The following is a 288,358-nucleotide window of genomic DNA, read 5'->3' on the forward strand; positions in this document are numbered from 1 at the left end:
GCTCATAATGTTTGGAGTAATCATGTTGGTTTTAGAGCCATTTTGGTGGCTGTTGGTAATGTGTTCATGATTTCGTGGATAGACTTTGGAAATTATTTTTGTGAGTTTCGATCTGTGGGAGTTGGCTTATGTGCTCTTAGATTTGGATAGTTGGATGACACATGGACCTATGCCTAAGGGCATGTACTTCCATGTTCTCATTTAAGTTAGCTATTCTTTTTAAACTTGGGGCTTGTCCTAAGTGTTATTTAATTTAGTCTGTTAGGTTGACTTGTGGCTTGAGAGTTTATTTAATGTAACTTGCTAGGCTGACTTGTGGCTTGGTTTAGTATAAGTAGGGGGGGGGTCTTGTGATGTCTAGAGTACTCATATTGAGCTCAACATGAAGTAGCTGAGAGGAGAAAAGTTTGCAAGAGCTAGTAGCTAAGTGTGGGCTTGGGAAATGGTAAGGTTTCTTGGTGGCTTGTGAGCATATGTTTAGATCTTTCTTGGAGTTTCTATCATATTGTGGTCTAGGCTAGCTAGTGGTTGGATCTTGCGAGGTCTTGCAAAACTATTATTGTAATTTCTTTTTATTCGCCCATAATCCAGAGGGCCACACAACCGAACATCTTGGATGAAAATCTTATGATTATATTATAAGAATTGGTGTTGTTTTGGATATAAATCTTTGTGTTATTGTTTATCTTCCATTATGTGGTTATTTTCTAGGGGCTAGGACATCCCCTTTGGGGATTCTCCTGCCTTGTATTGCATCAATAATACTGTCAATCCCATTGACATATAGTTTCTCACCACTTCCATCATACTTGACAACCTCAATAAGCATAGGACTATCCTTTCACTCAATTATTTCAACATCTTTACCTTCAATTCTAGTTTCTTTATCTCATATGGACTCTTAGGTTGCACATGTTTTTCCTCATCAATTCCTAACTCAACAAGAATTCTATGGAGCTCAACCAATTCCATCTTTAGCTATTTGTTTCTTCTCTTTTTTGAAAAATCCTACTTTTCACAACTTTCCCCTTTTCTTTTCCTTAGAGGAAATTCACTCTTTTAGCATCAAAACCTCCTCTTTTAGAGTAATGATTTCCTTTTTAAGGCAATCCTCTCAATTCTTGGTCTCTTTGTTCTCTTATATCTCTTTTCCAACTGCACCGACAACTATGTTAAGAGTTGAGAAGGTAACAAACCCAACTTGCTCCTCCAAATCCTTCTCTTTTGTCCATCTATCCCATCAATGGACATGATTTCTTGACACCATCTCTCCTCAATACTCCACCATGGCTTTGATACCAATTGTAAACTTAAGCCACGAAGATAAAAATAGAAAATGTTCAAAACAAGAGACATAATGTATGGTGGTTTGAAAATTGCCTACGTCAATTCTACATGAAAGGAATGAATTTATTGATTTTTAACCAATATAATGAAATACATGATTGTATATATCCATTTACACACTCTCATACATGCTTCAAGCCAAGAGCTATGAAAAGTCAAACAATCATGTGATTGTTGGGCTTCACATTCCCAAAATTTTCAACTAGATTTATCTAATATGTCTCTGATCATGTTTGTTAGCTTCCTGTAAACAAATTCCCCACTAGAAAAGCACCATAGAGATCATCTTTATAGGTGGTGTCCAAAGAAGTGAGTTTGAGTTTTTTTTATCCAGTTTTGTTTCGTCATAATGCATCTACATAGATAGGGTCTTAAGACATAATATGATATATCATTGAAATAAAGATGAACCAAATTTGGAGGAACATCCATTGAATTGAGCTTCTCTTGAAGATTTTATATAGTTGTAAGATGTGATGCCATACAGGGTGTGAAAAACTCAAAACCAAAATGGTTTCTGATAAATCGTTTACTACTATCTGATAATTTTGGGTCTTACCACCAGCTACCATCAATGTCAACACCTGTCTAAAAATTAGAAAAATACTATATTATGCAGTTGTCTAGTTTCAAAGCATAGGACAAGTTGCATTGAAATACCTATGTATAATAATCTATTGGCTAAAACATTGCATTAAAGAACACTAAAACTAGCACATGCACCTTAAAGAGGTGCAATGGTTATTATGATAGAATATATATACCTTGTTCTTTGAGTTCTAGTTTATCTTTATTTTTTTCCTCTTCTGCTTCTACTTTTTCATCTTTCCCTTCTCCTTCTCTTCCTTTTGGTCTTGGTTTTCTCTTTCATCTACTCCTCCTCCTCTTCCAATTCTCCTTTTCTTTTCCTTTTTCTCCTTCTCCTTCTTCCTCCTCTCTTCTTGATCTTTGTCTTCTTTGTTTCTTCTCCTCCCCCTTCTCCTCAATTCCCTTCTTCTCCCCCCACCTTTTAATTTATTTGTAATAAAAGTTACATTGTGTTTTTGCAATGATTGATTCTTAGCCATCACCATCTCTTCCAAAATGATGCTCAAGGCAATCTACGAAACAATTCAAGTTCATTACTAAAAACCAAGCTTTGTGGAATTTATCCAATTGTTTTGTCATTCATGTAATGCCTTGCCTATAAATCCAAGAGAACAAAACATCTAACTACTAAAAGTGCAAGTAATTTTTTTTACCGATGTGATATGCATCATTCCTAAAACATAAAAAAAACACTTGTTTAAAAAACTTAAAATGTGAGATTACTAACCAACCTTAAGTCTTCTCAAGTTCCCTAACACTATTATTAAAGAAAAATCATCGAACATATTTACATCTATAAAGTTATACATTGAATGTTGATAAATCTATGATCATTTTAAAGTTCATATCTTAGTTAAATGTAAGTTAATCAACTATCATTATTTGAATTATCAACTCAAGCCATTACTTCAAAACTATTTACCAAATTTGTAACCTTTGCTAGTCTATGTTTTATTAATTTTATTTAGACATTAAGGTAGATAAGATAAGATAAGATAATATTATTAATGTTCAACGAAAGATCATAATGAGGGTCTATGGGACTAGAAGCTTACACCAAGAAAATAGTAGACAAACAGAGCACCAAATAGTGTCCACAAAAGAACAAGTACAACAAAAGAAGAAGAAAGGAGACATCATGGAAAAGATTAGGTATCCATCCTTGCAAAGAAAAAGTACAACTATGACTAATCAGTGTGGCTAGCAAAGGCCCTGTGATGAAGTTGAGTGCTATGAGAGGAGTATCACTAGCAAAGAGGTCCACTGTTGGGTCTCACAGATCTGGAATGGCCCATACTAGGGAAACAATATAGACATTTCACACCCCAAACTAGAGTCAAGGGTAAGAAGAAGGTTGTAATAAGCTGTGTTTGGGCCTAACTCCTAGGAAATGAAAGCTATAAAGTATGATCATGAAGTTGTAAGGACTCACAGAGATAGAGAACAATGCAACGCTGATTGGTGTACCTGAAAAAACCTGAGAGGGATCTGAAATCTCTAAATATATAGTAAAATCTCCCTCTAATCTTGTAGTATATGAGACATTTGAAAATAAAATGAGTCTCATATTCTACCTCAGCTAAGGTACAAAGTGTGCACACTCGATCCTCTCTAGCAATATGGTGATCGACCTGGATCTAGAGTCTGTGTGAGCGTAGCTTGAAGGAGCCAAGGGAGATACATAGGGCGTGTGTCCAACATATGTGTAAGTGCTTAGGGAAAACAATAATCCCATTCCAAATATCTAAGAAGTTCTCGATGTAGAAGGCCATCCTCAAATGTAGTCCTACTAGAGGATCCACCAAGGTCCATATGATATATTGCCTATAAATGTCAAGTTTGACATGCCCGTTCAACTCCTGTCGAGAGGGGAGTAGATGAGCAGGAGCATCTAATGAGAACTGGTATGGAGGGAGATGGTCGATGTTGATCCCAACTAAACTCAGCAAGATAGTACCCTGAGCATACCAACAGTGGGCTCTAGTAGCTATATCAGAGTCTACAATAGTAACTAAGGAGTAGTAGGCTAAGTAAGGTTATTTGTGTTGGCCTTCAACTGAGTCTACAAAACCACGAAGATGGTAGAGAAACTAGATGAGTTCAAAAATGGCTACAAGCCTCAATGGGTGAGCTCCAAACTCACTTGAAATAATACTATGACATCTGATAATTTGATGGAGGAGTAGATTTTGGTACTCTCGATCATGGCCCAATTCAAGTCTAAAAGGAAGAACCCCAAACAACTACACCATAGAGCACTGTGGGTCTTGCTAAGGAATCCAGGAGGGATAGCTTACATGATGTGTCTTGAAAGTGGTGGCTAAAGCATTGTCTCTTGAGCATGACAAGGGAACCCAACCCTTTACTAATCCGAGGCCAAATGGTTGATCTCAAGATGAAACAAGATTCAAAAAACTTAACCCCAAGGTATGTGTAAGATGATGTTATCTCAACTTTTTGACCCTAGAAGTTAAAATGGAGATGTGAGGTCTTCAAACCATTGAAGACCATAACACAAGTCTTCTCAAGGTTCACGACTAGCTATCTCATGTCACAAAAAGATGCAAGTCTATCCAAAATCCTTTGAAGACCCTCGGGAGAAGAAGAAAGGAGAACAACATCATTAGTAAAAAGAAGGATGGAGATCAATACCTAGTGTAGATGATAACCATCACCTGGAAGTGAGGAGTCACTAAGAAAAGCCTCGAGCTCATCAATGTAGATCCTGAACAAGGTGGGTGAGAGAGGGTAGCCCTGATTCACCCTAATGGTGCTCTAGATAGGACTTATGGATCAAGTGAATAATGTGTCTCGATAAGAGTCTAGAAAACCAAAACAAACCACTCTATTAAAGAGTGTAGAGAGATAAGGGCCCAGGATCGTGGTGTCGAGCTTGAAGACCTCAGCCTAAAAACCCTCCTCATTAGCCACCCTACTACATCTCATAAGTCTAATGGCCTTGTAAATGTTGGAGGTGGAGAATAAGTGACAATGAGGGAGTGGGTTGGGAAGGGGAGTGAGCTGACCTGGGATATCATAAAATGTGGAGACATGAAAGGCAAGGAGGCAGAGGTCGGGGGTGGACTGGGGTTGACTATGCCGAGGGAACATGATGTGCGAAAATAACTTGGGATATTGAATAAGCATGTCATGGAGGAATTTTCCCTATAAATCAATAGATGATCGCTTCTTATGGAAAAGAAAGTGTTTATAGGAGAGTTGTAAATTGGTGAAAGTGAGGGAATGAGTATCAAAAGCCAGGCGTAAGGAGTGGTGGAAGGTTTTAGAGGCATCATCAAACCACTAGTTCATGGGACAAGTATTTTGTCGAATAGATCTGGGAGTGTTGGGAATGGAGCGGTGAGGGATAGAGAGGAGAGTTGACTCCCAAATTGTGGCAGCTAGTGAGTGAAACATGATGGACACTTGACTGTGATCCATGAAGCTAGCAGGGCAGAGGAATCTTCTCAAATGGAAAATTAAGAGGTCTTGATCAATATCCTCAAAATAGAAATGGGTAAGGGGGTGGTTTTGGGAAGGATGACTAGAGATGGGTGGTAGAGGGTGGGAAGAAATACAAACCAAAAGGCTAAGGAGGGCATGATCTACTAGGGGAAGATGAGAGATAGTAAATTTTTGGATGGAGGGGAGGAAAGAAGCAACAATGAGGATATAATCAACCATGCTTGTACCCCCACTATGAGGCCAACACGTAAAAAGATTAGAACCCAGGAAGCAAGTGAGGCCATTCAGAATCACTAGATCGAAGGACTCATAGAGCTAGAGAAGGTGATGACCATAGCAAGTTAGAGGTGCATTGTGATCCTTGGATAAACATTGAAGCCCCATACTAGTAGGATCCCTCTCAGTAGTACAAATCAAGTTGGACCCACACTCATACTAGGGGGTCTAGAGATCTTTAGTCTGTGCATTAAAGTCTCCTAAGATGATGATGTCATCCATAGCCTTAAACTTGGAGATGCTCTCAAATAGGTTTGTAAAAGGGTTCTTGTCCTGAAAATTATGAATGTCATAAGGTGAGGAAGTCAATGGAAAGTAGTACATGACAATGAAGATATCTCTCTAATGGAAACTGGTGCTACCAACCCAGATCCACATAAATCTAGCCTGAGAGTCAGAAAGAACCAATGTGGTAGTATTGAACAGATCATCTTTAATCAAATAAGCAACCCCACGAGAACCATGCACACCACTTGAAGTGTGAACCTCCTCTCTACAAATTGAAAGCCACTAATATCCTATGTAACTTGGAAGAGGCCAAGCAAGACTCTCCTAAGTCTCGATAACAACTAAAAAATCAACATTCCCAACTACATCATGAATTAAGCCTAGCAAGGACCATAGGGAGCCATTGCCATTCCAACAGTTGACAAGTAGAGAGCCAATGGAGGCCTTAGACCTAGCCAACTGTTGGTGCTCAAACCATCATTTGGCTTAGGTATGTCTCTCATCCTAGCCCTTGGGAGGTGAATCATGAATAAATGCTTTTAAATTATTTATTACTGCCCATTTCCTGTTACTACTTGCTTCTACCAAGAGGCTCCTAGAGTGCTTTAGTTTAACTACCTATGATTTTGTGAGGTCCTCATCAAGAAATATCTTTGTGGGAAAAAGGAAAAGCTTCTTCTTTACCCTAGGAGCTTTTAGTCCATCGGCTAATGAGAGAAACCCAATAAAAAGGGTGTCATCGTGTGCAAACCATGCTCTATCTAATGTAATATCGGGAATACCTAGTTACTCACTGAGAAATGAGTAGCCTATGGGAGATGATCAATAGAGGATGAAGGAAGACCTCTAACCTAAAGGTTGAGTTCCTTGAAGTGCCTAACCAAATCCTCTGCCAACTTCTCTTGGACAATTTTTTCGACCTCAGGCAAAGGCGTAGTGCTAGAGTTTTTACAAGTGGAGGCCCAAGTTTTTATTTACTACTCTGTTTCAATCAAAAGAGATGTTTTTTTATTAACAAGCTCTATCTATTTTCCTTTAGGTTTCCCATATCCCCAAAGTATTCAATAATGGAGTTGATATCTTTTGTAATGCCTATTTTTTGTGTGGTAAAAGTTTCAGAGAGGTCTTGGATGCATGAAGAATTAGCCACAACCTACTAGTTCAAATCATTCAATGATTGAGATAGGGAGTGTATAGAGTCTTGGAGAGTTTGTTTCACTAATTCATACTTCTACAACTGCACTAACAGACCTTGGGAAACTGTCGAGAGAGAAAGAGTTGTGACTTTCAAAGCTGCATTATCCTTCTTCAATAATGTCAAGCAGTCAACTATCTGTTGTAGTGTTGTGGGATTGGGTGGAGGTTCCATGATTCAAAATAGTACTACACAATATATGAATAAAAAAATCTAATCCTTATATTAATAAACCAAAGTAGATACTATACCCGACATTCTATCAAACAGTTCACATACAATCTTGCCTTGTGTTGGATAATCTACTTGCAGAGGTATTTTGTTTAAACACTTGGGCCTCAATCAGAGAAAGCACCAACAACTTGCATACCGACCCCTCTAGAATATAAAAACTCTATTATATCCCATTTAACATCGCTTAACCATGAATTTAACCTATAGAGGGAATGAGGCACAAACTAGAACCTGCAACATCACAACGTTAGATCATGACATCTCCATACCCAAGCTCCTTGTCTATTCATTGTAGATCCCCATAGTTAGGTCTTGAGCAAAAGAAAAAAACTAATAAACACTACTATTAGATGGACAGTATGCCATGGCTACCAGATCTTTGATCAAATAGAAAAATTCACCAAATTTCACACCAGTGGTAAACTTAGAGAGGTGTTTCTGGCACTAAATAAGTTCCACCAAAACAAGAAAACAAAAATTTTCTAATTGTTTTGCAGAGGGTTGGGAAACTAGAACTAGAAGTAGAGATAAACATTCATTAAGGTATGTATTAGCTGATTACTCCACATTAATTTTTAATTCATTAAGTAAACATAAACTATTGATTGATTAATACAATCATGTTAGTGTCTCTATCCATCATATCATAACTAATCATCAATTACAAGTTTAATTCCTGAAGTTATCATTAATAATACTTCCTTTGAACATTATGTTAAAACATGATATTTGTTTCCTTTCTGTCATTCACTTAGATACATCATAGCATAACTATTCTTAAGCTCATTTTTCTTTTATCCATCAATATAAAGAGATACTTAAACAAATACCATTATTGAAACATCTTTTAAATGCTCTAAAATAATACAATGTGTTCACTTTTCCGTTTCCTTGCTCTAAGAGCTACCTTTTGCTATTTATATTGCTTTGAAATTGAATTAAATCAATATACATAATTAAGCCACATACTTATCACTCCTTTTAGGATATTATATTTTTATGAATAGATATACATTAGTACACCTCAACATAAAATAATATACTTGAAGATAAATTCCTCAAAGATCAGTTTGGAAGAGAAAATGAACAAGGAGCATTCATGACACCACAAATAATTACTCAATAAAATTAATCACTCAACCACACATAACCAAAAAGGTCCACTCCTCTGAGCTAGGATATACAACAAAAGGCCCACACAAGAGGTGACAACTAGGATGTTATGTGAGGCATCACCCCGATCCACCATATCACATCTGATACATTATATTTTGACACATTATGACTCGATATGTTGAGACATTATTTGATGGATTGTACATTATCTATACTATTTATGTCATGTGACATTTTACTTTAAAAATGCTTAATTATGTTATTTGAAGTAAAATGTGTTGGCATGCATTATGATGACATATTTCAGTAAATGATTCAAAATTATGAATATGTTAAATACTTTAAGTATGAAAATAGCAATGATTAAATATGTGTTGAGAAATAAGAAAGGTAATTTAAATGAAAGTTTTAATGTTTTGATCAATGTGATTATGCAAATTTAGTTTAAATACGAATGTGATGTTATCGAACTACTAATATTCAAATTAAGTGTGCAAGATAATTAACCATGGAATTAATCAAAGAATCAATAATTGACCCTATGTGCAAATTGTAAGACTAAGGTTGAATCTAATAAAGTGATTCAAACCTTGTTGTCCAAGTGTTCAATTTGTATCGTAATATGAATGTGTGTGTATCATTGTGTATTTTGTGACATATTGAATGTTATGTAAAAGTAAATCTTATGGTGTCACTTGATACTCAGTTGATACATTATATTTTGCCACATTATGACTCAATATGTTGAGACATTATTTGATGGATTGTACATATCTATACTATTTATGTCATGTGACATTTTACTTTAAAAATGCTTAATTATGTTATTTGAAGTAAAATGTGTTGGCATGCATTATGATGACATATTTAAGTACATGATTCAAAATTATGAATATGTTAAATACTTTAAGTATGCAAATAGAAATGATTAAATATGTGTTGAGAAATAAGAAAGGTAATTTAAATGAAATTTTTAATGTTTTGATCAATGTGATTATACAAATTTAGTTTAAATATGAATGTGATGTTATCAAAATACTAATATTCAAATTAAGTGTGCAAGATAATTAACCATGGAATTAATCAAAGAATCAATAATTGACCCTATGTGCAAACTGTAAGACTAAGGTTGAATCTAATAAAGTGATTCAAACCTCGTTGTCAAGTGTTTAATTTGTATTGTAATATGAATGTGTGTGTATCATTGTGTATTTTGTGACATATTGAATGTTATGTAAAATGAAATCTTATGGTGTCACTTGACACTCATTATATGCATGTGTGTTGACATGTCAATTTGGGTTTAGTAGAGGAACCCATTAATCTATGACTGATTAGTTAGTAACCTAAATTAATCGTCCTTAATTAGGGTTTAGTGGAAATGTTACATCTTTGGAGTTTTTGAAGATCAAATATCTCAAGCCACTTGTATAGGTCCTAAAATGATCCTAGAGGCCAAATTTAAGGTAATTCAAGTGCCTAAGTGGTATGTGTATGGGTTAAGAACCTTTTCCACCCTTCGAGAACTTCCTACCAACATTTATAACCCTTAAAATATCACAATTTCTCTTTGTTACGAAATTGGATCATATCCATGAGGTTACCCAAATTTTCACTCTTTCAAAATGTTGCCTTTATGATAGGGGCAAGTGGAAAGACCATAAGAGGCTTAGAGTCAATTTTTGGAGTTATTGCTATTTTGAGTAGATAAGTTTAGAGGCTATTTAGAGTCCCTTGGAAGAGTTGAAGGTTATTCACCCATTCTCTACATTTAGAGAAGTCAAGTGTAGAGTTGGAAGAAGGAGATGATTTAGCTCATCTCAAATTTCATTGCCATAACCTTTGTGAAGATAGGTTCTCCATTACCATGGCTATGTTCTTTTTCATTGCTTGTATGTGTTAAATTCTTGCATATCGTAGTATGCAGGTGTTTGTATCATGCGAGGGATGGATATTGTGGATTTCATTTGCTTTATTTTCATGTTTCTTTTCCTTGTTTTGTTGGGGAAACTGTGAAGGGAGTGTTGTCATTACTCACCCTTAGATAGGGTATAAATGGCCAAGTATTGGAGAAGGGCTTTAGTTGGACTCTAGGTCAGTGTAGTGTCTTTTTTCATGTTGAGAAGAGGAAGGAAGCAAGGTGTTATGGGTCCTTGCTTTTCAATGCAAAATTGATTTTTTTTTGGGGAAATAAGGAGAGATAAGATAATATAAGATAAGATAAGATAATTTATTAATGTCCAATAGGAGACCACAAATGGGTCTAAAGGACTGAGAATATAAATAGGGGCTAGAAGGTAGGAAGACCACAAAACAGTGTCTAAGTACAACAAAACAAAATAGAAACAATCATAACAAGAAGAAAAAAAAGAGGAAAAACAAAAAAAGGGGGATTAAAAAACCACAAAACTAGTGGTTCGTAACCATGGAAAAGTAACTCAAAACAAAAGGATAGCTAGCTGTGTGCAGAGAAATCTGAGCCCAATGCTAGGTGGAGAAAGAAATAGAAGTTTATGAGATTTGGTAGCCTTGGAAGAGGCATGTGATCTTGTGTTCTTATTGACATCTCCTACCTATAAAAATCCACCTTCTCCCAAGTCATAGATTCATTATGAAACCTTTTGTGCATACCTTTGATGGGAATTATATGTTTAGTTGGTCATTGTGATTGTTTTCTGAATGTCACTTAGTCGGTTACTAATTCTCCCAGCTTGGGGTGTGGCCTCCTTGAGGCCTAGGTTGAGAGGTGAGCTCTCCATGGTTGTTCTTTGTGTTTTTTAGATTATCTAGATAGGTTATCATGATGGAGCAATCCCAATTTTCTTGGAGCACTAATGGTGTTCTTGATGTCATGTTATTGGAGGTTCCTCCATTGTTATACCACCTATTGAATTACATATCCATGTTAAGAATGATCATGAAAGAGATGGTCTAAATGTTGTAATTTCAATATTTATAAATCAAACATTTAGTTATTGTATGAAATAAGCAAGTTATGTGATCAAGTGTTATTAAACTGTAAATCACATCTCACTTTCAATTAGATTGCTTTGTAAAAGTTTGAGTTGATAACTCTCTAAATTTCTCCATGGAATCTTCGTTTTGATTCATTGTATTCGAAAGCTCTTATTATAGAATATGGATAAATGAGTTATTTAATTGATAGATGCTATAATTAATCCTTAAAATCTTGTGAAAAAAATCAATATTCAATTTAGATACATTTATCTTACTTGCATATTGAAACCTCACTTCGTACAAATTTTTTTAATTCAACAATTGTTACCTTATATTGCATTGTTTATAAACTACCTAAAACTACTCCTAATTTGAATACCAAATTTAACATCAAAGTTATACCTACAATCCACTCAAGAGTATGAACCAAACATTAATACCCTATGATACTAAACATTTCTATGGGGAAACCTAGCACTTTGGAGGAGAAAAGAGAGCTTACAATTTTTATCTAATTGAGAGAGCCAAAGTTACTCTCCGGAAAATGTATGGAAAAGTATTAATTCTCATTGCAATAGAGAATTTTCCTTAGAATCTATTATTTTCTAATAAAACTTAATCAAAAATTCCCCACCTAATAAACTTTATGGTATAACTCTCCTACTTAACTCTTACTAAGGATAACCATTCAAACTTATATATAAAATAAAACAAAATAAAATTACACTTGATGTAAGGGAGGAAGGGACACCCATGCAATCTCACCCCCACCTAATACCTTCAAATTTGCACGTAGGTATTGATAGGGAATGCAAAGTTCTAAATAAACAAAAAAAAAAAACTTGCAATGTATTGTGTTCCTAACTACCCCTCCCCTTCCCAATCTTCCTCTCCATTTCCATGAATTGGGAATCCTTTATTCCTACCATACGTACATCTTACCATCCCATCACCTTGCTGATGTGGGTTATGGAAAATGGGACATTAGAGAGCATTTATTCAAATCTTGACCTTCCCCTCCCAGTCTCCAACGCATGCCATCCTGCACATTCCTCCCCAACATACTCCCTTGGCCAATTTTGGGCAGCGTACTAGCTACATGGGAAAATGTGATTCCACTTGGGAAGCACATATTTAGGGTTTGAGGAGAAGTGGTGGCAAGTGGACCACTTGGGTGACATGTCAAGTAGGTGGTTAGATGCTTAGATAAGTTAGTTTATAATTAGTGTTAGTTTATAGTTTTTGTTTTATAAGTTTTGTATTATGAGATTAATGTTAGTAAATAGGTGTTAATGAAAATGTTTGTTTTCATTTTTAATATTTAATTATATTAAAATGAAAGTGTTAGGTGTAAGTAGGGTTATGTTAGGAAATTACTTTGGGTTAGTAAAGTTTAGATTAGTTAGTAATCTTTACTTAGTACTATTTTATACTTAGTTGATTAGTTTTAAATTTAGTTAGATTCAACTTATTAGTAATTTTGGTTAGTATTTGCAAATAAGGATTAGTATAAAGGTGACTTTTGGAATTAGGTGTTTTAAAATTTGTAGGGACAATGTTAGTTGCTTAGGTATGTAATGGTGGATTAATAATGTATTAAAAGGTAGTAGTTCATAAGAGATAATGGTATATGATTTCATGGTAAGGTAATAGGTATGTCAAAGTCAACTTAATAACATATATTTAAATAAATTGTTTTAGTTCTAAATGGTTAGATTATATTCAGGACAAAGTGCTAAGATATTGCTAGGCCAACCTATAAATGCAGTTCAATATGTATCTATAATTTTAACTTGTAAAATGAATTAAGTAAAATTGTATTAAATCAATCTAACCTAACTCTTCATCGCAATAAAAGTGATCCAACCATTATGTTACATTTAAACATGAAACTATAGTCAATCAACTGAATCATTCAACCTGACCTAGGTTTTCCTTTAGCACTGGAACCTAGGGTTTTGAAAACCATGCAATAGGATGGAATACCTATTTTTGTATCCTCATGGGACATAATCTGATCTCAACTATATACCTAGACCCGGTAACTCAAAAACTTATTGCACCTTGTTATCACTCTTCTGCATTTTACTAAATGATAGTCTACATGTTTATATGTTAACTTAGTTGAATTTACTCCCTTTAAAAAAAAATTGTGTGTTTTTCCCTAAAATTTTGGGCATGACATTTTGGTATTAGATCATCAATTTCAACGCTAGGAACCTAAACCCATTACATTTTAACTTTTTCAAAACTTTAACTTTTGTGAAGGATGCCTCCCGCCACACAAAATGCCCAATGAGGTAGAGGTCGTAGAGCTGTAGGTGGTTGGGTAGAATAGGGGGTTGGAACACCACCTCCACCACCACCTCCACCACCTCAATCTCTACCTCCACCAACACCATCAACACATGACCCTAACTAGGATATTTTAGATGCCCTCCAAACCCTGATTGGAGTAGTTCAGTAAAGGCTACCACCCATAGTACAACTTGAGCAGAAGATTCTTGAAGGGAAAGCATAGGTACCTAGAGGAGGCATGGAAGATGATAGAGAGAAGAGTATGAGTCCCCCACCAAGGCAGTTTGAGGGACAGAGCAATCACGAGGGTGAGTCAGTGCATTAGTTAGAACCACCACTTGATAGACCTCCTAGATATGTAGGAAATGAGATCAAGGAGTTGACATGACTCCATCCATAATTATTTTTGGGCTTCACAGATGGGGTAGTAGCAAAGGCTTGGTTATAGAGTCTGCAGTGGTGATTTGGATTACATCCTTATGGGAGTAATCTAAAGGCATGACTAGCAGTCCATTTACTATAGGAGAATGCCTCCAATTGGTGGCAATAGGAGGAATCTATAGGAGGAGTGAGGATTGACACCCTTACATGAGAGAAATTTTTGGCCAGATTTTGTGAGAAGTATCTTTTTGAACACTTTAAAACAAAGCAGATAGAGGAGTTCCATTCTCTACAACAAATGGGCCTCATAGTAGTCCATTACGGGAGTCAGTTCCTCAAGATCAAACCTTATGTTGAATACATGAAGGATGAGAAACTATGGATCCATCATTTCATCATGGGATTTGATTTCTCTATCTAGGGTATAGTCCACTTAGCTTTCCCTACTACTTTTAGATGAGTAGTTGAGATAGCACTAGTTACCCAGGATTCTCAGGGTAGACAAGAGTCTCAGGATCGGTCTCAGAACTAAAACTCTACTCAGTAAGTAGTTAGGACAACAGAGACCCCCCTTGGAAAGGGAATTAGAACAACTTAGCAATGTCCTTTAAGGGTGTACTCTAGGTAGAAACCATCATAAGGATATTAGGGCTCTAAGCCCAAGTAGTGGTAGTCATATGGTCCTAAATAGGATCAAAAGGCATAGGCCTCAGAGTTACAGCTAGCTTACACTAGATCTAGTAGGACTGGAGGTCTACAACAATCTGAATTACAGGGTGTATAGGTTTATACCTTGGGACTGTGCTACACTTGTGGTGGCATGGGTCACCTAGCTAGAGAGTATTCGTAGTGGGGTAGAAGCAAGGAGTTGGGTCTCAATTTCACAGAAGTTCACAGATTGAGATCATGCTTCTTTAGAAACAAGTACCCATTTTAAAAAAATGGGTACTCATTTTAGGCTCAAGCCCCTAATCCTAAATTTAAAAAATGGGCAGTCGTTTTAAAAAAATTTGGGTACCCATTTTTGAAAACATTAAAAAAATGTATTTTTTATAAATGGGTACCCATACTTATTTTTAAAAATTAAAAATTTTGTTTTTTGGGGGGATTTCATATGCTAATTTGACATTTTCAAAATGGGTACTCATTTTTTGAATTTCAAATAATGGGTGCTTGTTTCTTACAACATTGGGTGGGATTTTTTCTCCCACCATGAATTTTGGTTCGAGATAGGCTTGGTGAGACCAAGCCTATGCCTTGACCTCAAGATTTGGCTAAGGCATTGAACAAACAAATTCACACCTTGCCATTATTTTTAGAGGATCTTCTCAATCAAATTTTTTTATGAAACAAAAACCCGTTAGAGCTCGCACTGTCCTAATTTTAGAAATATACATTTTGTAGTGCTATGATTTTATTTAATATTTTTGCATTTTTTTTAATGAAGGTGGTACCTAAATGTAAAATAGTGAAGTTCACTAAAACTTTAATAACTTTTTTATTTTATAACTTTTCTTAAATCAATTTATATGTCATCAATCTACATACAATTCTTTTGAGGTTAAAAAAAGATTTTTTGAAAAAAGTGAAATTTTGATCAAATTATAGTGTTCATACACAAGAGGTTTTAAAATTTTTCTTTGTAGCCAATTAATAACTAATAATAAAAGAAATATTAATAAAAAATTAAGGAAAAATAATGTCATCAATCTTAGGTGTATTAGGTAACTCTCTTTAAAAGAATTTACAAAAATTCATTTATTTGTGTCAAATTATGGTGTCCGTACACGAGTGTGGTATGGTTCTAAAACAAACATTTTTAAAAAGTGGTTTCTAAACATCCATAGTAAAAACAAAATCTATCATATGGGTACACAAATAAATTACATATTCAAAAACTAGATTTTGAACACTAAAAAATTTATTTTTAAAGTTTTTTATATTCAATCTCTAAATGCCTCAAATTTTGACATCAATTGATAAAAAATTTCAAAAATAGGAAAAACACTTCCACTTTTTGCCCAAAAGTGAGATCCAACTTCTTGCACTTACCCAGGGACAATCAACCAATGGTCAAAGAGGGGCCACCTCAGAGCCTACAGTTTGTGATATGGGTAGATCCCACTTGTGGCCGATAACTGCCAGGTTGAGCATCAGGCCATAGTTATAGAGGCCATAAGTATGATACGAGGTAGTATGGTTGCTATTTTATCTGATTCTATAGTGACTAACTCCTTTATATCTCCATTTATAATGGAGCGTTGTGGGCTAGTGGCAGTTAGACAGGATGCTAGGTGGGAGGTAGAGTTAGCCTTAGGAGTCAGAGTGTTAGTTCCATGGTTCAAAATTATCAAATTCAGATTGGAGACATGTCCATGATGTTTGATCTACACATTAACCCTCTAGGTTTATATGATATTGTCTTTGGTATGGATTCGCTTTATGCCCACAATGCCAAGATGGACTGTCGATAGAAGAGGGTAGAATGTCTGGATAAGCATGGGATTTCTAGAGTGATCTCCTAAGTGTAGAGACTCGTATCTCTTCATATGATTTCTGCTATGCAGCTTAGATTGTGCATGCAAAAGGGATGTCAGTTGTTTGCTATCACCATTAGCAGTAGAGAGGAGGATTTAGAGGGAGAGCCATCCCTTGATGATTTTCCTATTCTATAGGAGTTTGCAGATGTATTTCCTTTGGAGCTCCTTGGTATGCCTCAACCCAAAGCAGTGGATTTTCACATAGATCTTGTGCCAGGAGTCAAGCTAGTATCGAGAGCACCATATAGGATGACTACTCATGAGCTCGGTGAGCTAAATACTTAGTTGGACGAAATCTTAGAGAAAATTCATATTCAACCTAGTGTGTCACCTTAGGGTGCACCAGTGATCTACGTGAAGAAGAAGGATGGATCACTTAGGTTGTGCATTGATTATAGACAATTGAGTTACAAAGTAATCATTAAGAACCGATACCCACTTCTCAGGATTGATGAGGATGGATCACTTAGGTTGTGCATTGATTATATACAATTGAATAAAGTAACCATTAAGAACTAATACCCACTTCCCAGGATTGATGATCTCTTCGATCAGTTACAGGGTGCTCGAGTATTCTCAAAGTTAGATTTGAAGTCAGGTTATCATCATTTGAGGATTGTGGAGAGTGATATCTACAAGACTATATTCCATATGAGGTATGGTCACTGTGAGTTCACTATGGTACCATTTGACCTTAATAATGCTCTGGTTGTATTCACGAGCCTCATGAATGGAGTATTTTGCACCTTTTTGGATAATTTTGTAGTTGTATTCCTAGTTATATTTTGATATATTTTAATGATGAGAAAGAGCATGAGGAACACCTAAGACAAGTGTTGCAGAAGTTGAGAGAAAACTAGTTGTATGGCAGCTTGTCGAAGTGTGCATTCTTCACACCTGAGATACATTATTGTGTCATGTTATATTAGGTGATGGAGTCTTAGTAGATTCATCGAAGATTAGGGCCATCATGGATTGGTCAGCACCCACCAATGTCACTGAGGTGAGGATTTTTATGGGATTAGCAAGATAATACCAACGCTTTAGTGCAAGATTCTCTACATTGGCACACTCGATCACATCTCTTCAAAGAAAAAGGAAGAAGTATGAGTGGATAGAGAAGTGTTAGAGAGATTTCAAAGAGCTCAAGAGAACCCTCACAAGTGCATTGATCCCTGCAGTGCTAGATCCTTCTATGAATCTTGTGGTGTAAACAAATGCATCTTTGAATGGTATACAGGAAGTCCTTATGCAAGATGGATAACCTATTTCCTATGTTTCTAGGAAGTTGAAGACTCATGAACTTTATTACCCTACTTACAACCTAGAGTTTTCAACAGTGGTACATGTTTTAGTGAGATGACACCACTTCCTTTTAGGTCATAGATTTGAGCTTCATTCCAACCATCAGAGCTTGTAGTACATATTTACATAGCCAAACCTTAATTCTAGGCAAATAAGGTGGATGGAGTTCCTTTGTGAGTACAATTTTGATGCTCATTATATCAAGGGATAGGATAATGTGGTTGCAAATGCCTTGAGTAGAAGGCACCATGAGCTTTCATCTATGACCACTTGCACTAATTTAAGAGAGCGTATCTTACATCATTTGCTAGAAGATGAGCTATATGCAGAGGTTAGTCAATTGGTGCATTCTTAGAGACCCTTAGAAGGGAAGTACTCCTAGTATTCATTGGAGTCTGATGGACTTTTGTGTCATAGAGAATATATCTATGTAGCTTCCATTAGGGGTTTGCACAAGCTCATTGTACTTGAGTCTCAAAGAGAACCTTATGCAACACACTCAATGTTAAGAAGCTACATGCAGATTTGAGGCAGTTATATCATTGGCCAAGCATGAGAGTGTAGATTGCTAGCATTGTTGTGAGATGCCTTGAGTGTCAGAGGGTGAAGGCAAAGCACCATCATCTCGATGGGCTTCTTCAGCCTATTGGTCTTCCCATGTCTTTTTACTGCCATGATGTAATTTTTGTGATGGTTGACATGTTAACCAAGGTTTCCAACTTCTGACCCATGCGTGCTACTTTCACATCAAAGGACATAGCTTTTGTGTTTTTGCGGGGCATTGTCAGACTTCATGACACTCCCCATAATATCATCTTAGATAGAGACTCACTATTCACATCATCCTTTTGGAGAGAGATACAATCAACATTGGGCACTACGCTCAATTTTAGTACATCATACAACCCTCAATTTGATGGTGAGACCGAGAGAGTGAACTAGGTGTTGAAGGATATGTTGCACATGTACGTAATGGATCATCAAGTCAAATGTGATGAATACTTGCATCTTGTCAAGTTTTCTTATAATTATGGGCACCATTCCTCTATAGTTATGCCACCTTATCAAGCCTTATATGGAAGACCTTGCAGAACACTCTTGAGTTGGGATAGGATCGAGGATAGAGTATCTATTGGTCCTCAAATAGTCAAAGAGATGGAGCAACAGGTGACATTGATTTGACAATGCCTTAGAGAGGCATATGATAGGTAGAAGAAGTATGCTGATGTGAAGAGGAATGATCCAGAGTATAGAGTTGGAGACAAATTCCTCTTGAGTGAGCGACCACACAAGAGTCCAATCCAATTCAAAAAGGGTTCTAAGTTAGCACATTGATTTGTTAGACCTTTTGAGGTCTTGGTGAGGATAAGACCAGTTGTTTACTGTCTAGCCTTGCCACATAGCTTGTCATGCATCCACGATGTGTTCCATGTTTCTATACTTAGAGGATATATATATGACGAGTCTTACATTATAGATTGGGATGCCTTGCAAGCGGAGTCAGACAGACAGTTAGCATTGGATTATTATTGCTCGGTGGATCCTAGATCTTTGAGGCCAAGAACTGGACCAGGTTGGGGCCAGTAGAATTGTTATGATGACGTTACAACTTCATGTGAGGATGGAACACAGATGAGATCTCAATACCCATACCTTTCTGATGAACTCTAAGAGCAAGTTCATGCCTAGTGGGGGAGAATGTAAGGCCTCACCCTAATCCATCATATCACATCTGATATATTATATTTTGAGACATTATGACTTGATATGTTGATACATTATTTGATTGATTGGACATTATCTATATTATTTATGTTGTGTGATGTTTTACTTAAAAATGCTTAATCATGTTATTTAAAGTTTAATGTGTAGGCATGCATTATGATGATGTATTTCAGTAAATGATTTACAATTATGAATATGTTAAATACTTTAATTATGCAATTAGTGATGATTAAATATGTGTGCAGAAATGAGAAAGGTTATTTAAATGAAATTTTTAATGTTTGGTCAATTTGATTATGCAAATTTGGTTTAAATATATGAATGTGATGTTATCAAACTACTAATATTCAAATTGAGTGTGTAGGATAATTAACCATTAAATTAATTGAAGAATTAGTAATTGACTCTATGTGCAAACTTTAAGACTAACGTTGAATCTAATAAAGTGATTCGAACCTAGTTGGCAAGTGTTTAATTTGTATCGTACTTTGAATGTCTATGTATCATTTTTTATTTTGTGATATGTTGAATGTTATGTAAAAGTAAATCTTATGGTGTCACTTAACACTCGTTATATGCAATGTGTGCTAAAATGTCAGTTTATTGTTAGTAGAGTAACCCATAAATCTAAGATTGATTAGTTAGTAATATAAACTAATCTTCCTTAGTTAGGGCTTAGTGGAAACGTTACATCCTTAGGGTTTTTGAAGATAAAATATTTCAAGCCACTTGTATAGGTTCTAAAATGATCGTAGAGGCCAAATTTAGTGCAATTCAAGTGCCCAAGTGGTATGTGTATGGGTTAGGAACCTTTTCCACCCTTCTAGAGCTACCTAGGAATATTTATGACCCCTACAATATCCCAATTTCCTTTTGTTGCGAAAATGGATCATATCCATGAGGTTACCCAAGTTTTCACTCTTTCAAAAGGTTTCCTTTTTGATAGGGGCAAGTGGGGAGACCATAGGAGGCCCAGAGTCAAGTTTTAGAGTTATTTCTATTTTGGGTAGATAAGTTTAGAGGCTATTTAGAGTCCCTTGGAAGAGTTGAAGGTTGTTCACCCATTCTCTATATTTAGAGAAGTCAAGTGTGGAGTTGCAAGAAGGAGAGGATTTAGCTCATCTCAAATTTCATTGTCATAATGTTTGTGAAGGTAGTTCTCCATTACCATGGTGATGTTCTTGTTCATTGCTTGAATGTGTTAAATTCTTGTATATTGTAGTATGTGTGTTTTTGTATGATGTGAGGGATGGATATTGTGGGTTTAATTTTCTGTCTTTTCATATTTATTTTTCCTTTTTTTGTTGATGAAACTATGAAGGGAGTGTTGGCATTACTCACCCTCGAATAGGGTAGATGTAGCTATGTACAAGAGAAGGGCCTTAGTTGGACTCCAAGTTAGTGCAAAGTATTTTCTCATTTTGAGGAGAGGGAGGAAGAAAGGTGGTATGGGTTCTTTCTTGTCAATGCAAATTTGATTTTTTTTTAGGGAAATAAGGAGAGAAAGAAATGGAAGTTTAAGAGATTTGGTAGCCTTGGAAGAGGCATGTGATTTTGTGTTCTTTTTCACATCTCCTATTTGGAAAAATCCACCTCCTTCCACGTCATAGGTTCATTATGGAACCTATTATGCATACCTTGGATGAGAATAATATGTTCATTTGGTCATTGTGATTGTTTTATGAATGTCACTCGGTCGGTTACTAGTTCTCCTAGCTAAGGGTGTGGCCTTCTTGAGGCCTAAGTTGAGAGGTGAGCTCCCCATGGTTGTTATTTTTGTTTTGCAGATTGTCTGGATAGGTTATCATGATGGAGTAATCCTAGTTTTCTTGGAGCACTAATGGTGTTCTTGATGTCATGATGTTGGAGGTTTCTCCATTGTTATACCACCTGTTGAATTGCATATCCACGTTGAGAATGTTCATTAAAGAGTTGGTCTAAATGTTGTAATTTCAATATTGATAAATCAAACATTTAGTTATTATATGAAATAAGCAAGTTATGTGATCAAGTGTTATTAAATTGTAAATCACTTCTTACTTTCAATTAGATTGCTTTGCAAAAGTTTGAGCTGATAACTCTCTACCTTTCTCCATGAAATATTTGTTTTGATTCATTATGTTCAAAACCTCTTATTATAAAAAATGGATAAATGAGTTATTTAATTGATAGATGTTATAATTCATCTTTAAAATCTTGTGAAAAATAATCAATTTTTGATTTAGATACATTTATCTTACTTTCATATTGAAACTTCAATTCGCATAAATTTTGTTAATTAAATGATTGTTACCTTATATTGCATTGTTTATAAACTACCCAAAATTACTCCTAATCTAAATACAAATTTAATATCAAAATTATACCTCTATCCACAAAAGAGATTGAACCAAACATTATTACCCCATGACACTATAAATTCCTATAGGGCAACCTAGCACTTTGAAGTAGAAAAGAGAGCTTACAATTTTCATCCAACTAAGAGAGCCAAAATGCTCTTTGGAAAATGTATGAAAAAGTTTTAATTCTCATTGCAATAGAGAATATTCCTTATAATCTATTCTTTTTTTAATAGAACTTACTAAAAAATTCCCCACCTAATAAATTTTATGGTATAACTCTCCTACTTAACTCTTTCTAAGGATAACCATTCAAACTTATTTATATATACATATATATATATATATATATATATATATATATATATATATATATATATATATATATATATATATATATATATATATATATATATATATATATATATATACATATATATAACACTTGATGTAAGGGATGATAGGACACCTATGAGGGCCCACCCCCATCTCATAACTTCAAATTTGGGCCTAGGTATTGCTAAGGAATGCAGAGTTTTATATAAACAAAACAAAACAAATATATAAAAAAACTTGCAATGTATTGTGTTCCTAACTACCCCTCCCCTTTCCAATGTTTCTCTCCATTTCCATGCATTGGGAATCCTTTATTCCTACCATAAGTACATCTTACCATCCCATCACCTTGCTGACATGTCTTGTCGAAAATGGGAGATTAGAGAACATTTATTCAAACCTTTACCTTCCCCTCCCAATCTTCAACACATCCCATCCCACACATTCCTCCCCAATGTTCTCCCTTGGCCCATTTTGAGAAACACACTAGCTCCATGGGACAACGTGATCCCACTTGGGAAGCACACATTTGGGGTTTGGGGAGAAGTGATGGAAAGTGGACCACTTGGGTGATGTGTCAAGTATGTGGTTATGTGCTAGGATAAGTTAGTTTGTAACTAGTGTTAGTTCATAGTTTTTGTTTTATAAGTTTTGTATTATGATGTTAGTGTTAGTAAATAGGTGTTAATGAAAATGTTTGTTTTCTTTTTTAATATTTAATTATATTAAAATAAAAGTGTCATGTGTACATAGGGTTATGTTAGGAAATTACCTTGAGTTAATAAAGTGTAGATTACTTAGTAATCTTTACTTAGTACTATTTTATAGTTAGTTGGTTAGTTTTAAATTTAGTTAGAATTAAATAATTAGTAATTTTGGTTAGTATCTACAAATAAGGTTTAGTATAAAGGTCACTTTTGAAATTAGGCATTTTAAAATGTGTAGTGACAATGTTAGTTGCTTAGGTATGTAATGGTAGATTAATAATGTATTAAAAGGTAGTAGTTGATAAGAGATAGTGGTATATGATCTCATGGTAAGGTAATAAGTATGTCGAAATCAACTTAATAATGAATATTTAAATGTTTTTTTTTTAGTTCTAAATGGTTAGGTTATATTCATGACAAAGTGCTAAGGTATTGCTTGGATAACCTATAAATGTAGTTCAATACACCTATAATTTTAACTTGTAAAATGAATTAAGTACAATTGCATTAAATTGATCTAGCCTAACTCATGATCAAAATAGAAGTGTTCCAACCATTATATTACATTTAAACATGAAACTATAGTCAATCAACCGATTCATTGAACCCGACCTAGGTGTTCCTATAGCAATGGAACCTGGGGTTTTGAAAACCATGCAATAGGATGGAATACCTATTTCTACATCCTTGTGGCTCAACTATGTACCTAAACCTAGTAGCCTAAAAACTTATTGCTCCTTGTTATCAATCTTCTGCATTTACTAAATGATGGTCTACATGTTTATATGCTAATTTAGTTGAAACTACCCCCAAAAAAAAATTATTCGTGTGTTTTACCTTGATATTTTTGGCATGACATGCTCCTAAGGTGGTAGTACCCTTCCCAAAATAAAGAACAATGAGGTTATAAAAAATAATAATGGAAAAAGGATTGCCAGAGGCAACAATATCAAGAGTGAGGGATTCTAAGGTATTGACTAGGTGAGCATCATCACACACCCCTCAAATGTTGCGATCAATCCCCTGACCAATTTTTTCCCTGTTACAACTAAGCCTTCTACATAATGACACATGATCCTAGTACACCAATAGAGCATATGCAACCTCTTAACCATCTTTATCTTTATTAATGGGATCACCCAAACTCCCAAATAAAAAGTTAATTTTATTAATGTTTTTAATTAATTACCAAACTCACATGTAGAATCCAACCTACATAGGGCCTAGTCACCTACTTCATAGGATCCTCTAGCAACTAATTTTGGGTTCTAGCACCTATGGTGAGCTACTCACCTAGAGAACCTAATTTACCCTACCCTTAAGAAAGCATAATAAAAAGTTGATTGGGTTTAGCAAACCTCTAATTGTCCCTAGCTCAATGGACAACCCTAAATCCTAATATGGCCTTCAAAACTCATGAGAAGGAATCAAAATGATCTATACATGGTATTGACATAGTGCAAGGCAGGAGAATCCCCAAAGGAGATGTCCAAACCCCTAACAAACAACCACAAAGAGAAAATGCAACAACCAAGCAACAATAATGCAAGATCTAATACCCAATCACAACTCTTCATTCATATAATAATTGATCACATGCAATATGCCCGACTGTAAGGCCTTTCAGGTTAGGGCCAACTACAAACAATAATTACAAAATTAGTTATGCAAGATCCAACTTTTAAACCCAATCCCAGCTAGTCTAGATACACAACTGGATAAGAACATGAAGAAGAATCCACACTTGTACCCTTAGGTCCACCAAGTAATCCTCTGGTTCCTAAGATGCAACCCTAATTCTTCAAAATTTGCAACTACTCCTCATCCCCTTCTCCAAGTTGGAATGAATAATACTCTTCCTCCTACCAAAAGACTATACACGACCCCTTACTTATATCCAACTAAGTCACAAGTTGGCCCAACTCATTACAAACTAAATTAAATCCCTTACATTCAATATAGGTCGAGCCACAAGTTGGCTATAACACTAACTTAAATACCCATACACAAATTAAATGCCAAAAGCTAGCTCACAAACAACTCGACACCAACAAAAACCAAGACTAAACTGTACACCAGTAAATTTCAAAGCATTGTCGAGCTCCAGAGACCATGCCAAGTTCCCAAACATATATTGTACCGAATAGCGACCAAGCACCACTCCTTCGACCAATTACTAGTCGAAGCATCCTCCAAAGTAACTACTGAGCCTCCTCCCATGAACTCCAAAAGAGTCACCAAGCAAACCCAAAATGCTCCTACATCAGACTCCCTAGGTAAATAGTAAATTGTGTCCCACACTTCAATGCCTAAAGAATGATCAATAACCATCTTCATCTTCACCAAAGACTTCCACTCAAACATGGATAGGAAAACGAATCTGCACATCATCCACATCTGCATCATTTTGTCAAACACCAGAATCTCAACCATCGAATCAACATGCTCACTCCCACAAACAAACTAAACATAATACTTCATCAGTAAAACCTCATCCACATCAAAAACTTGTGAATCCACAGTAGTAGCAACAAACTCCATGTCAGTAGCAATATGTAGATCTCTATCAACACATGCTAAACTCACAACACCAATAATCTCATTTCTCATAATAAGATGATCTGTAACATACATCTCACCACCAACAACAACTGAATCATCTATGAACAAATGCTTTACAATCTCCATGTTAGTCCCAACCAACTGATCATGAAAACCAATCTCCATGCTAGCATCAACAAGGTTAGGAATATCCAAAACAATAGCCTCTAGCTGCTCTACAAGTTTTGTATCAGACTCCACAAACTAATCGACAAAACTAACCCCTTCCACCTTGACCTTGTTATGCCATCTCTCTCGAACAAGTCTCTTAACTGGTGAGACAACTCTCTTCTGAATCGATAGACTCCAACTCCACAAACATCTACGCAATTTCTTCCTTATCCCATCCTTAACTCAATCAACCAAGCTAGCTTCAAACTTAATATACATCTCAAAAAGCCTCCTCTTCACGACATCATGAAGATTTGCAATCATCCTAGGGTCCAATCCCCTCAAAGCCATCTCCTAAGATCTTCACAAACCCTCTGCAAAAAATCCTTTCCATGCTCCTTGTAATAAATTTGAAATGTTTGCAAGTTAGATCGTAACCTACTAACTCACACAAACAATTAGGAACCACATCACAAGTCCAAAACCATAGATCTACAATCCAAAAACTCTCTACAATCATGCCTCAACAAGATTAGTCTTCCATCTTTGCATCCATCAATCCATCTACAAGCCCTCTATAATTTCAAGTCAAAATCATGATCTTCCACCTCACAACTAAGATATCTAGGACTCTAAAAGGAACATTACACCACTAGATCAAGATATTTTTAGATCAACTTCTCCCAACCCAAACCTTGGTGCAAACTGCCTCAACTTTGGCGATCTGTCTACACACTCAAGAACAACCTTTTCTCTAATACCATCTAACATAGTGCAAAGTAGGAGAATCCCCAAAGGAGATGTCCAAACCCCCAACAAACAACCACAGAGCAGAAATACAACAACAAAGCAACAATAATGCAAGATCTAATACCCAATCACAACTCTTTATTCATATAATAATTGATCACATATAATATGTCTGGTTGTAAGGCCTTCTTGGTTAGGGCCAATGACAAATAGCAATTACAAAATTAGTTCTGCAAGATCCAACAAGATCCAACTTACAAACCTAATCCTAGCAAGTCCAGATACACAACTAGATAAGAACACCAAGAAGAATCCACACTTGTACCCTTAGGTCTACTAAGCAATCCTCTGGTTCCTAAGTTCTAGCCCTTCTTCAAAATTTACAACTACTCCTCATCCCCTTCTCCAAGCTGGAATGAACATTGCTCTTCCTCCTACCAAAAGACTCTACAAGACCCCTTACTTATACCAAGCTAAGCCACAAGTTGACCCAACTCATTACAAAATAAATAAAATCCCTTTAATTAAATATAGGTTGAGCCACAAGCTGGCTACAACACCATATTAAATACACATACACAAATTAAATGCCAAAAGTTAGCTCACAGATAACTCGGCAACGATAGAAACCAAGGCCAAATTGAGCACCAGTAAATTCCCAAGCATTGCCAAGCTCTAGAGGCCATGTCAAGTTCCCAGACATAAATTGTACCCAATAGCGACTAAGTACCACTCCTTCTAAGAATCCTCCAAAGTAACTACTGAGCCTCCTCCCATGAACTCCAAAGTAGTAAAAGAAAACCCAAAACACTCCTATATCAAATATCAAAACAATATTGAATATATTTAAGGTCCAAATGAATTAAAATTAAGACCCTAAAAGACTCTATTAACCTATAACCCTCTAACACTTGATAACTTTCAAAAATTGATTTATTTTAAATAATGGTTAAATGTCAAGCAAAACCATCAACGAGAAATGACCCATATCATTTACAAAACATATAAGTAATCTAGTCACTTTAGTGAAAAAAAAAACATCTCTATATACTTTTTCTAAAATTTATGTGAAGATCCTTGGTGGGGATGAAAGTTATGGCTTAAATTCTTTAAAAAAAAACCCTAGTCAATGTTTCGACATGCATTTACTAAAATGGTTGTAACTTTCACAAAACATAATAAATATCTATCAAACTAGTGGAAAATGAAGTATAAAATATAGGAGCTATTGGCATCTGAAATAACAACTTTTGAATAACCTAGTGATAAGAACACATGCACCTAGGGGCAGCCAACTCCCATCTTCAATGCACCTATTCAAACACTAGGGCCAACTATAAAACCATTTAACTCTCCTTCTTCTCTTCAGGCTTTGTGAAACCTAGGCGAGTGGACCTTAGATTCTTTATATGGTACCAATGCAAGGCATATAACTGAATCTAGACAAAGCATATAATACCCTTATTTCTCCTATACTTATGCAATAAGATAGATGTGCAGTAGAAAATTTCAAATCCTATGAAATCCACAAGATGAGTGAGGGTATCCTTTCATCTCTTAAATAGAAAGGGAAATGGATGATCATAAATTTGATTTCTGAAGATCCCAAATATGCAACAATAAGAAACATGTTTATCCTATAGCTGATTAGTGCCTTATCTATTGGGCAATTCCATAAATCATACACATACACCTATGATACCAGTGAAATATTCCATACATCAAGATATCAGATCTATCCTACCACTTTGTGAATGAGACATCAGTGTTCATCAAGACCTCATACTCATGCAATATCCTTTTAATATAACCAACAACCATATTGGATATATCAAGCACTTACTTGAATCTTTGTTCCAACAACAAAACACATAAGACATACAACCTTAAGGGGATGCACAAGGGTTTAATTTCTTTGTCCCTAAACCACAAAACAATGCAAATTATAGAGATAAGAGATGAGATTCATAATGAAACTAAGAAATTTCTCGCTCATTGTATTCATTTCTTTGCAACTATACATTCAAGGTGCATGTAAGTGACCCATAAAACTACTAAACAGAACAAAACTATCTATATTAGCTTTATTACTGTTGATCATATACAGAGAAAAATTGAAAAGATGGTATCATAGCTTGGTTAAAAAAAATTCCAACTCTGGAACCCCTTTCTCCTCATCCTGAAAATCCTTATAAAGGATTGCAACAAGCTACAGATGAGAGGACCTGTCAAATTTTATTAAAAATCCAAAAACCCATATAAAGAATGCATAAGATATTTCATTTAACACTCTTTGTATTGAAACTAGGACAATAACCATAAAATCAGTATGGTGATATCCACTATAGGGGTCTTTCATTCAATTCTGCTCATTTCTATTACTTTGGCTATCAAGATCTTCAACTATCTCCATCATTAGGGTTATCAATTCTCCAATCAAGATTTGAATTTTTCTTGATAAGCTACCCAACGTACTAGATTTGATCTACATTTCTTAACATTGCACTTCATCTAAAGATCAGATCTAATTAGATCATGAACTCTGAGCATTGGTGCTTCTTTTTCCTATTTGTTAAGTGCTGAGTTGTCCCTACAAATTTTCCATCAACCTTGGTCAAAACCCTACTGACTGTCAAATGGGATCCACTTATACAATAGTTGAAAATTCAACTTAAAACATCTAACCCCTGATCTCTCAACAAGACGACCACATGACAAACTGGAGAGGGAAGCCCTTCATATCATCTCAACATGGAAACCTTGGCCTTATGATCTTATGATCATTAGAAATTTACCCCTTTTATCACAACATCACGAGCCCATGAAATGGCTCCTATGATCATACGATAACTAGTACATGGCAACATCTGAACATACCCTTTAGCTGTTGACAATCCTACAATCGTCTCTTATACTCCACTGGTGTAACATCTTATCCTTTCTTCATTTTCTCTACAATCTTATGATCGTGGCTAGCATGACCATTTCATTGTAGCTATTCATCATGCATCTTTCATAGGTGACATAATGACATCCATTAATCCTCATTTGATCAATGACCCAAGTAAAAATGCAACATGTGACCTTCGTCTACACCTATAGGTAATTAGGAGCTGACCGTACAACAACACATTCTCACAATGTACTATCTTACGATCTTATAATCGTTCTAGTGATCACTTGACCTTTCATTGCATTGTAAGCCATCATTTCCACCATCGATATCTTATGATCTTGTCTTTTATCATGCCATGAGATAGCTCCCTTTGCATAGTATTGTGACATTGATTTCAAACCCTACCGACATAGACATAAGATGATACGATACAAAAGGGAGTCATAGGGTTGGAGACCTCACCATGAACTTCTATGATGATACGACCATAATACATCTTAAAATTGGGATAAGGATAATTTCAATCCTACGAGAAGACACCTAACACTTATATCGAAAGATCACAACATTTGAAAATGGTTTCATTTCCCACTCAAAATAAAAACTTAGGATAGGGAAAGGATAGTTGAGAATTTCATGAATTTTAAAGACAAGGGTTAAACCCTTTGGGTTTGGACATGAATAACAATTTTTTAAAACCCTAGATGTAGAAAGGCAAATTCAACCCTGATTTTTATTGGTATTTGCAATTTTTTTGAGGAGTAGAAAATTAGGCCAGAAAAGGCTCTATCTGGGGATGCATACCTCTTGTGGGCATGGAAAAGATTTAGAATCACTAGAGGAAGTAGACCACACACTTGATTTTTTTTTAAAATATGAACAACTTACTGAAAAAAGGGAAACCTAAATCTAACTGTACAAGGTGATGGTCCCAAAACTTCTCAAAATTTCTTACCTCTATCAAACACTTGATTTTAATTTACACATTTCTAAGGCAAGCTTTAAGTATCATTCTCAATTGTTTCACCAAACATATCATAATTCTCAATTAGCTCAGTTGGCAAAACAAAATAACTTTCTTAACTTTCATAGTGCATATTAGGAACATACTTAATATAATGCCCACTATGAAAATAGGGGTTAGCATCAAATCTATCAGAATCAAATCGATACCTCTCTACATGAGATGAATTATGCACGCTATCAACTTTGAATATAAAAGATTCATATTGAACTTGGGGAAAAGGATCATATATACCTTGAAATTGTGTATTTCCATGTATAGCCAGTTGGTGCTCAAATGAGTACTCATAGTTATACTCACAAATGTCATCATTAGAGTATTCAACATAAAAATCCTTGCAAGGTGCAGGTTGATCTTCAATAAAAAAATCCATCTAACACCTTGCCATCATCATTGTAAGATGCAGAATCATCATTACAATCATTATCACACCTAGAAGAAGAACAATATGACTTCTTACAATAGTAAGATAAGGTATCACCATCAAGCTTAATATGAACCAAATCTGGACATTCTATGTACTCTTCAAAAAGTGGGTTGATAATTCCATGCAGAGCTCCCTTGTAAACATTATAACAAGTGATGTGTTGATCAACATCAAACTCCTCACCATGCAATGAATTAGTGAAAACTTTGAAAACATTTCTAACATCGCTTTCATAAACATTTTTAGCATGTGAACAGGAAAAATCAGGATCATCATCATGATTACATGAAGACACAACATCCACTTCATCAACTAAGCATGTGGAATATAAATCAATATTATTTGCATTGTCTTCATTAAGATGATTCATATGACTTTCCCACCAATTATCTCTTATTTTATCAATAGGTGTTGATGTAGTAACCCTAGAATTACTAGCATACTGATGATTATAACTGCTTGCAGCCTCAAGGCATTTATCTACACAACTAGCCAATTTACCTCTATAAATAATTTCTTTATCCTCATATTGTGTAAACAATTCCTCTTCGAAAATTTCAACTACATGTTGATCCCTACAATTCAAAGATGAAATACCATAAAAATTAGAAGAAAGATCCATACCTTTATTTGAATAAGAGCACTCACTATCTTCATTGCTCTCTTCTTCCCAATTCGCATCAAATTCATATGAAGAAGAACATGCATTATCATTTTCTTCACTTTGACTCGAGTACCCACTCTCATCATTTTCTTCATATGATTCTTCTCCATAACATACCAGATCAACAACATTGTTCTCATCACTTGAAACATAAGTTCTAGCCTCTTCACCCATATAAAATTGAGATGAATGCCTTTCAACTTCATGATTAGTACCATTTTCAACACAAGACAAATCATGAATGGGAGAAGTAACAAATAAAATTAAATCTTGAATATACAACTGATCAAATGAATCAACTTTATTATCTACTATTAAAAAACTACAAACATGTGCACTCTATTCAACAAGAACAAGATCAACTCTCCTTGGTAGCAAAGAGACTTCAACTTCAACTTCACATGTTTTTTATTCTGATTTTTGTACAAGATTATTTATAACAGTAGGGGAACCTACATACTGATATGAACTTGAATACTAAACATGACACTAGTTTTTCTATTTGACTTCATCCTATAGGCAAACACTCCTAGAGAATTGACTCCTAGTTAGTCCATACCTTGCACTGTTTTCAATCTCTATTACCGTCATGAATGCCTAATACAAAGTCCTAGGTTATTTATCTCTCAACCTACAACTCATTTTTGCATCAAATGCATCAAGATAAACCACTAGACACACTTGATCGTCCTATCTACATCTCTCAGGAATCTCATTTAAGGCCCTTGCAAATCTGATATTGAATTCAAGAACAAGTTCACCATTCCTAATTTGGATTTTTTTTTAAATGTCAAAAGAATCAGAGATGCTCACACTTTCCCTAAATTGTTCCATGAAGGCTGAATGTAACTCACTCTAAGATGAAATAGAACATGTTGGTAGAAAGGAGAACCAATCTCTAGAATCACCTTCTAAAGTTTGAACAAACAACTTCATATGCACATATTCATGAGCGATCTCAAAATCACCAATCAAATCACTGAACATCTGAATATGCTAATTGGCAGAATCCAAATGGATCCCACTGAACTTAGGAAAATGCTTTCTAAGATCATACAACATGGTGTTTTAGAAACCATGAATTCCATAAATAAGTAATGGTATATACCTCTTGGTAGAGAAAAATCTATGATTTTTGTTAATGGATTGCATAGTAGGTGAAAAGAAATTTTCCATATCTTTCAAAATTACAACTCACCAGAATAACTTTCAGAATTTATAACTTGCAGTAGGTTTGAAAACTTATCTACCAATTTAATCTCTTAACATACTCCAAAATGTGAATACATTTGTTGAATCTGTCTTTCATATTGTATGTTGAGATGTCTTAAAACACTTGTCCTACTTAGTGCTGAGAAATAACTTGACGAAAAAACTTTTGCAGAACTTTCTTTCATGAAAAAGAAAACTCATAAAAGTGAAAAATACCTTAAGTGTGATGCTTGCAAACCTCTTCAATGATGTGAACAACAACAGATTCAAATCCTATCTTGATTTAGTAACTCTTGCATAACATCTCACATTTTCTTTCAACTGTTGCCAAGGGCATGAGATCACTTCTTCAAATTTGCATTCCAACTGTTGTATCCTTCACAATACCTTCAACTTCACTGTGCACTGGTACAAATATATAGCTTCAAGTCACCACTCACTTAGTCAGAAAAGATTTTCCAAACTTGCAAAACATAACAAGATGGTTCATATTTTACAATAGATATTTGAAAACCTCACACAAAAACCTTGCAATTTACACTCTTGACAAGGTTAAAGAAACATAAGACTATGATATTCAATTTAAATCAAAGATTCTTGTTCTTCTAATAAGGTTATACTACAACCTTGTCCCTAACAGAGTCGTTGTCTTGTTGGCTTCTGAATTAACAACTTTTGAATAACCTAGTGATAAGAACACATGCACCTAGGGGCAACTAACTCCCATATTCAATGCACTTATTTAGACACTAGGGAAAACTAGAAGGCTATTTAAACCTCCTTCTTCTCTTCATGCTCTGCAAAACCTAGGCAGGTGTACCTCAAATTCTTTATATAGTACCAGTGCAATTTATATAACTAAATCTAGACAAAGAAAATAAGACCACTTATACAATAACATAGATGTACAGTAGGAAATTGCAAATCTTGTGAAATCCACAAGCTGAATGAGGGTATCCTTTCATCTTTTAAATAGAAAGGGAAATGGATGATCATAAATTTGATTTCAGAAGATCCCAAATATCTAATAGTAAGAAACATGTTGATCCTATAGCTTATTAGTGTCGTATCTATTGGGAAATTCCATAAATCATACACATACACCTATGATACCAGTGACATATTCCATACACCAAGATATCAGATCTATCATACCGCTTTGTGAAGCAGACATTAGTATTCATAAAGACCTCATACTCATGCAGTATCCTTCTCATATAACCAACAACCTTGTTAGATGTATCAAACATTTACTTGGCTCTTCATTCCAACAACAAAACACATAAGACATACAACCTTAAGGGAATGCAAAAGGGTTTAAGTTCTTTATCCTTAAACCATAAAACATTACAAATTATAGATATAAGAGATGAGAATCAAAATGAAACTAAGAAATTTCTTGCTCATTGTATTCATTTATTTAAAACTAGTGGTTTTGGCTTACCACAAACCTTTCAAAAAAAATTTAGGTTTTGCACCCAAAGATTTCAAGATGCATGTAAATGATCCATAAGACTACTAACTAGACCATAACTATCTATATTAGCTTCATTATTGCTGATCATATACAGAGAAAAATTTAAAAGATGGTATCACAGTAGTTAGAAAATTTTCCAACTTAAATTTGACACCTATCTTGTTGTTAATGTCACAATCTTCGAGCCCCAAGTGCCACATGTCACTTATTGATTCACTAGCTTTGCACATCACCTGTCAACTGGTCACCTCCTCACAACATCTTGCCTCCTCAGAACATCTACTTCAACATCTATAGGGCCCAACACACTACATGTTAGCTACTCACATTAACATGATATTGGGCCACATGTCACCTTGTATGCATGTCCATCCTGCGGGACCTTTCTGCCACGTGGCGCTTAGTCACATTTTCACGTTCTTCTAACAACCTCACCTAAAAACATGACCACTTGACACCTATCAATCTCAGCCAAGTCGCCTGCCTTGATCTGTCTATCATGTGTCATCCTCCAATTAGTTGGTCAACTCATGTCATCCATCCATTTCATTAGAATAACTAATCAAAATTACTTTAGCACCCCAACCGGCCTAGGTCCCATAAGAGAGAAACTTTTCATTTGTGTCACAAAGATAGTGCTTTAGACAAATCCATTCTGTGCGACTATATATAATTATTTTTTATCCCTAAGCACTATGCACCAAAAGAAAAACCCCTTTGACATACAAAAAAAAATGGCAACCATGTTCTTTTTAATACAAATCCCCAACACATACCAGATTTTGTAGCCACTAAGTGGGAGAATAATTAAAATAATGCATTGGCTTTATACTATTTTGAGCATAAGTAGGGGAGAGACTTCAAATGACGGAGGCTCTGACATTAGTTATAGAATTGGACGATATCCCAGTTAATCAAGCTTGCTTGAATACACTAGGCACGTGCATAAGAAGTCAACACAAAGTTATCCACAGCATATGTATTAGATTTGACAAAAGACTAAGTTGTATTTGGCAAGTTGGGTGCAAGCTGTCTTAGCCTCTATAGTGGATAACAATTGAAATAATTTTTCCTCTTGTGTTAACTTGAATAGATTAGGAAGAGAACACAATAATAATAGAGGCTCCAACTTTTGTTACAGTCATGATGCAGGTAATTGCAAAAGTCAAAAACATTTGAAATGGTCCATTGTTTTATCATATTGATCACCCCTGTTCTTCTATCTTGCAACATCCACACATAATTATCATTCTCTCTATCAAAAGAAAAAAGGTATGCAACTTCCTATAAGCACTTTATTTTCCTCACTCAACCGCAAGTGGTGATCCTTCTTGGTTACTATTGAAGAAAATACTTTAAACACCCTCTTCTTCTCCTTGGTGAGAGGGGTTATAAGAAAGTCACTGTTGGATAAAAAGGATAAATGAGAAACTTACATGGCGTTCAAATGATCATGGACAATTTCCACTAAGAAAGAAACTGAAGCTGCCATGGTGTTTTGCTTACTTCTTTAATTTGAGAAACAAGACATGACAATGGTCTATGCACAAACTGCCACTATCATTCTATATGAATGTACTCACTAAGTTGACTATTTGAAATAGAAATGGGGTCCTCTTCTAATTATTTATCATTTCTCTTCTTTGTTGGCATTCTGTACGGGCTCTCTACATATGGGCATGATCCTCATACTAAAGAGGAAATGGTTAATTGGTCAATCACTATCCCATCATGTTCATAGTATACCATTCAGCCACTTAGGATTTCAATTTCCATATTCCTAATACAATATAACAACTATGATTAGATTACCACGAGACTAGAGACTACCTAAGACATATAACAAATTCACAATATTTTGGTAGTGGCATCTTTGGTGTATAAGAAGTCACTCTATAAAAATGCAAGTTGCAATGTATACTTGGGTCACAAATTTATTAATTTTGTGAAATAATCCCATTTCAAATTATTTCCCTAGGACATCTTAAATTCCAATAAGAATGCATAACTTCTTTCAAGGTTTTCGAAAATTGTTTCAAGTGAAGGGCCATCTGAAGTGAACCTCAATAAGTGCGAACCTTGAAACCTCACTGGTATGCTCAATTCCCTCCTCGATTTTTCACTATGTATAATTCCACACACCGATTTGATCCCCATTGATGACACATTAAAATTGCATTGAACATTGCAAATCTTATTCAAGTAACCGCAATATCCCATCAATTTAAAATGCAATATCTTAATAAGGAGAGTCAGATCACAAAGTGGCCCGACTATTTTTTAAAAATATTTCAAAGACTTGAACATCTGAAGATTGTTGTGAATAAGGTCACTACATTGATTGAAATCAAACATGAACAATAGTTCATTAATTAAAAATTTCTTACAATCATGGTCTGGCACTTGGCACATCTGTTCTTAGGCCAGCACACTCACCTTGCCAAACTTCATTTCATGGCGATATTTAGGTCAAAATATTTAACTTTTGATGTTTCTCATTTAAAATTGGTCTGCATCCAAACATGTCAGAAACATAAAATTGCATTTGGATTTGACTTCAAAAATCAGTCAAACAACCACTTGGGGAGATGAAACTTGGAGCACTTGTTCATTTTTATATGGAGATTATGCAAAAAAATTTAGGGCTTATGAATAATTTGAGTGAATTTGGAAAGCCTCTAAAATTGGCCTCCTAAAATTGCAATATTGGACATTTAGGAGAAACAAAAATTTTTGCAAACAAAATGAACCTGGAAAAGTGCTCAAACGGAATTTCATTAAGATCTAAAAACCAACATACTTGAAGTAGTTTCAATGTAGAATCTAGGGGTACAATTAATTTGACCTCATCAATCACAAGTTGAAAGATATGACCTCACAAACAGGCCTACCAATCATTCTGGGGATCTGATTTGCAGTCAAAAGTTAAAAATTTCATTTGGAATTGCATTTGAAAACTAGTTAAATGAATTTTTCATAAGCTCAAATTTAAAAAATAGGATATATTTGATCTCTAGAATGAATTGGTGAAGGAATTTTCACATTTGTGTCAATTGGGTCATAGTTATTCAAGGTCAAATAGGGCTTCCCAATTTTTTTAACAAAGTGCATTAGCAAGACAATAATTAACAACCCACTTTGGAAAACTCAAAACCCTATCAAAACATGTCAAAATGACTTGAATATGAAACATGGTTCTCTAATATGCATGCTAAACATTGCCAAAGTGGCGAGACACTTAATTAGGTGCAAGATATTCAAATGCAAAGTAGGCTTCCAAACACTATTTGACACTTTGACAAATTTGCAGATTTGACGAGTGCACAAAAACACATCTCACCAAATGAATCAAGTTTGAAACTAATGACCTGAGATGTTTGGACATGATAAATTCAAGGCATGGAATACCTGAAACACATCATAGGCCTAAAAATGAGAGTCGTGGAGATATGCATGAAAAACATTTATAAGGGGTACTTTTGCATAGTTTTCAAATATGGCACTCAAAATCCTTGTGGCTTTTTGAGTCCCAACACTACGATGAGAAGGGAGATCATTTTTTTAAAGGTAGGAGAGACCCTATCTCACACGTTGTAGTTGGTCACCCTATTTTGGGACTAAATATGCATAAATTGTTAGTAGCAAAACATCCACCCAAGATACGGAAAGATAATGAAAATGATTCAAAATTGGAATAGTTTCAAGATTATATCTTTTGTTTAGGGTGACAAATGGGATCTAGTAATTGAGATCAATACCTTAAAAAAAGAAATGACCAATTGAGCTAGAATTAGACAAGAATTTTCCACTTGTTTATATTTGGAACACTAATTAGGAACATTAATTTAAGTGGGAATAAAATGCATGAGAGCAATAATTACATTGAGAACAAGACACATGACAAAATATGTGAGAGCATGACATGAATATGTAAAAATAATTAAAGTGGGCACTAAATATTATTAAAATGTTAATTTAATTTAATTTATTAAATTACCCTTACTCCCTTCTTAAGATTTCCCTTTATGCACTTTTATTTCTATTTAATAATTAATTAGTAATTATTAAATGTCATTTACCTCTTAAGGTTTCCCTTTTAGGTTTTTCGATATCCTTCTATAAGGATTGATCTTTTGTAAATATCTTGCATTCTTTTAGTTCGATAATACAATTTGCATATTCTTAGAACAAAACCTCTGCCTCTTCTTTGTATTTTCTTCTCTGTGATAGGTTATTGCATGTAGGTGTTCTTCAAGTTTTGTCGATTTGTATTGCTCAAATCCTTCACAGTATCAGGGCTTGACTTGATGTAGCTTGTTCTTATTTGGAGAAAAAGAAGAACGAGGGTTTGACAGAACATATCTAGATTTTTTTTTCTTTTTTCTTTTTTTTTTTGTGAAAATAGGGGCTATCTAATATTTGGAGCAATTTGAGGCCAAACAGACCTCATGATTGGATTTAGAAGATGTCAAAACCTTATTTTCATATACAATTTGTCAATTTTGGACAATATTGATTGGGAAGACAAATATTTTTTGCATACCAAGATCATAGGGCCTCTAGCACACATATCGAGGCACACATACAATTTTGAAATAAAAACTAAAAAAAGTGTGAAAACATCATTATGGTCATCCTAACCATAGCGACCATTATAGCAACACCGCTAGCGGTTGATTTTCTCACTATAGCGGCATCGCTAATGGTCGACGGTCTCACTGCAACTGCCTTTGCCAGTTTGTGTCGCCGCAACCTCGCTAGCCATTAGCTTTGCACCACTTTGACACCAACTGCACTGCCCACCCTCCACCACTACTCCACTTAGCCTCTAGCTCATTTTCATGTGGGGGGGCGAGAGGCCAACTCCCTTTTAAACTTTTTTTATAGCCTTCTAGAGGCCCTACAAGTCTTTTCGCTCTAACTTGAGCATACAGAGGTGTTTTTTGGATTCGAAAGAAGGGCTAGAAAGCTGATTCAGAGAGGAAGATGATAGTGGAAGTATTTTTTGGATTATTTTTCTAGTTTAACCTATTTTTTGGCTCAAATTCAGATGATTCCTTTTATCTTCGAGGGGGCATAACATGATTTTTTTAGCTCCATTTTTTCATTTGAAAGAAGTGTTGGAAAGCTCTTCTCAAGAAATTTCCAGATTATCTATCATTTCACCACTATTTTTTACTTGGTATTTGCAATACTCAACTGAAGTCTTTTTCCTCTATTCTCGTATACACATTCCTTCTACAAGTTGGGCTTCGATTTTTTGCATTGTGGGGGCATTTTTTCATTATTTTCTGTTACAATATTAGTATATCAAAAAACTTCAAAAAAAAAATCTTAAAACAATGGTCAAGACCTCTTCTTATCTAGTACTTTTAAACCCACATAACTCTCACACATGGAAATATGCTATGTAACAACTTCTCTATTCAAAGGGTTTGTGGTCTTGTTTAGATACAATGCAATCAGTATTTTGAAGTCAATATCAAACTTTGCAGCACAAGAATAAGATGGATGAAGCAATAGGTCTATTTTTTTTTGAGTTTTTTAGACAACTTACAATTTCATCGTGATGAGTGTTCCACTCCTTAAGAAATGTGGGACAAGTTCAAGGACTTGTTTGGTACCATCAACGAGTTCAAAGCACTTCAAATTGAGGCAGAGCTTACTTCTCTTGTACTAGATACTTTTCCCTGTATAGAGGACTTTCTCATGAGGCTCAAACAATAGAGAAATTTTTTATAGGGATGCGAGAAAGAGAAGCCAGACAAGGAGTGCATCTATCTGATTCTATCAAATTTTTGAGGAAACTTTTAGATTTTCTCTTCTACCTTCTATTCCACTATGGATGCCTTGGGTCCTAGATTTATCATGCCCACTTTTGAAGTCTTTTATAATTGATTTTCTAGAGAGTAGATCAAGCTTACATAGTTGGATACTATCACAGTTTCAAATACACATGCATTGGTTGCTCAAACATCTATAGGGAACCTGAAGTAGAAATTGAAGCCCAAGAGAGATTCAACATGTGATGAGAGTTCCTCCAAGATTACTCCTAAATTAGATGCTTGGAAACCCACTCCAATGTGTAAATCTTCTAAGTTTGGTGAGTCTTGCTCCAAGACTAAGAAGTATACAAGCAATCCTTGCAATTTTTTGTGGCAAGGAAGGACATCCAATTTCCAGGTTTTGAAAACATCTTGAGGTGGAGGAGGCCATGAAACAACATTGTATTGCTTCTCTAAAGCCAACACTTCCTTTAGGGAAAGGACGTGCTCTTTCTGCATGAGCATTTTCTTCTACAACTACTTGAATTCTTGATTCAGGTGCTTCTCACCATATGAAACATTCACCTGATTTGGTTACCTTTCTTTCTTAGAGTGTTACTACAAAAATCATAGTTGGTGACTCTACACAACTTTTACTTTCAGGTTCATGAACCATCTCTTTAGAGGGTGCTTCACTACAGGATGCTCTCTTGGTTCTGGCCATTTTGACAAACCTCTGGTCTGTCTTTCAGATTTTTTGTTTCAGCTCTAGTAAGACAATTGAGTTCTCAACACATGAAGTGATAATTCAAGACATGCATGATCCTCACTTGGTTATTCCTATTGGGAGTGTTGATCTTCAGTCTCACTTATATCAGTTTAATGGCTTTGAGAGCTCTGACTCTATAGTTATTTCTCTTATTGCTCAAGCAAACATAATGAGCAAGCTTTGGCATGAGTTTTTTGGCCATGTCAACTACATATATCTACAAAAGATGAGTACACAGGAGCTAGTGATTGGGCTACCTTAGATCTCTTGTACTGACGGATTTGTCAAGATTGTGCACTTGGAAAACATCACAGAGATCCATTTCCATTAGGTAGATCCACACGTACTAAGATACCATTGGAGTTGATACATAGTGATCTTATGCCATTCCCTACTCCATCCTTTTCTGGTGCTCGATATGTGCTTACCTTCATAGATGACTTCTCTAGATGCACATGGATGTAATTTTTGAAGTACAAGTCTCATGTCTTTGATTCATTTGAAATCTTTAAAACATTTTTGGAGAAGAAGTCTAGTCTTTTTGATGGGCATATACACACTAACAATGGAAGGGAATATGTGAATCAATCTTTTAGAGATTTTTGTATTGATAATGGTTTACAACATCAATTCATAGTTCCCCATATCTCTTAGTAGAATGGGGTTGCAGAGAGAAAGAATAGGACATTACGGGAGATGGCCAATTGTATGATACAATCTTGAGCTATGAGTTCTTTATTTTGGGATGAGGATATCAATTGTGTCAACTATATGCATAATTGGGTGTCTCACAAGGCATTACGACACTTGAATCCTAAGGAGGCTTGGACTCATGTCAAGCCTGATGTTTCTACATTCCACATTTTTGGTAGTGAGGCTTGGGCATTTATCTCAAATGCTCAATGAAAAGACATGGAGTGAAAGAGTTGATCACTCATCTTTTTTGGCTACTGTGAGGATGTGAAGGCATACATGTTGTTTGAACATGATTCTAGAGATGTCTTGTTTCGATGAGATGTTCAATTTGATAAGCGTATCCTCAGATGGAGCCTCCATCACTAGATTCTCCCTCGCTACCTAGTACTTCCTTTACTCCTCCACATGATTATGCAACCTCTGAGGAAGATCTTGATATTGAACCCCCTTCACCACCTCCATCAATTGTTTAGTGAGTGCCTAAGTAAGCTCATGGTACTGTTGATGCAACAAGACCTATGGCAGGCGATCCTTCAAATTCTTGTCACACTCATACTTAGACTTTTGGTATTGGACTATTAAGTCGTGTCATTTTAGATCATCCATAGAGTTTTTCATAAATGAAAGAGCACTTAGAGTGGGATAGGGCTATGGATGAGGATTACTCTTGTTTGATTAAGAACCACACATGGGATCTTTGTCCTCTTTCAAAAGGAAGAAAGTTAGTTTGGTGTCAGTGACCATACCAAGTATGTTGTAGATGGTTCTATTGACACGTACAAGGCATGTCTTGTTGCAAAGGGATTTTCACACGTTGAGGGTATTGATTAATCTGAGACATTTGCTCCTATTGCCAAGATGAATTCTAATAACCTAGTACTCTCTTTTGCAACTTCATAGGGATGGACAAATTTTCAGATGGATGTGAAGAGTGCCTTTTTGCATGGAAACTTACATGAGGAGACCTATATGGAGTAGCCTCCTGGTTTTTTGTAGAACTCTTATTTGGTATGTAGGCTTCAAAGGTCTTTATATGGTCTCAAACAATCCCCTTGGGCTTGGTATGAGAATATGAATTCCTTCTTACTTGCTTCAAAGTTCAGTCATTGTCATTCTGATCTTACAATTTACATTCAACGTCATGGGGATGACTTATCGATACTTGTGTTTTATGTAGATGATATCATCATTACAGGTAGTTCATCCTCCATGATCTAGAGCATTCACCGAGCTTTGTGAGAGCAGTTTGAGATTAAAAAAACTTTGGACTTCTGCACTTTTTTTTTGGCCTACAGGTTGTTCAGTCTTCAGATGCAATAGCCATACTCCAATAGAAGTATGCTCTTAATATGCTTCAAAGACTCAACATGCTTGATTGCAAACCTTTTCCCACACCTTTTTAGTCAGGTGTGGTTTTATCTACCACTTGCACTACTCCTACAATGGATTCCACTTTATATAGACAACTTGTGGGTAATTTGTTGTACCTGAAGCACACACATCGTGATATTTCCTTTTCGATTGGACTTATGTCTCGATTCTCCCATGATCCACATGAGAGTCATTGGAAAGATTCCAAATGTATCTTGAGGTGCATTAGGGGTACTACATGTTATGACATTCACTACACATTAGGGGATCCTCACATTGTTGGTTACATAGACTCAGATTGGGTTAGTGATATTGATGATTGCAAGTCTACTTTTGGATTTGTTTTCTATCCTTTTTTTGGTCCTATCACATGGTCTTGCAAGAAGCAACATGCTCACACATTATCATATAAAAATTCAGAGTACAAGGCAATTATGTTAGTTAGTTAGGAGGTTTTATGGCTTCAATAGTTGATGACAGAGTTTGAATTTTCTCCTGATAGTCCCACCTTTCTTTGATATGACAATCAAAGTGCTATACACATTTCCTACAACCCAATTGAGCATTAGTAGACCAAGCACATTGATCTTCACATGCACTTCATTAGGCATCTGATTTAGGATGGCTCTTTGAGCTTGGAGTACATTCCCACTACTAAGAAGGTTGCAGACATCTTCACTAAACTTTTTGCAACCCCGCGATATCTTCAACTACTTTCTATGCTTGGGGGAATGATGATGTCCTTAGGGGGTCTTAGTGATTTTTCCTTCCTTCTTTTCTTGCTATCTCTTTTTGGAGTAGGGATTTTCCACAAGATTTTTCATGTTTCTCCATTTCATTGAGATTTGGTTGTGATTGTGTACCTCATCGGGCCTTGTTGTCAGGACCTAAGTTTTCTTTCAGCATTGTAGTTTCCTTTTTTTTTTCACATTGTCTATAGTTGAATTATTGCTCATCTTAAGGGGGGGGTGTTAGAGTAAAACATTAATTTAATTTAATTTATTAAATTAACTTTACTCAGTTCTTAAGGTCTCTCTTTATGCACTTACATTTTCATTTAATAATTAATTAGTAATTATTAAATGTAATTTAGCTCTTCGGGTTTCCCTTTTAGATTTTTTGATCTCCTTCTATAAGGATTGATCTTTTGTAAATATCTCTCATTCTTTTAGTATGATAATATAATTTGCATATTCTCAAAGAAAAACCCTTGCCTCTTCTTTGTCTTTTCTTCTATGTGATAGGTTCTTACATGCAGGTCTTCTTCGAGTTTTGTGGATTTGTATTGCTCAAATTCTTCAAATACAAGAGAACATGGCATGGGCATATAACTCTTTTTTTTTTTAAATGTGGAGCTGAGCTAAATTTACACGATTGCCCCTTATTTTCTTTTAGAACCCTTAAAAAGGGGGTTCAAGGTATATGATAACATGCCATGGATGTCTAACTCTTATTGTCAAGTGGAGTTGAACTAATTGATTTTCCAAAACTAAATTTAATGGGTTATTCATATGAATGACTTTAGGATTTAGTAAGGGACTAAAATAATTCACTTCAATTTGTAACATATGCATTGTTGTCAAGGATTGGTGGGTGTTTAGGCACAACTTTGTGGAATAAACTAAATTGTAAAGGTTAAATAAATGTTAATTCTATTTGCATTAGCAAATCAAGATTTTATGTGCATCTCAGTAGTTGTTACATTATCATTGATGATTTACAAATAAATAGACGTCTTCTGTTAATATAACATATAAAAAAAGTAACACAATGTGCACTAGGATGGCCTACAATACAAAATTTGTAAAAATTATTTGGAATTGAAATACTTTTAAGGTTGTAGGTTTGATTTAGGGTGACGAATGGAGATCTAGGAATTGAGATCAACACTTGAAAATAAGAAATGGTGAATTGAGGTAAGATTACACAAGAATTTGTCACTTGTTTGTATTTGTAACACTAATTAAAGTGGGTACAATATGTATGAGAACGATTAAAGTGGATGCAACACACGTAACAAAATACATGGTAACATTAATTAAAGTGGGCACAAAATACACGAGAACATGGCATGGGTGTATAACTCTTTTTGTTATGTAGAGTTGAACTAAGTTTATGCAAGAATTTTCCCCTTATTTTCTTTCAGAACTCAACTATAAGGGGGTTCAAGATATATGGGAACATGATATGAGGGTCCAACTCCTTTTGTTAAGTGAAGTTGAGATTAATTTATGCAAGAATTTGCCCCTTTTAATCTTCATAAAAGAGAGTTCAAGATATAATCTAGATTATGGAATGTTATTCTTTTATAAATTTTATATTCTTTTATTTAAATGTACATATGAATTTTTGGAGAATGTATGTGCATATTAAAAAATATTTTGTTTTAGATGAACAGATACAAAATTGTATGATTTAACACACTTCAAATCAATTTTGATAAATCAAAATTGGACACAAGGATGCTAAGTTGTATGATATAACAAAACTTGCAATTCATTTTTGAGATTTTTAATTATATCCATAACAAATAAAGAACACTAAAAAAATGTGTAAAATAGTAAAGAACATGAAATGACTAGACATGTGTCACACATTTTACCCTCTACTTGTTTTGAATAGTGTATCTTTAACTCTTATTTAATGTGTAGGTGCACTTTCAGTACACCATTTTAAAACTTTTAAAGTTGCCTCTCGTAAAGAATTTCCCAAACTTGTTTCTGGTTTGCTTAGCAATGTTTCTATGAAGGAAAAAGATCAAAGTTCTAATGCAGATGTGAAAGTTCCTATGCCACAATTCAGAGTTTATTGCCTTGGTTCATAATTATAGATTTAGTTTGATATGATTTATTATGCTTCTTCAGCTTCATGTTCATAATCTGACTTAGAAAAAAAGAAACAATTGAGTTAGTCTTCAAAATTTTTTGATTGAATATACAAAAAGAAGCAGAATTGGAATTGGAATTGGAATTAGAATTGGGATGGAGAATCACTTTTCATGTTTTTCGTAATGGGCTATCTCATTATACAGTAAAGCTAAATTCATCATGCAGACTCGAGTTCGAGATAAAGATAAAGATTCCCAATATTATCTTGAAGTTGAAATCGAAGCCGAGCAACATCCAACATGTGAAAAATATGATTGTGTTTGAAAGGTTCCTATTGGGGGTGCATAATGTTTAATTGATGTGCCAATGAGTAATTGTATCGATAGTGGAATAAAAAAAGTTTACATTCTTACTCAATTTAATTCAGCTTCTCTCAATCGACACCTTGCAAAGGCACACAACTTTGGTAATGGAGTAAACTTTGCGGATGGCTTTGTTGAGGAATTTCTATAGAATATTTCGTTTCATAAGCAATAAGTATAATATGAAAGGCCTTGGCTGCTACTCAAAGACCTGGAAAAAAGAAAAGAAATTGGTTTCAAGGTACGACAGATGTGCGTTAGTTTCATTGGCTTTTTGAGGATGCAAGAAATAAGGAAATTGAAGATGTCCTGATCCTATCTAGAGATCACTTATACCGTATAGATTATATGGACTTTGTTTAGAATCACAAAAGTAGCGGTGCAGATATTACCATTTCATGCATCTCTATGGATGATAGTCGTGCTAGTCGTGCATCTGATTTTGGGTTGATAAAAATTGATGATAATGGTCGAGTCCTCTACTTTAATGAGAAGCCAAAAGGAAAGGACCTGCAAGCTATGGGTGTGGACACAACTATTTTGGGCTTATCACCAAAAGGTGCAAATAAAAAGCCTTATATTGCAGCAATGGGTGTCTATGTATTTAAAGAGGATATCCTCTTGAATCTTCTAAGATAGCGGTTTCCTACTACAAATGACTTTGGCTCCGAAATTATTCCTGCCTCAGCAAAAGAGAAAATCTTAATCTCACTGCACAACCATCTAAGTTCAGCTTCTATGATGTAGAAAAGCCTATTTATACAGCACCTTGGAGTATACCACCAAATAAAGTTGAGCAGTCTAAGATCGTGGATTCAATTGTTTCTCATGGTTGTTTCTTGAGAAGCTGTTCTATCGAACGCTCAAACATTGGTCTCCAATCTCGCATGAATTTGGTGTTTCTTTAAGGGATATGGTAATGCTTGGTGTAGATTACTATGAAACAGATAATGAAAGAAGATCACTTCTTGCAGAAGGTGGAGTTGCTATACGAATTGGAGAAAGCACCAGTATCAAGAATAAAATTATAGACAAAAATGCACGAATTGGGAAGAATTTCACCATCAATAATGAAGAGAATATACAAGAGGCTGATAAGACTACTAAGGGATTTTACATTTATCGCGGAACCACCGTAGTCCCATGAACTCGACAACACAATCAAGGATGGGTTAGTTATTTGAAAAGCCAGTGATGCAGCAAGTCATTGCTAGGTAACTCCAAAATGCAAAAAAAGAACTTTGGATCAGAATTGTTTAATGTACAAGTACAATGTGGAATGACAAATCCAAAGGATTTGTATTGCAATGATACAAGTGCATACGTGTTCTAAGATATTGCGCATCCAACTGAAAAAGTGTATGGACTGTTTTCACAACAGATGTGGAGGGGAAATTCTTCTGTTATATACCCATTTAATAGCTCTAGACTAGTCTCATGTTAAAGGCTTCAGGTTACAAATGATGTCTGATCTCTAGATCCTTAAAAGTTTGAACAGAGCATTAGATAAGAGAAGCATAAAGCATCAAATTGGCTCTCAATCACATGATTCAGCTATCATTATCAACTTAAAAGATTAGAGCCATTATGACATATCACAAGTGTCCGATCAATATTTCTTTGGCGAAAAATACCCTCCCATGCTTATTTTCCATGAGGAGAAGCTATTTTCTTATTTTCCACAAGGAGAAGCTATTTTCTTATTTTTCGCAAGGAGAAGTTATTCGCTAATTCTCTGCCAAAGAGAAGGTCATATGGGTATGATTCACAATATGCTAGTTTATATACACAACCATTGGAAATATGCAGAGACTGCGAGAATAAAATGCGAGGTGTGCCAACAATTCATATGGATAATGTTTGTCTTCACTTCGAGGGTGATGAGCCACAGGTAAAAGTGGACAAGCTAACCTTAACTAAGACACAACTTCCTTATGATTACTGTTATTTGGAGCCAAAGTGTTAGAATTCTTTAGAATAACTGAGAGGGGGGGGGGGGGGGGGGGGGTGTGAATCAGTTATTCAAGGTCCAAATGCCCTATTAATACTTTTTATCCATCCAAACTTGAATCAACGATATTAGCTGGTTACAGTAAATCAACATGCAAAGATAAAACATGCAAGATCAACACATGACACAATGATTTACGTGGAAACCCAATTTGGGAAAAACCACCAGTAACATGCTACTTGATTCTCACTCTTCTGAAGTGATGCCCTGTTAAAAGCATGCCCTGTTAAAGGCTTACAACACACTGTTAAATGTGACCTTGTTAGAGGATTTCACCAAACTGTTAGGAATGGGCCTGGTTAAAGGACTTTTGAACATTCACTTGGAATGTCACCCTGTTAAAATATTTATCTCATGGCTATCAAACCAACCTAAGTCCATAGGATTTAAACTAACTGTTACAATTGCTAGAAAGTAACGATAATGGCCTTTTGATCTAATATAACTTACAACATACTTTGCAGATTTCATATCATACTTTCAGTTCAATCCCTATGCTTGGCTTCAATCACTTCAGCTCTGACTACTTGTCTTCTTCTCAAGCTTCGTCTCCTTGAGTCTTCTAACTCATTGTACCAATCCATCCAAATCAGGGGTCTTCTTACTAAAACAAAGTAACTATGCTTTCTTTCCTCCTTAGCACCTCCTTCAACATTTCATGCTTTCATGCCTGACCACCTCTCACTATTTCTTTATTAACTTATGACTCCTTAAATAGAAATTTGATTTCCCTTTGCCGTTCAATTCTCCCTCTCCAATTTTAGGGTTTCGAATGGATTAGGTAGTATACAATGTATCTACCTCATATCTTGTTCTTACCTACAAACTTCGTCAGTTGTATCCTTAAAAATGTTCTACATGGTGTTCTGTGCCACCAACTCATCATTCTTATCTTCCATTTAATTCAAAAACTTCTAAGTAACAACCTTGTCAGCTTAGATCTGGTGAATCTTTGATTTTCAAAATAATGCAGCAACTCGGCATTATTGATTTACTAGTGCTCGGCATCTCTGTGTTACTCGGCACTATTGGTTTTACTGGTGCTCGGCATCTCTATGTTACTCGGCACTATTGGTTTTATTCGTGCTCGACATCTCTATGTTACTTGGCACTATTGGTTTTACTGGTGCTCGGCTTCAACTAGAAATTTTTTCAACACTTATTAGCTTGCTCGGCTCCTTCTCTCTAGTGAACTTTAGTTAGGCTTTATAGATGTCTTAGCTAAAGCCTTACATCTTTGATATGTTTCAATGTGCCCATTCTCTGTATCTTATAGTATGTCATCAAATACACTTTTTCATCAATGGCTTAGCTAATCCTTGTACTTCATTACAACATCATAACTTCAACCTTTCTCTAGGTGTTCTAGTTACATTTTATTGATTGCCTCCTCCTTGACAATCAACTAATTGATAGTATTTGGATCACTAAAGCAATTGTCATTCTTGCAAGTAGCAAGTTTGACATCAATGACAAAACAATGATTGAGAACATTCTTTACCAGTTCCATATGATCATTCCAACAACTTTCCTTATCATCATTTCAATCATTTCCAACACAAAGGAGATCGTCAACGGTGCTGAAAATTTGGGAGTTCTTCACGGGGATCACATTGAGAACTTTTCGCACTTGTTTGGGATGAAAAAGAACAAGTTGCGCAATTATGTCTATGAAAAAGTTGGATTCTGCGAAGAATTTCAAGGAAAAAATAGATGATGAGTATCGCGTGTGAATGATTCTTGATAATGTTCCTGCGGTAGTACCCAAGCAAAGGAGGGATGGAACCCCAACATATTCCTATGAACATGGCTTCCGTGTTGACTTCAAAGCAAGCTATGTAGCGAGTACAGAAGAAAACTATTTTATCCACAACCATTTGAACTTTGAATCGAAGTACCACAAAGATGTAGAGACTAATACTCCACTTATTGTTAGTTTTGAAGTCACACCTTTCAGTGTAAAACATGAATATGAGTAGCTTTGGGAGCCTAAGAATCCACATTTGATAACCTACAAGGCAAGCAGTAAGCGCTATGTTTTAAGTTCTGACACTCCCTAGGAGGTAGAGGAAGGTAAAGATTTCATCTTCAGTTATGATGTTACTTTCAAGGATAACCCTGTGAAATGGGTATCTGGATGAAATACATATGTGCTAATGTCAGATGATCAAATCCATTGGTTCTCCATAATTAATTCATTGATGATTGTGTTGTTCCCTCTTGGCACAGTGGCAATGATCATGATGGGAACTTGGTATAGGGACATTTCAAAATATGACCAACTAAAGATATAGGATGAAGCCCAAGAAGAAACAGGATGGAAATTAGTCCACAAAGATGTGTTCAGGCCTCATAGTCACTATAGCCTGCCTTGTGTATTTTCACGAGTTTATTTATTGGCTACTCTTTAGCTCATTTGTATAAGATGTTCAAAGGAAGATATCTATCAGCTGGGCTTCATTAATTCTCATCTTAGTGGGGGGAAAAAACAACGTATATCTATTGCTAGAGCAATTTTAAGAAGCCCATCAGTTTTAGTACTCGACAAAGCAACCAGTGCTTTAGATGTTGAAAGTGAGAATTATATAAAGAAAACAATTGAAAGAATTATGCATAACGATGGTAAGAGGAAATAGATTCAAATATGAAAGAGAAACCCGAAAGCTATGAAGACATAAATATGAGAAGTCATAAGCAAGAAATTGAAAGGTCAGTTTTAGTAACTGAAAAGTCACCAACGAAGAAACTGAATAATTTCTACAAGGACAGTATTTATGGTCAATTTTGAGAGGGATTGGACATTCTTCTTCTTTTTGGCAGAAAATAGGATAGTTGGAGTAGAGGGAGGAAGGCATTTTAATTTTTGTATTTTGGTTATGCACTGGAGATTAATGATGAATTTTTGTAACAGATTTGGCAGAGATTGTGAGCAAATGTTATCCAAGTATTATGTTTGTTGTGTTTAAGATAAGAAAGGTTTTGTTATGAACCAAAGTATTTAAGCATCACTTTTTCTGATTACTTTCAATCGGAGTATTGTTATAATTAGTCTTGAGCACTTTCTTACATTCTCAACTAAATGGTGAATGGGTGATAGATCAGAGCACTATTATTTGTTCTTGTTGTAGGGATTAATATGTTAATCTCCATTTTCATTTTATGTCATTGCATCTGCATAATTAACAACATCATTGCATTACCAATGTCAAGGAGTCATAAGAATTGTGGGTTCTTGGTATTGGCTAGGTTTAGGAGCTAAAATTTGCCTGAGTTAGTTCTATCTAGGGCTAGCTCGGTTTTCTCTTTCGTTCTTCAATTAAGAATGTACCCAATTAGTTTAGGAACAAATAAATTCATTGAGTATCATTTGATAAGGGACCTGTACCTTTCAATTTAGAGGAAATCTATCAACTTGAAGATAGATTATCCAACTGTTGGTATCTAATTGTTCTTTTGAGTCTGGGCATTTGAGAGTTGAATTTAAAAGAACCAATCTGTTTACCAACATAATGTAAAGGTCTATTCATGAAAAAATATATGTTAGAATAAATAATTAGTACCTAAGATATCTTTTACACAAGAATAATCTATATTGAACATTGAAAACATCAAAACTTGTAAAATAATTAATATTGACACATTTTAAAATATCAATTTTAAAAAGAGCTCTCATTTAAAATAGAAAAGATAAATGAAAATATAGCTCAATATTGCCTTTCATAAAAAGTTATAAACTCCCCCATTACACTTGAATAGGGGAACAATAACAAGCACAAGTTGTAAATTTATTATATCCCTCCAATTTGTTTGCAAATAATTGAAGGAGACTAAAAACATAATCACAATATTTTTATGCATGAAAATAAGTTTGTAGGAGTACAAATAAGATTTACTTGCATAATAAAGGAAACCAAATCATGATGCTTTATCTAATAAACATGTATGAGCATACATCATAACTATGCAATAAAGAGGGGAAACATGATTTTGTGTAATAAAGAGGAGAAAAATGATGTCTCCACTATAGATAAATGATAAGGTAATGGTATTATTAAAAACTAGATAAAGATCATCTAAGAACATATAGAATGTGTAGGATATACTCAATATAATGATATGCACCAAGTTATATATATATATATATATATATATGACATGAGCATGATAAGAGTAATAATATAAAATTCTATCATTTAAATATGATTAGGATAATATGTAAGATAATTAACATGGAAAAAAAATCTCACCATAGACAACTGGCTAGGTAATAATATCTGACTTAAAAGATAGATAAAGATCTTGAAAGAAAACACTAAATGTAAAACAGAATGAGTCTAATAAGAATATTAACAATATATACACATCATTAGGATTATAAACATGCAATCTGTAGATGTTTCATCATAAATATTGTAAACATGAAATTGTGAGACAAACATGACAATGATTATATACATGTAGATGTGAAACTAATGAACAACACAAGTTTTGCAACTAGGAGTGCAATAAAGAACAAGTGAACAAATCATTGGTAAACACAAAACATATAGTACACAAATATGCATCCCTAGGCATGTGTAGGATCATGATATGAAAAACAAGGCTTTTAAGTGGCAATAAAATTAAAAATTTAAACAATTTATCAATCTTCTATAAAAAGATATGTAAGATAAGATAAGATAAGATAAATTTATTAATATATGTCCAACGAGAGACCACAAAGGTCTAAGGGATTAAAAAGTGAACAAGATAAGAGACCCCTGGTAGCTAGGGCACCAAATGTTTCCAAGAAAAGAAAGAAAATAGGAAAAGCAAGAGAAACGTGAAGAAGCACAAGAACGAGGCAAGGACTAAGGGTCCTTCCTCAAAAGAAAAAATCCAAGCATCAAAGGGTATGGACTAGGGAAAGAAAGAGCCCTAAATCACTGCCAAGAAAAGTTGGAATGGTGTCATTGACGAGTATAACTACTACAAGATCTTGTAGATTTAGAGTGATTAGTGATGGTGGCACTAGAAGACCACTTTGTCTCACATGTTGGAGACAAGAGAGAGAAGAAATCAATGATGAGCTGAACCAGGGTCACTCTCTAGGGAAATAAAAGTTGTAAGGTGTGGTTACAGAGGTTCATAGTTTATCCAAGGTATAGTGTGAGGCATCTCTGGTCCATGTAGATGAAGAAGATCATGAGGGAGCTAAAATCCCTAAATAAGCAATAGAATCTCTCACTAATCTTGTAGTAGGTAGGTTAGTGAAAGATGAATTGGATCTCTGTCTCAGCCATGCCCAAAGTACACAAGTCACAGGTCTAGTCCTCTTTGCCCATGTGGTTACTAGTTTGAATTTGAAGCCGATGGGATCCAACCCTAAAGGAGCGCAAAGAGATGCATAAGGCATGACACCAATGCCGAGACAAGTAACTAGGAGGCACAACGATACCGTCAATGATAATCAGAAAGTGTTTTGCATAAAAAGCCATCTTCGGGCATAACCCACTAGCCAAGTTACATCATATCATAGAGATATGCTATCTATAAATATTAAGTCTAACATGTTGGTTCAACTCTTGCTGAGAGGGGAGGAGGTGTGTGGGAACATCGAGAGAGAACTGGAATGGAGGGACGTGGTTAATATCTATCCCAATTGAACCCAACAAAGATGAAGCCTTTGTGAACTAGCAACAGGCTCAGGAGGTCGGATTAGACTCTGCCACAAAGACAAAAGAGTAGTAAGCCAAGTAAGAGTATCTACATCAGTCACCAACAGAGTCAACAAAACCATGAAGATGATGAAGAAACCAAATCATGTTGAAAATGGCAGCCAACCTAGAGGGATGGGCCCCAAACTTGGCCAGAATAATGCTGTGAAAATTAAATGTAGTTTATAAGCTACTAGCTATATTTTGAAAAAAAAGGATTATTTTACTTGGTAAAAATTTAAAATTTCAATGTTGTAGTACATAATTGTTAAGAATAAAGATAAATAGGTGTATGTTTGACCACCTTAAACATAATCCAATCATAATATGTTTTTTACAAGATTCATCATATAAGTAGTAGACTTGTGTTGATTTTTCCCAATAACTAAAGTAGTCTTTTAATTATCTCACATTTCTAGTGAGTGGTAGAAATCACTTATCAAATTATGAGAAAGTAAATATAGTTCCTTTTGAATTAAAATTTTGGTTGAAATTTCTTCCACTTGTTCCCACATGATAAACTTGTTCATTGATGCAAGAAAATGAGCTATCAACTATTCAATGTGGTACTAAAGTTAGATGAATTGTCCTTTGATGAAATAGCAATTATAGGTTTAATCTGTGGGGCCAGTATAATTGAAGGAAGATTTGTGTGGAACATGCAACTAGGTGGAAGTATTTCATTGACTTAGAATATAAGTTTGAATAATAGAAAGAAGGTGGCCTATAATAATGAAATGACCTTGATTCTAACCCCTTAAAAATGCCCTAATCAATCAAATGAAGTGTTCAAAGAAATATATTATTGTTTCTATTGAAGATGTGTCTATTTTAAAGAGAAACATGGTTGTCTCAAAATGTGAGAGATCATCGATGTCAAAAAGTAGTTAGACTACAATAATGGATTGACAACATTACTACAAAGGATACATCAACGTGCAATTAAAATTCAATTACAGACAACAATGTATGGAGTACAAAATAGTAGAATTAGTCAAGATGAAAGACAATGCTCAAGAATGTATAGATAATTGACAATGAACAAACAAAGGAGGAGATGCATAATGAGTTTTAACTACCCATAATTTGATTATAAGATGTTAGCAAATTGATAGTTTTTTCTTGGAGTAGCTTTGTTTTATTTATAATCAAAATATTGGTTTTTTCAAAACCAAAAAAATCTTTAAAAGTAAATAAAGAACCAAGCACATGTTAGTTGCTAGGTCTTTAAATTTTCTTTGAGTCTGAATATGATGTTTAGGGTAAGTTTGTTCATTACCCAAATCCAAATGATCTTTTGTTGTTGTTGTTGTTGCTAAATTCAAACATTGCTTTCTTGTTCTTTTAGTTGGATTAGTACTAAGATGAGTGACCTCACAGGAAGTCCCAATGCTTCACCTCTGTGAGCATCACCTAGATTCAATGAGTGCTAAGTGTCTCATTTATTGTCATGAGAGACAGATTCATGCAAATCACTACTCATGAAACACGAGTCAATAAGTCTGACTCAAAAGCTACATAGTTAAATCTTGATAGCAATATCATAATTTTAGACATCTTTTATTATATTTTAAAAATCTTGTAATAAAGAGAAGAAAAATGGTGTCTCCACTGTAGACAAATGACAAGTTATGGTATTATTAAAAGCTAGATAAAGATCATCTAAGCACATATAGAATGTAAAAGATATCAGAAACATAATAATAGCCTTGGGTATATGCACTGAGTTGTGGTGTTTTTTTTTTCCCATTTTTGAATAGCACGTACATGCTTTAAAAAAGGTAAAATTTTATAAATGGGCTGCATACCCGCAGTGCATTTATTTTATCTTAGTTTTTTAGCTTCTTTCAATAGCAGTGTGTACGCAAGTTGCATAAAACAACACTTTTCATCACCCGCCTTGCTGATATGCCTCCTCGTCGGCAAAATTTGAGATCACAAGCACACCCACGCCCATGCTGTATGTGATCTAAACTTCATTTTTCATTGTTTGATACATTTTTCATATTGTTTTGTAGGTTTTTTACAATTTTTATTTATATTTGTTTATTTATTTCGATTTCAATTGATTTTTTATCAAGAAATGTCAATAATCAACCTGCAAATCCACAAAAACCTCAAAACCCTCAAGAACCTCAAAACCAAAACCCTCCCCAAGAAGAACAACAAATTTTGCAACTTGAACCAATTGCAAGACCTCCGCCTGGCACACAAGAAAATATAATAAATGAAATAGAAAGAGGCAAAACTAAATTAGAAGGACTCATTGGTCATTTGAAAGAATCTGGACAAACCAATCCAATGAGGGTTCAATTGGCATCATCCCTCAAATCCATTAACACCCAGATAGCCTCAATTAGTGGTCAGTTAGATATTTGGCGGGTTAAGAGGGATGAACAAAAAAGATTTTATGCAAATAAATTGTCATATGAAGATGCTAAAAAAAAAGTTATACCAAAAGGTAGAAAATGTACATTATTTAGAAAATTTGGTGAGCAAAATACTGTTAGATAGGGTACTAAACAGTTCCCTATCCATTGGTGCATACATGATGCTATTAGAAATAACTTTTGGGATAGATGGTGGATGGTTTTTGATGCCCCTACTTGCAACAATCACGAGGTCCCCATATTTATTTCGAAGAAATTGTATTGTGAGTTTGTCCTTGGGGAGATCCCCAATTATTTTGATATATTAGACTCCCAGGGTAGAGGTGGGGGATCATCATTTGAGAGGTCGAGAGCATGTCGTGACCCTAATGTAGTTAGGGCACCTGTGGTCAAGCCACAATGCGAGCATATGATTATTCCTTCAGTTGTGAAGGAACATGTAGAGGCCAGTGCTCTAGAGACCATTAATACTTTGACACAGACCCTCATCCATTCCATGAGCCCATTAGTTGAGGGGGAGCCTTCTGCGCGTCATGGTCACATGTGCGCTTCATGCGGATCCTTATGCACATTCGGTACTCATGCTGGAGATGGTGAGGATGATGGGCTCATCACTAATTAGTTCCTAAATGAAACATTTGGGATTGACACACAAGTAAATTAAAATTATAATTTACTAATTTGATCACATTTTATATGTATAGTGAATGATTAATTAATTAGCCTCTATTGACATTGTTCAAAATTCAGGGTCAGAGTGTTGGCGGGTCTAGCAGCGATCCTCCGGCCTCAATTTTTGTCACATCCACAAGTTCAGAGGTATGTATTGATTTAATCATTGAAATTAATACATTTATTCATTAAGTAATCATATTAAGAATTGATGAAAAAAATTATGCATGTGCATCAGTTCTCTACAGGACCGTCAACATTTACTACGGACTCAGAGCATAGACATCATATGAGCTACATACAGGTACATTTGTTTCATGTTAATTTAATTCATTTGATTATATTTGTTTCATATTTCATGTTACATGTAACATGTATTGTATGAAATGCAGCTCATGACGTCAGACACTCCTCCTCATCTTCGATAGTCCGTCGATAGTGGGGTGGCCGCAGCTATGGATAGCTCACAGCCATTGACTGAGGTATGAAAGAATTTTCTTGATTTTAGTTGTTGTTTATAATAGTTAGTATCAAAATTTCTAATGTTATTTATAAGTATTGATTAAATTGTTGTAGTGTCTCGTCACACTTGATCATCCATGAGCCTTCAAGGTGGACATACAGAGTGACTATTTGATGGCTATAAGAAAATAATTAATTTTGTGTGTACATATATTTGATTTTAACGTATAATAAATATTGATTCAAATCTACTTTGTTTGTATCAGCTTGAGTTAGAGAAGAGCCTCAACAAGAGGACGAGCGAGCATGTCAGGAGGACCCCATCATCTCCACCGTCTCCCTCCACATGACGACATAAGACCTCGAGAGATTTGTTTCCTTCCCCTCATGGGAAGGAAAAGATATAATTAATAGACATGTATATATATAGGCATCAGTGGACATATTCGATACACATTTGATGTATATATGACATTTTATATTTGATGTATGACATTATTCAACTTATGACATTATTGGTTAATATATGATATGTTTGTTCATATACGACATTATTGGTTATCATAATATATTATTTGTTTGTTAATGTATATGTGACATTATTGGTTATCATTTTATATTATATGTTTGTTCATGTATGACATTAAATTAGATATGTTCGTGTATGACATTAAGTTAGATATGTGCATGTATGACATTAAATTAGATATGTTCATGTATGACATTAAATTCAATACCTAACTATTTGAAACTTTGATAGAATATTGATTAACAATAAACTTTATCACTATTTAAGCATAAGTTAATCATTTCTAATATGTCATCGTCATATGATTTATGATCTTGTTCATGTTTAAAGTTTTCCTTCTCTGTCATTTTTTTATCAAGTTTAATTCAATACTTAATTAGTTTGAATTTTTGATACAATATTGATTGGCAATAAACTTTATCAGTCAAGATTGATCTCACAAAGTTTAAGAGGCGTTGCTTGATAGCTTGACTTGTTTCCAAGGTAGTCACAAAAGGATCAAATGCCCTAGAAAGAAATCCATTACTATAATATACCTAACACTTCCCTTAACAAAAATAATATCTGCTACCAGTTTATTCCAAATCGAAGCAATCAAATTGAAAATACACTGAGCATTAGATAAAATAGCTGATAATATAATACAAGCCCCAATAAGCGTAGTAACAATGCAAGATCTATGATGGTATTACCTACAAATCAACATTGCACCAATCTTACCCTTTATAGTATTAACCTAATGCACAAAGTGATATTATAACTATGCTCCTACCCTCTATTTCACCCATATATTTTATGTCTTAAGTTTTCTATCAGGATTAGTGGTATAGAAAATACCTTGGGAGGGATCACTAGATCGCAAGAGTTGTGTTATCTTGTGTTACCCAAGGTCAAATTCTTCAACTACACCAACTTTGTATTCATACAAACAATAATCAACCATGCAGGTGTCCTAGATTAATGTGTAGATTAGATTCATTTTAGTACAATGCAATGGTTATAAATGATTCTTTCTATGTAAAAAATTTGTAAATTTAATTATTCAGGTTAATCTTAAATATTATCAAATTAATATATTGCATTACCAACATATAAAAAATTATTGCACAAACATGCATTGAGTCAACTCTGAAATTGCTATGAGAGAAGAGTGTTTATCAACAATTTAAATATTTAAAAAAGTTAGAATTAGACTATGTAAGATTTCCCTTACATGTCATAGAAAGGACTCAAGATGGGGGATGATGTAGAGTATGCAAAAGGAAGCACCAAACAAATCAACCTACTACCCAAATTCTCCTAACTCCACAAGGACTAAACAAGAGTTATGACTCACTTCCAAATGAATACAACATAGACAATACAACTTCCCAATAGGTTAAAAACTCCACTCACCCAAGGGAGACAAGAATTTGACTTCCCCTTATTGGATCAGCAATGACCTTCTTCCCACAAGGTAACAAAGTGGGTTTTGATGTTCCAAGACCTCCCAACACCAAAAGTGGAAAATCAGCGGGTCTATTCATGGACCTCCTGGCAGTTGGTCACCTAAATGAGAACCTTGAGATTTATTCAGAACTCCATGAAAGAAATTAGAAGCTTGAAAAGCTCTCCATTTGTTAGCTGAATTAAAACCTTGGATTGTAGATGGCTAGCCTTCATTGTACAGACCAATTTTATAGATATATAATCAAATAAATAGTGTATTCATTTAAGCATGGAAATATTGTTACATAAGAAGAAGATGAAGTTTTACAATTACTAATAATCATTAATGTATGCACATACACTTAAACCTAAAAAAGATGACCTAAAGAAGACAAATTAAGTATGAAGTGGATATAAAATCAATAAGAGAGTTCTAGCATGATATCTTCAATATTTTTTGAATTAGAGAAAACTAAGTATTAATATGATGATCTCTATGAATCTATATCACCATCTAGATGTCTCTCTATGTCTCCCTAACTCTCTCTATTTTATCTCACATTCACCCTCTTCTTATATCTCTATTCATTTATCACTGTATTTTTATTTCCTTTAATCTTCATGTCTACCTACACCTTCTTTTGTTTCCCTCTATCTCTATGAATCTTTCCTTCTCTCCCTCTCTCCTTTCCCTTTATTATTATATTTCCCTACTTCTCTATCTCTATCTCTCTATATAATTTTTTTTCATATCTCTATATCCTTGTATCTCACTGTCTCTTATTCCCCCCCTCTTTATATTCCTATTTTTTCCATATCTATGTAGCCATCTATTGTCTTTATCTCCCCCTCACTAATGTCGAGATGTTGAGCAAGAAGTGAGGTTTAAGCACTTTCTTCTTCCTAATCTACCAAACTAAACTTGTGGCCTTCCTAATATCTTACTCCTTTAGGATATCATTTTTGTGGCCTATCCAAAGTGATAGGGTCATTTGTGAACTCCTCCAAGGTGAGTACTTCTCCAATCAAGATCTTGTACCTTTTTGTTTTAGGGACACTAACCTTATTCCAAGCCAATAACTATAACTCTTCATCAATGGCTTCACCAACCCCAAGTTTCTATTGCGACACCTTCCCCATGTTGAACTGATCGAGAATCAACTCTTGGTTTAACCCTCCAATTGTTGTACAATACAAAATGTTGACTATCATAGAATTCCTTGTAGGTCTCCTACTCTAATTTTTTGGACTTAAATTCCTCTTAGGTTGAAATATAACTATTCTACGGGTAGATTCAGACACCCTTTTGAATTTATTTAAGACTCCAAAGCCTAGATTCCTAATTCCATTCCTATGGCACCTAACCCATGTAAAGTATATAGACCTAATAAGGTCACACTAGGTTTGGTTTTCAAAGTAATTACTAGATAATTGGTGCACGGCCTCAGACTTCCTCTACTAACCAAAAATAACTCAAATACACCACTAAACTACACCCATCAATTCAATTCAACATTTTTCAATCTTTTTGGTCTCAATCCTACCTAAATACATTAAGCTATTCAACTTAGGGACTAATGCAAACATGGTTTTTCCATTGAGAGACTTCCTTAGCTCTAGGAATCTATAATTATACCCTTCTTACTTGAATTTTCTAGAATCTTAGAGAATTCCACTGGTTCAAATACAAAAAAGGGCTTCATTTGTGGAATGACCTCTTAACAAGCATTTTCCTAGATTGTTTCTAGAAAACTTGCCTTAAACACTTTAAATCAAAACTAAACTATCTCAAACCAATTTAAAATATCACAATAACACAAAGGATATTCAAAAAATCAACTTATTTTATAAGAATCACCATAGATACGATCACACAACTAAAACCATACTCCCTAAGACCAAACAACTTAAGTCCCTTTAGTTAGGAGTTCTTCTAAATTGAAAGTAGTCTTCTTAATGTTTTAAAGTGTTAGCCAAGTAGCATCCTCCAATAAATGATGTTTCCATTTTACTAGGTATTCATAGTAAGTAGACCTCTTGGTTTTTTTGGTCATCCTCTTGTCTACAATGCATTCAATTTCTTGTACTGGTGGTTGAGGGAGGTCTTCTAGCTCCTTGTCTTATGGAAGATCTTCATTACCTACAATGGCGATACCAGTAATAGGACCTTTATATTCATATAGGTTAGCTATATCATATAATAAGTTGAAATTAGATAACCATTAAACACTTTGTAAAGTACTGCCTACATATCATTACAACCACGTCAACTGAGTTCAAATTAATATTTAGAATCTAGGAACACATCAAGAAAGACATACGAAAGGTGAGAGAGATTTGGCACGTTTACCTAGCCAAATTGATTTAGCCATGTTTACCTGGCCACCTGGAGCTAATGGAGCAAATAGTTCGATCCCACAATGAAAGGTGAGAGAGATTTGGCAGTTGGCAACTTTCTACTGGCCAACACTACAAGTTTTAGCATCACCCGAGATGGCATCGTAAAATAAAAATGGAGTGTGATCTCCAAAAAGAGAGAGAGGTTATTGTAGGTCTCCACAACACAGTCCTGTAGGAACTAGAATCGCATCCATACTTTGCATGAGCTACGAGATATGCCCCATCAAAGATAGCAACCCTATGGCATTTAGTGACCCTTAGGGACGTTCTAGTTTGGCATGCCTGAGAATGTTCGAGCGCTGAAGGGGATAGGATGAGGTTGGAGATAGGGTTTACCCGATCACCTGGAGCTAACGAAGTAGATAGTTTGATCCCATGACGAAAGGTGAGAGAGATTTGGCAATTGGCAACTTTGTACTGGCCAATACTACAAGTTTCAGCATCACCCAAGATGGCATCGTAAAATGAAAATGGAGTGTGATCTCCAAAAAATGAGAGAGGTTATTGTAGGTCTCCACAACATGGTCTTATAGGAACTAGAATCACATCTATACCTTGCACGAGCTTTAAGATATGCCTGATCAAAGATTGCAACCCTATGGCATTTAATGACCCTTAGGGACGTTCTGGTTCAGCGTGTCTGAGAATGTTTGAGTGTTGAAGGGGATAGGGTGAGGATGGGGAAAGGGTTTACCTGGCCACCTAGAGTTAACGAAGCAGACAATTTTATCCCACGACGAAAGGTGAGAGAGATTTGGCAGTTGGCAGCTTTGTACTGGCCAACATTGCAACTTTCAACATCACCCGAGCTGGTGTCATAAAATGAAAATGGAGTGTGATCTCCAAAAAGTGAGAGAATTTATTGTAGGTCTCCGCAACATGATCATGTGGGAATTCGAATTACATCCATACCTCATACAAGCTACAAGATATGCCCCATCAAAGATCGTAGCCCTATGGCATTTAGTGACCCTTAGGGACGTTCCAATTCGGCATGCCCGAGAACGTTTAAGTGTTGAAGGGGATAGGATGAGGTTGGGGATAGAGTTTACCTAACCACCTAGAGCTAACAGAGTAGATAGTTCGATCCCACAATGAAAGGTGAGAGAGATTTGGCAGTTGGCAACTTTATACTAGCCAACACTACAAGTTTCACCATCACTTGAGATGGCGTCGCAAAACGAAAGCAGAGTGTAATCTCCAAAAAGTGAGAGAGGTTATTGTAGGTCTCTACAACATGATTCTGTAGGAATGAGAATCACATTCATACCTCACACGAGCTCCAAGATATGCCCCATCAAAGATTGCAGCCCTATGGCATTTAGTGACCCTTACGAACATTCTGATTCGGTGTGTCCGAGAACATTCGAGCGCTGAAGGGGATAGGATGAGGTTGGGGATAGGGTTTACCCAGCCAGTCGGAGCTAATAAAGAAGATAGTTTGATCCCATGATGAAAGGTGAGAGAGATTTGGCAGTTGACAACTTTGTACTAGCCAACACTACAAGTTTCAGCATCACCCGAGATGCCATCATAAAATGAAAATGGAATGTGATTTCCAAAAAGCGAGAGAGATCATTTTAAGTCTCCACAACACGGTCTTGTAGGAACTAGAATCACATCCATACCTCACACGAGCTCCGAGATATGCCCCGTCAAAGATCGCAGCCCTATGGCATTTAGTGACCCTTAGGGATGTTCTGGTTCGGCGTGCCCGAGAATGTTCAATCATTGAAGGGGACATGACGAGTTTGGGGATAGGGTTTACCTGACCACCTAGAGCTAATGGAGTAAACAATTCGATCCCACGACCCTTTTTCCACTAAGTTGCAAATTTGAGCAACTTTTACAACTTTCAACAATGCAACTTTGCACAAAAAGTGCATTTTTTACATTTTTCACTTGATTCCAATTCTATGACTTAGAAAAGGTTCAAAAATAGTAAAATAACTTATTTTCAAATGCTCATCCCTTTACCAATTTCCAAACTCCTGCAAAGTTGTCAGCATTTTTGCAATTTTTGACATCTTAACTCCTAGATGTCTAAAACTTAACCTAATGACCCTAAGGACATTTATAACCTTCTAAGAAACATAAAATTCTTTTTTTCCTTGAAAAATCACCTATATTGCTCATTTTTATGCCTAAAAAGTGGCCCATAGGCATATTTGACACAAAACCCCACAACTAAAAAATAATAACCAGGGGTGACTTCCAAGCATGGAAAGGGTATATTTAGGTCCAAACTAACATGAATCCAACATTAGATTCATACTATGCAACTTTCATTAGCTAGTTGCTTCACAAACTCAAGATTAGGCTTATAGCCTTGAACATGAAAAATCACAAACATCTCCTCACAACCCAAAGAAAAGAATCATAAGTTTGGATACCCTTTTAGGTTTTATACAACATACTAAAGCCTTGGGATCTCAAGAGAAGTATGCAGCAACTAAGTTTTTTAAGGCTTACTTACGAATGTAGGTAATTAGGCATCCATTAACAAAGGAAGTACCCTACCCCTTGAACAAAAATTCAAACCGGAAATTGGAACATGAGGGGGATCCTATAAGATGATCACATACTAATTTTCAAGCCTTGAAACCTTCCCTGTAGCGAGTTATGGAATATGTTGCTACAATCTAGCATGCACATGGATCTTGCATGCCTAGGGCATCAAGTTTTTCTCTCCAACCTCATTCTTTTGACCTAAAACCAAAAGGAACATAAAAAAAAATTTCCTAATTCAGATTCCACCAAGGGTCATTAATTTTCCATGGTGGAATCTCAAGATATGAGGGAAAATAGATGAAACACTAGGTAATGGCACAAAATGGGGACAACAGTTAGTAAAATGGGAATATCTTGAGTTGTAGAGTGAATTAGAACCTCATTCCAAGTGCAACAGAAAGAATATTCACAAAGCTATCCAACTATACTAGATATTCATACTTATATGTGATCAACTTGACCAATGAGCATAAAACATTGAATAAAACTTAGAATTTCTACCCTTTTCTCTGTTGTTTCAATTTTGTATGGCTTGTACGGATTGTTAGTAGTGAAATTTTGGTATGGTTGGTATGTATGGATTGGTAGTACTCATACTTCTTTTGTAACCCAGCCTAATATGGCCAATTAGATTTGTGACTCAAAGTGGGTGTTAGTTGGTGCTAGAATAGAGTCAGAGTTTGATCTTTTGGAATCTCTAAGAAGTGGTTAAAGGGTGTCTAAAGAGGTGAAAAGATGGTGTGGCCCTTTGCTAAGTTTTTAGTTGTATGAACTAATTCTGATCCATTAGTATTGTCTTAGAGATATATGGAATAGGAGGATGGGCCTTATTCATCATGGATAACTTAAATTTCTTCAAGAGATATTGACATGTATTCTAGAGATAAGCACAGATCATTACGATGCATGTAAAGGATATTTTTTGGGAAAGTTTACAAAACCATCTTTTCTAATGAGTGACACTAGATTTGAGGTTGTTCTTGATCTAGTACAAAGGGAATACCAGGGAAGGAATCAAAAGAGATTGAAATATTCCTTATAATATATAGTAGAATGGAGTTGCTGGGAGAAAGAATCATTCTATATATAAGGTAGAAAGTGTTATATGCTACATGACCAGGACATGCCTTGTTACCTATGGGAAGAGACATGTAGTACAATAGAATACACATAGAAAAAATCTCCACACAATATGCTAGGGAAGATGACACCAGAGGAAGCTTTCATAGGGAAGAAGCTAGATATTAGTCGCTTCAATATATTTGGAAGTTTGATATATTTTCATATTCCAAGTGATACACATGTACTAAGTAAGATCTGACTATAGATATGGGGTACTTTGTTTGGTATAGTAAAACCTCAAAGGAATATAGGAATTTTCTTCCAAACACTAGAAGAGTTATACTCAGATGTGATGTTAAGCTCATGGAGGAAAAGGCATTTAGAAGGTATAAATATTTTCTACTAGATGATCAAAGTGAGTAGCTGATAAAAGCTACAAGGATAAATCGACCAAGTCAAAGGCATCAAATCTCAAGTATAGTTACTAGTACAAAGTAGGATCATGTGGTGAAGATTCACAAAATATGGAAAAGCCGGTGCAACATGAAATGCATCAAGAAGATATAGAGGCTGATATTCCATCCTCTGTAGTTGTAAATAGGAACCATGAGGTTTAAAAAAGGCGTAGGGATACTCAAGAAATTATGGGAGATCTTAGAAAGAGTATGAGATAGTAGAGACAACTAGCCAATTTTATATGCATGATAGAAAGTTAATATTTGATTAGTGTCTTGTCTGATATAGAGTATTCTCACATATATGGATAAATGATAGCTCATGAGGCATGGAAAAAGCTAGAAGCTATTAGTAAAGGTGACAGGTATGTTAAGCAATCTGAGTTGTAGGGTCTTTAAGGGAAGTATGAAGATATAAGGGTGAGTGAAAGTGAACTATTTCACCATTTATGTAGAGAGTGAATGATATAGTTTGTTCAATTATAATTAGAGATGGCACCTTAAGTGATTTAGAGGTCAGTGGTCGACCAATGATTTGATGTGGAAACAACTAACTATCCCTTTTCTTTGAAACAATGCCCTTATATCTTCCTTAAGTGTAACTAAAACAATGACCCAACCCACTCAACCTTTTATCAGATAATAATAATTCAAAAGGCTTAACCCACTAAACTCCACACCTTTGGATTGGCAAGACTAATTTTCTAATTGAGAATGACAAGATCTAGTAGCTCAGTTGATAACACAAATTTTTCAATTGTTGGTCAACACTGGTGCAGGAGCACCAAGGTCACAAGTAGGAGGCGAGATGAGTAGTTGGGACATTGATGGATCCTTAGGTGGATTGGAAGACAAATGGCCTTCTAAGGTCATTAAAACTTTTAATGAGTTTAATCATGGACATGTGATCTTGTTTTGATCATAGATTGATCATATTGTAATGAAAGCTTTAACGTAAGCCTTAATGGCATTATTGAGCCTACAAGGTACCTAGGGGTCACTAAGAATGGATTTGGATTGATCCTAGGTTAGGGGTGGATAGAAAAGACCTATAAAGGTCTTGAATAATTTAATAATGCTATCAAAGCCTCTAAAAGATGTAAAAGACACTAAAAGTGCAATATTTTGTAAAAGCCAAAATGGGCTTAATGGAGTCATGTAAGGGGTTCAAAGGGTGGATATTAGTTTTGTTTTATCTTTTGTGTTTAATAAGGTCTCAAATGACTATATTAATGTAATGGGATAGTCATGTAGCAGGGAAGATCAAAAACTTGTCAATTGACAACTAAAAGTGTCAATTTGACAACAAAATAAGGTGATTAATGCACAAAGGTGGTTAGAGGGGTAGTTAGAGAGGTTTCATTTGGTTTTGAGAGTCTAAATGAGTTTAAAACCTCATTCACACATGTGGGAGACAATTTTGGATAGTCTAAATTGATTGGTAATGTATGAGTTTCGAAGTTTGAGCAATGAATGCATAGTTTTCCCTGAAATTTTGATCAAAAATCTAAACTTGTAACTGTTGTAATTTCGTTTTCATAGTACCTTTTGATCTGATTCTTTTTGGAGGTGATAGAAAAAAATGTTAACTTTCATTTAGAATTGGTATGAAGGTTTAATCAATCGTTTTGTATTTTTCATATTGACTATCCTAAAATCTGCTGTAGGTGACAGTTTAAGAGGGGTTTGAGAGTCATTTTGTGAATCTGACCCATTCTACTTTATGTGATTACTAGGGCTTTTGGAATGGGTCAGGAATATTTTAAAATATGTTCTTTAATAATTCATGTGTAGGGAAGAACTTGGAGTTGAGTTTTTGATGCCCAAGGGTATGGGGTTGAGTGAGAAAGAGTGCATAAAAAGGAGTATGTGATTGCTCCAAAGGTGAATTTAGTGTTTTCTCCAAACAAGAGTTGAATTTTATGTTGGAAGTCATCTAATATAACCAAAGTTAAGGTTTTTGAACCATTTTTGGGTTCTAGAGACATTGCAAAGTAAGATTTCTAGAAAGCCCTAGGGTAAAGGGGCTAGAAAGGAGGGTTTTGTAAAAAACATTGTAAAGTTGATCATGACACCAAAAAAATAGAAGAATCCTTGCATTTGAGTCATGTATTAAGACTTTTTTGGGTCATGGGAGTTCCAGGAGTCAAGGGATTGTGATTTTCTTTGTAAATGACCTCAAACTAGGCCTAGTTGGCAGATTGAAATAGCCAGTTTTGAGTGATATTTTACAAAACAAGTGTAGTTAGTTTTGGAGTATATTTTAGAGTGAGAAAAAGGGTATTTTAATCACCCAATAGTTTAGGAATTTAGTTGGGAAATTTTGGAGAAAACAACAAATTAGTTACTGGCAAGGGCTAGTTGGAACAAGCCTAGAAGAGGTGAAATTGACAAAGTGTAAGAGATGAGTTGCTGAGAGTGTGCAAGGAGTTGGAACATGTTAGATGGGATGTGTTGAGATGATCCAAGGTGTTGGGGTCATGGTATGAAGCCAAGGACGAGTTTTGGTATGTTGGAGGCACCAGGGTACACTAGGTGCATGGTGAACAATGTTAGTGTTTAGAAGAAAAAATGAAGATTTGGGTTATAACCTCTTAGACATGGTTGTAAGAAGATGTTACCAAGTTAGAGACCTCCTTTTGAACCCTAGTAGAGTCTGATTCCTTGGGTAGATTCCAAGAATACAAGAGAATCCCAGAGTTGAGTTGTGGTTTCTAGGGGAATATAGGAGGGCTCTACATCAAACACACACACTTGTTGTATAGTCACAGATATTGTGATCATTCATGAACTTGAACAACTAACACCATGTTAGAAATAGTGTTGTGAAAAAGGACTACAAGATAGAGGGAAATGGCCATCAAATATGCATGATTTAAATAGCTACATTAAATAACCCTTTACTTCATAAATCACTTTAACTCAATCATTACGTTGTATAGACAACCTCATCATATGTCACTTGAACAAACCTATCATGTACAACATGAGGGAAAAATCCACAAAATTAAATCTTAAAATGTTACAAACCTATCATCAGATCGAGACCTATTTTCCTTCTTACTTTTTGATGATTGTGATCCTCTGCAATTCCAGGCATAAGATGATTAACACACAATGGTAATTGAAAAAAAAGCACTAATAAATATTGAGGATGTGAATTGATAATACCCTTTCACAGATGATTTTGGCATCTCACCCTTTATCACTGGTGCTTTGACTTTATTAGCCCTCTTCTTTGGTGACCTGCAAATGAAGAATTAGCACAGTAAAAAATCTAAGATAAGATTAATCCACTAAAGTTAGAGAATGACAAAAATTTAATTTGGCTTGTGATTAAGAATTATCCATTTTTACAAATCCTTGCTTTCCAAGTTGTATGATAACCCTTGCTTGGTGAGTATTGAAAACTTCTCCCATTATATCCTTGCTTTTGCTAGTTTGGAGTTTCTGGTTACATGCACACAATCATGATTTTACATCACAAAGCATTCACATTCTAACAATTTTCATGTTCTTTCATTACATTTTGATCTAAACAAAAAAATCTAAACTTTCACTTATTCAAACGACTAATCTAAAAATGGGTCCTATTAAAGAATCTAATATAAATTCAAATAATGTATCTAGATTCTAAATAAATCAAAACATAAAATTTATGATTTAAACTAAATCTCATCACTTACACATCATAACAATACGGTCCACCTTAGTCATGTGGATAGCCTTGGGGAAGAGGTTGCAACATTTTATTTGGATCCAATTGATCACTCTTTCTCTCTCTCCCTCTCTCCCTATTCAATCTAATGAGCCAACTTGATCTGCTCGACATTTTAATGTCTCAAGTATTGCTTTGTGGTCTGACTTGCGAACTTTCCAAAGAATCTTATTATGTGGTTTTCCACCATATTTTATCAAGTGGACATTTGATGTGACAACAAGGTTTGAATAATGAAGAACCTTCCTCTCTATTTTCCAATCCTCTAATAACCACAAGTTAGGGTTCTTCATAGAATATCGTCTAAGCCATGTGCCGATTACAACCACCGCACTGACATGGTACTCTAAACCTTCACCATCTATAACCGAGTGATCCAATTTTTGATTGGCTTGGACACAATGACACAAATAATAATCTATCCCTTCTTCATTGTCTTTAGGTGCAATAACAACAAAAACATGGCCTACAGTGACAAATGTACAAAATGTGGTCATTAATTCAGAAAATACTTGGGTAAAAGTTATAAAGTTACATAATGAAATTATAAAGATATATAAATATATATTGCCAAGTTGCACTAGATCTGATAAACGGTCAAAGTCAATAGACGAATCCATCTCTACCATTTCCAATGCTTGTGGGGGATGATAGGTGTCAATTGGGTCCAAAACTCATATATCCCATTTGTCCACCCATTTAGTTGACTTACAGTCATCCCAATTTTCCTCTACAGATGATGGACAATAGCATGCCATTTTTTGTGTGTGGATACTCCATGAACCTGCATTAGAGCTTCTAAAATAGTGTAACTCACTAGATCCTATTAGTGTGCAACAATCCTGATATGGTACAATGTTAGTATTAATTTACGAACCGTAGACTCACCTTCCTTACCTAGACCCATTGTAGCATTACACTATTGGACAATAGATTTTACATCTATCAATATTGCTCCATCTTTGTACTTTAGTTCTTCATGAGCCAAGGCTCTTTTGATGCATGTGCCTACACCATTGTGCTCTCCCTTACCATGACTAGCCTCTATGAAATTTCACATATATTGAATTCTACACAACTTGTGCATCCTGCTCAACCAATAGAACATCTGTGCATTCTTGAATTGAAATGTGCAATTGTCTAACCAAATAATGTGCTGATGATATGATATGCCCTTGTTAGCCAAATCTCCATTAAATAGTTGAAAATAACCATGTACAAACTTCGTAGAATGTGATTGATCATCGTTGATGTAAAAATGGTACTCCCTTAAAATCTTCCTATCATCCTCTGTACTTGTAAGTGAATGCATGAATGTTATGTGAACAAATATGGAATCCTGTTGAGAAGTATAATACTTTTCTTGCACCTCATTTTGTGGTTGTAGTGTGTAGTTCTCCGCAAAATCTATAACCGAAACAATGGTATCTAGTGGAAACGTATCCTTGCACAACTTGAATTGAAAATCTAGCCATCAAGCTCTATGGGTATGCCTTGCATACTCATAAATAATCTTTTCATAAAGAATCTTCATGAACTCATATACTAGAATCTTTTCAATGACTAAATCACATTTTTTACCATGTTTTCCAACCTTTAGAGCATATGTCACTGTCTTAAATTTTTCGTAATCTACTATTTCATTTCCGATTGCGTATGTACTATCCATATTTTGACAAGTTGATAAAAGTTGCAAAGAACCACAAAATAAGCACATACCATCCAAGCATGATGTCTTCTAAAATTGTTTTTTTTTTTAGGCAAAAGTGGCAAGCCACTATATTATATTGATAAATCTGGTTCAAAAAAGGTCAACTAGGAAAGAACTAGTAAGAAAACCTAGCATCATCCCTTATATTTACATCGATCATAATTATTGGATTTACAAATAAGAAAATATGCTTCCTCCATTGAGGCATTGACTCATAAACTAGTAGTAAGCATATTTCTTTTACAACATCATTTCAATATTTCAAAATAACAAAATTGACACAAAATTCAAAACATGATCTTTCACTAATCATTCTTCCATGTCATTGCTACCTTTGAAGTCCCTGCACACAGCATCTTTAGAATCATTACCGACCATTGAATATTAATCCTTTCTAATAGTAATCGAAGCATCGCATCTCCAACATGTCTTGTGATAAAAGGTCAGGAAGAGCCTAGTCCATGCTTTGATATTCCAAACTGTCAAGTTCATATGGATTATGATATAAGCTCCAGGGCCATCCTTACGTGCAAGGGGCTGACTATAATCATATGAAATCCCTGGCTACTATTGAGTAAAATAAGGTTGAATCTACCCGCCTCCTCCATTGGAGCAGTCTGCAATTTGACACTTTTTCCAGACTTAATGCTGCTCCAATAGGCAACTTATGACTTACTTTGAATCAACTTAGATCTGCTATGACTGGTTGTGAACTTCTACAGCACTCTTCTCAGCATCTTTAACCTATTCAACCCCTATAATCTTCCTCTAAATTCAAATGGCTCAATTCTGTGCTAAACTAGTCTTGTATGACATGAAACACTCTTGCCAAATGCTACAGAAATCTCAGAAATAATATGCCTAATACTCTGTTGTTACACAAGTGGAAATAGTTTACTATTTTTGCACAAGTGTTGCCATAGACATAAAAATTTGGTACTCTATTTTTGCACAAGTGTTGCCATAGTCCTTCCTTAATGAGATCATATCTCATAACATGTCATGCTATTTATTGTTTTTCTTATCCATATCAACAAGCTTTCTTAATCCCTCATGATCTTCGATGATTGATTGTGGGTTAAAAGATTTGAAAGAAATCCCATTGCATCCTATATTAGAAAGGTGATCTGCCACTCGATTGCCTTCCTGAAAGATATGTGAAATACATACATCTTGGAGTTCATCTAATTGCTTCCATACCTGATTGAAAATGTATTTTATTTTCCAGGAATGTATTTTTATATGGATGCAAGAATTAATTATGACTACAGAATCTCCTTCAATGTGTAATCTTTGGTATTTCCCTTGCTTTGCAAGGATCAAACTAGCTAAAAGGGCTTGCAATTTTTCCATGTTATTAGTTCCTTCTGGCAGAGGACATGTAATTATAGCCACTACTAGACCTTGTGAATCCCGAATACATGCACCCAATCCGAAAGGGCATGGATTTCCTCTAGAAGCCCCATCAAAGTTCAATTTCCAAAATCCTAGCGACGGAGTTGTCCAGTGAGTTGTAGATCGAGAAGCTAAAGAGTGGCTTGACTGATTGATTTTCCAACCACTGGGAATGAATAATTTCTTCCATTGTTGAATGATAATGGAGTCCCATGCTGTGACAGTAGGATTGAATTTTGACTGATGTAAACTCAAATTTGTTACCTCTGAAATTGATCCCTCCAACCCCTCTAGGATTTTGTCAACTGTAGAAGCCTCTTTCCTGAAAATACGTTTATTCTTTTCCCACCAAATAGCCCACATAACTGATGTCGGGATACATTTCCAAATGTTTGCAAATAGTGAATCTTTATATAAGACAGGCCAAGATTGAATAAAGTCCCAAATATTATTTTGAATAGGAGTATTGTAGTTCAGCTTTTGTAGTATGAAGGTCCAGCATGTGTTAGCAAATGGACATGTAAGGAGAAGATGATCCACAGTCTCTTCACATTCGTTGCAAAATATACAATTAAAACGTGGTGTAATGTGCAGCCTACTAAGCCTATCACTGGTCAAGATCCTATGCTTTAGTGCTAACCATGCAAAGCTTCCTGCTTTTGGAAGCACAACATTATTCCAACAAAATCAAAAAGCTCTACAAGAAGGTTTATTCAAAATATTTTGAAGTAAAACTCTATAACCATCCTTAATTGTATAATTGCCCTCCTTATTTAGAGCCCAAATTATCTTATCAGCTGATCCTGAGAAAAAAAAAATCTTACACTCAAGCAAAGCCCTAAATTGTTTGATTTCGTGAAGAGATAATGGCAGTTCCCCCAGATTTTTCCATTTAACTTTGCCTGATGTTGAACACACATTATCTACAAATTGATTGAGTTGGGTCCCCCAAAAACATTCTGAAACATTAATAGTTGTGTGAGAAGCTGAATTAATTAATAGAGGTTGTCCACTCCATGAGTCCCTCCAAAAGTTAACCTTACTTCCATTTTTCATGTCCCAAGTAACATACTTTAATACTATGTTTCCTGAAGACATCATGAAATCCCAGATGACAGACCCTTTTGATGAGATTTTGATTTTGAGTCTTGTAAAATTGTTGTTCATCCCCTATTTCACATAAAATATTGGATATGATTTCTCTTGAAGATCTTAGTGGCTCATTCATGTCAGAATCCTGCAAAATAAATTGAGAATGCAAAAATACGCATATATGCCTAAAAATATCAAAATGGTTAAAAAATTCAATATGTATCCTACAACAAAAAGTTGTGCATGTGTGATTTATCTTCACATAAAAAGGTTTACCCATCTCAAAAAAAATTTGACTTATTCGAATTTGAGGATACATATCAATAAATTTTGCAAAAAATTGTGTCTGAGTTGAGTCCAAAAAATGTTTCGCATGTTGGTCACGATTTTGGCTACCAATCCTCCTTCTTACAACATCTCTTTGATTAGGGGAAACACGTGTGTTATTTTTCTAAAAATCTTCGATCAATGATTTCAAAGCTTCACTAATTTCTTTATCCTTTCAAGGTAGTCTACCGCTAAATGTCCATAACTCATTTTTGTTGGATCTTCCAATCTCTCACATCTTAGCATGGCCCTCCTTAGAGTACCTCTACCAATTTTTAATGTTTTGCTTGTCTTTCTCATGAGTCGAGATTTCTTCATTTGGCTACTTACTATTGTTGATGAAAGTACTCGTCTTGTGATATTACTATATTTGGTGTGTGATTTAGAATCCACTTTGTCATAAGCACTCATTAGATTCTTTATAATACTTTTTTCATTTGAATCGTCCATCGTTCTTAGCCCAAGAATCTTCATGATAGGCCTAAATTTCAAATTCCTCATCATTTCAACAAATAATTGGCATTGACCTGTAATATTTAATTTTTCAAAAAATAATCTCCACATACAATTTACTTTTCTTTGACAAGTACGCTTGCTAATCTTGTCAGGCATTGATTTCAAAATGTTAGTACCAATATCAATCAAATATTTTGGTCTTCTAAAATGAATTCTAGAAGGTGTTATAATCTCTTCAATTCCCTCAACATTTTGAACATCAACATAAGGTTGAGTGTGTTGTGTACCTTGAACCGAAGATGATGTGCCTTGGCAATAAGATGCAAAAGATGGAATATCACCTACTTGATGTGTTGATGGTGCGCCTTCAACATGACATGATGGAGTGTGAGAGGATGATATGACTTCAACATTGGAAGATGGTGTAGCAGACGATATGACTTCAACATTGGAAGATGGTGTAGCAGACGATATGACTCCAACATTGGAAGATGGTGTAGCTTCAAAATTCAATTGTCTTCTTGAGCGTAACAATCTCATTCGTTCTCTTTGTCTTTCCAATTCTTCCTCTTTATTTCTTTGTACTGATGGTTCTTGATCCTCTTCGAAAGTCAATTCTTCATTATTGCTTTGAATTTTCTTTGTTCACGTAGTAATTTCATTTTATCTCTTTTAATTGCCAAATCTCTCTCCCTATCTTCATTTGTTTGAGTTTTTGGTTTCTTCTTTGGCATGATGATGATTTCTTCATGTCAAATTATTTAAACATCAGAATTACTTAAATTGTGTAAATTACAAATTATTCAAATACATATAAAAATTATAATTATTTGAATGAATACACAATCTATATATCAAACAACTTGTCAAATTTCTAACCATTTCGAAATAACATTTCATTCAAACATACAATTTTCAATGAATTCACTATATATTAAACAACATGTCAAATTATAATCAAATTTGTATCTATATATCAACAAACAATATTTAAAATGGATTGGCGCACTAACCTTTTCTATACAAGGAATATTCAAAAAGTCTTCAAATCATGTCTCCAATGATTGAATTTGGTGTTTGCTAGCTTCAAAAAGTGTTGAAATAGTGTTTTCTATGTTGAAACTCGTGATTTCTATCAGAATAACAGAGTGCACAATAGACCAAAAGTAGAGAATGGATGAAATAGGCCTTAAAGTTGCTTTTTGACCATTTTTAGGTGATTTCACATAGTGCATATGCCCTATAGTGCATACGCACTATAAAGCACATACGCACTATGTGAAAACACATAACTCTCCATCCTCCCTACTCTCTCTCTCTCTCTCTCCCTACTTTCTCTCCCCTCTCCCATCCCCTACTCTCTCTCTCTCTCCCTCTCCCATCGCCTACTTTCTCTTGCTCTCTCACCCTCTCTCCTCTCCCATCCCCTACTCTTTAGTTCTCTCACACACACTCCCATCCTCCTTCTCCCACTACCTACTATCTCTCTCTCTCCCCCATCCCCTACTCTCTCTCATACTCTCTGCCATCCCCTACTCTCACTCTCTCTCTCTCTCTCCCATCTTGTTCTCTCTCTCTGCCACCTCCTACTCTCTCTCACACTCTCTCCCATCCCCTACTATCTCTTACATACACTCCCATCCCCCCCTCTCTCTCCCTCTCCCACCACCTAGTCTCTCTCTCCCCCCTCTCCCATCCCCTAAACTCTCTCTTTTACAGACACACACTCCCATCCCCCCTCTCTCTCTCTCCTCTCCCATCCCCTACTCTCTAGATCTCTCACACACACTCCCATCCCCTCTCTCTCTCCCACTACCTACTATCTCTCTCAAGTTCTCTCTCTCCCTCTCTACTCTCTCTCTCCCATCCTTTCACTATGTCTCTCTCATCTTGTACTCTCTCTCTGCCACCTCCTACTCTCTCTCACACTCTCTCCCATCCCCTACTATCTCTTACATACACTCCCATCCCCCCCTCTCTCTCCCTCTCCCACCACCTAGTCTCTATCTCACACTCTCTCCCATCCCCTACTATCTCTTACATACACTCCCATCCCCCCCTCTCTCTCCCTCTCCCACCACCTAGTCTCTCTCTCCCCCCTCTCCCATCCCCTAAACTCTCTCTTTTATAGACACACACTCCCATCCCCCCTCTCTCTCTCTCCTCTCCCATCCCCTACTCTCTAGATCTCTCACACACACTCCCATCCCCTCTCTCTCTCCCACTGCCTACTATCTCTCTCAAGTTCTCTCTCTCCCTCTCTACTCTCTCTCTCCCATCCCCCATTCTTACTCTCTCTCTCCAATCCCCAACTCTCTCTCTCACTCGCTCCCATCCCCTACTCTCTGTCACACTCTCTCCCATCCTTTCACTATGTCTCTCTCATCTTGTACTCTCTCTCTGCCACCTCCTACTCTCTCTCACTCTTTCCCATCCTTTTACTCTGTCTCTCCCATCATGTACTCTCTCTACCACTCCCTACTCTCTTTCACACTCTTACACTCTCTCCCATCCCCTACTCTCTCTTTCATAGACACAAACACAAACACACTCCCATCCCTCTCTCTCTTCTCTCCCATCCCCTACTCTCTAGATTTGTCACACACACTCCCATCCTGCTCTCTCTATCTCCCTCTCCCTTCTCTCCCATCCCCTACTCTCTCTGTCTCTCACTCTCTCCCATCCCCTACTCTCTCTTACGCACACTCACATCCCCCCTCTCTCCCTCTCCCACTCCCTCTCCCACCACCTAGTCTCTCTCTCCCATCCACTACTCTCTCTCTATCTCTCGGGCTACTCTCTCTCTCTCCCCCTTCTCCCATCCCCTAAACTCTCTCTTTTATAGATACACACTCCCATCCCCCTCTCTCTCTCCCCTCTCCCATTCCTTACTCTCTAGATCTCTCACATGCACTCCCATCCCTCTCTCTCCTCCTCTCCCACTCCTCCCACTGCCTACTATCTCTCTCTCAATTTCGCTCTTTCCCTCTCTACTCTCTCTCTCTCTCCCATCCCCTACTCTTACTCTCTCTCTCCTATTCCCAACTCTCTCACACTCTCTCACATCCCCTACTCTCTCACACACTCTCTCCCATCCTTTCACTCTGTCTCTCCCATCCCATACTCTCTCTCTGCTAACCCTACTCTCTCTCTCACTCTCTCCCATCCTTTCACTCTGTCTCTCCCATCTCGTACTCTCTCTCTCTCTACCACTCCTACTCTCTCTCACTCTCTCCCATCCCCTACTCTCTCTTTTATAGACACACACACACTCCCATCCCCCCTCTCTCTCTTCTCTCTCATCCCCTACTCTCTAGATCTATCACACACACTCCCATCCCCCTCTCTCTATCTCCCTCTCCCTACTCTCTCTCACACTCTCTCCTATCCCTTACTCTCTCTCATAGTCTTTCACATCCTTTACTCTCACTCTCTCCCTCTCCCACCACCTACTCTCTATCCTCCATCCCCTACTCTCTCTCTCCCCTCTCCCATCCCCTACTCTCTCTCTCTTTCATAGACACACACACTCTTATCCCCCCACTCTCTTCTCTCCCATCCCCTACTCTCTAGATTTGTCACACACACTCCCATCCCCCCTATCTCTCTCCCTCTCCCTCTCCCACTCCCTTTCCTATCACATACTATCTCTCTCTCAAGTTTGCCCTCTCCCTCTCTACTCCCTCTCTCTCCCATCCCTCTCTCTCTCTCTCTCTCTCTCTCTCTCTCTCTCTCTCTCTCTCTCTCTCTCCCCCCCCCCCCATCCCTTACTCTCTCACTCTCTCTCTCTTCCATCCCCTACTCTCTCACACTCTCCCATCCCCTAATCTCACTCTCTCTCTCTCCCATCCCGTACGAGCTCTCTTTTCCACCACCTACTCTCTCTCACACTCTCACACTCTCTCCCATCCCCTACTCTATCTCTCTTACACACATTCCCATTCCCTCTCTCTCTCTCCTTCTCCCACTCCCTCTCCCACCGCCTACTCTCTCTCCCCCATCCCATACTCTCTCTCTCCCCTCTCCCATCCCCTACTCTCTCTCTTTCATAGACACACACACTCCCATCCCCCTCTCTCTCTCTCTCTCTCGTCTCCCATCCCCTACTCTCTAGATTTGTCACACACACTCCTATCCCCCTCTCTCTCCCTCTCCCACTCTCTCATGCACTGCCTACTATCTCTCTCTCAAGTACTCTCTCTCCCTCTCTACTTTCTCTCTACCATCCCCTACTCTCACTCTCTCTCTCTTCCATCCCCTACTCTCTCTCTCTCTCTCTCTGATTTTGTACAAGCTCTCTCTGCCACCCTGTACTCTCTCTCAAACTCTCACACTCTCTCCCATCCCCTACTCTATCTCTCTTATACACATTCCAATTCCCCCCTCTCTCTCTCTCATGCGCACTCCCTCTCCCACTACCTACTCTCTCCCATCCCCTACTCTACCTCTCTTACACACTTCCATTCCCCCTCTCTCTCCCTCCCACTCCCTCTCCCACCGCATACTATCTCTCTCTCACTCTCTCCCTCTCTCTCCCACCCCCTACTCTCACTCTCTCTTTGTCACCCCTACTCTCTCTCTCTCACTCTCACACTCTCTCCCATCCCCTACTTTCTCTCTTACACACATCCCATCCCCCCTCTCTCCCTCTCCCAACTCCCTCTGCTATTGCATGCTCTCTTTCTCTCCCATCCCCTACTCTCTCTCTATCTCTCTCTCCCCTCTCTCATTCCCTACTCTCTCTCTTTCACACACACACCCATCCCCCCTCTCTCCTCTCCCATCCCCTACTTTATCTCTGACTCGCTCTCCCTCTCTCACTCCCTCTCCCACCCCCCTTCTCTCTCTCTCTCTCTCTCTCCTCTCTCTCTCTCTCTCTCTCTCTCTCTCTCTCTCTCTCTCTCTCTCTCTCACACACACACACACACACACACTCACTCTCTCCCTCTCTACTCTCTCTTTGCTACCCCCTACTACTCTCACATTTTCACACTCTCTCCTATCCCTTACTCTTTCTCTCTTTCTCTCTTACACACATTTCCATCCCCCCTCTCTCCCCCTCTCCAACTCCCTCTCCCATCGCCTACTCTCTCTCGAGCTACTCTGTCTCCCCCCTCTGCCATTCCCTTTTCTCTCTCTCTTTCACACACATGCACTCCCATCCTCCTCTCTCTTGCTCTCACTCTCCCACTCCATCTCCCACCGCTTACTCTCTCTCCCCCATCCCTTACTCTCAATCTCTCTCTCTCACTTCCTCTCTCTCCCATCCCCTACTTTCATTCTCTCTCCCCCATCCTGTACTCTCTCTTTTCTACCCCTACTCTTTCTCACACTTCCTCTCTCTCCCATCTTTTACTCTCTCTGGCACAGCTACTCTCTCACACTTCCTCTCTCTCCCATCCCGTACTCTCTCTACCACCCCTACTCTTTCTCACTTCCTCTCTCCCATCCCACAGTCTCTCCCCTCTCCCATCCCCTACTTTCTCTCTATCTCTTTCTCTCATGCACACAGACACACATAACCATTCCCCCCCAGCTCTCTCTTGGTCTTTCTTTGCAATTAAGGCCTCAATAGTGTGTGTGCCCTATAGTGTGCACGCGCTACTGAGAATTCAAATGGTTCTAATAGCATGTGCGCGCTATAGGGAGCAAGTGCTATTGAAAGATTTGCATTAAAACCAAGCCTAAGGTTTGGTTTTGCCTTGGAGATCCAACCCAAAGGTTTGGAGCTTATAAACAAGTCTAAGATGTGTTTTCTAGAAAACATACAAAAAATGATTAATTTTTCTTGTGTGCTCTCCTTCAAGATTCCTCGTGGTTGGGTATTGATAAGATCAGGTTACATGGTATTATAGGTCTCTGTGTTAGCTATCTAACCATATAATTTATTTGTAATTTGAACTATTTCAAGCCTTTAATCTATAATTTCTTTTGAATGTATGTTCATTTTTTGTCAAAAAGCACCATGTACTAATTGGGCTATAGATTTTAGCTCGTTCATCGAATTTTGCAACAACTTACTTTTTTAGAAACTAGACTCCATTCTACACACTTTGAAAAAAAAAAGAGTTTTGATTTTAGATTAGCTTTCAATTATTTCTAGGGGGAGCACACAGATATTTCACATTTTTGGGATGTGTTTAGTTTTAAAAAATCATTAAAAAAAAATACACATTATAAAATTACTCAAAAAATCTGGGATAAACTACATAGTATTAAGTAACTTTTGACCAGAGCGACTAAAGAATTTCAAAAAAAAAGTTAAAATTTTATGGGGGCCACACTTTGTACTGTGTTATGTTTTTTTGGAATAAATAGTACAACTTTTTGTGGCCCCCTTTTTTTAGGACCTAAAAATAAACCATTTTGAAAAAATAAATAGTAGTTTAGAAACTAGATTCAAAGGACTACATCTTTTGTTTTTATCATATCTTAAAATTTTGAGCATAACTATCCTCAAATTCTTGTTGAAGTTCAAAAATTGTTGATTTCAGGAAAAAGGTGTCCACCTATACCCCCCTTTTGGCACCACAACTTGGTGCACTTACCCCCTAGAGGCTAGATAAAAATCATGTAATCATATATAGAATGTAAATGATGCGAGCATAGTAAGGATAATAATATGGAATCAACTATAGAATAAAAAGGATGCAAACAAGTTAAATGATCATGTAAGCACGTATAGAATATGTAGGATACAATCATTATAATAATATGCACCATGTCATTATGATGTGTGTGTGTGTGTGTGTGTGTGTGTGTGTGTGTGTGTGAGAGAGAGAGAGAGATCCTAATAGTTAAACATGATTAGAATATTTAAGATAATAAGCATGGAAAAATACAAGATACTTCTCACCATAGACAAAAGGACATATAAAGACATTGTATGTAGACACTAAATGTAAAATATACTAGTCTAATAAGAATAATAACAACATATCAACATTATTAGGCTTAGGGCATATGCACTGAGTTGTGGTGCCAAAAAGGTGACAAGTAATTTTTTTTTCCTATTTTAAATAGCGCGCACGTGCTATGGCTTGGGCAACACAAGCCATAGTGCGTGCACGTTATTTAAAAAATTAGAAGTATATATGATGGGCTATAGACCCACAACTCATCATTTTCATCAGTATTTTCTTCTACTCCTACAGCGAGCAGCGCATACGCGAGTTGAAGACTTAACATTTTCACCACCATTTGCCAAAATTCCTCCTCATCAATGAAATCTAAGACCACAAGCACACTCACGACAATGTCGTAAGTGATATAAACCTAACTTTGCATTGTTTGATATATTTTTCATATTGTTTTGTAAGTTTTTTATATTCTTTTGTAGGGTTTTTACAAATTTCATTTAGATTTGTTTATTTATTTGGATTTCAATTGATTTTTTATCAGAAAATGTTCATAATCAACCAAAAAATCCACAAGAACATAAAAACCCTCAAGAACCCCAAAACCAAAACCCTCCTCAAGAAGAACAACAAATTCCACAACCTGAACCAATTGCAAGACCTCCACCAGGCACACAAGAAAATATAATAAATGAAATAGTGAGAGGCAAAATTGAATTAGAAAGACTCATTGCTCAATTGAAAGAATTCGAACAAATCAATCCAATGAGGGCTCAATTGGCATCATCCCTCAAATCCATTAACACCTAGATAGCCTCAGTTATTGGTCAGTTAGATATTTGGCGGGTTAAGAGGGATGAACAAAAAAGATTTTATGCAAATAAATTGTCATATGAAGATGTTAAAAAAAAAGAAATACCAAAAGGTAGTATATGTGCATTATTTAGAAAACATAGTGAGAAAAATACTATTATAGAGGGTACTAAATGATTCCCCATCCATTGGTGCATACACGACGCTATTAGAAATAATTTTTGGGATAGATGGTGGATGGTTTTTGATGCCCCTCCTTGCAACAATCACGAGGTCCCCATGTATTTTTTGAAGAAATTATATTGTGATTTTATCCTTAGGGAGATCCCCAATTATTTTGATATATTAGACTCCCAAGGTAGAGGTGGGGGGTCATCATTTGAGAGGTCGGGAGCACGTCGTGACCCTAATGTAGTTAGGGCACCTGTGGTCAAGCCACAGCGCGAGCATGTGACTATTCCTTCAGTTGTGAAGGAAAATTTAGAGGCCAACACTCTAGGGACCATTAATGCTTTGACATAGACCCTCATCCATTCCATGAGCCCATTAGTTGAGGGGGAGCCTTCTATGCATCGTGGTCACATGTGTACTTCATGCGGATCCCTATGCACATTTGGCACTCATGCTGGAGATGGTGCAGATGATGGACTTGTCACCGATCAGTTCCTGAACGAGACATTTGGCATTGACACACGGGTAAATTACAATTTATAATTTACTAATTTGATCACATTTATATGTATAGTTAATGATTAATTAATTAGCATCTATTGACATTGTTCAAAATTCAGGGTCAAAGTGTTGTTGGGCCTAGCAGCGATCCTCCAGGCCCATTTTTTGTCCCTTCCACGAGTCCTGAGGTATGTATCGATTTAATCATTTTTATTAATACATCTATTTATTATGTAATCATATTAAGGATTGGCAAAAAAAAATTATGCATGTGCATCAGTTATCCACAAGACCCTCAACCTTTACCACAGACTCGGAGCATAGACATCATACGAGCTTCACACAGGTACAGTTGTTTCATGTTAATTTAATTCATTTGATTATATTTATTTTGTGTTTCATGTTAGATGTAACGTGTATTGTATGGCATGCATCTCATGATGTCGGACACACCTCCTCATCTACGACAGTCTGTTGATAGTGGAGTGGCCGCAGCTGTGGCTAGCTCACAGCCACTGATGGAGGTATGAAAGAATTTTCTTCATTTTAGTTGTTGTTTATAATAGTTACTCTCAAAATTTCTAATGTTAACCTTTTTTTATATATTACTATAGCTTTTGTAGTTTTTACACAAGCAGTATGTATGTTAGGCCTACTGATACTCTTTTAATTATGGATAGAAACCTTGTTTTTGTTTTACTAAGTGGTAAGGGGTAGTTTTGTTTAATGGTTATCTGCTAATAGTAGGTTAGTTTGTTGTTAAAGGGTCAGCCCCCTAGTTTTGGCTACTTTTAATTCAAAAACTAAGAGTGAAGGTAGAAGTGGCAGTGAAAGAATTAGATAAAGAAGAACTAGGAGCACATATTGAAGTTAGAAGTAGAGAAGAAGTAGGAAAATCAAATAAAGGTATGAGGACTAAGAGTAGGAGATAATGAAATTAAAAGTAAAGATAGGAATAGAAGATTAGTTGTATTCCAAGTTGATTGCAACTAGGAGTAGGACCTACAAGATGGAAGTTATATGTTTTCTATAAATAATAGTCAAGTTTAAAGATATAATTGGTGATTAGATATACTCACCTTGGTCTAGTAGAGTCATAAGTGCAGGAGAATTTGTGTTTTAAATTAATATTATTCATAGGCCAAAGTCAAATGTTGAACTTGATAATAGAACTAGGCATATCCTTATGATTCAAAGAAACTATAGTTTTTGGAATCAACACCATCAACTCTCCTTCACTATTTCTTTAGGATGAATGAAACTAGCATAACAAAATTATACATTCTTTCATTCTCGTCCTCCTCCTCCTCTCATACAAAATAAACTTGGATAAGATAACTTACTAGAGTTTTGGATTCATAGCCCTTCTCTCTTCTTTTCATACTCTTATAGCTATGCTAGTGGGATAAATCATTGAGTATTTTCTTATCTTTTATTTTTGCTCTTTCTTTTCTCAAGTGATGACTTGACCTTTTGCTATAGCTTTTACAACACAATGCTTGAGATTGAGACATTTTCTTGAGTGAGGTCTCTTCAACTAGTTGACTTGGAATCTTAGTAAGCTTTAGGATTTTATTTTTCTTTTATTTATCCTTGAAAATGAATGTAATAGTTAATATTCTTAGTTTGGGAGCTTTTTTCCTTCAGCTTGGTGATATTTAATCTCCTTGTAATTTTCCCAAAATATTTACCTGTTTCTCTTTTTTTCTTCTACTTTATTGTGTGCATGAGGTGGACACATGCTTCCAATAAAGTGGGGACTACATGTATCATTTGAAAAAGTAAGAATACTTATTTGGTATTATTTTTAGCCCCATTTTAATATATATTATGGGTTCCTACATTGATTTCACACTCTCCTTTAAACACTTATTGGACCTTCAATTTATTATTTAAGTCCTATATTGATTCATTTTCTTTAAAAACTCAAGGTTACCCTTATCTATAAGTGTGCTTCTCTATTTCAACTTCAATCAAATAATTCCTTTCATTTATTGGACCTTATCTTACCATTTATGACACGTATTTTCTCTCTAAACCCAAAAATAAGTTGTTAGATCAAATTTCACACGCTCTAAATATCTTGGACCCACAATCAAAACCTAGGTTGGAATTGGTGGGTATAAGATGACTTTGGTGATATTTACTTGGGTACGATATTTTTGTTGGTGATATGTGTATTTATAAGTGATTATATTTATTGAATTGTTGTAGGGTCTCGTCACGCCTAACCGTCCATGAGAATTTGAGGTGAACTTACAGAGTGACTATTTGTTGGTGGTAAGAAAATAATTAATTTTGTGTGTACATATATTTGATTTCAACATATAATAAATATATTGATTCTTATCTACTTTCTTTGTATCAGTTGGAGCTGAAGAAGAGCCTCAACAAGAGGTCGAGTGAGTGTGTCAGGAGGGCTCCGTCATCTCCACTATCTCCCTCCACGTGATGGCAAAGGACGTCGAGAGACTTGTTTCCTTCCCCTCGTGGGAAGGAAAATATTTAGTTGATCTAGACATGTATATATAGGCATTAGTGGACATATTCGATACACATTTGATGTATATGACATTCTATATTTGATGTATGACATTTATTTGATGTATGACATTATTCGACTTATGACATTACTGGTTAATATATGATATGTTTGTTCATATATGACATATGATATGATATGTTTGTTCATATTTGTTCATGTATGACATTAAATTAGATATGTTCGTGTATGACATTAAATTAGATATGTGCATACATATGAAATTAAATTCAATACCTAATCTATTCAAAATTTTGATAGAATATTGATTAACAATAAACTTTATCATTGTTTAAACATAAGTTAAGAATTTTCAATATGTCATCGTCATATGATTTATGATCTTTTTCATGTTTAAAGTTTTCCTTCTCTATCATTTGTTTATCAAGTTTAATTCAATACCTAATTAGTTTGAATTTTTGATACAATATTGATTGGCAATAGACTTTATTAGGCAATATTTGTGGACCTCCTGACAATTGGTCACCTAAATGAGAACCTTGAGATTTATTAGGAACTCCATTAAAGAAATCAGTAGTTTGAAATTACTCTATCCAACAAAATAGTGGTCTACAAATATTAGAGAGATAGACTTAATATTTACCAAGTGGCCATCCAATGCCAAGTGTTGTGGATGTATCTCCATTCAAAGTTCAATCACATGTTAAATAATAGACATTTTAGGAGTAAGAATAAGTTATCTAACCTTATTAACATTCTTTTGTATGAGTTCCAAGTAAGGTATCAAGAGTGCTCAAAATTCAAGACTTTTTCTTCTCATCTTGTCCATGTCTTTACTTAAATCAACCTGGATTAACTAAGGTACCTCAATTAACTTAAAAATACTATTCTTTAAATCCTCATCAATATTTTTCAACTTTCTTTAAAATATATTGTGTCAAATGTAGTACATCACATAACTATTGGAGTAGGTGGATTATCTCCTTACGAATATTTTCTAGCTCGGTTGTAATACCACCAAGTTCAACTTGTTGAGCAGTAATGGATTCATTTAGTTTCTCCATAATCTTCTTCTCTATTCTTTTCTCTTCTAATTGTATCAAATTTTCATTAACATCAACATGAGGTGCATTTACCTATTTTACAAGTAAACTTAATTGATCAATCATTGGAGGTTTGTCATTGGCTGGTGCATCTAGAACATTTGTAATAAGATGTCCTTCACATCTTATAATACTTGTTTGTACTTCACTTCCTATCTTTCTCTTTTTCATCTTTCCCCTTCACAATTCTCCATAATTTATCATAGCATCAGAATCCAATTTTGTATGATCATAGATTGAAACTATGATAGCTTCATCTAATATTACCTTATCTCTTCTACTCTTTTTCATCTTTTTATTGTCTTGTAATGTGATTGATCTTGTATTCGGTGATATAATTGGTTGCACTAAAGCCATCTCCTCCTTAGATTTCTTATTTTTCTCATCAATTAAAGGTTTGTCTTACTTTACCAACTTTTTGTTGTGCAAATATTAGGCTATTTAGCTAGTGTTCCTATAACAACATTTGAAACAACAATTTTGTTTAGTTTTGATTATGTGTATACAACAGTTTTCATTATTATTTAAGGGAATAGTGATAGTTACTAATCCATGTAACCCCAATAATGTTTCCTTTTATTCATTACAATCCTATAATAGTTGATAATTTCTATAAGGATTTAACTAATTCTTACTTGGTTTTGCATAAGGTACCTATTAGTAAGTCATATTTTGCGAATAAGGACTCTAAGAAGAATTTTGATCCTTTGCAAAGCTATTCTCCACATCAAACTCCCATGCCTAATTCAATTCAAGTGTCTACTTGTAAGAGACAACAAAGAAAACCTAATGCTTAAAAGATTAAGGAGAAAATTGACCTTGGTATTCAAGCTACTCTGGAAAAAAATTTGATAGATAGCAAAAGGAAAAGGAGTGCAAAAGGCACTCCTTAGAAGAATGAGGGACCTTTCATCAAGTGTCAAACAAAAGATCTGCTCTATAATCTAACTTGATGCGGGTGGTGCTGATGTAATTTTGCTTCAAAAAAAAAAATTTCTCAATAATCATATTCTTCTATAATTGCAAAGTTGACTAAGTGGAACTCATTTCATGTTCATGTTGCAGGTGCTTCGGGTGGTTCATGTATTCTTTGGAACCATAAATCTTGCACTGCTATATATTCAGTCTTTTCCTAACTAGTGGCAAGTAGTTGTTACTAATTTTGGTATGTCATTCACAGTGCTCAATATATATGGCCCTACTTCTACATGTGATGATAAGACAAAACTTTTGGATTCCTATTCTTAGGCTATTTCCAACATTCAAGATGATAAATTTATTGTGCCTGGAGATTTCAATGGCATTCTATCTCGGGATGAGAAAATTGAAGGTATATTCCCCCTCTTCATAAAATGATAAATTTTTTGATTTTGTGAATAATAACACCCTCATTGATATCCCTCCTTCTAAAGGGGCATTTACATGGACCAATAAGGGACAAGAATTTCACCAAATTACTAGAGACTTGATAGGTTTCTTATTTCTCATGATTGATTCCTTTCAAATATTAATAATAATTCAGAAATCCACACTTTGGTTGCTTCAGATCATTTTGCCATTTCTCTATGTATTGAATCTAAGGTGAGTCCTAGTGGTAGTAAACCATTTTTTAAGTTTAAGCATTTGTGGTTTAGGCACTTGGATTTCTTGTCACTACTCAACCAATGTTGTCTGCTCCTTTTGTTAAGGAATCTAGAATGTATTAGCTTCACATGAAGCTTAGATAGGGTTTACCTAGCTACTTGGAGCTAACGGAGCAGACAGTTCGATCCCACGATGAAAGGTGAGAGAGATTTGGTAATTGGCAACTTTGTACTAGCCAACAATGCAAGTTTCAGCATCACCCGAGATGGCATTGTAAAATGAAAACGGAATGTGATCTCCAAAAAGTGAGAGAGGTTATTGTAGGTCTCTGCAACATGATCCTGTAGGAACTAGAATCGTATCCATACCTTGCACGAGCTCCGAGATATGCCCTGTCAAAGATCACAGCCCTATGGGATTTAGTGACCCTTGGGGACATTTTGGTTCAGCGTGCCCGAGAATTTTTGAGCCCTGAAGGGGGCAGGATGAGGTTGAGGATAGGGTTTACCTGGCCACCTAGAGCTAACAAAGCAGACAGTTTGATCCCACGACGAAAGGTGAGAGAGCTTTGTTAGTTGGCAACTTTGTACTAGCCAACACTGCAAGTTTCAGCATCACCCGAGATGGCATTGTAAAATGAAAATGGAATGTGATCTCCAAAAAATGAGAGAGGTTATTGTAGGTCTCTACAACACGGTCTAGTAGAAACTAGAATTGCATCCATACCTCGCACAAGCTTCGAGATATGCCCCATCAAAGATCGCAGCCCTATGGGATTTAGTGACCCTTGGGGACATTTTGGTTTGGCGTGCCCGAGAATGTTTGAGCGCTGAAGGGGGCAGGATGAGGTTGATGATAGGGTTTACCTAGCCATCTGGAGCTAACAGAGTAGACAGTTCGATCCCACGACGAAAGGTGAGAGAGATTTGGCAGTTGGCAACTTTGTACTAGTCAATAATGCAAGTTTCAACATCACCCGAGATGGCGTTGTAAAATGAAAATTGAATGTGATCTCCAAAAAGTGAGAGAGGTTATTGTAGGTTTCTGCAACATGGTCTTGTAGGAATTGGAATCGCATCCATAGCTTGCACGAGCTCTGAGATATGCCCCATCAAAGATCGCAGCCCTATGGGATTTAGTGACCCTTGGGGACATTTTGGTTTGGCGTGCCCGAGAATGTTCAAGCGCTGAAGGGGGCAGGACAAGGTTGAGGATAGGGTTTACCTAGCCACTCAGAGCTAATAGAGCAGACAGTTTGATCCCACGACGAAAGGTCAGAGAGATTTGGCAGTTGGCAACTTTGTACTAGCCAACACTGCAAGTTTCAGCATCACCCGAGATGGCATTGTAAAATGAAAATGAAATGTGATCTCCAAAAAGTGAGAGAGGTTATTGTAGGTCTCTGCAACACAGTCCTTTAAGAACTAGAATTACATCCATACCTCACACGAGCTTCAAAATATGCCCTGTCAAATATTGCAACCCTATGGGATTTAGTGACCCTTAGGGATATTTTGGTTCGGCGTGCCCGAGAATTTTTGAGCATTGAAGGGGGTAGGATGAGGTTGAGGATAGGGTTTACTCGGCCACTCAGAGCTAACAGAGAAGACAGTTTGATCCCACGACGAAAGGTGAGAGAGATTTGGCAGTTGGCAACTTTCTACTAGCCAATAATGCAAATTTCAACATCACTTGAGATGGCGTTGTAAAATGAAAACAAAATGTGATCTCCAAAAAGTGAGAGAGGTTATTGTAGGCCTCTACAACACGGTCCTGTAGGAACTATAATTGCATCCATACCTTGCACGAGCTCCAAAATATGCTTTGTCAAAGATCGCAGCCCTATGGGATTTAGTGACCCTTGGGGACATTTTGGTTCGGCGTGCCCGAGAATGTTCGAGCACTAAAGGGGGTAGGAAGAGGTTGAGGATAGGGTTTACCCAGCCACCCGGAGCTAACGGAGCAGACAGTTTGATCCCACGATGAAAGGTGAGAGAGATTTGGCAGTTGGAAACTTTGTACTAGCCAACACTACAAGTTTCAGCATCACCCGAGATGGCGTTGTAAAATGAAAATAGAATGTGATCTCCAAAAAGTGAGAGAGGTTATTGTAGGTCTCTATAACACAATCCTGTAGGAACTAGAATCACATCTATACCTCATACGAGCTCCAAGATATGCCCCGTCAAAGATTGCAGCCCTCTAGCATTTAGTGACCCTTGGGGACATTCTGGTTCGGCATGCCCGAGAACGTTTGAGCGCTGAAGTGGATAGGACGAGGTTGAGGATAGGGTTTACCTAGCCACCCAAAGCTAACGGAGTAGACAGTTCCATCCCACGACCTTTTTTCCACTAAGTTGCAAATTTGAGCAACTTTTACAACTTTCAACAATGCAACTTTGCACAAAAAGTGCAATTTTTACATTTTTCACTTGATTCCAATTCTATGACTTAGAAAAGGTTTGGCAACACTAAAACCTCAAAGGAATATAGGAATATAGATAGTTTTATGGTTATTTCCTAAAAGTTGCTAAATTGTTGCAAAAGTTGCTAATGCAACTTTGCAATTTTTGCATTGACAACATTTGGGTGAATTATGCATTTTGACTTGGAGGGTATGGAAACTAAAAGGTGTTGATGGGAACATGCTATATAGGGTAGAAAAAACCTATTAAATCCTAAAAATATCTTAGAGTTGACTGTTTGTAGGATTTGCCATCAGGAACTAGAAGGGTCACTTGGCACATTGTTACAAATTTGCTCATTTTGGGTTGTTACTTGGGTCCATCACCCTATCCTCTACATTAGGATTGATCCTAGGTTAGGGGTGGATAGAAAAGACCTATAAAGGTATTAAATAATGTAATAAGGCTATCGAAGCCTCTAAAAGATGTAAAAGGCACTAAAAGTGCAATATTTTGTAAAATTGCCAACATTGGCAATATAAGCCAAAATGGGCTTAATCAAGTCATGTAAAGGATCCAAAGGGAGGTTTCATTTGGTCTTGAGAGTATAAATGAGTTTAAAACCTCATTCCCACGTGTGGGAGACAAGTTTGGGTAGTCGAAATTGATTGCTCCAAAGGTGGATTTAGTATTTTCTCTAAACAAGAGTTTCATTTTACATTGGAAGTCATCTAATATAACCAAAGTAAAGGTGTTTGAACCATTTTGGGATTCTAGAGATGTTACAAAGTAAGATTTCTAGAAAGCCCTAGGGTAAAGGGGCTAGAAAGGAGGGTATGCAAACTCGCCTAGGGCCTCTTGGGAAAAAAAAGAAAACATCTGCAAAACAAGACCAAAATACATATTTACATTTTTTATACAATCTATTACTTGATTCCAAAAGGCCATCATTGTTCCACCATTGGAATTCAAGTTATAGAGGTTTCTTTGTTGATTGTTGTGTACAAACCAGCGAACTGGCAACTTTTAAAAGATTTTTCAAACTAGTAAAGAAACTGATCAAAAAAAATCCTAATCTTTACCAAAGCATCTACATTCCATACACTATCAAACCACATGAAAACAACAACCCTATCAATCCATTAAAGGTGTGGATGAAGGGTGAAATCATAAAATTGTCATCAAAATACTTAGTTTGCTCTTCATTCCAATGCCAGAATTCATACAAAAGCATGTGCCAACCCTCAAACTGACTTGGATTGGTCTTAAATACCTCTTACCCACATGAATCAACAGATCTCATAGGTTTCCAACTGATTCTTGAAGCCCTTATAAAGTTTTAACACTTTTTGTTAATGTTGTCAAGCAACTTTGCAAACTTGCAAAGTTGCCAAGTGCAACTTTTGCACTATTGTGCATTTAATGGATCTATGACCTCAAACATGGTTAAATGAACCTATTTCCATGTAATTATAACTTTTAACATTTTTTCCATCTTTCCCATCCTCCTGGGGTCTTGGTCAATGTTTGACCATTCTAGGCTCTAACAAGCAATTTAAGCAATTTTGCCAACATAGAAGCAACTTGGAAACTCAAACACAACAAAAACCTATTTACAAACACAACTCACACACTTTGGGCTTTATCACATAGCCCTTATTCATTTGGTCTGGCCAAGACCACTACAAGCCAAAAATGATTTAGGAAACTTGACATATTTCCTAGGTGCTCCTGCACCAAAAAAGCTCAAAGCCAATGGGTAGAAGTCAATAGTAGGAAGAAGAAGTTGTCGACTACTAGCGCCTTTTTTAACATGGTTTCTAAGATAAAGTACAAACCTAATGTGGAAGGTAAGAATTATTGTTTGGGTAGGAAGAATAATAAAGAAATAAGAGAATTGGCAAGTAAATTTGATATAGTAAATGGGAGACAATTCACCATCTAGGAGAGTTGTAACAAAAGTTATAAAGGAATATCATATCATAGAATATTAGAGGATCGAATGCACCTCATAAGAAGGATATTTTGTGGAATGTGGTTTGGTAACCCAATTTGAACATTTGGAGGGACCCTCGTGGAGAAGGGTAGGTATTTAGTTTAATGGTTTGAATCTATTCTTAAAACAAGTCATTTGCTGAATGTTTATTACTTCTTGGGGATCTAGTTTGACTCCTCAAATCATTGGTATCAAATCTAGTAGATCTATTGAGGGGTGCAAAATTAGTTACTTGTGTTGTAGATTGTTATATTGAGAAGATGCCTCCAAAAAATATATATAGAAGGAGATACAAGAGCTGATATAAGCTACTAAAATAATGGATAGAGAGTTGAGGAAAAAAAGAGACTAAGATGAAATAAGGTAAAGAGAAGTGAGACAAGTAAGCAAGTAAAATGCAACCATCTTGGAAATCTTGGAAGCTTTGGCAAGGATTCCTACGAGGGATATGCATGAAGAGCAAGAAATTGATGCTTAAGCACTTGAGAATCCTCATGGAGAGGATGGAGGGGACTTAGATCTTGAAGAAAGAAGGATGATAAAGTTGTTGAAGATATTTCAATGTGGTAGAAGAAAGACAATAACTGATTTCCATATCTATCATGGCAAGATAGATAGTGAAGAGGTTTTGCGGTTGATAGATTCCCAAGAGAACTATTATAATTATGGAGATATAAGTGAAGTAAAATAAGGTAAAGCTATACAAAACATAGCTAAGAGGGAAAACATTGACATGGTGGAGTAGTGTAATGGAAAAGAGGTTTTGTAAGGGTGGAACAAACATGACCAAATGGTGAAGGATGTGCCTCTTCCATCAAATAATACAATCCAAAAATAGAGGATAAGGAATAACTTGAAAGAAAAGGAGATGGGTTTGATGACCTACATAGAGGAATTTCACAAGTTGAGCATAAGAGGTGGATTAGAGCATAAAGATGAAAATGTTGCAAGGTATCTTAATGGGCTCATATAAAACTTGCAAAATGGGATTACCTTGATTTTTCCTAAGACGCTTAGAGATAGTTTCCAATTGCCTATAAGTGCATAAGATATGGTCAATAGGAAGAAAGAGAGACAAGAAGGTGGTAGAGGAAATGCAAACAAAGGAAGGGGAAGAAAAACCAATAATATGGGAAGAAATGATAGTTTAGTTTCATATGAAATGGTGAACAATTTATATTTGGAATGGTCACCACACAATAGGCCATATACAGCATCACATGTAAGTAGTGATGATTTTCTTAAAAGATAGATGACTATGAGCATCACATGTATAGAGCATCTCCATTAAAATATGTTTGTTGGTGTAAACCTGTGAGGAATAGTTGGTCCCAATTCAGTTGTGTGTCAATATTAGGAATGTGACCAATTAATGTGACAACCTCATCATATGTCACCATAGTCAAAGTATTGACAGCCCATAGGAACTCAACCTTTGAACATCCCATCTATAAATGACCTCATAAAGAAAGTTCAATAAACCTGCATGAAATAGTGAAACAAAAGTTGCATACTTGTGAAGATGATCAGATTGCAGGTGATCAATATGTCTCAAATCTATATTCAGTTCTTTTACTATGCATATAAATGGTTTGTTATATAAAAGACTTATATCCACCAGATAAATAATCATTTTCTTACTATGCTATCCTTATCCTTGGCTGATCTCTGGTAGACCATTTCTTAACCATCCTCCTTCGATCTATAGGTCACTGTATTAATCTGGTTCATCTTGTCTCTACTCGAATTAATAAGAATTGGCAATCTCAGGGATTGCCAAAAGAGGAATGGGTCCAAGTGGAAGATAGGATTTAGAAGTGAGTTTAATTAAAACATAATAAATAGTGTATTACAAAAAGGAGAATGGTATGTTCTTCGCAATCTACTCCCTTATACATTCTATCAATGTTCCAAATTGAACCTGATAGAGAACATCACAACACATAACTAGCAACATAAAACATACCTCCTAGCCACCTCAAGAACATAAAATTTCAAAAACCAAAGTGCAAAAGTTTAAATTCAAAGCCTCAAAGGTCAAGAGCACAACAAATAAAAATAAATAAATAAATACGAACAAAACCCACATTTGATGGAATCACAGAAAATCTGGTGGCTAGATAGTTGCAAGCTAATTCAAGCTAATCCTTCATCACCATTAAGGTTGAAAATAACATACCCAATTGAAAACCAATTTACATATACAAAGTGACTAACATTACTCACAAAGAGGGAGTAGAAGCTAGACACTGCCTTGCATCCAAGGTGCGCTAAAGAGCATAACCAAACTCTTGGAGATCATATAATCCTAAGTTTACATAATTTGGTAGTAACACATTTCATTAACTTATGAAACATTTACCAAGTTTCATGATTTTTCTTTCCAAAAATGACATGCTAGATACACTTTCCAACAATATAATTAAGATCCTTCCATCACACACTGCAAGTTTCAGCATCACTCGAGATGGCATTGTAGAATGAAAACAGAATGTGATCTCCAAAAAGTGAGAGAGGTTATTGTAGGTCTCTGCAACACGGTCCTATAGGAATTGGAATCTCATCCATATTTCGCATGAGCTCCGAGATATGCCCCATCAAATATTGTAGCCCTGTGGCATTTAGTGACCCTTAGGGACATTCTGGTTCAGCGTGCCTGAGAACGTTCGAGCACTGAAGGGGACAAGACGAGGTTGGGGATAGGGTTTACCCAGCCACTCGAAGCTAATGGAGAAGATATTTTGATCCCACGAAGAAAGATGAGAGAGATTTGGCAGTTGGCAACTTTGTACTAGCCAACAATGCAAGTTTCAGCATCACCCGAGATGGTGTCGTAAAATGAAAATAGTGTGTGATCTCCAAAAAGTGAGAGAGGTTATTGTAGGTCTCTGCAACACGGTTCTGTAGGAGCTAGAATCACATCCATACTTTGCACGAGCTCCAAGATGCACCCCATCAAAGATTGCAGCCCTATGGCATTTAGTGACCCTTAGGGACATTCCAGTTTAGCGTTCCTAAGAACGTTCAAGCACTGAAGGGGACAAGACGAGGTTGGGGATAGGGTTTACCCGGCCACTCGGAGCTAATGGAGCAGACAGTTTTATCCCATGACAAAAGATGAGAGAGATTTGGCAGTTGGCAACTTTGTACTGGCCAACACTGCAAGTTTCAACATCACCCGAGATGGCGTTGTAGAATGAAAATGGAATGCAATCTCCAAAAAGCGAGCGAGGTTATTGTAGGTCTCTGCAACATGGTCCTGTAGAAACTAGAACCTCATCCATATCTCGCACGAGCTCTGAGATATGCCCCATCAAAGATATTTGAATTCATAGTGTTTAATGAGAATATAGTTGAGGCTTGCTTTACTTTTCTATGTTAAGTTTGGCTTTCAAATTTGGAGGAATGAATCAACCTTGATGATAGAGGTAAATGTTGAATAATATTTATTTAATCACATTGTTTGAAAAAACTTTAATGACCTTTAAATACAATTGAAAGAAATGGAATTGATCTCCCTTACTCATGTAGATGAATAAAATTAGAATTTAAAAAAGAGAGGGACATCCACCATAAAACTATGAAATCATGCACTTCTTGATGGGAGTATCATAAGTTCATTGTTAGATGGATATGCCAAATGTGAAAGAATTAAAAGGAAAATATGTTGATTGATTGAATATAAAATCAAACACGTGGAATATTTAAAAATATATCATGGGGCTATTAATAAAATCAAACTAATAGAATCAAACTCTACAAACATGGCTATTCAAACTATGAACAAAAAAAACATCATTATTGAGGTTTTAGCATGTTGGGCAAGATAGGGTCTTATTGAAGCTAACAAGAAGCATCATTGTATATAGTGTTTTATAAGCATAAAATTAAAGTGGCATAAAACCATTCACATGCAAAAACATCTAGAACATGTGATAAAATCATACGTTCAAACCATTCATGTAGCCATAGTCACAAATTTCAACAAAGAATTCAACCAACATAAAGGTGCTAAACTTTGTAAGCTATGGATAAAATATTTTCTTTTGTCTCCATATCAAATAAAATATTTTGGTACCTCTGTGAATGTAGTATGGCATCCTTCATTTTATAGTGTTGATCCCAAAGCTACAACACTTATTATTTATTACAAATGTATGTAAATCTGTTAAGCATCAAATTCAACACCTTTGTGTGCAAAATAATGTACTATATGTTAGAGTAATAAATTCATTTTCTTATTAATTAAATTATATTGATATAATTACTAAGTTACTTATTATATTGATATAGTTTACTTGTAATTCCTTTCGATTTACAATTAATTGAAATGATTTCCCCAATTTTCCATCTAGTCACTAGGAAATTGGATTTGTTGTCTCTTTCTCTTAAAGAACCGGATCTACTAGTTCCTTTGGTCTAGAAGCCTTCCATTGAGATTGGGGTTTTGAAAGGTTCAAGGGTTGAGGAACTTTTTATAGAATATCTTGAAGAAGAAGAGGTCATGTATAATGGTTTTGAGGAAGGCTAGAGTTCCATCCAGATGGTGTTGCAAAATGGCCAAGCGGAGGAGGAGGTAGAAGAATAAATAGAATAAATGCATAAGAAGGAGGGTCATGAGGGCAATGGAAAATTTGGGGAGGGAAGCAATTAGGAGAATGGGTCAAATATGCTTCTCAACTAGAAGGAGAGTATTGCATTGGACATTGATACTAGTCTGCCTCGTAGCAAGATCACCAATGTTGGTGATGACCTTGTTAAGGAGATCACTACCAATCAAAATTTTACCTATAAGCCTATAAGACTTTATCCCTCGGTAATGGTAATGGTAGTAATTATGGTTGAATGTGTTTGAAATAGAAAAAGAAATGAAGGGTGTTTTGCATGACACTATTCACTCATCATAGGTTGTATGGATTCAAACCCACAACCAAGCTTTTATACCATTATACAAATTACAAATTATAAGACTATGCCTTTCATGATAGTCACATTTTCATATTGGCAAATGAAGAATGACTTTTGGAACAAACATAATAAATACTTCCAAATACAAATGAAGCCAATGTATTGTATTATAAGCTCGAATGGTAAAGACCAAGCCCAAACATTTATTAAGGTGTACCATTTATAATTGTCAGGTTCATGTGAAGAAGTCATTGTTCATATTCTCATTGTTGTGTAATTTGATGATAAGAAGAATACAATGATATAGAGGTTGATAGTGACTTAAAACTTTACAAAATGCAATCAATGAGAATTTTACATTGAGGGGGCAGTAATAAACAATGTTTCATTCTCATTGTTTGACAAAATCTTATATAACGAGTGAGTAGACAGATGATATGGTTTAGTCTTCTTCTGAGAATCTTAGTCATATTGGTTCAGAAGGATTCATGATACAACTACTATACTTAGCGTGACCAATTGATGCTAAAAACCTTAGTATTGATGCTACAAACCTTAGTATTGACATAATTTAACCTCTACAATTCTAGGCATAAGATGATTATCATACAATGGTACTTGAACAAAGAACACTAATAACTATTGAGGATGTGAATTGATAATACCATTTCACAGATGATTTTGGCATCTCACCCTTTATCACTTGTGCGTCAACTTTATTAGCCCTCTTCTTTGGTGACCTACAAATGAAGAATTAGCACAATAAAAAATCTAAGATAAGATTTTTAAAATGGGTCCTATTAAAGAATCTAATATAAATTCAAATAATGTATCTAGATTCTAAACAAATCAAAACTAAATCTCATCACTTACACATCATAACAATACGGTCCACCTTAGTCATGTGATAGTCTTGGGGAAGAGGTTGTAACATTGTATTTGGATCCAATTGATCACTTTTTCTCTCTCTTCCAATTCAATCTAATGAGCCAACTAGATCTGCTCGACATTTTAATGTCTCAAGTATTGCCTCATGGTCTGACTCGCGGATTTTCCAAAGAATCTTATTATGCGGTTTTTCACCATATTTTATCAAGTGGACATTTGATGCGACAACATAGTTTGAATAATGAAAAATCTTCCTCTCTGTTTGCCAATCCTCAAATAACCAAAAGTTAGGATTCTTCATAGGATATCTTCTAAACCATGTGCCTGTTACAACCACCGCACCGACATGGTACTCTAAACCTTCACCATCTAGATAACCGAGTGATCCAATTTTTGTTTGGCTTCAACACAACGACACAAATAATAATTTGTCCCTTCTTCATTGTCTTTAGGTGCAATAACAGAAAAAACATGGCCTGCAGTGACAAATGTACAAAATGCGGTCATTAATTTAGAAAATACTTGGGTAAAAGTTATAAAGTTACATATTGAAATTACAAAGATATATATATATATATAACCAGGTTGCACTAGATCTGACAAGCGATCAAAGTCAATAGATGAATCCATCTCTACCATTTCCAGTGCTTATGGGGGACGATAGGTGTCAATTGGGTCATGGACAATAGCATGCCATTTTTCGTGTGTGGATACTCCATGAACCTGCATCAGAGCTTCTAAAATAGTGTAACTCACTAGATCATATTAGTGTGCAACAATCTTGATATGGTGAAATGTTAGTATTATCTATCAACCAAAAAAATCTATGAACTGTAGACTCACCTTCCTTACTTGGACCCATTGTAGCGTTACACCATTGGATGATGGATTTTGCATCTATCAATATTGCTCCATCTTTGTACTTTAGTTCTTCACAAGCCAAGGATCTTTTAATGCATGCGCCTGCACCATCATGCTCTCCCTTACCATGACTAGCCTCTGTGAAATTTCACATATATTGAATTCTACACAACCTGTGCATCCTGCTCAACCAATAGAACATCCATGCATTCTTGAATTGAGATGCACAATTGTCTGACCAACTAATGTGTTGACAATATGATATGCCCTTGTTATCCAAATCTCCATAAAATAGTTGAAAACAACCATGTACAAACTCCATAGAATGTGATCGATCATCGCTGATGTAAAAATGGTACTCCTTCAAAATCTTCCTGTCATCCTCTGTACTTGTAGGTGAATGCATGAATGTTATGTGAACAAATATGGAATCCTGTGAGATGTATAATACTTTTCTTGCACCTTATTTTGTGGTTGTAGTGTGTAGTTCTCTGCAAAATCTACAACCGAAACAATGGTATCCAATGGAAACGTATCCTTGCACAACTTGAATTGCAAATCCAACCATCGAGCTCTATGGGTATGCCTTGCAAACTCGTAAATAATCTTTTCACGAAAAATCTTCATGAACTCATACACTAGAATCTTTTCAATAACTAGATCACATCTTTTACCATGTTTCCCATCTTTTAGAGCATATGTCACTGTCTTGAATTTTTCATAATCTATTATTTCATTTCCAATTGCATGTATACTATCCATATGTTGACAAGTTGATAAAAGTTGCAAAGAATCACAAAATAAGCACGTACCATCCAAGCATGATGTCTTGTAAAATTGTTGGCGATCCCCTATTTCACATAAAATGTTGGATATGAATTCCATTGAAGATCTTGGTGGCTCTTTTATGTCACAATCCTACAAAACAAACTGAGAATGCAAAACTACACATATGTGCCTAAGAACATCAAAATGGTTAGAAAATTCAATATGTATCCTACAACAACAAGTTGTGTGTGTGTGATTTATCTTCACATAAAAAGGTTTACCCATCTCAAAAAAAAATTGACTTATTCGAACTTGAGGATACATACCAATAAATTTTGCAAAAAATGTGTTTGAGTTGAGTCCAAAAAATGTTTCGCATGTGCCTCGCGATTTCGGCTACCAATCCTCCTTCTTACAATATCTCTTTGATTAGGAGAAACACGTGTGTTATTTTTCCAAAAATTTTCTATTAATGATTTCAAGGCTTCACTAATTTTTTTATCCTTTCGTGGTAGTCTACTGCTAAATGTTCATAACTCATTTTTTGTTGGATCTTCTAATCTCTCACGCCTTAGCATGGCTCTCCTTAAGGTACCTGTACCAATTTTTAATGTTTTTCTTGTCTTTCTCATGAGTCGAGCTTTCTTCATTTGGCTACTTACTATTGTCTATGTGAGTACTCGTCTTGTGATATTACTATCTTTGGTGCACGATTTAGAACCCACTTTGTCATAAGCACTCACTAGATTCTTTACAATATTTCTTTCATTTGAATCATCCATCGTTCTTAGCCCAAGAATCTTCATGATAGGCCTAAATTTCAAATTCCTCATCATTTCAACAAATAATTGGCATTGACCTGTTATATTTAATTCTTCAAAAAATAATCTCCACATATGATTAAATTTTCTTTGACAAGTAAGCTTGCTAATCTTGTCAGGCATTGATTTCAAAATGTTAGTATCAATATCAATCAAATATTTTGGTTTTCTAAAACGAATTCTAGAAGGTGTTCTAATCTCTTCAATTTTCTCAACATTTTGAACATCAATATAAGGTTGAGTGTATTGCGTACCTTGAACCGAAGATGATGTGCCTTGGAAATAAGATGTAAAAGATGGAATATCACCTACTTGATGTGTTGATGTTGTGCTTTCAACATGACATAATGGAGTGTGTATATCGTCAAATCTATAAATCAGTGTCTCTTTAACATGAGAGGATGATATGACTTCAACATTGGAAGATGGTGTAGTGGATGATATGACTCCAACATTCGAAGATGGTGTAGCAGACGATATGACTCCAACATTGGAGGATGGTGTAGCTTCACAATTCAATTGTCTTCTTGAACGTAACAATCTCATTCGTTCTCTTTGTCTTTCTAATTCTTCCTCCTTGTTTCTTTGTACTGGTAGTTCTTGATCCTCTTCGAAAGTCGATTCTTCATCATTGCTTTGAAATTTTCTTTGTTTACATAGTAATTTCATTTTATCTCTTTTAATTGTCAAATCTCTCTCCCTATCTGCATTTGTTTGAATCTTTGGTTTCTTCCTTGGCATGATGATGATTTCTACATGTCAAATTATTCAAACATCTGAATTAGTTAAAATGTGTAAATTACAAATTATTCAATTACATATAAAAATTATAATTATTTGAATGAATACACAATATATATCAAATGGCTTGTCAAATTTCTAACCATTTCGAAATAACATTTCATTCAAACATACAATTTTCAATGAATTCACTATATATTACATAACATATCAAATTATAATTAAATTTGTATCTATATATCGACAAACAATATTTAAAATGGATTGCACTAACCTTTTCTATTAAAGGAATATTCAAAAATTCTTCAAATCATGTATCCAATGATTGAATTTGGTGTTTGCTAGCTTCCAAAAGTGTTGAAATAGTGTTTGCTATGTTGAAACCCATGTTTTCTGTCGAAATAACAAAGAGCATAACAGACCAAAAGTTAAAAATGGATGAAATGGGCCCCAAGGTTGGGTTTTGACCATTTTTGGTGATTTGAGATAGTGTGTACGCACTATAGCACATACGCCCTATAAAGCACGTATGCACTATAGTGCGTACGCACTATCTCAAAACACATCACTCCCCATCCTCCCTACTCTCTATCCTCCCTACTCTCTCTCCCATCCCCTCCCTCTCTCTCTTCCTACTCTCTCCCATCCTTTACTCTCTCTCACTCTCCCTCTCCCACCACCTACTATCTCTACCTCTCTCACCCCCTCTCCTCTCCCATCCCCGGCTCTTTAGATCTCTCACACACACTCTTATCCCCCCTATCTCTCTCCCTCTCCCTCTCCTACCACCTAATTTCTCTCCCCCATCCCCTACTCTCTCTCTTCTCTCCCATCCCCTACTTTGTCTCTCTTACACACATTCCCATTCCCCCTCTCTCTCCCTCTCCCACCGCCTACTTTCTCTCCCCCATCGTCATACTCTCTCTACCACCCCCTACTCTCTCTCTCACACTCACACTACTACTACCTACTCTCTCTCTCTCTCAAGTTCTCTCTCTCCCTCTCTACTCTCTCTCTCTCTATCCCATCTTGTAAAAGATCTCTCTGCCTCTCCCACTCTCTCTCCCACCGCCTACTTTATCTCCCCCATCCCCTGTTCTCTCTCTTGTCTCCCATCCCCTACTCTCTCACAGTCTCACACTCTCCCCCATCCTCTACTCTTTCTCTCCTCTCCCATCCCCTATTCTCTCTCACTCTCACTCTCTCCCATCCCCTACTCTATCTCTCTTACACATACACCCCCATCCCCCCTCTCTCTTTCCCTCTCCCATCGCCTACTTTCTCTCCCCCATCGTCGTACTCTCTCTCTCTGCCACCCCCTACTCTCACATTCTCACACTCTCTCCCATCCCCTGTTGTGTCTCTCTTACACACACACTCCCATCCACCCTCTCTCTTTTCCTTTCCCACCGCCTACTTTCTCTCCCCCATCGTTGTACTCTCTCTTTGTCACCCCCTACTTTCACACTTTCACACTCTCTCCCATCCCCTACTCTCTCACTTTCATAGATACACACACTCTGATCCCCCCACTCTTCTTATTCTCTCCCATCCCCTACTCTCTACATCTGTCACACACACTCCCATCCCCCATATTTCTCTCCCTCTCCCTCTCCCTCTCCCACTCCCTCTCCTACTGCCTACTATCTATCTCTCTCAAGTTCTCTTTCTTCCTCTCTCTCTCTCTCTCTCTCTCTCTCTCTCTCTCTCTCTCTCTCTCTCTCTCTCTCTCTCTCTCTCTCTCTAAAACTCTCACACTCTCTCCCATCCTTTACTCTATCTCTCTTATAAATAAATACACATTCCCATTCCCCCCCCCCTCTCTCTCTCTCGCAGTCCTTGTCCCACTGCCTACTCTCTCCCATCCCCTACTTTATCTCTCTTAAATGCTTCCATTCCACCTCTCTCTCCCTCCCACTCCCTCTCCCATCGCCTACTCTCTCTCTCTCTCTCTCTCTCTCTCTCTCTCTCTCTCTCTCTCTCTCTCTCATCCCTCTACCATTGCCTACTCTCTCTATCTCTCTCTCCCCTCTCTTATTTTTGACTCTCTTTCACACACACACACCCATCCCCCCTCTCTCCTCTTCCATCCCTACTTTTTCTCTCGCTCTCCCTCTCCCACTGCCTACTCTCTCTCTCACTCTCACGCTCTCCCTCTCCACTCTCTCTCTCTCTCTGCTACCCTCTAGTCTCTCTTAAATTTTCACACTCTCCTATCCCCTACTCTCTCTCTCTCTCTCTCTCTCTCTCTCTCTCTCACACACACACACACACACACACACATTTCTATTCCCCCCTCTCTCCCCCTCTCCCACTCCCTCTCCCATCGCCTACTCTCTCTTCCATCCCCTACTCTCTCTTGAGCTACTTTGTCTTCCCCCTCTCCCATTCCATACTCTCTCTCTTTCACACACATGCACTCCCATCCTCCTCTCTCTCAAGTTCTTCCTCTCCCACTCCATCTCCCATCGCCTACTCTCTCTCCCCCATCCCCTACTCTTAATCTCTCTCTCCCAACCTGTACTCTCTCACACACTTCCTCTCTCTCCCATCCCCTACTTTAAATCTATTTCCCCCATCCCGCACTCTCTCTTGTCCACCCCTACTCTCTCACACTTCCTCTCTTTGCCACCCCTACTCTCTCTCTCTCTCTCATCCTATACTCTCTTTGCCACCCCTACTCTTTCTCACTTTCTCTCTCCCATCCTGTACTCTCTCCCCTCTCCTATCCCCTACTTTCTCTCTATCTCTTTCATGCACACACATAGCCATTCCCCTATCCCCCCCCCCCCCCACGTAGTTCTCTTTTGCAACTTAGATCTTAATAGTGCATGCGCACTATAGCGCGCACCTGCTATTTAGAACTAAAGTTTAAATAGCGCATGCGTGCTATAGGGCGCACGTGCTATTTAAACCTTAATTAAACCCAAGACTAAGGCTTGGTTTTGCCTTGGAGATCCAACTCAAAGGTTTGGATTTGATGAATAGGCCTGAGACGTGTTTTCCAGCAAACATAAAAAAAATGATTATTTTTTCTTCTGTGCTCCCCTTCAAGATTTCTCATGGTTGGGTATCGATAAGATCAAGTTACATAACATTATAGGTCTCTGTGTTAGCTATCTAACCATATAATTTATTTTTAATTTGAACTATTTCAAGCCTTTCATCTATAATTTCTTTTGAATATATGTTCATTTTTTATCAAAAACCACCACGTACTAATTGGGCTATAGATTTTAGCTCATTCATCAAATTTTGTAATAACTTAATTTTTTAGAAACTAGACTCCATTCTATACACTTTGAAAAAAAGAAGTTTTGATTTTAGATTAGTTTTCAATTATTTCTAGGGGGAGCACACAGATATTTCACATTTTTGGGATGTGTCTAGTTTAAAAATTCATAAAAAAAAATACACATTATAAAATTACCCGAAAAATCTGGGATAAACTACATAGTGTTAAGTAACTTTTGACCAAAGTGATTAAAGAATTTCAAAAAAAAACTTAAAATTTTAGGGGGGCCACACTTTGTACTGTGTTATGTTTTTTTGGAATAAATAGTACCACTTTTTGTGGCTCCCTTTTTTCAAGACCTAAAACTAAACCATTTTGAAAAAAATTAGTAGTTTAGAAACTAGATTCAAAGGACTACGACTTTTTTTTTTTGTCATATCTGAAAATTTTGAGCGTAACTATCTTCAAATTCTTATTGAAGTTCAAAATTTGCAAATTTCTGAAAAAAGGTGTCCACTTATACCCCCCTTTTGGCACCACAACTTCGCGCACTTACCCCTTATAAACACGCAATAGATAGATGTTTCATGATAAATACCGTAAACATGAAATTGTGAGATAAACATGACAATGAATATGTACATGTCAATAAGAAACTTTTGAACAACACAAGTTGTGTAACATAGAAGTAAAATAAAGAACAAGTGAAAAAATTATTGGTAAACATGCAACATATAGCACACAAATATGCCATCTCTAGGCATGTGTAGGATCATGGTATGTCAAACTAGGCCCTTAAATGACAATAAAATTTCAGAAAAATGGAGTTAGCCAACTTATTGTAAAAATTCAAACAATTTATAATCCTATATTTTTAAAAAAAATGTAAGAAGAATCTATAGAAAATTGAATGTAGTTTCTAAGCTACTAGCTATTTTTTGAAAAAAATAAAAATTTATATGGTGAAAATTTGAAATTTCAATGCAATAGTACATAAATTTCAAGAATAAAGATAAGAAGTAGGTGTATGTTTGACCACCTTAAACACAATCAAATAATAATACATTTTTACAAGATTCACCATATAAGCAAGAATCAAGTCAAGATGTGACCATTCTTTTTTGTATTTTCCCCCAAAAAATTGTAGTCTTTTTATTATCTTCTCAACCTACATGTTTAGTGAGCGGTAGAAATCACTTATTACATTATGAGAAAGTGAATATAGTTTCCTTTGAATTGTAAGTTTACTTGAAAGTTCTGCCACTTGTTTCCACAAGATGGACTTGTTCATCGATGTAAGAAAATGAACAGTTAACTATTCAACATTTTACTTAAGCCACACGAACTATTCTTTGATGAAATGATAATTCTAGGTTTAATCTACAAGGGCAATTGCATTGAAGGAATATTTTTCTTGAAAATGCAAGTGGATGGAAGTATTTCATTGACTTTGAATATAAGTTCAAATTCTAGAAAGAAAGTGACGTATAATAATGAAATTACCTTGATTCTAACCCCTTAAAATGCCCTAATCAATCAAATGAAGTGTTCACAGAGAGATATTACTATTTCTATTCAATATGTGACTTTTTTAAAGAGAAAATCCAATGTCTCAAAATGTGAGAAATGATGGATGTCAAAAAGAAATTGGAGTTCAATGATGGATTGACAATATTACTACAAAGGATATATTAACATGCCATGAAAAGACAATTGAAGACAACAATGTATGAAGTACAAAATAGTAGAATTAGTCATGATGAAAGATAGTGCTCAAGAATGTATAGAGCATTGACAACAAACAAACAAAGCAAGAGATGCACAATGAGTTTTAACTAACCATAATTTGATTATAACATGTTAGCGAATTTATAGTTCCTTCATGGAGTAGATTTGTTTTATTTATAACCAGACCATTAGGGTTTTTCAAAACCAAAGAATTCTTTAAAATTATTAAAAGATCCAAGCACATGTTAGTTATCAGGTCTTTAAAATTTGTTTTAGCCTAAATATGAGGTTTAGGCTAAGTTTGTTCATAACCCACATCCAAAAGATCATTTTGTTGTTGTTGTTGCTACATTCAAACATTGCGTTCTCATTGACTTTATTTAACTTTTAGACCACTTATTGTATTTTGTAAACCTTGTAATAAATAAGAGAACAATGATGTCTCAATTATAGATAAATGACAAAGTAATTATATTATTTAAAACTAAACAAAAATCATCTAAGCACATATAGAATGTAAAGGATATGAGAAAGATAATAATAATCTTAGAGGCTAGACAAAAATCATTTAAGAATATATAGAATGTGAAGGAAGTGAGCACGATAAGGTTAATAATATAGAATCACCGACAAAATAAAAAGGATGTATTGGGATCATGTATGTGCGTGTGCGCACGCGTATGTGAGAGAGAGAGAGAGAGAAGGATTATAAGATAGTAAATTTGGAAAAACAAGATACTTCTAACCATAGTCAAATGGGAAGGTAATGATAGAGCTTAAAGGACAGATACAAATCTTGCAACAAACCACTAAATGTTAAAAATATGATTCTAATAAGAATAATAACAATATATAAAACATTAATAGGATTGTAAACATGCAGGAATCTACCTCTGCACCAGCGGGCTAGCAAGCGATATCTAGATTCAATCTACTAGAGATAGGGGAGTATACTCTATAGTCCGACTGATTGATCAGTTCAGCCGTATCCCCTCTCCATAGTTCAGGGGGAGGGGGAGGTCCCCTATCTTATCTATATATGGAGCGCTCTCCTTGCAGACGAAGGACTCTATTCTGTCTGGGTCCCCAACTACCACAGACATATAGGGCTCTACCCCATATCGAGAGAGACCTCTACCCCATATAGAGAGAGGGGGGTTGGTTCAATATTCTTCTTGAACAAAGTATCGTTCCGTATGGGGGTCTCTATCATTCGTATCATTCATTTCATTCAGTTCCCCTCTATCTCTATATGGAGTTCTCTTCCTCTCTCTCTCTCTATATGGAGTTTGGATCTCAACTCAACGTGACGGTTGATGTATAGGCCATCTCATGGTGCATAAACATGATGTTTTGATGCAAGGAGTTGCTAGGTATAGATTTGAAAGTTGCCCCAGATCATGATTGAAGGATTGCCCAAAGGAGGTGTATGGTTGCTCGGGGAGTACGGTATCTAATAACAGTATGACCATCGTCTTCCATTGCCTCCGTCACTCCTCACTGCTTGTTCCTGGTCCTGTTTAGGTGGGACTGGCGGTTAATTGGTTTTTGTTCTTATGGTGGCTAGCAACCGACGATCTGCTTAAGCATGGGGTACAAACTTGCCTGCAGAGCTGGTTTATCTTTCGGTGTTCATCACTATAGCTACTTACTGGATGAAGCTGCTCCTATAGAATGGTAGGGGTACTGGTGAATCTTTTCTAAGTGATAAACAAGATAGATGTATCATGATAAATATTGTAAACATGAAACTGAGAGACAAACGTGACAATGATTATATATAAGTAGATCTGAAACTTATGAACAACACAAGTTATGTAACACAACAATACAAGAAAGAACGAGTGAAGGAATTATTGATAAACCTGCAACATATAGTACACAAATATGTCATCCATATGCATGTGTAGTATCATGGTATGTCAAATTAGGCCCTTAAGTGACATTAAAAATTCAAAAAATAGGGTTGGCCAAATTGATCTTGTAAAAAATTAAATAATCTGTCAATCTTATATATAAAAAAATGTAAAAAGAATCTATAGAAAACTGAATTTAGTTTCTAAGCTACTAACTATTTTTTGAAAGAAAAAAAAGAATAATTTATTTGGTAAAATTTTGAAATTTCAATGCAGTAATACACAAATTTCAATAATAAAGATAAGAAGTATGTGTATGTTTGACCTCCTTAAACACAATCAAATAATGGTTTTTAAATTTTTTACAAGATTCATCATATAAGTAGTAGACTCATTCTGATATTACTATCAGGATAACTGTGTGATTTTGAGTCAAACTCATTAACCCATGTTTCATGAGTAGTGATTCAACATTAATCCATATCTCATGAGAATAAATAGAACACTTAGCACTCATTGGATCTAGGTGATGCTCACAAGGGTGAAGCACCAAGACTTCCTGGGAGGTCACCCATCCTAGTACTACTCCAGCCTGAGTGAGCTTAACTATGGAGTTTCTTCCATGGTTAAACCCAAAGCTTGCAACCCCATTTGCAAAACCTTCACTAAGTGTTGTGCCTTATGAACCATTCATTAGAAAGCCCCTTAAGCTCATTAATTGATAAGTGGGAGATAATTTTCCCATTATGAACCATTCTCCTACTTAGTAGACTCATGTCAAGGTGTGACAATTTTTTTAATTTTCTTTTTCCAAAAAACTAAAGTAGTCTTTTTATTATCATCTCAACCTACATTATTAGTGAGTGGTGGAAATCACTTATCAAATTGTGAGAGAGTGAATTTAATTTCCTTTGAATTGTAAGTTTAGTTGACATTTCTTCCACTTGTTTCCACATGATGGAGTTGTTCATCAATGTAAGCAAGTGAGCTATCAACTATTCAATGTTGTACTAAAGTCAGACGAGCTGCTCTTTGATGAAATGATAATTATAGGCTCAATCTATGGGGGCAATTGTGTTGAAGGCAAATTTGTGTGGAACATACAAGTGAATGGAATTATTTCATTGACTTTGAATATAAGCTTGAATTACAGAAAGAAAGTGATCTATGATAATGAAATGACCTTGATTCTAACCCCCAAAATTTCCCTAATTAATCAAATTAAGTGTTCAAAGAAAGATATTTCTATTTCTATTTAAGATGTGACTATTTGAAAGAGAAATGTGACTGCCTCAAAATGTGAGAGATCATGGATGTTAAAAAAGAAGTACAATGATCTATTGGCAACATCACTACATGGGATACATCAAGGTGAAATGAAAAGACAATTTTAGGCAACAATGTATGAAGTGCAAAACAATAGAATTTGTCAAGATGACATACAGTGCTCAAGAATGTATAGAGCATTGACAAAAACAAACAAAGGAGATACAAAATGAGTTCTAACTACCCATAATTTGAATATAACAAAAGTTGATTATAACATGTTAGAAAATTGATAGTTCTTTCTTGTAGTATCTTTGTTTTATTTATAACCAGATTATTGGGTTTGTTTAAAACCGAAAGTTTCTTTAAAATTATAAAAAAGGACCAAGCACATGTTAGTTATTAGGTCTTTAAAATTTGTTAATAACCCACATCCAAATGATCATTTTGTTGTTGCTACATTCAAAATTTTATTTAACTTTTAGATATCTTTTATTATGTTTTGTAAACCTAGTACAAATAAGAAAAACATTGAATATTAATTTGTTAATTTGCATTGGACATTCATAAACAAGCTTAAGAATTTTCATGTATCATATAGTTAAACAATCATATGCATCAATTCATTTTAATAAAACTAGTTGTTCACATTTATATTCAATACTACTATAAATACTTGAAAATAGAAAGTGAAAATTAAAAGATATATTGCATTTTTACACAAAAATACTAACAATGTCATCATGAATACTTAAAATCAACCCCTTTCTCTAATATCACCTTTGCTAGTTACACAAAAGGTCAATTTTCCTACATGAAAAATATCACAAAAATTCTTGCATTCACCATTATCATGAAAAAGGTCCTAGTTTACAAACAACAATTAACAAAATACTAACATTTTCTCATTAATTATCTATAATTTTATATTGTCAAACTTGAATGACTCACGAATTAACTAGTATTATAACTTGACAAAAAATGGGAGGCGATAGACTTCAAACTAGTTACAATTGGTGGAAAGCTCAAAATTGTAATTTATATACTTTTATCAAAACACAGTAAGTACCCAAAATTTGCATCAGATCTAAAAATGTCAAACTTGAATGCACAAAATATCTCCACTACTATTATGAATGATAATTTATTGATAACATTTTGCTATTTTTATGTTTGGGTATTAAGTGAGATATTTTAACTTACTAGATCATATTAGCTATGGTAGATATCTCCAAACAAATATCACCCATATTAATGTTTAGTGAATTTAACACATTAATAGGCTATATAGAAATTTTGAAAATGATATCAAGGATGTCCATTAAATAATTAATTTTTAAACAAAGTATTTGTTTTTTTCTAAGCTCCATTGTTGGAGCAAGGGAGGAGCCTTTAAATTCAAATTAGAATCCAAACACAATTTTGATAATATAAGCTAGTTAGTGAATGTTGGCATTGCAAGAAAAATAAATAAATCTTTAATCTGTTCAAACACAAATAATCATTATGTGCTTGTTATCATGAGAAAAATCTTGCAGCGATATGGTTTCCACTAACAAAAAGCCACATGAACAATCTCCGAAACCTTCACCCATAATTGTTGTTGTAGAGTAAACAAAGCCTTTTTTTCTTTCAATCTCTTCACCCCCTTCAAAAATCCTCTTAGAAAATGTGAGTTGATGGTTTATTATTTTCACTATACTCTTTTATCACAATCTTTTCGCAGCATGTGACTATATGCTAACAAGCACATGTAGATCTACACTATTGAAAAGTTCTTTTGAATCTGAAAACCAGAAAACAAACGAAATCATGTGCTTGAATGTCTTGTTGAAGATCATGATCTGCCCAGACCAATGCCAGAGGAATATAGGTGGAAGTTGAGGAGGTCGAGACCAATAGGAATAAAATGTTCTATTGTTCCTTGCTATGTAGATGTAAGTTTTACAAAAATTAAAATGCCATCTTGCGTGCAATTTTGTCTTCCATCTTGTCACCATGTTTGATTACTACTTTCCTATTTCCCACTTCCATAGCAAAAAACCAAGTATGAGATAGGTTTAAGTAGGAGACAAGTTTCTCCCTCATTTGTATGCAAATGAGTTCACAAGGGAAGCTTATTGGCTAATTGCCAAGCATCGACAATCAAATCTCACACTCACACTCACACACACACACACACACACACACAAAATTAACATGTTTAAAGGATGGTGATATTGTTTGTGTGAGAATTTGCCTAAGGGCAAAATTAACTCAGGAACTAAGAACTCAAACACAAGCACACAGTAGACCAAAGATAGAGAGAGTATGATCAAAATGGCAATGTCATAATTAATGCAATGTGAAAGTACACTAGGAGTGCCTGTATATAAAAGCCTTTGAGATACATCTAGAATGTCTCGTAATCAGCACCATGATGTGTCATACAACCAAGCACATGTCCACCAAATATGGGTTATCCTCCATTAAGCACGGAAGTAAGTGTGGTGATAAGAGGATAAGCCTACAAAGGTGTGACACGCAAAACAGTGTTGTAGACACCATGTGCTAAAATAGAGTTGCATACTCCTGTGTTGTCTACATGACAACTCATAAAGGTGTGCAAACTCCTAAGTGTACTAGGCCATGTTAGGTACCCATGTACATAATGAAAATGCAATCTCCCATAAAGCGGGGAAAGAGGGAAAACCTCATGGGAAAAACCCTCCCCCAAAAAGAGAGATAAATATGGATGCATCGATAAATAGAGTAATCAAGAACCCCCCCCCCCCCATTACGACATACATCCAGTATATACATAAGATAATGAGAGAAGGAAGAGAGACAGAATAGGCTCCCCCACCAAAAGAAGAATGCCAACAAGTGAAAGTTGCTTCGATGAAGAAGCTGGTCCAAGAATGCAAAATGGTGTTCCTCCCCTTAGGAAGAAACAAAGGCAAAGGTATAGTCCTAAAGATGTATGGTGGCCCTGAAACCTGCTCAAGTATCCCTGTACTAATGCTGAAGTTCACCCCTTCCAACTGTGCTGAAAAAAATGAATGCAGATTTGGCAAGGATGTCTGTTGAACCTGTTCCACTGAACCATCTGTCTCCTCAACTAACAAAGAGACCTCCACTAATTGTTGTTCATAAGGATCCACAATCATGCCAACCTATGAAGATTGATCATGTAGAGAATGGACATGAGGATCGGAGTGAGCCCTCGCAACAATTGTAGAGGAATCATCATCAATGAGAAGATGTAAGTCCTCAAGTCTGTCTCCCAAGTCAAGTGAAGCTGGAGCTGGAAGACGAGATGTACCATGCCGAGATGGACCTTTAACTATGGCAATATAAGCACGTGGACTGGACTGATGTGACCTCTCACTGCAATTGTCGATAGAACCCCACTTGTCTGAACCTGTTGAAGCACTATCGTTGGTGTCACTATCAGTTTCCACTATGTATGATGTGCAGAGAGGAGTAAAGGACAAGCTGGGAGAACTTTCCTCAAAGTAAACATCCTTCTCCACAAAAATCTCATGTGTCTCTAGATCCATAAGTCTATAAGCCTTCACATTGTCTTCATAACCGATAAAGGTACAAGGCCTAGATGTCAGTGCCTTGCAACTCCTCGAAGATAGGTTTGCCCATGCTGGACAGCCGAAGACTCTAAGGTGACTCACAACTGATTTTTTGCCGCACCATGCCTCAAAAGGAGTCTTGCCATCTAAGGTTGGATGGGGAGATCTGTTAAGTATGTGAGTAGCACTGCTAATGGCTTCAACTTCAAGTGTAGGATTGAGAGACTTGGCCTTAATCATGCAACTTGCCATGGTCTTGAGAGTCCTAATCCTCATAGCTGCAACATCTGACTTGTGCGGACTAAATGTTGGTGAGTTTTGAAAATCAATCCCCTCAATTTTGCAAAAATTCTTAAGTCTTCTATCTATATATCTGTTCTCATTGTCCACCCTTAGTACTTTGATGGATTTCCTTGACTTGTGTTCAACATGAGTCTTGAAGTCTTGAAGCTTATGAACCACTTCATTTTTATGATGAAGGAAGAAGACCCAAGTGAATCTCGAAAAGTCATCAACAAATGTGAGTATGTAGCGGCCTTGGCTGACAGAAGTCACTGCAAAGGGTCCTGCTAATACCATGTGAACTAGCTAAAGAACAAGTGGAGCTCAAGAAGACTTTCCTTTATCATACTTCTCCTTGAGATTCATATCCACTAAACAAGATGAACATTCTCCCTTAGAAAAGTTGATATTAGGTAGACCTTTGACCATGTGTTTTGTGCAAAGTTGCTGAAGAGAGCGAAAGTCAAGGTGACCAAACCGCTCATGCCATAAGTCGATTTGAGAAGTAGAGTGAGTTAACAAGGCTTGGGAAGGACTCTTAGGCACAAAGTGGGAGAAGGAATATAACCTCTTGTCATCATTGACTTTCCCAATTGCTACCAATGAATCATCTTTTAGACTTCGCACCATCACTAAATCGAGAAGGAACTCAACCTTATGACCATCTCCAAGGTGAGTGATTTGGTAAACTGATAGGAGATTGGAGCTTAGATTTGGAACGTAGAGAACATCTTTGAATTCCCCATTTTCCATTTCAACATGTCCTTTCCGTTCAACTTCCATTTTAGTATCATCTCCTACAAAGATGTGTAGTACCTTTGACTGCTTCAATGAAGAAAAGTCTCCCTTTGAAGAACCCATGTGGTAAGAGGCACTTGAGTCAAGTATCCATTCCGAAGAACTTGTGTTTTCCATAAGTGCTTGACCTTTACCCTTTGAAGAGGTTGGAGTAGAATCCTTGGAAGTACCTGGCACATGAATCTTATTCTTCTTGAGTAGATTTTCTAACTCATCGATTCTTTTTGTCTTGCAATGATGCTCGTCATGATTTGGCTTTTTGCAATATGCACAAAAGAGTTTTTCCTTCTTTTCATTACTTCCCTTCTTGTTTGAAGAAGAACTACCTTGTTGAGAGGAGGATTGTTGTGTCTCAAATTGTGTTTTCTGCTTCCACTGCTTCTTCTTCTTGTTATTCTTCCCCCTCTGACTTGATTTGTGATCATCACTAGCCACCAAGGCTTTGGTCTTAGATGACTTAAGAAGTCCAAAATCCATCAAGTGAGATTGTTCAACAATCAACATGTCTGCAAATCCATCAAAGGAAGGCTTCTGGTAAGCAGATCCCATGGTCAACCAGTGAGTATTAAAATTCGAAACAAAGTTGGCGTACTCAGAAGGTAGTTTCTTCAGGATATGATGAATCAACCTATCATCCTTCATGGGATTTCCACAATCTTCTAGAAGTGCCCTATACTCATTGACTTTGATGATATAATCCTGAATTGTGTCATAATTCTTAGGATCCAAGAGAAGTAGATCATCTTCAATCTGAAATCCCTTTTCTTCATCCACCTTACCATACAATTGTTCAAGTTTATCCCAAGCTTCTTTAGATTTTCAACAATTTTTAATGTGGAAGAGAAGATCCCCATGTACACAACTCCTAATAACACCTAAAGCCTGTTGGTCTTGATTTTGCCAATCAATGAGTTCTTTAGCATCAGTAGGTTTGGTAATTGTACCATCAACATATAGACTAATCCTTTTTCCATTAATCTACTCCATGCAATATCTTTCCATGTAGAATAGTTGCGTGAAGTTAAAGGAGGACATTTAAAACCCATGATGCAGAAATGAAAAGAGCACAAAATAGAGACACAAAAAACATACTACACATACCACCTTTTCACTCAATCAAAAGACCCCCCCAAAAAGATGTTGTTGGCACTTTATAAGTAGTGCGTTTACAATGGGCCACTTGTCAAAATGAACAAAGTGGACTTTCTGATTTTTCTTTTACAACTATCTTATGAGGCTTAAATCTGTCACTTAAGCACTGTAGCTCAGTTTTACAATAATTTTGAAAATGAACCAAAGCTTTACAATGTCGAAAAAGGCCTAATTCTGAAAGTGAGAAATTGGTCCACACAACCCTAGAATCTGACTTCAAATCTAGAAAGTAGATGTAAAAATACACACTTTCAAAAAAAACGAAACCTAAAAAAGTGGCCAGATGTGCCCGTACGGAGCTTCTGAAGTTGCAAAACGCAAGATTATGCAGGTACAGTCACCTAAACACACAAATTCTGCAAAATTTGTGCACCAAAACCAGAAAACAACACCACCACCAAAAAATTCAAGAAACTTTACCCAATTTCAAAAAAAATTGCACCTGAATCGGAGTCCGAATGTCTGAGATATGGGCTCGCAAAGTCAGGCTGCCAAACTGAAAAGCAATCTGAAGAGGGGTTTGAAAGGAAAATTGCGAGTCTAAATTTCATCGTCAAATGGTCGTCACTGCAGTTCTAAAACACTTGAAAATGACGGTCAAATGGCGGTCAAATTTAATCCACTGAAAATGTGACGTCAGCAAAAAACAGTGCCTCGGGGTGACGTGGCAAGTTGATCTGTCGGTCCGTACTATACGGAGTGACGCGTGTCTGGTACAGAATCTGACATGGCATGCTACACAGACCAATTTCCACGTGGCAAACGTGGCAGTACTGGTGTCTGTGTGACTTGTCATAGGTTGTACATGGCTTGTGGAGCTATTGAGGCTGACAAATTAAGTTAGGCCGCGTGGCATATGGAGTGACTGCCATGTGGCAGTGTTTTGTCATCGAGTGCAGGAAATACCTCGCAGGCGGGAAAGTGAAATGCGTGGGCAGTGTTCAACAGTCGCCAGAAAACCTACAGTGAGGGCTAGAAAAAAAATTGTTGCTGGCGGGAAAAAACTTGAGTCGTGTCATGAAAGAAGCCTCCAAAAATCCTTCGCGCATGGACCGGAGGGAGGATGTGACTGCCAGAAAACCAAAACGATGGTCGGGACAAGGCTTTTGAAGTTTGTTGAACAGGGGACGGAAATCTTAATGCGTCGCCGAATTTTGAATGCGCAATGGCCAAAGTATCGCTAAAACCCTCGCTGGATTCTTTGAGCAAAACCTTGTCATGCGTGTCGAAAAGTGCAGGTTGACTACGGGCCGAAAAAGAAGTCTGCATTCATCGATTTTTGAGTCGCTCCCAGAATATCGGGATTTAATCCCACATGGAAGGTGTTAACAATGTGTAGACTGTATAAAAGAAAATGTCGCGACATGCAAAGATAAAGAGGACGTCGGGTAATGTGTACGCCAAAACTTAGCAGTATCCGCTAGCTTGTGGAATATTCTAGGTTTGTGGTGAATTAATTCGACCCGAATTTATTCACTGGGAAATGTCTTGTCCTCGATGCAATTAAATGATACGGCCTTTGCGCGGTATAAAAAAAAACTCCTGCGACAAATAAAAATACCTTCCAAATTGGCAGATCCGGGGTGTCACTATCTGAGTCTGCTAAAAAAAAATTCTCTGCTATTGCCCGAAAGGGAAAAAATAATTTTCAAAAATTTGTATAGAAAAATAACAGAAATACAGAGAAAATACAGATCCGAATTAAAATTAAATCACATATCTAAAAAAAAATCATACCCATATTGCAAATCGAGGCCTCCGGGTTCCGATTTGTAAAAAAAAATTGCCTCACAGTCAACTTTGGGCCAAGGTAGCCGAGTTTATAATCGATTTTCATGAGTTCAGCATTCCGGACGCAATGGCGAGGTCAGATCTGGCTCTAGACACTCTCAATTTTTGCAGCAGCAAACAAGGTCTCGAACAGCTATGTGATGAGAAAATCTCCAAGTTGCTCTGATACCATGTAAGAATTTGCCTAAGGGCAAAATTCACCCAAGAACTCAAACACAAGCACACAGTAGACCAAAGATAAAGAGTATGATCAGAGTGACAATGTCATAATTAATGCAATGTGAAAGTACACTAGGAGTGCCTGTATATAAAAGCCTCTAAGATACATTTAGAATGTCTCATAATTAGCACCATGATGTGTCATACAACCAAGCACATATCCACCAGATATGGGTTATCCTCCATTAAGCACGGAAGTAAGTGCAGTGATGAGAGGATAAGCCTACAAGGGTGTGACACGCAAAACAATATTGTAGACACCATGTGCTAAAATAGAATTGCATACTCCTGTGTTGTCTACATGACAACTCATAAAAGTGCGCAAACTCCTAAGTGTCTCACAAATAAAAATAATAAAATAATGCAAAATAATTAAATAATGCATTAACCTAAGTAAACTTAAGTAAGTGCAATAAGTAAATACTTATTTACACCAACAGTTTGAAAAAGTAGCAACCATCAATGTTATCATAAAGACTATTGATTGAGCTGCAACAGTCAAAGAAAACTATACTAAAACCTTAAAATTAATCATTCAAAAGGTATATTGAGGTCAATCATTATTGTTAGTTGAGGTTTAGCATGATACAACAACTAAATCAATTATTTACAAACCATTTTGAGATCAATCAAATTTGTTATTTTGTGAAAGTTTAGCATGACATGACAACTAAATTAATTATTAGTTCTTGCCTTTGACAAGAAAGTATTGGAATCATTCAATTCAATTGACCAATCAATCAACTCATAGGATTTAAAAGATTAAAAGAAACTTCAATGTTTATATATATATATCATTATTCTATAAATCACATTTTTCATTCATTCTATTGGACCATACTATTTCTAGTAGTGAAAAAATTCAATTTTCTCTAACAAAAATACAAATATTTTCTAACAAGTCTATCATGCATTAATTACAACTTTATCTTTTCCACATTTGTGACAAGTGGATTAACTTTTCAAGTTTTACATTGATGTTTATTTTTGTCATTTGTAAGAAAATACAAATATTTTCTAACAAGCCTATCATGCATTGATGAATGCATTAATTACAACTTTACATTTTCCACATTTGTGACAACTAGATTAACTTTTCCAAAAAAAAATCATTTTTATCTTCCACCTCACAAATGAATGTCTGATCAATATTAATTATTTCTCTATTTTTCTAAATATAGAGATAAATGTTTTATATTTCTTATTTTAAATACATTGATTAGTTTTACATTGATGTTTATTTTTGTCATTTGTAAAATGTTATTTATTTAAGTTTACACTATATTTTACAATCTTTTTCTTTTTTTCTTTTTTTTATCATTTTACAAATTGTAAAATTAATACTAACCCTCAAACTAATTAGATATTTTGTTAGTTTGAATTAAGTAAACAATTTATTTTTTTAAATCAAATATTTCAACTTATAGCTAAATTAGTAGAAATGACTAGTTCATTCATATAATATAATTTTTATTGTTATCTATATATTTCTTAAAATAATATAATTATTAATATTTTTAAAATTTTCTTCAACTCTATCATTCTACCTTTAATTGTCCGTATAATAACACATCATTCTTTTATTAGCTCTTTCTTCATATCCTTCTTTTCTACCTATAAATCTCCATTTTTCTTCTTTTCCAATTATTGGCAGGAATTTTGACGCATTGTGTCTCTTGTTTACAAAGCATTTTGGTGTCAATTATTATTGTTATTTAGTTTAGGATTAGCTTGACGTATAAACTTTATAGAAATATTAATCGAGGCTAAGATTGCCAAGTTTTGGCCCAATATTCTTGTTCAGTAAACTAGGCTCGTTGCTCTCTCCTTTGTAGCCCTAAATCAATTATTTACAAAGCATTTTGAGGTCAATGTTATTTAGTGGAGGTTTAGCATGACATGGCAACTGAATTAATCATTGACAAGAGTATATTGAGGTCAATTATTATTGTTCTTTGTTTGAGTTTAGCATGATGTAAAATATTTCTGAAGACACTAATCGAGGCTAAGATTGCCAAGTTTTGGCCCAATATTCTTGTTCAGTAAACTGGGCTCTTTCTTCATTGCTCTCTCCTTTGCATCCCTAGCTAGTTCATCCTCAACCTCCTGAGAAAAGACACATGGAATAATAATATATGTGATTGCTATTTTATTTATTTATAATAAAAATTCAGTATAATATCATACTTAAAAATAGTTGAATGAACTGTCTTACCTTATCCCATACTCCACACCTTTTGCATTTTTGGCAGGGCTTCGCTGGATCTCGAGAATGCTAATCAACAAAACAAAAACAAGCTTACCAACATGATTTCAAACATTTTATAACATATGCACATATTGGGCTACCCAAAAAATACTTCTGTTTCTATTCAAGCTTGATTTAGTCATCTTAATTTACGAGGCATTGCAGAGGATTCCAATTCACTAGAATGACATCTTCCAAACTGCAGTTGCTATTACTTATTTGAAAGAGTCAATTCCTAAACGTGTAACAAAGTATGGTTAATCGTTAGCAGAGAACTCCAACATATGAACAAAATCGCCTTGTTATCTTTATTCATTATTCACAGTATTGTAATTTAATTCCATCAAATTCTGTATTTTATGGCTTCATTTATTCCTTACATAATAAATTTTATCTTTTAAAATTAGTCTCCATACCTAAATTTCATAAGAACTTTTTTATCATTGATCTCAAGTTAAGGCATGGGTTCTTCACATAGGACCAGGTCCTGCATGTAAACAATTATATGTTAACTTCAACTATTTGTACAAAGTGGTCTTTTTAAGGTGCCCGTACACCCCCTTCTTTGTGGCGAATAACTATGGAATCAGTTCATGGTGTTCATGGTGCACTTAATATATGTTTGTACCTGTAAAAAATTTCTTGTAACTAAATGTAGGATAGTCTCCATAATAAGTTAGAGTGGCTTTTAGGTTCCCATAACCCACTTCTCTGGGTAACCAGTGTTACTTTACTATCCCTCCACATAATTGTGGTAATCTATCACATAATGTGCCTAATTTATGTTTGTACCCATTAAAAAAAAATTTAAATGTTTTTTTAGTAGATACAGCAGAGTCTCCATACTTACAGTTAATTTCAATGTTTCAAACTTTTCAAAAGTAATAATTTTGTTTTGTTTTGCTTTGCTTAAAGGTGAATCTGGTTTTCAAAAGGGCTCAAGCCCTTTTACGAGATCGCATTCTGATACAACAATGAAGTCTAACAGATAACCATGAAACTAATGCAAACTCAACTACAGAGATGTAGGAAAAAGAAACATTTCAAAGACGCACACAAAAAACAAAATTTACTAAAGAACTCAAAATTTTATCCATTATAAAAAGGCATTGGAATATGAAAATTATAGCTTGGCAAATTGTCTTGGCTACCTCACAAAAATGTGAATAATTATTTGGGATGGTTTGTCGGCATTTATAACACATTGTAGTTCCACATTTGCAGGTCACCTGCAAAATTTGTGATACAGAAATATTAGACAGAATTCTGGCAATCAAATCTTTAGATCACATGAACATGTATCATGATTCTTATTTTATGTGAGGTTCTTGATACTCACTTTATTGCAACCACCTTCCTTGACTAGCTCTGCATTGCAAGAATTGCATGCCCTTATCACAGCTTTTGCCATTGCCTGTTTCATATGGATAATTTACTTTTTAAGTACTCAAATCTTCTATACTTCTTTTGTAAAAAGATGATGCCTAACAAAACTCAAAATGTTTGCTCCATCTGTTATCATAATTATTACCTCTTCAATTTTTCTTCGCAGAGAAGTCTCAGATTCCTGCATGGCATGCATTAAATCCAAATGAATTAGATTTTAATACAAAAACAAAAGAATAAATTCTTATACAGAAATCTCAGTATTGTGCAATAGTGTAAATTTAAAATAGCTTTGGATATCAATTTTAAATGAAATGTGAAGATAACTAACAAAATTTTAAGCTAGTTATAATTAATACACTGTAATGTCTTACCAAACTTTAAAACACCCAACTGATAATATTTTTATAAGTATTTCTTCTATAAATCTAGTCAATTTTATTTTAAAAGACGAACATGCAAGTACCATACCTTCTCAACTTCATCACAACGCAACGGCCTATGATCCGGCTTTTTGCATAGGATACAAGAAGCCTTAAATCATACAGAAACATATACAAAAAGCCTTAAATCAAAACCAATATACAATGCATCTGTTTTTTCAATAACAAAGCAGCACGAAATTAAGGGAAAACTTTATTTAATAATGGGAAATTATAAATTAAGATAAGGAAGAAAACTTATCCAAATTTGAAGGCCCCACAAGGTAACTTGAAAAAGAGAATGAATAAAAACAAGGAACATCATTTTGTATTAAAACTTATGCTCAAGAAATTGGCATGATTTGACTGTCAAAATTGCACGGTATGTGATTCCTACAACACTCTATACCTTTGAACAATTGCTGTTTGGACATTGTAGAACAAGTATACCCTTGTCCACCTGGTAAGGTATGCTGCAAGAAGGGCAATAGACCTGAAAAGTAATAAAATACAAATTGTTTAAATACAAGTTGTGTCCATACAAATCACAGATCTTCTCTTCTAACTCTATGGCCAACTATTATATAATTTTCCATCTTTTCACATTTTTTATAAGACTCGTTTCTCATTTTAAGGAAGAATACTCAAGGACAAACTGCTAGAAATCTATGCAAATATTTATTTCCCAGGAAAACCACAGATGATATTGTTGAAATTATAAATATGGAAGTAACTAAAGAAGAAATACTAAATGCAATTCAAAATCTTAACAATGATAAGACCCTTGGAGCAGATGGCCGCCCAATTGAGTTCTATTATAAGCAATTAGATTGGATTGCAAGTGACCAACTGCAAGTCTCTACTGAAGCCATACACAAAAGTTCCTTAGATTGTAACATCGATAAAGGGATTAACTAGCTTCTCCTAAGGATGGGAACAAGACATTAATTACGAAATAGAGACACCTTACTCTTCTCAATGACTCCTATAAGATTCTGGCCTGTTTGTGATAGGCTCAGATGCTATTTTTTACATTCTAGGAGACACCAGCTTGTCACCTAAGCATGTCTCCCCAACAGAGATCTTTAAAAACATTCAATTTGCAGATGATACTGCAAATTTTATTAATATTGAAGGAAGAAATGCTGACCATCTCATGCACAAACTTAATTTGTTTCGTGAAGCCTCTGGAGCTAGAATTTCTGAGACAAAACTATAATGCTTAGGTGGGACAATAACCCCCCAGTCTGGTTCAGTGAGTTTGAATTTCAATGGGGAAGGCTTAACAACAAGTTAGGTACCTTGGCATTCCTTTTCTTGCTAACCTCTGTCTTATAGATAAGTGGGATTGGATTAAGAGAAGTAGATAAAAGACATTGTCAATGGAATAAACAATATCTCTCTTTGGCTGGAACATTTCAGGTTTGTCAAAAATAAAAATCATCTTACAACCTTGATTATTCCTCAATTTGGCTTATTTGGAAGCTACAAGATAAATTAATTTCCAAAAAATATTAGACAGTTCCTATGGTCATACAGGAGAGGTAAAAAGACAATACATGTTAAATAGGAATGCTACTGCTTAAAGAAGTAGGAAGGGGGTCTGAGAATAAGAGATTTAGAAAAACATGACATCTTCCTAGCTGGCAAGTGTATCTTTAAAGCCATAAATGAAGTTGAACCTTGGAGGGTTTCATAATGAATAACATCCAATTAGTTGTTCCTAAACAAGCATAAAATTGGAAACAACTCCTCATAGATGACATTCTTTTTCATAAGTCCTATAATGCCTATACATTCTAATGTGTTAACAAGCATACAGAAAGCTTGGAAGATCATTAGAAATCAAATTTAAAAGTGAGTTTATGGATCATTATAGGGGTCTATTAAGCCCTAATAGGTCTATTTGGTGGAACCTTACTAAAAACAACAGATCCCTTGCCTTATTGCAAGGATGGTCAACTAAAATTCAGCATTTAAAAGGTATTAGATGCTTCAAAGATATCTTGTGTAATAAACAACTAAATTCATGGAGTAATTTAAGTAAAGAATTTAAGCTCCTCCATCTCATGGGAGGATTTATCATGTTCTTAAGAAGGCCTACAGGATCATTCAATTCCCTATTTTCAATGTAAGTGACAATGTGTTTTTTGAGAAACTCTCTTGGAATAAGAGGCCAAAGCTACCAAACTTAAAATCTAAATTAGTTTGTAGAACATAAGCTTACTCCTAACCCTTGCCAATCATCTAAACAAATGTTGGAATCTTGAACTCTCTAGAAAACTATGGTCAAAAACTTAGATCGCAAACTGGGATAGTGTTGATGTGTGTTTTATGACCCAACAAACAATAGAACAAAATATCGAAATATCTTATCCTCTCTTGAACAAAGTCTCATGTATGCTAAGATTACTAGAAGATAATATGATGACTCCAAGGTTACTTCAATGTCAAGTCTTGACTGTAAATAAGCTCGGTGGTTGATGTGATTTGCTAGTGATCACAAAGGGCCTTACGTGTGTTTACTCAAATTCATTTCTAATGTAGGAGCATCCCTCATTGGCCTATAGTCCTACAGGATGGTGTGGTTTGGCTTTGGAGTTTGGGAACTTGGTTGAAGAAGTGTGGCTCGATTGATACTGAGTTGGTTTGGTATTGTGTTAAGTATTAACTGAGTGACTCGATTAATGAAGGCGCTTGACGATGCTTGTGGGAACTCAGCACACACTGGGAGCTCAGTGAAGCTTGGTTTTAGTGTTGCCTAAGTTGCTCGGTTTCTTTTGGGAGCTCGGCATGCTCTGGGAGCTCAGCATACTCTTTGGAGCTCGGCATCCTCTGGGAGCTCGGCATGCTTATGGTTTGGTTGATGCTCAGCTTGGTTTTCTCTAGCACTCAGCTTGGTCTTGGTTCTTGTTGGTGCTGAGTTGTCTATGAGCCGACTTTTGGCATTTAATTTATGTATGGGTATGTAATTTGTGTTGTAGCCAATTCATGGCTCAACATATATTTAATTTAATTTGTAATGAACTGGGCCGATTTGTGGCTTAGTTGGGTATAAGTAGGGGGTTTTGTGGAGTCTTTAATCATGATTAAGGGATCCGTCTTGGAGAAGAGGATGTGAACTTTCAAGAGCTAGTAGCTGCGGCTTGAGAGCCAAAGGATTGCTTGGTGCACCTGAGGGTACAAGTGCGGATTCTTCTTAGTGTTCTTATCCAATTGTGGATCTAGACTAGTTGGGACTGGGTTTGTAAGTTGAATCTTGTTGGATCTTGCAGAACTATTATTGCAATTGTTGTTTGTATTTGGCCTTAACCTAGAAGGCCTTACAACCGGGCATATTGCATTTAATCAGTTATTTTAAGAATAAAGAGTTGTGACTTGGTATCAAATCTTGCATTATTGTTGCTTGTTGTTGTGTTTCCTTTGTGTAGTTATTTGTTGGGGGTTTGGACATCTCCTTTGGGGATTCTCCTGCCTTGCATTGCATCAATTTCAAGACATATTGGATGTGGGAACCATCTAAAAGTTTTGCGATGAAGTACTTTTTTGGGTTTTCGCAAAATATGCGGAAATGAAATGGGATAGGGTTTTAGAGGTTCCAATCTATTCCTAAGGGAAGTGATGGCAACAAATAGTATTCTGGTGGACAAATTCCTTAATTTATAGAGCTCTGCTTCGCTAAGTTATACTACAACTACGCATGAATTGGTGCAATCTTCAAGGGTTATGCAAAATATTTTCATACCACCACATACACCGTCACAAAGAACAATGAATATGAATGATAGAAGTAAAACATATGCACGAAAGCGGTTCAAGCTAACTTTGCACAACGATTTAGAATCACTAACACGTCAAAAATATGAACCAAACGAATTCATCAATACACCATCACATTCTTCATTGCAATCACAACAATTTAACTAAACTAAACTTAATCTAAATGAGAGAATTTAAGAGAACAAGCAAGCACCAAGACACATCAAGTATTCACCAAGCTTCAATGAAAACTCTATTATCTTACTAGCTCATAGAAACAATATTAGAAAATCCTCTCTTTACAAATGAGAAGTGAAGCATTTATATAGGTCCTCGATTATGTTACATCTCAATTTTTGACCTAATTTAAAATATAGCCATTGAGGTTCACATGAAGTCAATTGGCAGTTTAATTTGTTAAAATCTTGTGAAATAGTAAGTTGGCTAGTCGTTATACTTTTAAGTGAAGATAACAAGTTACTGATCATTTATCACGAATTCATGGAATTGAGAAGATGGTCAACTATTATGATTATTTATGATTAAATAATTTATTATGATAATATAATTTAATTACAGAGAATTTCCTTGTAGAAAGCACGTCGAAGGGTTGGAAGCATTGTCAGAAAAGAATTAGGCAGGAGCATCACCATCATTGGGCAAATGGACTGAGAACCTAGCGACTTGAAAACCGGATACATCTGTGGGACCCGCATGAGATATTTAATCAAATAATTTGAGAAACATAAAATAATTTAATTTAAAAATATATAACATACCTCGAAAGATTTTTAAATAATCTTCATCATAGTATTATAATAAATACTTATATACGTACATATAAAAATAAAAATGAAATGGCGCCAATAAATTATAATAGCATAATTTAATGATGTCACCCCATTTATATATTTGTATGAATGTATACAAATATATATTATTATAACATTTGAAAATTATAATCTTCCAATTCTATTCTTTTTAATATTCTTAATTTTAACCAATTAACATTTGGCATGTTAAATCGAATTAATAATTGGAATTCAAATGAACTTCTTGGAACCGATAGAAGCTGAGGAGCCATGGCTAGCCTTTAAGAGAAGCCAAGACAGCATCTCCTTTCCATTGTCTGCTACATTCCCATTTCAAGCCGAGCATAATCATTCTCAGCCAAAAACATTCTTTCCAGCTACTCAACCAAAATTGCCTTGTTCTCCTTTACTCTGTCGGCGTTTGAAATCTGCAATCAAGTCTTTAACTAGTGGGTGAACAAATAGCCAAACAGGAGTTCCGGCCAAGGACGGGAGGAGCCACATCCAGACAAAACTTCAAGCCCAATCTCAAGTCATGAATATATACAATCATATTTCATAAATTCCTTCTTTTTCTAAGCATATGTCCGACTGCAGTCGGCTACACATTGCTAGGGCTAAAAGAAATACAATATAAGCATTCGTAATTCATAGTTTCTTCCTTCACTAAGTAGAATGTCTGACTGCAGTTGGCTACATATTGCTAGGACTACAATATATGTTTTCATATTCATAACTTCTTCCTTATTTGATTAGAATATCTGACTGTAGCCAGCTATGCATTGTTAGACTGAGATTAATTTACAATACCTTGCTGCTAGTCCTTGTATTACATAGAGTTTCATGGAAGAACTTCATAGTAATATCTTTGTGATTGAACATCACTTATGAAATCGAATGGTAGCTGTAGAAACTTAAATGATTATATGAACCGACATCAATAACCATGCTATCATAATTTCCGAAACAAATACTCATAGATTCTCTAACACGTAGGATTCACTAACAATGATGTCATGAAATGGTGAAGACATGTAATTAAAACAAAATGATTATAATCTTTCAGGCACCTAGGATTCACCGGCAAAGAAACCATGAAATGCTGAAGAGGTGGAGTGAATCTGCAAGAATGCAGAAGAGAAATCAGATATGATTAAACTAATTAATTAAACAATTAATTCTGCAGTCTTTAAAAATATCTTTTCCAAATCACAAATCGCGATAAGCTAGAACATATATGTTATTCATGAATTTAATGGGAATCAATAGAAAGAACAGGTTGTTCTGAGAATTCCAAACACTTGGGACTCACCCGGTTGTGTAGCCAAGGAAATGGGTCATGAGGTGAGAGAAAAGAATCTGAAATAACATGAAAGAATATTAGTTAGCATTTAAAAGCTCATGCATGAACATGTTTACCCTCCTGCTATCAAGTCGAATGGTGTATTTAGATACTAGGATGCTTAGTGGATGACAAGATGATCACCGTCTATTCCAGGTAGGGAGGGCCTTTCTCGTTAGAGATTGTGTGGAGATAAGTTATGATCCGAGGTTGGGTGGTTAAGCCCTTGTCAATGTTTCACCTCTTCCAAGTTGTCAGACGTACAATAGACAAAAATAAGTTGTATATTCAATTGTTTGTCGGTAATAAGTATTTTTACTTTTATGATGTATATGCAAGAAGGTAAGATTAATTGAGTTATTTCATCGTCAGAGTTATTTTACACCTAGATGTGAGAGATAGATTTATGGATTGTTTTTCATTTATATGAATATCGAATATGAGCACAGCTTCTAATCTTGAGTTATTGCCACAGTTAAGCAATTGGAAGGAAAGAAATGATATAGTGGTATCTGAAGCCCTAATTGATATAGTGGTATCTAACGCCCTAAATGATCCAGTGGTAATTGAAGCCCTAAGTGATACAAGGGTATTTGAAGCCCTAAATGATCCAATGGTAATCAATGCCCTAATTGATATAGTGGTTTGTGACACCCTAATTTTATATAGTGGTATTTAATAGTAATTGTCATTTGATTTTGATATAGCGGTATTGAATGGTAGTCGTTATATGATTTTGTTATAGTGGTATTTGTGGACTAATCTAGGTGATTACAAAAGCCTTCTTATAATGATTTATCGGTTCAAACTCCATGGTATGTGGATTTCAATTTCTATAGTAATTCATTGATGGTGTTTTAAGTTCTTAGTTAAGAAATTTTGATTAACTAATTTTAACCATCAATCTCATTCACATGAACATGACCAATATAATTGTCTTCCTATAAAAATGAAGTAATAACTATATTTTTTGAGTATGTTAGTTGTTAATTAAGACCCAAGAAAATTGGTTGCTACATATGGTATCAGAGCGCTGGGTTCAACATTGAAACCTTGGGCCCAACACTTTGTTTTTTTGAGAAATTGAAAATGTAAAAGTTAAAAAAGATTTATTTTGCATAATTGGATATTGCAATCAAAACTGGAAAAATCACACTAGGAAATCATTCAGAATAGCCGGGAAAGGCCGAGATGATATAAAATGGACAAATGTATAAACTACAAAATTCTAAAGATGAAACTGAATTAAGAAGATGAAATGATTGGCAAGTCGAGCGGTGGTGATCGAGTTGTTGAACCCAAACGGAAATCCTTGGCCACGGTAGTTTATAGGCATATGTGCCATCTAATGATCACTTGATGTCCATAGACGTCAGTTATATAGGTATAACTGATTGGGCACTCAAACCACATGGAAGCTCGGTTGGCTAGACTGAAGAACATTCCAAGCCTAAATCCCAAAGTAGGGAGGGCCATTCTAATATGTTAGAATGCGAGGGGATAAGTATGGTCTGAGGCTGAAACTTGCGCAATCCAAAACAACTTCTGTAATCTTGATACAATGTTATCAAAATCCATGATGATGGTTAAATAATTCTTTCCAATTGAATGTTCCCAGCATTTACTTTATGCAATTATATTCCTGTTCTTATGAAATGGTAGAAATAAATTGTTATCTATTCTTGAACTTGAACTGAAAGAAAACAAAATCGTGAACCATGATACTTTCTGATGTTGATTAAACGACGAGATCATTTTGTGCTTCAGTATGGAGTAAATAGACTTGCATAATTGAAAGTATTAATGCTTGTTTACATATAATAAACTTATGATGAGATGGGCATGAAAGCCTAGGTCATACATATGGTAAACTTATGACGAGATGGGCATGAAAGCCTAGGTCATACAAATGGAAAAGATAAACTTCCAGATATTATAGATGAATGATGAGCTACTCGATAAGAATCTTATGAATTGTTTCAGATGCTTATGATCTTGATTAGATGTATGATGATCTTGCATAGTATATCATGTTTTTACCCTTTGACACACTACTATACATGTATAATGCACATGCGATGTTGATTTTACATACTGAGCTGTTCTATATTGTTTTGGAGATATTCTATCACGAGATGATTATTCTAATGAAATGATGGGCATGAAGGCCAAGGTTACATAAATGGAAAAACATGGATTCACTAACCTTTTTCAGGTGCTTTGTAAGTTTGCAAGGATGATCTACCCATTAATAAGTGGCATATGCCAAATGGTATGTATAAGTGATTTAAATTATGATCAAGTTATGATCTAGAACTTGTTAGTTGAAGAAGCCCAAATTTTGAATATTTATCTCACTCTCAATTATTGAACCCTAAAAATTCTCTTAAATGAAGATATCAATATGGAATCGAACTAATGATATGGTGAGTGTCTAAATGAGTATGACACGAATATGAAATAGAATCAACTCAATTGATGCTGAGATGACCACAAGTACAGTAAAGTGAACTCAGGTGAGTATGTGTTTAATTTTTTGATATCATGCAAGTATCTTTCGAGAAACATTGAAGTAAAAATGGACCTTGAGTTTTGATCATGATTTAGATTTTGATTCAATTCTGAAAAGAAATGATATCATGATGCCATATATACATCTTGTATTTGGAATATTCTTTGTGTCTAATTTGTAGAGATCATCGAGGATGATGAAACACAAAGGGGAATGGTGCATTATATTCCAATTTTAAAAATGCTCCTTTAAATGTTCTTTACAATTTCAAGTTCATCGAGGACGATGAACCACAAGGGGAATGGTATGTTACATTCCAATTTTTTACCTAATATAAAATATAGTCGTTGAGGTTCACATGAAGTTAGTCGGTAGTTTAATTTGTTATAATCTTGTGAAATAGTAAGTTGGTTAGTTGTTATAATTTCAAGTGAAGATAACAAGTTAGTTGATCATTTATCACAAATTCATGGAATTGAGAAGATGGTTAACCGTTATAATTATTTATGATCAAATAATTTATTATGATAATATAATTTAATTACAGAGAATTTCCTTGTAGGAAGCACATCGAAAGGGTGAAAGCATTGTCAGGAAAGAATTAGGTAGGAGCATCGCCATCACTGGCCAAATGGATTGAGGACCTAGCGTCTTGAAAACATGATATATCTGTGGGACCCGCATGAGCTATTTAATTAAATAATTTGAGAAACATAAAATAATCTAATTTAAAATATAAAACATACCTCAAAAGATTTTTTAATAATTTTCATCATATTATTATAATAAATACTTACATATGTAGATATAAAAATAAAAATGAAATGGCACCAATAAATTATAATAGCATAATTTAATAATGTCACCCCATTTATATATTTGTATGAACATATACAAATATATACTATTATAACATTTGAAAATTAAAATCTTCCAATTCTATTCTTTTCTTTTTAATATTTTTGCTTTTAACCAAATAACATTTGGCATGTTAAATCAAATTAATAATTGGAATTTGAATGGACTTCTTGGAAACGATAGAAGCTGATAGGCTACAGCTAGCCTTTAAGAGAAGCCAAGACGGCATCTCCTTTCCATTGTCTACTACATTCCCATTTCAAGCGGAGCATAATCATTCTCAGCCAAAAACATTATTTCCAGCTACTCAACCAAAAATACCTTGTTCTCCTTTACTCTGTCGGCGTCTGAAATCTGCAATAAAGTCTTAACTAGTGGGTGAACAAATAGTCAAATAGGAGTTCTGGCCAAGGTCGGGAGGAGCCACATCCAGATAAAACTTCAAGCCCAATCTCAGGTCATGAATATATATAATCGTATTTCATAAATTCCTTCCTTTTTCTAAGCATATGCCTAGCTGCAGTCGGCTACACATTGCTAGGGCTGAAAGAAATTCAATATAAGCATTCGTAATTCATAGTTTCTTCCTTCACTGAGTAGACTGTCCAACTGCAATCGGCTACAAATTGCTAGGACTGCAATATATGTTTTCATATTCATAACTTCTTCCTTATCTGATTAGAATATCCGACTGTAGCCAGCCATGCATTGTTAGACTGAGATTAATTTACAATACCTTGCTGCTGGTCCGTGTATTACATAGAGTTTCATGGAAGAACTTCATAGTAATATCTTTGTGATTGAACATCATTTATGAAATCGAATGGTAGCTGTAGAAACTTAAATGATTATATGAACCAACATCAACAACCATGCTATCATAATTTCTGAAACAAATACTCATACATTCTCTAACACCTAAGATTCACAGGCAATGATGTCATGAAATGGTGAAGAGTTGTAATTAAAACAAAATGATCATAATCTTTCAGGCACCTAGGATTCACCGGCAAAGAAGCTATAAAATGGTGAAGAGGTGGCGTGAATCTACAAGAACACAGAAGAGAAATCAGATATGATTAAATTAATTAGTTAAACAATTAATTCTGCAATCTTTAAAAATATCTTTTTCAAATCACAAATTGTGATAACCTAGAACATATATGTTATTCATGAATTTGTTGGGAATCAACAGAGAGAACCAGTTGTTTTGAGATTTCTGAACACCTGGGACTCACCTGGTTGTGTAGCCAAGGAAATGAGTGATGAGGTGAGAGAAAGGAATCTGAAATAACATGAAACAGTATCAATTATGACATAACAATGTTTATCATTTTTAAAAAGGAATCATTTAAAAGCTCATGCATGAACATGTTTACCCTTCTGCTGTCAAGTCGAATGGTGTGTTTAGATACCGAGATGCTCAATAGATGACAAGATGATCCCTATTTATTCCAGGTAGGGAGGGCCTTTCTCGTTAGAGATTGTGTGGGGATAAGTTATGGTTCGAGGTTGGGTGGTTAAGCCCCTGACAATGCTTCACCTCTTCCAAGTTATCGAACGTACAACAAACAAAGATAAGCTGTTTATTCAATTGTTTGTCAGTAACAGGTATTTTTACTTCTATAATGTATATGCAAGAAGGTAAGATTAATTGAGCTATTTCATTGTGACAATTATTTTACACCTAAATGCGAGAGATAGATTTATGGATAGTTTTTCATTTATATCAATATCAAATATGAGCATAGCTTCTAATCTTGTATTATTGCCACAGTTAAGCAATCGGAAGGAAAGGAATGATACAATGGTATCTGAAGCCCTAATTGATACAGTGGTATTTGATGCCCTAGATGATCCAGTGGTAATTGAAGCCCTAAGTGATACAAGGGTATTTGAAGCCCTAAATGATCCAATGGTAATCAATGCCCTAATTGATACAGTGGTTTGTGATGCCCTAATTTTATATAGTGGTATTTAATAATAATTGTCATTTGATTTTGATATAGCGGTATTGAATGGTAGTCGTTATATGATTTTGTTATAGTGGTATTTGCAGACTAATCTAGGTGATTACAAAAGCCTTCTTGCAATGATTTATCGGTTCAAACTCCATGGTATGTGGATTTCAATTTCTATAGTAATTCATTGATGGTGTTTTAAGTTCTTAGTTAAGAAATTTTGATTAACTGATTTTAACCATCAATCTCATTTACATGAACATGGCCGATATAACTATCTTCCTATGAAAATGAAGTAATAACTATATTTTTCAAGTATGCTAGTTGTTAATTAAGACCCACGAAAACTGGTTGTTACAAATTACGAGTGGCCCAGATGATCACAATAACTGATGGCCAAGATTGTGCCACATCATCCTTAATTAGGGTTAGGGCAAAGAAAAGGAATCTACTCTAATGCAATAAGGAATCCACTACTAGAGTGGGTAATAAATTGCCACTATGCATGCTCGTTTAGGAAGGGAGTGGGGTGCAATAAATGACCACTAAGAACACCCACTAAGAATTAAATGCATCTATCCTTGATTCCCCACTTGAAGGCATAGAATTGATCCAACATTGTCTCCAACTCTTCTGTACTGATGCTTGGTACCGATTCTTGCTTGAATTCTAGAACTGCAATTGCTCTTTCTCTTTTTTCCAAGCTTTCCTCCCAATCTAGTAGTAAGTCCTGAGTGGTGTGCATTGTATTTGAGAAGATGGAGAAGTTCTCAAAACCATCTATTTTATAGACATTCGGTCGAAAGAATTCCTCTAAATTGACTTCGGTATTATCAATGTCATTTCATCTCCCACCAATGTTTGTGACAACAAGGATGCAATTGTATTGGATACCCCTTCTTTGATGTTGTCAACCACCCTTTTCCATCAAGAGGACTCGTTGGTGAAGCTCTCACACATTTCCTTAGTTGCGATCACTGCACTGTACCATCGAAGAAAATCATAGATATCCCCCTCACTGATAGCTCGACTATTGATCAATGCTTGCTTTGGGGTCTCCATCAGATTCTGAATATCGCAAATTATTTCATCTTGGTAAATATGGTCATCCTCCCGTGATTCCTCCATGCACTGGATCCTGGAGAGTGCAGCTAATGCCCTACTATGTACTTGCACTAATTCTTCTACATGTTTGAAGGCTTTCTCCTGAATTCCTTCGACCCAAACCTTTGCACCCTGAGCAATCCGCTTGATCCTATCAATGCCATCTATCACTTCAGCGGAAACAACTGTCGGAGGGACAAATGATGAACCTTCCTCCCTTACTAGACAAAGCAGGCCATTGATGTACGGACATAAGGCTCTAATTTATCTTTTTTGTTTCTCGTACCCTTCTTCCACCTTCTTCAGTCTATCTTTCAAAGCTTGAGTAGAGTCATCAAATTCTTCTAATATTTGCTCCTGGGAGGCACGACCAAGATTTATTTCCGTAACATGGTATTTATCTCGAGCAATCTGATTTTTACTCTTGTCGACTGTAGGAGTTGCAATCTGCAAAAATTTTGGACCCCAATTCTCCTCTGACAACCTTAGTGAATCTTTTTGCTTTCCCTTGCTCTTCTGATCGGTTTCCTCGGTCCAAAATTTCCAATATTTCAATTGCCGGATCAACCTCCTTTTGTTGGGTCTTCTGAATCCGTTGCTTCAACCATTTTGGAATGGGTATACTTTGGTCCCCTGGGATCACCAATTGTTCTTTCCTTTGGACTGCTTGAATGTCGATATCCTCTCCACCTCCTAGACTATCCACTGTTACCTCAACAACCACGGCTTCAACATTTGAAATATGTATTGCTACTGCAAGAGCCTCTTCCTCTAGTGGACCAACTTTGACCTCCATCATTTCTCGTTTTAACATTGTAGCAAGACTTTCCTTTGTATTTATATCTTGATCTCTCCCTCTCCCTTGCAAGCATGTATACTTAGTCTATCATGCACTAGCCTATCCAAATTTTCTTCTTCCACCAAGTTTCAACTAAGAGTTTTTCTAAATACATAGAGTTTGATGGCTTTAAAGGAAAGATTTTTATCAGCATTTTTGTGTTTCAAATAGGTATTTCTTCCAGTTTTAGCTCTGCATTTTTTACATACTAGGGTCATTTTTGCAAAAAAAATGTATTTTTACTATTTGTTCTTTTGTTAAAAATGTGACTTATGATGGTCATTTTAGCTTGTCTCCCACTTTCATGCACCCGCACATTGAATTTTGGAGCCTTCAATATCCATTGCATATTTCACTACATGTCATTTTGCATGCAATGTTATGTAATCACCTCAAAAATCCCCGATTACATTTTTGCCTTAATCCTTCTGTCCACAAATCGAGATTTTTAACACCCATTGCATGTTTTATTGCATGTAATCAAATATGTAAAATCCACAAAAATCTCCTTGCTAATAAGTTCATACAAATGGAGATTTTTACACCAACTACATGATCATTTACATGTAGTCACACATGCAATCACGTCCACAAGTTCCACTCATATCACTCCTAAAGTGGAGATTTTTACAACTACATGATTTGCTACATGCAGCAGAACACACAATCGCATCCAAAATATCCTAAAATATCTAAGTTTTATCTTTGTTGTAAAAGCAAGTTCAAGTACAGTTAGGGATTTTTGACTCAATTGCGAACTGAACTACATATGCAACAACACATGTAATCCAAAGTGTTGTTGGGTCCAAAACTCCTATTTTACTTTAAGTCTCATATTCTTCTCATGTAATAGGAACTTTTTGGTCCAACTGCATAAACAATTACAAGTTGAACTAAACTTAGATCTTCATTTGCAATCTACCCCAAAATGCATGCATGGCTCATAATAAGAAACTTTTGCAGTTTTGTCTTGTTTGAAGCTAAGTTACCGATGCATCTGGAAATAGGGCAAATGCGAGTGCAAATGCATTCTGATGCTCAGAGGCGTTAGGATGTGTCGTGGATGCTGCCAGGAATCTTGCTTCCCTCCTACGAATGCATGTGGGATGCTTGGGAGAGCATCTAGAGAGAATCCATGGAGCAATTAGGCACATCCCGTGAGCATCCAACCATTTTGAGTGCCCAGTCACTTAAGTGACTTATAAAAACATGTGTTTAATAGGTTTTTTTTATTATATTTATTCTCCTATTTGCCTCACAAACTGAAAAACAGCCCTAAAAGAGGCCATTCATTCTCCTATTACTATTATTTCAATTTGATTATGCTAATTGCTACATAATGGTTTATTTTTGTATATTTCTTTGCATACATAAATTATAGTACACACACACACACACATATATTTTAAATATATTTATGTATGGACGCACACAAATGCATCCAAAATCCCCAAAAAAAAATCCGCGCATTAGTAATCCACACCCGCATCAACATCAAAACCAGCATCCATAACTTAGCTTTGAAGCCTTTTTTACACACACGATCTATCAAGATTCAAAATCAAAACATGAACTTAATGGAGAATTATATGGAACTAACGTCAACAAGGGCCAACCATCATGCATAAGAAAAAGATGAAACTCAATTTTCATAAATACTAGAATGCATTCAAGGTTGATTCCAAGTAGGTGGTAGCAGGACCAAAGAGGGATCGTGAACAGTTTTTCACTCATGGGTGATAACAAAATTAGTGATTTGTTAATGCTACCAAATATAAGGGTGAAAGTGATAACTTTTTGCTGATGTTCCCACCCATGTATAAATTTGAAGATTTCTAGCACTTGGCGATCTAGTGACAGGAAGACCTCTTTGATAGTGGTTAATGTAATATGAGTCATATCTTGTCCGACAATATATTTTTTAGTGTACATTTAGCTTTGACAAGTTACATGTCAAGCATAAAATTGCAATTATATATGTAATGTCGCTACACGTAATCACATTACATAGGACTGTACTGTTGAATAAGTCTACCCTCGGCTGTGTTTTTCTCATGGCCTCTCTCCTGTAAATACATGAGGGCTCTTTGTAGATTTTTATCTTTATGCATTGCAAGACAACTCTAGTGAAATTGTGCAAGTTCAAACTTTGCTTTAACTTGTACAAGTTAAAACTTTGCTTTTACCTTTGTGCTTATCATATTACTGCTTCATACTTTAAACCATTTTCAGGACAGTGTATAAGTATGTGAGCTTATATATATTCCTTAGTCTAAGACAAGTAGTACACTTAACAATTAATCTTTCGGTTAATAAATTTATTAGTATGATTGCTCCAACTAGTACTTATAGGTGAAATTGTAAAAGGCGATCAAAATATGTTTTTATGAAAGTGAAAACCTTCTTGGAGAAAGAGGAAGCAATTTGTATACCACCCAATTTTATATTAAATTAGACGTTTCTTGTTAAGTTCCAGTTGAGTTAGTAGCAATAAGAAGTGAGACTCCCCTAAGCTGAGAGAAGAGTTTATTTCTCATACACTGTGTCTAAATATCCTATTTTGTAAGTAGTGTGTCTACGGCTGCTCACAAAATATTTAGGCAACAGTTTTTGGTGAATCTATTATGGATATTGAACAGATTCAGAAGCCTTACGCTTCTGTTTGAAGTTTTTAATGTTTCCTTTTATTTGCATGTTTGTAATGTCCCTTGTAGGACCAACTTAATTTGTTCTAAACTTTCACTTAAATTTGTACTCGTAATATTTACTGCATTATTATTTTTAGTTTTCCTTGTTTCTTCTAATTAATATTGCAATGAATTGCTAATATATGTTTGATTCTCTCAAATGGAACTACCCTGTTGGTTATTGTATTTTCTTCTTGGGTGACATAAATACAATTGATCTGAATGCTCTACTTAGTGTGGATGAGATTCTCCTTTCTATCTTTTCCCTCTATCATTTAAATGTAGGCTATCCCTTAACCATGGATTCCTTAATGCTCTTCTGGACCTCCTATTTACACATGATAGACTCGTATCAACAACTTTATGATTGATTGCAACCTCTAGCCTCTCCAAGTATCGTGAATATCTCAGATATATCCAATAAGTGGTTATGTGATAAGTGGTTATGTGGTTGCAGATCTTAGTCTCAGTTTAAACTATATCTTCACATAGTTTTGTCAGCTAATACTTCTATATTGATGGTGTCTCAAGCTCCTAAACCACTCGTGGAAAAGAGATACATCTGCTATTGTGCAACTTTAACTCTTGACTTGTTTGTTTGAAAGTATATGTTTGTATGTTTTATTGACATATTTGATATACATATATTATTTATCCAGAAATAAACGTTTCTTACTCGTGCTATAATATTCGTAGACAGACCATTAAAATTGGATACCTTACTTCGGCTATTGAATGAGTCATTGGTTTAATAGTCTCAAATTTACCGATTGCATGCCTGAGGCAGCTACTTGTGACTAAGACGATATTTGTGCCTGGATCGTTGGCTGTAATAAAATCATGAGATGGTATTGTTTCCTTGGTATCGAATATATTAATAACCATGTGTTCGATAGTGGGTGTAATTTTCATTCACTCCCCCTTCAGCTTACAAGGTCAATTTTTCCACTTTAACATCAAAACCTATGCTATCATGTTGGAAGTTTTTCTTTATGTTTTACTTATAGAAACTTTCCTTATATTGATGTGACCCACATGTGTATACTTTTGATTAATAATTCCTTTTGCGGACATGTCTGATAAAGCAACTAGCGCTTGGAATTTCCTTTATCATGTTCTCTAGAGACAGTGTCTTCAATCCTTATCGTTTATATGACTCACACTATCTCTACATGTTTTTGCCCCATCTATTTTCGTAAATATTGTGTATGCTTCATATCCAGAGCAATAGCCTTATAAAATGATTCTCCAGCCTTTTTGCATCCAGTCCATGTTGACTATAATGTTTCCTCCAATCATTTATTTCCGGTAGACAGTTTACTAATTTCACCACTGAGTATTATTAAAGTCCTCTTTTAATTTTTAGATCGATTATTAAATCTCTAATGATTCTTGGACAAAGCGTATGAGCCTAATTAAATATCTTATGGGATGGATGGGTTGTAACAGATGCATCGTTAATCACACCTTTTCATAGTTATTTGTTTATTTAAATATTTTAATGTGATTTTATTACTTATCAAATATTATATTGTTATTATTATTAATAATAACAATTCATTTAATACTAAATTATAGCATGATTTTATATCAATCATTATAAATTTTGTTATATATAATATAACAATAATAATAAATGATACTATAATATTGTATTATGCAGTGTTACTTTGCTTCCTTATTATATTTATATAAGAATTATTTTATAATTTATTATTCTTTTTATCACTTTTTTTTTTTGCTTCTTTTTATTATAATCATATTTATTATTAAATCTTATTCCAGAATAGGGGACATTACAAGTCTGCCCTGATGCAGAGCCACACCTTGGAAAACTCAGGAGGAATCAGTCACTCAACTGAGTTGCCTCAAGGGGCATCTACAACCTTCAGGGTCACACACAAAAATCAGATTCAATAAACAAAACTTTGAAAATAAAATCCCCCAAAATATCTTCTTGCTGCCTTCGGATAGACCTGCACTCAGACATTAATAACTTTCGAACCAGAAAAGATTTACTCAATCCAACCGTTGATATTTGGCATAACTAGGATTCAAACAACATATAAAACTTTGAGAGAAATCCAACGGTTCAAACCCAAGATATTGACCCCGCATCGGAGTACATTTTTCTGCAATTGTTATTCCCTAAACTGATTGCCATGAGAAATATATGAAGCATAACAGTAGAACCATAATCTTGAAAAAAAAAACACAGGAGACCAAAGGAGACATAAAACTTCCCATTCCTCCCCAAGTTCGAATCCTTTTTTTACATAAAAGATTGGCTTTTTAATAACCAAAGTCTGACTGGCCTTGCTGTCCAGTAGTAATAAAAAATGTTTTCTTTTCCATCTAAGAATAGGAATCTGAAAGATACTTTACCATCAATACCATGCAGCAATCATGGATATTCTTGTAACTGCTAAGAATAAGAATCTAAAAGATGCTTTACCATCAATACCATGCAGCAATCATGGATATTCTTGTAACTGCTAAGAATAGGAATCTAAAAGATGCTTTACCATCAATACCATGCAGCAATCATGGATATTCTTGTAACTGCTAAGAATAGGATTGGCTTTTTTAAAGAAAACCGACTTCCTCCAAATAGAAGGAATATGAAACGGTTTCTTTTATTCCATAGCCATTTTTTCGTCATTATGAACACTCTTAAAATTGCCACCAACTTTCTGATGAGATTCTTTTACTTATTGACCACATGGCATTTCTATTACTAATTTTATCCTTTCTAAAACCGACACTAACATCATTAACCCTTTTCTCTAACTCTCTAACATATCCGACTAAAAACTATAACATTTATTTAATAAAACACCTAATTCTATCCACTAAGACATAATCTTAAATTATTAAAATTGACCATTTAAAATATATGGAGAATCTTGGACCTTTGAAATGATTTAGTAATGAGATGCGCCTGCATCATACTCCCGGGGATAGAAAAATTCAAGTCCCATTGAATTGCTGGAATCTTTTTCCGGAGTTTCCAATTGTATGTAAGCAATAATGTCACCATAAGAATGATGGAATTGATGTCGCTTGCCAGAACATTCTGATTCCAAACTGTAGAATGAATACCTTCCGTGGTACCTATGTCGAATCTTGGAACAAATATATTTAACAGCCTCGTATCACCTGCATAAAAATACCAAATTATCATACCAACATCTGCTTCTCGTTTGTATATCTCTAGAGCATCATAATGATCAACAAATACTTCATTCTTGTCATCAATAGTCTTCTCTTCAGCATCTGATCTTTGCACTACATCTTTTCCTTTCTGATCATTTGTGTCAACATCTCCATCATCTGGGAAAATATTGTCTGCAACCACACCTGTCACCAACTCTTCTTCATCTGCAAGAACCTTTTCCTCACAAGGTTCAACAACAACCTCCTGTTGTTCACTCTTAGTCTCTACACCAGCATTCACCTGCTGTCTATGCCCTTCTAATGGATTGTTTTCCTCTTCTTGATCTAACTCTTCATCCTCTACCTGTGTGCTTTGAATCACTTCTTCCTTCTTATCCTCAGCCTCCAAAATCTTTTTCATAGGAGTACCTTCCAGCATTGTACTCTTCTCTATTTTCAAAGGACATGTTAGTGTTCCAACCACAGATTGTTTGCATTCAAATCCAATAGGGCTTGTCTTGTTACTGCTCTCGTCAAGAGATACTTGCTGCACTTCTTGTTGCTGCACTTTTTGTTCTTGCTGCACTTCTTTCAACTTAGCTTTATTCTCTTTCAACTTAGCGTCATTCTCCTCAAGTCTCCTTCTCAAATTGTTTATCTCCTCTTCTATCTTGCTTAGCTCTTCTCTTTGTTTTCTCCTTTCTTCTTTCTCTCTTTTCTTCTTTTCCTCTATCTCCTTTTGTTTAGAATCCTTTCTCTGCCGATACCTTCTAAAAAGATACAATAAAGCTGCTTCTTCTTGTCCCATCATTCCTCAGCTAGGTTATTTTCTTCTTATCTAGTCTCCTGGACTTCTTCTCAGACTATTTCTCTCAATCTTTCACAATCACACAAACATATACACAACTACTTTTTCCCAAACCTTTTGCTGAGCTCTGATACCAAAAATGATGCAGAGCCATACCTTGGAAAACTCAGGAGGAATCAGTCACTCAACTGAGTTGCCTCAAGGGGCATCTACAACCTTCAGGGTCACACACAAAAATCAGATTCAATAAACAAAACTTTGAAAATAAAATCCCCCAAAATATCTTCTTGCTACCTTCAGATAGACCTGCACTCAGACATTAATAACTTTCGAACCAGAAAAGATTTACTCAATCCAACCGTTGATATTTGGCATAACTAGGTTTCAAACAACATATAAAAATTTGAGAGAAATCCAACGGTTCAAACCCAAGATATTGACCCCGCATCAAAGTACATTTTTCTGCAATTGTTATTCCCTAAACTGATTGCCATGAGAAATATATGAAGCATAACAGTAGAACCATAATCTTGAAAAAAAAAACACAGAAGACCAAAGGAGACATAAAACTTCTCATTCCTCCCCAAGTTCGAATCCTTTTTTTACATAAAAGATTGGCTTTTTAATAACCAAAGTCTGACTGGCCTTGCTGTCCAGTAGTAATAAAAAATGTTTTCTTTTCCATCTAAGAATAGGAATCTGAAAGATGCTTTACCATCAATACCATGCAGCAATCATGGATATTCTTATAACTGCTAAGAATAGGAATTTGAAAGATGCTTTACCATCAATACCATGCAGCAATCATGGATATTCTTGTAACTGCTAAGAATAGGAATCTAAAAGATGCTTTACCATCAATACCATGCAGCAATCATGGATATTCTTGTAACTGCTAAGAATAGGATTGGCTTTTTTAAAGAAAACCGACTTCCTCCAAATAGAAGGAATATGAAACGGTTTCTTTTATTCCATAGCCATTTTTTCGTCATTATGAACACTCTTAAAATTGCCACCAACTTTCTGATGAGATTCTTTTAATTATTGACCACATGGCATTTCTATTACTAATTTTATCCTTTCTAAAACTGACACTAACATCATTAACCCTTTCCTCTAACTCTCTAACATATCCGACTAAAAACTATAACATTTATTTAATAAAACACCTAATTCTATCCACTAAGACATAATCTTAAATTATTAAAATTGACCATTTAAAATATATGGAGAATCTTGGACCTTTGAAATGATTTAGTAATGAGATGCGCCTGCATCATGCCCTTCCCAAAGTTCCTTGCCCTCAAGCAATCCAAACTTTCAATGTAACCTGGATATTCAATCCAACGATACTCAAACAAAAGTTTAATCTTGAAGTTAGTACTACAATATATAAATTAATCAATTTTAAAAATTATTATCTTTCATTTAAAATATTGAGAATAGTTCAAAAAGAAGAATTTATCTTGATATATTGTAGTACTCCCATGCTCCTTACTATGCATTGCCTTGTCCCACAATGAGTCCTAACGAGTAAGCACAGAGACATTATCTCATCCAAGTCCCCTTACGGATACCCTTTTTAGGATGCATTTATCTCTTTAATCCATAGGAAAGATTTTATCTCTTCCTTGGTCTCAATAAACACCCCTTTAAGGTGCATCTGTCTTTATAACTCCTAGGATAGACTTTATCTCTTCCCAGACCTCTATGGATATCCCTTTAGGACTATCCCTCTTTATAATCCTTAGGAGAGACTTTATCTCATCCCAAGTCTCTATGGATATCCCTTTAGGAGTATCTGTCTCTATTTAATCCTTAGAAGAGATTTTACCTCATCCTAAGGCCTCGAAAAATACAATCTCTACTCTGTAGTAGGGTGCCTTAGCAGTTCTCCCATAATCACAGCATAGTAGGGTGCCTTACTAGCAGTTCTCCCTTGACTATTAGTGTGACGAGGTGCCCTCAACTACTTCTGCAATAGGGTGCCCTTACTAGAGTTCTCCCTTAACTGTTTGCTATAATGGGGTGCCCTTCACGATTCTCCGTTTACTGTAGCCTAGGTCTCTTCTGCAATAGGGTGCCCTAGCGGTTCTCCCTCACAACACAGTAGGGTGCCCTTGTAGTAGTTCTCCCTAACGTGCTACTATGATAGGGTGCTCTTGCAATTCTCCCTTAACTACAGTCTTGGGAAGGTGCTAACAATAGGGTGCCCTCGGCAGTTCACCCTTAATTGCCACTCTTTCCCTTATTTATTTTATAGCTTAAATTCTATACAATAATCAAAATAAATTTTAAAAGCATATACATCTATACGTTACTGAATTTGTTGGCATGGCTAAGTTGAATCTCTTCAACTCCATTCCTTTTTCAACTTTATGAAAAGTATTGCTACCTTGTGCTTATCCATCGTTGTTGTGTCTTTCGTCTCAAAGGAAGCATTCATAACTCCTCGTCTTGTTGTATACCCTACAGGATGGCAAGATCATGCTCTAATACCACTGTAATGTCCCTTGTAGGATCAACTTAGTTTGTTCTAAACTTGAACTTCAAATTTGTACTCATAGTATTTACTGCACTATTATTTTTAGTTTTCCTTGTTTCTTCTAATTAATATAGCAATGAACCACTCATATATGTTTGATTCTCTCAAATGGAACTACCCTTTTAGTTATTGTATTTTCTTCTTGGGTGACACAAATACTATTGATCTCAATGCTCTACTTATTACTGATGAGATTCTCCTTTTTATCTTTTCCCTCTATCATTTAAATGTAGGCTATCCCTTAACTATGGATTTCTTAAATGCTCTTCCAGACCTCCTCCTATTTACACATAGAAAACTCTTATCAACAACTTTATGATTGACTGCAATCTCTAGTCTCTCCAAGTATCGTGAATATCTCAGATATATCCATTAAGTGGTTATGTGGTTGCAGATCTTAGTCTCAATTCAAACTATATCTTTAGATAGTTCTGTCAAGTAGTAGTTCTATATTGATGTTGTCTCATACTCTTAAACCACTGCTGGAAAAGAGATACATCTCTATTGCACAACTTTAATTCCTGACTTGCTGTCTGAAAGTATATGTTTGTATTTTCTATTGACGTATTTGATATACATATATTATTTATATGGGAATAGGCGTCTCTTACTCACGCTATAATATTCGCAGACAGACCATTCAAATTGGATGCCTTACTCTGGCTATTGAATGAGTCATTGCTTTAACAACCTCAAATTTACTGATTGGATGCTTGCAGCAGCTACCTGTCACTTGGACGATATCGATGCATGGATCGCCAGCTGTAATAAAATCCTACGCTGGTATTATTTCCTAGGCATTGAATATATTAATAACCATGTGTTTGATAGTGGGTGTGATTTTCATTCACTCCTTCACCCTACAAGGTCAATGTTTTCGCTTTGTCAATGGTCTTTAACGACAAAACTTGTGCTATCAGTTTGAGAGTTTTTCTTTATGTTTTACTCATAAAAACTTTCCTTATATTGTCTTGAGCCTCACGCATATACTTCTGATTAATAATTCATTTTGTTGGTGTCCCTGTTAAAGTGACTAGCGATTGGAATTTCCTCTATCATGCTCTCTTGAGACAATGTCTTTAATTCTTATCGCTTATATTGATAGTTTACGCTATCACTATGTTTTTGCCTCATCTATTTCTGTAAATACTTTGTATGCTTGATATCCAGAGCGATAACATTATAAAAATGATTCTCTAGTCTTTTTGCATCCGGTCCGTGCTGATTGTAATGTTTCCTCCAATCATTTATTTGTGGTAGATAATTTATTGCTTCCACCACTGAGTGTCATTAAAGTCTTCTTTTAATTTTTAGATTGATTATTAAATCTTTCATGATTCTTGAACAAAGCATACGAACCTCATTAAATATCTTATGGGATGGATGGGTTGTAACAAACACATCCGTAATCACACCTTTTCATAGTTATTTGTTTATTTTAAATATTTTAATGTTATTATTTATCAAATAATACATTGTTAGTATTATTAATAATAACAATTTATTTAATACTAAATTATATTATGATTTTATATCAATCATCATACATTTTGTTATTGTTATACAAAACATATAATTATCAATAATTTGTATTATACATTGTTAATTTTCTTCCTTAGTATATCTATATAACAATTATTTTATAATTTATTATTGTTTTTATTGCTTATTGATTTTTTTTATAATTATATTTATTATTAAATCTTATTCCAAAATAGGGGACATTACAAGGTTGTTCACATTGGAGAGTTTTTGCTACTTCTCAGGGCACCATGAAGAAGGTTCTAAAGTTCCACGACTAAGTTGGACTGCACGAGCAAGTCATGATCTCCTTGCCATCAAAGCACCTCTTAAGTAAACTACCAATTTTCCACCATTTAAGAAGTCTTGTCCTAAGTGAAAATTCAGTCTTCTTGTCACCTTTGAAGCCCTCGAGTTCAAATTCAACATCCTCAAAGATCGCTGCTCCAGCTCCTATCAGTCCGTGGGGTGCGGCTTTTGGTCTTTTCAATCTTGCTCCTTTGCAGACATTGCCTCAAGGTTCCCAAAAGAGCTATCCCAAGTTATAAGGAGATGGGAAACAACACCCTGATGAGCATGTCAAAGTAGTTTACATTGCATGTGGCATGTTGGGCATTGAACATCAAGATGTTTCTGTAAGGCTCTTCATAGAGGCCTTACAACGAATTGGGACATATTGGCTCTACAATTTGGCTCCTAGAGAAATCATTGACTGGGATTCGTTGCAGACTCATAATGACGCACATTCCAAGCCCACGGGAGATGAGTATGCTTTGCTTGCTCAACTTACTCAAATGAAGGAAACTCGTGAAGACATGAGGGAATTCATTGCCAAATTCAACAAATTGGAAAACCAGATTCCAACCTCTTCTCAACCCACTCTTCAAAATCTCAAATACTTCATTAATACTCACCTTCCAGAAGTTAGCCTCTTGTTGAGAAGAGTTGTTCCTACAAGTCTAGCTAATGCTAAAACTTTGGCAACAGAAAAAGAGAATGATCTTATTATGGCCGGCAAAATTCGCAAGGACTGATCAAAAGGAAACTCCTTCAATGATGCTTCATCTTAAAGCAACATAGACCCTATCGTCCAAAAGCTGGCAAATGAGTTAATTGCTCTCAAAAACAAAATATGTCAAGGATCTTTTTTCTGCCCCATACAAGGACATCCCAAGGAGGACGTATCCTAATATTGTTCATAACTACGCAACAAGAAATCAAGCGAAGCTTCCCCCTCCTCCAAAGAGGCTTGCACTTGAAGCCCTGCTAGGTAACCAAGCCACGGGTTACTTTGTGTAATGTCCCCCATCTTTTAGACCCTCAATGGAGTTCTTAGTTTCTTGTTCTCCGAAGGCTAAGTGGAGAAATAAGGAGAAATAAATTAAATTAAAGTCAATAAATAAATAAATCTAAAGGTGACTTTATATTTAATTAATTTAATTTTCTAGAAGCACAACTAATTATTATATTGGAAAAGGGGAAGCTTCTAGAGAGTGCATTTTCTAGAAGCACAACTAATTATTGTATTAGAAAGGGAGAAGCTTCTAGAGAGTGCAATTAAATAATATTTTATTTCCTTCTACAAGGGTGAAGGAAAAGAATGAATAGAGGCAAGAGCTTCATTGTTAGGCATCCGATTATTGCCAATTGCATTTGATATAAACTTGAGAGAAGAAACTAAGGGTTTCTGATTTTACTTAGCCATTGGAAAGCGTCAATTCTTCAGTGTTGCAACCTTGAGGTGGTGAAATATCCACTGAATTTAACATTTAGAAGAGCTTCATTCTAGAGTTCTATTTGTGCTTAAATTGGAGAATACATTTATTGCTAGCTTTTACAGTGCCATAAACAGTACCCGCGCTAAAATACTTGGCTTGATTATGATTGCAATTTCATATCCTTCATTGGGTGATTTGTATATTAGGTTCTACAATCAATTTGCATCATTTAAATTTGGTCGTTTGACATTGTAAAGGTGGCTGTCATAAGTAGCTGTAGATGCACGTTTTATATCAAATTTATAATGTCATTTCTACTCAGTTTTTTTGGGGTTGCAAAGCCAAGAGCATTGGAATATTATGTTAAGCATTGAATTAGAAAATATCTCACTAAAGGAGTGATAAGTTGCAGGTCTATATATTTGATGTAATGTGCATATTTATATCTTCCATGATTGACATAATATTATGCATGCCAAGTGTTTGGAAAAATACCAATTGGCTGTAAGTGCACGTTTTTAATTTAGAATTCATCTATATGCATTTGAAAAGCCAAAAGAGAATTGCATATGCATTTAGTTCTTTTCTTAGATATAGTAGTAATCAATTATAGGCTTTTAGATTCCCTTTGATATCATTTCAAGCAAGCATAATCAATCTGAAACTCAGAAACAGCAAGCATAGAGATCATATTGGAAGTGTTTGACAATTTTCCTTGACCTACAAATCAACAATTTGAGATCCGAATGACAAGGGATATTACACTTTGAAAACAATCAAGCAGATACCTAACCAAAAGATTATCAGACAAAGGGCATTGCTGCCCTATACAATGAAAGTGATGGAGCAGCTGGCTACTCTAGCATTGGGTATGTACGCTACAATGACATGGATCCTGAGGAGGATTTTGGTCAAGCATATGCAGTTATGAGGTATTCCCAAATACAATTATCTCCTCAAAGAGATGAGCTGGCAAAAGTAAAAGATGGTGTGCAACAGCCTATCACCATTGCAAAAAGGGGAACACCATTGCCTATCCTTCCCAAACCTAGTATGTTAAATCCAAAACCCCAAGCTGAAAGTTTCTCATCTTCTTTGGCAAGTTCTTTCCAAGATTTTGACATTGTAGATCATGCCAAAAAGACTAATATCTAGATATCTGAGATGGAATACCTTCAAGCGTATCCTAATCAGCTAGAAAGGCTTACTAAGTTCGTTAAGGAATCCCAACCCACACAAACTCTTATTGCTGTTCTAGAACCTAAAAATCTACCCAATAACCTAGTTACTATTCCATCATCCATTCCAGGAAAATAGAGCCTTTCTATATTTTCTTGTTGATAAATGGTTTCAATCTTAGCAATTGTATCATTGATTTTGGTGCCTTTGATAACATCATGTCAGCCAAAGTGGCAAATCAATTGTATCATTGATTCTGGTGCCTTTGATAACATCATGTCAGCCAAAGTGGCAAATGTGTTGGGCCTTACTCTAACAAAAACTTTTGGAAACTGTTATTCTATGGAGAATAACAAGGGCCTCTCAGGGGCAAATAAAGGATGTGTAGTTTGCATTTGCATCCTTCCCAGACAAGAAAATTAAGATGACCATCTTGGTCACAGACGTCCCTACTTCCTAGGGAATGTTACTTTGGCATATCTTTTGTAAGGATGTAGGGGGCGGACTCAATATGGACCTGTCAAAAGAAAGAATACTTGTTAAAAGTGTTATGCAGAAGTTGCTTCCTGAGAAGGAGACCAAGTATTCAGTAGCTAAGCTCGATGACCCTTATGCTCAATTTTTTTTGAGTCAGTAGGAATGGGAAATTACTACCTTCATAATAACGAAATTTCAAAATTTGCACAAGACTAGATAGATGGATTAGAAGGTTCTTCATGTCCCTCTGATACTGATAGATTTGTTGATATAAGTAAGGATGAAGAGACAAAACTCAGTTCTAATGAATCTTTCATCATAGTTGAAGCTAAATCTTCCACCATGGTTGAAAAAGCTACAAGTCATACCCAAAACTCTATAGAAGAAAGTACTAGTACTTCTAATGATGTTTGGATGTTGGATTTTGATGGTAACTATGCATCTTTGGGATCTGGTGTGGGGATAGTTTTAATATCTTTGAAAGGTGGGTCTTTCCCTTTTCCTTCAAATTTTAATTCAACTATACCAATAACACAACCAAATATGAATACTTGTTGTTAGGTATTGAAATGGCGCACAAGAAGGGAATCATAAATTTACATGCCCGAGGTGACTTGACTTAGTGGTGTGTCAAGTGCGTAATCAGTACCAAGCAAGAAATGAAAGGCTAAGACATTACTGCAACTTGGTATGGGATTGCATCAAACGATTTGAGGCTTTCAACATCTCTATAGTCCCAAGGGAGTACAATGACAAAGCTGATTTTCTTGCTATGTCAACTACCTTGTCGATTCCTCACAAGGATTTCATTGATCATCTATATCAGATTGAGATGGTTTTTCGATCAAATGTTCCAAACAATTCAGACCCCTAACAAGTGTTTAAAGACAACAAGAAAATCATCAATTTCCTTGAATCAAAGGATAATTTTGATGAGCGCTACTTTGAGGGCAATGAGTCATCATCTAGTGAATCAGTCCTAGATATTGATCCTGAAATTGGAGAAGCTTTCATTCAGTTCAAGGGAAATAAAGTTCCTAAAGGTTTAGTTTCTCTAGAGAAATTGTTTTCCAAGCATGACAGATATGTTAAGGAACAACAAAAATCAAGGACCACCTCTACTATGGAATATGAGAAATACAATCTCAGATCAAAAGTTGATCCGAAAATGGTAAACATTGGAAAATGTTGCACTCCAGAGGAAAGGGAGAAGTTCATCTTGTTGTTATGTCAATACATGGATGTCTTGGCATACTCGTATGATGACCTCAGATCGTTTCGCTCAAAGGTGGTACAACATAAAATTCCCCTTAAGCTTGATGTCATTCCATTCCGACAACAGAAGAGGCAATATAATCCAAAGATTTCAAGGACAATACTCTCTAAAATTCAGAAGATGTTAGATGCATGTATTATCTTTCCTATTCATCATTCAACATGGATAGCAAACATAGTCCCAGAGCATTAAAAGAATGGAGAAATTCGCATATGTGTGGATTTCAGAAATCTCAATTAGTTGTCATTAAAAGAGAATTAGCCATTGCTGGTAATGGACCAAGTTTTGCAAATGATGATAGGAACTGAAATGTTGTCCATGCTTGATAGATTCTCTGGCTACAATCAAATTCAAGTTTGTGAAGAGGATCAACAAAAGACCTCACTCACAATGCCATGGGGTGCTTTTGCATATCGTAAAAGACCTCTTAGACTCATCAATGCAAGATCGACTTTTCAATAGGCAATGAACCTTGCCTTCTGAGAAATCATAGATGATTACATTGTTGTGTATTTAGATGGCTTGGCTGTATTTTCCAAAAAAACAGCAAGATGATTTCTATCATCTTTAGCAAGTTCTAGAAAGATGTAGGTAACATGGTGTTTCTCTTAACACCAAGAAGTCAGTTTTTGGCGTGATTGAAGTGAAGCTTTTGGGACATATCATGTCTGAAAGTATAAAGATCAATCTTGAAAGAGTAAAATTAATCCAAAGTCTTTTGCTGCCCTCAAGTAAAACAGTTGTTCACTCTTTCTTCGAAAAGGTAAATCTCTTGTGAAGGTTTGTTCCTGGCTTTGCTGAGAAGACTCATCATATCGTGGATATGAAGAAAGGTAAAAATGTCTTCCAATGGAGCTCAAAAGAAAAAACAACATTTGCGGAGATCAAAGAAGCAATTTCACAAGCTCCAGTGTTAGTCTCCCAGATTACACACATAATTTCATCATGTATAGTTATGCTTCTAAGCATATGATGTCTACAATCCTAATGCAAAGGAATGACAAGGGAGTTGAATCTCCTATCTCATTTATGAGCTGCCTATTGAAATCTCCTGAGTTGGAGTACAATCAAATGGAAAAGCATGCATTTGTTGTTGTCAAGGCAGTAAAGCATTTCAGGTTCTACGTTTTGAATTTACATATCATTGCTTTGGTTTCGGATACAACAATCAAGACAATCTTGACACAATAGGGTTTTGGTACCAAAAGAGGAAATCAGATCACTACGATCCAAGAATATGATATGGAGATTAAGCCCACAAAGCTTGTTCCTGGCAAGGTTTATGTCAGCTTATGGACTCTTCTCCTCCAGGCACATCTTTGCCTAACAGTACTTCTCCATTCAGAGCTGGATGCATTTCCCATGCACTGCAAATTCTCCTCCAATTTTATTTTTGTTATTCATATGGTTTTTGTTTGTATTTATTTGCTTGGGCAGCACGAGCACCTTTTTATCAGATGTGTATATATATTGTGTTACATGGAATTATTATTAAAACCATGAGATGTAATATTTTTTTATTTTTTTATTTTCTTCCTGTTGGCTATATGGCTAGTCAAGTTTTAATAGTTGAATTCTCATGCCCAAAATATTTGGTGAACATTCTAGTAAAGTTTTAATAATTAAATTCTCATGTTTAAAATATCTAGTGAACAATTAATCTTATAAATTAATGCTATTGCAAGAATAATTAAGTTCGTTTATATTTATTAAATAACTAATAGGGGAATTAATAAATATAAATAATGTTTAAGAACTTTTAACAATCAACTATAATTAAATAATTGTATGATAATTAAATAGATATCATTTAAGAGGCTAACTAAATTATCACAAAATATTTAGATAAAAGCATATCCAAAAGATCACAATAGTAATTGCACATTTTCAAAAAAAAATACCAATGCTCAAGGAACCAAAACACAAGTTAAAGAATCACAAGATAATTAAATAGATAACTTTTAAGAAGTTAAAATCAACTCAGATAAAAAAAATTTGCTAGATAATTAAGAGATCAAATTAAATAATCACAGAATATTTAAATAATCTTGAAAAAAAATATAAATTACATATTCATGAAATATTAAAATAGATTTCCTTTAAGCAATTAACATTATGTAAGACCAAATGATATGAATGTAACATGTCACACTTGTTAAATCATCCTTGAGTATTTTAGGAGTTAAACAAAAACTATAAAGGGGTCGTGACAATGCCAAGCAAGGGGTAGCAAGACCAAAGAGGGATTGTGAGCAGTTTTTTACTCATGGGTGATAACACTCAATGATTTGTTGATGTCAGCAAATGTAGAGGTCAAAGTGATGTTTTTTGCAGTTGTGCCCACCCATGTATAAATTTGAAGATTTCCGACACTTGGCAATCTGGTGACAGGAAGACCTCTTTGATAAAGGTTAATGTAATAGGAGTCATGTCTTGTCAAACATTTAGTTTATTTTCCACATGTAAAGCATAAAATTGCAACTACATATGCAATATCACATGTAAAGTAAAAGTTTTCAAATACATATCTTGCTACATGTAATCACATTACACAGGACTATAATGTTGAATAAGTCAACCCTAGGTAGTTAGTTTTCCATGTTTATCTCACGGACTCTCTCCTATAAATACAAGAGGGCTCTTTGTAGATTTTTATTGTTATGCATTGCATGAAAACTCTGGTGAAATTGTAAAAGTTCAAACTTTTCTTTCATTTGTGCAAGTTGATTTTTGAGTGAACAAAAAGAGAGCACTTTCAATCTTTGAGTTGAGGCAACTTGTGGAATTCTTTGTGCTGTTGTAAAGAGTCTTGAATCAGATTTTGTAGACTTTGTGCTATAATTGTCAATCCGAGCTAGTTAAAAATGAATGCATAGACTTTGAGATGTGGTTCATAGTGATTTTAGAAGTAGAAACGAAGTTTCATGTATTCAGTATTTGTGCTTATCATATTATTGCTTCATAGTTTAAAACATTTCAGGACAACGTAGAAGTTTGTGAGCTTATAAATATTCCATAGTCTACAGACAACTAGTACACTTAACAATTAATCTTTTGGTTAATTTTAAGTTTATTAGTATTATTGCTCCAATTAGTACTTAGAAGAGAAATTGTAAAAGGTCATCAATTTACAAAGTACATTTTTATGAAAGTGAAATCCTTCCTGAAGAAAGAAGAAGTGATTTGTGAAATACCCAATTTTAGATTAAATTAGAAGTTTCTTGTTAAGCTCCAGTTGAGTTAGTAGCAATAAGAAGGGTGCCTCCCCTAAGTACAGAGGAGAGATTATTTCACATACACTGTGTCTAAATATCCCATTTTATAAGTAGTGTCTCTACAGCCACTAACAAAATATATAGCCAGCAATAGCCAATTGAAAATATTTCCCAAGTGTCTTTGGAACACTCAAACCAATCTCATCTTGCAAGTTATATCTAAGCCCATTAAGATACCTTGCAACCTTCTCATCCTCATACTCCAATCCACCTCGTATGCTCAACTTGTAGCATTGTTCAGTATATGTCATTGCATCAAGGTCTTTTTTCTTCAAGTTCTGCCTTAGCCTCTTTGTTTCAATTCCATAATGTGATGGTAGAAGTTGATCCTTGATCATGGCCACCATTTTGGTGATCTTTGTTCCACTCCTACAAATCTTCTATGCTTGTACACTACTCCACTACGTCAATTTCATTCCTCTTAACATTGTTTTGGCAAATTTGACCTTCTTCTCTTAACTCATCTCCTCATACAAGTAGTTTTCAAGGGCATCTATCCACCCCAAAACCTCTTCACCATCCATCTTACCATGATAGATAGGAAAATCAATGATTGTCTTGCTTCCACCACCTTGGATTGCTTTCAACAAACTTACCATCCTTCTCTCTATAGGATCTGACTCACTTTCATCCTCTCCATGACGATTCTCGTGTGCTTCAGCATCACATTCTTGTTCTTCATGCTCATCCCTCAGGATTTTTTTCCCAATTTTTTTTTCAAGCCTTGGCAACTTTTTGGCTTTAGCGAGTTTTACAACCATGGCATAAAGTGTTAAGATTATAGTCTCATTCGGATTGAAGCTATCAGACTATTACTATATATGTGTGTGTGTGTATTTGAGAAATAATATAAATATGCATACATATATACATATATATATATATATATATTCACTAACATACATATATATATGGATCAAATTAATTGTAATAATATTGATGGAATCGAATCTTTACTAGAAGTTTAGGTTAAGGACTAACTGATAGTTATTGATCAGTGTTTATGAATATCCAAAGTCAAGCCCACGGAGGGCCCTGGCTCTCCGTGGCATATGCCGTAGGAGAGTCATGTCCCTTCGTGGACATTGACTCTCCATGTATATAACTAGTAAATGCTATCAGTGATTGAGGATAATCATATCAATATCAAGGGAATAACAAACCTGATACAAGTCATCACCATTACATCATATTCTGATTTGAATATTGAACATTACATTATGATTGTAATATATAGATATAACAATTATCCAAATCTGACATACAAGCGCATTGATTTTTTCTCTATAAAGATCCTATTTCATTAACATGGTATTAGAGCCTAGTTAGAGGAAAATCATTGGAAACAAATCGAAATAAGATTTTCTCTTATCATATCAATCAAAGTAAATTAAGACTAAGATGGTGAATGGGATCAAAGTAGAAGATAGATTGGAAAGCACTGGAAATTGCTCTTCATGGAAAATACGGATTATAGCCTTACTTGAAGAACTTGAGCTAGAATCCTTCATAGAAAAAGATCTAAAGATTCCTGAAGAAGAACCTGAATGGACAACTTGGAATAGACGTAACAAAAAAGCCAACAAGATAATAATCGATGCCGTTAGAGATCATATTCTCCCTTCAATAGCAAGATTGAAAACAACTTATGAAGTATTTAAAACTATAAAAGATACATAAAAATAAACAAAGGAGAGGCAATAATGACTTATTTCTTAAGAATTTCCAAAATAAAGGATCAACTTGCCACCATTGGAAACAATGTAGACGACTCGGAACTTTCCCTAATTGCTCTAAGAGGACTACCTATATTATGGGAAGCATTCATCCAATGTGTAAGTCTCCCTTCTGTTGTGAGGTTTTCACACCATCGCCCCAAAATTTTGGGGACTCCCTTTTTTTCGATTGCCTTAGCAAATTTTTCGGAATTATCCAAAAGTTTTCAATTTGAAAATTTTATACTTTGGATGCCTTCGGGCAATGAGAGATTTGATATGATTTCTTTTTTTCACCCAGTGCAAAACTTGATTTTCCGGAACATGTAATTTTATCCTTAGGCCAGACAAATTTTAAAAAACATTTATTTTCAATGGTTAGAACAATATTTGGCAAGATAAATTTGCACAATTTTGGACTTAGACGGATTTTGAAAATTTGAAATAATTGTCTAAGCTTGAACATTTTCAAAATGAATTTGTTAAATTTAATCATTTCGGAAAATCTTGAATTTTTTGGTGAAAAATGAAAATTTTGATAGCGAAATTAAAATTGGAAAATTGGATTAAATTGCAAAATCTCATTAAATTGGTTGAAATATTGCTTAGGAGATTCTTAAATATTAAAGAAAATTGGTAAATTAAAATTGAAAATTGATTTTGGCTTGCAAAATTCAATTTTAATGATATTTTAATTGCTAAAACATTTTTAAATGAAAATTTTGGCATCTCCTAGGCTTTCATTGTTTTATATTGCAATTTTTAATCACAACCGGCAATTAAATGGGCTACTTTCACTTTGAGCTAGGTAATTTTAATGATGCATTTAAATCTGGGCCATTAATAAAGGCACTAATTTAATTTTGCTTTCCTCCAAGGCAAGTCGGCTAGCTTGGAGTGACATGGAAATTTTGGTATAACCCCCCCCGTCTCTCATTTCCTCATTCCATCTTCCTCCTCCTTATGTGTTGAGAGCGATTTTTCTCTAGAAGGGCAGCTTGCAGATTTAAGCGATTTTTGGGCAAATTTTTCCTTGCTTGGTGGCATTTTCTTCTTCTATCTTGGGCGAATTTCTGCCCTAGGTCAAATTTTGGAACAGATCTGAATTTTTCTTACCTAGGCGATTTTTTGTTGAGGTCTGATTTTCTTTCCAAAGGCTGTGATTTCAATTTCCAGATTTGGGTGATTTTGTTGGTGAGGAGGCTATGTGATCCAAGGTTCAATTTTTTGGCAAAAGTGGGCAATTTCAAGGAAGTCAAAGTTTGGATTTTTGCTAGGGCATCATTATTTGCAAGGAGGCTTGAAATTTTCGAGATCTAATCTGATCCTGAAGAGGGCCCAGTAATTGGTAAAGACAAATTTAAGGTAAAATTCTACTCATTTTAGAGGTGAAGATTGGTTCAAAGGCAGATTCTACTCCTTGTTCTTGCTTGGTTTCGTTTCCCTTATGTTCTTCTTGCATTCATCATCCACCACTTCATCATCCCATTGATGGGTTGAAGTTTGGAGAGATAAGTGTAGATTTCATGATAGGACACTTGACGAGGTAGAAATAAGCTAGACCACCCTAGGTTGAAGTTGGGAGATATAAGTGTAGTCCATCCTAAGATAACGAAGAGGCAGAAATAAGTGGTAGTCCCATCCCTAGGTTGAAGGTTGGAGATTGATAAGTGTAGAGATAGGACTTGGCGAGGCAAAAATAAGCTAGATTCCATCGATAGAAAGAAAGTTGGAGATTGATAAGGGTAGTCCATATCACTTAGAATGAAGGGGCAGAAATAAGTGTTTAGGATGGTAGATGTTAGTGCAAGCAAGAATCCCAAGGGAATGAATACCAAGAAAGACAAGGAAAACATGATGCCTAAGACCACCTTTTCGAAAGTGAGGTGAATAAGTGATACCAATATTGACCCAATAAACATGATATAGCTAAAGGATAGACTAAAGGAAGGGTAATCCCCCATGGCAAAGAAGATCTACAAAAGTGGAATTGTACATGCAGCGGCCTTCCCTCCTACCTTGCTTTGTCCAGAATTGGTAATAGAATGTGCATCATAGTTTTCTTTGGTTAGTAAGTCCATCATTTTTGATGAAGGAAAGAGCGTGTTAGACAACATTGGTGGACAAGTGATCAAAGAAGCATTTAATATCCCTCGGTACAAAGGCATGACTATGGTAATGATGGATCAAGCGGCTAAGTTATTTCAGGATAACCAGGAGGCTTATTTCATTCCTCTAAAGCAGGATTGGTTGCACGAAAGCAAGAAGGGAGTTACCAGATCATCAAAGCTCACCGTGTCAAATTTCAAATCAAAGGATGGCAATCTCATTATGCTTCTCAGCTGGATCATGGGCCTAGCTCAAGGTATGAAACTCGAAAATTGAATGTACTTTATTGATGAAATTGAAAAAGGAAAGAGAAGATTTGATTGGGCTAGGATCATAAGCGAGAATTTAGAATTGCAACTTAGGATCGTGCAAAATCAAAAGCAATTCCATATGGAGCCTACCTCTTTTATTTGATTTGGAGGCGGTGAAAATTGAAAAGTGAATCTCAAGGAAGAGTGAATTTCAAGGAAGAGCAAATTTGGAGGAGGTGATTTGAAAATATTTAAGGCTAGAGACCAAAGGGATAATTCAAGTGGACAAGAGGAGAACATCAATGAGACAGAATTTGGATCAAGATTGGATAAGTTGGGGAAGGCTGCCATCAAGAAGAAACATTTGGGCACCCTTGCATCCCTCAATGCTTTTATCCAATACACGAAAGAATATGAGAAGGATCATGAGAAAACACTGCAAGCAGCGAGCAACATGATGAATTCAATTGATATCAAGATGAAACACACACTCTGCTCTCCCATGAAGGAACTCAACAACAAGCTAGCCAAGTTCATTGCTTTGGCTAAAAGGATGAAAGAAAGGGGTAGAACTATATTAGAAGATCATTTGATGTAAGCCCAAGTGGCAATTTCTCCTTCTTCTTGGGTAGGATAGGTGTCTGATTTTGATTGGCTACCATTTTGTTGCCTTCTCATTGGTTGCCACTTTTCCTTTTTTTCATTGGTCCATTGATGAGGTGGCATCTTCTCATTGGCCGATGGGTGGAAACCCTAATTAGGGTTTCTAGGATCCAATCTGGATCGTTGGTTTTGCCTCTTTATCTCTACCATCAGTTGTAAATTTTGGCCTCTATATAAGGCCATTTGCTCTCATTTGTAAAGAGAAATTGTTGCTAAGATAATACCAAAATTGCTTCTCTTTATCATTGTTGTGACTTGCATGGTGATTAAGAACATTTGGTGTTATTACATGGTTTCTACTTCCAAATAGTTAATGCTAGATTTCCTTTAAAAGTTGTTAAAGTAGATTTCACTTTGAGAAAGTTGTTAGGAGTAGATGGATACTTGCATGGTAATATTAGTGGATGTTTGATAGGGATTTATAAACTAGGCTACTAGCATCCTAGTAGCTTGTTAGGAAGCCTTGTGTGGTAAACTAGTCCTTTTCCCTTTGGATCATTGCATCTATGGAGGTAGAGCCGCTGGTAAACTTTCATTAGATTCAATCTCCATCCATTTGCTAATCTTTTCATTCATAGGAGTAGGAGTAGAATAGCAAGTAGTTGAGTAGCTGGATTTCATTCCAAAAAGTTAGGAAGGTAAAAGTCATTAGAAGCATTATTGTCTCCTTGTGCAATCAACACTATCTGGCGCTACACCCTCCACCATCACCGCCACCATCAACATCATCTGGCATTCATACAAAATCATCATCACCATCCCAAAATCCAAGTCATCCTTGAATGAACAATGTATGGCCGCCTACGTGATTACCAACAAATCACATCAATATAACTGAGTTAGTATCCACAGGTGTAAGGAACATTGGAGTTATTCTCATGTCTTCATGAGTAAAACTTTTCAAGAGAGGAATTGAGTGTTTGATATCCCATATCAAGTGTTCAATTGCTATATGTTATGTAGTGGTACAAAACTGACATCAACACCTTCACTTCAAAAATTTGATCAACTAAAGAACAAATGCACTCAAGAGGAGTCACGACTACTATCAAGAGGAATCTGCACAAATAAGGAAGGAGAGATCCAATCACTACATACAAACTCTAGAAACAAAGGAAAGAAGAGGAAGTTCAAACCAAAGAGAGGAAATAATTCTCAAAATCACAAGGAAAGAGATCTATCTAAAGTACAGTGCTATCGATGTGATAAGTTTGCTCACATTCGAAGATTTTGTCCAAAAAGCAAGAAAAATCAAGCTACCCTAGCTGAATCTCATGAAGTGAAAAATCCTCTATTCTATTTAGCCTTGTCAAGTGAATTAAACACAAGTAATAATACTTGGATAATAGATAGCAGAGCTTCAAGACATATAACTAGATTCAAAAATCAATTTGAGACATTCAGAGAGTATTGCATAGAAGAAGTCACAATTGGAGATAATTCTACTTATCTAGTAAAAGGAATTGGGACCTGCTCCTTACAAATAAAAATAGGAGAAAATCTCCAATTAAAAGATGTGCTATTTGTACTAGGATAAAAAGAAACCTAATCTCCATTTCGGGTCTAGCTGACCAAGGATACCATGTCATCTTCAATGAGGATAAAGTGTTACTCTGACCTAAAAGTTCCAACATAAAGAACGCCATTAGTATAGAATCAAGAGATGGAAGCTTGTACAGATTAAGTATTAAAGAAAAACAAGCGCTAAATCATGAAGTCCATAGCTCAAATGAACTTTGGCATAGAAGATTAGGGCACCTTGGCTTTAGCGTTCTTCCTACCATAGGGAAAATCACTACAGGCATACCTAATCTCAAATTTGATCACATTAGTATTTGTAAAGGGTGTGCCCTAGGAAAAAATAAGAAAGGATATTTTCCTTTAAGTAAATTGTAATGTCCCTTCTTTGGGAACATTAGAATTATTAAGAAGGAACGAATTCTCAATATTAAATTTGACTATGTTACCTAGAGATTTATTATTAAAGGTCAAATTAATATCTCATGTGGTCACAAGAGGACGAGGAGGAATAAGACGATTTATTAGGGAGAAGTTGAAGAGTCACTGTTGTGAAGATAAAAGGAGATGAGACTCATTCTTTTGGGTATGCTTGATTTATTATTTTGGCTTTCAATTCTCTCTTGTGAGTCATTCAGAAAACTTGAGCTTTCAACCCGTGTGAGGACATAGCCCCTCGTGCAGGCAGGCAATGGATGCAAACCCATTGTCCGTGGAGATATCGACATAGGTGTCTCATTGAGTTTACAGGTTCTTTGTTTTCCAATCTGACTGTAAAATCTATGTATAAAATTGGATTGTAGTTGGATGGTTATTGTATTGTTGTTGTATAATACAATAACGATTTAGAAGTTACTTAGAAGTTGTTGGTTATTATACTGCTGATGAGTAAGACAATAACATGCTTCCGGACTGATTGGAAGGTTGTTGGTTTAGTACTTTGATTTGTACTGCATTTTCCTTATGCTTGAGTCTTTAGTATCATTTTTGAAAAGACAAATTTATTGGAGAGAGCTTCGGATTTATTTGTTGTTCTTATTTTCATCTGCATGTGGATGTATTGTTGAGTGTGTTATTTAAGAGTGAGTTTGAGTAGATACCTATCTCGAATTTCATCTGTTATTCATATTGCTGGTTATTTGTTAAATGGGTTCTTTCTCTGAGATGTACAATTAAAAGGTAAAATGAAAAAATTGGATTCGGGACAGTACAATACTGATTGAATTTATTACAGTACTGGTACGGGTCACTACATAAATACAAGTCAAAAATTGTACTAGAACTTGTTCACATTGATTTGTGTGGACCCATGACAATGCCTTCAGTAGGGAGATTGTTGTACTATGTGACTTTCATTGATGGTTACTCTAAAAAAACATGGATATACTTTCTAAAACTTAAAGAATCTAATGAAGTTTTACAAAAATTCAAAGAATTTAGAGCCCTTGTGGAAAATCACACTGGAAAGAAAAGAAAAACATTAAGATCAAATGATGGAGGTGAATAAACATTTGACATCTTCAAAGAATTATGTATTTCTATTGGGACTAAGAGGGAAACTACAGTATCTTATAATCCTCAACAAAATGGGGTTGCAGAAAAATAAAAATAGAACTATTATAGAAGCTGCAAAAGCCATGATTCATGACCAAAATCTCCCTATGTCTTTTTGGGCCAAAGCAGCAAGTACAGCAGTATACATTCAAAACAGAAGCCCTCATGTAACATTAGAAAATGTAACTCCTAAAGAAGCCTTCACATAGAACAAACCAGATCTTAATCATATGAGAATTTTTGGTTGTCCAGTCTAAATTCACATTCTCGAAAAGAAAAGGTCTAAATTAGAACCTTCCAGAAAAAAAAGGCATATTCATTGGCTACAGTGAAACAACTAAGGGATACAAAGTATATATTCTAGGACAAAAGTCTGTTGAAATTAGTAGGTATGTTAAGTTTGACGAAGATATTGCTTTCAAAACATCCTTAAACAAAGAAGACGAGGACACTGAGAATCAAAGGGAGAACACTATAGAAGATGATTCAACTGGAAATCTAAGGGAGAGTTTTTCCAAAGACAAAGACACGCCTACATCTAATGTTGAGAATGATGAAGTCTTGAATCACAAAAAAAGACCACTATGGGCCATGAAAATGATTGAAGGGAACAATGTAGAACCAGATGAGGTTTCTAGAGAAAATAAGAAAACAAGAAATCAAAAATGCTATGTTGCCTTAATAACAGAACTCAAAAAAACAGAACCAACTAATTTTGAGGAGGCTTTAAAATGTCAAGCATGGAAAGATGCAATGGTAGAGGAATATTAATCCATTCTAAAAAATGATGTATGGGATATTGTCCCTAGACCTAAAGACAAATCAGTTGTATCTTCAAAATGGCTGTTTAAAATCAAGTATGCACCTAACAAAAGCATTGAAAAACAAAAATCCAAATTTTTGAAAGGGGTTTTTCTCAAAAGGCTGGAATTGATTATGAAGAAACATTTGCTCCAATTGCACATTACACTTCAGTAAGAACGATAATTGTCATTGTTGCATCCAAAGGATGGAAAATACATCAAATTGATGTAAAGACAACCTTCTTGAACAACATCATTGAAGAGGAAGTATATATATAGAACAACCTGAAGGGTTCACCACACATGATAGGAAGCTTTATGTATGCAAACTAAAGCAAGCTCTCTATGGTCTTAAGCAAGCTCCCAGGGCTTGGTATGAGAGGATAGATAGCTATTTCTCCAAGTTAGGGTACTCAAAAAATGAAGTTGATCCTAACATATATTTCAAAATATCTAGCAACGACATGTTAGTTCTTGTTCTTTATGTAGATGACTTATTGATAATAGGTGCAGTCTACCTTATAGCCAAATGCAAACAAGACCATAGCTGAATTTGAAATGAAGGATCTTGGACTTCTACATTATTTTCTGGGTCTAGAAGTATGGCAGAAAGAGAACTATATTTTCCTAAATCAAGGAAAATACACTACTGATATATTGACCAGATTCAAGATGATGGACTGTAAGCCTCTTTCAACTCTAATGGAAACTAACCTTCATAAGCTTAAAAGTGAAGTAGCAAATTCAGAACCTGTAGACCCTACTCACTATCGTCAAATTGTTGGATCTCTTATGTACCTGGTAAATATATGACTAGATATCTACTATGCTACGAATGTGTTAAGTCATTTCATGTGTAAACCCAAGAAGATCTATCTAATGGCTGTCAAGCATATTTTAAGATATCTACAAGGAACAATTGGACTTGGATTGAAGTATACAAATACAAGGTTACAACTTCAAGGGTATCGCGATTCAAACTGGGTAGGCAATTCTATTGATCGTAAGAGTACTATAGGATGTTTTAGTCTTGGATCAGCTATGATATCCTGGTTCAATAGAAAACAGTCAGCAGTTGCTCAAAGCTCCACTGAAGCTAAATATATGGCTGCCTCTATGGGAGCACGTGAAGCAGTATGGCTAAGGAAACTTTTATATGGACTATTTGGAAAACCACTAAAGCCCACCATAATCTACTGTGACAATCAAAATTGTATTAAACTATCAGTTAACTTAGTTTTCCATAACAGGTCCAAGCACATAGAGATTCCTTACCATTATATAAGGGACATGGTGGACAAAGATGTTATCAAGTTCATCTACATTATCACTAAAGAACAAAGTGCAAACATTTTCACCAAGCCTCTTGCAAAGTTGAAAATCGAATACTTCAGGAACAAACTCGGTATGACTAAATTGTAACTTGAGATTGAAATCTCTTAACGTGTAACTTATTCATAAATTTAGTAATAGTCTGATAACTTCAATCCTCCTTTTAAGAGGGAGCGTTAAGATTATAGTCTCATTCGGATTGAAGTTTTTAGACTATATATATATATATATATATATAAGAAATTATATATATATATATATATATATATATATATATATATATATATATATATATATATATATATATATATATTGATATTCACTAACATACATACATATATATATATATATATATATATATATATATGGATATGGATCAAATTAATTGTAATAATACTGATGGAATCAAATCTTCACTGAAAGTTTAGATTAAGGACTAACCGGTAGTTATTGATCGGTGTTTATGAATATATCCAAAGTCAAGTCCATGGAGGGACATGCCATGACTCTCTGTGGCATATGCCACGGGAAAGTCATGTCCCTCCATGGATATTGACTCTCCATGTACATAACTAGTAAATGCTATCGGTGACTGAAGATAATCATATCAATATCAAGGGCATAGCGATTACCAGCAGTCACCCGATACAAATCATCACCATTACATTGTATTCTGATTTGAATATTGAACATTACAGTATAACTGTAATATATGGATATAACGATTATCCAAGTGTGATATATAAGTGCATTGATTTTTTCTCTATAAAGATCCTATTTCCTTAACATAAAGATCTGTATTTACTAAACAGGTTGTTTTGTATGGTGCAAATGAAAAGATACAAACGTAATGGTCTTTAGCATATATTTTCAGTAAGACCCCATGTGGCCTTTAAAACCTAGTTTAGTAGAAGCCCCTGCATGCTAGCAGACATTCTGCTACTTCAGATGATTATGTAACTTCTTTTTCTTTACAATCTTTAGAACAAAAATATTTGTTGTCTTCTAACTTTCTCGAACGAAACAGGTGCATAGGTTATGGAAATATGTTTGAAAATAATGAGTGTCTTGTATGTTTTGTAAATAAAAAAATACTCTATTTGAAATATGCTACGATGGGATTTAAAGAGAGACCAAATTATTTGTAAAGGCAATTCTACACACAAATAATATAAAGTGTATCTACATTTTGTATATAAAAGATACTCTATGGCAGACATGTTACAATGCAATTTGAACATAGAGCAAGTTATTTGTAGAGGCAAATCCACATCAAAATAATCAACCAGAGTGAACACAAAATCTAACTTCCTAAAAGTTTCAACCACACCTGCGTTTGATGAAGAACTTCATATTAAAAACTTTTAACTCCACATCAGCTTAGAACTTAATTATTTATAACACAAAGATGTAAAAGAAAATAAAATCAAGGTGATATAAAAAAAATACAGAAATACTTCCAAAGAATTGGTTTTGTGAGTTTATTAGAACTTTAAAGGGCTTGAAACTTGTGACAGTAGAATAAGTTCTAATCTTTTCCAAGAAATCTGATTCAACTAAACAGACAGATAAATACAATAAATAAAGAAAACGAAAAAGATCAATAGGGCGTTTCTTCGGTGTAAGTTATTTCCCTGGTCACTATAATAATTATGTACACTTGCAATTTCTAAAAACTTGTGATAATTTTCAGGAATCGTAAAAAAACTCATTAATCTATTATAATTGTAGAGAAAGAAATCTAATAAACCTGTTTGAAAACACAATCTGAACAATGATAAAACAAATAGAACGAAAGATGACATGTAGTATTTTTACCTGGGAAAACTCTTATGGATTAAAAAAAATGCATGTAGAATTCTCTATTGTATAACTCAACTTTTCCATACTAATATGAATTTCTTGACTCACCCATAAGAAAGCATGGATATAAATATGGACATCAAAAGTGGTTTCACACATTCTTCTCTATTGTATAAAACTCAACTTTTCCAATACTAATATGAATTTCTTACCTTGCCCTTAAGAATGTGCGAATATAAATATGGACATCAAAAGCAGTTTTACACATTGCATGACTCATGCAAAAGATAAGCATAAGTGTTGTTAAACATGGGTATCTATAGGGAAAAAAAACAAAATAACACTCAAATTTCTATTTTCAAAAAATCCTTTAGACAATCCCAACTTTTAGACGTTAAAAATATACAACAATTATCGAACAATATTTTTCCCTTAAAATTATGTACATAATATAAGACCTTTTAGTTGAAATTTATCTCCTACAAGAAATCAAGCTTAAAATATATAAATAAATAAACTTTTACGCCATAGAAGAAGAGATGGAGAACCTTTAATTACAATCAAACTCAGATCTTGGTTGTCACGAAGATCCTAGAATTAAACTCAATCTAATACCTTCAGGTTGAGAATGCATTTCCTAAAAGCTATTAAACCAAAACACCACTTTTAAATCAAATCTTATGGCATGCCCTTGTCATATAAGAAGAGGTGACTAACTTCTAAGGTCAGTCAATTTCAAGTCTTGTATGACAGGGAGATCATAAAATCTAAGTCAAACAAATGATAAAGCACACAAACTTTTGCATATGATCCAATATAATAAATCATAAGACATACCAGATCTTTAAGTTTGGCGCTATCAATTTCAGATTGAGCCCAGCGTCGTTCATATTTTTCAAAAACATCATTTGGAAGAATTCTTTGTATCTAAAAGAAAAAAATTCACCCTTCATAATCAATTTTAGACCATATTAGATTTTCTTTTTTTATGATGAGAAAATAATGTTTGTATTTGTTATACATACAAACCTCTGACAAAGGAAATGACTCCTTACAGCCATTAGTATCTAGGCAACATAAAGAACTACGAGCTTGAAAACCTCCAAATGTGTATTCTTCTACATGTTTCCTTAAACATTGAAAACAAAAAAGGTGCCCATCTGCACACTGTTCAAAGACTCAGTTTTAGAATCTTCACATCTAAGAAACACACAAAGCATTAAATTAATCAGAATGGGTGTAATATGCAGCCATGTTTGAGCTTTCTTTCTTTCTCATTTTTTGATTGTGTTTTGAAATGTTTTTGCTATACGAAAATGACAATGATAGTGTAGATAAAGAGATAATATTGTGGTACTTTAACAAACTTAGAAAATGAACAATATTGAGACATAAGATTACTGAAAATTCCAGATTTAATTTATGATTTGGAGCTACAATTTACTGCAACAATAACAAGAATCCAATTCACAAATAGTCATTACATCTCTAATTCCAACACACCTAGAAAAGTGTAGCATAGAAATAAACTGAACTGGCTTGAAAATCAGCACTCTGACACTGGAAATTGAGATGTCTTGCTTGACCTACACCTCCAAATTCCCCGCTGATGATAGAATAGGGTTTGCAAACCCTAAACACATCAGAACAACAAGATAAAAACCCTAGACTCCCATCAAGAGGTATGGAAAGCTTGAGGAAGTACAACCCACATTAAATGAGATATTTGCCTTCAAATCCTTCCACAAACTCAAATCTGCAACTGATAACATATCTTCAAGAATAAACAGAAGCTATAGATTAATTCGTCGCCAAAAACTGATTCACAATGAAGTCCATTTCCTAAGTGGAAACAACAATTAATTCTCCTGATTGTCTTCCAATAACATGGAGAACGTCAGCTACAAGGATTCCCATCCTCACTGACCAAAGGGAAGCAATTTCATCTACAAAAAATCAGTACTCAATACTATAAACTCAACATGCCAAATGAATTCCGAAAGTACTTTATTATATTATCCTCCAAGAAGTTCAACCCACTCTTCCAAGCACACTTTATTTAATAAAATTCACTTCCTTTTATTCTCCAATGTCCCATTGAATATAAGGTCACAATATTAAAAGTTAGTTTAAATTTTGTAACTGACCCTTTAGTGTCCCTCGTTAATAAATTAAAATAACAATACATTTAGAAATTTAATTTTATTAGTTAATAAACTATTGCTATTTAATTTAAAGCCCCAAGACCATGCAAAATATTGAGTTAGCCATCAAAATTGAACCCACTGACCATACTAAATATAGAAACCTTGTCAACTAGGCTTGTGGGCCTTGAAACTAACTAAAAATAGGAAGTATTGGAAAACTATCCAAAAATCACTATAGAAAAGGGCAGTCAACACATAATCCTTGTGGGAGCTCAACTTACCATCACCAATTGTCAAAACTACAACACAAAATTGCCTCCAAGGTTCCCTACCCCTAACTCAATAGCCTACAAGAACCCATTGAATAGGCTAAGGGTCCACCAACTTCACCTGCTAAGAAAGGGACATTACAAATTGCCCTTCCTAGAATTGCTTGTCCTCAAACAATCTCAACTCTGGATGTTGCAAAATCAAAGCACTCTCCCACTTGGCATCCTTTTCTAGCAAGTTTCTTCATTTAACAAAAAAAAAATTGATGGCCCTCTTACGAAGACTTCGGTATCAATGATGACCTCTAGAACAATATCAGCTTCCCTTGCTCATTCAATCGTGGCAACTCGGATGAGGGAATCACATTATGAACAAGTGCTTTATTGAGTAGAGATACATGAAACACATTGTGAACCTTGCTATTGCTAGTAAAACAAGCTCATAGGCAACTTCTCCAACCCACCTTGACACTTTGAATGGACCAAAGAATCTAGGCTTGAGCTTCTTTGCTATACTCTTCTTGAAAGTAAACTGGTCTAAATGTGTGCAGTCTCAAATAAATGATGTCCCCAACCTCAAAATTGCACCCAATTCAATGTTGGTCAATGTACAACTTCTATCAATTCCATGCACGTTGCAAATTCTCCTTTAGTGACTTCATGATGTCCTAACTTTCTTGTAATATATGCTTCTCCTTGGGCACTCTCCTATCCCAAACAGTATATCCATGAAGTTAGAGGCCTCCAACCCATACAAAGTGATGAATGGTGACATCCTGATAGAAATTTGATAAGTGGAACTGTAACAATACTCACAAGGTGTAACCATTTGATCCAAGCCCTTTGCTACCCTAGAAACATAGCTCCTAAGATACCTTTCCACCCTTTTGCTGACAATATTTGTTTGCCCATCTGTCTGTAGGTAATAGCTGGTGGTATAAGTGAGCTCAGTCCCACTCAATTTGAAGAGATCCTACCAAAAGATACTTGGGAACTTGTTGTCCCTATCAGTCTCAATGCTGTTGGGCATCCCATGAAATCTAAAGATATCCCTAAATAATAAACAGTGACATTTGTAGTTGTGTATGTCACTGAAATGAAAAAGGAGTGAGTGAATTTTGTCAACTTGTCAACCACCACATTTCTAATTAGGAAGAAGTAAGACTTAAAGTAAACCAGTTGGGTAAGTGTGCTCATTTTCATTATGTTGGCAAGTGGGGCATTTTTTATGTACATAAGGACTTCATTTTTCATCCCGTTCAATGTATACCTCTTCCAAATTTGTCAGTAAGACTTAAAGAAGCCCTAGGTGCATCATGGAAAGTCCTCATTATCTTCACCTTAAGCAATGGAGAAGGCACCAAGATGAATTCCACCCTTGCATATGATCCGGTTGTTAACCACTGTGTACTTTTCATCATGAAGTGTGCCTCTTGTAACTTTTGTTGCCCAAGAATCTTAAGCATACTCTTCTGCAATTAACTCTCCAACCAATAGAAATCTCTATCAAAAAGCATATGTAAGGCCTCCTTAAAAGTGCATCTGCCATCAACAAGTATGTTTTTCTTCCCTTTGACATAAACAATGTCAAAAACATATGCCTGCAATCTGCTGATCCACTTCTACTACCTATCATTAAGATTATTTTGATTTATGAAGTATTTTATGTTGTTGTGATTTGTTTTGATCATACCTCATAAACTCAGTCTCAGAAAGCACTTGACAAGCCCAAATTTTTCATTGTGGCTAAAACTCAATAAAGACTTGGTAAGATCCAACAAGTGCTAAGTGTTCCATTTATTGTCATGAGAGATGGGTTCGTGTGAATCACTACTCATGAGACATGAGTCGATGAGTTTAACTTAAAAACTACACAGTTAAAAATATCAAAATTTGACTTGCTGTGGAAAAATATCTCGTACTTATCAACTTAACAAGTACTAAAAATTAATCTGCAAGAATCCCTAGTCGTTCTAACCCCAAAATTGCATCATAGATCTTACAAGCATAGCATCAATATTCCATCAAACACTGGGTTAGTCATGTCAATCTGAAATATTAACTATTCCACTAATTCTGATTCCAAATTTTCAATGCAAAACACAAGGATATTGAACATACATTTAATCAAACACTTGTCTGTCATAAGATACAGGACTATTTGATTTCTACAGAGGCATTACATCAAATACTTTTCATACTAAACCAAATTTTCACCATAGAACAACAAATTCATAAAAAAGACATTTGGGAAAAAAAACTTGGATGAAATATGGAGACTTTATCCTTAATCTCTGAGAGCAATTTTGTCATATACTTGGCAGATCACTTCTAGATTTCAATAGAATACATTCGGATATACTTTCTATATCAAACAACTTGTAAGGCAATATAAAACCCAATGAAAAAAATACCACGGTTGCAATAGAAAACCAATATAAAGGCACGTTCCTAATTCAAAATGACTTCATTACTAGCACAGTATACAGAGTCCTCTAGCATTCGCCAAGATGTACAAACTACCTCTATTGTATGCCATTTGTGATGTTCTGTTCCAAACACAGGAGAGAAACGAAAACTTCATGCACGGACTATGAAGCTCAGGAATGGTGATGTTCGTACGATAATGCAAGGTGTCTATACAGTATTGGCAGAATCTGTACATGATGCACAAGTCTGTATGGTGTTGATGCCAGGACTTTGTATGGTGATACTAAGTGAGACCATACGGTGGATGTTGGATGTCCCACGACGGATGTGAATATTGGACGTCGTATTGTATTTGAGGGTGTCCATACAATGGTAGGAAAGTAGCAGAAGGGTATGTGAACCAAATGGTGTGTCATACACTGGAAATGGTGGACGGAAGGTGTCCGTATGGTACATCTCAAGATGTTGTACGATGGAAACGAACTTGACAGTACGTTGTGTAACAAAGAGGTGTGAGGGTTGTACTATATATGGAGAAGGCTGAGGGAGGCCGTACGGTAATGTTTCACACTTTGTACGATGAGGGTTGATGGATCCATGCGGTTGCAAGTCAAAGGTGTATGGGTGGAGGGTGATGGTATGTGATCACTACGCCGGAGTATTTTACGCATTCACACAAAAAGACCACTCATTACTAATAACTATTTGCAAATAATTGCACATAGAGAAATAACAAAAGCACTTCAGATTTGCTAGATACAATAATAGATAAAGTGCCGCTTCGACCCAAACCATACAAACAAAACAGGGTGAGGGATGAATCCCACCGAAACCAGAAGAGCCAAGTAGGGAGGATCTTTCACTTCTGAAATGGCGAACAACATAGAAATCCCAACGAGAATTTGCAGTACAGAGAAATAATTAACCAAATCGCATACCAACTACTACCTACAAGCCGTGCTTAAATAACCATCAAGAAAACCTTTCCGAGGGTGTACAAAGATAGCTAACGGCCACACCTACCAACAGAAACAATTAACTAAAAATGGGTTCGAGATATACTAAATCAATTAGAACCACAAATACAAATATTATTAACTTGGGCCCCATATTAATTAATTAAAGTAACTAATTATAGGTCCTTTTGTTACATTATTTAAATTCTAGGACCAATTAATTAATTAATTTAATTTAATTATTACATTCAAATTTGGGGACATGACAAATCTGCGCTGCCCAAAGATTGCTTGCCCTCAAGCAATTCATCATCGGACGAAACGTCAATAACTCTAGGGTCCCAAATCAAACGTGCATGCGAGATGAGAGATGAGTGAAATGACATCAATCCTTGGCAACACCACATTGTCGTAAAACTTTCGCTACACCACTCTGATATAAATATTGTTGTGTCCTAAGTCACCAAGATCCCAAACCAAACATGTAGGCGAAATGAGTGAATTGTCATCAAACCTCCCTTGCACCACACTGTCGTTAAGCATTCATTGTGCCACTCTAATATAAATATTGTCTTGTCCTAAGTCACCAAGATCCCAGACTTGAAATTCATCTATATGATCCATCATGAAAGCCATTAGGGAATAGACCTCATAATTAGCCAACTGTAAAGATCGCTCCTGCAAATAATCCTCGATCGAATCTACATCACCGTGAGGCTGAACAACTACCGGTAGAGCTTGCTTATTTGGAGGGTCGCTGGTAGAACCCAAATTTCCATCAAGTTGATCATCAAGCCTTGGTTCAATGATATTTGTGCAAGTATCTTCTTCTAGAATCATTTCCTTCATCTTGGACTCAGGTACCAAGTAGATTTTGTCTTTGTGGTAAATGATTTCGCCAACCACCTTTTATCTGTCATCCTGTACTTGACCATCCAATAGTTAGCACGCAAAAGTATTCTTGGAGTATTTTACTAACAGATGTGCCCTCCAGTCGACTCGAAACTAAGCCATAGTGTAATCCAAGTCAAAGCTCTCCATTCTCCCAATACGCTAGCAGAATCACCAGCTCTAATACCATTGTGATGTTATGTTCCAAAAACACAAGAGAGAAAGGAAAACTTCATGAAGGGATTGTAATGCTCAGGAACGGTGATGTTCGTACGGTAATGCAGGAAGGTGTCTATACGATATTGGCAGAATCCATACAGTGATACTAAGTGAGACCGTATGGTGGATGTGAATACTGGATGTTGTACGATGTTTAATGGTATCTGTACAACGGTAAGAAAGTAGCAAAAGGTTATATGAACCGAATGGTGTCGGCCGTACAGTAGAAATGGTGGATGGAAGGTGTCCATACAATAGATCTCGGGATGTCGTACAGTGGTAGTATACGGTGGAAACAAACTTGACAGTACGTTGTGTGACAAATGTTAGTTTTTATATATCTCTGATAGACAAAACTATTACAGTAAATAATGATAGATACTCTTACTTGTATAAATGCAAAACAGAATTGTTTCTCAAATGGTGACTATTCTGTGATTGTTGAGATGACAAAGATCTTCCAATGAAGACTATTGATAACCCATACTATAGAGTGAATATATTAATTGTCTTTCAGCAAAGAGTGCAGAGGAGAAAGTTGAGAATGGTCCTGTGATTATATTGAAGATCGCTGGGACTTATAATGCCTTGTATTGATTGTTATCCTCAGCGATCTGCCTATTCATTTATATATTGGTGAAGGGTCATGACCCCCGTAGAGTCATGACTCTACTTGGCCTTTGGCCACAAAGAGTCATGCCTCTACGATGGCATGACTAACAACTATTTGTTAGGGTAACTTAATATATACACAAAGCAATCAGTGTTATAATCCAACATTGACAATAGTATAATGTTCGCTGATACAACATTGCCGATACAATAAAGGTCGCTGATATAATATAGTCTGTCGATATTACTATCTGCTAATAATGTCATTAAATGTATGTTAATCTAAACAACACACACACACACATATATCTGTAAGTAACAACAATGAACATTTATCAGAGAAGCCTAATACAAATTTGTATATATCAGACAAGCATCATTACTTCTACTAATACTATACATCAACACTCTCTCTTAGCAAGGGAGAAGTAATACACCTTTAGATTTCAAAATAGAATATCTGAACACTTTATCTAATCTTAACACTCTAAAACAGTAACTAGTCAAATAATTAAAATCAACATGCTATGAATACTATCATAACATATATTATAATCTCTAACTGTCTGAAACAATATCTAGAATAATCATAATGGATATGTTATCTATGATCTCTAATTGTCCTAAACAATATCTAGAGATGTCCATGATAACATAATAGATTCGTTACCCATGATCTCTAATTGTCCGAAACAATATCTAGAGATGTCCATGGTAACATAATGGGTTCGTTATCTATGATCTCTAATTGTCCGAAACAATATCTAGAGATGTCTATGATAACAGGCCTATCATTTGCAAGATTATCGCCTTACAAACAATTATCTTTTGAATATATATATATATATGTCCATGAAAGATCGTCACCTTGCATTACATATCTGATGCAACTAAACAACAATAGAAGCATAAACTCACATGAATTAAAAATTTAAATTCAGTATTCAATATTACAAATTAATCATACCAAGTTTTTCTTTTAAGTATTTCAACTTCACTTTAGCAAGAGGCTTAGTAAAGATATTTGTTGTTTGGTCATTAGTATTGATGTACTCCAATTGAATGATTTCTCGATCCACCATATCTCTAATGTAGTGGTAAGGAATTTCAATATGTTTGGAATGATTGTGGAAAACTAAATTAGCGAAAAGTTTGATGCAACTTTGATTATCACAATGAATCACAGTGGGCTTCAAAGGTCTTTTGAACAAATCTACTAACAACTTTCGTAGCCATATTGCTTCTCTAGCACCCAAGGAAGATGCAATGTATTCTACTTCAGTAGAACTTAATGCAACTCAAGATTGTTTTCTGCTGAACCAAGAAACCATACCTAATCCTAGACTGAAGCAACATCTAGAAGTACTCTTACGTTCAATAGGATTGCCTGCCCAATCGGAATCAGAATATCCATGAAGTTCAATGCTGACTTTACCATATTTGATTCCCATGCCAATAGTACCTTTTAGATATCTCAAAATGTATTTAGTTGCATGCAGATGTATCTTCTTTGGTGCACACATAAACTGACTCAAGATGTTAGTAGCATAACATATGTCAGGACGAGTATTCACAAAATACATTAAAGATCCAATATTCTGCCTGTAGTAAGTAGAATTTGGAGGTTTTGATTTGATCATATCATCTTTCAACTTGTGTAGATTGACTTCCATAGGAGTAGAAGCTGGTTTACATTCCATTATTCCAAATTTTGTTAAAATATCGACTGTATATTTTCCTTAATTCAGAAGAATGTAGTTAACATATAACACAAGAATAATCATATCACCATCTATTTTGAAGTATAAGTTAGGATCAGCTTCATTTTTAGAATATCCTAACTTTATTAGATAGTTGTCTATCCTTTCATACCACGCTCTAGGAACCTGTTTCAGACCATAAAGAGCTTTCTTTAATTTACAAATATGAGTTTTGTTGTCATGAGTGTTGAATCCTTCTGGTTGCTTGATATAAACTTCTTTTTCAATTTCGCCACTGAGGAATGTTGTTTTGACATCCATTTGATGAACCTTCCATCCCTTGGATGCTGCGATATCCAAAATGGTTCTAACTGAAGTATCTCTAACAACTAGTGCAAATGTTTCTTCATAATCAATGCCTTCTTTCTATAAGAAACCCAATGCTACAAATCTGGCTTTGTACTTTTAAATGCTGCCATCAGATGCATGCTTAATTTTAAACAACCATTTTAAAGAAACAACTAATTTGTTCTTTGGTCTTGGTACAACATCCCATACATCATTTTTTAGTATGGAGTTATATTCTTCAATCATTGCTTCTTTCCAAGACTAATTTGAAAGTGCTTCTTTAACATTTGAAGGTTCAGTTTTTATAAATTCAATTAATAGTACAACATAACATGATTGATTTCTCATTCTTTTACTTTCTCGTATCACTTCATTAGGTTCAACCTGATTTTCTTCTATCATTTTCTTAGCCCAAAGTGGCCTCTTTTTATTGTTGACATTTTTCAGAATCTTCATGATTAGACGTAGTGGAAGAGGATGGTTCAATATCATTCTCCCTCTCAATTTCTGCTTGGTGATTTTCATCTACTTCAAGAATAGATTCAGTAATGGATTCATCATTGTTTCTAGAAATATTAAAGGCGATATCTTCTTCAAATTTCACATCTCTGCTAATCTCAATTGTTTTTTGACCTAGAATGAAGACCTTGTATCCTTTTGTTGTTTCACTGTATCCAATAAGTATCCCCTTCTTTCCAAATAGTTCTAGTTTTGTTCTTTTCTCTTTAGGAATGTGGATATAAACACGACATCCAAATATTCTTCAATGACTTAGATCTAGTTTAATGCCCGTAAATACTTCTTCAAGACTGGCGTTCTCTAATATTGAGTGTGGACATCTGTTTTGAATGTAGACTGCAGTGTTAGATGCTTCAGCCCAGAAGGAAGTATGAAGGTTTTGATCGTGCATCATTGCTCTGTCTGATTCAACAATTGATCTAATTTTACGTTCAACAACTCCATTCTGTTGAGGATTATATGGTACAAAAAACTCTCTCTTAATCCCAACAACAATGCAAAAAAATTTTAAAATATCAGAGATGTATTCACCTCCATTGTTTGACCTTAGAATTTTTATTTTCTATCCTGACTGATTTTCAACTAGGGCTTTGAACTCTTTGAATTTTGATAAAACTTCAGCTGATTCTTTCTGTTTCATAAAGTAAATCCAAGTTCTTCTAGAGTAATCATCAATAAAAATTACATAAAAGAAGCACCCGTTAAGAGAAGGTATAGACATAGGACCACAAAGGTCAGTGTGAATCAGTTCAAGAATGGATTTTGATTTGTGAATAGTTTTAGGAAATGATTGCTTAGCATTTTTGCCTAAAGCACATCCTTTGCAAATACTTAAGTGATCAGTTTTGAGACTAGGTAAACCTTTTACAATTTTTCCTCTGGATGATAATGCACGATAGTGAAGGTGACCTAGCCTCCTATGCCAAATTTCGGTGGAATTTGAAGTTTCATGACTAAGAGCTAGGTTTTGATTATTACAAAGTTTATATAGACTTCCATCTCTAAATCCGATGGAAATGGCTTTCTTGATATTAGAGTTCTTTGGCCAAGATAGAACTTTGTCCTATTGGAAAGTGATTCTGAATCTTTGATCAGCAATACCAGAAATAGAGACTAGGTTTCTTTTTATTCCTAGTACATATAAAACATTTTTGAGTTGGAGAGTAATTTGTGAATTTAGGTAAATTGAATAGGAGCCAATGCCTTTGATAGGATGAGTAGAGTTATCTCCAATGGTAACTTCTTCTGAGGATTGTTCTGAGAAAGTTTCAAATCTGTCTTTAAAACCGGTCATGTGCCGAGATGCTCCACTGTCTATGATCCAAGTGTTGTGGTTTGAGTTTAGTTCACTTGAAAGGGCTAAGTAAAAAGCATAGTTTTCTCTTTCTTCTTTTTCTACTTCCTCTCCTTTGATTTCTACTAAGGTTGCTTGAGTTCTCTTCTTTTCAGGGCATAAGTTATGGGAGTGACCAATATTATCACATTTGAAACATCTAGCTTTGGACCAATCACGTTTCTTATACGATTTGTCAGATTCCCTTCTATTATGTTTGAATTTTCTTTTCTTGTTTGAATTTACATGAAGTGCTTGAATGTCTCCCTCTTGATTTGTACTTAGTCCTCTTGAGACTAATCTTGATTCTTCTTGGGTGCATTCATTCTTTAGTAAATCAAATTTAGGGAGTTTGGGTCGGGAGTTTAAACCTCGAATAAATGTTTCCCAAGATAGAAGAAGACCTCTTCATGCTATCATGCTAAGTTCTTTGTCATCAACTCAATTTTCCATTGTTGCAAGTTGATCTTTTAATTCAAAAATCCTTAGAAAGTAAGATGTAATAGATTCTCTATTTTTCATTTTTATATATTGTAGATCTTGTTTTAGGGTTAATAATCCACTAGTATTGTTGATTTCAAATGTATCTCTTATAGTGGAGAACATCTCAAATGTAGTCTTGAGACTGGATATGGATGGTAGAATATGATCTTTTACAGAATCTATTATAATTTTCATTGCTTTCTTATTGTGTCTTTTCCATGTTACTTTTTCTAGATCATTTTCAAGCATAGGATATGTTTGTTTCAATATACTCTCTAATTCCATTTCTTTTAATATTATCATAACTCTAATTTTCCATGATGAAAAATTCGATGCACCCTCAAGCCTAACTTCTAGTCTCACATGATTCACCATTTTGATTTAATAATATAGTTTAGCTTTTGTAAATCTGAGACTTTAGATTTTAATTCTGAGTAACAGCTTTTCTTATTAGAATGGCTCTAATACCATGTTAGTTTTTATAGATCTCTGATAGACAAAACTATTACAATAAATAATGATAGATACTCTTACTTGTATTACTGCAGAATAGAATTGTTTCTCAAATGGTGACTGTTCTATGATTGCTGAGATGACAAAGATCTTCCAATGAAGACTGCTGATAACCCGTACTGTCTTTCAGCAAAGAGTGCAGAGGAGAAGTTTGAGAATGATCCTGTGATTATAGTGCAGATCGTTGGGACTTATAATGCCTTGTATTGATTGTTATCCTCAGCGATCTGTCTATTCATTTTGATATTGGTGAAATGTCATGACCCCCGTAGAGTCATGATTCTACGTGGCCTTTGGCCACGAAGAGCCATGCCTCTCCAGTGGCACAACTAACAACCATTTGTTAAGGTAACTTAACATGTACACAAAGCAATTGGTGTTATAATCCAACACTGCCGATACTATAATGTTTGCTGATACAACATTGTCGATACAATAAAGGTCACTGATATAATACAATCTGCCAATATTACTATCTACCGATAATGTCATTAAATGTATGTTAATCTAAACAATACACACATACACACATTTATATATATGTAAGTAACAACAATGAACATTTATCAGAGAAACCTAATACAGATTTGTATATATGAGACGAGCATCATTACTTCTATTGATGCTATACATCAACAATAGAGAGGTATGAGGGTCGTACGCTATATGGAGTAGGTTGAGAGAGGTCAAATGGTGATGTTTCACACTCTGCAAACACATAGGAGAGAAACGAAAACTTCATGCAAAGACTGTGACTCTCAGGAACGGTGATGTCAATACAGTAATGCAGGAAGGTGTCTGTATGGTATTGGCAGAATCCGTATGGTGATGCACAAGTCCGTATGGTGTTGGTGGCAGGACTTCGTACAATGATACTAAGTGGACTGTACGGTAGATGTTGGATGCCCCATGGTGGATGTGAATATTGGACGTCACACGGTGTTTGAGGGTGTCCGAACAATGGTAAGAAAGTAGCAAAAGGGTATGTGAACCGAATGGTGTGGGTCATACGGTGGAAATGGTGGACAGAAGGTGTCCATACGATAGATCTCAAGATGTCGTACGGTGGTAGTGTACGATAGAAACAAACTTGACAATACGTTGTGTGACAGAGAGGTATGAGGGTCATACGATATATGGAGTAGGCTAAGGGAGGCGTACAGTGAGGGTTGATGGATCCAAACGATTGCAAGTCAATGGTGTATGGGTGGAGAGTGACAGAATGTGATCGCTGCGCTAGAGTATTATATGCATCCATGTAGAAAGACCACTCATTACCAATAACTATTTGCAGATGATTGCACATAGAGAAATAACAATAGCACATCAGATTTGCCAGATACAATGATAGATAAAATACTGCTCTGATTTGCCAGATCCGAGCCAAACCATAGAAACGGAATAGGGTGATGGATGAATCCCACCGAAACTAGAAGAGCCAAGTAGGGAAGATCTTTCACTTCTGAAATAGCGAACAACAGAGAAATCCCAACAGGAATTCGCAGTATAGAGAAATAATAAACCAAATCACATACCAAATACTACCTACAAGCTGTGCTCAAATACCCATCGGGGAAACCTTTCTGAAGGTGTACAAAGATAGCTGACGGCCACACCTACCAACGGAAACAATTAAATAAAAATGGATACGAGATATACTAAATCAATCGGAACCACAAATACAAATATTATTAACTTGAGCCCCATATTAATTAATTAAAGTAACTAATTAAAGGTACTTTTGTTATATTATTAGTCCCTGCCTTGCATAAGGCAGGGTACTAATGTTTTCGGTGGTGGTCACCATCGAATTGTTTTTCCAACCGAAGCTAATAAATCTCTAAGGTTAAAAAATCTTTTATTTTTAAATTAAATTTTCAATCAAAAATTCTTGATTTCTCATTGGCTAGCAGCAATTATACCAGGGGTAAATATATTTTTTAAACTCAAAAATAAGGAAAAAAGGTCTCTCGAAACTTCTTCGAATTCATTTCAGCCAAAAACATTATTTGTAATATATCTAGAAACTTCTAACGAAATCGTGAGGAAATGCTAGTCCCTCATCTTTATCCAATTCCTCTTCCTCCATTTCGCTGTGTTTTTTGCAGATGACCTGACTACCCAAATGTAATTGCAGCTGAAGGAAATTGACCAATTCATTTCTATGCATTTAAGCCTTTTTTTTCCCTCCTGCAATCCAGATCTCCGACATATTTAGGTAAATTTTGTTCTTAAATGTGAGTGGGATTTTGATTTCGGCTATTTCCTAGCCTCAAGGGTTTCAACAGAGCGCTATCTAAGTCATACTAGTCTCTGTTGCTATCGTACGTGTAATACGGGAACACATCCGCCATGGAGGGAAACTCATCCTTCAAAATGAATTGCAGAACAGAGCTCATGTTACTCTTCACTTTCTCACTGAAACTCCCCTTTGACGGATTCAGAGGCGTGAATTCCCCGATTATGTTTGTGAGAGCATGTGTCATCGACACCTTTATTTTGCCCTGCAAATTTGCTTTCACAATGATGAGAAACGGCAGAGACACAGTAGAGTGCTCTTTAAAAAAACTACAACTTAGCAACGGCTTCACCGAAAGCAACTGCTACTGGATCTATGCTGGGCCACCTAGTGCTGAAAACTATGCTCAAAAAAATCATGAGTAAAAGCAAATAAAAAGTTTTCTTATATGCCGAATTTTGACAGAAAAATTGTTCTATATTGCTTCCTATATTTCTAGTGCTTGGATCAAGAAGATGTTCCATACTCCACTCAGATGGCAAAAGGGATGATCACCCAACCAAAAAAATACAATATTAAGGAAAATTTTGAAATTCTCCTTCCTAGAACTCCAAATCTTGGTAGCTGATTTTGAGCCTACTATATATACCATCAGACTTTGATGCTTTTCATTTCAATTGCCTAAGAGCCTATTGTCTAGGAATAAACAAATGCACTTGTATAAAAACTTTGATGCCACATTTACAAAAGAGCCCAAGACGTCAAGACAGGTGCACCGCTGAAAATGCCATACGTTCTGTTTGCAAACAAATCTCAAGCCACGTGTTGACACATGACAGTTAGATGCATATTTTTAGCCAACATGCATGTGCCTTGGATAGCTTATTGTTCCATCATTGAAGTGAATTGGGCATCTTAAATAGTTGCGGCGCTATTCAAGCCTCTTCCACTATTGATTCTTAAATGGGAGACCAAATTAACTTGAATGCAGACACCTTTGATGAACACCCACATTCAGGTTGCTATCCCTCCCTCTAATACAAAGATCAGATTAACAAAAACTTTAACGGCATTCAATTTGTCAAATTCACATTGCCCTACATACATCTATGTGACTCAAGACCATGCCAACCAAGAATTGAATGGGCATTGAGATGGCTTATTGTGAAAGCTGTCATGTACTTGCATTGCCATACATTTTCACTTGGATACGTGCCTGGCTAAAGGACTGCATCTAAGATCCAATTTTATCGCAAACTCCAAAACAAACATAAAAAAATACCATTCACAATTTTTCAAAGGTTGGCAATAAAGGGATGATAATACACCTGGAACAAACGAGCCCAACTTTTATCAAATTTGATTATTTTTATAATACTATATTATAATATGACAATTATATTAAACAAAGTTTTATGTAATGATATTATTTTATTTATATGTATTAAAAGTAATTAAATATATATATTATTTTCTTTTATATTAACAAAAAAATTGAGAGATAATGTAAGATTGTAAAAAATCATTCAATGTTTTTATTTTGAAAATAAAAAATTAAAAGAAATTTGATTTTCAATGAAATAAGACAAACTCATTACATGAATAAAAAATTTAAAAAATTCTATCTTCATAGTGTTCTTATTCATTTTTTGAAAAAAATTATATCTTATGCTTTAATGAAAACTCAAGTTGTTTTTCAATCTTTCTCATTTTCTATTAGAATCTTTTAGATTTCTTTAAACTTATAATAATTTAAGTACAAATATTAGAAAATTAAATATAAATGTTGACATTAAATTTACTACCAAGATGTCACTAATTATTAATTTAAGTTGGACTTAGACCTATCATACTAAGTTTTTAAGCATCCCAATTATGCATCTGTGAGAAAGCTCCAAGTAATATAAGCACAAAAAATAACTACCCACTCTACATTAGAATGAATATATGTTATTATATATGAAAACATTTTGAGAGCAACATAATTATATTAATTTTCAGGCTTACGTCTTTTGAAAAAAGAAATAATAATAATTATATTAATAACAAATAGAAAAACAATTATAACTACACAACAAAATATATAACCAGCCTGCTCCAGACAAACTCCCTTGCAAAAGGCAGGGACTTAATCTCAAACAAAGCTCTTGTTTAAATTTTGGGACCAGTTAATTAATTAATTAAATTAAATTATTACATTCAAATTTGGGGACATGACACCATCTGCATCTCATTTGTTAATGTCTCGTAGCCTCTGTCGGATAAAACTCATTAAAGATACATACATACATACATACATACATATATATAATAGTTATTATCACTTTCTTAATCATAATAAACAAATGTTATTCATAACTAATGAGTGTTGAAGAGATATGTCTCTATGGAGACATGCCTCTTAAATGACATATACATATGCATTGAGAATGTTATTTGGAAAACACAAATTACAAACAGGGTTAGTACGTTTACATCCTCTAGGAAAATCAACATGGTATCATAGTGGGTTGGTTACCAGGACTGTGAAGTTTTAGATATTCCCAAATTCATAATATACAACGGGACATACAGTTGAAGACCATTAGACTCCGTTGCATGACAAAGTGTACGTGAAGGAAGGGCGTGTACTAGTAGGTAGGACCTGCGGTATAGTCGATAAGGAGATATGGAATCCATGCAAGTGACAAACAAGAGAGTGGGCTGAGGTTGAATAGATATCTCACTTATAAAAGGTAACATAAACTAAGTGCAAAGGGGAGCATATATGGAGCATAGACAACAAAGATTTTCCCTCACAATTAAAAAGAAGTCAAGAAGAAGAATCTGCATAATCTATATAACTTGCATGGTTTTGATAGCGATAATTGCATCTGTTGTAATTGTAGTTGTCCCATCCAAAAGCAGCAACAACAATGAAGATCCCACCCAATCGGGAACAATGAGCAAGGCAATGATAGTCGTGTGTAGCATGACTCTTTATAAAGATAAGTGCATTGTGATCCTTTCATCTTACTCTAGCGCATCCAACTTGAGCCCCAAGGATCTGTTTGATATTGCAGCGGTAGTTGCATTAAGCGAAGCACAAGATGCCCTTTCTCTCGTCTCTAATCTCACACAAAAGAAAATCAACAATCCATTGCAGAAGGAAGTGTTCAGTGACTACAGGGATTTAATAGATCAAATTGTAGACCAGTTGAGTAGTTCGAGTGACGATTTAAAGAACTTCAACATTAAATCGTTGATTGAGCCAATTGGTAATGAACGGACTGGTCAACAAGCGTTAACTGTATAGGCTATATGATAATTATAAGGCCGCCACATGGATGGTGGACTCACCAAGAAACTCGGAAAAGAGATAATAATCATAAGTATTGACCACTTCAGCCACATACAAAGTTATTGTTTCATCAGTTGTAGAAGTATTGGTTGATAGCACACCCATACATATCGACTAACATTTTATGAAGCACTAGAAGTTAAGATCATATGTCCCCTTAGGGTGATGAAGGACATCATCATTGCAATCTTGGGATTGCATTGAGTTTGAATATAATTCTCAACTTTAATTATGTGACTTGGCAATGACTACAAGGGAAGAAATAACATTGAAAATGGCATGGACACCTTCATATAAGGTAAGTATATATGTTATATTATTATTATGAAATATTAATACTAGTATGCTTATCTCCTAATATTGTTCTATTAACATATTTTGTTATTATGAATGTTGAACATTCAATTACCTATAACCTATTGTTATTTTGGAAAGTTATGTAGAAAATTAATTAATTATCATAATGGAATTAATTAATATACACAATTATTATCAATTACAATATTAATGTCTAATGGAAACAAAAAGGATATTGATGTGCAGATGAGTATTTCTTATCCATGAGTATTATTGTAGTCGCTCTTTTATTTCTATTCTTCAATAAAAGCTATGTGCCTAAATCTTTTCCTCTAAGAATGTTACTTAAGGAAAAGGAGGACTGGTATCAAATTCAAAGGAAGTTTGACACATTTTCAAAGGTAGAGGAGCTCAGAAGATTGAGGTTCAGAGGGAGTCTGACACATCCATCGGAAGGAGCGGATAGAGTTTACGATTTAGTCAACCTTCAGTGATCTCGATCATATTGATTCAGAGGGAGTAAATCATGTTGAGATGGATTCTCTAGTGATCAATATATTGTAGTAGTCAAGAGAACTATGATTCATGAATATACCTCATGACTATGTGATTTTAATGGGCCTACCCCTTGTGTACATCATGAGGAAGTGACGAGTTCCAAATGATGTCATTTGTATTTGGAGAAGTTATTGAAAGGTGACGATCTTACAATAACTTAATTTTCTATTATGATGGATATCTTACGATGTCAATCTCTATGCAAATCATGATAGATTATATTTTGCATAGTGGATGCTTATATGGTAAGCATTATGAGAATGCATGTGCACATATCTTATAAACAATTTTTTAGTACATGCTAAATGTTATGCAAATTGATGTTCTAGAAGGTCATTACATAGAATACTTGGTGAATATCATGCGACTTGATGTTCTAGAGGGCCATTACTCACAATACTTGGTGAACATCTTGCATCTCAACATTCTGGAAGGCCATTACTCAAAGAGTATTTGGTGAATATCATTGATATTCTGGGACACCAATACTCATGATATCAAATGTGATATCAAACATTTTTGAGCAATAGGTGGATATCATGTATTCTGGGAGACCAATACTCATGATATCAAACCTTTTTGAGTACTTGATGAATATCATGTATCAATATTCTTGGAGACCAATACTCATGATATCAGATGTGATATCAAACCTTTTGAGTACTTGGTAAATATCTTGTGTTGATATTATGGAAGACTAATACTCTTGATATCAGAATAATGGAAAAAAGATTTCCTTTATGTGTCATTCCTAACATAGCTAATGGTGTAATATATGTCTTATGTTTATCCTCCCTAGCTAAGAGGGAGTGTTAATCTCTTGTAGCCTTTGTTAGATAAAACTCCTAGTTGAAGATATATATATATATATATATATATATATATATATATAAAAGAGTTATTATCACTTTCTTCATCATAATAAACAAATGTTATTCATAACTAATGAGTGTTAAAGAGACATGTCTGCAGAGGCATGCCTCTTAAATGACATATACATATGCATTGAGAATGTTACTTGGAAAACACGGAAATTACAAACAATGATAGTACATTTACATCCTTTTGAAAATCAACCTCATCCACTCCATATAGACAACTTGCCTTCCATATGAAATACTTCCCTGAAATATCCCCAACTGAATATTTACTAGATTTGTTCTCAAAATAGCATTTAGATCATAAAAACATGAAACTGTATCATAAATAAACCAGCAAGGTAAACCATAGGAAATAACCCAACTGATAGAAATCTGGTTGTTTCCTCAAATTGAAATTCAGAACTTAAACCATAGTCACATGTATTACGAACAACAATAGAAACCAGTAGATTCTCCCATAAATTTAAACCCGTTCTTTTCAAGATAACATTCAAGATTTTCAAGCATATAGAAATACATTACAGTCCCACAATGATAAAACCAAAAAACTCTCATAAAACTCTTTAAACAATGTTATTATATTATACAACAGCAATACAATAACCAGTACTAACAACACCTAAACTTATGTCTCCCTGGACAATGGATTTGCGTCCATTGTCTGTCAATACGAGGGGCTATGTCCTCATACTAGTTGAAAGCTGAATCTTTCTAAATAACTCTCACAAGAGAGAAAACTAAAACTAAATCATAAAACAAGCATGCCTAGCAATGTGTCTCTTTCCCTTTTTAATACACAAACTAAGACTCTTCAACTCCCCTCTGGCATTCATCTTATTCCCTTGTGACACTTCAACTTCCCTCTAGCATTTTGTCAAATCGTTCTTGACCTTTTGCCCTCTTTATAACATTAAATTGACCTTTTAATAATTTGAGTCGACACTCTCATGGTCAATTTTAACATTATATAATAAGACTTAACAATATTTCTAATGTCCCAAAAAGGGGACATTACAAATCTCCCCTCCTTAAAATTGCTTGTCCTCAAGCAATTAATACCAAGATCCCATAAAAGTCTGTAGGTAGCTCTGTAGCCCAAATAGAACACAAAACCGGCCATACTGCAAAACAAGGTGCCTCTCTGCAATCCCTCCATCAACCGGATCCCTGGATCCCATATAACTCTATGAAAGAATGTTGCACCTGTAAACTATACAACTCTGATCATCACTGCATCCAATCTCAAACTAAGTAGAGTTGTAAACAAATCCTCAATAAGCCATAGATATATGCTATCAACACCTAGATCCCAAACCTGTTGTCATAACCAGCAAGTATGATAAGGTAGAAGTGTATCCATGAACTATGCATAACCCAATAGATGGTGACAATCCGACCTAAATAGATGATGTAATAAACAAGCCGCTCAAAATTTGAAGGTTATACCCTGGGCACAACAAATACTACACTGTCATCTTCAATCTGGAGAATCGAGTACATAGGTATTATGAATAAGAATGAAGCTCAAAGAGCATTCCCTATGATCAACACATAACTCTCCTCAAAGCTACACCAAAAACTATCCAAAGGCTGATGTATATAATCCAACCAACTCCTGTATGGTGTGAAATCAAGAACCCTATGTGGACTGATCCAATAATGCACAACCGTAGTCAAATTACCACTTCCATCCTGTGACCCATATTCATTGCTAGGAATCATACCAGGATTCCATATCTTGAAATCAAGTTCTCGTTTATCTCAAAAAGAGGATTATCGGAATTCCAATCAGCATCTACTTCAAACACAGGGTTATCGATAAGCTGAATGTGATCTGAAACTTTGGAACTTGGTTGCTTGAGGCAACCATCCAAATCAAAAGTTGGATGAATGCTATCAAGCTCAACAACGACTTCTTTGAAAAACTCTTGCCTCACGTTACCCTCATGTTCCCGAGAGTGATTTGTGACCCTGATCTGATTTTCTGCTTCCTGAAGAGAAAATCGAGCATCATCTAATGCCTCATGAGTATCCTTAAGCTCCCTCTTGAGCTCCATAATCTCATTCATTTCTTTATCCAGCTGATCAAGATGTATTTCAGCAACCTTAAGAATGTTATCCCTATCGGAAAGCAAATATAAATAATCTGATTTCATAGTCTCAAGAGCTGTTTTGATCACCTACAAATCAGCAACAAGCCAATCTCCTTCCACTCCCTTTTGAGCCATCCAGTAGAGATCTTGAACCTTTTTGTGAGTGTTGTCATAATGTACCAAAGAAGCCACAACCATATCTTCACTAACCTTCAGCTGGCTCTTTAAGGTATGTTTTTCATTGTTGTCAAGTTCACGTGGTTCATCATCTTGTAGTACCGTCTCAATTTGTTCCTCCAATTCCATGTCATGGACATCGGGGATATATGGTTCATCACCTCTCTCAAAATCATAGGTATTCTTTCCCTTGTTCTCTTGATTTGTATGCAAAGGCCAAAGTTTTGCCATGTTATCATTTGCATATAAGGTCTCATCATACAAGGACCCCAACCTGCCATTACCTCGTGTGTAACCTATCTCATCAATCTGCTTGTCAATGCTAACCTCCCATTCACCAACATAGAAACTTACATTCTGTGTAACATCATCTACTAGATCATGAGAAGGTTGTAAATCAAAGGCGGTTGATAGTTATTTTTCAAGATCCTCCATTAAATAATTTTGGTCTACTGGAAATTCTTCGTACAAACTTTTGCACTAATCATTTTCAAGGAGATCCTGAACCAATTCAAAGTACCTTCTTGCCATATCCGTTTTATTTTGAAGCTCCTAGTAATCACTCAAGGGTAAATCATTATGAATTCAGGTAGGAAGTTCTCTATACTCTCTGTAAATGTCAATTATTTCTGCTCTTATATCGGATTCAGAATCGAGGCCTAACTACACTTGTCGCTTCATAGTACCTTCCTTGGTTTTATCCAAACTATATTTTCTAGATTGTCAAGATGAATGTTCTTTCAATAAAATAGAAACTTGATGTGCAAAGATCTTCAATCAATCTTGTTGCGGCCTGACCTTTTGACTACAACATTCAGCCTGAAAACATCCAACTGTGATAAAATTTGGTCTTTGACCTTTTTGCTCAATCGATTGTTAAGTTGTGATTGCTTTGTTGTGCCCAAAAGAATTTGTTAACCTTTGTGACTGTAACCACAATTTCAAACTACAGCTCACACTCGGAGTGCACCTCTTCAATTGTTTCCACATTACAATGTCCCTTTAACTCTGATGCAGTACACCACGCACAATGCTACAAAGATGCTCAAGTAATGATACTCTTATTGGTTTAATGGTGACGTTCGTATGTGCTAGGCAACCGTACACCCTTCTTCTACCTTCATTCACATGCTGGACTATCTATTGATTCTCCAAACAATAGCAGTGGGGCTCGACTGATTTGGCTCACAGGAATTCACATTAGTTTGTTTGCAATCCACAAGAATATTTGAATGCATGACCTCCTGATTTTTAACTCCTTAGGGTCTTCCCTAATCGTAGTTTGATATATAAGTAATCTCTAAACAATGTTAAAGCTAGCTTCTATTCCGAAACCCGCATTTACCTAACTACATTTTCCACTTATCATGATCTACTAATAGAAATTATTGCTGCACTTACAAGCTTCCAATGTTTTAAATACATATTTTACTTAGAGCAGTAACAGACTCTCACAAACTATTTTTTCAGTTATTGCTGATTCAAATGAATGCAAACACATTCTATTAGATTATGCAAAGAAATCTAGTCACCCTTCAAATTCTGAATTCTCTGACTTATAAATGCCAGCAACCTGTTTTACCCTTTATGGTAGGAGCATTTTCCTTTGTCATAAAATTTTGTTGAGAAGATAGGATGATTTTTTTATTACCATTAAGTGCTTGTTTTCTAGAAATCATTCAAATTAGGTAGTCGCCAAAAGTCGTTGCCAAAAGATTTTACATCACCAAAGTCATCTCCCTGGAAAGATTGATTAGGACTTGCTGATAGATGAATTTGCAACTCTTCTAAATACTGTACAAAATCTAGAAGGTGAAAAGATCTTGGCTTTAAACATGAAATTCGGGGGCACATTTATAATTGCATATTTATCACAAATAAATTCAATTCCTCCAATAAGTTATATCTGTCGAAAGTGCAGATATGGCTCTACCAGTAAGTAGCTACATGCTTTATACAGCTTCCATGTAGGTGTCGATACTTTCAGATGTTAACTGTTCTTGCATAAATTCGTTTTTTGTATTATTTTTCAATGCTCCCACTACTCTTAGAATATGAGATGTCCATTATCTTATTATTCCTTATTCACCTGACAAATGCCTCATCTTCATCCCTCCTCTTAGAGAATATACTCGATGCCCATTTGGAGTTACCACTCTTTCAGCGACAAAGGTTCTTTGATAACCGTTCTTCCATACACGTCAACACTCCTTGCTGGCCAATGACTCCTAACTACCATTATTACCTTGCTTTTAACTTGTCACTATGACAGACGACTCCAATTAAGAATACTATGGTGATGAGTTTCTGTCGCTCCAACGTGGATGAAGAAATATGGAGTTCGCAAAAAGCGCTACATGTAACTGTCGTTTCTTGTATCCTTGTAATGGCCCAGTTTCCAATCAATGAAGGACGCCCTCTGCGGTTGCCATCACATTTCAAAATGGACTTGGCACCTCTACAATCAAAGAAGGAAATTGATGTGACCAGTAACTGATGCTATGCCTCCTGGTACCCTCAATTAGATTGAGGACCTTCACGTTAATACCAGCATACACTTCACTGGTACTCTATTGAAGTTTATAAACATTTGCTTTCAACTGGAGTCGTTTCTGATATGCTACAGGTTCAACTATGTTGCTGTCTTGAGGAGCAAGCTGCTGTGGAAGTCCACTCACGCAGCAGTTCAATGTAAGGATGTCGATCCAACATCTGGACTATCACGTCTCACATAGAAAGCCATTTATTGCTAATGAATGCATTAAACATTGCTGTTGTGATCATTACTTCTGCCTGCAACCTTCAGATGTCCTCCTGTTCCTCTTAGAAAATCACCCACACACCAAACTCAAATCAAATCACATACTGTAATATTTCCACCTAAACTGATCAAAAATTACCATCTGGTGTAGGTGACATTTTGTCAAACGGTTGGTGATAGAACTCTCTGCACTAAGTCACTATGTACTCTGAATACTGATGTAAATTCTAGTATGTTGAAGACGTAGGTTGTGGATATTCAACACGACAGCAAGTTGAAAAAGGTATATATATTGGTTGAATTAACTAAGTTACAACAGTTCAACTAGAAAATATGACCAAATACCTTACAGCATTCAATATTCCAAACTACACAAAGACTACAATCTTCAGAAATAAAGTATGGAAAACGGTGGAACCTGGAAGTAGATGTTGAAAGAATTAATAATCTGGCTTTGCACTGAATGTCAGTTGTTCAAAAATGGTCAACCTGTAGCTGGCTGCTGTATCATACTAGTCTCGTGATTTGATGAATTGTATCTTCCTGTCATTACCCACCCAATGTTGGTTAAGCCCAACTTAATATTTGTTGTCGGTGAACAAACTCGGTTAATGAATACTCCAATGCGGTAAAGACCCGATTCTAGGAGTTGCATTCTGCCACACCCCTACCGGCCAACCACCTTACTCCTCTCCGTGCCTTCTAGTAGCAATTCCCGGTGTTATCAGGAAGGGATGTTTTAAGTGTGAATGTCCCAGTCCACCTTACAGTCATGTGCTCTGTTGCTACCAATGAATGAAGGGAGCAACCTGTAGGTAACTTGTCCTCTTGTCTACCTACCTACTCCTCCAGTCCTGTGCATATTCCGTCTGGGGCTAGGACTATGCTAGTTCAACTAACTGAAGCCAACTAACCCTGCTATGACTATTAGTTGCCTTCCAATACCATCTGGGCATATTGACATGAGAGGATGGGACGATTTGGTCTATGCATTTGGAATGCTGCCCAACTGAAGATCTTTACACAACTTCTATTTACTTCAAATAATCACAATCCAAACTGTGTCATACTAACCTACAGATGGCCCAATACTAGGCTGTGCAATTCGATGCCTTTCAAGGAGCCATGTCTATCCGAAAATCTTCAAATAACTAATGGAGGCTTCATAAGAAGACTGCGGCTACATCCAGCTTCTGATTTCCCAAGGATTTTCGTCCTCGAGTTGTTCAGTCACATTTAAGCAACCAAATTTCTTGGTATTAAGTTCATAAAAGTATCATGTGTAAATCCCAAGGCAAGGTCTCTTATTTATAACCTCGAAGTGAGGGAAAAAGCATTGAACTAAGAGATGTGGGATAAAACACAATTTCGTCCTATAGTTACTTAAGTCACTTTATAAAGTAAAAGGCTTTATATACATAAAGTAACTTTATCCAAACGCTTTTAATTTAATAAATGACGAACTTAAGATAAAGTCTCCTCTGTGACTCATAAGCATCCTAATTGTTGATGCCGTTAATCTATCTGCATGTGGAGATAGAGTAACCCGGCACCATAATACTAGTACAAAGAAGGCGACATGACAGTCCTCCCTTTTGGGATTGCTTGCCCTCATGCAATCTCAATGTTGGGTGCCACAAAATAGACTCGTCTTCCCAAGCGGCATCCTCATATGGTAAGTCTTTCCAACGAACTGGATATTCTTTGACAGTCCTGTTTTGCAGCTTCCTTTCCCTGGTTTCAATCACCTCAGCCGGAACCAAAACAAGCTTACCCTCCTCATCGAGCGGAGGCAGACCCTCTGAAGGGACAATCTACTAGCCAATGGCCTTCTTGAGGCATGAGACATGAAATACATTGTGGATTTGACTGTCACCCGGCAAATCCAACTCATAAGAAACCTCTCCCACTCTCTTGGTGATGTAATAAGGTCCATAAAATTTGGGCTTCAGTTTTTCTAATCCACTTTTCTTCAAGGAACTCTATCTATATGGCTGTAGACGAAGGAAAACCCTATCACCCAGCTTGAAACTTCGCTCAGAACGATGACGATCGGCATATAACTCCTGCTGGTTCTGTGTTTGCTGAATGTCATCCATAAGAGCTCTGAGGATATCCTATTGATCCGAAATCCAATCTTTGGCCAAGGGTGCCTGCTGTGCTACAAAGCTAAATCAATGAAAGATAGGGGCTCGTAACCATAAAGAGCGCGGAAAGGAGTCATCCGAAGAGACATATGATATGTGGAGTTATAGCAATACTCCCCCAAATACAGCCACTTAACCCATGCTCTCTGCTAACTTGTAATGTAATTTCTCAAATACCCTTCCACCCATTCATTCACTATTTTGGTTTGACCATCCATCTACGGGTGATAGCTAGTACTGGAAGTTAACTCTGTACCTGTCAATCTAAAAATCTCCTGCCAAAAGGTGTTGAGAAACCTGCTGTCCCTATCACTCACAATAGTCCTGGGTAATCCATGGAGACGAAAAACCTCTTGAAAGAACAACTCAACCACCTGAGAGGCTGAGCAGTCCGCGGCAATACAAAAAAGTACGTGAACTTAGTCAATCTGTCCACCACCACAAAAATGCAATCTCTGCCCTGAACCCTAGGTAACCTTGTGATAAAATCCAAGGAGATACTCTCCCACATCTGAGCTAGAAAAGGAAGAGGCTGAAGTAACCCTACAGGAAAGCCCTGTACTGACTTGTTCTACTGACAAGTCTGGCACTCCCTAACATGTTGCAATACATCATCCTTTAGCCCCTTCCAAAAGAATCTCTCCTTAATCTGCCTGTAGGTTTTAAAAAAACATGGGTGCCCTGCTGAAGGTGCATCATGTAAGGTGTACATAATATCCCTTTTAGTTTAGATTTAGGTACTAGGTAGATTCTATTCTTGTAATACATAACATCATTCATTACCTTGTACCAGTCATCCTAAAGTATACCATCCATAATCTGACATGTGTGAGCATTTTTAGAATACTCCACTAATAGCTAGGACCTCCAGTTTGCTGAAATCTCAGAAATGGCGCAACACTCTAGCACTGGGGGTCTTCGGGAAAGTGCATCAGCAACTATGTTATTTTTCCCTTTGACATACTCAATGTCAAAATCATATGCTTGGACCTTGTTGATCCATTTCTACGGCCTTTCGTTCAACTCCTTCTGTTCCAAGAAGTAATGTAGGCTGTTATGATCGGTCTTCACTATAAATTTACTTCCCACCAAGTATTGTCTAAATTGGCCAAGGCATGCATTATGGCCAGCATCTCCTTATCATAAGTAGAATATAATAATTCGCTGCCCCTAAGTTTCTTGCTTTCAAAGGCTATGAGATGACGATCCTATACCAAAACTACCCCGATTCCGCTTCCCGATGCATCACACTCCAAAACAAAGGATCTAGAAAAATCAGGAAATGCTAGAACTGGACATGTACTCATCACCTGTTTTAGTCTATCAAAGTTTGAATCCTTTGTCCACCTAAATGCCCCCTTCGTGTCAGATTGGTAAGGGATGCTACTACCTGGGAAAAACCTTTGGCGAATCGCCTATAACAGGAACAAAGGCCAAGGAAGCCCAGTAACTCAGATACATCTCGTGGTGGTGGCCAATCCAAGATTGCCTGTATCTTTTCCTGATGTACCTAACTCCCTCGGCACCAATCACGTGACCCAAATAGAGAATCTCACTTAACCCAAATTTGCACTTAGACTCTTTTGCAAATAAAAAGTGTTCTTCCATAAGGCTAAGGATCTCATCTAAGTGTTGCAAATGTTCTTCCCAAGTCCTACTAAAGATTAATATGTCATCAAAGAAAACCAACACACTCTTTCGTAGTTGCTTTTTGAAGATATGGTTCATGCATGACCGAAAAGTGGTTGGTGCGTTAGTGACCCCAAATGGCATCACCAAAAACTCGTAGTGTCCGTAGTGGCATCTGAAAGTTGTCTTGTGCACATCCTCCTCTCGGACTCATATTTGGTGGTATCCTAACGATAGATAAACAGCTCCACGAAGCTCATCTAGTAACTCATCAATGCGGGGAATCGGATACCTGTTTTTAATGGTTTTCTTATTAAGGGCACAATAATCTATACACATCCGAAGGGTGTCGTCCTTCTTAACCAACACCACTGAAGAGGCAAAGGGGTTGGAACTGGGTCTGATATGTCCCATATCAAGGAGTTCCTTAATCGTCTTCTCTATCTCTTCCTTGTAATGCCTGGGGTGACAATAAGGGGTGGTAATGACGAGTTTGGCGCCCTCCTTTAGCTCTATGATATGCTCAAACCCTCTATTTGGTGGAATACCCAGGGGTAAATCCTCAAATATCCTCCTATGCTTGTCTAGGACCATCTGAATCTCACAATGGTACTGTTGTCCTGTATTTTGTGTCTCTTTGGAAGAGATGAAACACTATGTCGCCCATTCGATATCATCGTGCCTCAAAATAGCCTCCATCCTGTGAGCTGTTATTAACCTAGGTCCACTATCCGGTATGGCTTTTAGGACTACCAACCGATCACCCTATGAGAACTCCAACTACATGGTCTCGTGATCAAATATGTACCTACAGAGAGTCCTTAACCACTCTCTACCCAGAATGGCATCCAACTCATCCAAATCAACAACATAGAAATCAGTCTCTAAAAGATAATCATCAAACTATATCTGAAGGCTGGCTACTTTCTCTATAGATCTCAAAACCTCACCACCAGCTACCTTCACCTCAAACTTGGGTATATCAACTGTCTACAAACCTCTCCTAGATACCATCTGTATGCTAATGAAATTATGGGATGCTCCTATATCCAAAAGACAAACAATGCGCTAACCCTTAACCACACCCTTCACTCTAAAAGGATGACATGCCGGATCACTAGAAAGAGTGGCTATAATCGGAGACTGTTCCGTAGCGGTCTTTTTCTTTTCATCTTTACGAGGCTGCTCTTCAACTTCATCCTCCTCGCTGTCCTCAACGTCATCACCCTCCTGTTGCTCTCCTTCGTCCTCAGAAAGAACCTCAACATACTGAATCTTACATTTACCAAGGCATCTGTGATTGGGGGTCCAAGGTTCCCTACAAATGAAGCACAATTTCTTCCTCCTGAGTTCATTATGTGTCTCAAAATCCAATCAGGGAGGATTTGATTTTTGCTGGCTTTTGTTTCCTTGGGTCAATGTAGACCCTCTATAGGGTTTCTTCGGAGGCTGCAATAGTGATGAAGGTGAATCCAGAGCATGGGCAATCTTAATCACGTCATCCAAGGTGTTCGTTTTAAGTACCTTAACCAAACCCCTAAACCTGTCCTATAACCCCTCTGTGAATAACATCACCTTGTGTTGTTCTAACATATCTGGCACCATCACTAATATACGCTGAAACTCATCAATAAACTTATCCAAAGACCCACTCTGTCGTAATTGAGCCAAAAACCTTTAATAGACTTCAATAACTTTCCTGTCAAAGTGAGTAATCAGCTTGGAGCTGAAAACAACGTATGAAGTTATGAGGTCATGATCTTGGGTGACTAATCCATGATGCCACCCATCACATGCTGCTCCCTCAAGGTGCATTGTTGCAAATCTGATGGCTTCCGCTTTTGCCATGGGCTTAAGTGTCAAATAGGTATCTAGCTTGTGAATCCAAACTCTAGCTGATGTCTGACTGCAACCATCAAAGATGGGGAGAGTTAACTTGTTCATAACATATTTTAGGTCCTTGTTAGGTGCCCTTGGTCTCCGGTCCTACTACTGTCTATCAGCCTCCCTTTTCTAATTTAGGTACTAGACAAAGGTCAAATTTTGTTTAATTGGGTCTGGAAACAAATCCCATTCATCAAACATTGCCATAACATTGTCCGGTAGTAAATTTGGTGTTGGTGGTGGTACTGCTTCTTCTACATTAAAAACTGGCATTAAGGGCCTGTCAGTATTACGCGTGGGAGCTTTAACAGCTCGGGGAGATCCAGCTACACTACCGCCTCCACTGTGATGGCTCAGTGCTCTTCTATGGGCCGGGACCAACTGCTGCATAGTACCTGCTAGTTGCTAAAGAGCATTAGCAATGTTGTTCTGTCCATCTCTGATAGCCTGCAACGTTTCCTGAACTTCCTTGTCCTGTTCAGTTTCAAGATGTGCCATTTGAATGTTATTTTCCAGTTCACCCTGTCCTGTATGATCAACCTGTGGAGTAATATCAGTTTGCTCACCTGTTCCAAACATTACTTCCTCATCCACTGTAAAACTATAAATGTGATCTAAAGAACTAGTTTGCTCCGGCTGTAGATGACTGAATTTGTGTTGTCTTTTACTCATTCCCAACTATCATTTTTGGATAAAGAATAGGTCTGCAAATTTTTGGTTATTTCCCACAAGATGGCAGGTCTTGTGGCTCTGATAGCACTGTAATATTTCCACCTAAACTGATCAGAAATTACCGTCTGGTGTAGGTGACATTTTGTCAAACGGTTGGTGATAGAACTGTCTGCACTAAGTAAGTCACTATGTACTCTAAATACTGATGTAAGTTCTTGTATGTTGAAGATGTAGGTTGTGGATATTCAACAGGACAGCAAGTTGAAAAAGGTATATATATTGGTTGAATTAACTCAGATACAACAGTTCAACTAAAAAATATGACCAAATACCTTACAGTAATCAATATTCCAAACTACACAAAGACTACAATCTTCAGAAATAAATTATGGAAAACAGTGGAACCTTGAAGTAGATGTTGAAAAAATTACTAATTTGGCTTTACACTAAATATCTGTTGTTCAAAAATGGTAGACCTGTAGCTAGCTGTTGTATCATACTAGTTTCATAATTTGATGAATTGTGTCTTCCTGTCGTTACTCGCCCAATGTTGGTTAAGCCTGACTTAATCTTTGTTGTTGATGAACCAACTCGGTTAATGAATACTCCAATGCAGTAAAGACCTGATTTTGGGAGTTGTGTTTTGCCACACCCCTACCGACCGACCACCTTACTCCTCTTCATGCCTTCTAAAAGCGATTCTCGGCGTTATTAGGAAGGGATGTTTTAAGTGTGAATATCCTAATCCACCTTATAGTCCCGTGCTCTGTTGCTACCGGGGAATGAAAGGAGCAACTCGTAGGTAACTTGTCCTCCCGTCTACTTGCCTACTCCTCCAGTCCTATGCATATTCCATTTGGGCCAAGACTATGCTAGTTCAACTAACTAAAGCCGACTAACCCTGCTATGACTGTTAGTTGCCTTCCAATACCATTTGGGCATATTGACATGAGAGGATGGAACAATTTGGTCTATGCATTTGGAATGCTGCCCAACTGAAGATCTTTACACAACTTCTATTTACTTCAAATAATCACAACCCAAACTGTGTGTTGTACTAACCTACAAATGGCCCAGTACTGGGTTGTGCAATTCGATGTCTTTCAAGGAGCCATGTCTATCCAAAAATCTTCAAATAACTGATGGAGGCTTCATAAGAAGACTAGGGCTACGTCCAGCTTCTGATTTTCCAAGGGTTTTCATCCTCAAGTTGTTCAATCAAATTTAAGCAACAAAATTTCTTGGTATTAAGTTCACAAAAATATCATGTGTAAATCCCAAGGCAGGGTCTGCTATTTATAACCTCGAAGTGAGGGAAAGAGCGTTGGAATAAGAGATGTGGGATAAAACACAATTTCATCCTGTAGTCACTTAAGTCACTTTATAAAGTAAAAGGCTTTATAAACATGAAGTAACTTTATCCAAGCGCTTTTAAGTTAATAAATGATGAACTTAAGATAAATTCTCCTATGTGACTAATAAGCATCCTAATTGTTGATGCCATTAATCTATCCGGATGTGGAGATAGATTAACCCGGCGCCATAATACTAGTACAGAGAAGGGGACATGACACATGTCGACCAAAATATTAACCAATACCAAAGGCCGCCTAATATAGTTTCTTTTGCATATAGTATCAAAAACAATAAACATGGGTCCACAGGAAAAATACATTGACCATCGAATATTTGCCCAAACAAATATACTTTTTATGATAATATTAGAAATCTCTAAATAAATATGTTTCCAGAATTCAACTAGTATTGTCAAGGCAATATACTTTATCGATCAACCCGTTCGGTCAAGTTTACAGAATATGAGTTCAAATAATTATAAACATCGGTCTTCTATAAAAACTTACTCTCTTCAATAGTCGGCAAATCTACTTTCAACTATGTCTTCCTTGTTCTAAAAGCCTTATATTCTTCCAGAAATATACTAAGAACTTAAAGCACAATGAAAGCAAATAGATATTTCCTCTGTGAAAATTACTTATTGATTCTCAATATTAGATCAAAATTCAATACTCTTACAACTCAAATTCAAATCCTCATGAGTGGTCAAATGTAACCCTGCAGGCTAGCAGGATACACAACTCTGATACCACTGAAATACCCTGAACCGGATATTTATTAGATTTCTTCTCAGAATAGCATTTAGATCGTAAAAACATGAAACCGTATAATAAATAAACCAGCAAGGTAAACCATAGGAAATAACCCAACTGAGAGTTATCTGGTTGTCTCCTCAAACTGAAATTCAGAACTTAAACCATAGGCAAATGTATTACGAACAGCAATAGAAACCAGTAGATTCTCCCATAAATATAAATCTTTTCATAATAACATTCAGGATTTTCAAGCGTATAGAAATGCATTATAGTCCCACAATGATAAAACTAGAAAACTCTTTAAACAACGTTATTGCATTATACAACAACAATACAATAACCAGCACTAACAAATCCAATCTTAAATACAGATTAACAATTAGATTGGAATACTAGAATAAGAACCTATAAGCGCATAGGAAACACTTGAACTGATGTCTATCTGGACAATGGGTTTGTGTCCACTATCTGTCGGCACAGGGGCTACGTCCTCATACTAACTGAAAGCTGAAGCTTTTTGAATAACTCTCACAAGAGAGAAAACTGAAACTAAATCATAAAACAAGCATGCCCAACAATGAGTCTCTTTCCCTTTTTAATACACAAACCAAGACTCTTTGATTCCCCTCTGGCTTTCGTCCTATTCCCTTGCGACTCTTCAACTTTCCTCTGGCATTTCGTCTTATTCCTCCTTGACCTTTTGCCCTCTTTATAACATTAAATTGACCTTTTAATAATTTGAGTCTATGCTCTCATGGTCAATTTTAACATTATATATAATAAGACTTCAATATTTCTAATGTCCCAAAAAGGGGTGATTACATTCCCATGGAGGCTGTATTGCAGATTTGGTTTGTGGCTGAGGGATTGATTTGGCCTATGGCAGAGCGAATGAAGAATTGGGTGCCTTCGTTGTCCAATAGAAGGTTTTGGACCATTACACTCTCTCACCTCCAAAACCCCACCTGGAACCAATACCAATTTCCCTTCTTTTTTCTAAGGGTGGTAGACTAGGAGTAGGCACAACATGTTGTCCAATTGCCTTCTTGAAGCATGAGACATGAAAAACATTATGAATGATGTTATTTGGTGGCAACTCAAGCTCATGTGCAACCTCTCCAACCCTCCTCGAAATCATGTACATATCATAGAACCTTGGCTTAGGTTTTCTAGGGTGACTGCTCTTCAATGTGTTGTATCTATATGGATGAAGATGTAAGAAAACCATATCGCCAACCTCAATAGATCTCTTTTTCCTATAGTGGTCTATGTATAATTTCTGATAATTCTGAACTTGCTAAATATTATCCCTAAGGGCTCTAAGATTTCTTGATGATTGTGCAACCAATCCCTAACCTAAAATCTTGTACAAAAAGATAAGTCTATGAAAGGCAATGGATCATATTTGTCCAATGCCCAAAATGGTGACATACCAATAGAAATATGGTATGTAAAACTATAGCAATGCTCTCCTAAATATAATCACATGGCTCATGCCTTCAATCGACTTGCAACATAATTGTGCAAACCCTCCACCCACTTATTTCCAATCTGTCTATCCATCCATTTGGGGGTGGTGACTAGCACTTGGTGTCACTGTCAACTATGTACCTGCTAATCTAAACAACTCTTGCTAGAATATATTGAGAAACTTGCTATCTCAATTATTGACAATACTCTTCGACAACCAATTCAATCTAAACACCTCTTGATACAATAATTTATCGACCTATGAGGTTGTCCAATTAGCTACAATAGCAAAAAAGTGAGCAAATTTGATCAACTAGTCCATCACTACAAATATTCAATTCTTGCCCTAGACTCAAGGGAGACTTGTGATAAAATCCATACGCGCACTCTCCCATTTCTCTAGAATCGGTAAGGATTGAATAGACCTACTAGAAAAGTATGTTTTGACTTGATTAGTTGACAATTCAAGAAATTATGTATATGCCTGTGGACGTCATGTTTAAGACCCCTCCATGAGAATCTCTCTAATCTGCCTATAGTTTTCGAAGTAACCCAAATTTCTTGCTAATGAAGTTTCACGAATAGCTGTCATAATATTCTCCTTAACCTTATACTTTGGTACCAAAAATATCAGCTGAAATATTCCTTTTACCTTTGACATACTCAATGACAAAATCATATGCATGAATATACATGAATCTTGTTGAGCCACTTTTTTGTCGCCTATTTAACTCATAAAATACCTGAAACGGTTATCATTAGTTCTCACCATGAATTTTCCACTTACCAAGTATCATTTGAACTTTGCCAATGCATGCATGATGGCAAGTATTTCTTTATCATTGGTGGAATACAATTGCTCATTACCTTTCAGCTTAATGCTCTTGTAAACAATGGGATGTCTATTCTAATGAGTACTACACCAATCCCTTCACTTGATGCATCACATTCCAACACAAATGGCTGACATCATTTGACCTTCTAAAAGAATCCTTCTGTGTAAGGTTGATGAGTGGGGATGCAAGCTATAAAAAACCCTTGATGAATCTATTGTAATAAGAACAAAGCCCAAGGAACCTTCCCAAGTCTGGAACATTCTTAGGTAGAGACCAATCCGTAATCGCTTGTGACCTTAACACCATTAGCCCCTATCATATGATCTAAATATAAGATCTTTGCCGATCCAAACTCACATTTGGATGTTTTAGCAAATAATGACTGCACTTCCATGATGCTCAAGCCTCACCAAGAAGTTGAATGTGAGTGCTCCTCCCAAGATCCATTGAATATCAAAATATTATTGAAGAACACCAAAACGAATTTGCACAACAGCTTTTTAAAGACGTGATTCATGCACAGCAATACAAGACAGCCAACTATCACTAATGTGAGAATTGTAACTCAATGAAAAGGGCTAGATATTCCATGTCCAAAAACAAAGGGCATTCATATTTGTGATTAAACTCAAAACCTAGTGGAAATAACCAAATGTACTATTGTCTTCCACATGCTCCATGATGTTTACTTCATATTCTATATATCCTCTCCCAATGTGATTAAGGGGTGTTGTTATTATGTGACAAGGACAAGTACTACAAGATAACATATATGGTATGCCATGCAGTTATTCAATACTCATCCTATGTCCCTTCTATACAACAAGATTAATGAAACCATGTGAAGGTAGACGATGGGTAGTCATCATCATGAAACCCACCTTTGTTTAATATCTCTCGGATTGGCCTTCATAGATGCTAATAGAATTTGTTGGTCCAAGCTATGCGTCTTATTGAAAACTCCTCTCAAGGGCTGTCACCCTCCCTTTTATGAAGGTTGCGAGCTATATTGATTAGAGAATTACTGTCCATCATTATTGAATGAGTCCTTTTCACATCTTCCAAGGTTTGACATACAAATTTATAATATTTTTGGTATGAGTCAACAACACATAACTCATCTTTGTAATGTTGCCTATTTTTAGGAGTTGGAAGGTAGTCAGTGAGGCCAGTCCATCATTGTGATTCTTGTGGTTTCGCAAGATGTTTAGAGGGTCCATGGTGCTCGACTTACTATTTTTAGGAAATCAGTGTTGGCGATTTCCATTATGGAAGACACCTAGGCGCTATATTTAGTCAATGATGATAATGGCACTTTCAATGGTTTGGGCACCTACTAGGGGTATTAAACATTATTTCTCATGAAATATAATCCTGTCTTAAGAGCAATGTTTTTAGGTGAAAGGAGTGTTGAAGAAGGTCTTTGCATCTCTTGAAGATAGAGTGCAAGGCATCTTTGATCTGTATATGAAAGTCGGAAGAGACCGAGCCTCTCTAAATAAGTAGTAGAATCTCCCTTGGATTCCGTAGCATATGGGCTAGCAAAAAATGGAGTCTCCGTCTCAGCATCCCCTAAATCACAAAGCTAGCAGATCTTGTCCTCTCTAGCTGAATGGTGGTCGGTCTAGGTGTGGAGCCAATGTGTAAATGAACTAAACTTATATCAGACTGTATGTTCTTTTCTTGTAATCACAGGTTACTTAATCAAAGTTTGCAATTTTATTTTGCAGGAATAAGACTTGATGTACCTTTATCAGATTTGACCAATCTTTAATGTCTGCAATATTTGTAATTCGCACTGTATGTAGGAGCACGATCTACTGGTAATATAGACTCCAACTCTCTGTTTCGGTCTGCAATGATATTACTGAATGTACAATCCGATCTGTAATAATGTCAATATCTAATTCTGAATATCAACCTTTAAGAACACACTGGAAAGTGAACTGCAACAGCAAATATAATTCAGATAGTAATTGGATGACAATAAGCAATGATATTGGATGTCAATTTGCTGTAGGTATTGATCATTTATTGATTTCGATGTCAATGCTACAATCATCGATGCACATATTGTAATATTCCTCCTTGAAAACTGAAGAAAAGAGTTAAACTTCTAACCAAGGAATTCTAACAAACGGTTGGCATGCATATTACTGCTGTTAGTTTTAAATGGCTCCTTGTAACTGAGTTTAACAATCACAAATCCTCACTGTTCAGCAACTTTGATTTAATGGTTACAAGGGTCGTAATATTGATACGTTAGATACATTAAATCATAGGATAAGTTGCATTTGAGGTAATGAAACAACAATTTATAATGACTGAAAGACAGTCGGCTCACTACACAAATGGAGTATCATAGGACCATCCGAACATTCAGTCTGGTTTTACACTGAGATGCAGTTCCCTTTTTATTGGCTAGAGGTATTTCTGTGAAATACTTGGTACATAATCCTGATAATATGTTCTGATGTTACTGTAAATAATTTGAATCCAGTTTGCATAACAATATGACTACGAAACTCGTATGTAATAAGATCATTTCAGAGAACGATACTACTGCATTAAATTCCAGATCACAGCAAACTCATACAATGTTTTAAATATCATGCCCAATGTTGAAACATTTACTGAGAGATTTTGTCAACCATTAACTACACTTAAATCTCAAACGTATGCAAGAGTACTGATGGAACCTGTGTGTTGCAGAGGTTCATGGCTCTATTGCTCAACTATGATTCTCTCCTCCTGACGTGATGATAATCCAGCTATATGCAGTCATTGATTAGAGTGGAGAATGACCATGTACTGAAACCATGACCCACTGATTGATGTTTGATCGGTTCCACTGTGCAGACCCACTATAGTTTCCTTGCCGTCAATTAAAGTGAGTTTTTCTGCTGCAAATAGAATGACTCCACTGATTGCTGCCAAACTTTATTCCAACTGATATTCTGGGCGCTTAATCACCATATACCTGTGCGTTGTCTAAAGCTCCTATAGCAAACTTCTAAACCTTTAATTTGAAGCCTTAGTTCTGTAATTATAATGTGAGCCACTAGGTTTTCGTCTAGTCTCACCACTTTCCTTAGGGATTTCGTCCTTCGGAAAATATCTAGTCACATTAAAGCAACCATTAAGATTTGAAGAAATATCATATATATTCATTGTGTCAATCCCAATGCAAATGCTTTCCTTTATAACTTCGGAATGAGGAGAGGTACGAACAACTTAGCAATGTGGGATAAACGACTATTTCGTCTTTTAGTCACTTAAGTTATTTTGTCAGAAAGTGACTTTATGACTTTATATTATTATAATTATTAATAACACTAAAATATTAGAATAAATCACTTGAACTTTAATATCTCTTGAAATACTTGTCTAATTGCCATGCCATCAGAAATAGGAATCTCTCCTCATAATTCCCCATGTGACCAAATACGCTTTCTAAAAATAGAAAGGGTCCATCTCTATTACTCTTGGCTTACTATACATAGTAAGTATGGCAAATGGAGTCCAAAAGATATCGAACGAAGGCCAAGACCATAAATCCCTGAATGTTGGAGACGAACCAATTCTCAAAAGACCCTCTAACCAACCTTATTAACCTACAAGGATCCAATATTAGGCTAATCCCTGAAATTCTAATGCGAGCAACAAATGAGGACATTACAGTCCTCCCTTCTTGAGATTGCTTGCCCTAAAGCAATACAGCAATCACAGTGAACTCCAACCTCCACCTAGATCCCAAATGAAGTAGTATGTGACACCCCTGTTAACATTGAACCAACTGGATACCACTAGCATCATTAGGACCAATAACATAACCTGCAGTATAGCACTCAAAACATGTGCTAATGATGTAAGAGTCAGAATATCACCAAAAGAATACCCCACAAGAAATATCTCCATCTTGGTTCTCACTCATATAATATAAACTGGACTGGAATCTTGAACAACAATCCCTAGAAGAGACATAGCTACAGGAGAACCATATGCATTCATGCCCATTGTATCAACCACAGGTGTAGCCACGTCAAAATATGTGGACTCGGGAACGTTACTAACTGCTGCAATACAAAATTGAATCTTTACAGATGGTGAAAACTAAGCCCAACTCCACTCAAGTGAGTGATCAACCTCAAACTCAAACAACGGATGGTCATAAGACAATGTTGCATCCATGTCAAACGTAGGATTATTCATGAGGTGAACATCAACACTTCGTTGATCGATAGTGTAACATGACTCTATCACTACATCGCCATCAAAAACATGATCAGGGAAACTCATGCCGACAACTATATCATCACAATTCGCCCTTCGAAAAAACAATATCATGCTTTACTCAAATCTCGGCTTTGAAATCAGTTGGGTCATCCATTTGTGATTTTGATTCATCTCATTCACTAGCACATCCAACTGTTTCACAATACCCTATATCTCAGAATCTCCCTCCACTGGCAGAGAAGTACGCCCTCTGCAGGTGTAATGAATACCAAACCATTTGTCACCATCCATAACACTGGACGCCAAGACCTCTACCTATGGGTCAAAAGAAAAGTAATAAGCCCTCCTCACAGTGTAATGCAGATAAAAACTCCCAATCTTTGTCAAAGGCTCATCATCATCAAACTAGAAATCAGAAGATGGCTCCAATCTCTGACTTTGAACTATTGGTCAAGCAGGATCCTAGGCAACCCTCTCAGCAAGCCCAACAACAAAATCCCTATTGGTAAGTATTGTAGCCAAGGTCTCTACAATCTTCCTCACCAATCGTCGAATAGCACAAGAGCCCCAAATGAGAGCACCCTCAAATATAATGTATGAAACCTCCCGCAAATCCAAGCTCTCAAGCAAAGATTCCATGAATGACTCAGTACAGTAGAAATTATATGTGGAAGCATCAATCTGCTCCCTCGCAATCCATAGCTGATCTCTCTGAAAATGTGACAATGCGAACTGTCCCATGCTACCAACTGTATGAAAAGAAGAAATAGATTGACTTCCACTAGAAGGAAGCAAATCACCCTGAGATCTCGTCTCCACTAATGCTCTCACTTCCTCTGTACATACTACACTCATATCCTAGATGAAGGTGTTCGCTGCATCATCACGTCCCTCATCCTCAACCGTACTAATTTTCTCTCCTTTTAGGGTAGTTATAGTTGATATGTTACAAACACAATATCCACTTTCTTTTCCAAAATGTGGTTCCCTAGAAAATAGTGCTTCTAAGAAATGCTTAAACCTCGCATGTTCTAGGAGGGGTCTTCGTTTCTTAGATTTGGTTAATGAGACTAGAGTTTTCTACCTTTCATTGGTGATTTCCCCTACAATTTGTTTGTGTCTAGTGAGTCAACTCAAAGTTTGGTCACTCTTTTGTTCTAGGGCCAACATCCACTTGCTCCTAGTTTTACTTATTTGAGTCCCCTAGTCCTCATTTTGGATACCATATAACATCCCCTTCTTACGTGACAGGCAGTTGAATAGGAATTGACCTATTATCTAGTTCTCATAGGCCAGTAGGATGGAAAGGGGACCCATATTGAGGCCTGCGGAGCTATGTAGGAGCCTTATAAGCTAACCATTTTGGACAATCTAAGACAGTTTCCTAGATGTGAAGAGAGGTTCCTATTTTTTAGAGATTGACAAGATCTTGACTGGAATACATCAAGTAACCTCTGGGATCATTCAGAGGTTTTGGTTGCAGATCCTATTTTTAAGGGGGGCTGTCAGTTGATTATTTGACCACCTGAAGGGTTGAGGAGCATAGAAAAGTGGCTTAGGGGTGTTTATCATTGAGTTGAGACAGTCTCCTATTTATTAGAAAAAACCTTATTATTTAGGATACTGTTAACTGCACTACATCCTGACATCACACTGGTACTAGTGGCAAAATTTGGTTTTCAGTTTGATGGCCCGATGACAAGTTTATGAATAAATTAGGGATATTAAAGTGTTTACTTTAATATCTTATTTAAATAAATATAAGGAGGTGACTTAAATAAAATATTTTTAAAAAAGGCCCCCATGCAACACTTCCTTATGTGATATAAATTGTAAGTTATTACTTAAAAAGTGATCATTTTATAATGAGGAATAAGAACCTCAAAGAGATTCAAACCTCTAGGAGGGAAATAGATTTAATTAAGTTTATTAAAATAAACCTAGAAGCCCTAATTAGGTCAGATTTCTTAAAGGGAAAAGGTAAGAAAATAAAAGAAGAGTGAGGGCAACAAATTCGTTCATTCATGAATTCATTTTTAGATCAGCACTTTGGGGTTTGAGCTTTGAGAAGGGTTTGAATCGAAGATTCGGTTTCCACTAACAAAAATTCTTAGAAGAATAGGGAGTTAGACAAAAACCCCTCTCCTATGAACAAGATTCAACATGTATCAGATTGGGAATCAGAGTGACTTTGAATTCTGTGAAGGAATCCATTGAATTAGAATTGTCAAGGACAAGTCTCAGTTATTAGTTTGCAGTAAGAGGTGGGACAGAGAATGTATTTCATTTCAAGTCTCCGAACCCCAGCCTTACAACTCTGAGCTACTCCACAGCTTCACCTAGTTGGGCGTTCAGGTATGGCAGCAGAGAATTTTGAGAACAAAATCCTTGTTTCAGAATCTTTTAAGGCAGATCATAGTATTTAGAGTTTGAGCAACATTTTTATCACATCCCAAGCGTTCATAAACTGGCTGCACAGCTACAGGAATAATCCCAGAAACTCTCTCAATTGGACACCAATACCAGACAGCAGCAATAACATAGAATTTAGTGTTTTCTTTAATCTAAATCAGTAGATTGAGACGTCAGAGAAAGAAATCAGAGTTTCTGTCATATTAGTGTAATTAACTTGGTTGTTAATAAACCTCCATGTCCATGTAGCCTGGTACGGGTATGTAATCAGATTCTCAAAAAAGACAAATTAGAATTTATTCTCTTGTTTGGTGTAGATTATTTTTCTTTAGTTTCAATCAATATTTTGTTAATATTCAAGCATTGCATATCTTATCATAAATGCAACCAAAAAAATCAGAAAACCCTTGAAAAACCAAAAACAAAAATATAAATCGCAAAAATACAAAAACAAACAGCAAATTCAGAAAAGTCAAACAAAGTTCAAAATTTCAGTTCAGATCGCATTGGGGATCTTTCAGTGGATAACCCACTAGGAGTGGTGCTTGGTGTGTCAAAGATCCTCTTCAAAATCGTAGAAGGCCCTTCACCTTCCAAAACCACATCGTTCCCTAGGGAGATAGGATCGGTCGTTTTGGAGCTACCAATGGTGACCAGGTGAGGCATTCCCCCTTCCTCTATCAAAGGCTGCTTAATAGGACTTGCAAAGTTCTCCTCAGACTGGGACTGAATTGAAAGGTGTTCTTTATTTTCCAAAGCGCAAGCAGACACCATTTTGAGGAGTTCCCTCATCAATCTGCCCTGTTTCTGCTGTATTATCTACAATGGATGTATTTTATTGTACCTGGGGTTTCTTTGATAGATCCTACAGTCAGAGAATAAACGACCCTACCTAAAACATTTCTGACAAAAGATAGTGGCATTTACATAGACCAGAGCTTGGGTCCTTTTACCCAACTTAGATTGTAGAATGATAAAAATTGGGAGAGTTTTATTAATACCCACATTAAAAGAAAATCGGTAAAAGAGTAACCTGGATTTGTCTTTTGTGATACATCAGCACCAATATAGAGTTCAAAGGTACTACCAATCCACCTGAAGATCTATCCATCCCAAAACTGAGTGGGGGATTCTTGGCATATGCACCCAGACTGACATTGTTTTATTTACATCCACCTTAGAATCAAAGACTGGTTTCCATACACACAAGGAGGGGTGATGCTTCCCATATGACCACGAACCAAAGAACTTGAACAAAGAGTCCAGCAGGCATGGGATATAACCTATCGCTCTCCTTCAGCTTCCATTTAGTATCAAGTTTATCAACCCATCGTTTGACCATCTCTATGGTTGGTCTAAAGGAGAAGAACCTCCCCACCAAGGAAGTATTTATGAAGCATACCATACGATCCATGACCACATCAATCAGCGATAGTGTAAGGCCTTCCTCGCTCTATGTGCATGTAGGATTAAAATCCCAGTCCTTACATTGGCTTTTACTAATAAGCACATTTCTGAGTTTCTCCAGTCACAAGGCTTTGAGTTACCCTTGGCCTGCACAAAAAGGGATTCCTTTGGCTCCATAAGAACATCACTTCTTGCACAAACCACCTCGACCGAGGCCTCCACAAGAGGGGAACTATTCTCAGTGAGCAGCACAATATTCACAAAAGTAGGCAAGGGTTACTCAGGCAGGGGAGAAAAGCCCCCACCTTCAACAGACACCATGAGAATTGCTGGTTTGTATTAAAAATTCAACAAGCAAGAGTTGCAGAGATTTGTAAAGAAAACATACAATTACCACTACTTTTGTTTACAAAGTTCTATGTCATGATACTTATTTTAAATTATTAAATTATAAATAAATAAATTGTCTCTCCAAAATCCCTGTCTCTAGTGACCTTCTGTGGGACTTCGTAAGTTTCCTAGAGAGGAAAATTTTTTAAATTGTATCTATTCAATCTTATTTGTTGATCCAATCCATGGAGCTTTTAATGAATAATTGAGTGATAAAGAAGGCAATCTTAACGAAGGAAAATATTAAAAAATAAATACATCATTATAGCCCAAAATGTGATAATGTACTGCAGTGCTACAACAATATATATCCTATAACAATTCTATCTGCCCATCTTAAAGCATACTTTTTACATAGCAATGTGAATAAGCATCAACTAAATGGGCCAAAAAGAAAAAGAAAATCTACATGTTTTCATTTTAAAATGTATATCATTGTCAATGAAGACGAGTGTGCAAGTTAGACTGTGATTTTTATCAGAATATGTTAGATAGTGGTGTTGCATAAGGCACATTTTAATAGGAAGGCTATTATTAAAGACAATAATATACAGGTAAAATATATAGTTAGTAGATGCTTCAGAATTGTTTCAATGCTTGAATGTTAAATCATTACAATAACTTTGCCCATCAGTATTACCAATCAACAAAGTGTACCTGTACAACATTTGGAAATAGAAGATATTCATAGCAACAACTACACTCCATATCCTCAACCTCAGAAAGCATTTCCTGGCGTGAGCATCTTGCTTCCACCTCAATCGGGCCATCTGAGTATCTAGCCTCATCATTAAAGGGGTCCTGTATTAATAGTGCCATTTTTTTAAAAACTAATTTTCAAGATAATTGACTATTTTAAAAAAAACATATTGCCTAAAGTTGAATCATCTTGCCACTCTGAATACTGAAATTAAAACTAAGAACACTGTCCTCTTATTGAAATCATTAAAAAGAGGAATTAAAACCAAAGAATTTATTTATTTATTTTATGAAGCAAGCTGACTGAGGAGAACTAAATATTTCCTATACAGTCACTAAATCTAAAAATGGTTAAAGCGCCTTAACAAACCTCAATTGTAAATTACATTTACTTATAAATTGAGTTTTCACTCTTAAAATCAATCTTCATATGAAAAAACAAACTTTTCTTCTAAATAGCTAAACAACATCCAAGCTTGTACATTACAAAGTGCAGATTCATTACTGCATATATATCACAATTTCAGCTGAAGAGACCTTTTTTAACATCATATTCACCTTCTAGACAATGATCATTGACAAGAGCATTTTCTAATGATCAAATGTAGAACAATCAGTAGTTTCCCTATGGTACAAACAAGACATTTTGTGTCCGATTGAACAAATGAACTAGTGTAATCTTTTAGAATAGAAAGTAATTAAATAACAATTTTGTTGTTTTATAATTTATTTTACCGGAGTGCAATGGTGAAAATTTTATACCCATGCCAATTCTCATTTATTTTTAGATTCATTTTGATGTAAAGTCTTAATATGATTACATGGTGACATTGATGCAATCCTAAGTGGAGGCTCAACTGAGCAAAAATACAATCCAGGCAGCCAGCAAGGATAGATTTAACTATAGAACATTCAATTTTAAACATTGAACCCTGGCCCTCTTATACAGACAAATGAACAGATAGAGCAGAAAATATAATAGTCTTTGTTTATTAGGAATCTTTCCGAACATCCCCTCCTTCCAAAATTAATGGCCTTTGTCCTTCATTTCCTTCCATCTTCATCAGAGATGCTTGTGGAAATTAAAATCCTTCTTGGATCCCTATGGATTGTAAGTGAATCATCCAGAAATCATGGGGAAGACTGACAAAAAGATAAGAAATCAATGTTACAGATTACAGTTCACTGCTGAATGCATTGGAGTTGGAAACCTACTACAAATTCAACATGAGCGCCCACTCATAAACTTGTAATCTCATCAATAGATTTTTCAAACTTTAACAACTTTAGATTCAGACATTCAAGTTGCATCATTTTTTGTGTGTCCCTTCCATTAGTCCAAATACTCATCACTATCAACACTTCTTGTGCTCTGGTCAATTATTATGTCCAAATGGCTTCTATTTCTTCTTTCACTTTCTTAGGCAATTGTATTACTATTCACCAATCACTAGTTGAAGAGCTTTTAGTCAAGTTCTTTGCACTTGTGTAGCCCTAAACAAAGGTTTATAGTTCAGAAACATTAAAGATAGATGTGTGTGTGAGTGAGTGTCTGTGTGTGTGTGTGTCTGAGAGAGAGAGAGAGTGCAGGGTAACCCAAATCTCTGCCCAGACTTGTATTCTGAGACTAGTATGTATAAAGAAATGTACTTTTGATTGATATGATGAAACAAGTCTTGTATTTAAAACTGTTTCCTTTCAATATGCTTGTATGTGTGAGAATTACGGTCTCAATCCTTGGTGTGAGTTTGTCTGATTAATTAGCTGTCTCTGTTGGAGTTATTATAAGTATCTGCTCACCTTCGTGTGTAAGAATGATGTCTTTACCTGAAGCAACAATTAGAATGGGTGTGAGCTCCTTGTGATTGATTTAGTTGGTTATTGGGTTACCTGCAGCAAGTTAGAGGTTACATAATAGACTGCAGCAAAGAATCATAATATTTTCCCTTGAAACTGCAGAGTTGCCTAAAACAACCCAGCCTCTCATTGTTCAAGCTAAAAGTAAAGAGGACTGGAGTCAGTTATCTGGCACTGCCAGTGGTCGTGTCACCATGAATTTTAATTAAAAATATTTATGAAACCATTACTTGAAAAGTAATATTTATATCAGCTTTTTAAATTCAATAATGCAACTAAAGCAAAACTTTATGTCCGTACAAATTAGAAAATAAATTTAATATAAAAAAAAATTTAAAATACAACAAAGAGAACAGTACTTGTAGTTGCCATTTTGTATAATTTTAATTAATTTTAATGAGTGATTACATCCATACCTTTGAACAGGGACATAGCAAAATAAGTTCATCCTTATTCCCTTGATAAGGAATGTTACAGAAAGGGCAATAGACCTGCACAGTAGTAACATCTATATTGATTAAAATGCAAATCCCTAATGACCATCAAATTTAGTTACATAGAAATCACCTCATTTTTGGATAAAAGAGAGTTGAACAAAAGAAATGCGTTGGGTGATCCAAAATATGTTCCCATGTTTTTAACACAAACTAAGTTCTATAAGGAAAGCATTGAGCTTGCTCCACCTCCATGTTAACAAGGAAGCACACTAATCTATGCAGGTGCTAGTTAACCATAAGTTACTATCAAACTCAAAATCTCGGGATCATGAAGCTTAACCAAAATCAAATAGCAATCATAAGACAATATAAGAAACCATACTACTCACCAGATTTTCAAGATTGGCTAGGTCAACATCTGTTTGAGCCTGCCGTTGTTCATATCTTTCAACAAGATTGCTTGGTAGACTTCTTCGAATCTACCACAAAATAATTCATTCACCATCATGACTCGGCAACATAATAAATTTAGCTTCTGAATATAGGATTTTAAATTCTGTGTAGCATTCATTCAAACCTCTGACAAAGGAAATGACTCCTTGCAGCCATTAGTGTCCAAGCAGCCTAAAGAAGTACAAATTTCGAACCCTCCCAATATGTATTCATCCACATGCTTCTCTAAACATTTAGCACAAAAGAGGTGTCCATCTGCACACTGGTGTATAAATAAATTTATGGATCTTTTTATTCACATAACACTGACTATTATAATTAAGACCGAAAAATGTAAACAAAAAGTACACCATATCACTATGCATATCTTTTTATACCATATCACCATGCATGCATTGATCATAATAATAAAGAGTAAAACTCTTCATAAGGAAGATTCCAGACCATATGCTTGTGCACACCATTGATTCTAATAATTAAGGTTAAAAAAACCTTAACAAAGGAGATTTTCACACCATATTGTTGTTCATGTCACTGATTATAATTATCAACGCTAATAAAATTTAGGCAAAAAAAAAATCAGAGCATGTTGTAAGCTAAAACTTCTAATCGAGTTCAGCAGTATCGAGATAACATTAATCTTTTTAAGACTGTAAAATAAGTCTTATAAAAACGTTTTAAGCTGTACATACAAAGCTACCTAACTAGTGACTTGACCAAAATAAAGCTTTAGTAGGCTTCCCATTTTACAAGGATGTCTCGTAATGAAAATGTAATTCGCATATTAATTAGCATGAACATCCCTTGACAATAGTTTGGCACAGAAACCGCTGGATGTTTACCGAGAAATAACTTACAGGCATGTTTCTCCTCTCTAATTAACTTGCAGTACACTTCAGCCATAATTCAAAATCCACAATCCTAAATTACAGACACTTGTAATATATAAAGCACTGTTCAGTAAACACAATACCTGTGCCATATTGTGAAAGGGAACTCTCTCTAAACAACGGCTACACTCCATATCTTCAGCCTGGAGAAGGAAACAACTATATAAACGTTAATAAATTGGAAAACGGGGGAAGAATTATGAATTGACTGCATCTTTTAGGTTAGAGAGCAAATCGTAAGTTAAATCCTATTTCCACTGCGTGCATATACCAAATTAAACCAAGTAATCGATCTCCTCTCTCACCGGCTTTTTGTAATAACAGACAAATTGAAACCAGAGAAAATTCAAGTTCTATTGTTATCCGAAAAGATCATCGTAAACATTCGTCCGTTAACTACACATGCTGGGACGCCTGCACATTCAATTTATTTATTGAAACACGCAAAAAGCATACCTTAAAAAGCACAAAAAAGTACAGGTACGGAATTCATCTAAAATTCGCAAAAGTTATGTTGAAAACACAAAAATGTCTACTGAATTCATCCCAAAAAACGCCGCGCCGATTTTCAACCAGCATGTTGGACGCTCATGTGACAGTACTAATAAAAATTAATTACAATCAAATTAATATTTCACTTTGTTGATCGGCAATTCAAAAATGGGGAGGAAAAGAAATTGAAGTATACCTGTGAGTCAGTGTGAATGCCCTTTTGACTGCAAACGATAATTAATAATTATTAATAATAATATTATTATTAAATTACTTTTTAATCTTTGTTTTTAAAATAGATTTGACACTTCTTCTTTTTTAGAGTTTTTAATTTTAAAGTCGTTCTTAAAATTTTAAGCTTTACATTTAAGATTTATTTCTGTGAGATAAAAATTTAATTGTTTTTCTAAAATATTTTTAATTAAAATTAGAACTAAATGTTTGACCAATGAAGATGTGAGGCAATAGTCTAACTTTATTTTCACCCACTCTAAACTAGCAATCCATGCTTGCTTTTGTACATGCAACGAGTGCATCAATAGGAGATAAGAGATGAGATTTAAGAAAAAAATGTAGAATGAACATTAAATAATCTAAATATAAATTTTTTTTAAATGAAAATATAAAAATAAAAAAGTTGAAGATTAGAATATAGATATAAAATTTACAATATTTAAGAAATTTGAATATTACTTTAAAAATGTGTTAATAATTTCAATATTTTACAATTAAATTCAATTTATCAAATATGAAAAAAAATCATTTAAAAAAAACTCATCAAAAAATTTTATTATGAAAAATTAATAAGAGAAATAGAAAAAAAAATGAAAAATAAGAACATCTCTAACAAATATTCTATTGACTAAATACATTATAAAAATTGAAAAAATAATATTTAAAGAAAAAACTAAACTAATATAAAAAATAAATTTAAAGTAATTTAAAACTAAAACCTAAATCAATTTAAAAAATTAAAAGTTTAATAAATAGAGATCATAACATAATTTAATAGGAGATCACAAGTAATTATTTTTTAAATAAATAAGAAAAGAAAAAAAATAGTTAAAAGTGGATATTTAAATTATAATCTTATGTAAACAAATTAGATTATTAATAATTTTTAATTTAAATAACATAATATTTAATAAAATCTTTTAAATAGATTAATAAATATTATTTATTTAAATTAAATTTATCAAATATGAAAAAAATAATCATTTAAAAAAACTCATCAAAAATTCTATTATATGAAATTACTAAGAGAAATAAAAAAATAATGTCTAATAAATATTCTATTGACTAAATAAATTATAGAAACTAAAAAATAATATTTAAAAATAATAATAATAATAATAATAATTAAATTAATTTAAAAACTAAAAACTAAATCAATTTTAAAAATTAAAAGTTAAATGAATAGATCACAACATGAGCTAATGAGAGCTAATGTGGAGATCACAATTAATTTTTTGAAAAAAAAGAAAAACGAAAGTTAAAAGTGGAGAAAGGAAAGGAAAGGAAAGGAGGTTTTATAGTCCACGATACTATGCCATAGTTTTTGGGTTTACATATGGTGACAATGATATGGTGACAGTGATATGAGATAACAACTAATAAATATCAAAACAAGAGTTAAAAGTGGAGGGAGATAAAAACTTACCAGTAAATAATTAATGGGAATGATTTTCAATTTTCCTATCAAACTCTTGCAAATTTTTCATCAAAAATTCAATTTTCGGGAACAAAGTACCCACAAGTAGGCTATCAACAAAAAAATAAAAAATAATCATATGAAATGCATATTTATTTGGTACACAACAATTTAATTTAAATTAAAGTTATTTTCCATCTATTTAGAAGTGTATTAGTTAGTTAATTTAATTTAAATTAAAGTTATTTTCTATTTATTTAGAAGTGTATTAGTTAATTTAATTTAAATTAAAGTTATTTTCCATCTATTTAGAAGTGTATTAGTTAGTTAATTTAATTTAAATTAAAGTTATTTTCCATCTATTCAAAAGTGTATTAGTTAGTTATTTAATTTAAATTTTTATTTTTATTTTTGGATTAGTAAGAGGCCCAAGGCAAGCTTTATTATTATTTGTTGTGATTAATTATTTTAATTATTAGTTAATCTCGAGTAGATTTCAACCCAAGACCTCCCAATTAAGAGGCTCACAATTTAGCACTGTGTTGTAGGCTCTTGCCTTAATTTAAATTAGAGTTATTTTTTGATTGATAGTAAAGATTTTTTAAGGTTTTTATTTGTCAATATAAAAAGATTATATACAAAATTTCAAAGCTTTCAAAAGATTATTATATAAAACAAGTATTGTGTAGTAAGTAGTATTTAGTTATGTAACTAATTATAGTTTGGATTTTATATTTATATTTATAATTTATAATGTCATTGATGTTCGTATGTATACATATGCAAAGGGGTACATGTTACTATAATGCTCTATATAATACAAAGATATATATGAATAAGCTTAATAGACATGATAATATCTTTGATAATGTTTAGTGTAGAGTCCTTCGTAATATAATTTAATGGACTAAATATTTATTTTGCAAAACATTTTTGTGATTTTGCATACTTAGGAGATAAACATTCATGTCACTAGACATTAAATGGTAGGAACCTTGAAATCAATTGATTCACTAGAATGTGATGAATATACTTACTTACATTATATTACTTTCTTCATATTTAATGTTAATATAATTTTTTAATTAATTAATTTAATTCAAATATATTCTCAACATTTTAATAATGGTTTGATCAAACTATTCTTTATAATTTTATAATGTATAGTTTTAATAGTTCTATATAAGGTTTTTCAAAACTATCCTAGAAATTCATGTGCAATAATTAAAGTGTTAAAACAAAAATTTAGTGAACCTTTGAAATAATAGGTAATAGAGGATAACATGGACAATTTAATGAAAAATGGCAAACACAACGAAAAAAGTAGCTAAATCCAAAAAAGCAAAACGTCTCCCTCTGGCGATCATTCGTGGCAAAAATTAGAACTCTAATCAGACATTTAGACCTAAAAACCAATGCACTGTTGCACCTTCTCCCCTAAATATCGGAAATTACTTTGAACTATTATCAACAGATTAGGGAGAATTCAATCAAACAAAAACATTGAAAGGAAAAATGGATTCAAAGCCCCAGTTCATCTTCACGGAGAAAGAAATTAAGAAATCTTCAAAATTTAGAATGGCTCAAGAGATCAAGAGGGGAGTGATTGGTAGCAAGTTGTAAATAGAAAAGCCAAAAGATCAAGCAATATCCAAACAAGGAAGCAGTCAAGACCAATCGAAAAATAGATTCAAAACGATCAAAAAATAAAAAGATTTCTTCTGCAAGATAAAATACACAGATATTGGGGATCATGGTAAATCTTCATCTACACTAGAAAACTCTGCCAATCAAACTTCAACCACTCTGGTTAATCCTCACCCTAAAATCATCTTAGTTGCTAACAATATCCCTTTAGGTTTTTTTAAACCTAGCCCACCCCTGCAAAATGACCGATCCAAAGGACATAACATTATACCCTTTGTTTCCACTAATCCCTCAGCCTACATCCCCCCTCATAGAAAACATCAAGTAAATACCCTCAAAAATGGAGAAAGTGGGACTACCTATCCAAAAGGAGAAAACTATGCTAAAAATCTTGACATTTTAATTATAAGTAATGATGAATAAAGATGGCAGGAATGTTTTGCATTAGGAGTATATGCATTTTAGAATGGCCCAAAAAACTACAAAGCAAAACTGGTAAGAAGTCTAGCAAAGATCTACAACTCGCAAGTAAGTATCACTGCTTATGCTAAGCATTTGTTGTATCTACATTGCCTAAACATTAAAATTAGGAATGAATTAGTTGCATTCTCAAACTATTTTTACAAAGGCTACCCAGTCAAATTTATGGCATGGGAACCAAATTTCAATGAAATTATCAATAAGAAAATGCAATTATCAAAGTGGTTTGAATGTGAAAACTATCCACTTGGACTAAATAACATTGAAGTCATGAAAAAGATAGGGAACTTTTTAGGAAATTGTATAGGTATAGAATCAAACTTTAGTACCTCCTACGAGACCAAATTTTTAATCAACACAAAGATAGGTCAAATAGAGATTAATACAAAAAAAAAAACAAATAGATCAATTTATAGATTGGCCTTTTCTAATTACGAAGGAGAGATCATGGAATAATTGGATAAAAATCAAACTGGAAAATACCAACACCAATCTTAAAGAGACCTTAAGGAACATCAGTATATTGGGAAAAAAGGAAGATCAAAGAAAGAAGGGAGAAAATCAAACACAGAGGAAAAACTTAGAAGCCAGAACAAAAGGAAAAAGGAAAAAATAGGGAAGCTATGCAGAAGTACCAACACAAGTCGATCAACTAGATAATCCAAAGAGATCAGAAGAATCAACAATTGGATTGACAAAATTTTAAGAAAATCAGTACAAACTCACAAAGTTCAAAAAATGTAAAGGATGTCAAAGAGAAAAGGAAAGCCTCAAAGATATGGAAACCAATCACTACTATATTTGGGCTCGAATTGCAATGGCCACCTGTCGCTCAAGTGACAATAACATGAATTGGCCCCTGTCGAATAGGCATCGGACTATTTCTGTCGCAAATTGTGACTGCAAGCTAGTCCATTGCAATTTGGAAAAAAGAAAGGGGAAGAGTTCCTCTAACAATCATTTCCAACATAATGTGCTCTCTCTTTATTGACATAAATGGAGGAAGGTTACTATTGGTGACGAAAATAGGCCACATAGAGTAAACAGATCTCATCTCTCCAAATGGATTGACACTATCAGATGTCAAAGAAAACTTGAGATTTTGAGGTTCTTCTTTAAAGTACACTTTTCCTCTATACCCATAAATGTTGAACCATCCACAGGCATTCAAATAATGTCATCTTGACTTCTATTGTGTGCATGTTAATCCATAAATTGTGGCAAGCTACTGCACCTGAATAATTGTTTAAGACATGGAAAAAAGGGGATGTAACAAAGAACCTTACGAGGCACCTCTTTTGTCACTTGATCATCTCGATATTTGGTCATATGGAATTCGAGCAATTCTGTTGCATTTTCATGTTCTTTATGATAAATTACATTATCTTCAAAATAAGTATCTATTGATTGATACTCCATTCCAATATGTTTCATAGTGGCACATATTATCGGTATGAATGAGGGAGAACATTTGATGGTGGTAACAAATAGTCACCTATTAATCTATAGAAAAAATATAAGTAGTTAGTATAAACAATCTTAATGGTACATATTTTACCTTTTATATACTATAATGACATATATCAAAAACCTTAGCATACATGACATTGTTAAGTTGGATAAACCATTCATAACCTTCAAATTCACCAACAACAATACAACAAAGAGAAGAGTTGATTGGGATCCTTTGTAAAGGGTAGTGTTTGCCTTCTCAAGTAGAGGTATATCATGTATGGCATCAATGTCATCCTCGTTGTAATCATCATCATCATCATCAACAGTAGCAACAACACCAGTACCAAATGTGTCATGGATCAATGCATTCGTACCATCATCTTAAAATGTGTTTTCTGGCGCATGATCGTCATCTTCCATGGGATCATGATCTTCTCCTTCAATACTCACTCCTCCATGTTCCTCCGTATTCACACCTCCATGTTCCTCCAAGATGTATCACGTACTACCCTAGGGAGATCGACTTATACAAAAATGATGATAATAAAACCCCCCTTCTATGGTTCATATGTATATTAATTACGAAAACAATATAACAAACAACTTACCAATGGATAATAATCAAACCCCCTCTCCAGTGTGACCATTATCCTTACAATGTCTCTTAGTTGTTTTGATTTTGATTCTTCTTGTCTTTAAGTTGTTACAACTCTTGCAAGGACAATAACATTTGTCATCGCCTTCTCTTTGAAAGTTAGACAACAATCTAGTGATTGTCTCCTTATTTTGATTAAATTCCCTTGTATTATTTGACATGATCCTTCTTCATGGGAATAACTTATTCCTGTACCCTTATTGAGTTGGTTGTGAATATCTACAAAAATATTGGACATGTTGTACTTAATAGTTATGTTTGTACATATGGTTTCGAAAGAAAAATTTGGTGTAATTAATGTGTATATCTGCAAAAATATTGGACATGTTGTACTTAATGTTTATATCTGCACATATGGTTTTGAAAAAAAAAATTGGTGTAATTAATGTGTATATTTGCAAAAATATTAGACATGTTATACTTAATGTTTATATCTGCACATATGGTTTTGAAAGATAAAATTGGTGTAATTAATGTGTATATCTGCAAAAATATTTGACATGTTGTACTTAATGTTTATATCTGCACATATGGTTTTGAAAGAAAAATTTGGTGTAATTAATGTGTATATTTGCAAAAATATTGGACATGTTCTACTTAATGTTTATATCTGCACATATGGTTTTGAAAGAAAAATTTGGTGTAATTAATGTGTATATTTGCAAAAATATTGGACATGTTATACTTAATGTTTATATCTGCACATATGGTTTTGAAAGATAAAATTGGTGTAATTAATGTGTATATCTGCAAAAATATTTGACATGTTGTACTTAATGTTTATATCTGTACATATGGTTTTGAAAGAAAAATTTGGTGTAATTAATGTGTATATTTGCAAAAATATTGGACATGTTCTACTTAATGTTTATATCTGCACATATGGTTTTGAAAGAAAAAATTGGTGTAATTAATGTGTATATTTGCAAAAATATTAGACATGTTGTACTTAATGTTTATATTTGTACATATGGCTTTGAAAGAAAAATTTGTGTATTTATGCCTCTTCATTTTGATCTTGTTCAAGGGAAGCCCATCAATGGTAATAGAAAACAAGAATGCATTCTTTAAGAGTTTAGAACTATTCAACAAGATTAATGTTTTACAAAAAAATGCACCTGAAGAACTGTTAGCTCAGAAGCAAGAACGTGGTGTTGAGACAGTACAAAAAGTGCTCAACATTAGAGGTTCTTAAGTGAGGGTGTTGATCAATATTGAAAACTTGAATACTGAAATGAAAGCTATCGAGGATAAAACACATATGCCAGAGTTACAACACAATGTGAAGTTGATTTTAGATATGTGGAGGTAAATATTCATAAGTTTGATCAAAATTCAAGGCATGAGAGAGTCTACGGCAATATACCAGAAGGAGAAGGAGCGACTTTAGAAGGAGACTGTTCAGCACAAACAATAGCTAGAAAACATAGAGGATATTATGGGAGCACTGGATAGAATCCAGGAAAGTGTTGTGATAAATAAGATTGCATGAAGAAAACCCAATCCAAAGGTAAATATTAGATCTACCTTGCTAACTCCTAATGGGTTGGGGTATAATTATTTTTCCCCATCACATTCACTTTGATAGCCATGTTAGGGAGGTTATCTCACCTAATTCATCCTCATGACTTTGAATTCCTTAATCATGATCTTCGGTACTCAAGTTAATGTCCAAGACATTTTCGTCTTAGGGCCCTATTTGATCATCATTTAAAAGGGCCTGAAAGTCAACCATAAAATGTCTCTCAATATGTTGTTCTTGTTGAAAACAATTGGTTAACTGTATATTATCTTTGATGTTACAAAAAATGTCATATCTTTACCAATCAATGTATGTCATGCTAACTCAAGCAATGAAGATAGTTTCTTGTGTCTACCGAGCATTCTAGTATTTTCCAAGTTTAGAAAACATCATCTACTGAGTTCACTCAGGCATTGAAGTGAAGTTCGTAGAAGTCGAGTGTTAACTAAGCTCACTCGAGTAACAAAGAAAAGTTGGATAGAACTAGTGTTAACCGAGTTCACTCGATTACCAAAGGAAGTTTATGAAGATGTAGTGTTAAAGGATTTCACTTGGTTAACACAAGAAAATCACTTTTGAGTTAGTGCCTACCAAGCAGGGTCAATTAATGAAGGATTTTCTTGTTTTTACATATTGAGTTTAATGGATTCGTTTGTTGGTTCTATCCAATCGAGGAGATGAAAATTATTTATTCTAAGTTGTATTCAAGCTAACTTGACAATGTGTATGATATAAGTATAAGGTCAAGTTAACGATTGAATGTGTGAGTATATGGAAGAACAGAAGTTGCAGAAAAAATCAAGCCATCTCATTGTTACTCTCTAACCATTGTATCAGTGATTTAAATCTCTTAACAGAGTTGGCGTAAAAAGCTATTTGTAAATCCTCTAACAAGGTAGCATTTCTAGATTGAAGTGTCTAAAGCCCTCTAACAAGGCCACTCCTAATAGGGTGATTAGATCCTATAACAAGGTCACACCTAACAGTGTATTTGTAACCTTTAACAAGGTTTTCTCTTAATAGGGCTCACTTCGGAAGAGTGAAAATCACTAACTAGTTGCAATTGGTGGTTTTTCCCAAATTGGGTTTCCACTTTAAATCTTGGTGTCACTTGTGTTGATGTTATTTCTTTCATGTGTATGTAACTAAGTTAATTAAGGTTAATCATAGATAATATCCTAAGATTTGCATGTTAAGCATTTTTTGAGATACAGTTGTTATTTCAGCAGTTATCGAGTTACAACATATTATCAATATTAACTAAGTGCTTATGTGTTTACCAAGCTAAAATAATTCTAGTGAAGTTTATGTTCTATATTGACATATAAGGGATATAGGGTTTATTTTAGTGGTAACTAATTCACCCCTCCGCTCTCAGTTACTCCTCTTATATTTCCAACAATTGGTATCAGAGCTTTTGGTGCTTACAGAAAAGGTTTCAAGGACCTAAGCTAAAAGATTAGGATGTGTTATAGAAGAGAGATTTCCAAGTTGAACAGAGATAACTTCAAGGCATGTCAGGATCTTATGAAGTTGCACTTGGCAACCATCGATGATTTAGTTTTGAAATATTTGGAAAATTCTTACAAGGCTTCTACTGGAACATTGAAAATGGAGGAGATTGTTGACAAGAAAATTCATTACATTATGATGATTGGCATTGCATCATCTCTTAACTATGTTGAGGTTGATGAGGTCAAAGGATGTGCTACTACTCATGACATGTGGACCAAACTGAAGGATATCTATGGAGGTGATGATAATGTGAAAAGAGCCAGAGCCAAAAACTTTAGAGGACAGTTTGATCAAATGATAATGAGAGAGGATGAAAAAATTGCAAAATATGTTAAGAGAATCAAAGCTAGTCTTAGTACAATCAAAGCCTATGGAGGTACAATTGAAGATGTAACCGTGGACAATTAAAGCTAGTGTCAATGCAATCAAAGTCTTTGTCCTGTTTGGCATCCTAGTTTTTTTCTAATCTATCTCTTGCTTACTTGGACATAAAGGTGACCTTTTCATCTTTTGAGGTGGCCCCTTGTCCTTTATTCCCTTCCTCTTCATTCCTCTTGTTTGTAACTCCTTGACACTCCCTCCATTCTTCTTTTTTTGGCCTTCTTATTTTCTTGAACATTCAAGGAGTTGTTGACATGATTCCTCATTTGGTTCTTCTACATCTTTCATTAGCTCATATTTCAATGGAATTATTTTTTCCTTCAACTTATCCATCTATTGGTTTATCCATGTGCGAGTGAATGGTGTTAAACATGAATTGTTATTGTGTCAAAACTTCATCTTTGTTTGACCAATCTATAGCAAGAATTACATTCTTTCTTGTTATGTCATGATCACCTTGGAAATAGCATCTACATTTTCTTAAACCAGCATATCCTAATATCTTAAATGCAATAAATTAGAAGGTATAGTAACTCAACTATATGAGTTGTTTCTATAGTTGATCACTACTTTCATTCATACTAATTGTCAACACACTCTCTTGAAAATTTTAAGCTTATATTTGTTCTCTAATTATTTGCAGTCAAACAATGCTCTTTCTTAGATTTGGCTTGGGCTTGATCATGCAGGGACGATTTTTGTCTATAATGTTATGTCATTGGCACCTTGTAAACCTTTTTTCATTATATATAAATTCTAACCATGATTTTTTTGTAGCTTTCTCATCTAAATGGCATAAATATTGGTATTGGTATTTTATTATGTAACAGCTCAGGCTTTAGCTCAATAGGTCAATAAAGATCATTTAGAGGAGGGTCTCATCTATCCACCATTTCAAAATATTAGAAAAATATTAGTGCCATAGTTGCATAAGTTGTCGCAATGTCCTATGAACTAGGTATTTTCCTGGGGATCATTTTCATTTTTTGCACATATTTTTAAGCTAATCTTTTGCATTCTCTCATCTACAATTTTTTAAAGAAAATAGGACTGTACAAATAGATGTGTGACAGGAGAAAAATATGTATGTAAGCTTGGTCTCAAGTCTATAGTTTGATTTTCCATATTATTCTATTGTAATATGTCCTACCTTCCCTTAGCCAGCTCATGAAGTCTTGCTCTAGTGAGAGAGAGGTATGGTCAGATTTGTTCATTTGAAACATTTTGTTGGTTTTTTTTGTATGTTCTTTATTTGGTTTCTCCTTTAAAAGTTTGCATGCACAAGATCTTTAAAGAAAACACACTTCTCACAAGATTCTTACTCTCTAATTTATTCTATTTAAGATATTAAGATATTAGGATTTGTCATGATCACCTTGGAAATAACACATGATCACCTTGGAATTTGTCGTGTATTACATCTACATTTACCTTGCCATTGCTTATAAGAGTGTTTCAAGATTAGGAACCACTTCAACATCCTTTTCATGTTGTACAGATAATGTCATTGTGCCAGAGGCTTCTGCATACATAGAAGCAAAACTTGCTTCTTCAAGTCCTTTCACTCAACTCTTTACTGAAGTTATTCTTCCAACAGTGAGAATAATTGCTACAAATTCTTCGAAGCTAAGGGACCCTGAACCTATGCTACATTTTCTGGAGACATGGAAGAAGTTACTACCAGATTCAATATTTCATAACATTCTCGATCATATAGGATGCACAAATTAACACCATTAATAGATACTTGAGATCCTTGTAGGGAGACTGTGCCACTGCATGCATGGTTACACCCTTGGCTTCCATTGTTGGGCCAACATATCGAGCCTTCATATCCAACCATTTTCTATAAGTTGGTGAATGCATTTCATGCCTAGCATGTAATTGATGCAGCTGCATATGAAATTTTATCACCTTAAAAAACTATATTTGATCTTTCTAGCTGAGAAAAATTGGTTGTTCATTTTATTGTACCTAATTTGATGACAATTTTATAGGAATTTGTAATCAACCCAACTAATCAACAACTAGACCAATTTAACTAGTTTATGACTTGTTTCTTTCTAAATATATATGCTATGATATGTTTTTGTAAAACTTCTTGCAAACTCTACCCATTTTTCATGTTCTACATTATTTTTGTGCAAGATCTTGAACTAAGTTACTTAGCACGGGTTGAGTGAGTTTTATTGTTTTATTATTTTGATTCTGGAATATGTATGCAGCTAGATCAATTTTTCTATTGTGCTAATATGTAATAAGCACCTTCAAAAAGATCTCTTTGTATATATAAAGACTACAAGTTGTGTAATTTGGTCATGTATTGCATCTGCATTTGCTTTCTCATTGCTTATAAGAGTGTTTCAAGGTTGGGAACCACTTCAACATCCTTTGCATGGTTTAGAGGTAATGTCACCATGGAAAAGGCTTTTATAAGGGAATGAGCCTCGTGATTATGACATTTGTACAAAAGCAGAACTTGCCTCTTCAACTCCTTTCACTCAATTCTTCATTGAAGTTATTCTTCCAATAGTGAGAATAGTTGCTAAAAATTCCTAGGAGAAAAGGGACCCTAAACCTATGCTACTTTTTTTGGAGACATAGGAGAAGTTACTATAGGCTTCAACACTTCATAATAGTCTGGATCATATAGCAATATCCAAATTAATAGCAATAATAGATATTTGGGATCCTTGTAGGGAGACTCCAATACATGCATCATTACACCCTTGGCTTCCATTGTTGGGTCAGTATATGGAGCCTTTATATCCAAAAATTTGTTATAAGTTGGGGAATGCACTTTATGCCTAGCATGCAAGTGATGCATATGCATGTACAATTTTATTGCCTTCCAAATTTGTATTTGATCTTGCTAGCTGGAAACAACTGATTGTTCATTTTATTGTACCTAATATGATGAGAGTTCTACAAGAATTTGTAACCAACCTAACTAACTAGCAACTAGACCAATTTAACTAGGTTATGGCTTGTTTCTTTCTAAAAATATCTGTTATGATATGTTTTTGTAAAATTTCTTGCGAACTCTGTCCATTTTTCATGGTCTACATTATTTTTGTGCAGGATTATGAGGTAAGTCATTTAACACAGGTTGAGTGAGTTTTATTGTTTTATTATTTGGATTCTGGAATATGTATGTAGCTGGGTCAATTTTCTATTGGGAGCTAATATGTAATAAGCACCTTAAAAAAAATCTCTCTAAATATATAAAGAGATACATGTTTAGAAGGAAAATAAAAGAACAGTTACATAGGTACCTCTTCTCGCCCTTGAAGAAAATTGTAGAGCAAGGCCACACAGATGACAAGGGCATGACATAGAAATGAAATCATAGAGCAAGGGCATGATAACAAAGCATAGAGATCATAAGGTCACAACAACAAAATGTACCAATCACAAGGGCACAACAACGTTCATAACTCTCCACCCTCATTCGAAGCTCTCCACCTCTTTTGCGTGCAACTCTCCACAATCAAAAAAAATGGGAGATGATTTAACTCATGTTTTTTTTTTTTTGTTTATGCTCGTACGAGCATTACAATTACGATGTCAAAGTCGATTTTGCAATGACATCAAGGACAATCGCAAAAAACAAACATGAAAATGACCACAAATTGCACTATCATCGCCATTTGACCCCAAATGTTGTAGAGAATATGCAAATCTTGAATAAATTAACTCATGAGCTCTTGCCCATTCAAAATGATATAAACGATCAAATAATATTAGAACAATAAAATCACAAGGAGCGTGAAGGAAAAATATTAATAGAACAGGCAACAGAAATGATGTTAGCACCAACAATATCAGAAGCAGAAGGAAATACAACAAAAAAGAGTAATAAGAAACAACAATGTGAAAGTAAGTCAAAGCCCAACATCACAAAGAAACAAGACACATTACAAAAAAACTAGGATTCTAAACCAATCGACAACAACAATCAACCATTAGTAGTACACAAGTCAGAAACAAAGAAATAAATAGACTCAGCAAAATAAAAAATTGGAGAAAGACAAGCACAGGTAACAAACATACCATTAGCATCATCAGAACACTAGAGTAATATCACAATAGGGAAAAAACCAAATAAGAAGAGTTATAAATTCTGGCAGACACCAGTTAATGGAAAGGGTCTATTTGAAAAAAGAGGGGAAGAGAAACACCAGACATAGGAGGAAATGGATATCCCAAAGGAGACCCGAATACCTATGGAAATAGAAACAATATTCAAGGAGTCAAATTTAAAGGTAAGACAAGTCTGCAACCAATAGGAAGATCAAGAAGATCAATTAGAAAGCAACTAGATATGGGAAGAGTTCGGAGTATTGGAGGACACAAATCAAAATGAAGATGAAGAAGAGATCAAAATCTATGATGAAGAATCTAAGGATCTAGAGATTGGAGAAACAACATTAGAAGAACACATGGTCAGAGAATTATTAGAAGAAGATGAGCATAAGGAAGAAGATGTTATCTTAACCAACACAAACAAAGAGCAGATATCCTTGGATAATCTAGGAATATCCATTAATCAAGAGGGTTTCAAAACCCTAAAATGTGGCAAACAGAAAGCGAAAAGAGGAAGGAAATCACTTAAAGAATTAAGAGAGGCAGTAGGATAAGCGAAGGAATAAACAAAGATCAGTGAAATCTTAAATTTAGGGAAGGGGAACATCCTTCTTGTGGATCAATGAGAATCACAAACTAGAATGTTAGGGGGGTAAATGCCCCTAGCAAGAAATGCTTGTTAAAGCATAACCTCACATTATTTGAATCAAAAGTTATATTAATTCAAGAAACCAAATTAAATACAGAAGACGGGAACAAGTTAGACTTGAAACTAGGCTAATGGAAAATAACATTTATGGAAGCAAATGGGGCTTCAAAAGAATTGGGAATTTTCTAGAATCCTCAGAAGATAGATACAACTATAATAACAAAAAAAAAACAATTGGATGCGTTGCAGAGTGTCTGGTCTCAGGTACAACCTCCAAATTATTCTTCTAAACATCTATGGACCCACTCAAACAATAGACAAGGTAGTAGTATATAATGAAATCAGTTCTTTTTTGGAAAAGTATCCAAATGAAAACATTTTCATTGGAGGAGATTTCAATGCAATACTAAAAAGAGAAGAAAATATGGAGGATCACAGACAATATCACCAGCTATAGTGGATTTCAAAGATTGGGGAACAAAAAATACACTAATAGATATTCCAACCAATAATGGAATATTTATATGGAACAACAGGAGGAAGGATTTCAGCTACGTAGCAGAAACACTAGATAGATTCTTCTTCAGAGGAGATCTAAGTAACATAGATCTAGAAATTAAGGTAGATATCTTGCCTCTTGTTGGTTCAGATCACTATCCAGTCGAATTAGGCTTAGTTGAACCAATTAGACCAACCATAAATCCATTTAAATGTGAAAAAATATGGTTCTTAGATAAGAAATTCATGGGAAACATTAAGGATTGGTGGCAAGAAGGACAGGCCCAAGGATAAAAAAATGTTTTGTTTTGTTTCCAAACTAAAAATGCTTAAAGAAAAATTCTAAAATGGAACAAATCTCAATTCAATAAAATATTAAAAGAAAAACTAAAAATTGAAGAAGACCTAAATAAACTAAACCTAGAAGTTATTAAAAAAGGCATGGATAATGGGAAATATATTAAAGAAAGAGAATTGCTTACAAAATAAGAAGATATCTTAGCCAAGGAGGAAATATTCTAGAAACAAAAATCAAGGGAGAAATGGCTAGCAGAAGGAGATCGAAACACAAAAAAAAATCATAGTAGTACCTTACATAATAGAGCATTAAACAAAATAAGAAAAAACAAAAATAATAAAGGTAATATGGAAGAAAACCCACCCAAAATTTATGAGGTATTTGTAGATTATTTTAAGCAAATACTTAATAACTTCGAATCCTCAAACCAATTAGCCCAAGATAAGATGTTAAAAGAAATTCTTAGAGTTATCATAGAAGAGAATAACAATGTTGGAAGCATGAATGATGATGATATTCCTATGGGGAAGTATTGTAGAGACATGATTAGATCATTATCATGATGATATGTTACATTCATGATTGTGTTTATCATTGATGTCAACATAGCAGTTTTCTATGGTATCTCACAAAAGAACAACAGAAAGATCAAGTTGGTACGAATAGATAGTTGAGCATTTTCACTAAGCGAGGTTAAAGAGACATACTACTAAGTGTCTAGTATATGCAGCTAACCTTAGAAGCATAATATATTAATTCTAGAAGAAGGTATGCAAGTTTTGGTGAAGATTGTTCTGAGATAGAGTTTATAGAGGCATGTTTTGGTAAACTTGTTATATCTCTTAGCAAATTTTTTATTCTGAGAAGCTGATGTTAAGGATGTGAAGAAGACATGTTGGCGATGACATGGCCAAGCTTTCTCATCGTAATGTTATGTGTACGAAAACTTATTTAAGTTACAAGGCAAAATATTGATGTTATCGCTAAGTATAATGTGTTCTTAATGTGGTCCTATAATACTTAGCTAAGAAGGTGTAACATCTGACTCAGGGAATTATTTTATGGATTTAGTATAAAGGAATGACATTTTTCTTTATCATGTGTGATTATTATGTAAGATATACGAATGATTGTAAGCAACACAAAGAGAAGAATGTGAAGATAAACAGAGCAGAGTGAGGGTGAAGGAAACTTCATTGTCGAAGTTTTATTGTGTGATCCAAAGTTGGATACTTGGATCTGAGGCTTGTCACTTGGTCTTCAAGGTTTGATAGTGATTGGTCCGGTTGACAGGACAAAGGAAAGAAGTTAAAGTACAATTCATACAATTATTTTGCAAGGAATAGTTGAGAGATCAGTTGGACAATGACTTCGGTGATCTTGCCCCACAAGCTACTTGGATAGTGGGTCCTTTTGTCTTCTACAACTCCTAACAGGGTTGGCACAACTCCTAACAGGTTTGAAATCTTCTAACAAGGATTCAAAGTCTCCTAACAGGGTTGGAATCTTGTAACAAGGATTCAAAGTCTCCCAACAAGGACTCATATGTACTAAATGTTGTAATAGACTCCTAATAGGGTCCATCCTCTAACAAGGAATATTTATATTAGTACATGATCTTGTGGGCATCATTCTCGCTAGGGTTTTCCCTAGTTAACATATCTGGTGTAATTGTGTATGTGCATCTTTGTATGGTTGTTGTTTACTTTGGTTGAATGGTTAAGTTTATTTAAAGTGGATAAATGTTTTAACCATTGGATAATTGATTCACCACCACCCTCCACCCTAGTTATCTTTTTTTACTATTGTCTCTAACAAACAAGTCTCTCAATAAACCCTTCACATTAGCAGAAATAAAAACAACACTTTTTAACATCAACCCTGAGAAATCGCTAAGATTAGATGGATTCCAAGATTTTTTCTTCCAGAAATGCTAGGAAATTTTAGGGGAAGGCTTATGGAAGGCAATAGAATAATCTAGAAATGGAGGGTCACTACTCACTAAAATAAATTATACCTTCTCAACTTTAATTCCAAAAAAATGTGTCATTGAGGAACCTGGAGACTTTAGACCAATAACACTATGTAATACAATTTATAAAATACTATCAAAAGCTTTAGCAAACCATCTTAAAAAATTTATCCCAAAATTAATTTTAGAAGAACAAACTTGAGGTTTGTACTAGTTAGATCCATTTTAGATGGCATATCGATCATCCAAGAAACTATTCACTCAGCATCAAGGAATAAGGAAGCAAGTATGCTTATGAAACTAGATATACATAAAGCATGTGATATGGTGGATTGGAGATTCTTATAAAAATCTCTAGAAGCCTTTGGATTCTCGCATCGATGGATTAACATCATCTTTCAATGCATATCAACACCTAAAATCTCAATTCTTATCAATGGTACCCCAGAAGGTTTCTTTATTATATCTAGAGGCATACGTCAAGGGGACCCAATTTCACCCTTTCTCTTCATAAGCATGGAAGAAGCCTTTGGGAGATCAATCAAGTTGGCATAAACTAACAAAATTATTAAAGGAATAATGGTGTTAGATAATATTCCCAATATCACCCACCAACAATTTGTAGACAACACAATCTTACAAGGGATTAGCTCAAAAGAAGCAAAAAACTTTAAAAAGATCATATATGACTACACAAAAGCATCAAGACAAAAAGTTAAAGCTGAAAAAATAAGAAATATTTTTCCTTAATACACCTACTAAAAATGGAAGATTTTATTTGCAACAAGTTAGGCTATAAGAAAGAATTGATCCATGTAAGTATCTAGGAATCTACCTAGAAAATGGAGAAAAGAAAAATAAAGGTTGGGAAAATATTTTAGAAAGAATAGATAACTAGATGGAGCCCTAGAAGGGGAAATGGTTGACCAAACCCAACAGAGCAACAAAAGTTAAACCAGTTCTCTCAGCTATACCCACATACCAAATGTCATGCCTCCCATTTCCAAAAATTATCAACAAAAAGGTAGAAACAAAACTCATAAATTTCTTCTGGAAAGGAATAGAAGACAAGAAGAATCAACTTTAATCAGATGGGGACAAATTTGTAGGCCAAAAGAAGTAGGCAAATTAGGAATAAAAAATCTCAATTGGCAAAATGAAGCTTTGTGAGATAAACAAGTATGGAGAATGTATCAAGAAAGAGATATCAAATGGGATAAAATTCTATATATTAAATACTTGAACATAACTGATGCTACATCTCTCCTAAGAACCAAGAACCCACTAAAAGATTCAAAGGCTTGGAATTTCGTGCTAAAATATTGATCGTTGATCTCTAATTATGATGCTTGGGACTTAGGAAAAGGAGACGAAGCATTATTTGGGGAAGATTCATAGAATGGATCCCCCCCCCCCCGCAAGATAGAATGAAATTACTAGCAAACACCAAAAACTTACTAACCTAATTATGGGGGATAACAATAACAGATTACATCCAAAGTATGAAAATCAACAAAGAAGAAATCTAGAAGTGGAAATCCTAAGACAACTTAGGACTGCCATCGAAAGAAAAGAAGGTACTAGAGGAAATTCTAGGTAATCGTCTGGTCAATCACAAAGATAGGAAAGACAAACTGATCTGGGCAGCTTCAAAAGATGGATTATACAATGTAAAGCAAGGATACAATCTAATAGTCAATTCTCAAAGATGGGAAAAGATAAATATGCCTTTAAATTTATGTTGGGACCTAGCAGGACTACCAAAGGCAGGTATCTTCTCATGGGTAACAATTCAAAATGGTATCCTTATAGTCAATAGATTTAGGAAAATGGGGTTTGAAGGCCCTTCAAGATGTAATTTTATGCAAAAAAAACTCTGAAATAGTAGAGCACTTATTTTACCAATGCAACTATGCTAAGGAATGTTGAGTATGGCTTTGAAAAAAAATGAATTAGAGTCCCCCCCCTTCCTAAGGGACTAAATGATCACCTATCTGGATGGCCCAATGGTAGTAAAAACAAAACTTATGACAAACTATGGAACATTTCTCCAAACATTCTTATGTGGGAAATCTAGAAAGAAAGGAATAGATGAATATTTAAAGACACAGACATTAGTGCATCCTCTCTCATTAATAAAATGGTAGCTAGCATCACAGATGTAATCAATAACAAGTCACAAAAAATAATCAAAGAAGAAGGCACCTTCACAGAATGGGATGCAAAAATGAAGAAGAATTGGCAACACTTAATTAACTTATCATTAGTCTACTAGTAAAAAAAAAACCCAAAAGGCTAGAAATGAATGTAGATGGGAACCACCACCAAAGGATGGATGAAATTAAATTTTGATGGAGCTTCGAGAGGAAATCCAAGAAAGGCAAGTATTGATTGTATAATCTGATCTGACTTTGGAGATTGGATCATCAAAAGAGCCAAGCCCTCTAAACAGTTTGTATCCTTAGTTTATTTAAATCTATCTCATCCTGGCATGGATTCAGGCTGACTTAGTTTTCCCTTTCTTTGCTAGCGTTGATCGACCCCTTAAGATCTACCACTAGAAAATTTAATTTTAAAACAAGTAATATAACCCTGACATTTCAAAAATATATGCAAAGAATATTAATATTTAGCATCATCCTATTAACAAATGGCAATATAAAGCTTTGGGTTAAAGAGATTACTTTCTAATAAATTTAAAGGTATATATATATATATATAGATATATATAAAACTATGAATGTCAACAAACGGAGCAAAAGGATTATACATGATAAGCTTATTAATGTTAACAAGCAAATAAAACTAATTTGCAAAACATGTAAACTAGTAAGATAACATACTTTGGATTTCTAACATTGCTAACGTGCTTAAATGAGTTTGGAGCTATTGACAGCAAATAGGAAGAAGATAGCTAATATTATTTTGCTTGATATGAAGACATTGAGGTCTTGTGGTCCCATCCATCATCACTACTCAAGAATTGTGATCTATCCTTTGTTGCTCCACTATTGTTGAAAACTAGCAGGCAGATTCTCACAAAGTTAATACTTGATCAAATTTTATTAAAGATTAAAGGCTTTCATGTAACTGGGGTATGCCCATTTTGAACTTGTAAAAGTGTATAGGATGAAAGTCCTGGGCAAGATTGGAGTTTTTCTTCTTCGTTCTTTCCTACCAGTGCCCATTTGAATGGAGTTAACATTATGCATCTTTTCCTCTTTTATATATATATATATATATATATATATATATATATATATCAAATGGCTTTAGCCTTTTATCGATCAGAAAATAATAATAATAATAATAATAATAGAGGATAATATGGCCATGATACCTACAATATGGCCACAGTGGGTGAGGCTAAAAAATAGGGATAAAAGAAATCATTCAAAAAAGCTAAAAAATTTAATATATACAAATTGTAGAGTTAAAAAATTAGCATGTATGTTTTTAAGAAATGTAATATTTATATAAAAACATCAAATAAAATGAATTTTAATTGTTACAATAGAGCTCATTTAATAATTGGTTAACATAGGTTTGTGGTGAAAGACTAAAAATGCGTGGAGAAAAAAAAAACTTAATAAACAAGTCTTGCATTATGCTCACACCAAATATGCGCTACCTCTACCTCTAAGCAATCAATTCAATGCCCTATGTTGGAGATATACTCCAAGCTCTTGTGATGACTAACTATCATGAGTGGAGAAATTTAGAGGAGGATGAGTGGTCTATAGTCTATAGCTGGAAATCGATTTGCGCTGAGAGGAAAAACTATGGAAAAGCATCCTCTAATACTAAAATCGAGGCAAATGTAGGAAGGAGAAGATTTGGCAAAATACAATCAAATACAAACCGCTATAAATCTAGCTCTCATGGCTATGGCCATGGGAATTTAATAAGAGATCCTAGACCCAAATCAAGGGAACTTGGAAAGAAAATACAGGGATGAGTTTGACCGAAAACCCCAAGGGCAAAGCAAATTGCTCTCAAGATCAACATATATCATTTCAAAGTATGAAGATGAAAAATGCTTCATTTTCTAATATGAACATAATAATTTCCAACAATACTTTCTCAAATGGATTATGGAATCATTGTAAAAACTAGCAATCACATCTTGTGTGCAATGAGTATGCTGAAGATATTTGAAAGGTTTATTAAAAAAGTATAATTTTTTTATACGCTTGTGTATTTAATAAGACAATTTTAAGATCAATTCTAACATATCAAATGACCAAGATATGTATATCATTTTAAATTTAGAAAAATATATATCACTACAATGAGTGTTAGGTATCCATTCACAATTTAATTTGTGATGGTAATATCACGTTTGACTTGTGAAAACTATATCCTACCTTTTAAGTAATTTATAATCAATTAGTATGATATTTATTGTTTGAATTTTTTTTTAAATAGCTTAGAAATTAAAATAATTATATAAACTCCAAAATGTTGCAACTTAGTAAAACATTAGTTCAATTGAATTTTAAATTAAAATTGACTAAAGAAATTAAGTATATGTCAAAAAATTTAATGCTAAATACTATATATATATATATATATATATATATATATATATATATATATATATATATATATTAAAGAAACTAAATTTAATATACGTAATTTATTGATTTAATAAATTGAATATGTGTTAATAAAGGCAAGAGCCTACAACACAACGGTAAATTGTGAGCCTCGTATTGGAGAGGTCTTGGGTTCGACTCTACACAAGCTTAATAAATAATAATAAATCACATAATAATAATAAAAATTGGCTTCACCCTCTTATCGACATGCGTCAATGAGTTCCACTAAAAACTACACACTTGAACTCTAATAGCAATATCACAATTTAACTTACCCTAAAAAATACCTCCTACTTATACATTATTATTTGTTTAAATTAAATTTTACTTAGATAATTGCACTTTTATATTATTACATTTTTTTTTAACATACATAGATACACATTAGAAAGAATGTAAACATTTGAAAATTCTTTAAAAAAAATTAAAAGAAAATAACTCTTAATAAATAAATCAAAGAAAATAACTCCTAATAAATAAATAAAAGGAAATAACTCCTAATAAATAAATAAACAATAATAAATTTCTAAAATCATAATAAAATTACCTCATATAAATGTCCCTTATTTCTAATAATAGAATTGAATCCCATTGTTGATGCCACACTCCCCTCCTAAGGCATGTAAGATGAGGCACCCCTAACGACACCCTCGATATGAATGACCAACAATGAGTGGACAATTGGTCATGTCTTTAAAACCCACTAACTTCCTAAAGATATGAGAAAACAAATACCTTCTTGGAAATCGTAAATTCTTAAATATAAAAGAAAACAAATAGGGTGTTCAAAAGCTTTCCTCAATATTAAAATAATAATAATTTAAAAGCATTCATGCACTGTGAAATACGATACCATAGAATAATTAAATTCTTTTTTTTTTTCACATTTCACGCCCCTCAAACTAACGACTAACTACTTATATCCTTCCATTTCTAAGTTTGTTTGTCACGAAAGTCTCTCGCAAACTTATACAACGTGGAAAAATCACTAGACGAGAAATATGAAATTGCCATTTTGTAGACAAATAAAGGGTTCATGGCCAAATGGCAAGAAAAAATAACAATCAGAAAGATCTTAAAATTTTGTTTGCCCCGTAATAAAGAGGTGACTATGAGGCCCACCTCATGCCAGTTTATGCCCGCAAAAGGCAAAAAGTTGTGAATGATGACTAAGAAATCTGATGACAAGTGGTGTTTCAATTGGCTTGTGTGCTCCTTGTATAATATGAACCATTGATACAATAAGTTAGTTGTTCACTTTAGTATAGGTATGCCTTCGGCATAATAAAGGAGTTTTTGCATTATTCGATAGATTTCAACTTCCTTGGTTGGCTAGAAAATAAATTTGTGGATTGGGTAAGTATAACAACCCTAGAAGAGAAATTTATTTTTGTAGAATGCAATAATAAAGAGTTAAAGAGTAAACTACTATCTCGTAAACACTACTACTATAGAGGGTTTCTCGTTCATTTTTTTTATTGGATTCCAAATTTTAATCATGATAAATATAAAGTTTATATTATGCTAAAATGTTCTAAAATTTCTTGTCGAACACTTGCATATAAAATTTATTTTTGAAATTGGTGATACTTTGGGCAAGTATGAGGGTTTAGTGGAATTTTTTTAGTTTTTAACACTTTTAGAATTCTGGTTATGGTTCCATTGTAAAAAAAAGTAGAAACTTATAAAAATTACGACTAATAACTTTGTCTATATTTTGAAACCCGAATTTGGCAATGTTATGAATATAAATATTAATTTTTAAAGATCCAAAATTTGATAAGGACTATTATAACCACTTGACTCAAATTAACAATTATCCTAAAATATCTACCAATAAAAATGATTGGGGCATAAACTTTTTGAAAGAAAGTGATTTCATTTTGAAATTTTTTATTAAGGAAAACAAAGGATGTAAACCAAAAAATAAAAAGAGTCCTCCCTAGTTAATGCGGAGGACAACTAGATTGAATCTCCCAAAACCCCTTGTTGTTTACGATTGAAGGGTAAAAAGTGATCTAGACCAAAAAAAAAATCTCCAAACTAACATAAAAGCTTCTTTCTCACCCAAATGTATGGATACTCCAGTAATTCCCTCTAATAGCAATGCTTCTTTAAACCATTGTCCCAAAATGTACTCTATGTTCACCCTTCAAATTTGGCATCTATGCCACGTGAAAATTACCCAATAGTGGATAATATTATTTTGTCCAACCTACTTAAACAAGAGAAACTTATAGCATTGAATTAAAAATGAGGGATCTAAGTGACCTCTTAGGAAATATAATGTCAATGCATATTGAAATCAGTTAGGAATTACTTATTTGGCACTCTAAAGAGAAGCTAAATGAAATGCAAATGTCAAAAGAGGTGAGTAACAAGGATATTAACATAGGAGAAAATAATAAGGAAAAAATAATGGTTACAGATTAGGACAATGAGATCTCCCCTAAGTTAGAAGTAGTCTATAACATGCTAGGTATGAATAATAAACCAACTAACTTTGATATTAATGATGAAATTACTCCAAATCAAAATAATTTTGAATTAATTAATAAATTAGAACAATATTTAGATAATCAAGAAGCTAATGAGCTTGAAAATACTAAAAGCAATAGCTCAAATTGCCTTATAGTAGAGAATAATATCAATAACCTTGGCATTGCCCAAAATTGAATAGGTTTAGAATCTCCCAATTATGGGAAAACCCTTGAAAAAGGGTCAGAAAATCTGCCCTTGAACTAAGAATGAGAGATAGTAACATTGATATAACCAAACTAAAATTTCATCCATCTTCAATGAAAGGAAGGGGAAGAACCTTGCCACTTCTCCATGCGGCTCATCACGTGGAATGTTAGGGGCTTAAATTCCTCTTACAAACAACGTCGATTAAAATGTTCTATTAATATTTTTAAATATGATATAATATTAATACAAGAAACACAACTAGATAAAAAATAACTTATCAATTTTATTTATAAAAAACTAGGAATGTGGATGTTACAAGGGATTTCAACAGATACTACTTTGGGAGACCTTTCTTTAATATGGGATTCTAGATGGGTAAAGTTTGAAATATCTTTTAAAAATCATTATTTATGGGGGGTGGATAAAAAGTGTAAACAACAAACTTTCTTTTGTCAAAAAAAAACTTTGTTATCCAATAAACACTAGTGGTAAAAGTTCTGTATGGACTGAAATTAGCAATTAAATTAATAATAACAATAACATCAATTACTTTATAGGAGGATGTTTTAATGTAATTAAAAATCTAGGTGAAAAAGTTGGAGGATTAATAACAATAACCCAATTTATGAATGATTTTAATCAATGGGTTATAGATAATAACCTAGTAAGCATTAAATTTACCAATAATATTACATGGAACAATAAGAGATCAAGTTCAAATTATATTGTAGAAAAACTTGATAGATTTCTTTTTTCAAGCAATCTCTCTTTCTTGAACTATGAAATGACAACATCCATCCTTACCAATTCGTGTTTAGACCATTTTTCGGTTTAATAGGACATTACAAAGGAATCTAGACCTTTAAGAAGCTATTTTAAACTCAAAAACATGTGGTATCTAGATGAGACATTTATGGACCTTCTAGAAGAATGGTGGCTAGAAAAAATAGTCAAAGGATCAAAAATGTATATTTTTATTTCTAAGATTAAACACTTAAAAGTAAAAATCCTTGATTCAAACAAAACACATTTTAGAAATATTTTTTAAGAAAAAGAATGTGTTGAGAATGAAAATCAAGGAATTAAATGAAATAATCTTAAAAGAGGGACTTAACAAAGACAACCATTTCAAAGAAAAAGAGCTATCCAAACAAGTGTCCCTTCTACTCAAAGAAGAAGCATTCTGGAAATAAAAATCTAGAGAAGAATGGCTTTTGGAAGGCAAAAAGAATACTAAATTCTTCCATAATAGCACAAAGCTAAGAAGGAATATAAATAGGATGACACAAATAAATACTTCCTAAGGAATTCTACTTAATGATCCCAAAGATATAGCTAACGAAGTTGTCAGTTTTTTTCAAAACACATTAAATAATTAGGAATTCTTCAATCTAAAATCATAAAATTAGTTATTAATTAACATTCCTAAATTAATCTCTAGAGAAGATAATATAATGTTAAATAGTTCATTTTCAATAAACCAAATCAAATTAGTACTCTTCCAAATGAAACTTGACAAAGCATCAGGGCCTAACAACTTTCCTCCTAATTTTTCTTTAAAATGTTAGCACTTATATGTGAAGTGATCTATGAGAGGAAATAGAAAATGCTAGAAGGTTAGAAAATATACTTAAAGAAATAAATAACACTTTCTTACCACTCAAACCCAAAAAAATAAATTTGAAACTAAAACATTCAACAACTTTAGACTCATAGCACTATGTAATACTATACAAAATTATGTCTAAATCAATGGTGAATAGATTTATTTTTAGAATATACCACAAATAACATCATAAAAAAATAGGTTTTGTTCCTGAGAGATTAATTTTTGATGGAATTATTATCATTCAAGAACTTATTAACTCTATGCTTAAAAATAAAGAACCTACTATGTTGATCAACTTGACATATAAAAAGCATATGACAAATTGGACTGACGCTTTCTTTGAAAATGTCTTGAAGATTTTGGTTTTCCAAAAAGATGGATTACTCTTATATTCAATTGTATTTCTACACCCAAATTTTTTTTCTTAATAAATATTTCACCAAAAGACTTCTTCAATATTTCTAGGGGTTTAAGACAAGGAGATCCCATCTCTCTATTTATCTTCATCGTCATGACAAAAACTTAGGTAGAATGATAAAATATTTTCAAGACATAAACAAGATATCAGGTGTAAAAGTCATAGATGGTGTACAAAATATTACCCATAAAAAATTTGTAGATGACATGATTTTGCTTGCCAAAGCTTCTAAAGGAGAAGCTTGCAACCTCAAGAACATATTAAATCTGTATATGAAAGCTTTTCGAACACAAGTGAACATTGAAAAATCCAAAATGTTTTTCATTAAAACAAAACCAAATATTGAATTAAAAATTCATAATATTGTGGACTTTAGAAAAGGTTTTTTTCCATGAAAATACCTTGGTATTCCCATCGATAAAGATAATAGATCAACTAAATGTTGGGAGCCTTTGGACAAAAAAAAAAATTGATAAAAAGATGGAAAGCTAGAAAGGTAGGTGCCTAACTAAAGCTGGTCAACTCACCACGATAAAAGTTGTCCTTTCTACCCTATCATCTTATGAAATGTCATGTCTTCCCCTCACATCCAAAGCCAAATCTATAATTTAAAAGAAAATGAGGAACTTTTTTTGGCAATGGATTTCAAACAATAAGATAACGGTTTTAACAAGTTGGTACAAAATTTGCCAACCAATGATCAAAGGAGGTTTAGGGATCAAAAAACTATAATGGAAAAACAAATGTATGGGGGCCAAGATTATTTGGATAATGTGTCATAATATTAATAGTAAATGAGCTAAAATACTTTACCATAAATTGTTAGCATGAATGCTTGATGATGCTAGAGGTATTTCCAAACCCAGAAGAAGAAAACCCAAACCTTTATATTATTATTTTGGGAAACTATAGTACAAAGAGGACCCTTATCCTACCCCCCTGATGGTGCATAGTAACAAGAACTAGGTAACCTTTCGACATAAAAGAAATTTTGAGTCATTAACTAAGAAAATTGCCTTCTTGTAGGTACTCTTTTAGATAATGGAGGATGACACATTGCGAGCACCACTTTGTGCAATGGTACTATCTACCTCTTCTAATAGTCTCATGAGTCCTTAGAGGTTAGGGGGAAGCTAGTTGTTGCTAGAATTCCCCTCAATGTTGGGTTTAGCAATTAGTCGATGAGCACTCTGCATGCATGCATCCCCTACTTCTTAAAGAGGTTGCTCCCCATTCCTTCTAGTGTTGTCCGCTGTAAACAAGTTGAGGTGTCCCTTGACTCCCAACTTGCCTACTATCTATAAGGCTTGATGTATTATTGAAAGTGGGCTAATATGATGGGATTGTTTTCAGAGTCATGATCAACCACCCAGAGGAGATTATTAGTATGTCAAAGAGTTGATTAAGTGCTTATGTGTTGTATTCATGACTCTATTTATCATTGATGTCAACGTATTAGTTTTCTAGACAATTTAGTCAGAGTTACAAAGGAAGATTCATTCAATGAGGTTTGTGGTTAGAGATTTATCTTCTATACACTACGAGGATAATTTAGAAATGGTTATGATGTTGTGTGTATGTTTACAGAAAGAAATATGCAGATTTGGGCGAGTTACAAAAGTTTCTATGGAGATTGCCCTTACAACAAGTTTCTAGTAAACAAGTACTAGTAATTGTGTTGTATCTTTTTGGTGAGGTTAAAGATCATTTAGTGGAATTGAATTATTGTAGAAGACATGTTCAAGATATTGTAGTTAACATGGCAGAATCAAATGTTCATTCCATGAGTATTTGTGAAGATTATTTAGCGTGTTGTTTCCAGACAACCAAGTATTGTTAATATCATTATGCGAAGTGTTATTTGTAATATAATGTGTAATGTATATCATAGTGTGGTCATATCTATTCATTATGAATAAAGAAATCCTTAGGTCTAACTCAATACTTGTTTTAGGACTTGGTATAAAGGTAGGATACTTTTTTATCAGATTCATCAGTACAGAAGGAAATATACCCAGGCTCCACCAAAAATACACATGAAAAGAATTAGATTAAGGATTGCAATCAACAAAAGGATGGGAAACTATCTATCATGAACTAGGGTAGATCAAATAGTTCCCAAAAAGCAATCATTGACTACTCTCACATGCTACATTACCAAAGCACAAAATACTCCATAAATTCTCACAACACCGTAAAAATAATGATGAAAAATAGAAGTAAAGAGAATCAATAATTAAAATTTATAGGAAGTCTTTGCTCTGTTTATGACAAAGAAAATAGCAAGCAGCCTATAAATAAATTCAAGGCATTAATGATCTTAGGTAAAAACCCTAATGGTACACTCCAAGAAAACTTTGTGTTACTGGGTCATATGAATAAAGTTCATCATTTGCAAACAAGAACATTCCTTATCTAGATTCTATGAAACAATCTATCCCAGCTATAATAGTGTGTAATTACAATTTTATCATTTCTAGCAACAATGTTTCATATTTATTATGGAGTCGATGCAAGAAATTCAGACTTTTCGCGTTCTAGGGAGCCAACCACACTTTAGAATTTGACATCTCACTATGGTTTAAAATGATGTTTGGTAACCAGATAAGTTTTTAAAAAATCTCAAATAATTTTATCTATGTTGAATGTAGAACACAAAATCTTAGAGATTCATTATTATCTAGACCCATGTTATAGTGTAAAGGACTTTCCATCTCATTTTTTTCTTGGAAACCCAACTTTGAAACATAAAAGGTGTATATTTGTTCTTTGTATGGATGGACCATCAATATCCCTAACCTTCTAGTCAAACTTCTACACTTTCAAATTTTATCCTAAATAGGTGATGCTCTGGGATGTTTTATAGGATTTACTATGGATTATATACAATCAAATGATGCATCAATTCTAGTAGAAATCTCAAAGGGAAGAACACTAAAACCCTTCAAACTAATCACAGGCTATTCAATTTATAACCTTATCCAATTTTCCACAATGATCCCTTCAAATCCAAGATTGTCTTTGCTAATCTTGCGATTACAAAAGCTTTCTCTAGCAATTCTAATCCAATTGTTCGAAATCAAAATTTTAGCCATAATAGACCTTCTATTAAATTTTTAGCTAATGGGGGATTTTATATTTCAAACAATAATGGCACCATAGGTATTAAAAAATATGAAATGCCTATTCATGAAAAATATAATCCTTCCTCTAGAGAGGAATCTTCAAAGCTCATTATTGTACTCAACAATCTCTCAAACTAGCGTTTGGACCTAGAACTAGAGGAAGGGGGAAAAAATTTCAAACTCTTCCCCCCACCCTATGCCCTACTATGATTCAATCAACCCTCACATATATTTAGTCAATTAATCACCTCATGTTCCTTCACATTTGCATCAATCTAATACGGATATAAAAAAGACTAAGCATCATTAGGCAAAGAAAAAAATATAAAATGAAATAAAGAACATTGATATTAAGGAAGGAGAGAAAAGAGAAGAAGAAGGAAATTAGGCCCCTAAGATTCTTAATGAATAATTGTCATCTATGGAGGAAGGAGAAAATTGTGGAATAAAGGAGGCATCATATGGAAAATCTCCACCATCAACTCAGAATATAAAATCAATGTATGTCATGATAAATAAAGAAACCATAAAAATAATAAAATTACAAATAAGTGTTAAAGAGACTAGAGATTATCATCTAGACTCGTTCCTTAGATCAGATCCTAATATAATTATGTCTAATTCATTATAGGAGCATGCTAGTTCCTCAAATATTATTCAAGCTGATATCAAGACCACTATCAATAATAACTCTAAAATATTATATAATTTTGTTAAGGTAACCCAAATTGACATGGATTTCATAATTAAATCTGATTTCAATCTCAATTCAACTACAAAATCCAATTTGGATAATGTAAGTACAGATGAAGACGATTTCTTTAATGATTTTAATTCTAAATTAGAAGATGAAAATAGTGAACAAGTGACTAATGAGAAAAGATGGTTAATAGCAAGAATCTTAGAAATAGATGAGGTAGAATAAGAAGAAGAGTAGTACTATCTTAGAAATATGAAAATAAGGCAATTAATAAATTTATATGATATCAAAATTTTTGATAATAAAACCTTAATACTATAATATTATTATATTATATTTTAATCATAGTCTAAACTATAATCACATAGAAGTTTTTCACATCACTTTTCAATGGTAGCCACAGGAACAATCTAAGGTTCAAAATTCAACTATATAATAATAAATGAATTGAATAATAAACTTCCTATCCTCTTTGTGAAATTTTGATCCTTTCACGAAAAATTAAATATTACCTTATTCAAATTTGATAACAAATATGATTTCCAATAAACTTATAAATCTACTTAAATATGATATAATATGTTTGAACTCACATTTAATGAAGACTATAATTAAGAAAAACATTGAGGCAACTTACCAAACCTTTTTTTTGGTTGGTAATTATATATTTTTTAAAATTATTTATTAAAAACTTTCATAGATACATATATCGGCTAAAATCAATAGCCTTCCCACAACTTTTTACAACTTATTCACCTTCATAGATACACATCTATCCTTCATACATATTAACTATTTCCCATTTGATCAGGCTTATACATACTTCACATTACAAAATTGAAATTTATAGGATTTTATGTGAAATCCTTAATATCGCATTCTGCCCTTCTTTGGCTGTGTCCAAAAATTGCGAATAGTCTTCACTTTCGTCACTCTCTTGACCACTTTTTTGTTGGTTGATCCATCCTTTGATTATCCTTTCCTACTTTAGATTCTTAGTGTTTTCCAACATGAACCAATCCCCATAGCATTTTTCATTATTCTTTTGCAGGCTCTCAACCTTCTGCTATATTCTTTGATTTCCTTCGTCATTCTTTAACAGAGGCTTGTCACTCCCAAAAGACCACTTTTCAAATCCCCCAAAAAATTTAGACCCCATTCCTCTATTTTTCATCAATGAAAAAATAAACAAAAAGCAAAAAGAAAAAATGTGGTCACCCATCAAAATCAAACCTTACTCCTTTATCGGGAACACAACCCTCACCACCATTCTTTTCTTCCTGCTTCCTATAGTTCTCTGGCGTGATCAATGGGAGACTAGGAACCCCTCTACCTTTCTTCCATCCCTTTCTTTAAAAATTTGAATCTTTTCCATCAAATTGAGCCACTCCACTCTTATTTTTTCCTTATAAGCTTCCTTATCCACCGCAATTGGCCACCAAATGAAGCCAAATTTTCCTTGTGCTTCTCCCTCAACTTCATTTGCATAGCACTTGTGTAATTGAAACCCTTCCCCCATCCATACCCATTCCAAAAAGGAGTCAATTCCTATCATAAAATCTTTTGGGAATAACAACTTCATCACCCATTCTGCTTCTTCTTCTGAGAACGCCAATTCTAGTCCCCATGCCATCACCATTACTACATTATCCACATAAATTTTCTAGTGGTGGGTTGAATTTTGAAAAAATTCTCCAACCGTTCCCTTAATTTCCTCCAAAACACCCTATGATGGGCATTGACGTAACAACCACAATCTCTGATTATGAACCAGGTCGAAAAGTGCCTTCTATTGTATGGTTATTTTAAAGGTGAAGGAAGCTTCCATATCTTCCCTCTAAAATTTCCTTATCTATCACTTTCACCAAATCTGCACCCTACTGTTCAAGTTTGTTAAAAGTTACCTTTTTAATTACTTATTTTATAGCATTTTGATTATCTTATTTTTTGCACTCTATTCCATTCATCAAATAAGTTAATCATTATGTCCTTTACTTTTTAGCCCGTCTTTTCATTATGTAGGCATTTATTTTAGATCGCCCAAATCTTCCACCTTTACTCTATTATGATAATCATTTTGATCATCATCCTCCACTTAATAATTTAACATCACATTTTAAATTTGGATTATTTATTTTGCTTTAATCATCACTCAAACCCCCTCCCAATAGTTACACCATTCAAAACACTCTGATCCCACCTCCAAACAATTTGCCACACATTTTGATAGTTGATCAGCTTCCTTATTAGCCCCCTGAAACACTTGACACAATTTAAAATCCTCCAACATTTTCAACTCCTCATTAAAAGCTATTAATTTTTTTTCTAAGTGTCATGCTAAGATCTGATTTCTTCTTATCGCTTGCACCACCATCATGGAATCCCCTTCCATAATTACTTTAACGCCCCCCCCCCCCCCCCCCCCCACCCAACCTTCTTAGCACATTGAATTACTAAGAATGCTACTTGGAATTCAACTTCATTATTAGTACAATCTAGTAATCTATTTGCCCCTATAGCCAAAGTCTCTCCTTTATGATCTCTCGCAATGCAACCTGCCCCTAATTTTCTTGTGTTACTCCTTGCAGCATCATCAAAGTTTAATTTTAACCATCCTTCCTCTGAAGCTTTCCACAGTGCATTATTTCTCTGTTCTTTCTTTGGATTACCTCTACTTATAGATCTAGCCAGTCTAATTTTGATTGTTGGCCATTTCTTATAGATATATCTATCTTCTCTCATAAAAACACTCTTTAACAAATCCTTCTTAAAAATTGCTGCACTTACCACTTCTTTAATAGAGTGGCCAATCCTTCTCAAGAGTTGTTCCACAGATTCTATCATCTCCTAAAAGATTCTCCTATTTTACTCCTTCGACACATCCCCTATTACAATTGATGGGCCTATCCTCCATACAATTTCTAGCATATTTCTTTTACTCATTCTTGGCCAAGAAATGAAGAAATCAACTAAAGAAAAACTCCATGGTCCTATCCATCCCAACTTACCTTGGATATAACTCCAAAATTTTGCTGCTACCTCACAATGTAACAATAGATGATCCACCATTTCTTCCTCTTTATCACACAACACACATTTAGTTGGGCCTTTAAATCCTAATTTCTTACTTCTTTCCCCAGTCAAAATTTAGCCTTGAATATCTAACCAAGAAAAAGTCTCTGCCTTATCCAAAATATCTTTATGCCAAGATAAATCACCTAGCTCAAAACTAGCATCCTTTCTATTTGCAATTAGTCCATAGCCTAGTCTTACAGAAAACTTTCAATAGCCTAGTCTTACATAAAACTTTCATGAAGCTGCAGCACACCAACTAATCTTCTCCTTTCTAGAAATTACATAGACTTTCTTTTGGGAGAAAATATTTTTAAGGGATTGTTGTTGCCCCTGGGCAAGGCCCTCTACTCTCCAATCCTTCCATTCCCAAAACTTTCCAAAAACACCTTCCTTTTCAATTAAGTAATCTCTAACTTTTTCCCTCCACAAACCACATAATTTTTGTTTTGAATCTCCATCTTGACATTCTTCATCAAGAGCCTTATAACCATTCTAAGAATCGTCCCAAAAAATTTATTGATTACCATCACCAATCTTCCATAAAATTGATCTATTATAACATTTCGACATGAGATAATAAAATTCCAAATGGTTGAAACTCTTAAGGGATTCTGGATAGTTGAAATCCTTGTTTCATCATTAGAATCCAAATATTTTTCCCTTAAAATCTTAGTCCACATCTGGTTAGTATTCGTGACCATTTGTCACACTAATTTAGCACCTAAAGCTATATTCATAAGAGTCCAGTCTCTAATTCCTGCTCCCCCATTCTTTTTCAATCTACATATTTTCTTCCATTTTAACAAAGGGATTTTTTTACATTCCTCTACTCCACTCCAAAAGAACCTATACATATATTTTTCCACACTACTAATTACCTTCTTTGGGATTTTAAGACAGGTCATTAAGAAAATTGGGACAACAAACACTACTAATTTTAACCTTAAAATTCTTCCTATCAATGACAACCACTTACCCTTCCAACCTTCCATCTTTTTGAGATACTTTTTTGCTAAAATCTTCCAAACTTCACTCTTATTTCTACCTTGGAACAACAAGATCCCTAAATATCTTCTTGGTAGTAACCCTTACTTTATATTAAGAATTCTATAGACAACCACTTTTTACGTATAATGGTATTAAGGAAACAAATCTTCAATTTTGCCCAATTAATCTTCTATCCTAAAACTTTCCCATAAAAATCCAAAGTGCTCTTCATAATTTTGGCTTCCTTCTCTGAAGCCTCCCCTGTTAAGAAGGTGTCATTCACAAGCTGAAGGTGGGATATAGCTTGCACACCCCTAGCCACTTTCACACCTGTCCAAAAGCCTCTGTTTCTCTTTATACTAATCAATCTCCCCAACACTTTAGCTAAAATGATAAAGATAAAGGTAGATAGAGGATCCCCTTTTCTTATACCTTTTCTAACTCAAAAAAACCTTGAGGGCTGCCATTTACCAACACCAAGAACCTAACATAACTCAAACAACCTTTAACCCACCTTATCCAAAATTCATTGAAACCAAACTTATTCATAACTTTAAAAAGAAAACCCCTATTCACTTCATCATAGGCTCTCCTTAAATCTAATTTCACCATCATTTTACAAAGCTTTTTTATTCTGATAGAATGAATCATTTCATGGGCTATTATAACACATTCAAAGATAGATCTCCCTGGTGCAGACCCACTCTATTTTTTCAAAATCACCTCACTTAACTTGCTTTAATCTACTCACAATCACTTTGGATATGATTTTAGACATAGTATTACATAATGAAATAGGCCTAAATTATTCAAAGGCCTTGCGTGCTTCCTTCTTTGGCACTGAATTTATGAAGTCATTATTTAGGTCTTTTAAAACAAACCCCCCTTGTCTAGATTCCTCAACCACCTCCCACACTTCTTCCCCCAAGTAGTCCTAGAAGAATCTAAGAAAGCTTCCTATAAACCCATCTGGTCCTAGGATTTTATCCTTGCCTAGACCCCACAGAGAAATCTTAACCTCTTCTTTAATAACTTTTGCACACAATATTCTATTTTGTATCTCTGAAACATAACGAGGAATAGATTCTAGAACTTCTTCCTCTATATCCCCACCTTCTGCCTCTAACCTTACCCTATCTTTAAAAAAGGATATAGCCTCCCTCTTAATCTCCTTAGGGTCATTTACCATCACACCTTCATAATTTACTATTAAGAAAATCTTATTATGTGCTCTTCTCACTTTGACTGAGTTATGGAAAAAATTGGTGTTTATGTCTCCTTCCTTTAGCCATGTGTTCCTAGATTTTTGTTGCTAATACACCTCCTCTCTAGATAATATTTCCTCAAAATCCTTATTCAACTTCTTTTCTTCTAGGAAGTCCTCTTCACACATTCCCTGAACGAGTATTCTTTCATTTAACTCTTTTAAAGATAGTTCCAACTCTTCTTTCCTTTTAAAAATGTTTTGGAAGGATTCTATATTTGAAACCTTCAAATTCCCTTTGATATTTAATAACTTTTTAAACACAATAAAATATTTATTCCCTTCAAATTTTGGAGTATTTTTCCACCATTGTTCTACCAAATCCTTAAAACCATCTTCCATTAACCACATTGCTTCAAATTTGGAATGACATCTATCTGGGGAACAATCTTCTTGAATTCTCAAACTAATTGGAAAATGATCTAATCCATAGATAGGTAACATTTCAGCTTCCACCATCCACTCAACCTATGTCCAATCCCCCCCTAAGAGAAATCTATCCAAACTTTCTATAATATTTACAAACCCTGGTCTTCTATTATTCCATGTGAATTTACCTTGCTTAAAAGGAATATTCACTAGCCTATTATTTATCAAAAAAGATGAGAAGTCTTCTTACTTAGCCGATCTCCATCCTCTTCCCCCTTTTTTCTCCCTCGAATAGAGAATGGCATTGTAATCACCACCCAAAACTATAATCTCAGCTTGTAGGACTTCCATTACCTTTGATAAAGATTTCCACAACACTTTTTTTCCCTACTCTAGATCGGCCCATATACATTTATTACATTAAATTTTGACCCAAGTTGCTTTGATCTTACCTTGAGCCATTGCCAATTCCCTTCCATCTGCATCACCACCATACTCACTGAATCTTCCTTCCATAACACACATGCCCCACCAAAAGATCCTTCTGTTGCTACCTAGTCACTACTTTATTTCCCAAATTTTTGTTTAGCTCCTGCTACATCTTCCATTTTTATCTCTGTTTCCTAAAAAAGAACTACATCTGGTCTCACCTAATCAAGGCCTCTCTTGATCAAGAAAATCTTGTTAGGGGCATTACAACCCCTGACATTCCATGAAAGGATCTTCTTCCCTTTCAGGAGGGGTTTTTCCCCCTTCCTATCTTTATCTTACTCTGGCCTCTTGCATTTCCTGCTATTTGAATTAAGGAATTGAGTGTTCTCCTTCCTCTCTTTTGACTTTTCCCCACCTAAACTTTGTGACTCCTTTTTTTGATTTTGTAGGGTCCTTTTTTCTTTTAGATCCATCATCTCCTCCAAACCAATGTAATCCTCCTCTACCATATCATCCCTATCCAATGCTTCCTCGTTAGAGCTAGTGGCTCTAGAACACCCTTTCAAATTTTTAATTGGGAAGATTTATATGTCTTTAAAGACTTTGACCTCATATCTATCTTCTTCCCCTTATGTGATAGACCTATAGTCTTCCTCTTCCTCATTGCCCCTATGTGCCACTTCATCATTCCCAACCCTACCTTCTTCATTATAGACCTCCCTTCTAATATTTTGAGTTTCCTCTTTACTATAATCCAGAGGATCATCTCTAATCCTAGAAACTCCTTCCTACTCCCTTTCCCCAACCATCCACTACACTTCCAAACTACCCACTTGTCCCTCTAAATCTTTAGTTTGAACTTCAGCATTAACACCCTTCTCTTCTTGACTTTCCTATTGCACCTTCCAAGGTATTTCCTCTCCTAAAAACACTACCTACTCATTAACCATTTCCCCCCTTCCTTCTCACTATCTCTTACATTGTTTTCTCTAGTTTTCCAAATCATAATGTTTTTTGTTTCTACAACAATTACTCATGAGCTTTCCTCCCTCCTTTCCTACATCCCTTCTCTTGCTTCATCCAACACTACCACCCTATCTAGTAACCTTTCATCCTCCTTCCCCTTTTGTCACCCCTCTTGTTTTCACTTCTCTAACTCATGGTCCTCACATAGAGAATGCTCTTACACCATCATTCCTTCCTCTATTGATAGAGGTTGCCTCTAGATTCCCCCTTCTAAGAAAACCTCAATCATTTCTAGTATAGGATGACAATCATTCCACATTATACAGATTCTTGGGAACATTTTTTAAGTTTCCTTATCAACCATTTCCACAACTTTAACAAATGTACCCAATTTATTAGCTATCATCCTATAACAATGATCATTCCAATATTCTTGAGGGAGGTTTCTCAAGCCCACCATATAGAATTTTTTTTTATTATTTCCTTTATGGTGTCAAATTTTGGTACCCATTCATTCATATAAAAACCAAAACCTTCTAGGAAATATGATCCCCATTCAAAATCCAGTCCATGTCTTGTGTTAACTCCACCATTACCATGCAAAACCCATTCTCCAAAGTTTTAAAGTCTTTTACCCTTCCCCACTTTTCATCATACCATTTTTTAGCTTTCTTATTGTAGGTCATGGTCCTCCCCATTTAGAAAGAAAGCATTACTTTCCAATAAATCCCTCTTCTCCTTCATAGGGCCTTGTTCTAAAACTACCCTTTCCATTGTACATCTTACCATCTCATGGTCCTCAATCTGTTGCTTCTTTGGGTTTCCACTACTTGTGGTTTCCTCATTTATTTGAAATCTCTCCAAAGTCCACTTTCCTTCCACATTAAAATATGTAAATCTTTGCATTGGATGGCTTTTGTGTCCATAATAATTGGTCCTTTCTCATCCATTTTGCCAACTCCCCTCACCTTGTAACTCCACTTTTTTCCATTGAACCCACTTTTGAAAATTTCTACCTTCCCCTATCATCTCCCATTTTTGTTAGCCTAGTAGTTCAAACCTTCATGCCTTCTGAAAGGTTCAAACCTTCAGGTTGCTAAAAAACTCTTCCTTGGTTATTGATACCACCATCCTTCCTACTCGAAAACCCTACTCTCCATCGGTCAGGCATCTTCAATTCTTGAAATTATTTTTCTTACCAATCCTCTTTTGTTTTTAATAAAAATATCATAATTATTTGTCTTTATCAAATAGATAACAATGATCTTGGTCAAGATGTGTCGAGTTTTGTAAATACAATCACAATTTCTAAAGATAAGGTCGGTGAATGACTCACTTCCAAATAATAGTTGTACATGCAAGAATATCCAAGGTGGATAAAATTAAGCTATAATGTATTTATTTTAATTAAATTTATATTTATAAAAATTATTTGTAAAAGAAGGAATGCCTTCTTAAAGACCTCGAAATGGGCATTCTTCTTTAATATGACTTCAATCCTTGGGTATACTTGGGGTTTTCTTCCCAGTTCTTTTTCCTCTGGTGCTCGCACTTTGAATAGGAAAAAATATTGTAAATATTTTGGTATCAATATAAAAGGTCATTTTCCTTTTAGTGATCAATAATAATAATAATCTTTCAATATCAATAAATAACCAACAGACACATAAAAATGACTTAAAAATTTTAAGCAATATGAACTTAAAAGAAAAGTATGGAGTAGGCACTACATCTTCCTTCTAAACTTGTGTTGCAAATTTGAAGTTGTGAATCCCTAATTGAGTTTTTTTGTATGGTGAAAAAGTTGAGATCTAACCTATAATTATAGATGGTCATAAGGATTATCCAATGAAAGATAGATGTGGATCCAACAATTATTAATATGTTAAGATACATTTTACTTACACTTGCAGTAGTAAATTGTTAATCTTGTTGCAAGATATATTGTCAGTTAGTGTCAAAATACTTAGTCATAATGGAAAAACAATAGTAATCAAGTTACTAATTTTCAGTGTTAACCAAGCTCACAAAGGAACTATGCAAACAATGTTAACTACGTAGGAAGTAAGTAGTGTCAACCAAGCTATAGTGTCAACCAAGTTGAAAATGTCTATCGAGCTCTAGTGTGAACCGAGTCAACAAATAAATTTTGTTCCAAGGTTATAATAAAAAACAATGCGATCCGAGTCGCTAGTGTCTACCAAGTGATCAACATAAACTGAGCATCCAGTATCAATCGAGTGCTAGAGTTATCCAAGGTGACAGTGTTGCCCGAGTATCTTCAGCATCGCCCAAGTAAGCCATTGGATCTGAGTTACAGCACTGAGCCAACTTGGTAATTATTTTTGGAATTAGTTATGTTGTAGCCAAGCTTTGATAGAATTATTTGGATAGATATAAGTATGAAGTATTTTGTTTATACAAAGCAGATAAGATGTAATAATTGTAATTGAAGAATATTAGCAAAAATGAAAGAGCGGATTATTTAAAGGCTACAAAAATTCTAAGGAAAGAAAGAGACTCATTTATCACAGTTAGGTGATTAGTTTACTTAAAAGGATCTTCATTAGCAATCACAGTTTCACATCAGAGATCAATCCACTGATTCATCCTAACAGGTGTATCAGTCTCAAATCCTTTAACTAGGTGGACCTTAAAGTCCTTTGCAAAAATTCTTAACATAGTACATACTTAACTATATTATATAAATCCTTTCACAAGGTGGACCTAATAGTCCTTACTACTCTTAATTGAGTAAGATCATCACAAGTGATCATCTGTAAGCCTTAATAGGCCAATTTTATTATTGCACTAGTGAAGCATTATGGGTGTCATCCCCACCCTAGTTTTACCTTTTACTTGGAGGGTCTCTAGGTTACCAACCAATATTATGTTATGGTGTTGTTACTTTGTTGCTTTGTGTTTCATGCATGCAAGTAGATTAGAAAACTTTAAAAAGTGGTTTACTTGAAAGAAGTTTAAGTGGTTCTTGATTCAACACCCCCCCTAGTTACCTAGCTTGCATTACATTTCCAACAATAAAAACTATCCAAATAAGAGGAAGACCTATTGATGATGTAAGTGAGGAAGGTGAGGAAGTTGTTGAAACAAATAATGAACCTACATTGGAACAAGGATATGAAAGATTTACAAAATATTTGAATAGAGTGAATTATAGACCATATTTCAATTTATTAGACTATGACAGTAAGTTGAATTCTATTAATTGCTAGATTGGATCACTAAGATGAAAAAGTATTTTGCATATGATAGTAAAAATGAAAATAACAAGGTGAAGCTTTCTAGCACTAAGTTGAAAGGACATGAACCATTATGGTGGGAATATCTAAAAATTGATAATAATAAAAAGGAGGGGAAAAGAAAATATCAAATCTTGGAAAAAGATGGTGAACACATTGAAAGGAAAGTTCTTGTCTGGTGATTATCAGGTTAATCTATTGAGGGAAATTCAAAAGTTGAAGCAAAAATTATCTTCTCTAAAAGAGTAGACCAAAGAATTTGCTAGGTTAGATATTATGTTTAGACATATGGATGATGAGGTGGAAAGAATTGAAATGTATCTAAATGGATTTAGGACATCTATTCAGAATGAGATCAATCTTCTTAATATGGAAATTCTTGAGGAATTTTATTAATTTTCCCTAAAAGTTGAAGAGAGACTAAACAAAAGATAGTAACATAGGAAAAGAGGAAGAACTGGCACATTTCAAAGAAGTAGAAAATTTACCATAGGTGGAAGATCTTATTTAGATCTAGAACAAGGAAAATTAGAGTAGAAAGGGGATAATTCATGTACCAAGGAAGAGGAGGTTACCCCAAAGGTAATGATTACAAAAGAGAATACAATAGTTTGTTCAAAGACACTTGTTCAAATATGGAGATGAAGGACATATCATTTCAATGCACACATAGAAATACAAATAAGAAGACTAGAAGTAGTATCAAAAATGCATTTGTGGAAAAGAAGTTATTTAAATCTTGAATAGAATGCATTGTGTAATGAAGAACCTAATCAAGAACTAATATCAAGGAAAAGGTTTTTCAAAACCATATATAAAGTTGCAAGAATATGTTTCAAGGTCATCATTGACATTGGAAGTTCAAATCATTTGGCATCTAAAGAATTGGTTACCAAGTTGCAATTACCAAAGATGAAGCACCCAAAGCCATATTAGAAATATTGGATAAGAGATGATCACAAGGTATTGGTAAGTGACCAATGTGTTGTAAAATTTAAGATTGATCTTATTGTGTTGAAGTTCTTTGTAAAGTTATGCCAATGGATTAAATTGTCATATCTTATTGGGAAGGCCTTGGGAGTATGATAGGCATGTTATGCATGATGGTAGATTGAATATGTATATTGTAGTGGTGAATGAGATGAAATAAGTATTGTTACCTTTAGTATAAGAACTTAAGAATGATAATTCCTCTAAAGTAAGGATTTGTTTGGTATAAGATATTAAATTGTTAGACATCACAAAGAAGGAAAGTATGTTTATGCATCGACTCTGAAGAAATCTGATTTGGGCATAACAAAAGGACATCTTGAAGAAGTTCCTGAGTTGATGACATATTTAAGGACACCATTTAAAATAATGTGCTTGATGGATTGCTACCTATTAGGAGTATCATTCATTATATGAATCTAGTTTTGGGAGCAAGTTTACCAAACAAAGAACTATATTGGATGACACCAACAGAGAATGATTAATTAAATTGACAAGTAAAAGATTTTTTGAGGAAGGGTTTGAATAGAGAAAGTCTAATTCCTTGTGAAATACCTATAGTATTGACACCTAAGAAGAATGGAGAATGTTGAATGTGTGTTGATTTCAGAGCTATCAACTGTTGAAAAGAGATTGTTTGTAGTGTGGAACCTATCATGGAACAATTATTATTTTGTCAATGATGTCAAACCTACGACTTGTTGGTGAGATAATTGATTTTTGGTCTAAATGTTAACATTTGGTTGATTAATGAAGAGGATTTGAAAAGATAAGATAACAAGAGCACCTAGAGAAAGGTTGAGTTATTTGGTATATAAGAGGAGCACCAAGACCAAGTAAGACATTGATGATATCATGTATTGTTGATCTACTTAAGGATAAAATGAATGGTTACTTTAACTAAGCCAAGAAGTGTTTTCATAATAAGTGTCTGCCAAAAGTGGCCGAACAAATAGTGTAAGCTCAACAAATTCTAGTTCTAGCCAAGTAGAAAAGTTAGTAAGTGTCAAGCATCAGGAAACTAAAAGTGGTGATCGAGTTGAGAAGAAGAAGTTGATGCCAAGTAACCTAGTGTTGTCTGAGCATTAGAAACCTATTATTGTCAAGTGAATAATATATATGCTAAGTGACAACAAAAAGTGTTAAATTGAAGATTTGACAAATCTGAGCCGACTACTTTGATTTCTTGAATTGTGTGAAGCATGTGGAAGATAACTATGATGAGGTAGTGGAACAAAATTCAAGATAAACCATTTTGAGGCAAATTCAAGGAAGATTGTAGGTGAAGTTTCTAGAGGGACTAAAATGAAAAAGTAGGTAGATTCATTAAATCTTACCTAACACAAAAAATGGACGATTGTGGTTATAAACAACAAAAGACCTAAATTATCTATTTATAGAGATAGTAGGCCAGAAGTAAAGGTTGTCATGTGCAAGAACCTAAGAAAGGGAAGAAGTCTAGGGTATTGCTTCATATGATGGTTGAATAGAAGAGACTATATTTGGAATACAAAGCAAGAAGGCTTAAGAGGATGAATGTTTGAATGGTGAACAAGCTGTCACAGATGAAGAGTATGAATGTTAATCAAAATGGAGGACTGAACTAGAGATTTGTAATATGCAAGTGAGTTGTATTTTATTATTAGATCAAGTCTTGTTGTTACTTTCTAACAACTATATTAGTTTGGATAAATCCTTTGGGTTAAGGTTGACCTAATAGTCATTTTTAAATCCTTTACCTGGGTGACATTCTAATGGAATGTTCTAAAGTCCTTTGACAAGGCTCACTCCTAATAGGGTGATTGAAATCCTTTAACTAGATCACATTTAATAGTGTGTATTGTAACCTTTAATAGGGTTGGCCTTTAATAGGGCATTACTTCATAAGAGTGAAATTGGGTAGCATGTTACTGGTGATTTTTCCCAAATTGGGTTTCCATGTAAAATCCCTGTGTCAAATTGTGTGAATGAGTTTGTAGTATTTCTTCTTCTTCTTTTTTCTTTTTTTTCTTTTTTTAAAAAAATTATATATTAGACTGCGAGAATCGGGTGCAGCACAACCCCCCCTATAAACTGCAGTGTGCTGGGTAAACTTTTTAACGTGACCAGTAGCGCTAGCGCAACACGGCCACCGGTACCACGGGGACAGGGGAGACTAGAACCCGTGACCAACCCCCTACAATAGGGAAGATTTAGCCAACCAGGCTAGGGGCCCCACCCTAATGAGTTTGTAGTATTTCATGTTTACATTTCTATGAAGTTATTTTGACCTAGGACAATGACCTACTAAGATAAGGTATTGAATGTTCTGATCGATGCATGCATGATATGGTTTTATGGATATGAATCTGTTAAGCACTGAAAAATTTTATTTCTACATTTGGAACTTTGATAACTAATTCACCACCCCCCCACCCCCTAAGTTATTCTAAAGAATTCCAAAAATTGGTGTTAGAGTGTTGGTGCTTGTGAGGAAATAGTTTGACAGTACTAAAAGCTAAAGATCAAGAGGTATAGGAAGGAGGTGCCTAAACTGAACAAGGAAAAATTTGATGAAGCTACATCTAGGAGGTCTTGGAGATTATGCATAATCTACCATTGACACTAAGCATGTTGATCCTGCTAGAGCCCCTACTACTAATGATCTAAAAAATCTAAGAAAGAACATAGTCAGGCAATGTTAGAGCTCGAATCTTCCCTAAGCTACTCAAAGTTTGATGACATCAAAGGATGTAATTTTGCTAAGAACTAAGAAGATGTGGGATGCTATAGAGACGAGATATGGAGGAGAAAAGAATGTTCCAAGAGTTAAAGCTGAAATTCTAAGAGGAAAGTTCGATGACATGAGAATGCAAGAAGGTGAGACTATAGTCCAATATTGTACAAGAATCAAAGATGTTGTGAATGTTATCAGAGGAGAAAATGGTCTTACTGAAGATGAGAATGTGATCAATAAAGTATTAAGAACCATGTTTCCTATCTATGCTATTAGAGTCTCTGCCATACAAGAACTAAGGTGTGTTCCTGGTAGTAATCTAACCCTTGAAGGACTAATGGGTAGACTCACTACTTTTGAACTTTCTAATTTTGATAATTTCAAAACAAAAAATGTTGAATCTACTTTTCAAGGCTAAAATAACCCTGAAAGAACCTAAAGATAAGAAGAAAAAGGTCAAGCATGTTTCTAGTGATAGTAATATAGATGAAGAGGATGTAGAAGAGCTTGAAGCATTGTTTGCTAGGAGATTTCATGAAGGAAAAGGGAAATATAAAGGTAAGCTACCAATCATGTGTTTCAATTGTAATGAGGTTGGTCATATTGTTGCAAGGTGTCTAGAGAGAAAAAACAATAGAAGTGGAGACAAATATAGAGGTAAAAGAGGTGAGAACAACAAAGACTATAAAGACAAAGGAAAGAAGTCTTGCTACATTGCTAAATAGGAAACAAAAAATGGATCTGGTGACCATGATGATGAAGTTGTGTATGTTGCTATGAAAGATGATTCTGATGAAGATGAGGCAATTGCATTGATATCTTATGTGAACAAAAGTGTTAGATGGATCATTGGCAATGGATGTTCACATCACATGACTAGAGACAAAAGTAATTTCATTACCTTTGAATATTATAATAGAAATAGTGTTAGAATGGTAATGATGCACCATGTCTGATAAAAGGTAAAGGATCAATAAAACTAACAGAAAAGATCATGTGTCACAATGCTTACTATGTAGAAGGACTTAACTATAACATGTTGAGTGTGTCACAATTGAATAGCTCAGGTTGCAAAGTTGAATATGAAAACAAGAAAGAAAAGATCTATGACACTGATGGAAAACTAATTGGAAATGGAGATCATACTAGAGGTAATATGTTTTATCTTGACACGAATGATGCTATTTTCCTTGTTGTAGAATTTGATGACGTGTGGCTATTGCACAAGAGGTTATGTAATGTTAACTTTGATAACTTAGTCAATATCAGTAGCATGAAAATAGTTAGAGGTTTTCCAAAACTGAAGAAACCTGATAATGTGATTTGCAAACAATGTTAGTAGGCAAGATTACATAATCTAGTTTTAATAGTAAAACTCACTCCTTAAAAGAAATTATGGAATTAGTTCATACTGATTTGTGTGGATCAATTGATGTGCAAAGCTATAAAGGTGACAAGTACATTATCCTATTCATTGATGATTATTCTAGAATGATGTCAGTTATATTTTTGAAATAAAAATCTAATACTTTTCAAATGTTTAAGTGGTACTTGGCAAGAGTTGAAAAGGAGACTGGAAAAAGCTTGAAATGTCTGAGATCTGACAGAGGTGGAGAATTTACATCAAACAAGTTTGAGATATTTCGTGATGATAGAGGAATCAAGAGATAGATTTCTTCACCTAGGACCCCTCCACAAAATGGGATTGTTGAAAGGAGGAAAATATATGTAATGGACTATGCTAGAACACTAATGACGGAGAAGAATGTTGTTTTGAAATACTGGAGAGAAGTTGTATGCACAATTGTCTATACCTTGAACTGAGTACAAGTCAAGAAAGGTACAAATTCCACACCTTTTAAATTATGGTATGGATACTCACCCAATGTAAAATATTTTAAGGTATTTGGAAGCAAATGATACATTCTTAAGAACAATAGGAATGGTAAACTTGATGCTAAAAGTGAAGAAGGTATATTCCTAGGCTATTGCATAAGAAGTAAATCTTATAAGTATTTAAATACTAACACTAAAAAAGTTGTGGAAAGTGCAAATGTGAAATTTGATGAATATACAGAGGTACATGAAGCTGAACCTAAGAAGGAACTTGAAGAGTACAAAACCTTCATATACTATTATGAAGAAATAAATGCTAATGAAGGTGTGAACCAAGTTGTAAACCAGTAGCAACAAGTATCAATAGTTGTTGAGTCACATACAATGAATGCCGAGTTAAATTCAGGAACGAACTGAGTTCCATTCATGAATTGAGTTGCATTCAGGAGCCAAGTTGCAAACAAAAACTAAGATACATTCTAATACTAAGATCAGTGTATATGAAAGGAATGCTAACTTACTTGATAGAGAAGTGCATAGTGACTCTGGAGTTGATAGACCCATTGAAGAAAGAAGATTAGAACCAAGATTGTCAAAATATGTCAGAAGAAATCTCCCTACTGGATAAATTATTGGAGATAAAGAAGCCAAAACAATGACAAGGAATAGGTTGAGAAGCGATACATCTTTGTTAAGCATGCATGAGCCTAAGTCAGTGAAGGATGTATTAGATAATGAAGGCTGGAGTAAAGCCATAAAAGAAGAGATTGATTAGATTGAGAAGAGCAAAACATGGAGTCTATTACACATGCTAGAGAGCAAGAATGTGATTGGAACTAAGTGGATGTATAGAAACAAACTAGATGACAATGGTGAAGTCACAAGGAATAAGGCAAGATTATTTTTCAAGGGGTATGCACAAGAAGATGGAATTGACTATGGAGAGACATTTGCCCCAGTTGCAAGATTGGAAGGAGTAAGAACTCTGGTTGCTTACTCTGCATACAAAGGTTTCAAAGTTTATCAAATGGATGTGAAGTAAAGATTTCTGAATGGTATACTAGAAGAGGAGGTTTTAATTGAACAACTATAAGGATTTGTTGATGCAAACAACAAGGACATGGTATGTAGATTACAAAAAATAATTTATGGTTTAAAGCAAGCTCCAAGAGCATGGTATGGGTGTTGACATTAAGGTCAATTTGTCTATTAGTGAATTAACACTTAGTCAGTTGGTTATATTTCTACTAAGCTCTATAGTTTCTATTGAGCTTATCATTCATCTAGCAGTGTTAACCAAGTTTTTTAGTTACTACCAAGCTAAGTAGTCAGAATATAGTTCATGTCGAGCTTCACAGTGTCTACCAAGCATCTGAGATAGTTTACAATATAGCCAAAGCATAACAGAATCTACCAAGCTATCTAGTAGAAGTGATGAAGTTCTTAGTTTTAACTAAGCTCTATATTGTTAACCAAGTTCTACAATGTCTATTGAGGTTGTAGTGTTAATGAAGTGAATCCAGTGTTGACTGAGTCATGCAATGTCAATCAAGTGATTTAGTATCTATCGAGTTTCTTAGTGTTCACCGAGTCATACAATGTTGATTGATTTTGTACTACTTGAAGTGATTAGTATGGACCGAGCTTCAACTTTAACCGAGTGTTAGAGTATGTCAAGTGTTGACAATATTTTTTGAGTGTCAAAATGTCACTGAATTTGTCGTTTGAACTCAAGTTACATTAATGGGCTGACTTTGTGAATTATGATGAATTTGGTATTGTAGCTAACTCTAGAAGGTAATTAACTGGATTGATATATATGTAATATATTGTATCATATCCTAAATGTAATTGAGTATGTGTATGTAAAGAAGTAAGAGAAAACATGTGAGAATTGAAGAAGGTTGCAAGCAGTATATGGTAAAGCAGAGACTTATCTATCATAGTCAGGTGACCATTGCAATTGAAGGAATCTCATTTAGTAAATCAAATTTGCAAATTAGGGATAAACCATTGATTCATTCTAACAAGTGCATTAGTTAAATCCTTTAATCAGGTGGACTTAACAGTCTTTTGCTAAATCTCCTAACAAAGCGCATACTTCATTATATGTTTGTAAATCTTTTAACAAGGTGGACCTAATAGTCCTTATTGCTCCTAACAGGGTAGATCACCATAAGTGGTCAATTGTAAGCCTTAATAGGGAAACTTTATACTATAGTACCAAAGCTTGTGGATATCATCTCCACCCTAGTTTTACTTTCTAATTGGAAGGTTTCTAGGTCACCATATCTTGTGTTGAAGTGTTATGAATGTTTTATTGCTTTCATTATTTCATGCATGCAATTAGATCAGAATAATATATGAAGAATTAATTGGTAAACTAAGTTGAAGTTCTATTGGTTCCTTATTCACCCCTCCCCTCTCAGTAACCTATCCTACCTTATATTTCGAACAACGAGAGGCTTTACTATTGTCTTGTGAAGATTGGTTTTGAGAAGATCAGTGATAACAATAATCTGTACTTGAAGATAGAAGGAGGTAAAGGGATTTTACTAGCTAAAATATTTGTTGATGATATCATATTTGGAGGACAAAATGCATTGTGTCAAACATTTTCAAATGAAATGAAGAAAGAGTTTAAGATGTCTATGTTTGAAAAGATAAATTTCTTTGTTGGTTTGCAAGTATATCAAATGAAATATGGTATTTATATCACTTAGTCTAAGTATGTAAAGGAAATATCAAAAACTTTTGGTATGGAGGATTCAAAACCTATTAGTACTCCTATGATGATAGGACACAAACTATCCAAAACTGACAATTATGCTAAAGTAAATCAAACATTGTACAGGTCTATGATTGGAAAATTGCAATATGTAGTTCATAGCATACTAGACATTGCATTAGCTATTGGGATTGTTGCAAGGTTTTGTACAAATCCTAAAGAGAATCATTTGATGGTTGTTAAAAGGATCATGAGATACTTGAAAGGAACAAAAGACTATGGTCTATATTATAAGAAGAATGATAAGTTTGAGTTGAGAGCCTATACAAATGTTGATTGGGCTACAAACATTGATGACAGAAAGAGTGCAAGTGGTGGAGCATTTTTCTTAGGAAAGAGATTGGTCTCCTGGACCAGTATTAAATAAAATTGTATATCACAATCTACTGTTGAAGCTAAATATGTGGTTGTTGTAGTGAATTGTACAAATGTGGTATAGATCAAATAGCTACTCAAAAGCATGAAGGAAGAAAATACTAAACCTCTGGTACTTTATTGTGGCAATAAAAGTGTTATAAACATATCAAAGAATCTTTTCATGCACACAAAGACAAAGCATATTGCAATCAAGTATTATTACTCGAGAGAGTTGGTTCAAGACAAAGAAGTGAGAATGGAATATGTGAATACAAAACAATAGCTAGCTAATATATTCACAAAGGCTTTACCTGACGATGCACATGAATGTCTTAGAGGTAAACTAGGGGTGATACCCCTATCCAAAGCTACTTAAGAGGCAAGAGTAGTGTCATGCATTAACTGAGTTGAACATCATGTTTTAAAATTTTGGTGCAGTGGATCTTACTTTAGGAGCTACCTAAAGTAATGAAGGAGTTCAATAAGAATATTTGTAGTCATGTGCAAGGCGAAAGAGGGAAAACTTGAATTGATTATATCTACATGAAAAGATGACAGGTCTTTGGCATTTTTGTCAAAGAGGGAGATACAAGAAAGGAAGAGATCAAAGAACAAGATATAAGGTTAAGGGAGATATCAGAGAGATCAAATCAAAAAAAGAAAAGAAAGAGGTACATATATTGATAGAGGGAGAAATTTCAAATATTCATTTTCTTTTTAATATTGGTTTGTCATCAATACCAAAGAGGGAGATTGTTGAAAAGAGAATGTTTGTAGTGTGGAACTTATCATGGAATAATCATTATTTTTTCAATGATGTTAAACTTGCTACTTGTTGGTGAGATAATTGCTTTTTGGTCTAAATTTTATCATTTGGTTAATTGATGAAGAGGATTTGAAAAGATAAGATAACAAGAACACCTAGAGAAAGGTTGAGTTATTTGGTGCATAAAAGGAGCACTAAGACCAAGTAAGACATTGATGATATCATGTATTGTTGATCTACTTAAGGCTAAAGTGAACGGTTACTTTAGCTTAGCCAAGAAGAAGCATTTTCATAAAAAGTGTTTGCCAAGCCTGGCTGAGCAAACAATGTAAGCCAAGTAAATTCTAGTTTAGGCTGAGAAGAAAATTTAGTAAGTATTGAGCATCAGTAAAATTCAGTAAGTACCAAGCATCAGGGAAATAACAATGGTGACTAAGCTGAGAAGACGTAGTCAATACCAAGCAACCCAGTGTTGGCCGAGCATCAGAAGATTATTATTGCCAAGTGAATAGTATAAATACTGAGTGATATAAAAAAGTGTTAAACCAAAGATTTGATGAATCTAAGCTGACTAATTTGATTTCTTAAATTTTGTGGAGCATGTGAAAGATAAGTATGATGAGTTGGTGGCACATAATTCAAGATAAATTGTTTTGAGGCTTATTGAAGGAAGATTGTAGAAGAAGTTTTCAAAGGGACTAAAATGGAAAAGTGGGTAGATTCATTGAATCTTACCTAACCCTGAAATGGATGATTGTGGTTAAATGACAAAAGACATAGATTATCTATTTATAGAGATAAAGGTTGTCATGTGCGAGAACCTAAGGAAGACAAGAAATCTAGGGTGTTGCTTCATATGGTGACCGAATAGAAGAGACTACATTTGGCATACAAAGTAAGAAGGCTTAAGAGGATGAATGTTTGAAGGGTGAACAATTTGTTAGAGATGAAGAATATGAATGCCAAGCATAATGGAGGACTGAATTAGAGATCTGTAATCTACAAGTGAGTTGAATTTTATTATTAGATCAAGTCTTGTTGTTACTTTATAACAACTATATCAGTATGGATAAATCCTTTGGATTAAGGTTGACCTAATAGTCATTTGTAAATCCTTTAACTAGGTGACTTTATAATGGAATGTTCAAAAGTCCTCTAACAAGGCTCACTCCTAATAGGGTGATCGAAATCCTTTAACCAGGTCACATGTAATAGTGTGTATTGTAACCTTTAATAGGGTTGGCCTTTAACAGGGCATAACTTTAGAAGAGTAAAATTGAGTAGCATGTTACTTGTGGTTTTTCTCAAATTGAGTTTCCATGTAAAATCCTCATGTCAAATTGTGTGAATGAGTTTGTAGTATTTCATGTTTACATTTCTATAATGTCATTTTGACTTAGGACAATGACCTACTAAGTTAAGATATTAAATGTTCTAAAGGATGCATGCATGATATGGTTCTATGGATATGAATATGTTAAGCACTAAAAAAGTTTTATTTGTACATTTGGACCTTGGATAACTGAATCACCCCCCCCTCTCAATTATTCTAAAGAATTCCAACAACAAGATCACAATAAGCTATTGATTTTCTTTACCTAGAATAGATGTATTGATAGATTGTTTAACTGGAGAAAAGTTTTTTACCACCATTTATTTGAAGAGTGGATATCATAATATTAGAATTAGAGAAGGAGATGAATGGAAGACTGCATGTAAAACTAATGAAGGTTTCATGAATGGTTGGTTATGACTTTTGTTTTAACTAACACCCCTAGCAATTTTATGAGGTTGAAATGAGGTATTGAATAATTTGTTTTGGTAAATCTGTGATTGTATACATGGATGATATTTCCATTTTCAGTAAACCTCAAGAACATATAATGCATTTGAGACAAGAGTTGTAGAGATTGAAGGAAGAAAATTTGTTGATAAATATCAAGAAATATTATTTCATGAAGGAAGAGATAGTGTATCTGGGATTTGAGATTTCAATTGAAGGATTAAAGATGGACTCTAACAAGGTTAAAGTAATTTTGGAATAGCCTACCCATGATAATGTTGGAGAAGTCACATCATTTCATGCATTAGCTAGTTTTTACTAAATTTTTATTAGGAATTTCAGTTTAGTTTGTAATCCTATCATAGAGACTATGAGCTATGAGCATAAACATTTAAAATGGGCATATGGAGCTAATTAGAGTTTTGAATTATTAAAGCATAAAGTTTTTGAACAACTCATTTTAGTCTTATTGGATTTCAATAAGAATTTTAAGGGTATTGTGATGCAAGTGGGAATGAAAATGGAGTTTTTTCAATTCAAGAAGGTAGATATGTTGCTTTTTACAGTGAGAAGTTGAATGATGCTAAGAAAAAATATTTGGTTTATGATCAAGGGTTTAATGTCATAGTTCAACCTTTAAAGAAATGGAGACATTACTTGTTACCCAAGGAATTTGTGTTTTATATTGATCATAAAGCATTGAAGTAATTGAGTAGTCAAGGATAATTAAATCAAAGGCACATGAAATTACAAAATTATATTTTTGTGTTGAAGCATCATAGTTGACAGTCAAACAAAGTTGCTAATGTATTTGAGTATAAGGAGAAATTTGTTAACAAATATGAGGGTAGAAGTCTTGGATTTTTTGAAGTAAAGACTTTGTATGAGACAAATCATAATTTTGTAGATGCATGGAAAGATTGTAAGGAACTAGTAGTAGTTGACCAAAGAAAATGCTTGGATTATTTCATTTAGGATGATATGTTATTTAGAGGAATTTAGTTATACATATCTAGGGATCCATCGGGGATAATTTGATTAGTGAGAAGCATAGTGGAAGACTTGCTATACACTTTGGTATTGAAAAAATAGTAAGCTTAGTGAATGAAAGGTAGTATTGGCCACAAATTTGTAAGGATTTTAGAAAATTTGTTTATAATTACATAAATTCTCAAGTTAAGGTAACAGTCAGAATGTGAGATTGTATACACCATCACTTGTGCCTAGTAAACATTGGAAGATATTAGCATGAATTTCATTATGGGATTATTGAGGACACAAAGGGTTAAGGATTCTATATCTATGTTGGTGGGTAAATTTTATAAAATGTCACATTTCATTCCTTGTAAGAAGACATTGTATGTAATACATGTAGCATACTTATTCTTCAAGGAGGTTGTGAGATTGTTTGCGTTGCAGAGAAGTACAATTTCAAATAGAGATTGTAAATTCATTGGTTACTTTTTGAGGATACTTTAGAGGAAGTTGGATGCTGATTTGAAGTCCAGTTCTACTTTTCATCCATAAATCAATAGACAAATTGAGGTAGTATATAGGAGTCTAGGTAATGTTTTGAGGATTTTGATTGGAGATAAACATGGTAATTAATTTTTATTTTGGCACAAGAAGGGTTTGTATATAATAGTTTGGTGTGTAGGAGTACAAGGAAGAAAAAATTTCAGATATTTACTAGTACGAGTACTAGGGGAGTTCCATAGTTGAGAGATCTAAAATTAGAGGATAAAAAGATACTAGAGCATACAAATTTGCAAATTACATGAAAGCTTTGCATGAGGAAGTTAAACATCATATAGGTCTTATGAATTAGAAGTATAAATAAAAGATTAAATTAACTAGGAAACATAAGTATTTCGTGGTAGGATGAAGTTACTATTCACTTTAAGAAAGGGAGCTTTCTAGTAGGAACGTATAACAAATTAAAGATGATAAAGTTTGGACCTTGCAAGATTCTAAGGAAGTTTAATTTTGGGAATGTTTATGAAGTTGAGTTAGCGAATGATATGGATATTTCACATATATTCAACATTGTAGATTTGTATGAGTATCATGGGGCTCAAGGTTATTTGGATGAAGATTTAGATGTGATGCAAACATATCCTAAGAAGTAGTCAAATGATATTGAAAATGTTTAAGGAGTAGAGTTGGAAGAAGCACAAGATGAAAGGAATATATGGAGTATCTAATCAAGTAGAGAGAAAAACTAATAGAAGACTCTTCATGGATTTCTCAGGCTAATCTTGGTTTTTGAACAATATTGCATCAATAAATTTTTAAATTTTTTTTAATATGTTTGCCACCTTTCCAATCTGTTGATCATTTCAACAATCCTTTCTTTAATTGAGTCAACACTTGTAATGTTCACCTGGTCTAGTTCTTATTCCTAGGTTCATAGTTCATTTGGTTCACTATCATTGAACTTATTATTCATATTCTCTCAAGTAGCGTGTTCTTTCCAGTTTCTTGAATATTGATAGATTCTAATCTTGCAATGCAAACCTATGACTATGAACCTTTGATGGTGAATTCAATGATGTTCTTTGGTCATGTGAGGACCTAAATATGAAAATACAAGCTTTCAAGTGTGTTATGTCATTCATTCCTTATGATTTGGGACCAGACCTATTTGATGTAATGTGTTTCATGTTCTTAGAGAATGTCCTTGATCTTTAGGCTAACTTGTGTGTCACAATGGTTAAATATTGTAATTTATGTATCTCTAGAGGCAAAATTTCAATAGTACAAGATAAGTTCATAATCATAGAGTTGAATTAGATCTAAGGCTTCTAACTACAGATTATAAGAAAGAAGACATGTACAAGCCTGAGATGTAAGAAGGCCAATTATCAAACCTTTGTACATCTATAAATTTGTGAATGAATGTTGATCTCACTTGGTTCTCTCTGAATTCTTTTTGTTTCCATTGTGTTTACTCTTGTTGTATGATTTGAGTGATCTCCTTGAAGTCTCTTTAATTGGGGACTCTGTCAACTTCACACATAAAACAAGATGAGATCAAAAAATCATTACATGGCCACAAGCCCAAAAATAAATGGAACCCCCAAAAGCAAATGATTTTGTCACTTTATACTTACTGAGAGTACAATTTCCACTTGTAAAACAAGATAAAGTGGACTTCTGATTTCAATTATTACAACTAAAAATATGAAGTTATAGAAGACTCAATGATATAAAATACAAGATCACTCAATGATTCGATAAAGTACAAGTTCCAAATATAGGCTAAAGTAGACCAAATGTTGAAAGTACTACGTCCACTCACAATGACTCCAAGCTAATACTAAATATAAGAAGTAGACATAAAATATGCACTTTGAAAAAAAATTACCCCTACAAATATTTTTGTATAAGCCCAAGGAAGCCTTCAAATTGTAGAAAGTGAGATTAGATAGGACTCATCACAAAAAAAAGAAATTTATGAAAAAATTATTCATTAAAATGCAAAAATACCTATACAACACTGTAGAGAAAAAAAATTCTACCACAAATCAAAAAATATTGCCTCAAAAAGGACCTCAATATGACCAAGTTATGGGGTTACAAAGTTTGTGTCCAAATCTAAAATGTAATGGTGAGAGGGTCTAAAATGTGTAAAATATTGCTAATGTAGAGTTAATGTCAACAAAACAAGAGCATAAATTTGATGGTTTGGTTCCCACTAATACAAAAAGAATAGATTGAAATTTGACCATTATGGAAGTGTCAAAATAAATACAATATCATGACTATACATGTGAAAAATTAAATGTTTTCATGTACTATTGAGGTGGCACAAATCAACAACATCTGACCACACAAAAGATAGCAACGACAAAAAATGAGTTTGTGTTGATGACAAGATTGACTATATATATTGTTGAGTTGGGAGGTGTGATTGAAAAAACAAGTGTATTGTCCCTATAGGATCTAATATACACAATGTCAATGACCAATGTTAAATTTGTGATGTTGTAGAGATGAGCTAATTTGAGCGTGCTAAGAATGCATGCAATGATGAATCAAATGCAGGTAATGCAATGTTTGTTACATTTCCTTGAAGGGGAGTGCTCTACAATGTTTTTTAGTTCCTGTCAAGAACTATAACCTAGGCAACAACACTAACTAGTAATTAATTCATACATATTCAACCAATCAAATTGTTCAATTTCTTTCATAAATTGTCTTCCAGTAAGTATTTTTAATTCAACTTTTGAAAACTTGCATATTTGTTAGTTTAAATATTTGCTACAAAATATTTTGGATTTTTTGATTGGTGGTATAGATAGTCATTAGAGATATTTGTAGACCCCAAGGCAAGAGAAGGCACAAAAAAATAGAGGCATTGTAAGCAAGTTGCAAGATTAGCAATGCACTGCAAACAATTTAAGAGAAGTGATAGTTTAAAATAAAGGACACCTAAAGGTAGATCTCACATGCAAAGATGTATGAGATGACAACTAACTCCACCTCAAGTGGATTTCTCCAACACCATGTGCTAAAATGAAATACAAACTCCTATGTGTCTACATGACAACTAATATAAAATGCATTATCCTATGTAAACTTAAGTAAAGTATAATTAATAATTTTAATTTCACCAACTAATAAATCTGAACTCTATAAAAACTTTTCATTCTCTATTATTTTATCTTCATTTTTTTAATCCATGTTGATACTTAGTCTATTGGCAAGGGGTGATTCATTTTGTACTGGAGACTTTGCCTCCCCAATTGTGAGCCTTCTTAACAACTACTACATATAATCTATCGTCGTTGCATTGTTACCTTATAAGTCTTGAATTCCAATTACTTACACCTTCTCCCAATATTTGCCTTGCCTCAAACCATGTGATGGACCATTGGCATGCCCCATGAAACATCAGAGGTAAATTATTTATTACCACAAGCTAAGAAGTCTTTACCTTTCTCAAATTAATAAAAACCCTTGCTTCTCATTTGATTTAACAAAGAATCATCATGTTAATCCTTAGAAAAATTCCAATCTCATTGCTAACACCATTGTATGGAAAGCACACACAAATTGGCCAAGAACAATCAACCCCTAAACACCACAACAAATTATGTAACCACTTCATGACAAATGATCTCCATGAGTTAGTCATTGGGAGAAAATTGTAATATCGATAACCAACAAGACTATTGCCATTCTGAATTCATGAAAAAAGTTAGATTTAATAAATGAATTTCTAAATTAATATAAATATATAACAAATATATATATATATATATATATATATATATATATATATATATATATATATATATATATATATATATATATATATATATATATATATATAATTGATAAAAGGTTGAAGCCCTATATATTATATTAAATGAATAAAAATGCAAACAAAGTTTAGATCCTCCATTCAAATAGGCACTGATAGGAAAGAACAAAGAAGAAAACCTCCAGTCTTGCCTACGACAAAGTCCTATGTTTTGATTAAGTAAAAAAAAGGACCTGAAAACTTTTACAAAGAACCAAGTAGTGTTATAATACAAGATAAACAGGAAAATCCCAAGAGAAATTATGCATCAACACCAAAAAACTAAACATGCTAGATCAAAAGGCCCTAAAACAACATGCAAGAAAAAAGGATAGCAAAGAGACAACAATCGGATAGCTATAAAGTTTTCAATAGGTCAGTTACTTGATCAACTAAAATATTCATGTTCACAGTAGAGGCCATGAGCTTGTCGATCTCTTTATCATCAATAACCTATGTTTTCTTTGAGTTTTCCCTTGTGCATTTTCTAGGACCTTGATCATCTTTCACCTCCTTTGTACCTTGATTTCTCCCCTGCTCCAGCTCATCCAACAAATTCTTGATATTCTTTGCAATAACTTTCAATATGGAACAGCTCTAATGAACAAGTTTTTTCAAAATATTCTCTGTGCCCTCAACTTTGTTCTCTAGAATGTCCATCTTCTTCTACATTTCCTTTATCACTTGATTAGTAGCTTTGTTTTTAGTTTCAAGAGGTTGGACTCTCTTCATCAAATTCTTAACTTCTTCAATGCTCCCAATCACCTCTGAGAGCCTATCCAAATTTTGGCTTAAAGCCATTTCACCCCTATTTGTTTTGCTGAGATGCCTAAACTCCCTTCTTATCTCCTGCATTTACTCCTTCATAAAATTAATTTCCCTTCTCATCTCCTCGGGGTTGCCCAAGACACCCTTCAAGTTCAAATTTTCCTCATCCAAATCCACATTATCTTTTTATACATCAGCATCTTTTGTATTTTTATCCTCAGCATTCCCTTGAAGCATAATCTTCTTACCTTTTAGATCTTTCTCAATTATATGGATTAGTGGTTTATCATCCAAAGGGTGTTCATGCAACTTTCATTTTTCTTCATATTATTTCTAGTTTTAATTCTCCTGCCAGTTTTACCCTTTTTCTTCTTCCCTTTCTCCTCTTCATTCTCCTCATCAGTCCTAGTCTTTGTCTCATAATTAACCTCATTTCTTTTCCTTCTCTTAGAAGATGAGCCCCGAGGGGTAGGATTCTTTCTCTTTTTTGCTGCCAACTCTGCTTCTTCCTCGTCTGTTTCCTCTTCATAGATCTCATTTGAATCACTCCCCTTAGTTTCATATTCCATAGTCTTTTTTCTTACACAAGGTCTATGCACTTTTTTTTAACTTAAGCAAATTCATAATCAACACCATCAAACCCTCATGACAAGCATGATCCCTATCTGGATCATTCTAAGTGTTAAAATGATATTATCTAGAGACTGTCGAAGGTAAAAGGGGAACTTAATCCTAACCCTATGTCTAAAGTGATTAGCTAGCATGAAGTGGTGACCATAAATATTAGTAAAATGATCATCCAGGGTAATATACTTGATCAAAACACACATAATAAACCTCCAAGGTCTAGAAATAGAATGAGGGCTACAATAAGAATTGCCAATTTTGACCAACCTATTTTGCTCCTTGGTCAACTTTGCAAACTCGTTAATAGCTCTATCTGACATATTCATGTCTCTATAGAATTTAATCCCTTCCATGTCTAGGCTAGTGGCTTTGGCAATGATATCCTCCATGACTTATATTATCTGATTTCCAACCAGGACACTAATATTCTTCCAAGTTTTGATAAATTGCTTGGTAATAGATGGGTTAGCTCCCTTTAGCTTCTCCATAAATCTTGAAAACTTCCCTTGCTCCAAAATGTCCCATATCTCCTATTTTTGCTTCCATTTCTTGCAATTCCTTGGCTCACACCTTTTTCTCCTACCTCCCATGTTACTAGTTCTATAGAGATGGATAATCTTACTAGTGAGCTAGAGCAAGTTAAAATTCTCTGCTTTGAAATCATAGTGGGTTTTTCTCTTTTAAAAAACACCCACAATCCGTGTGGTAATAAATGGGTATTTGCATCATATAGAATCATAATTTGCACACCCCCTCTCCAAAACATCTTATAATTACTCCTAATTATCATTTTCATCATTATTAAAACATTTTTGTTTGCTTCCAATTCTGTCGTACTCTATCATAGATAGCCTATCAATTGGGATGACATTTCCATTATTCCAAGTCATCTTCATGTGACTTTTACAAGCCACGTTTGCTACCCAATCAGCCACTTTGTTAGTTTCTCTAAAATTATGAGTAACAACACATTCTACAAAGGAATTGATTAAATTCATGGCTTTCCATATAATGCTATAAATAGTCCATGAAGGGGCAGTAACCTTGTTAAGAAAACTAATGATATTTAAAGAATCCCTTTCTCGCCAATTTTTCTCCATATTCATATTCTTAGCATATAAAAGTCCATGAAGAGTTGTACTAGCTTCCGCTATGTGACTAGTCTGGTTTCTAATAGGGACTACCATTACTCCAATACTATATCTATTTTCATTTATGATAATAACACCACACCCCACAATCCTTGTGTTGCCCCTTGAGGCCCCATCAAAATTAACCTTGTACCTGTTGGAAGCATGAATGTTGATGATACTTCTATGGGGGAGTATTGTATAAACATGATGAGATCATTATCATGATGATATGTTACATTCATGATTGTATTTGTCATTGATGCCAATATAGCAATATTTGTGGTGTCTGACAAAAGAACAACGGTAAAGATCAAGTTGTTACAGACAAATAGTTGAACATTTTCACTAAGAGAAGTTAAAGAGGGATACTACTAAGTGTCTAGTATATGCAGCTAACATCGAAAGCATAAGACATTAAGTATAGAAGAAGTTATGCAAGTTTTGGTGAACACTGTTTTGAAATAGAGTTTACAGAAGCATGTTCTGGTAAACTTGTTATATCTCTTAACAGAGTTGTTATTCATAGAAGCAAGGTTAAAGGTGTGTAGAATACATGTTGGAGATGATGTGGCTAGTCTTTCTCGTCATAATATCACACATACAAAAATTTATTCAAGTTACAAGGTGAAAGATTAATGTTATCTCTAAGTGTAACGTGTTCTTAATGAGGTCCTATAATAATTAATTGAGGTGTAATAACCAACTTAGGGAATTGTTTTATGGATTTGGTATGAAGGAAGGAAATTTTTCCTTTGTTATGTATAACTAAATGAACAATTGGAAGAAGTACGAAGAGTGGAATAAAAGAGAAACAAGTTGATATGCAAGGATAGGAAGAGTTGAGCAAAGTTGGATAGAACTTCCTTACTGAAGTTTTATTTTGAGATCCGAGGTTTGATATTTCAATGTGAGGTTTGTGACTTGGGTCTACAAGGTTTGAAAGTGATTTTTCTGATTGACAAGATAGAGGAAAGAGGTTAAAGCATAGTACAAACAATTATTTTGCAATTAATAGTTAAGAGATCAGTTGGATAGTGAGTTCAGTGGTCTTGCCCCAAAAGCTATTTGGACAATGGGCCCTTCTACCTTCTACAACTCTTAATAGGTTTAGAATCTTCTAACAAGGATTCAAAGTCTCCTAACAAGGATTCTTATGTTCTCAATGTTTTTATAGACTCCTAATAGAGTGTATCCTCTGACAAGGAATATATACATCAGTATATCTTTGTGGGCATCATTGCCACTAGGGTTTTCCCTCTGAGCAAGGGTTTCCCTAGTTAACAAATATGGTGTAATTGTGTATGTGCATCTTGTTATGTTGTTGTTTACTTTGATTGGATGGTTAAGATTAATTAAGGTTGATAATTGTTTTATTGGATAACTGATTCACCCCCCCTCCCCCCCCCCCCCCCCCCCCCCCCAACCTCAGTTTTCTTGGTGGACTATTATTTTTAACAATTAGTATTAGAGCATCAGGTCCTTGAAGAAAAATTTTAACAACTTTGGGAGATTCATGGTAAACATATTTAGAAAAGATAGTTTGAAGTTTGATGGAGCAAATTATGATAGCTAGAAGGAAAAGATGAAGACACATATATCGCAGTGGCAGTTACAGCAGGATCAGAAAGTACATACCCCACAGTTACAGTCAGTGCAGACTCAACAGTCTTCCAAGGGTGGATACAGTGGGTCTAGCAAGTCAGGACGCCCACAACAGTCTGGATCATAGGATGCACGATCTTATACCTGAGGACCATGCTACACTTGTGGTGGCATGGGTCATTTAGCTAGAGAGTGTCTGCAGGGACAGTCATCCAGTGGTCAGAGAGGGGCTTTTTTAGAGCCGACAGTTGGAGACATGGGCAGGTCCCACAGAGTTTCCGCAGTGATTGAAAAGCGCCAGATTGAGCATCAAGGTACAGTTATTGAGGCTACAGGTGGAGTTGGTCGGCCAGTTAGCGCTAGAGATTATCCATATTATTGCTCGATAGACCCTAGCTCCTCGAGGTTGAGAGCTGGACCAAGTTAAGGGTCTAGTGGGAATGTTACGATGAGGTCACAATTTTTTTTCTTTGGGAGGATGCAACATGGATGCGATCTCAATACCCTTGTCTTTTGATGAACTCCAGGAGGAAGTTCATGCCTAGTGGGGGAGGATGTGAGGCCTCACCTCGACCCTTCATAGCCTTAGTTGTTACTTTATCATTTTGATACTTACTACTCGAGATGTCGAGACATTATTTGATGCTTAGAACATATCATATTATTTCATGTTGTGTGGTGTTATTTTCAGATATTTGATGTCTGTCATTTAATGTTTTATGTATATATATGTCAATGAATTAAGTAAAAGGTAGGATTAACATTTTGGTTTAAGATATTTTAAATGTTTAAGAATTGAATAGGATGAGAAGAACCCTAATTTTTGTTATAGATGGATGTTTTAATTTATGTGATTCCTGATACGTATATATACATATGTACATGTGATTTTTGGGACTACTGATGTGTGCAATGAGTGTGCAAATATTTTAGCTGAGGAAATCGACGGAGGAACAAAACTGATCTCTATGTCTTAATTTTGGAAACTTTGTTGTTCGTAATTCAAGTATTGTATTGTGAGATGTATGTATGTATCTCTCTATGTTCAGTGAATGTTAATGTTCGTAACTATGTTCTTTTAGTGTCGCTTGACACTCGTGAATTGTTTGTGCTCTTTAGCGTGCTAGTTAGGGTTAGTTGTGTAACCCATGGACCTAAGTCAGTTTAAGTTAGTGTCAATTTGCTAATTTGGTTCTTAATCAAGGTTAGTCATCCCTTAACCCAAATTAGTGCTTAATCTACATTGTTAGAGTTGTTAGATTGGTCCTAATTTAATTCCTAGCTTTTTTTTGGCTCTAAACCTTTTTCTAAGGCTTAAAACATGAGATAATTATACCCAAAGGGTATGGGTATGGGTTAGGGGTCTTTTCCAACCCCTAAGCCCCTTTTTTTGACTTTTGAGGTCACTCAAAAAGTCTCATTTTGCCTTTGTGCGAAAATGGACTATGACTAACATGAGTTACCTCACCTCCATTTAGTGTTTAACCCTAGTGTGGGTTGAATTAGGAGCTTCTAGATTTGTAGGTGGGTGGGTGAAGTTATTGATTCCTTTGGTGGTTGAGTTTGAGGCTTATTTAGAGGCCCTTCTTGGAGTAGTTGAGGTTGTTACCCAATCTCTGCATTTAGAGAGGAGTCTTGGAAGATTGAAGCAAGGAAGGAAAGAGCTCTTCTCAATTTGATCATTTACCATAACTCTTTGGTGAAGGTAGGGATTCTTCACTCCTTTGTATTGTTCTTCATGTTGTCTATGCCTGAATCATGTATAAGTTGATGTGTTGTTCTTTGTTTGTGCTTGCTGGTGTGTTGGGATGGGTTGGAGGGATTCTTGTTTGTTTCTTGATGCATTCTTATGCTTGTCTTGATGTTTTATGTTTTGAAAGGATTTCATGGGGATTGTTTTGGCATCACTCACCCTTGGATAGGTAAGAAGTGGCCATGTACGGGGGTAGGGCCTTAGTTGGACCTCAATGGTGAAGAGTCTCCTTTCATGGTGAGAGGAGGGAAAAAGGGTAGGGTGTATGGGCCCCTGTTGGTCATCACATACCTTGTTGATATTGTGAAATCTTGAATATGGAAAGGAATGAACATCCTTGTGATAGTAGCCTCGAAAGGGCCTTGTAAAAGAATGGAAATTCTTGAAGTTTTAGCCCCTAAAGGGTTATGGTATGGTATGGTGATTGACATCTCCCATTGAGAAAATCCACCTCCCCCCTAGTCAGGTCCTATGTTTGGATCTATTGTATAAAATTGGGTTAGGGTGTATACTTGAATTATTCTTGATGTTGTGATGATTCACCTGGGTTCAGATCTTGTTCTCATTGTATTCCTTGAAGTTTTGAAGTATTGGGAGAAAGCACTTGTGAAAGATTTTTAAGAGATTTAAATTGATTTGAAAAAAAAAATTATGTAAAATGTAATTGAATTTGATGTATTGGCGGGCAAAGACATCAGGTTTTCTTACTGGTTCTTTCTCGATGGAGCCTTGAACCAGGATAAATAATAGAGAAAAGAAAAGATTATGGGAATCTCCTTGCATTGTTCTCATGTGATTTCAAAAATTTGCATATGTAGGTGAGAAAATAGAATAATAGATAATGCCCTTGAATTCTGAATTTCCAAGTTTCAATTATGTAATGAAAAGCAATTGGATATGTTTAAGTTTTCAATTTGATGTTATAGGTATTAAGAGGAAATGGAAATACTACATTGTAAGCACAAAGTTAATTCTCTCATTGTTAAGTTTCATAGTTGACACAATTGAATTTGATTAAGAAACTCTGCACCACTTTGTATTCTAAAATAAGGAACATACACTTTTGTTATATGATGATTGTTAAAAACATAAATTATAGAAGGAAATAAGAATAACCATATTCACATTTTGGTACGAGCATGTTGTCCCTAGGAAGAGAAGTTGATAAATCTATGTAACAGATGGTCTTCCCATATGTGAGTGATTATGTCTTTACACCAATCTAGTTTACGCTTGATATTGTGTTGAGAGTAATTTGAAGGAAGAACCGTGTACCTTGATACTCTTTTAAGAATGATCAAAACATTATCATCTTGATATTTTTTTTTATCTTCTCAGTTTTCTTAAGAATAGTTTCAGTTACAATGTTGTTTAGTTATGTGTTCAATTAGTCATAATAGATAGTTAATGGATATGTAAATGGTTAAACTAGTAATATGGATATCATTGAAGTGCATTAATTTTGATGTTTCATGAAATTTTTTAACCAGGAGTTATGTTGAAATTTCAATAATGGTTTATATTAAGATTTCTTAATTAGAATGAGATTTCTATCGTTAATGCAATGTCAGAACATTAACAACTTGAAAATTAATTTGGTCACAGAGAGAGGAGGGGATAAGTAATGTAAGTTTTACCAAATATATATATAGGAGAGACCTGTAGAAGTATATTTAACATTCTGGAAAATGTATGGGTTGTCAAAAAGGGGAAACTCAGTCTATTACAGACATATAAAATAATAGCCTATATAAAATATAATTACTTTGATGGCAAGTGGAAGAATTTCATTTTTAAAAAAACTCACCTTATTTAATAACAAGTTAGACTTTAGTCCCTCCATGATGTGACCCCATAGGTGGGATAGTTGCACAATAAATGTGATTTGAAATGCATAATATTCCTTCATGCATCTGCCTAGTCGAATCCCTCTCCAAGGGCATCCAATCAACATTAATGTTGGGAAATGTGTATGTCAACAAATTACATAGGCATAAATGCCTTGAGATACGTATGGAGATTTTTTCCTTTCTAAAACCGTGGGATGGATTTGACTGTGACAAATCGCTTGGGAGGAGAGCAAGAAAATGTTTGAATGTTAAATATAAGTCACTCTTGCATCCCCATATTTCTCCTTCCCACTCCATGCGTTGACCTTGCCTTGCATTGGGAGGGCAAGTGAATATTTTTTAATAAAAAAATTTAACCTTCCTTTTGCACCCTCCAATCCCCTTCACCATCATGCGCTTGGGGATCACGCAGGGTGAGTGGAGACAGGCCTGCGTCAGCCTGTAAGGCCATGGGGCAGCGCACTGTCCTTGTAGACAGGCCCTCCTTGTCATAGTCATAGGTAGATATTAGATTCGGGGGGGGGGGGGGGGGGGGTGATTTGCTATTATATTTGATAATTGTTTCTTTTGGTGATGAGTAGTGGCTAGTTAGTAGGTTATAGGTAGTAGTTTAGTATTTAGATTAGTAGATATGTTATGATTTTGGAAAGTAGAATAATATGTTTTTTTTAGTTAGAATAGGATTTGGTAATATTTTTAAATGTGACTTTTGCATAGTGGTAGAATTTTAGGAACTTATTTTTTTGAAGTTAATTTAACAAAGATAGTATCTTAATTATTCATTGTTTTTTTTCATTAATTTTAGATAATTTTATTAATTAGTGTTAAATAAGATTAGATTTAAATTGTTGTTAGATTAGTGACTTGGTTATTAGGTTGTTTATTAAGTTCTAGTTTAAAAGTTTTAACTTTAAATTTGAATGTATTATTAATTAGTTATACTATCGTGAGAATTGTTAGAATGATTTTATCATGGACTTTATTAATGTGAATTTAAATTTATGATAGCTTCAAATAAAGTTGAGATTAAATTATAGATTATTGAATTTATTCTAGATATCAATGGTGATCTTGCATGCAACTTCTTTGTACCTTTGGTTATCTGATTCTTAAACCCCTCAGTCTTTTTACTCTATTGTAGTTAAACATCTAAACCTTTGTCGATCATATTATACTAATAAATAAATAAAAAAGATTGTGTGAGTTTTTTACCCTCATAGTTTGGGCATGACATATTGTGTATGGTTCCAGGATATTGGATCTTGATGAAATTAGAAATGATAATTATTGCTGAAAATGCTTGGAAACTTGTACCAAGGATGAGAGAGAACTTTTCATATGGGACATGAGAGCTAGAGAAGCATTATTGTCTGCACTTCCTAAAATTGAGTACAACTAGGTAAAATCACTTAATACTTCTCATGAGATCTAGAAAGCTTTGGAAAATAATTTTTAAGGTGATGAACATTCTAAGAAATTGAGGCTTCAAAGATGAATTTGTGCATTTCAAGATGCTAAAATGATGGAAGATGAATCTATAAGAACATATGTAGGTAGAATGTCATAAATTACTACATGTATCAGATCTCAAGGAGCAACCAAGGAAGATGATGAGGTGATATGGAAGATATTAAAGAGCTTAACACCACCATTTAACCAAGTAGTTCAAATCATATAGTTGTTGATCTCTTGTACCAAAGATTTCACCAAGGAAACATAACTTGGGAGACTTGAAGCAGTTGAGAATGAGCTTAAGCAATCTGGAGAATTGACTAGAACTAAGACAACTTTTAGTGCCCTAAACATTCGACCTAGTCTATCAAGGAGCAAGAGTGCTAGAGGAGATTTTGCAAGTAGTGGCAAATTTGATGAGGAAATAAAGATAGAAGGAGTGGCCCTTTTGGTAAAAAGGGAAAAAAGATGGTGAGAAAATCTTTAAATGTTGGACTTGTGATGAGTTTGGTCATTATGCATCTAAGTGTCCTAAAAGAGAGAAAAAGTATGAAAGAAAGTTAAAACCTAGAAGAGATAGAGATTTTTTATATGCAAATAAAGAAGATGATTATTATGAACAAGTAGTAAGTGCTAGTGATGATAAAATAGGATTTTTAGCTATTAAAGAAGAAAATCCAGAGAAAATGGCTATGCTATCACATGTTGAAAAGAAATTTGATTGGATAATTGATAGTGGTTGTTCACATCATATGACTGGTGATATGAACAAGTTTGTTGACTTCAAAAGTTATGATGGAGGCATTGTCAGAGATGGAAACAATGTAGCTTGCCATGTGAAAGGTATTGGATCTATAACTCTTGATGGTAAGACTAACATTAAAGATGTATATTTTGTTGATGGTTTGAAACACAATCATTTGAGTGTTGGACAACTAGTGGATAAAGGTTATCAGTTACAGTTCATAGAGAAGACATGCATGATCAAAGACAAAGATTGAAAGGTAGTTGGAATGGGAACCAGATCTAGAGCTAATGTATTTTAATTGAATCCCACTGAAATGACATGTTACTTGTAAAGGTTGATAACAGTTGGTTATGGCATGAGAGATCTTTTCATAAAAAAATTGACAACATTATGAAAACTAGTAGTATGTTTGCAGTTAGGGATTTGCCTCAGATTGTAAAGCCTACTAACACAATTTGCAAGGAGTGTGTATTGGCAAAGCATACCGAAACTTCTTTTCCTAGCAAGAAGTTTACTACTACAACAAAGTTGGAGATTGTACATGCAGACCTTAGTGGTCCTACGAAGACTAAAGGATTCTATGGTAAAAGGTACTTCATGATTATTGTTGATCATTTTTTTTAAAATGATGTGGGTTCCATTTCTTAAAGAAAAATCAAAGGCATTTGATAAGTTCAAGATATTCAAGAATAGAGCTGAGAATGAATAAGATATGAAGATTAAATTTTTAAGATCAAATAGAGAAGGAGAATTTACTTCAAATGAGTTTAACATCTTTTGTGAAGATAATGGAATCAAAAGACAATTTTCAACTCCTAGAACTTGAACAAAACGGGGTTGTTGAAAGAAGAAATAGGTTAGTAATAGAAGCAACAAGAGCTATGTTAGCTAAGAATGATGTATCCAAGATGTTTTGGAGAGCAGCTTTGAATACATCATTCTACACTGTGAACAAAGTGTAAGTCAAGAAAGACACAAACAAGGCCCCTTATGAACTATGGTTTGGTCACTCATGAAGAGTCAAGTATTTTAGAATTTTTAGGAAAAAATGTTATATCAAAAGAGATGATGATGTTGGTAATTTTGATGCTAGAAGTGATGAAGGTATGTTTCTTGGTTATTCATTGAAAAGTAGAGCTTATAGTTGTTATAATCTGAGAACTAAAACTATTGTTGAAAGTGCAAATGTAAGAGTTGATGAGAAATTGAGGGTACAAGAAAGAATAGTTGACTACAATTATGATGATTAGAATGTTGTTACTAAACCAAGAATGATGAAGTATTCTTTAAGATTAAAAATGTTTGCATAATGAAAGAGAGCAAAGGCAAGAACAAAGTTCAGAACCTATAATAGAGCTAAGAGGTGACATAAAAACTTTTACTTCTAGTAAGAATATGACAAAGAATCATCCACCAAAGCAGATCATCAACAACAAAAATAAAGGTGTGATGACAAGAAGTAGATTCAATGAAGAACTATGTTTGATATCTCAAGTAGAACTAAATAATGCAGATGAGGCACGTAAAGATGACTATTGGAAGAAAGCTATGAAAGAAGAATTGGCTCATATAGTGAAGAATGGGACATTGGAATTGGTCCCTAGACTAGCAAACAAGAATGTGATAGAAATAAAATGGGTATTTAGAGACAAGATGAATGAAAAAGGTGAAGTTGTAAGGAAAAAAGCAAGATTGGTATGTAAAGGTTACTCATAGCAAGAAGGAATAGACTATGATGAAACCTATGCTCTTGTGGCAAGAATTAAAGCAGTAAGGTTATTCTTAGCCTATGCAACACATAAGAAATTCAAAGTGTATCAGATGGATGTGAAGTTAGCATTTTTGAATGGAGAACTTGAAGAAGAGGTATACATAGAATAGCTTGAAGGTTTTCCTTTAACAGATGACAAGGACATGGTATGCATATTGAAGAAAGCATTGTATGGCTTTAAAAAATCACCCAAAACTTGGTATGCAAGGTTGGACAAGCATTTGATAACACTTGGATTTAGCAAAGGTATGATAGACAATAATCTATACTAGAAAGAAATAGATGATGGGTTGATGATTTTGGTAATATTTTTTGATGATATCATATTTTGAGGAAATGATGATGAAAGTGACAAGTTTATAGAAGAAATGAAGAAGGAATTTGAAATGAGTATGATAAGAGAGATGAAATATTTCCTAGCATTATAGATTGTGTAGGATAAAGAAGGAATCTTTATTTCTCAGATTGGGTATTTGAAAGATCTATTGAAAAGGTTTGGTTTGGAAACATGTAAACCAGTTGGAACATCTATGGTAGTTGGACACAAATTATCTACAAAGGATGAGACACCTACTGTTGAGAAGAAGAAGTATAGATCTATGATTGAAGGATTGTAGTATCTAACTCACACAAGGTTGGATATAGCAAATGTAGTTGGAATTGTTGCAAGATTTCAAGTTGATCCCAAAGAAGCACATTATGCAACAGTTAAAAGGACATTTAGATATCTAAAGGGAACACCAGAATTCAGATTAAGGTATGACAGATCTAATGATTTCACTCTATATGCTTATACTAATGTTGATTAGGCAAGCAATATGGATGACAGAAAGAGCACCAGTGGTGGAGCTTTCTTTCTTGGAGGAAGATTGGTTTCTTGGTTAATCAAGAAGTAGGATTGTATCTCACAAAGTATAGCAGAGGCAGAATATGTTGCAACAACAAACAATTGTAATCAAGTTGTTTGGATGAAGCAGATGCTAAAGGATATAAGGATAGAATTTAGTGAACCTATTGTCATACATTGTGATAACATAAGCATAGTAAATATGTCTAAGAATCCAATGTTGCATTCTAAGACTAAGCACAGTTCTATCAAATATCACATGTTGAGAGAGAAAGTTGCGGAAAAGGAAATCAGATTGGAGTGTGTAAGCACTAAAGAGTAGATTGTAGATATTTTTACTAAACCTCTTCCCAAAGAGACTTTTGAGTATTTGTGCAGTATGCTAGGGGTTATGCCCCTATGTACATCAAAGTAGATGATGCAAGAATGCATTAGTCCAATGATATAGAGCACTATTGTTTGTCTGGACTGAATGCTGGTGCTTCTTGTATGGGGGAGTATCTATGATGGACAAGGTCATAAAGGACTCCCAACAAATGTTGTTTTGAATAGTGTCTTTGGAGACTTGAGCAAGTTAGAGATAGTTATTGTAGAGATAGATGGTTGTTGAAACCTTTGAAATTGATGTCAATAGGGTAGAGATTACAACGTGAAAAATAGTTTGATATAGATTACTTTGAAGGGAGATATTATACCTGATACATAGCACATTGAAGCATATAAATGGGGGATAATTATTGATGAAGATGATTTTAAAAGAAAGGATGATTGTCTTTTACAATTGGTATTCTTAGAATTAGATGTTTTTCATCTATGTTGCCAGCAATACCAAAGGGGGAGATTGTTGGAAGCATGAATGTTGATGATACTTCTATGGGGGAGTATTGTAGAAACATGATGAGATCATTATCATGATGATACGTTACATTCATGACGGTGTTTTTCATTAATGTCAACATAATAGTTTTATGTGGTATTTGACAGAAGAACAATGCTAAAGATCAAGTTGGTATGGACAAATAGTTGAGAATTTTCACTAATCAAGGTTAAAGTAAGATAATACTAAGCATCTAGTATATGCAACTAACCTCAGAAGCTTAAGATACTAAGTTTGGAAGAAGTTATGCAAGTTTTGGTGAAGATTGTTCTAAGATAGAGTTTATAGAAGCATGTTTTGGTAAACTTGCTATATCTCTTAACAGATTTGTTATTCAAAGAAACAAGGTTAAAGGCATGTAGAAGACATGTTGGAGATGATGTGGCTAAGCTCGCTCATCATAATATCACACATATGGAAAGTTATTCAAGTTACAGGGTGAAAGATTAATGTTATCGCTAAGTGTAATGTGTTCTTAATGAGGTCCTATAATAATTAATTGAGAAGGTGTAATAGCCAACTTAGGGAATTTTTTTATGGATTCGATATAAAGGAAGGACATTTTCCTTTCTTATGTGTGAATGAATGAACAATTGGAAGAAGCATGAAGAGAAAAATAGAAGAGAAACATGTTGATATGTGAGGATAAGAAGAGCTGAGTGAAGTTGGAGAGAACTTTGTTGCCGAGGTTTTATTCCGAGATCTGAGATTTGATATTTGGATTTGAGGTTCGTGACCTAGTCTACAAGGTCTAACAGTGATTGGTTCAGTTGACAAGACAGAGGAAAGAGGTTAAAGCATAATACAAAAAATTTATTCTGCAAAGAATAGTTGAGAGATCAGGTTGACAATGAGTTCAGTGGTCTTTCCCCAGAAGCTATTTGGACAGTGGGTCCTTCTACCTTCAACAACTCCTAACAAGGATTCAAATTCTCCTAACAGGGACTCCTAATAGGGTCCATAACAAGGAAAATATGTATTAGTATATCTTTGTGGGCATCATTCTCACTAGGGTTTTCCTTCTGATCAAGGATTTCCCTAGTTAACAAATCTGATGTACTTGTGTATCTGCATCTTGTTATGGTTGTTGTTTACTTTGATTGTATGGTTAAAATTAATTAAGGTTGATAATTATTTTAATTGAATAACTGATTAAACCCCACCCCCCCCCCTCTCAGTTATCTTGGTGGACTATTGTTTTTGACAATACCATCCCTTGGTTGGGCAATCCCATCTAGCCAAGCTTCTAAGACTTTTTTCAGTTTGAGGGTAGTTAACCCCTTCCACTTTCCAATTCGTAATGACTTTGGCTTCCCACTCATCACAAGGCTCTTGGAATTTCCCACTTAGCCTGACATTCTCAATCACCATACTCTTTATCTTATGAAAGATCTTATTAGCATTTGACTCCTTACCCCTGAAAATCTTATCATTCCTTTCCTTCCAAACACCATAGCATAAATAAGGTAGAATGCAATTCCATAAGTTATTGATTAAGGCATTACAGGAGGGCGACTTCCAAGCTAAGAACAAATCTTGGGTACTATAAGGGAGAATCCACTCTGTATCCATAAGTCTAAAAACCTTTTCCATAAGATTCTAGTGTAGGAATAGTGAATGGTCAGGTGATTAACTGACTCTTCCTCTTCCTTTCAAAGATAACACATGCTAACAAAACAAAAACCTTTTTTCTTTAAATTGTTAGTAGTGAGATTTTTTTCCTACAATAAAATCCAAAAAAATATGTTAACTTTAGGTTTCAGACCTTTGAACTAGGCTTTAGCCCAACAAGGTTCATGGATATCATCAAAGGTATTACCATATAGAGAAGAGACATAAAAAACTTCATTAGGATTAAACTTCCAAATTAGATAATCCTCCTCATTAACTAAAAAGACAATATTCAACATTTTATTAAGGTTATTCAGAGAATCATACACTCTAGAAAGATCCACCCATTTATCTCCTTCCCAGTAGTCAGCAGCAGTTGTCCCAAAAGTAGTCTTGCATTGCATAATATAACCATTTCACTATTGATTAGAACTCAGGGCATGATCAAGAATCCATATATCATCCAAAATTGAATGGTGCTACCATTTCCAACCTTTCATCTCACCCCTTTATTAATAGTCTACTTATTTTTCTAAGCCTGCTTCCAAATAGCTAAACCCCCTTGAATATCATCACTTCCAAGAAAAGAATTAAAGCTTTTATCCTCCATATTATATTTATTATTCCATATGTCTCTCCATTCTCCTTCATCATTATAGAATCTCCAAATGAGCTTAGTAAGTAAGAAATTATTCATATAACTTATTTTTCTTAACCCTAGAACTCTTTTTTTAATGGGCTTACACACCATGTCCCAAGCAATTAGTGTCATTTTTTTTTCTTTTTCATACCAGTCCATATGAAGTTTCTCTAAATTATTTCAATAGCCATAGCATGCTTTCTAGGTATCTTAAAAACACTCAGAGCATACAGGGGGATGCTTTGAATAATAAATTTTAGCACAATTATCTTACTAGCCTGGCCAAGGAGTGATCCTTTCCAACCAGCTAACTTTGTATGTATCTTATCAATCAGAGAACTCCAAAAAGACTCAAGAGGGTCCAGGAAAAGAGGTAAACCAAGATACGACCCCAAAAAACTTTCCACCTCACATCCCATATTTCTTTGAATTTTAACTTGTCTTTTCACATTAACATTTATGAAATAAATAGAGCTTTTGCTCCAATTTATAATTAGTCTCGTGGCTTTCCCATAATCATCAAGTGCCTTTTTGATATTCCTAGCATTTTTGATTGAAGCTTCTCCCATCACAATTGATTCATCTACAAATTGTTGATGTGAACACATTTGTTCCTTTGAAGAAGGTCTTAACCCCACAAACTTCCCCTTTTGTACCATTTTCTCCATAAATATTCCCAAACATTTAGCCATTAATACAAACAAGATAGGGGATAAAGAGTTGCCTTATCTTAACCCTTGGGATGCATGGAAAAAAGAAGTCAAAGACCCATTAACCAAAATAGAAAAAGTGGTAGTGGAGACCAACATAAGAACCATATCCAAGAATGTATTATTGAGTCCAAAGGATTCCAATCCACATCTCAAAAAATCCCAATCCACCCTGTCATAAGCCTTCGAAAAATCCAGCTTCAATAAGAACCCATCTTTGTTTGATTTGGTAAGGGAGTGAATATTTTCATGAACTGAGATAATAGAATCTAGAATTTGCCTACTTGGAACAAACCCATCTTGTTGTCTCCAGGTCAAAGAAGGTAATAAAGCCAAAATCCTAAGAGTGAGGACTTTGGAAATGATCTTATAAAAATAATTACATAAACTGATAGGTCTGAATTGATCCATACTATTTTCCCTCGACTTTTTGGGTGTTAGGACCAAAAAAGTACCATTCAATTCTTTAAGAAGTTTTCTAGATCCAAAGAACTCTTTAACCCCTTTGATAATGTCCTCTTGTAGGATGTGCCAAAAAGTTTCAAAAAATAAAAAGGGGAAACCATTCAGCCTAGGTGCCTTATCTCCATCAAAGGAGAAAACAACCTTTGTTATTTCTTCTTTAGAAGGAATAACAGTGATGTATTTGTTCTCATCTTCTATCATGCTCTTGGGAATACAATTTAGGAACTCCTTTTGTTTTTCCTTATCAAGATGAGGTTCTCTCCCCAGAAGACCACTGAAAAATTACACAGCTTCTCTTTTAAAAGTCTCCTCATTCTCAGTGATAACATCCTTCACTTGTAATCTAGAAATTATGTTAACCATTTTGTGCTTCAAAGTGATCGTATAGAAATATTTTGTGTTTGTGTCCCCTTCTTTAATAAAGTCTTTCCTAGATCGCTACCTCCAGTAAATCTCCCCCTTAATGATAATGTCATGTAACTCAATCAACTTCAAGTCCTCCTCCTCTCTAGTAACTTTCTCATAACGCTCACTTTGAATGTTGTCCTATATCTCTTTGAGTTCCTCAAGTATATTACTTTTGTTTTCAAAGATATTCCCAAAAGTTTCTCTATTCCATCTTTTAATGTTATCCTTTACATTTCTTAGTTTTTAAGCAACTTTAAACATATAATTTCCCTCAACTTTGACCCTCCATCATTCTTTTATGAAGTTTTCTAGACTAGGATGTAAAATCCAATTTTTTTCAAATCAGAAAGGAAAGTTCTTTTTAATGGAAATAGGGTCAACCAAGAGAGAAATGGGATAATGATTAGATCCCACTCTATCATGAGTTGTTACAGAACATTTATAACTTTGAAATCAATTATTAGTGATAAGAGTTCGATCAAGTCTAACTTGTATAAGATCCTTGCCCATTTTCTATTTGTCCATGTATAGTCTATACCTTGCAAATCCATATCATGCGACAAATTATTATCAATAACTCCATCAAATCCATTCTACTTTCCAAATTAGTTTGACTTACCCCCATCTTCTCATTTTCTTTCAAAGGAGTGTTGAAATCCCCCATAATTACTCAGCCCTCATCTGCAAAGTCCTTTCTATGGTTAGTCATT

General features: G+C 34.9%; 1 protein-coding gene and 2 pseudogenes across 5 annotated transcripts; 2 read left to right on the top strand and 1 right to left on the bottom strand.

Annotated features, from left to right (window-relative positions):
* The first annotated feature begins 35,346 nt into the window (after positions 1-35,346).
* LOC149577718 (glucose-1-phosphate adenylyltransferase large subunit 1, chloroplastic/amyloplastic pseudogene) lies at positions 35,347-47,175 on the top strand (annotated as a pseudogene).
* A 641-nt stretch (positions 47,176-47,816) lies between these two features.
* On the top strand, positions 47,817-116,293 carry LOC149577719 (transmembrane 9 superfamily member 7-like; annotated as a pseudogene).
* Positions 116,294-118,809: 2,516 nt separating this feature from the next.
* Positions 118,810-213,734, bottom strand: LOC149577720 (uncharacterized). Of its 5 annotated transcripts, XM_089825239.1 has the most exons (16): positions 213,584-213,734; positions 213,353-213,461; positions 213,131-213,190; positions 212,282-212,419; positions 212,094-212,183; positions 211,684-211,758; positions 209,369-209,512; positions 165,781-165,918; positions 165,589-165,678; positions 121,585-121,668; positions 121,225-121,287; positions 120,899-120,934; positions 120,707-120,781; positions 120,519-120,596; positions 119,335-119,394; positions 118,810-119,225 (listed from the first exon to the last, which is right to left on the bottom strand). In XM_089825239.1, the coding sequence occupies exons 3-16, from the start codon at positions 213,179-213,181 to the stop codon at positions 119,115-119,117; spliced, it is 1,233 nt and encodes a 410-aa protein (XP_089681365.1). In that variant the 5' UTR covers positions 213,182-213,190; positions 213,353-213,461; positions 213,584-213,734; the 3' UTR covers positions 118,810-119,114. The 5 variants fall into 5 exon arrangements, with proteins under 5 accessions (XP_089681365.1, XP_089681372.1, XP_089681359.1 ...); XM_089825246.1 differs by lacking the exon at positions 213,353-213,461 and having other exon boundaries at positions 213,504-213,647; XM_089825233.1 differs by lacking the exon at positions 213,584-213,734 and having other exon boundaries at positions 213,319-213,407.
* Between the last annotated feature and the right edge of the window lie 74,624 nt (positions 213,735-288,358).

The sequence above is a fragment of the Cupressus sempervirens genome, chromosome 1, assembly GCF_028749045.1.
Source record: "Cupressus sempervirens isolate cs-2001-9-10 chromosome 1, ASM2874904v1, whole genome shotgun sequence".
Lineage (NCBI taxonomy): Eukaryota > Viridiplantae > Streptophyta > Pinopsida > Cupressales > Cupressaceae > Cupressus > Cupressus sempervirens.

Excerpts from the sequence above, each read along its gene's own strand:
- LOC149577720 (XM_089825239.1), bottom strand. The coding sequence starts at position 213,181 with ATGGAGTGTAGCCGTTGTTTAGAGAGAGTTCCCTTTCACAATATGGCA. Across the intron at positions 211,759-212,093 it reads TAGCCAATCTTGAAAATCTG|GTCTATTGCCCTTTCTGTAA; the intron begins GTGAGTAGTATG and ends ACTACTGTGCAG. Across the intron at positions 121,669-165,588 it reads GCGCCAAACTTAAAGATCTG|GTCTATTGCCCTTCTTGCAG; the intron begins GTATGTCTTATG and ends ATTACTTTTCAG.